This window comes from Cupressus sempervirens, chromosome 4 (genome assembly GCF_028749045.1).
Source record: "Cupressus sempervirens isolate cs-2001-9-10 chromosome 4, ASM2874904v1, whole genome shotgun sequence".
In the NCBI taxonomy this organism is placed as follows: domain Eukaryota; kingdom Viridiplantae; phylum Streptophyta; class Pinopsida; order Cupressales; family Cupressaceae; genus Cupressus; species Cupressus sempervirens.
This window is the reverse complement of record NC_143121.1, coordinates 528,398,591-528,686,948: the sequence shown is the minus strand read 5'-3', so window position 1 is coordinate 528,686,948 and position 288,358 is coordinate 528,398,591. Positions and strand designations below refer to the sequence as shown.

General features: G+C 35.0%; 1 protein-coding gene and 1 non-coding gene across 3 annotated transcripts; one reads left to right on the top strand and one right to left on the bottom strand.

Moving 5' to 3' along the window:
* Positions 1-94,619: 94,619 nt before the first annotated feature.
* On the top strand, positions 94,620-253,319 carry LOC149562256 (uncharacterized). Of its 2 annotated transcripts, XM_089825790.1 has the most exons (12): positions 94,620-94,817; positions 94,964-95,140; positions 95,236-95,330; positions 131,318-131,375; positions 155,483-155,677; positions 191,060-191,136; positions 192,155-192,237; positions 227,740-227,791; positions 230,605-230,673; positions 252,183-252,269; positions 252,387-252,451; positions 252,542-253,319. In XM_089825790.1, exons 2-12 carry the CDS (start codon positions 95,023-95,025, stop codon positions 252,795-252,797), a joined length of 1,155 nt encoding a protein of 384 aa, XP_089681916.1. In that variant the 5' UTR covers positions 94,620-94,817; positions 94,964-95,022; the 3' UTR covers positions 252,798-253,319. The 2 variants fall into 2 exon arrangements, with proteins under 2 accessions (XP_089681916.1, XP_089681915.1); XM_089825789.1 differs by lacking the exon at positions 94,620-94,817 and having other exon boundaries at positions 94,821-95,140.
* TRNAW-CCA (transfer RNA tryptophan (anticodon CCA)) lies at positions 247,123-247,196 on the bottom strand. Its single transcript has one exon. It is a non-coding gene; the product is annotated as a tRNA-Trp (tRNA).
* Positions 253,320-288,358: the final 35,039 nt, after the last annotated feature.

The window sequence follows — 288,358 nt, the reverse complement described above, 5'->3', positions numbered from 1 at the left end:
ACTCACAATATGAGGTGGGATGTGCATCTATTTCATATTCTCCAACCTTCTCCTATTCAAGGTTATGTGCAACTATTTCATATTCTCCAACTTTCTCAAATTCAAGGTTATCTACATCTCTTTATATCCAACCCTCATCTCTAGCTAGGGGATGATTTAATATCTCTAGACTTAGAGCATTCATAGTCCATATACAATCAATTGTAACATCGACAACTTACATGATAATTAGAGACAAAATCTATCTCCAAATCAAGAGAATAGACCACCATCATTAATAGTGTATATTTCTAGAATAGTGTATACACTTCAACACTAATGTCAAGCCAAACATCAAAGTAGAAAGACACCTCCATTACACTATGATCATCACTAGATATACTTGTATTAAACTTATAATGATTCTTATAAATCTAATATTATAATCAACAACTATATGTTTCACAACATAATTATATTAAGTTACACTATCTCTCTCCCTTATATTAACTATCAAATTAATGAACCAAGTGAAGAAAAAGAAGAAGAGAAAACCAAGTAAAATTTGCATTAATACTAAACTATATGTGGGCATTGATGACCCACATCCTATTTATTTATGCAATTTATAAGTATAAATAACCTACAAACTTCCAAAGTTCATAAATTTTGTAATATAATAAAGAAATTAAGTCACACACACACACACACACACACACACACACACACACATATAACTAACACTAGTAATCACACCTTAAGGGTGCAATAGGTATGCTGAATAAGTTTGATATTAATATTGACTCATTGTAATTAGGTGTTGGTAATAAATGATTTTTGAAATCAAGCACAATTGATTGTATGTTAATTTTTCTGCTTGGATGTTAAAAGTATGTCTATATTGTGTTTATAGTAGAGAAATGGAAAACTTAAATTACTGATTTTTCTTTTTTCTTTTTGCCCCAACAAAATTTAGTAATGTTTGATTTTTGACGAAGTATATAAAATAGTAGTTTAAAATTGAGGTTTTCTATATCTAAATCAAAACAAAGTAGTCTATAATCGTAGTATGTAGTTTACATGAAACTCATCAAAGTTTATTCATATTTTGACTGGATGTAGATTCATGCTTGTTTCTTAAATAGGAAATATTATTTTTCTAAAAGTGTGAAGTCATTATATATTAATTAATAACACTGGTTCAAAGTTCATGAGGGAAAGAACCAGCAAGAAAACCCTCAATCCTTACCGAATACAAAGGAATGTGAACTTACAAGAGGTAGGTGAGACCTTAGAAATGCCCTTATAGCATGGGCTACAAGTAATATTACTCAGCTTACGCGAATTTTTTAGATTGCATAAATTAATGTAGGTTTAGTTGGAATTATCTTTTATCCTTATGTAGATGCTCTTTGATCTAATAGTTTTTGCAAGTGTGCCTCCTCCTCTATCCTCTAAGCTACAAATGGATTTGTGCTCATACGTGCATATCTATCAACTGTAAAAATTGGGTGTATGCACAAGCATGGAATATCTTTAATTCTTGAAATTGTAGTGAACATAATTCCTTGTCGGTCAATGTTTCCAATGTCAATTATGGCACGTTGCAAAATAAGCCCTTGAGCTTTGTGTATGGTTAATGCCCATGCCATTTTTAGTGGTATTTGGCATAAAGTTCCATGACTCAATGGAGTTATTGGCACATCATGTGGTTGATTCCTATCCCATGGTGGGCTAGTATATTTTTTGAAGCATACAACAACAAATAAGGGACATTGTGGTGGTGTTTCATTTTTTTTTGTAAACAATTGTTGTTACTTTGCCAAGTGCACTATTGACTAGTCTTGTGTCAATCCACAAATTGAAGGATAGCATAATTTCTTGCCCAATACATAGAAGTATCTTTGATTGTACTTGTTCATCTTCTAGATATGAAATTGTTGAACCTCTTAGTTGTTCTACTATGCAAAGGGCTACTAGCTTTGTTGTACATAATAGCATTTGTTTATTATGTAATGAAACCATATCATTTGTGGCAAATAAGTGTGTAGATTGTAAAAACATATGCTACTCTCTAGTGGTCATTGAGGACTATGATCTTGACATCAATAGTTTCCAATCTTCAATTGTTGGTTGTACATTTCACATGTTTGAGAGAAGGTTACTGAACTTTATTTGAGCAACATCCTATCCATCTTGATGAAATGTTTTCTTCAAAGTTATAACTATTGAAGTTGTGCCATAGTGTTCCCCCAAATGATGTTGACGCATACATTGGAATGTCTTTCACTGGTGGCGATTTCCCTAAATCATTGAATAGTAGCATAGATCGTCCTCCAAATGAGATGTTATTTTAACATGGAAATGTTTCCCATAATCATCTATCAATTTTTTCCATTTACTTTGGCCCAATGAAGCTCATTTCATCTGTTCTAATATACTGTATGAATTGCATTGATTGTTGGAATGTTGCAAGTGTTTTCTCTTGCAGTGGTAGCATTTCTTTGATTGGTATTCGAAGTGTAGAATGAATTGTGGGCGCTTGAATATTGAATGCTACTACACCTATTGGTGCAAGGAGAAGAAGTGGTATCCATCCATTTTGAATTGATTTTGTTAAAGTTTCCTTGATGCAATTGGTCAAGTGTAATTTTCCTGTTCCAGCTATTCCTTGAACAATCATTCATAGTGGTGAGTTAGATGTGTTTTCATTTGCATGTGAACCAACTATGTTGTTGACTTTTTTCTACTCTAATGCTTGTGTGCTATCCAAATTTTTGTATGCTACACTATTAGCATCATATGAATGATGCTTGGTGTCAATAAAGGAAGTAGCTATAACTTCTTCTAATGGGATGACTTCACATTCTCCCCAATCATGGTTGATATCTATGTTGCATCGACCTAACATTTCCATGACATATACATGAATAGGTTCTCCTGGTTGTAGACTAGAAATAATTTTCCATTCTTCATACATGCCTTCCTCTATATTGTTTGTCTCCATAAGTGGACTTTCTGGATCATCTTCTACAATTGTTGGTACATTTATTCGATGGACATGCCATGGAGTATACTTGGTCTTAAATCTTTCCCATTTGTGTATTATTTCTTCATCAAACTTCCTCAAATCTTGTTCAATGTTTCCAAATGGATTATATAACATTAATTTGGTACAAAAAAAATATAGAATATGCTTTGTCATGCATAGTTGGGATAGTGTTGAATCTTGGAGAGACTCGAACAATTGCCGTCTTTGTACATTCTTTCCATTGTATTTTTTTGCATGATGATTTGTAAGACCATTTTTGAGTTTCCTCTCGAAGCAACATTGTTTCAAGATGTGTGAGTTGAGAAATGTATATGTCGATATGGTTCGATGACATATTTGTGTTTGTAGGGGAGATGGTAATATGATTTGTAATTGTTTTGTGGACTGAAAGAGAAACAAATGTCTTGCTGCTAATGGAAAGGGGCAATTTGAGTAGGAGGTGGGAGGTCTATTGTGCACCGATGTCTCATTCAACAAGTAGGTCAGTTAACATTTTTCTAAAAGAATTTGTTGCTGGTGTATCAGATAGAAAAGTGGTGGAAATATGAGATAACATTGAATGGTATGTTTCATACTTTTTCTCTACTCTTGCAGCATATTTTGTAATATACTTGAGCACTACATTGAGTGATATAATAGGTTGGTAGTCTATGCTAGCTCTCCAACTGGACAAAATTGATGGGTTGTGTAGATTTAGGCATTCGTCATTTCTAGCTGGGTTATGTTTGGGTTGGCCATTTTCTGCAAAAGTGATGTTTGATTTTTCTTGTAAGGCCCATGGTGCTTTATACCGACATACCATAGTTGTTTTCTTTCTTTGAAGACATGTTTGAGGTGTGCATTTAGTATGTCTCTGGACATGATTGAGTAATTTAGTGTCAATATTGAGAGAATTATTTGTCAATATATTAGTTGTTTCCATTAAGAAAGCATCCTTTGTTGTTTCTCGATAGAATGTTTGATCCCTACTATCAATGCTCCTTAGGTTCCATGCAGAGACATGCCTACAATGTATTCAATTGCACTTTCTACTAATTGTTCATTTCTCTAGTCTAGTTTGTCAAAATTTGGTGCACTAGCTAGCCAAACAAAGCCATGGATGTGTGCAGAACCTCTGTGTTGCCATTCTTACCTATATAGATACAAAAATTAGTATGTAATTTAAGAAGGACTAAAATGATATTTAAACATGTCATTTAATTTTTTACCTGTACCAGTAATCAGTTGCTCACAGTAGTTTCTCAAGAACCTCTTCACGAAATGCAGTAAATCTATTTTGCATGTATAGTGCTGTAAGATGTGGATTCTCAATTATATTTTGTAACCTCCATTTAGCAATTTTAGAATGATTTGATGGATTTTTTTAAGGTATTATGTTGTGTAGGTCTATCCATTTTGCATTTTCTACACTGAGAGTAACGAATAGTGTTGGACAGCCTAGTTGAATAACCATGTCAAATAGCTCTATTTTTTCTTTCATTCCAAAAGAGTCGTGTTCCTTGTATCTTTGATGTGGATTGCATTAGCTAACCTGCTAGCTTTTCATTTGGCAAACCCTTTAGTCTTTTTCTGAGGGCACCAATAGTTGGAGGTAAGGAGTTATCTGTTTGATGTTGTAAAAAATTTGATGTTTTCACTTGACTTCGATGCCTCATAAGTAAGTTCAATAAGAAGTATTTGAAACGTGGTTGTTGACCAAATCTATTATCATGGTATCAAATCAAGTGGAGAGCATATTTGTGCATTTGTATTTCCTTCACACATTGTTGCTTGAATTTTGTAGTCCCCTTCGAAAAGAGAGTTGGAAATGCCATTACAAAGTCCTTTAATGTTATATTCATTTATGGGGATTAATGAAGTAGTTGGCCATTATATTTTTGGGGGACATTCTTTGCCTAAATGGAGTAATACATGCACCTCTAAAACCTCTATAGAAGTGGGTGGAAGATTAGCCACAAAGGAGGATTGTGTTGCAACAATGTTCTATAGAAGGTCTTCTTTTGTAGCTTGTGTTTCTGAATATTTTGATTCTTGAGGATCATCTCTTGTTAAATTTTGAAATAGAAGGTTTGATATGTTGGTACGTATAATAGGTAAAGAAGATAATGCATGTTCATCTATGTAGTATGGATCATTATGTATCTTGTACTTCAAAGCTGCATATACCTGATTCTTGCTAACATAGAAATTATATTATTGTTGGCCAATGTTTTATCTATTAACCACTATTATATCTAAATCACCAATGTACCTTGGAAAGTGAGTTGTAATTGATGTTATATCTTGAGGGAATGAAATACCGTGGCCACTATATTTGAGTTGTCTACGCTGCACATAAGTTACTTGAAGTATAAGACTCACTCTTGCAATTACCATCTCTTCAATTTGAGTAAGTATTTCCAAACAATGAGGTTGTTCTTCCAAGTCCATGTTGTTCCACTTTGAGAAGCAATGTCCATCCTTTTCAATTGTAAATCTATAACATGTTGTTTTCCCATCTACATCCTTAGTTTTGATTCCTAGGTATCTTTCCATGCATATTAAACATGTGGACATGTTTTCTAGTGCATCTAACTTGAATAAAATTTTAATCTAGTTTGGAGTGAACTAGGTTGCTATCTTCTCTAGCATTTTGGTGTTGAGGTGGAAATGTTGGCACAAAGGTGGGATTTTTAGATGTTGAAATAGTAGTGTTAGTAATATCACATTGCATTGTTTGTCTTTTTAGTCATCTTTTTTTGTTTATATTTTCTACATTTGCATGGTGCCTTTTTCATTGCATCTCATTGCATCAAGCCCTCTTTGTGGTATCTTTGTTATTATAGACTTCCATTGTATACTTGTCCTTTAGACTGCAATGTAGTTGTCAATAATGAGTTTTAAAATGAAGTGTGTGTCAATGTTCTTATGAATGGTAAATTAACTAAAATAACATATTGGACCCTATTTCAAGTTGGTACTTAAAAAACATGTATGAAAGCATAACTTGAAAGTTGAAGGAAAAAACATGTTAGTAAACTTATGACTTCTAATTTGAAGCATAAATAGATTTTCTTACATAGTATAGTAAAAAAAAAAGAGAGGTATTCAACATCTCATATAGTAATTCAAAATTTGAGTTTGGAAATGACATATTAAGAAGCAAAATACTTTGTTGCCAATTTACATAAATATGTAAACTTTCTTATTTAGCCAAATAAAATGTTATGTACATTGGATTACACCTAATAGTAGCGACAAAATAAAGGTTGTACATTACACTTTGTAGTAAACCACATAAAGGTCTATTAAATCTTGCACCATTTTAAAGGTTGTTATAATGATGGTTTGAGTATTTTATCCATCAAATGTGGAATTCTTGATTTGGAGATTAAATATATATTGACAATTTATGAATTTGTCAAATATTTCTTTACCACCATCAGGTTGTACAAGCAATAGCTAGAAATCCTCGACAAAGACCCCCAACAAGGCATTTGTTGGTCCTTCAAATGTTGTAAGTTTGTGGAGCTCACTTGATTCATCTTTCAAATCCATTTTCAACATGTAGCTGAAATCGCAAGTGGGCAATTTGACTAAGCATTTTGGGCATTCAAATGTAGTAGGAGATAATTCAGTCACCTTTTTCTTGTATTTATTATTCTCAATAAGTTGAGGACATGATAGGAAGTAAAAATTATCAAGATGGAGCTTTGTAATCTTGGCCATTACACAAGTGTCTTCCTCAAAAATGGTTCTATTAATCAATGATGAAATTGGTACTAGATTCTTAAAGGTTGGAATGAGGAAGGGATTTTTTGACAGTTCTTTTGAAGGATTAGTAGTGGTTCTAGTGGCATACCATGCTTCAAGTTTTTTTACTTCCATAATTTTAGGATTTATCATAATTGATGTTGAGGATATACTATCTAATGCCTATCTACGCCATGAAATAATGCAAGCAGCTTGGATAAAAATAACTAGTGATGCAAGCAGCTTGGATAAAAATAACTAGTGGATCTAGGACCAATGAAATTGTTGAAAGTTTCCCTCCTTAATCTTGTTAAAGGTCACCCCAAAGTGTGATATCAATAGTACAATTAGACATATCAATTATGGAGACTGTATATTTCACCCTCTTAGCGCCATCTTCTTTACGAATGGTTGATGTAGGGGTGATAGAGAGGATGATCCCAATGCCATCTATAACAACATTAATAGGAAAACTTTGCATAGAATCTATGATCCTTATGTTAAAGCAATGTAATGGAATGTTAGATTCAAAAATTGTTGAAATAGTTATGGTGGATGAATTGTGTAAAACTATTTCAAATGGGTTAGTGGAGATGTTGTGTTTTAGGTTGCACACTTTTACCTAGACATTGTTGATGACGTAAAGATAGCCTAATTGGAGTACATTATCGAATTCATCTACACCATCATTGAAGCATGTGACATGAATTACTGTATTTTCTTTTTCAATAAAGTCAAAGAAATACTTTTCCATCATGTCCAACATTACTAAAGTTGTGTATGAGACATCTACTTAATAACCTTCCTTCAATTGACCATTTCTTATGATACAGGGTCAATGTTTTTATGGGGGTAACAACAGATGTTGGCAAATTTTGTGTAGACATAGAATTTTTAATTCCTATAACTGAAGATAGAAAACTTTGACTGCTTCTTGTCAAAGTGGTGTTGGTTCTTTTTAGTAGTGGAATTGGTGTTCCAATTATTGCCTTTTTACTTTCTGTGACTTCAAAAATTGTAAATGTAATTGCATTGCAATAGAAACTTGTATACGATTTAGTTTTTTGATGTAACAAAAAATCAATTCAAGTGCATAGAAATAAGTTGAAAATGTACATGAATTTTGGAAACTTTTTGCATGTGTATTTTGTAAGGCAGATGATAAAGGCTTCTCATAAGATGTTGTCCACAACAAGCTTGTTATATTGTTGAGGAATAAGGCAAGGTGCACGCCGTCGGAGAGGTCTAGTCAATAAGTGACACTATTGGACTACTGTTGCTTTATTGGTTGTATACTTGAAACTTGCAGTATAGGGTCTCTAAGTGCCACATTGGATAGAAGAGTGGCAATTGCACTCATTGTTAATGGTGACATTATGTCCATGATGAATAACTGGCATAAATATATTTAAGTCAACATAGGTTAAGATAATGTATAAGTACTAATGAAGGCCAACAAAATTTACAAACTTGAGAAAAACTAAAAACTATAATCACAAAAGTCATAATTATTAAGAAGTTATACATATATATCTTACACAGAGCATATCTATAAATTTTAGCTAAAATTAATTATTGTATTATAAAAAAAAAAGTACAAGTAAACGTTCTATCCAAAGCTACACTAACTATGAGATACATGATTCACTTATTCCTATAACTAAGAAAGGGGAATACTTAAAATGTGTATTAACTTATTCTATAGTTTATGCTCTATTTAGAGCTACAATCACTTCTAGTAATGGGCTCTTCTTGACCCTCCAAGTCAGATGGTATAAGCCTATAACCTGGGGTGAGTATGTGAAGTTCTATGTGCCTGTTTAGTACAACTGGTCATTTTTTTGGTGGATCATAGTGTGGTTTGTTTAAATTACATGTATCAATTACTTGTACCTCCATGGATAAAGTAGTCTTAGTGGCCTTTGGTAAAATGCAAGACAAAATAGATGCAATGACTTTTTTCCTACGTAGTGGGGTCCATTTCTTCCTTTTCGCCATAATGTGCACCAATGCTTCTTGCAAAGTTTCCCTATCAAAAGGTATATCACATTCCAATTAATCATATTTTTGTGCCATTGCTTTACCAACTTTAATGTAAATTGCATGTTGAAGCCTTTTCCTTCTTGTTTTAATTAGGGTCACCATCTAAACAAACATTTAAAAATATCAATATCATTCTACTACTAATAATGTTCACTTATTAGTGGCCATATAATTGTGCCTTTTGAAAGAGTTATGTACACAACAAATATTTATTGAAATTTTTGTAGACAACCAATGCATTTAAAATTGTTCTAAATGCTAATAGAAATTACTTAAATATTGATATACTTTTTTAATATAATGTTTCAAGTAGTTGTCCTGCTTGTGTACCTTAAATTGAGTGTAAGCTTGACTTTGTAAAATCAATAACTTTGTAAGTAGGTAACTTTGCAAAATGAAACACTTGCACAACATATCATATTGTATAACATTGCATAAATGTTCATCAGGTAAAATGAATTTAATAAAACATATTGAAATCATGATTCTTGCTATTATGTACTAAAGAGATTATTGGGTTTATAATGATATAAGTTGATAATGCATATAGTGGAAATTATTATTAAGATACATATATTATTGAATAATTATTTATTTTTAAGTTTGATACATCACGTGAAATATATACTTAAATTAATAGTAAGAAAATATACTTTGTAAACACATAGAAAATGAAGTTAAATTTTAGGAATTGTCCAACATGATATTAACAAAATGTATTCAAAAAATGATAACTATCAAAGTAAACTTATTTTCATTACATTATTTTTTTAAAACCTAAATTTCGTCATTTCTTTCCACATTAATGACTTGTACATTACTAATTTTTCATAGGTGATCCAATTCCAATTTAAAGTATTTAATTTTTAAAAGAAAATTCATAATACACTTAAAAAAATTAATGCACTTAAGACAAAAGATATTAAATACCACTAAGCCAAAGATAAAATATCTTAGAATTCTATAATTTGATCAATTAATGCCAATGATCCTATTCATTCATAACTAACAATTAAAATTAGTTGACATAATTTTGAAATCAATTTTAAAATAATTTAAATCATTTTCAAATGTAGTTTCAAATAATTTCTATCATTTTCAAATCTAATTGCAAATAGTTATAATAACGCAAATGTTCACACAAGTCATTATTTATTATATTTTATAAAAAAGTCACTATTCTCTATCCAGCAAGCAAATGCATTAAGGAAGCATAAAACCAATATGTTATCCAATTCAATTATGTTTTATTATGTCATGGAAAACATTAAATATGCAAATAATATTTAGAACTTCCAAAGAAATGTTGTATTTCAAAAAAAACTTAAATCTAAGGGAAGCTACTGAAATATTGTAGCTAATGATTTTTAGAAAACTTGAGACATTTACAAACATAGATGTCCTATGAAATATAAAACTTTAAATTTCCCCTACCCATTTTAAAAACACAATCTTATGTTGTGAATAAAAAAATCTCAAAAATAAATCGCAATTGACGGTTCCTAAAAAATAGCGAAATTGTGGCTAAGTTGTTGATCTAAACCCTAACATGGGTTCAAGAGTTTTGGTCGTCAATAATTGAACGAGTTAGTGGTCAAATTATGTAGTGAAAATCCAAAAAATGATCATATTACTTGTCATACAGAGCATCAACAAGTTTATTATATCAACATGCAACATCAATGCTACACCCATCGATGCACTATGCTTGGGCATGCAAGACACAACCTACCTGAGTATATAGATCAAAAAAGGAATGTGATTGGTACTTATATGCAAACCAGTATAAAAAAGGTACCACCACCAAAAAAAAAAATTAAAAAAATTAATAAGTAATTAATAAGTTCAAAAAATTAGTAGACAAACATTTTTAAGATTTCATTGTTTTGGGGTTTTCACCTTTTTAATATTTTCTCATTGGCAAATCATTCTTGTCTAGTAATTTATCATCAATATAGAATTTATCCAAAACCTAAGATATTTTGAAATCTATTATATTGATACATAGTACTCTAAATCTAAAATAAAATATCATAAAACCTTACTTCAATAATTATAACTCCAATCTTCTAAACCTTGTTTAACAAGCACTGTTTTTTATTTGATTGTATATTTATATTTTTTTGACTGGAACAATGATATAATAATAAATTTGCTATGAAACCCAGAAATTTATTATATTTATTTTAAAACTATTTTAAAATTAATCTTATGAAATAACAAACATTTACATTTATATATATTACTTAATATTATAGATAATTCCTTATTTTAAAAAGTAAAAATAGAATAGTAACCTTCTCATATATACATATTATAAAACTTTAAAAGTAGTAAAAGTTAAAAACTATCTAGTAAAAATATAAATTATTATTATAAGTGTCAAATAAAATTGTAATCACAAATGTTTAAGTTGCAAATAATAATTGACGAGCCTAAATGTTAAACCTTATAGTAAAAGTTCAACCCTAATCTTAAATGTAAAATTGTAATATTAAAACCTAATCATAGCTCAAGGACATACATCATCTTCAATTTTTAAGATTAAACATTTAGAATAGTCAAAGTGAAGTATAACTTCCTAACTTACGAATTCACTCCTAACTATAAAAACTAAACCAAAACTAATTCTAATATTAAGCCTAATAGTAAACCTAATTTAATTTAACCAACCCTATGTTAATTCAATCTAATCCCTAAACTAAATTGAGCACTAAAAAAAATTATTGTTAAAGTTCAAGCTAATTAAAGGTAAATTGTAAACTAAAGAGAGCTTAATTTGTATAAAATTACGTATTTGTAAATGAAATTGAGCTACAAACTAAATTGAAGCATAACTATACCCTATTTTATAGTAACTTGAAATTCTAATAATTCATATTGAAACATCAACTCAACTGAACCTTTGTATTATGTTACTATTCTAACTTTTGAATTAAATGCTTGCTTTTACTTGACTTATAATAGAATTATTAATAGATAAAATAAGACTCAATATGAAATAAGATTTTTAAATACACACAGGTCAAGATCCAACAGCTCTAGCACATCAGTTTTCTCATCCAACACATAAATATTTTAATATCCATTTATGACGTAATAAATTATACCAATTTTCTCATCCAACACATAAACATTATATATCCTATTGATATCTAGCACATAAATTTTTTAATATCCATTTATGTTGTAATAAATTATATCTAATTGATATCGATATGTAATGTTTAGGCGGTTTAAATTAAATCTCTACAAAGATAAATAAGCCATAAAAAGAAATAAATTTACTTATGCATCTCAATGACAAAAAATGAACACAAATTTAGCCGATAGACATCAGGTATAGAGTTACAAAATTTCCTCATATTAAGAGTCATTAACTATAGAGGATGATATAAAAATAAATAAAGCTGTCCAAATATAAAAATATTAGAAATTTTCTTTTTCACATTAAAATACTTTTGAAATTTTAAATAAAATAGCAAGTTACACAAAATTTGTGATTAAATTGTTTGAATAAAGGGATAAATGATACAATGACAGGCTATCACAGTCATTGACATAGTTATAAATTAATTTAACTAACATTGATTAAGAAGTAAGAGGTATACGCTTGATCAAAGAATGTCTAAAGAAGATCAAGGAGTAAGAGGAATATAATTGATCAAAGGGAATCTCTAGACTTAATATTTTTGTTTGTATTTAAATATGAAATTAAATGTGTATACATCATCTATTTCAGCATATAGAGAGAATCTTTGCTCATCTATTTGGTTTAAAATATCTAGGTGAATATTAAGAATCTAACATATGCTAAAAATGCTAAGTGTCCACTATAATATTGATGTAAATCACAATATGATATTTTCATAGTTCTTCATATTTTGGTCACATTGCATGTTGAATAAAAAATTCGAAGGTTGGTTCCTTAAAATTTGTCCAAACCACATAGGGTTTGACCACATTGCAGGTAACAAAGAGTTTAATAGTGTATCCTAGCATTCTAATAGAGGTTAACAAAAACTAATGCACATGCAACTTTTTCGTCCAAATTTTTGGAGCTAACAAAACATGCACGTAATTTTTTCTTAAAATTATTGACTACCTACTTTCGATTTATGGCACAAACAACCTATTGGAATTAGGTGTGGCATATATTTGTATGGAGTTAGAACCATAAAAAGATGAAGAAATATAACTTAAAAGTTCTTTCTTCCTTTAATGGTTCCTCACTAGACCATAAACATAAGAAATGTTTAAACGGTAGAAAGAACCTAGAAATTGAATCTTATTTGAGATTTTTTTCCAAACACTACACTTATGTTGAGTATGGTTAATACAAATTCCAAAACTAATAAATTACCAAATAGTCGAATGTAAATATTCTAAGTGCGAAAATCTTCAATTGAACAAATATGACTTTCATATTCTAAAAATTCTCCTATTTTACATTATAAGACAGTGAATTTTTTTTTAAAAAGGAACCTAGTTGAAGAATGAAATTGTAAATATTCCTAGAAATCAATTAGCCTTTCCAAATGTTGTACTGAAGGAATGCAATTTTTTTAGATGTAAGGATTACCTTTATAGACTATTTGCAGAATATTTGGGGAAATTTAGAAGCAACACACTAAAAAAGGGAAGAATTTAGTAAACACATGGGATAAGCTTGAAAAAGAGGGACAACAATAGTTCATGATAATGAACATGACCTTTTAGTAAATTAATTATGCCGATTAGAACTCAAGAATCATTAGATGACTCGTGATAGACAAACTCCACCATTTATATTGTTCGATTACAACTCAAGATTTATGAAATTGATTGGTGTCAGATAGACCCCAGCATAACACTTCATGTGAGGAAAGTGGATGTAACTAAAGATTCACTAAAATTATTCTTGACAAACAGACACTTCGTGTGAGTAGGTATACTATTAGAATAGATCTTTAGCAAACATTTTATAGAAATCCAATTTTTATGGATGCAAAATTTAAATTTAAAAGGATTTGATTATTTGGCTGCTTATAACTTCACTATTAACTTGAGAAGATGATAGGCAACAAAGAAAAACAACATGTTCCATATGCAAGAAAATGTGGTATATTTCCAACAAGAAATACCTAAATTCATGGACACACGATGACTCTAGTTAATTGATAATGCATTATGGCTGACAGGAAAACTAGAGGACTAACTTTGTTGAATGTATTTTGTGAGAAAATGGGTGACATCTCAGTATTCATTCAATTGGGTTTACTTTGAGAGAGTAAAATGGTAGAGAACTAATGGAGACAAAACCATTTCAATTGTCTTGCAAGGAGTATAATAGACTTTGAATTGTTGATCAAAATAGTAAGTTGTTTTCCTCTATATAGTATGCCTTTGACATAAATATAAGTTTTTCATAACTTCACCTCTATACTTAATTTTTTGCAAGCTCACAAATTACTATAGCTAAAGGAACTAACAACTAAATCATACATAAATATAAGTGATAAAATCACACATCAACATCTCATAACTTGATTCACTACAAAGTACCCATGTGATAGTCTTTATTGCCTTTAAAAAGTCCAAAATTGGACATCATGGGAACAAGATATGACATTGAAAATTAAGGAAATAAAATATATCTTGGAATTAAAATTTCTTTCTAGAATATAAAAAATTAGGAAAAGAGCTAGTATCACAACTTAGTACTTAAGAAGGGGTTTTTCATCAACTATAAAAACTAATAAATATCATGCATTTAGTGAAATTTATGCTCTTTATAAGACTACTTAAATTTAGGTGCATTCCAAAAATATCTATTGGTCATTGGGTTGTATGTATGTTCAACAACATTGATGGTAATTGGTGCGGGAACACCTAGGTAAGGCTACATTGTAACCTAGGGTTCCTAGTCAAGTTTTTGCTTGTAGTGGTCTTAGCCAAGCCACTAGTGTAATAAGGGGGCTAGTTAGTCCTAGGATATGCATTGGTCACTAGGAGGGCTAGTTAGGTCATGATAACCTTCATAGTTGCATAGTTATTTAAGTTGCTTCGTAGTGTGACAATGTTGCAAATGTTGTCAATAGTGCATTTTTGCACTTAGAGGGTTAGATTGGACAAGGAAAGGTTGGAATGGTAGTTTATTTTTCTAGGGAGTCTATTAATCCATTTGGTAGTGTTTTATGAAGGTTTGGCCAAGTTTGGGCTTGATTTGCAAAAAGTTGTCATGTGACATGACAACTTCACAAAAATGCAAAAGTTGTCATGACAACTTTTCATGCAATTGGATTGCATCTTGGAAATTGTGATGGAAAATATTTTAAATAGTTAGGAAAGGTGATGGAAGGATATATATGGTCTCCCTCAACCTGTGACAAGGGTTGGAAGACATTTGAAGTTTGAATATTAGACAAGCATAATTTCTATGCAATTTTGTCACAACAAGGATCTTGTCTTTCAGTTTTGTCATTTAATGAATTGAAATATGCAATGTAGCTTGTTCATGAGTTGTTAGATGTAATTTATTCATTTTTTGTATGGTTAGTTAGGTTTTATAGTTTCATTCCATTCCATTTTATAAATTTCTTATTTTCAGCACTATTGTTGGTTTGAACCATGCAGTTTTGGGTTATGGGATCATAACTCACATTCCCACAGTGGCATCTATATGGTTCCTTGGAATTTTTTAGATGACTCCTTGCATATTAATTGTTCAAAATCTTGGGTCCTGGAAGCAAGCTTCTTATTTTTACAGTGATGCCCTAGGAAAGCCAGAGCAACATGGTTAGGGATCACAAAGATTATGGGAATAATTAGATGGATTAAATGCATCCATTGCTTCAACCTGAGCATTTGGAAATTTTTTCATGTGTGTGAAGAATCCTCATACCAAATGAGAAGCCTTTTTTATATTTTTTCTATGTGTTTGATCAAACCCTTGTGATGGCTGACAATATTGTGCAAAACCCTTGTTTTTAGGCTTAATTCTAGCAACCCACTGTACGGACAAGTTAGGAAGTGAGACTGGATAAATCTAAAGGGTATTTGAAACTAAATTTTCTTTTCAATATTTTTAATGGGGTTTTTTTAATTAAAATTCAAATTTTTTGTTTTGATGCCTAATTCCTTGTAGCCCTAAAAGGCCTAGTTTGAAGCAATTTCTTGAGATCGATAAGCATCCTGTTGCATTTTATGTTATTGAGCATTAAAATGGACTCAATGCCTTAGTAATAGATCCTCTTATCCATTGGTAACTAGCTTTGGTCATGTTTGATCATTTGGTTGTGGATGATGCAAAAAGACATTAAGTGAAGAAAGTATAGTTGAGTTGGTTTCATTGTTGGTGTGGAAAAATTGAAGAGGTGGAGGATTGTGAATAGGATCCTCTTGAACTAGGGTTAATAGAAGAACCATAATAGGCTAGAGAAGATCCTAGAAGAAGGTAGGATTTGAGCAAGATTTGTCCTTGCATCAAAGTGGTATCAAAGCCCCAAAAGATTGGGCTTGTGGTTAGATGTTTTCGAGTGAAGAATCAATAGGTGAGACAATAATGGTGACTAATATAGAATTAGCCAAAGAAATGGGTGAGAAAAACAAGAGAAATAGAATCCTTGAAGATTCCCTAGAGGAAATGAAGACAAATCTAGAAGAAGTTGTTGAGGCAACTAAGAATAAAGACAAAGACGGTAAAAGTAGTGACAGGGGTAAGCAAAAGATTTATGAGGAATACATCATTCCTAAACCAAACCCTCCATTGAATGAGGAACCATTCTTGAAAGAAATGAAGGTATCAGGGTTTGATAGATCCAAAATGATATAAGAATAAGTAGTTATATACATAAACAAAAGAAGAATGCCCAAAGAACATAGATAACACAGAATCAACGTGGTTCGCCCAAAACTTGGGCTACATCTACCTACATAGCATTTAACATTTCTATTATCCAAAAAAAATGTACACCAACATTACAATGCATTATGCATCTCAGCATCTTATAAAAACATTTTAGGTCAACCTCTAAAATTGATCATTTTAGAGTTTTACAATGTTGTCAATTTTCTTTTCTTTTACCAAAGAAGTCATCATAATATCAACACCCACTACATGATCAGCCACCATAATATCAACAATCTCCCATTTGGAGACTAATCATGCTCCACACCAACCAATCTCCCACTTAGAGACTAAAACTAGATGACAATGTAGTACATGCAACTCTATTGGATAAAAGACTTTTTTATGTATTACCTCCACAATCATTAGTCAAAAAATCCAATAAAAGTTGAACAAGAAACCAACTTCTCCTTGGGGACCTACTTTTTGAATATGCTTGTAGCATTTTTATTTATATGAATCTTTTCAAGTTGCAATTGGCCATCCTCCAAAATAGACCTTATAAAATGACACATGAGTTGTATGTGATTTGTCCTTAAATCAAAAGTGGAATTCTTTGCAAGATGAATGACACTCTGGCTATCACTGAATAATGAGTGATCTTCCCACTTATGACCCAATTCCTCTAAAAAACATTGTAACCAAATCATCGCCTTCCTAGCTTCTATAGCAGCTAGATACTCAACTTTAGTGGTTGAAAGTGCATTAACCTTCTGCAATCTAGAAATCCAACTGATTGCAGTGTCTCTTACAGTGAAAACATACCCTGTAGTACTCCTCCTTGTATCAATATCTCCTAGTAGATCAGAGTCAACAAATCCACTTAGAGAAGAACTAGATCCCGTGAAACATAATACCTTTGTAGTAGTACCTTTCAAATATCGAAGAAGCCATTTGATAGCTTTCCAATGTTCTATACCCGGATTGCTCATATACCTGTTGAAAACTACCATTGCATGAGCAATATTTGGTCATGTGCATACCATTGCATACATCTAATTTCCAACAACTAATGAATATGACATGTTAGAAATTTTATCTACCTCTTCTTGTGCCTTTGGGCACATTTCTGTAGTCAATTTGAAATGACTAGCCAAAGGTGTATTGACTACTTTTGCATCTTGCATATTAAATATTTTCAACACCTTCTTTATATACTCACTTTTAGATAAATTCAAGGTTCTATTTTTCATGTCCCATGTAATACTCATACAAAGAATTTTCTTAGCAGCACCCAAATCCTTCATAGCAAATGAACTTGCTAATTTCTATCTAAGTTCATTTAGTTGTTTCATATTAGACCTAGCAAAAAGAATGTCATCAACATAGAGCAACAGGATAATGTAACTCCCACTATCTAATCTCTTAAAATATACACAGTAATCAGAATGACATCTATGGTACCCTTGTTTAGCCATGAAACTATCAAATTTTAAATACCACTATTGAGGTTGGTATTATAGGCCATAAAGACTTTTCCTTAACTTTTACACCAAATTCTCCTTACCCTTGACCTCATATCCCTCTAGTTGTTGCATATAAATTTCTTCCTCTAAATCTCCATAGAGAAAAGCTATTGTGACATCTAGTTGTTCAAGATGCAAGTCATCTATAGCCACAATACTTAGTATAGTTCTAATTGAAATCATTTTTACAATAGGGGATAATATTTCATCAAAATATATACTACTTTTTCTATACAAAATCCTTTACCAAAAGTTTGGCCTTATACCTTTTCTTTCTCCATCTTCCTCCTTCAGCCTATAAACCCATTTGTTAGGCAAGGCTCTTTTTACTTTAGGTAGAGGGACTAAGTCCCAAGTCTTACTTTCCAACAAGGAGTCCATCTCCTCTTTCATGCCTAGCTTCCACTATTTTTTGGTATCCACCTACATTGCTTCTTCATATTCTTTTGGTTCACTAGAATTAGCCAATAAAATGAAATACAAAGAAGGATAAAACCTTTCAAGAGGTCTAATTGACCTTGTATAATGTCTAAAACTTATAGGATTTTGTGGGATAACCTGTTCTTACTGAGCATTAGGTACCAGTAGCTTTTCATTTTTAGGATTTCCATCCAACATCACATATTCTTGTTTGACCTATTCATGCTTCTTTTCTTGTAGTTATTATTTATGCATGACCTTCTCATTGAATATAACAATCTATACTTTTGATTATTTTAAGATTTTCAAAATCCCATAGGAAATAACCATAGTCATCTACTCCATATCCAATGAAGGTACATTTTAGAGATTTAGCATCAAGCTTGGTTCTATTTTCTTTATCAATATGAACAAAAGCTTCACAACCAAAAGTTTTCATAAATGAGTTTAGCTTTTTTTTAGCTATTTATTAAATAGACAGCAATGTTTACAACATCTGCCTAGAAATGAAGGGGCAAACTAGCATGTAATCTCATGCTCCTTGCATGTTCCATGATTGTCCTACTCATTCTTTCTAACACCCTATTTTGTTGTGGGGTTCTGAGAACTATCTTTTGCCTTCAAATTCCATTAATAGAACAATAATCTTCAAAGGTTGTGTTGCAATACTCACCTCCATTATTGAATTTGAGACGCTTCAACTTCTTTTGTCTCATTCTCAACCAAAGATTTCCATTTCTTAAATGTTTCAAAAAATTCATATTTTTGTTTCAAGAAATACACCCATGTTTTCCTAGTTGAATCATCTATAAAAATAATATAATAATGAGATCCACCAAGAGACAATACCTGAGCTATCCTCATAAATTTGAATGCACTAGCTCTAACTTCTCACTCTTCTTTTGTTTCCCAACTCTAAGAAATCTTACTGTTTTTTATTTTCCATAAACACATTTTTTACAGATGTCTAAATCAATATTTTTTAGTCCTAGCAATAGATTTTTAGAGTGAAAGATTTTCATCCCTTACTCACTCATGTTTCCAAGCCTATGGTGCCATATGTTTGAATATGTTCTTGCAACATCTATAGTAGCTTTCCCTACATTGACATTATCAATAGTAGCTAAGGTAGAATAAGGGTTACTAGTACACAAATATAATGTGCCTACCTTTGCAACTTTAGCTACTACTAATGAACCTTTAGTGACCTTCACAGTATTGTTTGAAAACATGGCTATGCAGCCTTCACTACCTAGTTGTCCAATAGAAATTAAATTTATTCTTAAATTAGGGACATGCCTTACCTCCTACAGTATCTAGTCATTTATGTTTAGCACCTTGATCTTTATTTTTCCTTTCCCAACAATGGGATAGGGCTCATCATCACCCAAATATACTTGTCCAAAATCACCTTGAACATAATCTTGAAAATATTTTCTATGGGGTGTAGCGTGCAACGAAGCACCAAAATCTATTACGTAGGAATCATTAACATTATCCAAACATAAGATTAAAGCATCTTGTAAAGTATTACTTGCAACATTAGCTTCCTTATTGTCATCTTCATTTTCATATCCTTGTTTTTTTTTTTTTTTTTTTCTGAGACCAACATTCTTTCTTTAGGTGACTAGGCTTTCCACAATACCATCAATCTTTCTTTCCTTTAGATTGAGAATGTCCCTTCTTTCACTTCCCTCATGACTTGTCATGTGAAGGTCCTTTTCCTTTTTCCCTTGTTCTTCCTCTATTCTCCATGCTTAAGGTGGAACCTAATGAGGTCAAAGTTTCACCTATGCTTTTTTGTCACATTTCCTCATTTAGGATGACACCAACAACTTCATCATATTTCCAAGTATTTGAACTAGAGATAGAATTACGTACAACCATAACCAAGCTATTCCAACTTTCTGGAAAAGAACATAAGATTAAGAGAGCCCTAACCTCTTCATTGAATGAAATTTGTATGGATGACAACTGATTGTTAACTATGTTAAATTCATTCAAATGACTTGCTATAGATCCTCCCTCACCCATTTTCATATTAAAAAAATGCTTCATAAGAAATAACTTATTCAAAGCTCAGGGTTTCTTGTATAGCATAGCCAATGTCTCCATCATCTCTACTATCATTTTTTCCTTTGATATGTTGAATGCTATAGACAGTGCAAGGCATAGTCAAATAGATCCTAGTAACTTCCAATCCAAGATCTCCCAATCTTCATTTGTGATGGTTCCCTATTTCTTGGCTTTTCCTTCTAATGACTTCCCAGATCCTTTTGATATAGATAATCTTTCATGTACATTTTTCATAACTAGAAATTCTAGCCATTGAATTTTTTAATCTTGAATTTGGAATCTTCCATTGATCCCACTCAAATCTGAAATTCCTATCAATCTACAACAAAAAACCTTGCTCTGATACCAATTTTTAGTGTTTGATAGATCCAAAATAATTGCTTTCCTTGCCTACCCAAACCCCCTAGTAAGAGATGGTTTGTGATGCAACTTTACTTGGGGAGATAGACAAAAAAAGAATACTCAAGGAACATACATTACACACAAATGTAATGTGGTTCACCCAAAACTTGGACTACATCCACCTCCAAGGCCTTCAACCTTTCTATTATCCATCAAAAAAATACACCAACATTACAATGCATTATGTATGTTTGTTGCTTATAACAACTTTTTAGGGAAATCTCTAAAATCAACCATTTTAGGATTTTACAATGTTGTTATTTTTCTTTTCTTTTACCCAAGAAGTTGCCACAACATCAACACCCACTACATAATCAATTGCCACAATATCAACACAAGGAACTATATGGAAAAGCCCTAAAAGGAATCCCATTGTTTAGTGGAAAATGGACATAGATATAGTGACGGAATGGATTGAGGGGATGGAAAATCATTTTGAGTATGAAGGTGTCACAAAGGCACAAAAAGTAAAGGTTTCAAAATAAAAACTAAGAGGTTCAACATTGACATGGTGGAAATACATGCAATATGAAAGGGACAGAATGGGAAAAAAGCCTATAGCTAACTGGAATGGCATGGTGACTAAAATAAAGGAAAATTATCTACCAAAGGATTATGAAGTAAAATTACATAGAAAGAGACAAGGTCTAAAGCAAAAAGACTTAATTGTGGCCTCTTATATAGAGGAATCTCAAAAATTGTGCCTTAGGTCCAAGATTCAAGAAGAGGAACCTGTTATGGTAGAAAGATATTTGGGTGGACTGAAGTGGAACATCCACTAAGAGTTAAGCCTATGGACCCCTACCACTATTCAAAAGTGTCATCAATTACCTCTTAAGGTGGAAGAAAAGAATAGGAAGAAGGCAAACTCTAATTTTAGAGGTAGAGGCAGAGTAAGAGACCTAAGAGGGCATAGTGGTGGATACCAAGGCATAGGTAATAATCAAAGAAACCAAGGCAAGTCTAAAATTTTTGAGAAGGGTAGTGAAACTACTCCAAGAGAAGGTTATACAAGACAAAGAAGTACTCAAGGAGTCTCCAATAGAGGGAGGAGTTTAGGTAGACACAATTCATATTTTGCAAATATGAAGTGTTATACTTGTGGACAGTTGGGTCACCCTACCTATAGATGCCCTGACAAACCTACTTCTTCAAACAATGATAAGAGGGTTGCATATGCTCATGAAGGTATAACGAGTACTAAGACATATGAGGTGGATCATATTGAATTAGATAGGGAAGAGAACTTAATATTTAAAAGAGTGAGAACTAGGCAACCAACCAAGGATGAACCCAAGCATGGGAGAGCCTTGTTCAGAATTAGGTGCAAGATTTTGGGTAAAGTGTGTAAAACTATTATGAATTCAAGCTCTACAGATAACATCATATCAAAAGGGGCAGTGGAAAAACTCAAGCTAGCAAAGATACCTCATGTTAACCCATACAAGGTGACATGGTTGAACAAATGACAAAGTGTGTTGATGAATGAAGAAACATGGGTTGATTTTTCAATTGCAAGCTACAAAGATAAACTACCTTGTGATGTGTTTCCTATGGATGCATGCCATCTACTATTGGGTAGGCCTTGGCAATATGATAGGGATGTTTTCTATGATGGTGTTGGATCCTGATTTAATAGAGATTTTAATTACTAAGTAGCCAAGACAAGATTGCATCTAAGGGCAGCTATCTCCTATGATGGACAAAATTTGTCAAGAACCTAGGTTAACTATAAGGTTGAACTCCTTCTTCCACTTTAGGCTCTACAAAACCTAGGTGGGTAGACCTTTAGATTCATTCATATGGTATAGGTTCAAAGCATATATCTAAATCTATACAAAGCAGTTTAAACCCTTATTTGTCCTATACTCACACAATAATAGAGGTATGCAATAGCAAGTTACAAAAACTATGAAATCCACAAGTTGAGTGAGGGTATCCTTTCAACTCCTAAACAAAAAGGGAAAATGGATAATTGATTATTTGAATTTGAATCAACAAAGCCCCACATATGCAACAAGTTGAATTGATCTTGCAGTTGACCAATGCCCTATCTATTAGGTATTCTATAAATCACAACACACATCCAAGATATCAATGATATATCTCATACATCAAAATATTAGAACTATCTTATCACTTTGTGAATCAGACATCAATGTCTAATCTAAACCTCATACTTATCAAACATCCTTCTCATGAAATCTGCAACCCTATCAAAATATATCAAACATTTAATTGATTCTTTGAACTAAAAGAAAAACACAGCAAGATATACAACTCAAAATGGGTTGCAATTGGACCTATGTTCTTTATCCATAGATCATAGAAGTTTGCAAACAATAGAGGCATGAGAGAAGACTTTAGAATGAAACTAAATAACTTGTTGCTCTTTGTATTCATTTCTTTGAAACAAGTACATTCAGGATACATAAAAGACTCATAAAACACATCAACAAATTTGAACTATACTCTATCTTTATTGATGTTGTTCATACAAGTGAAATATTGAGGACAATGGTGGAATCACAGCTAGAGCTTTGCTCAATAGTCTAGAAACAACAACATCCAACCTTGGTGGTAACACAATTATGGAAGCCTATCCAAAAGTTTGGACCCCCCTACAATGAGAGAAAAAAGAAAGATATAGAAGAAGGAAAAAATATTGGATCTGATCTAATGATGCCATTTTTCTACTTGAAATTCTTCCACCTGTTGAATCCAAGCCTTTATCTTTTCTCTGCAACTAAAAACTGGATCAGATCCCCTCATTCTGAATAACAAACTCTGAAAATATCTCTTTGAATGATGAGAAAAGCCCCTTTTTTATAAAATTTGATTTGTTGACAATAATTTCTAGAACCCCTACTAAACTAATTTGGAGAAAAAATAATACTGCTAGAATGAATCTCTCCATGTTTGGTGAATACCCATCTAATGGATTAGCCACGAACTAAATCTGAACTACCTATACCAGGATGTAATTGAAAAAGAGTACCTTGAACAAAATTGATCACTATTGCTTCCCACTGATACCTATGCAGAATCTGATGGCATATCTATAATTAGAAACTAAGATATTTCTGATGATATATGATAAGAATATATTGGCCTTAAAGAAATGCCTAAGTCGGCCATTTAAAGTTATAGGCTCAAAACTGGTTCTCAGACCCTAATTTCTTGCAAATATTTCACTTTATCCAAAGTTCAAACTATATGATAAAATCAAGTTTTAATTTAAAAAATCTATATATTCATTTCTAAAAAATGAATTTAATAATTATTTTTTGCAACTTTGAAATTTCTCGCAATTTTCATTTTGGGTCAAACCTGTTTGACTAGGTCTTGACATGTGACACTCTTTGATTGGTTAGCTTTGTATAGTCATTGATGACATTTCAGCATACTTGGTAGATCCACCATATCATCACCATGTGTCAATAAATGACTTGCTCATAGATGTACCACCTCATCTATCTGCAGGGCCCACAGTGCCATGTGTCATGCTCTCGCACCTTCAGAGGTCTAACCTCTAATTGCACATTAATCAAAGTGACTGTGCGACTAACCACTTTTGGTTATTTGCATGGTTAGAGCATTTATCCTTTAACCATATTTTTAACTGTCGACTACATGACTAACTTCTAGTCACATGGTCAAAAGTGTTAGGCCAAAACCACTAATCTGACCACCAACTGCATGAAATAGCCAATCTAAACCACTTCGTGTGGTTGGAACCACTAGCATTTAAACTAAACAGGTTACTAATCCCATGACCTTTAGTCTTTCCTTGGGATGTATGCCACATTTCACACTCATATTCACCTACCTACTTCAAAATCTATGCCACATCATTTGCTCACCCAGCTAAACCTCCTCAAACTACATGTCACATGGCACTCTGTCATTTGTCAAACTCATTGCTAATGTCATCACATTTCTACTTGCACTTGTATTAAAAATTTTCCTCCAGCTAGTTAGGTCCCACCATGCTAATTGCCTTGTTCATCAAAGAGACACTTGCTTTTGACACTATCCTTTATTCTGCTTGTACATATAAAGTGCTTCAAAATGTTTCACATGGATAATGTGGGCTAATGTCCACAAGTTTCTTTATCGCCAAATAACTCCATCATCCATGTCAAGAGGGTGCCTCTAAATTTTACTTGGCTTGGAATATCCTCTTGAACTCAAAGCCTCCCTTAAACTATAGTCGAACTGGATCCTAATGGGTTTTCCTGCTCAAATGACTATTCCAAATTGTAGTTTCCATTCACAACATACAGACATTGATCTCAACAATTTTCACTATAATCATAGTGGCCTTACTCCTACCAGTGAAATTTCACAAAGAATAACTTTATAAGGTTCTTCCTCTACAATGTGCTAATATTTGTCTCGCACATGTGTTTGCTAGACTGGGAAAATTTATTTTACATAGGCAATGGTATTTACTTATTTGATCAGGGTTCTTACCTAAATACCTTGTAAAACCAATTTTGATCCCACCACTTCTCTCAGGAGTTCATCCATGCCTCTCTATATCACTAGATGTGCCATCTGGGAGCTAGTATATGTTAGATCGTTATGCGTGAAGAATCCCCCCTACTACACCAAAATGGTAGCTACGATAGGAAAATGAATACGCTCTAGATCTAGAAATGGAATTACACCTACAAGGAATGCCCTTATTTATTGTATTGAGGGAAACACTTTAGCTATTGGCTTTCAACCTCACTGGGATGTTAACTGGGAAGCTAACTTGAATGATATTTCTTTTCATTATGAGTTGTGGGATTTCATTTCAAATTGGCAAGAGGAACTAATTCTTGCACTTCCTCCTTTGTATTTGACCACTAACACAATAGCTTGCATATTGAAAACACAAACTATGGGTACAATTAGTGAAAGAGATCAAATGCAACATGGCTTCTCCAAATGTGTTTTTTTGCATACATATAGCTTATGCTCTTCAAATTAGTCAACTAATCAGGCCTTAGCTCACCATAGGCTTGTATTCTCCCTTATATCTTCATTTTATTGATGTTGGTCCTTGCAATACATCCTTTTATCCTATTTCAAAACTTGTTATGATGCTTGAAAGTACTTGATATATGGGTGTCCTATCGACAAATTTCTAGCTCCTTCATTAAGTACTTGACTTGAAAGTCCTCTCTTTCAATGAGATTTTGTTCTATAGAGAAGAACTCACAAACACTTTTCACGAAAAGGTTTAAGATGATAATATTTTCCTAATCAAAATGATGTTGTCTTCTTGGTTTAAAATTATTATCATTTTCAAGATCATCCTACTAACATAATATACAAAACATCTTTACTCCCCAAACATCTTCTCAATATCCTGATGAAAATTAGTCCGGCCCCAAAGTGGGTCTGGCTAAAAAAAAATTGTTTTCAAACAACTGACTTCCATTTGATTCATCTGACTCAATAAAACTAATTAGTTTTAGAACCAATCACTATTTGATCACTTCAAAACTCATTTTTTTACTCATTCTGATATGTGTCAACTTTGTGCCAGGAGGCCTACAAGCTCGCTTTAAAAATTGACTAAAACATCTAATATATTCTCAACACCTGACATGCTTTCTCTTTATTAACACTCTTTCAATCTGGAAAATCTTGCTTCATGGTGATAATTTAGTGAAAATTTATTAACACTGAAAGTCACCTTGTCCAAACTGTGCAAACAAACATGTAAGAAACTATAAGTTGCATATGGATTTGGCTCTGAAAATCAGTCAAACGAACACTTGGGGGCACAAAAACTAGGGCATTAGTTTATTTTCACATGGAGATTATAATTCTATGATTTTGTCTTATGCTAAATAACTAGGCAAATTTGGCAAGTACATGAAGTTGGGTACTTGGAATTGCAAAATTGGGAACACTAGCAGAACATTAATTTTCATAAACTGAATGGCCATGGGAAAGTGTGTAGACAGAATCATGAAGACTTGAAAATTTGTACACTTAAATAATTTTTAGAGTAGAACATAATCATGCAATCCATTTGGCTCAATCTATCATAGATTCACAATTATGACATCACGAATAGGGCTATCAATCAATCTCCACTTTTAGACACCGATAAAAATTTAGAAGTTGCATTTGGAATCACATTTGAAAACAAGTGAAATGGATTTGTTATAGCCTCAACTATGGAACATAGCATGTGCTTGAACCCTAAAATTCAATGCAAAAAGAATTTTTTCATTTCAGTTAACTAGATCAAAGTTATAATTGGTCAAGTAGGGCTTCCCAAAATTTTGAGTAACATACATCAACATGACAATAGTAAACAACCAACTTTGAGGGATTCAAAACTTAGTCAAAACATATCAAAATGAATTGGAATATTAAAAATAGATTCTCTTATATGAATACTAAATATTCCCAAAGTGGTGAGTCATGAAACTTAATTAGGTGCAAGATATTTGATTGCAAACTAGGCTTTTTGTCGTTGTTTGACACTTAGGCAAAAATGTAAATTTGAACAATGCTCAAAAAGACGCTTCACAAAATGACTTAGAATGGAAAATTATCACTATGGGACATGTTCATATACCAAATGAAAGGTGTTAAACACCTAAAACACTTCATAGGCCTCAAAATGATAGCTAGGTAGATATGCATGAAAAGCTCTTATAGCGGCTCAATTTGACTCAATTTTTAGAATTGTACTCAAATTCAGTGCTTCAATTTTGAGTCCCAACAGATGGAAAAAAGAACTCCATTTATTTCAAGAGAGATGATAGAAATTTCATGATTCAGTCCTTATTGGAGGAAGATGAGTCACATTCCAAGACCCCTAGTGTATTATTGAGTAGTGGGAAGGAGTTCATCAATGCCCTTAAGCATGAAGGAAGTGAAGGCTATGGCATTTTTCTCAAGCCTAAGGAAGAAAAGAGGTATGAACAAGAACCTTTACCATCTAAAATTTAAGATATTATTGTGAAGTATAAAGATATAGTCAGTAATAGAACTCCTGCAACCTTACCTCCTAGAAGAGTGATAAATCATCAAATTGATTTTGTGCCTGGTGCATCATTGCCAAATAAAGTAGCCTATAAGCTTACTCTGTATCATAATAGTGTTAGATTGTGGTGACTAATCAGGAAACTACTATACATACTTCATAAATTCTTTGGGGGAAAAGAAATTTGGGCCCTATTTTATCAGGATTTTGGGCCGACATGTAATAATAAATTATAACCCTAAAGCAGTAAAAATACTTGTATAAAAGAGCTTAAACTTAGGGATTGTTTCATAGTTGTGATGCAAAATTGGTTCTTGTAGTGATATTGAGCTATAAGGGGTTACAAATTGTAATCAGGTTATAATCACTAGATTGTCATAATATCAGACTTGTTGTTTGGTGGATGTAGCCTAGGGATTGGGTGAACCACATTAAATAGTGGTGTCTTGCGTTATTTTTTGTGTGATCTATTATTTTCTGTTATTGGTTATATTTGCATGTAATTGTTATGTATGTCTATGGTTTAATCCTAACAAGTGGTATTAGAGCCAGGTTGTTTTTTCAGTTATCCTTTGCAAGAAAGTCTCACGGTTGAGTGGGAGTCTCACAATTGAGTGGGAGCGATGGCAAATGAGGGTAAGCCAAGGGTTGATAGGTTTAATGGGTATAACTTCTAGTTATGGAAGATGCAAATGGAAGATTATCTTTATCAAAAGGATTTATGGAAGCTGTTGGAAGGTAAAACCAAGAATCGGGGATCTATGTCAAATGATGAATGGGATCTTTTAGATAGAAAGGCACTTGGAAGCATTTGATTATGCCTAGCACCATCAATGGCATTTAATATTACAAAAGCAAACACAACATAAGAGTTGATGAAAACCCTAGTGACATTGTATGAAAAGCCCTCCACTTCAAAGAAGGTATTTCTCATGAAGCATTTATTTAATATGAAAATGGCAGAAGGTGGATCTCTTGCAGATCATTTAAATGAGTTTAATACTATTACTATTCAGTTATCTTTTGCAGGCATCAATTTTGAGAAGGAAATTAGGGCTCTCTTGATTTTGTGTTCTTTGCCTAAAAGCTGGAATGGCTTAGTAATGGCTATGAGTAATTATGTTCCTAGATCTAGTACCCTAAAATATGACGATGTGATCGGTGTTATTTTGAGTAAGGAAACTAGTAGGAAATCATCAGGTGGATCTACATCAGAAAGTTCTTTGAATGCAAAAATTAGGGGTAGAATGACTAAGAGAGGAAGTAATTCTAGAAATCATGGGAAATCAAGAGGAAAGTCAAAGGGGAGGAGGTCTCAATTGAGAGGACTGAACGACTGCTGGTACTGTGGGAAACCAAGTCATAAAAAGAAAGATTGCTAGAATTGAAAGAAAAATGAATGAGATAAACTAGATGGAGACAAGGAGGCAAATGTTGTAAGTAACAAATCTGAAGAGGATGGTTTGCTTCTATCTTTAGAAAGTGTTGATGATTCATGGGTTTTAGATTCTGGTGCTTTGTTTCATGCTACACCTCATAGAGGTTATTTCATTGATTATGTCCAAGGGGATGTTGGGCTTGTTTATTTGGGGGATAATGAACCCTGTCAGATTGTTGGAAAGGAAAAAATTAAGATTAAGTTGTAGAATGGGAATCATTGGCTACTACATGAGGTAAGACATGTTTCGAGGCTAAGTAGGAATCCAATTTCAGTGAGGCAACTCGGTGATGAGGGTTGTGTAGTTACTTTTAATGATAAAAATTGGAAGGTTTCAAAAAGTTTCCTTGTAGTAGCAAAAGGTGTGAAAGTAGGCACCTTATATATTTGTATAGGTCATATTGTTCCTTCTACTTTAATTGTTTTAGAGAAAAATGAATGTTAAGGAACAACTGCTGAAGTTGAGCAGGGAGAACAAATATTTGCTATAGATTCGAATACACTTCCGTGGCACAACAGACTTGGGCACACGAGTGAGAAAGGTATGAAATTACTTCATTCAAAGAAAGTTTTACTAGGTTTAAAATGTGTTAATATGGATTTCTGTGAAAGTTGTGTGATGGAAAAAAAAAAAGAGTGAGTTTTGTAAAGAGTGGGAAGGAAAACAAAAATGAGAAATTAGAGCTTGTGCATACAGATGTATGGGGACTGGCTCAGGTATCTTCTCTTGGTGGCTCTCATTATTATGTTACATTTATTGATGATGCAACTAGAAAAGTATAGGTTTATTTCCTTAGATAGGCACAACAGACTTGGGCACATGAGTGAGAAAGGTATGAAAGTACTTCATTCAAAGAAAGTTTTACTAGGTCTAAAATGTGTTAATATGATTTCTATGAAAGTTGCATGTATGGAAAAAAAAAGAGAGTGAGTTTTGTAAATACTAGGAAGGAAAACAAAAAGGAGAAATTAGAGCGTGTGCATTCAGATGTATGGGGACCGGCTTAGGTATCTTCCTTCGGTGGCTCTCATTATTATGTTACATTTATTGATGATGCAACTAGAAAACTATGGGCTTATTTCCTTAGACATAAATTTGATGTATTTCAAACTTTTAAGAAATGAAAATGCTTAGTTGAAAATTAGACTGGCAATAAATTAAAATGTCTCAAATCTTATAGTGATGGTGAGTATTGCAATCGTGAATTTGAAGATTATTGCTCCACTAATGGTATTCATAGACAAAAAACTGTTCTAAAGACTCCATAGGAAAATGGAGTGGTTAAACAAATGAACATGACTATAATGGAGCACTCAAGGAGCATGAGGTTGCATGCTAGGTTGTCCTTACACATGTGGGTGGAGGTTGTCAATACTACTATATATTTGATTAATAGAGGTCCCTCTACTCCTTTGGGTTGTGGTATTCCAAAGGAAGCATGGACTGATAAGAAGGTGAGTTATTCTTTTCTCAAAGTCTTTAGCTATGAAGCATTTTCTCACATAGATTCTAAAAATAGAACCAAGCTAGAAGCTAAGTCAAAGAAATGTGTATTTATTGGATATGACATTAATGCATTTGGTTATAGGCTTTGGAATTTTGAAAATCATAAAATTTTAAGAAGCAGGGATTACATATTCAATGAGAAAGTGTTGTGCAAAGATCTGTTGCACCAACATGAGAAGAAAGAAGATGATTATGTAGTGACTAATTAGGAAAGTATTGTACATACTTCATAGATTCTTTGGGGTTTGGGGCATCACCCCAGAAAAAAATTCTTGGGCCCTAAGAATCAGGATTTTGGTCCAACATGTAATTATTAATTATAACCCTAAAGCAGTAAAAATACTTGTATAAAAGAGCTTAGGGTTAGGGATTGTTTCATAGTTGTGATGCAAAATTGGTTCTTGCAGTGGTATTGAGTTGTAAGGGGTTACAGATTGTAATTAGGTTATAATCATTGGATTGTAATAATATTGGACTTGTTGTTTGGTGGGCATAGCCTAGGGATTGGGTGAACCACGTTAAATCTTGGTGTCTTGTGTTCTTTTTTGTGTGATCTATTATTTTTTGTTATTGGTTATATTTGCATGTAATTTTTATTTCTATCCATGGTTTAATCCTAACAAATAGAGAGGTAGCTAGATAAGTGCAAGAACTCCTAGATCAGGGGTTGATAAAGAAGAGCATTAGCCCATGTGCAGTACTAGTATTTTTGGCATCCAAGAAGGGGGTAAAGTGGGGACTTTGTATAAATTCAAGGGCCATAAATAGGATCACTATTAGGTATAGGTTTCCCATACTTAGAATTGAAGACTTGATGGATTTTCTTGGACGGACTCAATATTTCACAAAGTTGGATCTCAAAAGTGGTCATTTTCATATAAGGATAAAGGAGGGCGATGAGTGGAAGACATCTTTTGAGACTACAAATGGGTTGTATGAATGGCTTGTGGTGCCATTTAGGCTTTCAAATGCTTCTAGCACATTCATGACACTCATGAATGAAGTATTGAAAGACTACACAAGAATATTTGTGGTGGTATATCTGGATGATATACTTATTTTCAATAAAACAAGGGAGGATCATCTCAAATATGTGGAGGTGGTGCTAAAGAAGTTGCATGAAGAGAAGTTGGCAATCAAATTGGAAAAATATGAGTTTTTGAAGGAAAATATTTTATATTTGGTATTTGTGGTGTCCAAGGGATCTTTGAAGATAGATCAAGAAAAAATTGTCATTATCCTAAACTGGTCACCACCTACCACAAGAATAGAGTTAAGAAATTTCCATGGTTTAGCTCAATTTTGTAGAAAATAAATTAGGAACTTTAGTGCTATTTGTGCACCATTGCTAGACACAATTAAGGGTGGGATGAAGACCAAGTTTAGGTGGACCTCTAAAGTAGGGAAGGCATTTGGAAAGTTGAAGGAACAAGTGGCAACATAACCTATCCTTATACTACCTAGTTTTCACAAACTATTGACCCTAGAGTGTGATGATAGTGGGATATCACTTGGGGGGGTGGGGGGGGTTGTTAAGTCAAGAAGGTAGGCTAGTAGCCTTCTTCAATGAGAAATTAAATGAATCCAAGAAGAAATACCCTTCTTATGACTTGGAGTTCTGTGATTTGGTTTAGTCTCTTAGGAAGTGGAGACATTACCTTCTACCCAAGGAATTTTCAGTGTTCACTAACTACCAAGCCCTTAGCTACATAAATACATAAGAAAAGATGAGTAATAGACATTTTAAGTGGATGGAATATCTTCAAGCATTCATATTCACCATCAAGCACATGAAGGGGCAATTGAACAAGGTTGCAGATGCACTAAGTAGGAGAATGTTGACCATTCAAGAGGTTCAACTACATAGCATTGGCATAGAGAATTTCAAGGACCTCTACAAGGATGATGAAGACTTTGTTGAAGCTTATAAGGTATGTTCTAAATTTCATAATCATTTTCACAGTAGATTTTTTGATTATACCTTGCAAAGTGAATGATTGTTTAAAGGAAACCAATTATGTATTCCTAAGGGTTCCATGAGAGAGAACCTTATCCAAGAAAAACACAATGGAAGTATAAGTGGTCATTTTTGTGTTAACAATACCATGGAGCTAAGTCAAAGGTTTTACTATTGGCCAAAGTTGTCAAGGGACGTGACAAGATATATAGAACAATGTGTAGTATGGATGAAAGAAAAAGGAGGAGTTAGTAATGCAGGTTTGTACCAACCTTTACCAATCCCTAATAGACCATGGGAGTGTGTTAGCATGGACTTCATTATAGGGTTACCAAAAAAGAAGAAGGGTTGTGATAGCATCTATGTTGTGGTGGACAAGTTTAACAAAATGGATCATTTTATACCTTGTAAAAATACTCATGATGCTAACCATATTGCACATCTATTATTTAAGGAGATTTTGAGGATCCATGGACTACCCCTAAGCATTGTGTTGGATAGGGATGTCAAATTTATGAGCCCTTTTTTGAAAACATTATGGAGTAGGTTGGGAACTAACCTATCATTTGGTTGAACTTACCACCCTCAACTTGATGGCCAAACTGAGGTGGTTAATAGGGTGTTGGGTAACTTGTTAAGGTACCTAACTAAATAATATGGTCAGACATAGGATTTGGTTATTGCTCAAGCAGAGTATGCATATAATGAAAGTGTGAATAGGACAATAGGTAGAAGCCCATTTGAAGTTGTTTATGGGATGCATCTACGGGGTGTGTGTGAACTTAGAGACCTTGGAGCTATGGAATATAGAAGTGGTCACATTGAAGACTTCACTCAAATCATGAAAGAGATTCAAGAGTAGGTGAAGAGGACTATACAAAAAACTACACAAAAATTGAAGGCTAAAGTGGATGAGAGGAGAAAGGATGTTCAGTTTGAAATAGGTGATTATATCATGGTCCATTTGAATAAGTTTAGGTTATAGAAATGAGTTCCTTCTAAGCTATAGATGAAGAGAGTGGCACCCTACAAAATCTTAGCCAAGTATGGGGCTAATGCATACAAAGTGAATCTACCTAATGATTTGAGCATCTCACTAAGTGTCTTCAATGTGCCAGACTTGGTCAAGTTTAAGGGACCTTTAACTGAGATGGACAGATATAGTAAGGAGGTTGGAAAAGATGTAGAACCTAATTTCTTACCTCCCAGGTTAAATCTAGAAGCAAAAAAGGTGTTGGATTCAAGGGTCAAAAAGACCACTAGACACAAAGTGTACATGGAACACCTCATAAAGTGGAAACATAAGCCAAAGTTAGAGGCAAGATGGGTTTCAACTACAAAATTCAAGAAGATATGAATTTTTTATGACATCTTGTCCATAGGAGTGGCATGATTTACTTTTGTGGGGAGCATGGTGCAAGAGCACCTAGGTAAGGCTACATTGTAACCTAGGGTTCCTAGTTAAGTTTTTGCTTGTAGTGGTCTTAGCCAAGCCACTACTGAAATAAGGGGGATAGTTAGTCCTAGGATATGCCTTGATCATGAGGAGGCCTAGTTAGGTCATGATAACCTTCATAGTTGCATAGCTCTTTAAGTTTCTTTGTAGTGTGCCAATGTTGCAAATGTTGTCAATAGTGCATTTTTGCACTCAGAGGGTTAGATTGGACAAGGAAAAATTTGAATAGTGTTTTCTTGGTCTAGGGAGTCTATTTAGCCATTTGGTAGTATTTTATGAAGTTTTGACTAAGTTTGGGCTTGATTTGCAAAAAGTTGTCAAGTGACATGAAAATTTTGCAAAATTGTAAAAGTTGTCATGAAAATTTTTAGTGCAATTGGATTTCATCTTGGAAATGAAAATGGGAAACTATTTTAAATAGTTAGGATAGGTTATGAAAGGCTAGATAAGGTCTCCCTTGACCTGTGAGAAGGGTTGGAAGATTTTTGAAGTAAGTCTGGATATTAGACAAACATAATTTCTATGTAATTTTGTCACAATGAGGACCTTTTCTTTCATTTTTGTCATTTAATGGATTGAAATCCACACTATATCTTGTGCATGAGTTGGTAGATTTAATTTATTCATTCTTTGTGTGGCTAGTTAGGTTGTATAGTTTCATTTTATTGCATTTTATATATTTCTTATTTTTAGCACTATTGCTTGTCTAAACTAGACAGTTTTGGGTTATGGGGTCATAACTCACATCCCACCATGGCATCTATATGCTTCCTTGGTATTTTTGAGATGAATCCTTGTATATTAAGTGTGAAAAATCTTGGGCCCTATAAAGCAAGCTTTCTATTTTTATAGTAATGCCCCAGGCAAGCCAGAGCAACATGGTTAGGGATCACAGAGGTTACAGGAGCGATTAAATGGATTGAATGCATCCATTGCTTCAAACTAAGCATGTGGATAGGTGGTCATGTATGTGAAGAAGCCTCATACCAAAGGAGAAGTCTTGGTGATAGGTTTTTCTATGTGTTTGTTCAAACCCTTGTGATGGCTGACAACATTGTGTAAAACCCTTATTTTTAGACTTGATTCTAGTAACCCACGGTATATAGAGGTTGGGGAAGTGAGACTAGATAAATTTAAAGTGTCTTCCAAAAGTATATCTAGAATTGGATTTTTTTTCCATCCTATTAATGGGGATTTTGAGTTAAAAGACAAAAGGTGTATTTTGAGGCCTAATTCCTTGTAGCCCTAAAAGGCCTAGTTTGAAGCAATTTCTTGAGATTGATAAGGACCTTATTGCATTTTGTGTTGTTGAGCACTGAAATGGACTCAATGCCTTAGTAATAAACCTTCCTCTCCATTAGTGACTAGCTTTGGTCTTGTTTGATTATTTGGGTGTGGATGATGCTAAAAGACATTAAGTGAAGAAAGCATAGTTGAGTTGGTTTCATTGTTGGTGTGGAAAAATTGAAGAGGTGGAGGATTGTGAGTAAGATCCTATAGAACTAGACTTAGTGGAAAAACCTTGATAAGATAGAGAAGTGACCTAGATAAGACCCTAACAGAAGGTAGGGTTTGAGAAGAATTGTCCTTACATCTATAATTCAATATGATCATCCCAAAAGAGATAGAATGGTGAAAAAATATCACATAAATGGAACAACTCCTTACTAGTGACATTTTTCCTCAAACTCATGTACAATAAATATAAATAGGTTCCATCCCTTGTATATGGTATGGATTATTACCTTGTGCTTATGCACTAAACACTAAAGTGAAATCCACCATGTAATTGTGAGCTCGATAGCTTTCTAAAATAAATCTTTTATGGGGTGAACTATTTAGAATAGTAGTTAAAACACTTTGTTGGTGAGGTTGCCACCAAGGTTCAAGGCCATTATGATTGTAGGCTTTGTGTCTATGTTAAGCTATTGAGCTCACATGTTTGAATTTGTGGAATATTTGGTAGCTTAAAAGGTTATTATTTACTGTTTAGAAATTAACTAAAAGAAAATCAATTGTCAAAATACATCATATAGTAAATTATTCTAAATCAAACAAGAATATCCAAGCTCCATATGACCTAATGGCACTTGCTTGCATTGGTAAATATTCCCATATTATTAAATTTATCACAATAACAATATACAAAGCATACAAATTCTATTTTAGAGGTACCAACCTCTCAATATTTCAACTAGGGAACAAAACTAGGAGGAAAAAGACCAAACCCCAAATGTAATCATATTTTATATGGATCTATTAATTTCCATGATTTCTATACTAAATGGTGAAGTTTTTTTTGTCCAAGGGGCCTATAACAAAATATAAGCCCAAAAAGCCTCACATAAAGAGTCAAATTTGAAAACCATTCCCAAAATCTTCACCAAACCCAAAATATAACCAAAGGCTAAAAATACACATGCAATCTTGAAAATGTATCAATTATTTTCCTACAATGACATAGATTCAGTTTTTCACAATAATCTATTATTTTCAAGGATTAACAACTTTGAATATCTCCTATTGTTTGGCAACTTTGCTTTAATGCAAAATAAAAATAAACATATAGTAATAGAAGCCATTTTGGCACAATTCCAAGAGACCAAATTATGAAAACAAGTATTCAAATTCTAAAATATACAAAAAAAACAAACATAGCCTCAAGAGCCAATAAGAAATACCTTTGAAAAACCCTTAAAGGAAAAAACACTCATACATTAAATTTACTATCTCGCGGAGAAATATCAAAATTTACATGTAGAGTCTCCATGTAAGGATTCTAAAATGTCAAGCTCTATTATTTTACTTTGTGAAGAAGAAAATGAGAAGCACATGTTTACACATCATAATTCATATTTCTTTTACTCAACTATATAGCTTACAAGATATGTTCACTATACTATAGCAAATAAGCTTAAGGTTATGCTTGCCAACCTCAATAATTATGCATGTCTTTGCTGACATCTAAAATAACCTTAGACAAGAAAGTGGGGTTGTTTAGACCATGCACCTATAACCAAAAGCTTGCAAAATTATGTGTCCATAGTTTACTTTTCCATACCAAGATTTGTTTTTTTGTTCTAATTTTTGTGTTGTCTTAGAGGATTTGCATCTCAATCTACTTCTAAAGCTACTTCTAGATAACTCCATAAAAGCATATATCTCCCAATATGAAACCATAGAAAATATTTATTGTAATGCAATGTATAACTTACAAAATGGTTTGAAAAATGTCTAACTCATATGATGCATATAGTCCTGAATTTCTAAGGCATAAGACAAATGCATATTAATTTAATAATGTAAGCATCATACAAGGTGTACAACATGTTTTTTCTTAATAATTAGCTCACCTATACACCAATTGTAATATTTTATCATAAAAAGTAGTTTCAAATGGATAAACAAGTATAAAATTTTCATCTTGTGCTCCACCATGTCATCAATAACTTCTAATTCAAAGTATATAATTGATTTAAAATTTTGGCATAATATAATACCTTCTTTACCAAGTTACTATGTGTAAAAGTCAAGGATTCTTCCATCATTAGCCAAGATTTTCTAAATAAACCTTATCCATTTCTTCATTTGGAAAGTTGTGTGCACATACCTACAAATATCAAGAAAGAGAAAATATTTATGCAAAGATTTTATCTTAAGTTTAAGATTTCATTTATTTTTTCATATTTCATATAATTAAGTTCTATACCTAATTAAGAAAAATGTTCATATCATCAACAATTATGAAGGGAGAAAATGGTAAAGGACTAATATATTAATTACCTCCTCTAGTGGTACAATTGAAAATGGGAAGGTCGTCATCATAGAAATTATCGTTACTTATTCTTCTTGACAATAATTTATCCAATCAATTTGTTTTCCAAATGATGTCAACTTAATTATTTCTCTTATATAGTTAAGAGTTATTTGGTGCGAGATGATATTGATATTAGATTGGCCCTACATTTTACAAGCTCACAATATCTCTTATGGGGGGTTATTTTAACTAAAGAAAGGCTACATTAAAAAATTCTCATTGATATTGCAAACATCAATATTAACTAAACTAAGAAGCTAAAATCCCTATGTGAAAACCAAATTAAGGAAGGAGAGGGAAAGAATGTGGAAAATGAAAGCCCCATTACCCATACAAGAGGGAGTAAAATGAATGTTTTTAAATATGACATGCAATATGTGGTCAACTTTGATAACTTCCATGAATATGTATACTTATAGAATATCAAAGTTATTAAGTTCTTAAAAATGTGAGATTGTGCTTGTTCTAGATATGTTATCTTAGTTTCTTGCCATGGGGGTTATTATTTTTGCTATTTTCCTATCATGGGTGGTTTTTGTGCTATTATTTTTTATGTTAATATTGTGACCAAATTTTTATAGGGTTTTGAGGGCCCTTCAAAATCTATGTTTTTGATTAGATAAACAGGTTTTATAGGGACCCTGAAACCCAAGAGTTAAAACATTAACAAGGCTGATAATAAGCATTAAAAGCCCAGCCAAAAAAGAACAAGTCTAAAGGTTGATATAAGCACTAGGCCTAGCCAAACAACAAAGGCCAAAGGAAAGGCCACATTGTTATATTAAAAATTAAATAGGAAAAAGCCAAGACAAAAAGCCAAACAAAAAAGGAACAAGAAACAAAAGGATAGAAAAGAGCTAATCCTTGTTCTTTCTTTCTAGCTCCTGCATGACCTGGGTAGCCTCGTAGGCCATCTGGTTCTCCTCAGCCTCTTGCTGATGAGTCCTATGTGCATCCTAGTCCAGACTATTGTAGGTAATACCTGTGGTAGTTTCATCATCAGATTTGGCTTTTCCCCAGTCTTTTCCTTCCTCATCCCCCTACATACCTCTATCTTTAAGCAAATCAATTAATGACAGGATATTGTCATTTATCGAGTTGAGCAGTGAGATCATCTGGCTCGACAGATTGTGGTTGTAATTTTCCAGGTTGAGAATCCTCCTTTGCGCCAGGCTGATTCTATCATCTTGGTCTATCCCTTTCTCAAGACCCGTCAAATTCCTAGCTCCTTCCATTTGACCCACCTTCTCCTTAACCTCCTCTAGCTCATGAAAAAGCCACTTGATTGACCTAAAATTGTCAATCATGCTATTGTGGGTGTTGTTCAAAAGGTTCATCCCAGTTTCCCTGGCATTAATAAAGATTTCCACAAATGTAGGGTTAATTAGCTCTTCAAGCTGTAGCATCTCCTAGTTCTCCACCAAAATTTGGGGATTGATCACTTCTCTGAAAATACTCATTTTCATTGTCCTCACATTAAAATTCCTCCAGGCTTTCCTCCTATCTTTGGCCAGCACTTCCCTCGCCCTCATCTCAAATATTGTCCTTTTTTTGCTTGTCTAGATGGGCTTGATGATGAATAGGGGAGAGAGGTAGCGAAGCCATATCCAATTCTTGTTGCGGCCTCTCATCCTCCAATCTCGCCCACTTGTGTTTCTTCCCACCCTAGTCTTCCTTTTTTTCCTCCTACTTCTCCTTATCCTCATCTTCAGTCTCCATGTCCTCCTCTTCATCACTATAGTCCTTCTCCTCATTCTCAAGCATCTTCTGACCATGACCCCTAGGGCTTTTTCTACTAGGGGTAATGGGAGAGGGCAACTTCTTATCATGTGGCACAAATTTTTTACCAAAGAAAGTTAACCCCCCTTCCTCAGAGCTAATGCTTTGAATATCATCTGATTCAGAGGAGTAGCTTGAGCTACCATTTTCCTCTTCCCTAGCCTGTGAGGGGATGTTGCTTGTCGTCTGAGCCTTAAAGTGCTTATAGATAAGCAATAACAACCCCTCATTCAAAGCGAGGTTAATAGTGGGCTTCTTTTTGAAGCTAGACATCGCCTTGCTCATCAAAGTCAACAAATAGAAAGGAAAAAAAAACTTTACTATCATGCCAAAAATGATTCAAAAGAACAAAATGGTGGGTGCAAACACGATCAAACCTAGGGTCAAGAGTAATGTACTCAATGATAGTGCGTAGAACATACCTCCATAGTTTCATTATGGAATTCGGATCATAGAATGTATTACTCTTTTTCAAGGCATTCAACTCCTTAGTGTTCTCAACAAAGTCCTTCACTGCATTGGCCGAGAGCTTTTTGTCCCTAAAGAACTTAAAACCCTCCATCAAAATCTCAGTAATAGTCAAAATCACCTCCTCTATTATCAAAAAATAAACCCCATTCACCTTGACTTTTTCGTCCTTCCATGAGCTGACCATGTTGTCGGTCACATTTTGATCAAAACCATGCAGCTTCATGAAATATCTTGCAATCCCGCCTTGTTCCATCTTCTCCCACACTTTGTCCCTACTTCTCCATTTTTCCATCTTTCCCACCAATTCTTTTCTACACCTTTCACCCACCATTTTAGCACTTTGCACTCCCACAATTCTCATAAGCACAACGCATTGTAACTTCACCACCTGATGAGGACCTCTGTGTTTAAGAAAAAAGCCAAGGAAATTAATCTTACAGTAGCACAGGTTGCATATGCAAAAAATGACCCATAAAGCATGTCAAATAAACTGTAATAAATTCCACCTCTTGCACATTCCAATACAACCTTTATGAATCGTACTCTTTCCCCAAAAACCATTCCTAGTCATAATTGTAAATTGATCTCCTCCATACTCCCTTCGATCTTATCCAGCTCGATCAAGCTCTTAACATCCACTAGAAAACTCTTTCCCAATTGCCAGGTCATCTTTTGGTTAGACTCGACTCCTTTATTTGCAAACCAATCTGCCACCAGGTTTGCTTCCTAAAAAATGTGAGTGACATGGACTCTATTAAATTTAGCAAGAGTCTCTGGTCTCTCTTCAATTAGATTTGCAATTGACCACGAATAATGAGAATTTCAATTAATACATTTAATAATCTTGTTTGAATCCCCTTCAAGCTAGAGATTAGTTACTCCAAGTTCAAAAGCCAGTTTCACCACATGGAAAGCAGCACTTGCTTCCGCAAAGTGATTAGTTTGGAAGCCCAGTGGGAGAGAGAAGGCCACTACTCCCTCCCCTAATTCATTCCTTATTATGCCTCCACTTCTTGAGGAGCTAGGATTTCCCTTGGAGGCCCCATCAAAATTGGCTTTATGCCATCCTTCTGGGGGGAGAAGCCACTTGGCTTCCTATCTTTTTAACATTCTATCTTTAGCCTTCTCAATTTTTCTACCACCCGCTTCGATATCTCCCCCCTTCCTTACTAGGTAATTTTCCTTTATATTTTTATAAATCTTCTTCCTGAGCACAATGGCCAACTCCTCTCTATCTTTGAAGATTCTATTATTCCTCTCCTTCCATATGCTCCAACAATAGTGAGGTCAGATCCAAGTACTTAATTCCTACAAAATAGATAGATTGAACAAATTTTTCCATTAGCTAAAAAATTCAGGAGATTATCTAGCATGCACCAACTAATCCCTAAGTCTTGGGTAAGGAAATCCCAAACCTCCATTGAGTAGGAATAGTGAATGAACAAGTGGTTGCCTGTTTCCAGCTGGTTCTTACATAAACTACATCTGCTTGGCAAAATTTGTCCTCTTTTTATAAGGTTATCTTGAGTGAGGATTTTATTTTGTAGGGCCAGCCAATAAAATATATTGATTTTTGGTATGAGGCCAGGAAGCCAAGCTCTCGACCATGGAGGCTTCTCTTTTAAGCTCTAGAGAGCCATATAACCTGAGGCAACAGAGTAGTTTCCATTAGAGTTGTCCCCCCAGTTCATTTTATCCCTCTTGTTACTGAGAGTCATAGAATTTAACATTAACATGATTGGATTTAGATCTTTAGAGATTATAGACAGATCTTTCCAACCCTAGTCATTCCTATAGTTACTTACTTTCAACCCAAAATATTGAATACAATGATTCACCCAAACTTCATATACAAGATTTCTCATAAGGGGACCCTGAATGAGCCAACTATCAGACCAGAACTGGATATCCTCCCCATTCCCCAATTTCTAAGAAACTTTTGCCTTAGCCAGGTCTCTGGCTCTCAGAAAACCATTTCAGATAGTAGATCCTCTAGGAATATCCTCACTAAAAAGGGTGAACTAAATTGAAGGCCTCTTAATATACTTGTTAACCAAAATGTCTCTCCATTCCCCAGTGCTATTGAAGATACACCATAATTGCTTTGCCAAAAGAGCCTTATTAAGATGTGTAAGCTTACTTATACCAAGACCTCCATATTTCTTAGGGAGACAAACTTTGTCCCGGGCAACAAGAGGATATCTTTTTTTCCCTTCTACACCAGTCCATAAGAAATCCCTCTATATTTTCTCCATCCTCTCAACAAATTTCACTAGAATCACAAAAAGACTCAAAGAGTACACTAGCAAGTTTTGAAGGGTGAATTTAACTAGTTGACATTTTCCAGCTTGACTAAGAGTGGTGCCTTTCCAGCCAACTAAATTTTTGTTGAACCTATCCATGATACTGTTCTAGAAGGAGTCAGGATGGATTGTTCCCAAAGGAAGCCCTAGGTAAGTAGAGGGAAACTTTCCCACTCCACAGCCCAAAATCCTAGAAATTTTTCTCTGTCTATCCTCTGGGGTAATAATAAAGTATAAAGAGCTCTTATCCCAGTTAATAAGCTGACCCAACCCTTTGGAGTAGATATCCAGGACATCCTTCATTGCTTTTGCCTCCTTAACAGAAGCCTCCCCCCCATGATAGTATCATCAACAAAATGCTGATGTGAAAAAGGAACACTTTTAGAGGAAGGTTTTACTCCTTTGATTCTACCTTCCTCCTTCTTTCTCTCAATAAGCCTTCCTATACATTCAAATAGGATAATGAAGAGAATAGGTGAGAGAGGATCCCCCTGATGAAGACCTCTAGAGGGTTTGAAAAAATCTAAAGGAGCTCCATTGACCAACACAACAAGAGAGGAAGTAGAAACAAGCTGAGATATCAACTTACAAACTTTTAAATGAAACCCAAAAGCCTTGAGCACCATATCAAGAAAAGACTAGTCAACTTAGTCATAAGCTTTAGAGAGGTCTAGTTTAAGCAACATCCCTTCCTATTTGCTAGCTTCCATAGAGTGAATCACTTCATGCACCATCATGATCGAGTCTAAAATCTATCTGCTCGAGAAAAAACCTATTTGTTGCTGCAATATGATCAAAGGGAGGAGCTTGAGCAACCTAGTTGTAAGAACCTTTGAAATAATCTTGTAAAAGGAATTACATAAACTAATAGGTCTAAACTTGTCCAAATAGTTAGCCCCAGGCACTTTGGGAATGAGAACCAAGAAAGTGGAATTAATCTCATTAAGAATGCTCTTGGCTCCAAAGAATTCCTAAATAGCCTTCACCACATCTTCCATCACCACCTGCCAATACATTTGAAAAAAGAAGGTAGGAAACCCATCTGGGCCTGGAGATTTATTAGCAGGCAAAGAGAAGAGAGCTTCATGAACTTCAAAAGGAGAAGGAATAGCTCAAAGCATTAAATTGTGGTGAGGTTGGATGATTTGAGGAATGCAAGCAACCATGTCTTCCTAGTCCACCTTAGACAACAAAGGGTCCCAAGACAACAGAGAGGAGAAGAAGGAAACTACTTCAGCTAATATTTCATTTTCCTTAGTCAACAGATCTTTCCCTCTCTTGATACCAACAATTCTATTATTAGCTTTATGCTTGAGAGTGGATAGGTGAAATAAATTCAAATTCTAATCTCCATCTTTAAGTCAGTTAATCCTAGATCTTTGTCTCCAGAACTTCTCCTCTTTGCTAATGATATTACGTAAGTCTATTAGAATAAATAGCTCAGTCTCCCTATTAAGCTCATCATACCCATCCTGCTAAATAGAGGCTTGAATAGAAATAAGTTTATCAGACAAGTCATCATTCTCAAGTAAGATATGGCCAAAATTAGATTTGTTCCAAACTTTAACCATGCTCTTAACATTACTCAGTTTCTTGGCAACTCTAAACATAGTAGTGCCTTCCACATCTAACCCCCACCAATTTTTAACTTTATCCAAAAGATCAGGATGAGTAGTCCACATTTTTTCAAATCTAAAAGGGGGTTCCTTCTAGGTCCAATAGGAACAACCGATAAGGAGATAGGAGAATGGTCAGAACCCACTCTAGGTAGAAGAGCTAACCTATAAGAGGAAGACTGTAGCCAATTAGGAGATATTAAAGCTCTGTCTAATCTAACCTGGATACTCTCCTACCTAATACATTTGTTTGACCAAGTAAAGGCACCTCCCATAAGATTTAGATCTAAAAAAGCCAAACCATTGATGAAGCTAGAGAGGTCTTGTTTACTATCCCAGTCTGGAGTCAAACCACCCATCTTCTCCTCATCCACAAGAGGGGTATTGAAATCTCCCATAATGATACCTTTCTTTAAATTACTACTTTGCACCAGCTCTCCTACTTTAGTCCATTAATTCCTTCTTTCTCTTTTATTTTTAGGAGCATATAAATTCAGCAAAAACCAATTTTCATTGGATTGAATATGATAAACTTTACAGAAAAGAAAATTACCTTCATTAAAAACTAATTCAACTCTAAAATGCTTGTTATTAAACAAAGTCAGTAGACCCCCAAATGCACCCTGTGAATCCAAAGCCTCCCCACTCATCATGTTACTAAACTTAATTCTCTCCAAAAAATCCTTTTTCATCTTAGTTTCTTGGATCATCATAATATCAGGTCTCTGATATTTGATCAAATTCCTAATAATTTCATATTTGTGGGCTCCATTTAGGCCCCTAATATTCCATGAAATAATCTTCATTTTCAATTCTTGGAACACTCCTAAAGAGTTTTTTGGCACCCATTCACCAAACATCTTCTGGTCTCCTCCTCTCTGGTTTGCTTCTCTATTCTTCTACTTCTTCTAGCCACTATTCCCACATCTAGTTTATAGTTGCTTCTGGTCTCCACCGGAGAGGCCATAGAGGGTTCTCTAACATATTTCTTCCTAGGCTTAGGGGAAAGAGAAACTTCTCTTTCCAATTCAGTGACCAACAACCTAGAAACAATAAGAGCATTCTTTGGAGTACTTGGAAGATCCTCCCAATCATCCAGAACCTTCTCCAAAACATCATTCTCCACTACTCTTTCATCTCCTGCTCTAGAGGAAAAAAGATTATCCTTTGGACCTTGATAGGTAATTATATCCTTCTTTACTCTATACTTTTCTACTTCCTTGGAGGCCAAAACACACCCCCCTTTAGACTCTTCAAGGATCCCTTCTGAATCAGCCTCCAGCATAATTTGCTGAGAAGCATCCTTGCATTCAATTACCATAGGAATAACCTGTTGCAATTCTACTATCCCTTCCATGACCTGAGATTCCATTTTCTCTAGAGTGACATCTTGAATTTATTTTGGGACATTTGCCTCTAGCAGTTCCTTTAGATCAACGGATCCATCAACATTTAAAGATTCCTGGGCTAGCTCCAAAATCTCAGTTTGGGTAACATCCTTCTTATCTTTGGTTTGAGAAATTGTAGCAGAAGATGATAGCTTTTGATTTTTGTCCTTCTTAACTTCTCTAGCCTTCTGATCAACCATTTTAGAACCAGCCTTCTGGCCTAAAGTGGTGGTCTTCTTCTTCCAAACTTTCTTGTCCCTATGGAGATAAGAAGAAGAGAGAATATTCTTCTTATCCATCTTTGCTTTAGGACATTGAAAAGCCTTATGTCTAGTCTTTAAACAATGAAAGCATCCAAAAGGTACACTCTCATAGGCCAACTATTGAATATGAGTACAGAGTTTAGACTCAAAACACACCACTTCTGGCATATCATCCCCTTCCCCAACTCCTATACAGATCCTTGCATAGGTTAGTCTACTCTTAAAAGCAGTGATAGGATCAATAGATAAAAGTTCTCCAAAAGAACTGGCGACACCCAAAAAAAATCACCATTCTAGAATTCCAAGGGTAGCTCAGGGAATCTAACCCATACTGGAGTTTTTTGAAAAAAAGATTTATTTAAGTCCAATTTTGAAGACCATTTCTGCAACACCAGTGTTGCCCATCCTATGCTTCAGGGCCCTTCACACAGAATATTAGCCATGTCCTCATTACAGGTGAAGTCAAAAGAGAGAAACCTCTTTTCCATCACAGTAACAATAACCTGACCTTTTAGATGTCATTTCTTCAAGGTGAAGGACTGCACCACATCGATGTTTGGTCTCTAACCGATAAACTTCCCAACCAGTGTGGAGACCATCGAAGCAATGCTATGATCAACTAGTTTTTCTAGAATAGCAATCATGCATGATCCCTTTTCTAGACTAGAAACAATCTTAACTAGAGGGAAAGATGACTTAGTAGAGGGTTTGACACTGAAGAGTGAGGCCCATTTCGCTAGAAGATTCCCTAGCCTGTCCACCTTGGGTTGCATTTTTGGCTTCTCCTAGAGTCTGCCAATAGCACGTGGGTCCCCATCTCCATTTTCTGCCTCTCCACACTCTACCTGAAACCCCTCCTTCGTACTTGCTTTCTAATTTCCTCCTCCCTTAGGATTCTCGCCCAAGACCAGATTTGAAATTTGAACAGGTGCTTCCCGTCCTCTCCCTCTCTCCATTTTAGTATATTTCCCTTCAAAATCTATGTTGTTGTGGGTTGCTTGTTATTTATTTTCTATTTTTTTATTTTGATCTCATGACTAACATTTTTAAAAGAGTTTTTAGCTCCCATCAAAACATGATTCTCATATCCTAACTAAAGTGGAATTCTTTATTTTCCTATGTACCTTGTCCCTACTATCCATTGATGCCTATATATAGAGTGCACTATGACATAAGCTCCTGTATAACTAGAGGAAAAATAAAATGACCATTTTCAATGTCAAATAAGTATATATATGGGAAAAAATGCTTGGAATTCCAATAGAGTCCATTCAACTTTCTCAAGGAACCATACAAAGGATTTGAACTGATGACATCCAAGGTAATGTAACTTTCACAAGGGAACTATACTTGAAATAGCTCATTGCTACAACATACAAATTTCCTATGTATTTGAACCAATTGAATGCTAATGCAAGAAGTATTTTAGTCTAAAAAATAATTCCTTTTCTAATAAAAAATTATTAGAATGTAGATCCATAAAAAATTACTTTCTAAGATGGATTACTAAGGTCTCAAAAGGGATGATTTTCCAAGTTAATGTATTTAGCCACTTCGAAGAGTATTTACATCTAGACAACTAACAAATTTTAGTTCCAGTAATGTGTTCAAACATTATTTTATGTAAATTCACATAAATTTAGAGAAATTATTTTTTCCTTACCCAACACGTAGTATGGGTCTATCCTCTACTAGATTTTTGTAATGTGGTAGAGGGTAGGCCCTCTTATAGTATGGTCTCTATAATTGCATTGACTTTTTGACTATTATGTATAGAAAAAATAAATTTTCATCATTGTAATGGCCCTCATGATTGTTGGCCTAAGTGTTATAGACCAACTGATAGATAGACCGACAGACTTAGTCATCAAAGGTATTCAAGGGATCATGACCAGTAGAGATGCACAACCAACAAGGCATGAAAACATATGAACCTAATATTTAAAGGAAATTAGGAAAGATGACAAGCCCAATGGAAGTGATGAAAAAGGTGATCCACTTAGACAAAGCATGCTAAGTGACATCCATGCAAGCAAATGAAAGCAAAGTGGTAGAAACAATACATAGAATATAAAGGTGACTTAGTGTCATGAGCACAAATCAAGATACATGTGACTACCTAGTCATGTAGAGGGTAAGAGTGCAATTTGTATTGCATTTAATGGTGATGGGAAAGAGGATAGAGGAGCAGTCAAAAGAATTTGAATTTTATTTTTTAAACTAAAACTAGTTGCCAGAAACACACTGCACCCATGACTCTTGTACAAACATGCCACAACCTAAAAAGGATGACATACCAATGCAACAAGTGATTGAGTCAATAATAGGAAAATAACTCAAATTTTGAATTCATAAGATCGACACTTCCAAGTGAAGAAAGAAGAATAATATAAATGCAAACAAAGTTGAAAGGGAGAAGGTTAAATTGCTAAGTGAATAGCATGAGAACCAGAAGTGCCAAGCTAAAGTGGAATACTGTAAAGAGAAGAAGAGAAGTTAAAGAGAAATCATCTTCAAGGTAGTGATTGTGATAGGAAGAGGGAAATGAGCCTAAAATAGCACAAGGAGTATTATGTGCTCAAGGTGAGAGAGTAAAGCACATTAGTAACCAGAGACTAAAGTTGCAAACCCCAAGGAGGGTAGAGAATGATTCTGAGACTGGTCAAGTAAATAGAAGAAGGATCCAAATCAGGCTAAGTTCAATAGCTAGACTGATAGGTCATTTCTCCATTGTTTACTTATCTATACAACAATAAATCTCATGGAGGGTGGACCCTAATAGGTTCTTTGTAGAAATCCCCTAATAGGGTGACACACTAACTTGTGTTTCAAATTCCTTTGACTGGGCTACTGCTAATAGATAAAGATCTTAATAGGTCTTATTCAAAACCCCTAATAGGGTGGTACCTTATAGTGTCATTGTAATCTTTTAGCAAGGATGAACTCTTGACCGAGTGCACTTTGGAAGAGTGAAAACTTGTGAGGATCAACTAACACATTGTGGTTTTTATCATAGATGGGTTTCCACAAGATAAGTACTATGTTGTGTGTTGTTATTTTCATGTGATATATTTTTTCTTAACCCTGATCAATATAGTTATAGCTTGAACTAACTTGTAGAGAAGTAGTGAGTGTGACTTGAAGTAAAAAATTAAGCATAGTGTGTATACTAATTCACACCACCCCCCCCCCCCCCCCCCTTGTACATAGCTTTGTAGGTAGGACCAATAATTAGTATCAGAGATTAGGTCCTCAAGGGCACAAGAGTTTAATAGTTTGAGGAAAAGATCAAGATGTTTAAAAAAGATGCTCCAAATTTGTTTAGGGAAAACTAAAACTCATGGTGCAAAAGGATGCACTTGCATCTGAAGACTCTTGGAGATGCTTACTAGACTCATGTAGAGTTAAAATATGTTGAACTAGCTAGCCCACTCAGTTTTTGACTGGCTAAAGGATAAGAGGATACATGTAACCACAATGGATTATTTAGTGAGCACACTATCATACTCTTGTCAGGATTAAACCTCAAACATAAATAATAGTTTCATTCAAATATAACCAATATCTGAAAATAATAGATCACACAGAAGAGAACACAAGACACCAAGATTTAACGTGGTTCACCCAATCCCTAGGCTATGTCCACCAATAACAAGTCCATTATTATTATTATCCAGTTATTACAATCCATAATCCCTTGTAGCTCAATACCACCGCAAGAAGCTACAATATCACCATTACATTATGAAATCCCTAACCCTAAGCCTTTTTATACAAGCTTTTGCTGCTTAAAAAATTAGGGCTAGAATAAGTCATCCAATGGGAAAAATAGTAGCCAATGCTTTTTACAATATAGGGTCATTTTTGGCTTGAGGGACACTAATCACAAAAACCCTTATAGGGGTGTTACCCCTTGACCCCACCTTGTACTATGATAGGGAGTGCACCTGGGGAACTGCCTCTTGACCCCATCTTGGGGGGCACTGCCCCCAAACCTCATAGAAATAATATGGGGAGAAAATTGCACCAAATAAACCTCTAAGTCTGATTAGGCTCCACATCACAACAATCTCCCACTTGGATACTGATCAAACTCCACAATAATAACCTCTCACTTGGAGAATGATCATAGCACTGCTAAATGTGTAGCTCCCAGTAGAATATCAAACCACCCCGAACTCTATTGTTCTTTTATTCTATTCAATCTAAAAGACCAACCAAAGATGAAGAGGAATTCAACTTCTTCCTTGTTACTACCATGGTAAACATATCCATTTGATTATCATTTGTATGTATCTTGTCCAAATTTAATTGTCCATCATCCAAAACTGACCGAATGAAATGGTATTGTAACTATATGTGTTTTGTCTTTGAATGTAGAGTTGAATTCTTCACAAGATGAATGGTACTCTAACTATCTATAAACAAGTAATTCTCCTTCTAAGGGTTTCCCAACTCTTCCATGAATAATTGAAGCCATATCATCTCCTTGGTTGCCTCTATAGCAGTAACATACTCTGCATTTGTAGTGGATAAAGCATTAACCTTTTGTAACCTAGAAACTTAGCTCACTACTACCCTACCAACAGTAAATACATAACCTAGAGTACTTCGCCTAGTATCAATATCCCCTATCAAATTTGAGTCAACATAGCCATGTAAGTCAGTAGTAGAGGCCCCAAAGTGTAAACACTTATTGGATTTCCTCTCAAATATCTCATAATCCATTTGACTGCATTCCAATGCTCAATTCCTAGATGACTCATATACCTTCTAACGACTCTCACTGCATGTGCAATATTTGGCCTTGTACATACCATAGCATACATCAAGCTTCCTACAACTAAAGCATAGGGTACCTTGGATATCTTGTCCTCCTCTTCTTGTGTCTTTGGACACATCTCCATAGTCAACTTCAAATGACTAGGTAAAGGTGTGCTAACAACTTTAACATTCTTCGTAGAGAAACATTGCAACATCTTCTCAATATAATCAGCCTGAGATAAAGTCAATTTCCTATTCTTCCCATCTCTACAAATATTCATACCAAAGATTTGTTTTGCTGCCCCCAAATCCTTCATAGAAAATGCATGTTCTAACTAGCATTTCAGCCCCTTAATGTGATCCATGTTAGACCCAACTACAAGCATATCATCAACATATAAACATAAAATAATGTAGTTGTCATCATCTAACCTCTTAAAGTTAACACAATGATCTGAATGACACCTACTACATCCATGCTCATGCATATACCTGTCAAATTTTAGATACTATTGCTGAGGTGCTTGCTTCAAGTCATATAAACCTTTCTTCAATCTACACACTAAGTTCTCTTTACCTTTGACCTCAAATCCCTGTGGTTGTGCCATATATATTTGTTCATCCAAATCACCATGAAGAAAGGTTGTCTTAACATCAAGCTACTCCAAATGCAAATCTTCAGTAGCCACAATACTTAAAACAGTGTGAATAGAAGTCATTTTAACAACAGGAGAAAATATCTCATCAAAATCATTGCCTTTTTTCTATGCAAATCCTTTTACAACTAACCTGGCTTTAAATCTTTTCTTACCTCTATCCTCTTCCTTTAACTTGTATACCCATTTACTTTGTTAAGCCCTTTTACCTATACACAACTTGCATAAATCTCATGTCTTATTTTTTAACAAAGAGTCCATTTCATCTTTCATTGCAGTCTCCCACTAAATCTTTGTATCCACCTACATAGCTTCATCAGAACATTTAGTTTCACTAGCATCAGTAGGTAAAATAGAATACAAGGAAGGAGAAAATCTTTCTAGAGGTCTAGTTAGCCTTGTTAATCATCTAACATTCACTGAGGTGTGTTGTATTTGTTGTTGTAGTTGTTGCACATCATGAGGAATTGTTGGAACATCATTTTTTGGAGTATCATCTAACACTAAATAATCATTTTCTTTCTTCTCATGCTGCTGCAATAGATCTTTGTACAACACTTTCTCATTGAATATGACATCCCTGCTTCTTAAAATTTTACAATTTTCAAAATACCAAAGCCTATAACCAAATTCATTAATGCCATATCCAACAAATACACATTTCTTTGACTTAGCTTCTAGCTTGGTTCTATTTTCAGAATCTATATGAGCAAATGCTTCACAACTGAAGGTTTTGAGAAAAGAATAAGTCACCTTCTTACCAGTCCATGCTTCCTTTGGAATATCACAACCCAAAGGATTAGAGGGACCTATATTAATTTAAAAATGCAATAGTATTGATAGCCTCTACCCACATGTTTAAGAGCAATCCTGCATGCAACCTCATGCTTATTTTTCGCTCCATTATAGTCCTGTTCATGCGTTCAGTCACTCCATTTTCCTATGGAGTCCTTTGAATAGTTTTTTGTCTATGAATACCATTAGTGGAGCAATAATCTTAAAATTTATGACTGCAATGCTCACCACCATTATTAGATCTGAGACATTTTAATTTCTTACCAATCTCATTTTCAACAAAGCATTTCCATTTCTTACAAGCTTGAAATACATCATATTTTTGTCTAAGGAAATAAACCCATACTTTTCTAGTTGCATCATCAATAAATGTAACATAATAATGAGAGCCACCAAGGGAAGATACCTGAGTTGGACCCCATAGATCTGTATGCACAAGCTCTAATCTCTCACTTTTCTTTTCCTTCCCAGTCTTCACAAAACTCACTTTCTTTTGTTTTCCATACAGACAACTTTCATAGAAATCCATATTAACACATTTTAGACCTAGTAAAACTTTCTTTGAATGAAGTACTTTCATACCTTTCTCACTTATGTGCCCTAGTCTATTGTTCCACAATGTTGTATCATAATCTACAACAACTATTTGTTCTCCCTGCTCAACAACAACAACTATTCCTGGACATTCATTTTTCTTTGAAACAATCAAAGTAGAAGGAATAATATGACATGTACAAAGATATAAGGAGCCCACTTTTACAACATTTTCTACTACAAGGGAACCTTTTGAAACCTTCTGATTTTTATCATTAAAAGTAACTACACAACCCTCATCACCGAGTTGCCCTACTGAAATTAAATTCCTACTCAGCCTTGGAACATGTCTTACCTCATGCAGTAGCCAATGATTTCCATTCTGCAACTTAATCTTAACTTTTCACTTTCTAACAATCTAACAAGGTTCATTATCCCCCAAATAAACAAGCCCAAAATCCCCTTGGACATAATCAATGAAATAAGCTCTATGAGTTGTAGCATGAAATGAAGCACCACAATCTAAAACCCATGAATCATCAACACTTTCTAAAGATAGAAGCAAAACATCCTCTTTGGATTTGTCACTTACCACATTTGCCTTCTTGTTCCCTGTTGTTTTATCTCCTTCATTTTTCTTTCAAGTCCAACAATCTTTCTTCTTATGCCCTGGTTTACTACAGTACCAACAATCTCTTGGTCCTCTAGATTGAGACCTCTTCCCCTTTGACTATCCTCTTGATTTCCCATGATTTATGGAATTATTTCCTCTCTCAGTCATTCTACCTCTACTTTGTGCATTCAAAGCACTTTCTAATGTAGATCCACCTGAGGTTGCCTACGAGTTTTCCCACTCAAATTAACACTAATCACATCATCAAATTTTAGGGTATTAGATCCAGAAATAGAATTACTTATTGCCATTATCAAGCCATTCTAGCTTTCAAGAAGAGAACACAAAATTAAGAGAGCCCTAATTTATTTATCAAAATTAATACCCATAGAAGATAACTGACTAGTGATAGTATTAAACTCATTTAAATGATCCACAACAAATCCACCTTCTATCATTTTCATATTAAATAAACACTTCATGAGAAATACCTTGTTTGAAGTAGAGGGATTTTCATACAATTTTGCTAGGGTTTGCATCAACTCTTCTATCGTCTTTTCTTTTGTAATATTAAATGCCACTAATGGTGCCAAGCATAATTGAATGCTTCCAAGTGCCTTTCTGTCTAAAATCTTCCAGTCCTCATTTGTCATAGCTCCTTATTTCTTGGATTTTCCTTCCAATGGATTCCATAAATCCTTCTCATAAAGATAGTCCTCCATTTACATCGTCCATAACTGAAAGTTCTACCCATTAAACTTTTCCACCTTTAGGTTACCCTCGTCTGCCATTACTCCCACTCAACCACAAGACTCCTGCTCAACCATGAGATCTTCCTATAGAGGATCCCTAAAATAGAAATGACAATAGTCTAGCTCTAATACCACTTGTTAGGATTAAACCTTAGACATAAATAATAGTTACATGCAAATATAACCAATATCAGAAAATAATAGATCACACGGAAGAGAACACAAGACACCAAGATTTAACATGGTTCACCCAATCCCTAGGCTACAGCCACCAACAAAAAGTCCAATATTATTATTATCTAGTGATTAGAATCCACAATCACTTATAGCTCAATACCACCACAAGAAGCTACCATTACATTATGAAATCCCTAACCCTAGGCCTTTTTATACAAGCGTTTGTTGCTTAGTAAATTAGGGCTAGAATAGGTCATCCAATGGGAAAAATAGTAGCCAAAAACCCCCGTAGAAATAATATGGGGAGAAAACCATGCCAAATAAACCTCCAAGTCTAATTAAGCTCCACATCACAACAACTCTTAATATAAAGATGTGGAGGAACTGGAGACAACCCATGAAATGTGGGAGAAGTTGAAGGTCATCCATCATGGAGATAAGCATGTCATGAGAGCCAAGCTTGAAAGCATGCGAGGAAAGTTTGATGACATGATAATGCAAGAAAGTGAAGATATTGAAGCCTATGGAAAGAGAGTGAAGGATATCATGCTATCCATCAGTGCATGTAGAGGAGTAATATTAGAAGATGTGTGTTTGAGAAAGATGCTAAGAAATTTTCTACATAAGGGTGTTAGCCATCCAAGAGTGAAGAACCATTCACAAGATGGAGGTGTCACTCAACATATTGATATGCAAGTTCACTACATTCAAACTTAGCAATTTTGATAATAGGCAACCACCTAAGGCTGAAATTATGTTCAAGGCCCTAGTTGCACCAGTTGTAGTGATGAGAGAAAGAGGAGAACCAAGATTGTCTAGACACAAAAAGGAGTTGCAGAGCTTGCATACTAAAGAATTCAAACAGGAAGAGTTGGAGGTTTTTTTTCGTAAAAAGAATGGTCGAAGGTAAAGGGGAGTACAAGGGTAAGATTCCTTTCAAATTCTTTAACTACAAAAAGGTAGGACATTATGTTGCTAGATGTCTAGAACCTATTAGAAAGGAGACCAATGGCTAGAGAGAAAACAACAACTAGAAAGGTTCTAGTAAGAGGTGGCCAAAGGAAAAAGAGACAAAGTAGTGTTTTATCATAGAAGAAGGTGAGACTATGAAGAGTCAACCAACAATGAGGAAGATGATGAGGATGAAGTGTCCTTTATTGATATCACATAAGAAATGGTGGAGAGAGCCTTGGTAACAAGTACCAACATCCCCAAAAATTAAATAATAGATAATAGTTTCTCACATCACATGTTGGGTGATAAGAGAAAGTTCCACAAGGTTGAGGCTTATGGTAGAGGAATAGTGAAGTTCAAAAAGAACTCACCACACATGGTGATAGTAAGGGTATTGCAGCCCTAAATGAATTGACTACCGGTGAATATGTGTATCTAGAGGAGGGAATGAAATACAAAAACCAATTGAGCATGGCTTAACTAATGAACAAAGGTCTACAAGATCGAGTTCAACAACAGGTCTTGCAAAATATTTGACAAGATAGGCAAGCTACTAGCTACAAGAGAACAAAGAAGAGGTAATCTTTTCTACTTCAATATTTCATTTAATACTTCTATGGTAGTTAAAAATGATAATAGTTGGTTATGGAATGGGAGGCTATGTCATGTAAATTTTGAAAGTGTTTCCAAAGAAGGAAGGAAGAACTATATAAGGGGTTTACCCCCTATTACTAAACTTGACAATGTTATATGTAAATATTTATTGTCAACTAGGAAAGTTGGCAAGTTTAAGTTTTTCTAGATAATCATTCATGTCAAAAGATGCATTAGAACTAGCTCATACTAACTTATGTTGACCTATGAGGACAAAGTGTATCTAGTGATAGATACTTTATGTTGTTCACTGATAATTTTTCTAGAATGATGTGGATTGTTTATCTAAAAGATATGTTAAAAGCATTCCATGTGTTCAAAGTGTACAAGGAAAAGGTGGAAAGATTGATTGATAGAGAACCAAAGTGCCTAAGATTAGACTAGGGAGGTGAGTTCAGCTTAAAAGAATTTGAAAGCTACTGTGAGGAGCAAAAAAACATATGGAAAATGTTAGGTCCTAGAGCACCATAACAGAATGGTGTCACTAGAAGAAGAAACAAAATAATTATATACTTTGCCAAAACATTAATGATCCAAAAAAGAATTGCATAGATCTACTAGAGAGAGGTTGTAAGAACAACAATGTACACCTTAAATTGGGTACAAGTAAAGAAAGGGACAAAGAAGACTCCCTATGAGTTATGGTATGATCATACATCATCCATTAGCTATTTCAAGGTATTTGAAAGAAAATGTCATATCAAGAGAGATTAATACCAAGGGAAGTTTGAGCCTAAGAGAGGTGAAGGTATTTTTTAGGGTACTCTACCAAGAATAGAGCATATCGATGTCTAAATCTTCTAAATAATGAAATTGTGGAATCTGTGAATGTAAAGGTTGATGATTTCACATAGAAGAATGAGGAAGATAGTAGAAAAGAACCATAGGATTATAAACAAATTGAGTGCATTCCACTAAGTGATACAATGGAAAGGGTGTTGGTTGAGGTAGAAACTATATAAGAATTTGTGTTGGTTCAAGAAAAATAATCCAAACCTAAAGAGCGTAGGAAAGAAGCACCCGAAGGGGAACTTGTGCTAGCCAAGTATGTGAAAAGATACCACTTAGAAGACCATATCATTAGAGACAAGGATGCTAGAGTAATGACCAAGAGAAAGGTGAGAGAAAATATATTTACTCTCACACATGGAGCCTAAGGACACAATAGAATCTCTGAAGGATGAAGATTGGAGGAAGGCCATTGAAGAAGAAATTGATCAAATAGTTAAAAATGACACATGGATCTTAGTAGCCTGACTAGACGACAAGAATTTCATTGGTACGAAATGGGTGTTTCAAACCAAAATAAATAAACATGGAGAAAATTTTAAAAATAAGGCCACACTTATTTGCAAGGGATGTGCACAAGAAGAAGGTATAGATTATGGAGAAACCTTCACACCAGTGGCCAAACTAGAAGGAGATAGGATACTCCTAGATTTTAGACACATTAGATGGACATGCAATCCACATTCCTAAATGGAGTCATAGAAAAGGAAGTCTATATCAAGAAACCTAAGGTGTTTGAGAATAAACAAGGCCAAACCCAAGCACGTAGACTGAGAAAAACCTTTTTTAGACTAAAAAAAATACTAAAAGTATGGTATCATAGGCTAAACTAATACTTGTTAAAGGTTGAGTTTGTAAGAACTGAGGATAATTGCAATCTATACATAAAGCAAGAGATAGAAGCAAGCCTATTGATCACATAAATCTTTGTAGATGATATCATAAGTCCTAACTTTGTTAAAGCCATGAAGGAGGAGTTCAAAATTTCTATGATCAGAGAAATCAAGTTCTTCATTGGATTTCAAGTATCCAAACTAAAAGTAGGTGTCTTCATAGGTTTAAAAAGGTATATCAAAGAAATACTTTAAAAAATTGGCATGGAAGATGCAAGATTGGTAGACACTCCAATGGAAATTGATTGCAATCTATCCAAGGAGGATGAAAGCCCTAAAGTGAATGAGACACTTTTTCAATCAATGACATAGCACAAGAAGTTGGGTTAGTGGTTAAATTCTTAGCCAACCCAAAGGAGCCACATATGCCAGCTATGAAGAGATTCTTCGGGTATGTAAAAGGTACTAAAGAGTATGGTCTATGGTATCCTCTCAAAGGAAAATTTGAACTCAATTTGTTTATAGATGTTAATTGGGCAGGGAACATAGATGATAGGAAGAGAAAATTGGAGGTGTGTTCTTACTTGGAGGAAGGTTGGTGGCCAAGGCTAGCAAAAAGTAGATATCATAGTCGACTGCTAAAGGAGAATATGTTGTTGTAGCTATAAATTGCACTCAAATTGTTTGGATCAAACAAATACTTGAAGAATCCAAGAGAAAATGGAAGAACTAGTAATTATCAACTATGATAGAACCAGTGCTATCTATATATCCTAAAATTTAGTCATGCACTCGAATACCAAACACATATCCATCAAGTACCATTTTTTGAAGAATAGGTACAAGAAAAAGAGGTCAGGTTGGAATATGTACCAACCAAGGAACAATTGGTTGATATCTTTATGAAGCCTCTTTAGAAAGATTCATTTGAGTATATAAGAGAAAGGTTAGGGGTATTACGTTATCTAGTATGAACTAAGCCAAACTAGGCCGATATCAATCCACACTCAAAGAACACAATAGACTTTAAGTGGATTGATGAGAATGAAGGACTACTCCATAGGGGGAGCAATTAAGAAAGAAATTGACAAGGAAAGATGATCATTTTTGGAATTTTTGTCAAGGGAGGAGAAGGTTAGAGGAAGGCAATGTATCATAGATGATCATAGCATAAAAATAAACTATCCTAAGGGGAGACAATGGAGGAAGAGGAGTGCACACACTCGATGCATAAAGTGCCAAAGTGACTAAGTATTTTCATCAATGCCAAAGGGTGAGATTGTTGGCCTAAGTGTTAAAGACTAATCAACAAATAGACTAGTAGATTTAGTCATCAAAGATGTTGTCATTGTTAGAAACATAAGCGAAGGGATCATGACTAGTAGATAGGCACAACTAACAAGGCACAAAAAAATGCGACCCTAACACATGAAGGAAATCAAGAAAGATGACAAGCCTAGTGGAAGTGATGAAAAAGGTGATCCACTTAGAAAAATCATATTAAGTGAAGTCCATACAATAAGAAGAAAGCCAAGTGTTTTAAACAATAGAGAGAATAGCAAGGTGACTTAGTATGATGAGCACAAAGCTAGATACTTGTGACTACCTAGTCATGTAAAGGGTAATAGTGCAATCGATGCCATATTTAATGGTGATGAGAGAAAGAATTGAGACATGGTCAGAAGAATTGAAATTTGAATTATTTACAACTAAATCTAGTCACCAAAAACATACTACACCTGTGACTCTTGTACAAATATTCCATAACCTAACAAGGGTGAGACACCACTATAGCATGTGATAGACTAATTAATAGGGAGGAAACTAATATTTTGAATTCTTAAGATTGATGCTTCTAAGTGAAGCAAGAAGAATAGTATAAAATCAAACAAAGTTGAAAGAGAGAAGGTTAGATTGCCAATTGAATAGCTCAAGAGCCAAAGTGCCGAGCTAAAGTGGAGTCTCGTAAAGAGAAGAAGAGTGATCATCTTCAAGGTAGTTATTGTTTTGGGAAGAGGAAAGTGGGCCTCAAACAACACAAGGAGTATTGTGTGCACAAGTCGAGAGAGCAAGCCAACTAGTGATTAGAGACTGAAGTTGCAGAGCCCAAGGAAGGAAGAGCACACTTCTAAGATTGGTCAAGTAAGAAGAAGAAGGATCTAAATCAAGCTAATTTTGGTAGCTAAATTGATAGGTCATTTCTCTATTGTTTACTTATCTATACAACAAATCCCATAGAGGGTCAACCCTAATAAGTTCTTTGTAAAAATCCCCTAACAAGGTTGCACAATAACTTGTGTTTCAAAGTCCTTTAACCATGCTTCTCCTTACAAAGAAAGATCTTAATAAGTCTTATTCAAATCCCCTAACAGGTAGCATCTCACAATATCATTGTAATCTTTTAATAGGGATAAGCTCTTGATTGGGCACACTTAAGAAGAGTGAAAACTTGTGAGGATTGACTCACACACTATTATTTTTACCTTGGTTGGGTTTCCACAAGATGAATATTGTGTTGTGTGTTGCTATTTTAATGTGATATGTTTTTGCTTTACCTTGATTGGTTGAGTTATATCCTGCACTAACTTGTAGAGTAGTGAGTTTGACTTGAAGTAAAAATTTATGCATAGTGTGTATTCTAATTCAACCCCCCTCTTAGTATATAGTCTTTTAGGATGGACCAACAATGACCAATGAAAATATTATGACTGAATAGAAGTTATGTATACTCATTCTCAATTTTTACTATTTGGGGTGACTAGTTTTAGATGAACTATTTGACCACTAAGTTATATGGGTATCCTAGTAAAGTACGCAAGCTACCTAAAGATAATTCTAACAATATCTTTACCTTAGAATTTATACCATATATATATGGTTTGGTAATGGTATACTTAATGCTCTTTTTACCAAATTCCTCACCCATACAATAGGGAGGTTATTCTAAAGAATAATGCCTTAAATGTATTGGAAATATAGCTAAAGAAAATTTATATAGATATCAGGTTAGAAGATGAAGTAAATCTAATAATATGGTATGATTTATCACTAAGTTGAAGAAAAGTAGGAGCAATGAGATCAACACATTTAGCCTAACCAAATATGGGTGTAGACATGACCAAAATGAGTATTTTGACAAATATGAAACCATCTAGCTAATTATCCTCCATGATTATAGTTCTAAAAAAAAAAACTACTTTCCACCTACCACCCACAATTAATAAGGATTTAGAAGAAGATTTTAATGAGAATGGATTGGAGTGAGAAAAAATATAGTTGAAGGGAGTTTAGGTAATAATGTGTGGACATATTAAAAATTCCAAGGGGATAATCCTTAGAAGATAACATGCAGACTATATTAGAAGTATCATTTTTGTTCAACTTTTTTATTTACACTGCAAGACCCCAACCTCTAGGAACAAACCACATCATATCATCTTAAAATGAGAATTCATATAATCAATGCCTTAATTTTTTTAATTGAAGAACTCAATAAATAAAAATGAGGCAATGCATTATTTATCAACTATATAAAATTCCTAGGTGCTCTACAACCCCATTGCATCAAATAATATAGACGAAGAGACAATAATAACAATTCTATAGCCACGTAAAGGACACATCTATACAAACATCTCTATATCATTGGATGATATGGTCTATCATAATAGGATAACTATCAAGTATTTCCTAACGAGTCTATCAATAAGAAAATTTCATTGAACCATTGAGAAGAAAATTATTGCATCATCTACATCTCAATAACCAACCTTTGTAAAGTAAATTTTATCTCAAATATCCATAATTATAGATGATGACATCAAGGATGAAAAAAGAAATAAAATGGAAAATGTGATGACCTTCTCAATAGAAAATAAAGTAGAAAACAAGAAATCTAAGGAGAATAACACACATGATAAATAGGATATAATTTTAAGAAAGAAAAACCTCAACAATTTCTACTATATGTATATCTCCTCTTCACCTCCTCCCAACATTAAATCCACTATATTTCCTTGTACATTGTTGATCTCTTTTCTCCTTCTTGCTCCTTTCCATGAGGAATTAACTCATATTTTTGTACAAGAACATTTTGTGAAATACCTTATTAAGTTTTAATTTCTTCTAAAATACTTCCCTCCTTAGTTTATTCCTTAAGTGTTCCAATATCAAATGATAATATCCTAATTTTCCAACAATAAAGAATATTATATCTTATCTTTTCAAGTGTATTTCCTTATACACTTCCAACCCTTGGATTCCCCCTCACTATATCATTACCTTCCTCTCTTATATAGATTTCATCCTACAAACTATCAAATCTTCCCTCGCTATGCAAAAATGACCCAAATTAAATACCAATATGCTTCTAGCAAGGTCTATGTAATATACCAATATTTTGAGCTAAGGTGAAGGCATAACAAAATGGTAAATTACATAAGGATACACATTGAAAATATTAAATCCCCTCCGCCACTTTAGAAATAATATCATGGTAATATGTGTAAGCTAAATTATAGGAAACTTATGTGCAAATATTTTTGTCATGCAAGGATACCCCTAGTGAGAAAGCCCTAAATTTATCTTAACCTACATATAGGGTGAAAGTTACAAACAAGGATTCTAGATGATGAAGAAAAATTATAAACAAAGATGATTGATGGATTTTTGATATGGATGTAAGTTTGTGATTTTGATAGTTCACTAATGCAATTAGAAAAAACTAGATAGTCACATTATAGAGAAGTTTCAAATAATGCGCTAATATGAGTAGAAAAATATAGACAGTTACATTACAGGGTTACTTAGACATGCACCAACACATGTAGAAAAATCTAGATAGGCATGCGATAGGGTGACTTAGATCACATCAATATACATCAAAAAAGAGATACAAGTGTTCAATAGAGAGATATTCAATAAGATAGTGCACTAACCTTTAAAAAGAGAGACATATAGGTAAACAAACTCATTTTTTTTAAGAAAAAAAATCTAGTGTAGAGACAACATGGTAAATAAGTAAAATAGATAACCAAATAAAACAAATATAATTTCCCCCTAGGATTGACTATTTTGATCATAGTAGAGAAAAAGACATGCTAAGGAGTGACAAGACATTATGACATGTCGACAAGCAAGATCATTATGTGGATTGTCACTTCCTAATGTCTGATACATGATCTTCACAAAATTCAATCAAGGACAAGGGTATCTAGTCAATCAGTATCATGATCTAGAAGAGAAATATGAATCCTCTTAGGGGACATTTCATCACAACCAATGATAGGTTAACACATGAACAACATCACATGAAGAAAATTAATGGGTCATAATGGAAGGGATGCCTAAATGCTCCCAATACTTTGCATGGTCCCTAGATGTTGATAATCAAGATACCAAAAATAAAAGAATAAGAAAACATAGAAGAAGTGCACAATGGATAATATCCTTATTTTAAGTACCAAAAGACTACAAGGGACCTCTAGGAGAGAGCACCATTAAAATATTGCAAGTACTAGGTAACACAAGAAAATAATATCTAATCTAAAGATGTATAAGTGGTTATTACTTGTACCAATCATCCACCAACAAATAATAATCTTCCAATCTTAATCATATGGGGAGGGAGGTCAAGATTTCATATAGTACAATTACAAGGGCAGTCCCACATGCTTCATGACCAAATAGAGACAAAGATGAATTAGCCTCAAAAATATCATTTAATAGCTATGAGAGAGATTAAGTGAAGATCATTGTCAATGCCAAAATCTCCTAAAGCAAGTAAAAAAAAGCCTTGCATCTTTTAGGTAACCTTTCTTAAGCTATAGATGTAAAATAAACCCCTTTAAACTATGCAAAAGGAGCATAGACAAAATTTTGAGAAGTTGGAGTTTGCTCCACTACAACAGACAAAGCATAAGAACGACTTTCTAGCATGAATTTGCAATGACAATTTACTTTTGCATAGGGAACTTCTTGATCTTCTTATTAAAGGATGGAGGTGAAGTGATTCAATTCATGTTAGTAGCTACAAGGATCCCAAAGAATCTAAGGTGATGATAAAAAGATGGATCTAACTTGGGTTGGGTGTGCACCATTGCAAGAGATACCAATTGTGTGTGCAACATGTTCACTGACATAAATAATAATAAGATATTAGGCAAGGGGTTATAAATATTTCTCCCAAAATGGAAAAAGATAAAAATGGAGTCACTTGATTTTTGAGGTTCAATAGTCACTCTTGGTGTAGCGGGATGTGACATGGAGGAGATTATAGGGTGAAAGGATATAAAAACTAAGATGGGGAGAAAAAGTAGGACTATAATTGGAAGAAACAAACATAAGATTGGAAGATGCACTTTTTGCCCTTGTGGTGGGATATGAATAGATGGAGCAAATGAGATTGGTTCAAAAGTAGGATAGGAGAAAAATAAATAGACACAATCTTAGTAGATAAACTTTTTTCCTTGTGATGGGCTCACATGCTAAGACCCACTCTTGATGACAATGCTTATACTTGCACTAAAGATGGTTCCAACATAGATGCCATTAAGAATGAGCATCATGTGAGGTCCAATAGGATATTGATTCACAAGAGTGGTTATTGATTCCATTTCTTGCGAAGAGGAGAAGACACTAATAGATAGGAGGTGACAATGATAGAAAAACTATTCTCTCAATCACTTGTGTCCTTCCTCTTTTTTCTCTATGGGTAGAAGAAGGAATAAGGATGACCTTGAATATAGAGGCACAAGTGAAAAGGGTGGTATTGAAGACTTAACACACCTCTTACCCTTACCATAGACAATAATATGAGGTTTTTCCATGATGATTGAGATGGAAAAGGAAGGAACACTTTACCTTTATGTGATATGGATGCCTTGTCTTTGTTTGAAAACACAACAACACAAGACATTACCAAAGGTTACAAAGACCAGAGTGGATGGGGAGTCTTCACATGGGGCACAATATTTCCCTAAGTACTTGAAAAAGAAGTGACAAAGGATGAAGCATGTCTAGCCTTACAAGAGGGCTAAACAGAAAGAGCAGAAATAGGTTCTACAAACTTGAATTTTAGTTCCTTAACCTTATACTTTTGATAATATAAGAATAATTAATCTTTTCATGAATATAAGAGTACTACTAAAGTAGGCTAGAAATGATCCAGAATAAATCCCTATGAGACACTAGTAAGAAATAACTAGTGTAATGGATCATGTAGATGGTACCCTTGTGAGAAAACTTTGAACACTTATGCATGAATGAAGGGAAAAATCTTATGGATGCTAACTAGGAAAATACCCAACTTGACCCTAAAGAGGTCCAATTAAGAAATGATGATTATTTTTTAAAATACCACCTTAGGTCCCACATAAACTATCAAGGTGGTATTAGGATTAATGAGAAAGAAATAACAATTACATGCAAATATATCCAATATCAGAAAATAATAAAATACACAAAATAGAACACAAGACATAAATATTTAACATGGTTCACTCAATCCCTAGGCTAAGTCTACCAAACAGTGAGTCTAATTTCTTCTTATTATCCACTTATCACAACTTAATTAGTATTTGTAATCATGTACAGCTCAACACCATTGCTAGAAGCTAATACCTCACCACACATTATGAATCCCTCTCCCTAAGCCATTTTATACAAGATTTTTGTTTCTCACAAAATTAGGGCTAGAATAATTACAACATATTGGCCCCAAAAAATATAGCTAGAAAAATATACCTAAACCCCGATGATGATACATAATGAGTGTATAGTACATTCTTGATTAGTAACCACAAGCTAACAATTTCCCACTTGGTGACTCACTAGGCTCTACACAAAACAACAACCTCCCACTTGGAGACTAATCATGTTGCTACCCTGTGAAGTCCCCACTAGATCAGACCACCTTGAACTCATTTATTTTTTATTATGTTCAGTCAAGAAGACCAACCAAAGTTGAAGAGGATTTCAACTTCTCTCTTGTCACTGCCTTTGTAAACATATATGTTGGATTATCATCTATATGTATCTTTTCCAACTTTAATTGTCCATCATCCAAAACTAACCAAATGAAATGGTACCACAACTAGATGTGTTTGGTCTTTGAATGTAGAGTAGAATTATTGGAAAGATCAATAGTACTTTGGCTATCTATATATTAATAATCATACCTATGTGAGTGTCCCAATTCCTCCATGAAGAACTAAATTCATATCATATCTTTGGTTGCCTTTGTAGTTGCAACATACTCTAACTCTATAGTGTATAAATCATTCACCTTTTGTAATTAAGAAACTTAGCTCATTATTGTCCCACCAACAATAAATACATATTATGTAGTACTCCACTTATTATCGAGATCCCTTACCAAATTTGTGTCAACATAGCCTTGTAAACCAGTAGCAAATCCCCAAAATGTAAATATTTACTAGATGTTCCTCTCAAACATCTGAGAATATATTTGATTGCATTCCAATGCCCAATCCTAGGATGACTCATATACATGCTAACACCTCTCACTGCATGTCCAATATCTGACCTACTACATACCATAACATTCATTAAACTTTCTACAACTATATCATAAGGTACCTTGGAAATTTTATCCCTCTCTTTGTGTGTACTTGGATACATCTCTTTATTCAATTTCAAATAACCAGGAAAAGGGGTACTGACAGCTTTGGCATTCTCCATACATAAACAATGCAAGACCTTCTCAATATAATTAGTTTGAGATAGAGTCAATTCCCTATTTTTCCTATCTCTACAAATTTTCATACCAAGGATTTTTTTTCTACCACCAAATCCCTCATAACAAAAGAATGTGCTAACTTTTATTTCAATCCCTTAATGTGATCCATGTTAGACCCGACTACAAGCATATCATCAACATATATATATGTATATATATGTATATATATGTATATATATATATATGTATATACATATACATATACATATATACATATACATATATGTATATACATATACATATATGTATATGTATATACATATACATATATATATGTATATATATATGTATATACATATACATATATATATGTATATATGTATATACATATATATATACATATACACATATATATATATACATAAACACATATGTATATATATATACATATACACATATATATATATATACATATATACATATACATATACATATACATATACATATATATATATATATATATATATATATATATATATATATATATATACATACATACATACATACATACATACATACATACAGAATATAGCTATCATCATCCAACCTCTTAAAATATACACAATGGTTTGAATGACCTTGAGTGTAACCATGCTCATTTATAAAACTATCAAATTTAAGATACAATTGTCTAGGTGCTTGCTTCAAGCCATATACACTTTTCTTCAATTTGCACACTAAATTCTCTTTACCTTTGACCTCAACTCCTTGTGACTATTCCATATATATTTTTTCATCCAAATCACTGTGAAGAAAATTTGTTCTATATATAATGATGTATCTATCATCATCCAACCTCTCATACACAATGGTCTAAATGACCTTGAGTGTAACCATGCTTATTCATAAAATTGTCAAATTTAAGATACCATTGTTGAGCTACTTGCTTCAAGCCATATAAACTTTTCTTCAATCTATGCACACTAAATTCTCCTTACCTTTGACCTCAAATCCATGCGAATTTTCCATAGATATTTCCTCATCCAAATCATCATGAAGAAAATTTTTTTAACATCAAGATACTCCAAATGAAAATATTCAGTATCTACAATACTTAAAACAATACAAATAGAAGTTATTTTAACAATTGGAGAAAAGATCTCATAAAAAATCAATGCCCTTTTTCTATGCCAATCCTTTTACAACTAACTTAGCTTTAAACATTTTCTCACCTCCATCCTCTTCTTTCAACTCATAAACCCATTTAAGAAAGGAATCTATTTTATCTATCATTATAGGCTCCCACTGAATCTTTGTATCCACCTATATATCTTCATTATAACATTCAAGTTCACCAAAATGTATTAATAAAATAGAATACAAAGAGGGAGAAGACCTTTCTTGAGGTCTACTTAGCCTTGTTGACTGTCCAACATTTACTATGGTTTTTGGTATTTGTTGTTGTAGTTGTAGTTATGGAGCATGAGGAACTACTAGAACAGTTTCTTTGGACTATCATCCAGTACTACATAATCATTTTCTTTATTCTCATGCTACTACAACAAATCTTTGTACAACACTTTCTCATTGGATATCATGACATCCCCGACTCTTACAATTTTATGATTTTTAATATCCCAAAGCCTATAACTGAATTCATCAATGCCATTTCCAAAAATATGCATTTCTTAGATTTAACTTCCAACTTGGTTCTATTTTCAAATTCTATATGTACAAATGCTTCATAATCAAAGGTTCTTACAAAAGAACAACTCACTTCCTTACCAATCTATGCTTCCTTTAGAATACCACAACCCAAAGGAGTAGAGGGACCTTATTGATTATGTCCACCAAATAGCAAGTCCAATTTATTCTTGCTATCGAGTGATTACAACATAATTATAATATGGAATCCCTTACAACTCAATATCGCTACAAGATACTACTATCTCATCACACAAATTATGAAATCCCTAAGCTTAAGCCATTTTATACAAGATTTTTGTCACTTACAAATTTAGGACTAGAATAGTTACAACATGTTAGCCCTCAAAGCCCAACAAGGATACATGGTGACTATACAATACTTTCCTAATCAATCACCACAATCTAATAGGTAGTGGACCCCAAAGGTGGCTATAACAAGCATCATGCATCTTGATAGTGGAAAAATACTCATCGATCTTGTAGGATTTAATTTGTTGTTGAATAAGACCTCCTTAGTGATAAGATCAACCCAACATGTAGGGTCAACCAATATGTCTCTATAAAAGACACCAATTATCAACACTAAAATATAGAGGGGAGAGAGGGACCCTATGACTCATCTAGAGGTGGTGAAGGTGATGTTTATTTTTGACACCCTTTAGGTAGGTGGTGAGATAGGAGTCATCATTACCATCTCTAGGAAGGGTTTTCTGCTTGGGAGTTGAATGGTTTGATGCATGAACCTAGTTCACATTAGGTTCACCAAAATATGGAGAAGGAAAAGTTGATCAACCTTTGTACCATCTTAAAATGGATGCACTTCATTTTGAGACCTTTTAGCCCTCCTTAGTGTGGTTTTGGTCTCTTTTTCTCCTCTCCTCTCTTCTTCCATTCCAAGATTTTTCATCCTCTCTTTCCTTCCCACATTGTCTTCTAGGTGTCATTTTGATACCCTTTTGATCATATCTCATGTTTAGATCACCGTCTTCCAATTTAACATGCACTAGCTCCTAACACTTTATGTGGAACTCAAGACTGAACCTCAAGGACCAAGTTGACTTAGGTCAACCTCATCTGGAATATGTTGACCTAGTTTGACCTAGTCCTAGACCAGGTTGACCATGGTCAATCTAGTCCTTGATAGTTCTAGAGCTCGAGGCTTGAAAGGCCTTAAGGGTTTAATTAGTTTGTGATCTTTACCCCGTCGGCCTGTATTATTTTCTTGCCCAACAAATCATATATAAGGAGGGTTGGGGGCTACATTTTCAAATCTTATTCAAAAAGTTATCTTCTCTCCACATGTAAGTTATCAATGCATTATTCTTCAAGAAAACATCTTCAAGAATTCAAGTCCAAGCATCTCCTTCTTGCATTGAGATTCTTCCTTTGAGGTGGTAGTGGATTTTGTCTCTAAGGAGAAGATCCATCATTCCAATCCATTCAATATATCATATTATTCATCCACAACATGTCACATACATGAGGTTTTGGATTCTTTGATTTCCTTATGGTTTCTTTGAGTCAAGGCTATTACACATACATATCTGAGCATATATCAATGAAGATTGCATCTTTGAAAGTAATTGTACCTTTTACTTGATATTATTCAAATCTGCTACATGCAATAATTTCCTTTACATTTGCATTTCTCAATTATGGTTAATTCCTTAACCTAGGGCTAGACCAAAGCAAGCCCTCATCATAACCCAACCCCATACCTTTCTTTTATGTGTTGATTTGCGAGTTGGGAGAAAAAAGGATTAAAGATCTGGAACCTACAGCTCGTAATATTTCTAGAGTCATTAGTTTCAAAGTTGTGGACTATGCCAACATGGTGGAAGGATGTCTTCCTAAGAAAACCTAGTCTTTCAGTCTTGGATTCTGAGGAGATTTCTAGGTTTTGTCCCTTTTTTCATTTTATTCAAAGATTTGTGTTTGGAAGTTCAAAAAATATTAAAATTGGAAAGTTCTTGAGATTAAATAGATCTTCCTCTATGCATTTCAAGGTGAGTCTTTTATATTTTATTTCCTTTCATATCTTTATCCTAGATTTACATCATGACTTGGTTAATTGTGTTTACATGACATCTAGATCTACATTTCCTAAGCAATTAGTTCAATTTCACATTCACACTATGCTATGAAAGGTCCAAAGAGCACATTTCCTTGCATTGCATTCCCCCTATAATCCAAATTTAGTATTAACTCCCTTTCTCTTTTGGGTCCTAGCTAATCTAATTTGGGTTAGAAGTGGAATCATATTTAGAAATTCCTCTCTTTCCCTTTCACATTGCAATTGAATGACTTAGTGTCCCCATAAAGTGAAAGTCTATAGTCCTATTAAAGTGCTTCCATTTTACCACTAAACAACCTCAAGACACATTAAAGTCTCAAAGGTTTCATTTTCCCTTATTCCACCTCACTTCAACTGATATTCTAGTAAGCTAGGGGATCATGACAGACTAAATGATAGCATATTCAATAAAATTAAGAGACGATATATAGAAAAAAATATATAACTATGAGTGACTAATAAACAATAATATTTTTGGAAGAGGCCTCAAGCAACTACTTCCAATTATAGTGCTATGGTTATCAATTCTGGTAGCATTCATTTTAATACTTTTACTATAGGGAGGAAATATGACAAAAGCTTTGAGATGGTGGACATTCTCTCTATAAGAAATATTTCTTAGGATGATGGTGGACCAACGACAGGTTCATTGGTTTCACATGATGTGACAAATCAGCCAGAAGAGGGATGTATGATTATTAATGAAAAGATAGTTAAGATATCTATATCCTCTTTTGACACAACTCTTTGTTCCCACAAGGGAAGTTATAAAGGTAAATCTTGATGAATCTTGGTTGTGGGTGCATCATGTAGAGTTTACTTTGGTTATTGGAATCTTGATGGTTTTTTTTAATAACTTTTATTTAAGGTTGTTAGAGATTATATGTAAAACTCATATTTTGGTTTTGGGAGCCTGTTACTCCCTTAGTTGTATGTTGATTTCTAGCCCCTATCTTTTGACAACATTTTTCTTTTGGGTTCCATCTTCATTTTAATTTTGATTGTAAAGGGTTTTGGGTTACTACAAAAACTTTTTTTGTTTTAACTGAAATAGAAAATGATATTTTAAATGCCAAAACTATAAAATCTAACTATCATGGTTAATATTCTAACTCTATAACCTCATTGTATTAAACATTCACACTGGTCAAGGATGAAAATGTAGATATAGGATGTATGCATGCCACACTTGTCCTTTCCATAATAGTGTATAGAGAAAGTAAAATATTACTAGAAAATTAACTATAATAACCAAAATGAGATTAGGTTAATAACAACAAATGAAAATAATTGCTAAAAGACAACAATTGACATAGTACAAGAAAATATTAACCAAAGGAACTTGCTAAAAATAAAGTTTGACAAATCGCTTAATTTCTTCTTCTAAATCCCTTGCACATGTATAAATGATGGAAAATATGGGATGGTTACTTGGAGACCTGCATCAATCATATCCATTTTTTGGTGTTTCCACTTCCATAATAACTGATATAGATCCACTTCCATGATAATTGATATAGACAATACAAAACTATGATAGATAAATGTAAATATAATATACAAGATTTTAAAGATAATGATATTATGAGATTAAGATAAATGGATATGAGATTGAGATTAAAAAAAAATATATATGTTAAATAAAATATAAGGTGAAATACAGAATTAAGAAGCCAAGGCTCAACATGCTAGAAGTAAGGACATAGATAGAACACACAAGCTATCCCTATTTATAAGAAACTTTTAAATGTGATGATATAGTTGTGATAATAAAGTGTGAAACAAATTAAGTGTGTAGAAGATCAAGAAAATGAAGCTGGAGAGCACAAAGTGAGTGAAGAAGGCACAATGAATGTTCACAATGGAGATGTAATGGTAGAACTCAAATTTGACCATTAGTGGGCAATTTAATTAGGTGTAACATAGTAGAGGTGATACTTTTTCATTCCTCAATGTCACTTTGCATGTCTAAAAATTCATATAGTAAGTGCAAACTGAGCAGATTTCATTGTGGTGTATGCATATCCTTGGTTGTTGGGGAGAATATGGTCGAGATTCTAAGTAGGTGGTCCACAAGGCTAAATGAAGCAATGTGAAGGGTGATGTGGAATTTCATATTTCAAGCTAAGATGAAGGCATGATGTAATGGTACATTATACAAGGGTACAAATTTACAACACTACAATCATAGAGACCAATTTTGTTAATTGTTTGACATGATTGAAATAACTTTCTTGATTGGAAGTGCTTTCAAATATAAAATCAGAACTTTGTTAGGGCTTTTTGGATATGTAAAGCAAAAATGAATATCATTATTAGTGGAAGAAGATTATTTAGGTGAGTTCTATTGTTCTAACACTATTTATTTATTTAAGAAGTCTATTTGAGTGAGGGATCAAATATTCGACCACCAACTTAATTATTTACATCATATCAATCTATATATATATATATATATATCCATTGTAATTATTACTACTTTTAAAAACATGAATACCCATTACTAGCACCTATAATTGTTGAAATGAGAGTGTTACACCAAAACATATAAATGCATTTTGATACAACTTGGTATTTCCTTTTATATGGTGCAATATGATTAAAAATTCAATGCTTCTTTAGAATCTTCCATGCATCTATTTCCATCTTAGTTATTAATATCATGATAGATGTAAGTCAATTAGCATGCCTTAATACCACTATCATTCCAATAAGACTAAAATAATGGATGAATATGCATACAAAGAGCATCACTGCTAAAGTCTTATAGTCCATATTTATTTAATTATTAGTGGTCAGGAGTGGGATACATCTTGTTATTTTTATCACTATTACAAAAGTTACTAAGGTAGGCATGAATTGTTAGGCACTTTTGTTGTTATCAAACTGACCATAATTATGAAACTGATTAGATAAAGGTGCTGATCATTTTCCTTGTATAGAACTATTTCCTTTTATCGTTTGAATTTGTCTAGTTCTTATTGTGTATTACAATTTGATAATCTAAGATTTCTCTAAATAATTCTTAAATTATTCTTCCATATTTCTATTATTTTTTTATGTCTTTGTGGGTGTTAGCTTAGTCTTACATGTTAATGTTATATCAAATGATTATTAGAGATGTAAATTTGAATGTATTGATTGTGATATATATTCATATTGAGTACAAAGTATTTATTAATTTTATTTACTAACATCTATAATAAATTTCACATATAGATATATTAGAGTGGGGTTGTCATTGCACCAAAGGACCGATCTATCAATGCCTAATACAACCACTCAACTTATAGTACACAGGAGGTAGTTAATCCCTTGTCATGAATCCCTAACGGAGCGTTGTACTAATTTGTAACAATCTCCCTCTCAGCATTACCTGAGAGTCTAAGGATTCAAACCTATGACCAAGCTCTGATACCACATGTTAGAGTGGGGTTGCTATTGTGCCAAAAGATCGATCTATCAATGTTTGATACAACCACTCAACTTATAGTACACAGGAGGCAGTTAAGCCCTTGTCATGAATCCTAAGGGGAGCACTGAACTAATTTGTAACAACATATGAACTAGTGTCTAGAGTCCCCTTGGAATTGATAAGTGCTAAAATAAGTGTGTATAATCAAAGTTAACATTTCTTTCAATGGAGTTGATGTTGTGTGTGTGTGTGTATGTGTATTTATGTATATATATGTATGTATATATGTATGTATATATATGTATGTATGTATGTATGTATCTATTTGAAGGATTTGAGAAATACAAATCCACAGCTCTAGTAGATCACTTGGATGCAAAAACCTATCACAACGAAGTAAAGATGAGAAAAGGCAAGGGATTGACTCTGAAAATATGAAGAATATATTAATCAGATGAAAACATAATGAATAATTACAAAGAGAGATCGTCCTTGTATAGAGATCAAGAAACATAAAAAAAAGAAAACCCTAGGTTGCATGATAATAATTAATAATAGAATTAATTATTATATGACTAAGTTTAGCTTAAGCAACTAAAGTTAATAAGTAAATTTATATATATACATGTATCTATACATATATGTATATATATCTATATCTATACATGTATACATATATATACATATATATGTATATACATGTATGTATATATATATGTATATAAATATATATACACGTATATATACATATATGGACATATATGTATATATATATTTATATACATATATATACATACATGTATATACAGATATACATATATACATGTATATATATGTGTGTATACATGTATATATATGTGTATACATGTATATACATACATGTATATATATGTTATACATGTATATATGTATATATATGTTATACATGTATATATGTATATACATGTATATATGTATATATATGTTATACATGTATATATGTATATACATACATGTATACACATGTATGTACATGTATATATATATGTACATACATGTTATACATGTATATACATGTATGTGTATACATGTATAGACATGTATGCATACATGTATAGAGATGTATGTATATACAGATATACATATATATACATGTATCTACATGTCTATACATGTATACACATACATGTATATACATGTATGTACATGTATATATACATGTATATGCATGCATGTATGTATATACATGTATGTATACATACATGTATACATATTATATACACGTATATACATACATGTATATACATATATATACATATACATATATATACATGTATATATATATGTATACATGTATATACATGTATGTATATATATGTATATAAATATATATATATATATATACATATATGTCCATATATGTATATATACATGTATATATATTTATATACATATATATATACATACATGTATATACATATATATGTATATATATATGTATACATGTATATACATGTATACATATACATATATATACATGTATGCATGTATATACATGTATATATAGACATGTATACATGTATATACATGTATGTATACATCTATATACATGTATGTATATACATGTATCTATATGTGTATATACATGTATATATGTATACATGTCTATATATACATATATATATACACATATAGATGCATGTATATATATATATGCATACATGTATATACATTTATATAATATGTATACATGTATATATATATATATATGCATACATGTATATACATGTATGTATATACATTTATATAATATGTATACATGTATATACATGTATGTATATACATCTATATACATATAGATACATGTATATGTATATACATACATGTATGTATATACATGTATGTATATACATTTATATAATATGTATACATGTATACACGTGTATATGTGTGTATACATGTGTATACCTATATAGATATACATACATACATACATATATATATATATATATATATGTATGTATGTATGTATGTATGTATGTATGTATGTACATACATACATACATACATACATATATATATATATACATACATACATATATACATATACATACATACATGTATGTATGTATATGTATATATATATATGTATGTATGTATATCTATATATATATACATACATACATACATATATATATATATACATATACATACATACATGTATGTATGTATATGTATATAGATATATGTATGTATGTATGTATATATATATATATATACATACATACATATATCTATATACATATACATACATACATGTATGTATGTATATGTATATATATATATGTATGTATGTATGTATATATATATAGATATACATACATACATATATATATATATATACATATACATACATACATGTATATATATATACATATATATGTATGTATGTATATATACATATATATATATACATGTATGTATGTATATGTATATATATATATATATGTATGTATGTATATCTATATATATATACATACATACATACATATATATATATACATATACATACATACATGTATATATATATATATATATATATATATATATATATATATATATATATATATATATATATATACATACATACATATATATATATATACATATACATACATACATGTATGTATGTATATATATATATATATATATATATATACATACATACATATATATATATATACATATACATACATACATGTATGTATGTATATGTATATATATATATATGTATGTATATCTATATATATGTGTATGTATATCTATATATAGGTATGTGTGTGTGTGTGTAGGTTTGTAATGCATGCATGGATTGTTCCACAAAAAATGAAGGATATTTTGTTGATTTATGGAGGAGTACACTAGATACTAAGAGGTGGGGGGGTGAATCAAAATCTATAACACTTTTCTCTTTTCATATATTCATCCACATCTATCAATAACTTGTGCATGCAAAGCTATAAATGTCAACTTTTTTGTAACATGTAAATCGGTACAATCACATGCATGAAAGTAATAACACATAACACAATATTTGTTACCTAGAAACCCTCCAAGGTGAAGATAAAACTAGGGTGGTAATGACACCCAAAAATCTTCACCACCACAATAATAAAGTTAACCAGTTAAGGTTACAATATTTGACCATAAAATATGATCTACTCTATGAGGAGTCTATCTTGTTAAAGACTTAAGAAACTATAAAGTTTCACCTTGTTAAAGGATTTGACACTTACAATTAAGTAAGAAATATGTTAGGAGATTTATAAAGATATGTTAAGACCACTCTGTTAAGAGATTCCCCCTGATTCAAGTCTATTAAAATTGATTTAGTAACTAACTCTTGGTTTTCTTTACAAGTTGATTTCGAGTCTCCTCCTTACTAACTAATCCTCTCCTCTTATTTGATAATACTTGCCTTTCCCTTTCACATTCACTGGTTACGAATAGGTCACTTGTTCTATTAGATGATAACAAAACCCTTGAATGACTTCTGATCTTCTCAATCCTTCATAATATAATGCTTCATGTTCACACCTACACTCTTCTCTTCTCTTCACATATCACACCATACGATCTAGGTTAAGATCATTGCTATTTAAGGATTTCCATAAAGAGTTTTCTAGATGGTTCTAGGTTTTGTCTCTTCATCCCAATCACTAAACATACATAGAGGGATATGTGATCCATGTCATGTAAATGTTTTCTAACAACCTCTTCAAAACTTAAATAAACCTTCCAAGTTAGCTCGATAATCATTTTTCCTAAAACTTTGTTCCATTCATGACTTTTATATAAACTCTACATTTCTTGGTCTTTACTATTTATGATGCTCAACATTGTTGTTGCTCAACCTTTGTCAACCTTCTGATTCTTGACACATACTATATCACTTAGTACTTGCATACTTGGAATTTACTTGGTCACTGATAACTTGCTCAGTCATTGATGAGCTCGGTACATATAGAAAATTACTCTATGACCATTTGCTTACTCGACTTCTATAAAACTTTCTCGGTACATATTGTCTTATGTACATGTCTCAACATATGTAGAGTAGCTTAGCCATAGTGATGATTGTCTAACTCTACCTCGTAAATGACTAAGTAGTTGACACTAATAGACAACAATGGTTAGAGATACCAACATACGTAAGATAATTAATTTTCATATTTATGAAAATGAAGTATATCCTTTACTAGTATGGTTGATCTTTTCAAATTCATCTCTCGATGAGACTTTAAAGAAATTTGTTGTTATAAATTGAGCCCTAGAGTATCACAAAACTCATTTCTACATGTTTAGAATTTTGTGTTGTTGTAGACTTCATGTATACATATTTTATTGTTATGAGGTTTATGGTTTACATGTGTAAACAAATATACTTCTCTTCATGAAAGGGCTATTTGGTTCCATGAGAGTCATCCCTTCAAGCTATGTGACAACACTCCCTCCTTTATGAACTCTAGTATCTAGTCCTATGTACATTGAGTAGAGACCTATAAACTATAATTTTTCACCACTATTCATTTGAACATTTTTTTTGTGCTTAACCCTTATTGTTGTTAGTTTTTCTATGGTCTTATGGGTAGGTATATGAGCATTGGAAGGCCTTTCATTCCCATTCTCATCTTCATACTTTCAACACCATTGTTTCAGTGATGCATTTTGTTACTACTCTTAATATGTTTGTAATTATATTCAAAATTCTATTTGAAATTTGGATTTGTCCTTATGGAGATTAATGCAATCATTTATTAATCGCATTGGTACTTGGGTGAATCTTATTTATACTTGCATTGTTGAGTATATCGATTGAATGAAAGGTTAATGCAATAATACTCACTTTAATGTTTGAAAGTACTTAAATGATAATGCTAAATGATTAAGATATTTCCTTGTTAATAATATGATTTATCATGGTTAATCATTTTTGTATGGTAGTGACAATAAGGGATCTTAGAGAGCACAATTAGTTGCATGTAACATGTTTCTTCTACTTGTTTATTCTTATTATTTTATTTGTAAAATTATTCGATGTTATTATACATTATTTTTTAAAAAATAATGGATTTTACTATTATGTTATATTAGTTGTTGGTTCTTTTAGGTTCCTAGTGAGGTGTTACAATTTGTTGGTTTGACGAAAGATTATTGATTTATAGATTTTTCTAATATGAATCATCAATGGAGATCTGATGAGAAAGATTCAAGATTAATGGATGAGATGATTTTATTGAGTTAATTATGAAGTTAATGGGTACATGATTTTAGTGATTTGAATTGATTGATTAATCAAACTCAAAGTTCACGGTAGCTAAGTGCCAAACAAATTTGAAATCAATGATTAAAAATATGCATGAATAAATAAATAAATATATAGATAGGTAATGGGCCAAAGCTTAGATTAATTATTATTATTTGCTGAGTTTAATTATTCATATGTATTAATTGGAGTGGATTCAAACTGAAGACCTCTCTAATGAGAAGTTCACAAGCTACCGTTGTGTTATAGGCTTTTGCCTAATAAATAAATAAAATATTAATTTCATTTATTTTAAGAATTTGATTTAGAAAAGTGAATAATTAAATAAATTAAAGGATTCATTTGATTATTAAAACTTAACTGTTAAATAATTAAAAATTTATTTCATTATAGTAAACTTTTTAAAAATATATATGAGAAACTAGAAGAAAAGAAATAATTTAATAATTTAATCATACGCATGTCACATTAAGTAGAAAATTAATTAATTAAAAAATAATTTAATTTGTGTTTACAAGAAGAATTAGACAACATTAAATAAACAAATTAATTAATTGATGTGCATGAAAGAAGTAGAAAAAGAACAAAATAAATAAAATATTTAATTCATGTATATGTGGGAAATAAACAAACTAATTATTTTAATTATTAGAAATATTTAAGAAGTCAAGAAATAAAGAATTAATATAATTTATTTAAATATATAAACTAATATTAATAACAAACTAATTTAATTAAGATAGGAAAATAAAAATAAAAAATAAAAATGATTTAACTATAAGGAGGGCTTTGAATTTGAATTAGAAGAATTGTTACTAAATTAAGTAATAAAAGTGTTTAATGATTTTCAAGAAATAAATAGTTAAGTTGTCATAAGGGACATTTTTTAGTGTCTACATAGAACAATATAAATTTAGTCTTCATATAGATTATAAAGAAAATATTGACAATCAATAAGATTGTTTAAAAACTAAAACTTAAATCAATTTTAACTAGTAGTTACACAAAAGTGCTGATAGGTGCTTGATAATAAATTTATTTAAAAAAATATAATCTTATGTGAACAAATTAGATTATTAATAATTTTCAATTTAAATAATATAATGTTTACTAAAATATTTTAAATAGATTAATAAATTTTTTTTTTTTGTGAGCTTAAAAGAGTGGAGGGTGTGATGTCTACAACTTTGCCTGCCCATCAGCACTCGCAGCAACAAAGGTCCTCCAAACCAGGGTCCAATCAAGTCGTCTGAGAACTAGGGCCCAACAATGCCATTAGAGATTTTCCAATCTCCATTCCTAGCCATGCCAATAGAGACTAAGTGTTTAGGTTTAATAAAAGTGAGTAGGCTGCAATTGGGGATCAGACACGAAAGGTAGGAACAACCCTAAGAGATAAAGGAAAGGAAACAGATAGATTGAATTGATGGAGTGATGAGGTAGATTAGTTTTTCCCAATCCAGGATCTTAGGGCAAATCTTTCTCATGATTTGGTTGCTAGGGCATCCTAAGTTCCCCAAAGGGTTTATCACTTGGGTCGATGGGTGGACCTATACACTTTGTGCATGAAAACACACCTCAATGGGTGTTTGAATTTGGTGCTTGGGTAGACCAAGCTTGGCCAAAATTTTATCAGAATCCAACTCATGTTCCTATGAATTGACCTTTTCAAAATTGGGGTTCTCATTTTCACAAATCAAGAAGATAGAGGCCAAAGAAAACGGTAAATTTTGATATTTGTGGGGCCACCTCCCCATCCCATTTAGATACATCTCATCTTGATCAAGTAGCTTCCCCAATTGCTAGCCAAAGTTTTAGTCTTTCGAAAGGGACTTTCAGGAATCCAAACCAGTTCAACTCTAATATTCTTGCCCGACAAGAAAGAGCAACACCATGGGATACATTTAGACTATGTATTATGGAGCCAATGTACTCTTATTCTATCCAAGACTTATAGGCATGAGCTCTCATTGGTAAGATCTAGAACAATACTCCTTTGAATACACAAATTTTAGATTGGATTGCTAAAAATTGGGTCGAGTCCAAAGAATTCTTTCTTGTAGATAATGGCCTCAGTTTTTTCCTTCCTATTTTTAAGGACAAGGATAGTAGAGATAAAGTGCATCATTCTAAGAATTGGTTCTTTAATGGTTGGGGTGTTCACTCGCAGCTCTGGTATCCTAATTTTCAACCAAATAAGTGTCAGATTAATTTTTCCCCTTTTGGATCTCTTTTCCTACATTACCTCTTAAATTTAGGTAGTCGGATATCTTGGAGGCAATGGCTAATAAATTGGGTATATTTTTGAGGCATGATTGGATCTCCTTGGATGATTTCAAACTCTCACCAAGGTTGTGCCTACTTCAAGATGTCAAAAGGAAATGGCCTCAAGCTTTTTGTGTGGAATCCAAATTTGGTTCCCTTCAGCAACAAATTCATCTGGATGGCTCTCGTAATATTATGAACAAAATTAATTCACTTGGCCATTTGGTGTCTCAGTGCAATCAAAGAGATAAACTTTCTATACATATATATTCATATCCTTGTTCACATGCTTCAAAGTGGCAGGGTCTCAGTAATGATTCCTAAATTCCATCAAAGTTTTTAGTTTTCTTCTTCCTCCCCAATTCACATAATCCTCATAGAATAGAAAGTCCTAAGGGGATCGGTCACTTTCTTGATTGCATCATAGATGATTTTAGGGCAGATTTTCCTCCCCAAGTAGAATAGTGTAACCCACAAGTAAATGTCAAATTAGGACAACCAAGTCCCATTGAGAGTTCTCATGGGGTTCAAAGGGATCAAACAATTTAGTTGGGGGAAGATAAGATTTTGAACCTTTCAAGGGATCACGATTGTCAACTTGTTATAATATCTCCAGACATAAATCAAGATTCTTTGATCATTGAGAAGGTATTAGATGAGGAAAATCTAGGTGGTATATTTTTAAATAAAGATTTGGAAAATATTAGGGCAATGCCTTCTCCTCAAAAGTCTCTAGTAATTGAAGGTTTGCATCTAGATTATGAGCCTGATTGGTCTTCTATTGATGGGGAGTTGGCTAGCTCCTTAGTTAAGAAAAATCTCCAGCATAGTTTCCTCTAAGAATTACAAACTAATCAAGGGGTACAATAGGGTCACCAGGATTCTGCTCCATTTCATTCTCCTCATAAGGGCTTTCAAGATTATATTGGTAAGGAGAATATTTAGTCTAAAGTTAATTGCCTTTCTAAAGCTAATCTAGACAGTTATATTCACAACTTTGTTTTGGAAGTGGCAGATAAACTGTTTGATGAGATTGCAAGAATGGAAGATGTTGACTATGATAAAATTATGGGAATTCAGACTGAGCTCACTCAGATAGAGAACATAAATGAGAATAGTTCTCCTTTGCATAATGCTTGTGTTATTGTTCAAATAGATGTAGAGACTTCAAAATTTTTGGTTTGTTCTTCTTCAAAAAAACCAAGAGGTAGGCCTCCTAAGGGGAAAAAAAACACAGGAAGAAATAGCATCGAGGATCCAATCTACCCTCGCTTTCCCCAGATCTTCCAAGAAGACAAAAGATGTGGCTATTGCTTCAATAGCCAAGTAGATGAAGCAAGAAAGGAGAGTAATTGGCTCTCTGAGGCCCCAATGAGAATTATTTCTTGGAACGTTAGAGGCATTAATGCCTCTAACAAGGTCCAACTTATCAGGGACCATATTTTGATAAGCAAGGCAGATATTGTTTTAATGTATGAAACAAAATTGTCTAGGGATAGAGGTGACAAGCTATGTGGATCTTAGAAGAGTTGGGATTTTCTCCACATTCCCTCCTCAGGAGCTTCAGGGGGTTTGGCAATTTTATGGCAGCCTCATAAGTGTAAGGTGGAGTTGGTTTCATTAAATAATAATTGGCTGCTTGCTCAAGTATTTGACAAACATTTATGGCCCGATCTTGGTTGTTAGAAAACAAAGATTATGGACTACATTGTCCCAAGTTCTCTCAAACCTTGGGGACTTTAAGGTCATTTTAGGTGGTAATTTCAATGCTACACTGGGAGTTAAGAATAAGGTTGGAGGGGTTGATCCATCTTACTAGATTACCCAAGATTTTAGGATTTTTGTTGATGGTAATGCCCTTCTTGATTGTGTCCCAACTAATGGTAAGATAACTTGGACAAATAGGAGAAAGGGATCTCAATATGTAGGGGTTAGATTGGACAGGTTCTTTCTTAATTCATTATGGTTATTGGAACATGGATGTTGCACTTATAATATTCTTAGTTTACCAGGATTAGATCACTTCGCAATTAGTTTAGAGGTTCAATTGGAAGCTAACTCCTTTAAGTCTAAGTCATACTTCAAGATTGAACAAAAGTGTTTCAAAGATAAATATTTTTTGCAGCTACTTCATTAGTGGTGGTTGGAGTGCCCCCCTTCCGAAGGGTATATGATGTTTCAATTATACAAAAAATTGGCTTTCATGAAAGTGAAGATCAAGGAATGGAACCATTTCAGTTTTGGGAACATCTTTAAAGAAAAGGAGAGCCTTCAAAGGAAATTGGAGGATTGGAACATTCATGTTCTTAACAATGGTCTCTCACAACAAGTATATGATATCCAAAAGAATCTACAAGGCGGGTTGGATTAAACTCTCCCTAGGGAAGAGACTTACTCGAGATAATGGTCAAGAGAATTATGGCTTAGGGAAGGGGATAGGAATACTAGCTTCTTTCATGCTTTGGTCAGAATTAAGAGATAGAAGAATGTTATTTTTCAAATTAAAGATGTTAGAGGCAACACCCTTACTTCGAATAAGGTTATTCAAATAGAGGCAGTCCATTTTTTTGAGGACCTTCTTAGCCAATTGAGTGACTCCCTTGGCCTTCCAGATTCTCTAAATTTTATCCCTTCACTTGTGACAGAAGAGGATAATAACCTTTAGCTTCAACCTTTTACTCTGGATGAGATTAGAATAGCAGTGTTTGCCGTGGAGGCTGATAAATATCCTAGTCCAAATGGTCTTACTCCTTTATTTTTTCAAAAAAGTTGGGATTTCATGGGAGAATATATTCTGGCAACAGCTGAGGAGTCTAGGAGAAAAGGTTCTCATGTATGTTCAAACCATTCTATAATACTTTTATCACATTAATACCTACATGTTTGAATCCCTCCTCCTTTGCGGATTATAGGCCAATCTCATTATGTAATACAATATACAAAATCATTACAAAATCAATTTCACTTAGGTTGGGGAAAATTATTCCAAAAATCATCTTTGATCAACAAGGAGGCTTTGTTCTAAGAAAAGACACAGCTGAGGGAGCGTTGATCACTCATGAGGTTCTTCACTCTATTAAATCTTAGGGTCTCCAGGCTATGATTCTTAAATTGGACATGATGAAGGCATATGATAAAGTGTGTTGGCCTTTCTTAAAGAAAATTATGCAAAAACTGGGGTTTGCATTTAAATGGATCAAGTGGATTATGGCATGTGTCAAAGGGGCAACATTCTTAGTATTGGTGAATGGTTCCCCTTGTGGATTCTTCACCTCTTCATAGGGAGTTAGGCAAGGGCATTCATTATGTCACTTCCACTTCATTATTATGGAAAAAGGCTTGAGTAGACTCATCACTGCTAAGAATGCTTAGGGTGCTTGGGAAGGTATTTCTCTTCATCACTCCCAGCTGTCAGTTACTCTCACATTATTTGCAAATGATTCTTTGTTGTGTGGTAAGTGTTCCCTTCAGGAAGCTCAGGTCATCAAGGAAACTCTGGAGATTTACTACTCTTTCTCAAGGCCAAAAATTAAACAAGTCAAAATCAAAGATATTCTTTTTTAATCTCCAAAGATCGATTCAATCAGCTATTCAAAAGTTACTTGGTTTTGAGCTTGCTTTAACTCCTAGCAAATATCTTGGCATCCACCTTTTTCAAGGTTCATGTAAAGCTTCATTTTGGGACAACATAGTTCAATCTATAAGGGACATGATTGCTTCTTAGAAGGCAATATGGCTCTCCCTTGCGGGAAAAATCCTTTTAGTCAAGTATGTCCTTTCTTCCATTCCCAACTACATTATGTCAGTGCTCTTGGCTTCAAGAATAGTCATGGAAAAGTTCAAAAAATACATTAAAGATTTTATTTGGAAGGGAAATAAGGATAACTCATCTAAGGTTCCTTTAGTAGCTTGGGATAATATTTGTTTACCCAAAGATTGTGGGGGTGCTAGTCTTCATAGCCTTTTTGAGAGGAACATTAGTTTAGGAGCCAAACTATCTTGGAAAATATATGAGAATCCAAGATCTTTATGGGTTAAGATCATTAGGAAAAAGTATTTGGATTTTGATGATCCAACAAGGATTTTCGCAATCAAAGACCCTCCCTAAAGTTCGGCCATGTGGAATTTTGTTATCAAATGCAAATGAGTTATCCTTCCCCATTTATCCTGGGTGGTAAATTCGAGAGATAAGGCTCTTTTTTGGGATGACTCATGGAATAGCTATTGACAGTTAAGACTTTTCTCCAACATCAATGGGAGTTGGCAGTAAAGGATTATTTCGTTCTATCCAGAACAAAAGATGATGGGTTTATGGCAGTTTGGAAAGATCTCTCTCAGCTTCAACTTACATAGTCACAAAAGAACTTCTTGGTTAATATTTTTGAAAAAAGGCTCTTGTACATTAACCAAAATGAGGACAAGTTAGTTTGGACATTAGCTCTGGATGGTAGGTATTTAGTCAAGTTTGGTTATCTTTCTTTGACTAGCAATAATCTTCATCCTAATAGACACATCTTTAGATTTTGTTGGCATCCTATAGTCTTGCCAAAAATAGGCTCTTTTTTATGGTTGGCAATCCTTAAAAGAAATCTTTCTAGTGATCACCTTTTTAGATTAGGTATTGCATACAAATTCCAATGCGTTATGTGTGGAAAGCATCTTGAAGATTCCAATCATTTGTTGGTTTCATGTTCATTTGCTCAAGATGTTTGGTACTGGACACTTAGTAAGTTGAGCTAGAATGGCCCCTTGTTGACTAACCTTCAGGGCCTTCTTGAACAATGGTCACTTCTTTTTAAAGACTCCTTTCTTTCTTAAATTTGGTGGGTGATTCTAGCAGCTATCACTTGGAGTATCTGGTGGGAAAGAAATAAGAGGATTTTTAGACAAGAGAATTGTTTAGTAGCTCAAGTTTGTGAGTTTGTGGAAAAATCAATATCTGAGATGATCAATGCATACACATCTAGATCTAAGTCACTATCTTCACTTTTCTCCTCTCATGATTCCAAGATTTTGAATAGGTGGCCTATCATTTGTATCCCCTTCAAAGGAGTTTTAATAGGCAAACAAAATAAGGAGAGAAGGAAGGACATTACGTGGGATCCACCTAATAAAGATTTTGTTAAAATCAACTTTGATGGAGCTTCAAGAGGAAATCTTGGGATTTCAGGGGTAGGTTGTGTCTTACAAGATTCTAGTTCCCAAGTTATCCAGGCAGCATGTTCCAGGATTCCAATTGGCTCTAATAACATTGTTGAGGCAAGGGCTTTACACTTGGGAATGAGCCTTGCAATTTCTAATGGCATTCAGAGAATCCACATAGAAGGGGATTCTCAAATTATAACTTCAACCATTAAATTAGGACACTCTGCTACTTGGGAGATCCACTACATTGTTCAGAAGGTGAGAGCGTTACTTTCTAAATTTGTAGAATTCAAAATTTCACATTGCTTGAGGGAGGCTAACAAATTAGCAGATTGGCTCACCAATAAAGGGGCTACTTTGGATAAAGGGTCGATTGAATGAGATTCAACATCATTGGCTAATTCATTGAAAGTTGATATAGATTCAATATGGGTGCTTGGAGAAGTCTCTTCACTTAGTATCTGATAGATGTCTAGGGGGTTATCAACTTCTCACATAGTATTTTGGTTTTGAATCTGCTTCCAATTTATTTTTTGGACAGATTCTGGTTGTTTCTCATTGAATATATATTATTTTTTGGGCTGAGAAGGGAGGTTTTCTTCACTGCTTCTTTCCTCCTGGAGCCTTTGAAGTAGTTTAGAATAAAATATAATGGCCCCATCCATTTTTGCCATAATAAAATAAAATTATTTATTTGAATTCAATTTATCAAATATGAAAAAATCATTTTAAAAAACCCCATCAAAAAATCTATTATGAAAAATTAATAAGAGAAATACAAAAAAATAATATGAAAAAATAATGTGTCTAACACATATTCTATTAAATAAATAAATTATAGAAACTAGAAAACAATTTTAAAGATAAAACTAAACTAATATAATAAATAAATTAAAATAATTAAAAAACTAAAACCTAAATCAATTTTAAAAATCAAAAGTTAAATAAATAGAGATCACAATATAAGCTAATGTGAAATCACAAGTAATTATTTTTTAAATAAATAGAAAAAGAAAAAGAAAAAGAATAGTTAAAAATGGAGATTTAAAATATAATCTTATGTGAACAAATTAGATTATTAATAATTTTCAATTTAAATAACATAATATTTACTAAAATCTTTTAAATAGATTAATAAATATTATTTATTTAAATTTAATTTATCAAATATGAAAAAAAAACAATCATTCAAAAAACTCCATCAAAAATTCTATTATGAAAAATTAATAAGAGAAATACAAAAAATAATATGAAAAAATAACATCTCTAACAAATATTATATTGACTAAATAAATTATAGAAACTAAAAAACAATATTCAAAGAAAAAATCTATTAATGTATTTCTACTACTAAAATTTTAGTCCTTATTAATGGAACCCCTAAAGGTTTCTTTGACACTTCAAGAGGTATTAGACAAGGAGATCCCCTATCTCCGTTCCTATACATAATTATGGCAAAAGCCTTCGGCGGAGCAATTACCAAGACTCATAATGATCAGGGGAAAATAAATGGAATTGTTGTTACAAAAAATATCCCCAACATTACCCATCAACAATATAAAGACAATACCATTATGCCGAATTAAAGTTCAACAAAAGAGGCCCTAAATATCAAGTCTATCATTCAACAATATATGGAAGCATCAGGTCAAAAAGTGAATGCAACAAAATCTGAAATATTTTTCATTAACACCAAACTCGAAATGGAAATGCAAATCTGTGACATCATGCAGTATAAAAGGGGTACATTCCCATGTAAATACTTAAGAATCAAGTTAGAAAAAGGCAGTAAATTCAATAAGGCATGACAAAGTATCTTGGATAGATTAGATGCTAAGATAGGAGGATGGAAAGATAAATGGCTTACAAACGCTGGTAAAGTTACCAAAATTAGATCAGTGTTGTACACTATTCCTACGTATCCGCTCTCCTGTCTTCCTTTGTCTAAACATATCAATAAGAAGTTTGAGGCAAAACTTAGAAGCTTCCTTTGGAATGATTGTGATGACTCAAAAAAATTGGCACTCATAAGATGGGATAACATATGTAAACCAAAGGAGCTTGGAGGTTTAAGCATAAAAAACTTAAATTGGCCAAATGAAGCATTAGGGGCTAAACTCACTTGATGCCTTTTTGCAGAAAGAGATCATAAATGGGCTAAAATTATATTTAACAAATATCTTAATGTAGCTGATCCCTATTCTATCTTTAAAATGAGGACTCTCCCAAGAGGATCTAAATGTTGGAACTTTATAGTTAAAAGTTGAGCCCTCATTAGTAAATATCTAACTTGGGATGCTGGAAAGGGTCATGAAGCCTTATTTTGTGAAGATTCATGGGATGGGTATCCCCCAATAGATAGCTTGGGGACCCCATAAAGCATCAAAGAGAAATTAGTCAAATATTGGGGGTGCAAGGTCAGTGATTATAAAACCAAAAAAACTATAATGGAATCACAAGCTAGGAATGGAAATCTATGGATAATATAGACATGGAACTAGTAGCAAAAAAGGTATACAAAAAAAATCCAGAGTAGGAAAATTAAACAGCTAGAAAGGAATGACAATCTCATCTGGGTGGCATCGAAAGATGGTAGGTATAGTGTTAAAAATGGGTATAGAGCTCTGTTTGGGATTCATCCTGTTTGCCAAAGGTAGGCTTCTTTCTCTGGCTAGCATTTCAAAATAGGATCCTAATAGCTAATAGACTCTGCAAGTTGGGTATTGAGGGCCCATCAAGATGTGTGCTATGAAAACAAGATAACAAAGACACTAATCACATCTTATATAGATGCACATATACACAAAGTTGTTGGGAGTGGCTTAGACAAATGCTAGGTTGGATCGCTCCCATGCCAGAATCCCTAGTGGATTTTCTTAAGGGTTGGCCATTAGATAATAGTAAAAGTATCTATAGTAATATTTGGAATATTTTCCCATCTATCCTCATGTGGGACGTATGGAAGGAAAGGAATAGAAGAATAATTCGTGACCTTGATATGAAGCCAAATAAAATTATCAAAAAAATTGAGGCATGTATAGTTAAGACTTTAAATTCTCACCTTAGGAATACTTAGAAAGAATAAGGTTCATTCTTGAGCTGGGATGGGTCAATAAAAAAGAAATGGATAAACCTTATTAATCCTCTACTTATTTATAAAAAGAAGAATAAAGAGGTGAGGGAGAATTATAGATGGACCCCTCCACCTATCGGATGGACCAAGTTAAACTTTGACGAAGCTTCAAGAGGCAATCTTGGTTTTGCAGGAATTGGATGTATCATTAATAATGAGTCAGGCAAGTGGATTGGCAAAAGGGCTAAATCCATAGATCCAACAACTAACAATATGGCTGAACTAGAAGCCCTGCAAAAAGGTTTCCCAATTTGCCTAAATTTAGGCTTATCTAAGATTATCATTGAAGGAGATTCATAGATTGTACTAAATGCAATAAGGAAAAGATCGACGCCTAATTGGGTATTAAACTCAAAATTAGAAGAAGTTCTTAATATTCTGGACCTTTTTGTAGAAACTCAAATTTATCATATTTTTCGAGAAGGTAACAAACATGCAAATTAGCTGGCAAATAAGGGTGCTGATGGTGAAAATATTTTTGTCTTCAATGATTGCTAGTCTTAATAGGAGCCCTTGGTTCTTATTCCATTTATTCATATTTAATCATAAGTATTCTAATCATCAACAAACAACAATCATAACTATATCTGAATAATTGATCTAGATCAACCATATAGAGCAACTCAGGTTTTTAGGTCATAATTTAAATAGCATCCCCATCTTAAGTTAAACCATATATCCTAATATAAACAACTTTCATACCTCTCAATTATGCACTTATCTCCATGTATAATAATATAGTCTCATTTATATAGCGAATATAGGGGAAGATGGAGAGAAATTATGGTTCTATCTAATAGGTAATAAAATTTTAAATTAGAATATATAAAGTACCGCCAACTTAGATGACTTTTACATTAGGAGTGAAGTCTTGTTAATTATTATGAGAATGCCTATATAATTCCAGCTAATTACACATCATTAGAAATAAATATCTCTTAAACACATTCCTTTTATCCCCTATTATCATCTAGAGCCATCCATCTCTTCCCTATCCTTTCCATCATGTTGTGCCACTTAGCCCCATCATGTTTCATTTTGTATTGGCGTCATGAAGGTAGCATCAGCTGATGTCAGCATAAATCTAGGCACTTCTAGATCCTTCGTTTGTAGTTTTTGGATTTTTATACCTGTTGTTTTCCCATCCCTTTCAGTTCGAGCTAGTTGTTTTCTTCATTATGGATACCAATATCAATGTATTCCATGTGTCAGAAGGGTGGATGATGGCATTTCGTGGCAATGTGAAACCTAAGAGATGGAGCCGACTATTAAAATTGGTGGATAACATGATGAGGATTGCGATGAGCCATGCCCTAAGAGAAGGTATTTTTAACTATAATTTCACATGGTGAACAAACAGTGATATTATAGGGGCATTCATAGGTTGTTTGGCCAGAGCCAAAGTAGAAAAATGGGCAATGATTAGACTTTGTCATAATATTTCTGATCTAGTTTGGTGTTTGGGATTGGAAGAAACCATTATGAACTTAGATGAGAAACTTATGACTCCCCTTCTAGAAATGTTCATGACACATCCACCTAAGAGTTTTGATCTAGCCATTGTGCCCAGACGCCCTTCCCTGGTTATTCAAGAGTATGTTACCTTTAATTGAGTTTGGTCGGAGAGGGATCATAGAGGATGGTGACAAGGCTTGGCTCAAAAACTACCTGGGCATTTTTAAATCTTATATCCACCTGGGTGTGGAGCTGAAGAATCTAGAAGCATTGGAATTCTACATCCCGAACATAGAAAAATCTAGCAGGGAAAAGAGCGCCTTCAAATTTCCGCTTTAGTTCCAATTTGAAAATCCCAAGGACATTGCAGAAATTATTATGGTTTTCTAGAAAAAGTAGTTTGATACACATACAAAGTAAGTGTGGATGATAAGTTTTTTGTATTTTAGTAGTTGGGTTGAAGGATCCCCTATTTTACCCTCGACCCCTTGTGTTTTGTTTTGGTCCTGGTTAGGTCCTTTTCTTCACTCCCTTTCAAACTTGTAGGCGTAGTTCCTCAGAGATTGCCATGTTGATATGCTAGGGGCAATCAATAATGTATCTTAAGCTTATTATCTCGGTAAACTAGTATAGATAGTAAGACATGTTTATAGTCTCTGTAATGTTTTAAGGATAATATTAGATCTTATATAGGTTGTAGTGTGATACATCGTATTTTGGCTCCCTTTTCAGAAGAAGTCTGCAAGCTTGTTTATCTTTGTAAAATCATGTTGATATTAATATATATGATGGTATTTCTATATTAATGGTGAGATTAATTTTGCCCCTTTGCTTCCTCTAGACTAAATTTGCTTAAGACCTATTCTTATTTGCTTAATAATTGTAGGTTCTGTGTTTAGTTGCGTATAAGTAATGTTATGTGAATGCAAGAGGATATCATTCTACTCATGATAATAAGCCTGAGCAGATTTGAATGACTTAAAGCATCCTAAAAGGGTAATTAGGATGTCATTTAGAGCAATCAACAGAGGTAACTCTAAAAGAACAAATTCTTAATATGGTGTTCTTTAAATAAGTAAGGGCAGTAATTACCCCATTTATGAAAGAATTAATTTATAAAAGTCCAGTGATTTCAAGATTAATATGCTAATACCCGCTATAGTAGGACTCAGAATAATTAAAAATGTTTTCTTTTGATTAAAGAATGTTAGGATCAAACTTATATTAGAAATGTATATTATGTCAAATTAGAGAGATTAGCATCTAATTGGGTTTGATTCCAATATCCTTGTCCCTCATGGATAACTAAAGTATTTTAGTAATATCCTGCCACAAATTCAAGTCATTAAATATTTTTAACTAACAACACTAATGCCTGCTTTAAGTTGTATAATTGAGTAGCAGGAGAGTAAGGTGCAAGCACATTAGACAATAGCTAAGAAGAAGTACCTTCTAAGAGTACAAAGTTCTGGTTGAACTAGTCATCTTAGACACAGGATTATGATTGATCGGTATAGGAATAATCAAAGATTATAAATTCAGAAAAGAATTCTTGTCTTTCTCCTTGTAATGACAATAAAATTGTGGAAAATGTCAATTGGGGTATGCCCCTTTTAATTATGTAAAAATAAAGGACTATGGTCCCAAGCAAGACTAAAGGTTTTCTTCTCCATTCTTTCCTACCAGTGCCTATTTGAACATAGATACTCTATTGTATTTTTATATTATTAGATTAATATAATCAAAGGCTTCGATCATTTACCGATCAAATTTTTTTTAAAGAAAAAGCTAAACTAATATAAAAAATAAATTTTATAAATCAAAAGTTCAATAAATAGAGATCACAACATGAGCTAATGTGGAGATCACACCTTTTTTTTTAAATAAATAGAAAAAAGAAGAAGTTAAAAGTGGAGATAACAACTAATAAATATCAAAACAAGAGTTTAAAGTGGAGTGAAATAAAAACTTGTAGATAAATAATTAACGAGAAGGATTTACAATTTTATGGCCAAATTGACAACTTAGCCAACTCACAACTTTTTTGACCAATTGACAACTTTTTTGTTAAAAATTGAATTTCTAAGAAGAAAGTTCACACAAATTGCCTATTGGCTAAAAAATCAAAACTTAAAAATAGGGGAAAAAATATAAGTTGAAATTTGAGATAACAACAAATTAATTTTCTAAATAAATAAGAAAAAAGTAACAGTCAAAAGTAGAGTAAGATGAAAACTAGTAAAAAACAATCAACAAAAAGGGATGACAATTTCTAGACAAAAAAGTAATTTTATGAGGGCAAAGCTCCCACACAAAGCCTATCATCCAATTATATACTTGTTCCACTCTTTTACAATTGTGTAGTTAAAATTTAACATGTAAACACAATCAATTGAAAATCCTAAGTTGTCTTATCTATGTAAAATCAAACTACCGTGAGGAGGAAAAATAGTAAAGTGCATAAACAAAACAAAAAAATGCAAAATTCAAAACATGAACTCCCTTATGAATCTCCAATCACTGACCCTCTTTCCAAATCTCTAAAACAATGCTGTAAATGAGTTGCAAGCACAAATAATTTAGATAGAAAAGATTGCAAAGATTTAATTCAACCTAGGAGAGATGAATGATTATGATCATGTACGAGAAAGTTCAAGCACAAATGATTTAGATAGAAAAGATTGCAAAGATTTAATTCAACTTAGGAGAGATGAATGATTATGATCATGTACGAGAAAGTTTACCAAAAATTGGGGGACAATGGGATAAATGTTGAAAAATCAAATGTAAAATGGTGACTACTATTAGAAGGTGAGAATGTGATTGGGAAAACAAAAGAATAAATAATAAAATGTTATCTAATTATTTCAAAATTGATTAATTACTAGAAATTGATAAGTTAATCAAATAATAAAATTATCCTATCAGTAAGGGGGAAGAGAATGATTTTGATCAATTAGGCTTGTTTATGACACGATTAGGGAATATTGGGACTCATTAGGAATGATTAGGAAAGAAATGGGAAAGAATATGAATGTTTATGAAAACATAGTAAAAGTGATTATATAATTAGAAATTGTTCAATTGATGATGAAAATTGACTATAAAAGAGAAATCTAATCACATTCTTTGCTAAGAAAAGTTGAAGGCTAACAAGGAACCATGTGTAAAGCCCTAACATCAATTTTAAGAGACATGATCAATGACTTTATTTTTATTATTGTGGAATCCCTAGAAATTGGTGCTAAGGTTGCATGCAAAGGTAAATTGGAAACTCTAAGACAATAAATGAACTAAGTGTCAAATGTACACAAATTAAACTAAAAGTGCATAATAATTTTATAAACTTTTCACACACTTCAAAATATTTTTCTACTAAAAAGTAAAATATTAATACAAAATCATAAAAATTATTATCATATTCTATTATATTCTATGATACTGCTATATAATTTTTCAAATCGCCCTCTATAACCTAACATCACTAGGTGTGACCAATAAAAAATATCATGATGACATTGACACCACCTTTTAACTTCAAATATTTAACACAAAACTTAAAAATAACCAATAAATAGGTAGTCCAAGATTAAAATCCTTTTACTCCACATATAAAAACACCTTTTGAAATTAAATAAAAATTAATATAAAATATCATAGAATACTAAACTTTTATATCCACTCATATTATACTCCAAAATTAATTGAAAACCAATATCTGCATTTTAAATCACTTTCCATAACCTAACATACTAATTATTTATTATTAGGAGGGAGTGCCATCATGACATTGACACCAATATTCAACCTACAAACTGTACAAAATAAAGCAAATTATAATAATAATAACACATTGTCAATTCTAAGTAGAGGGATGCGGAGGGAACAAGCCGAATGGATTGACCGTGACAATGATTTAGCGCCGTTGAAAAGAACGAGGCGTACAGCGTGTAATCATCGATAGGCCGCAGACTGATTTTCCAACTTCAGCGGGACCCAATGCCGACCCGAATCTTTTTCCGTCCCACCAAGATTAGCAAGTACCAGTTGAGTCAATCACCTTCAATGGCTGTCATACCATCTGGAATTTCAACTGGCTGTAGAAAATCTGAATGCTGAAGAATTCTTTTTCAAATTTTTCATCAGGCAGAAAATCTGAATTCTTAAGAATTCTCTTCAATTTTTTCTTCAGGCAGGATTGCAGTAGGTAATTTACATTCTGTAATCAATTGGTTGAGTGATGCGAGCAGAATGAAGAGTGTAAGAGATTTGTGTTCCAGGCGAACGGTCATAGCTCTGTTTTTAGGGCAAGTGGTATCTTTGCTTATAACGTCCACTGGATTCTCCTCCTCTGAACTTGCACGGCGAGGTCTGACCTACAATTTGCCTTTCATGGTTTATGCTTTAACATATTGTTCTGAAATTTGATGTCTTTCTAACTTCATTGTCATAAATGCTTTGCAGGTATTAATGTGCCTACATCTCAATCCTTGTTGAATTATGTGCTTCTGGCCATTGTGTTTGGAAGCATAGTCATCCATCGCGGAAAAGGGCTCCGGGTAATTAATCCATTTCTTGAATTCTTATAGGCCTGTAGCCATCGCTTCATTGGCATGTGAGCCAGGGTTGGATTGTGACGAGATACAAAATTTTGGAAAAAAATTGTGTCTGTTTTTTATTATCACATTCCCCGGTCCAAATTTACCAGCGCAGGGGAATTTCTGACCAAAATTTAGAAGAGGAGTTCCATTCTCTAGAAAGAACTGGCTATTTCTCTAATTTAGGCATGTTTTTGTAAAAGTTTGCTGTTGTGTGGGTGGTTCCACAAGACAGACAAATTGATAAAGATTATTCTTAGAAATTAAAATATTCGCTTAAATCATCATCAAAATAATACAAGTATCCCGGAAGAAGTGAGAAAGTATTGCAATACAAGATCAGGGACATTAAGTTTTAGTGTGTTTTTGTATCTGCTGCTGCATTTCTCTGAAGTCTAATCCCCTGACGTATAATTTTGATCAGAATTTCCCTTGTTTTCTGCATTCCTACCATTTAAAGAACAGTGGGCACTTATGCTGGTGTTGTAGGTGGCGGATTCCATGTTGTACTGCTAATTTGTCCCTAAAACTACTAGAATACTCAATAGACATTCCTCTTCTCTCTTCCTTAAGGGTTTTTCATCTACCAGTTTTATGCTCAAGTTGTGGGGAGTTGTTCCTTAATTGAACTATAAACATCTTCATTCACATTTCTTCCTTGATTCACATTTCCCTGTCACAGTTACCAAGGAGGGGCTTGTTTGAATCCAAGCAAATGGATCTTATCCCAAGAGAGGGTAGGGGTCACCGTTTGTAAGCCTTTGTGGTACAGACTTGGACTTGTAAACTTTGAGGGAATCCATTGTTGGTTTCTAGGCAACTTGGATAACACTTACACCTTCCATCCTTGACTTGAAATAGTAGTAAGGTTGGATATGAGTGTTAAAGATAGCTTAAATCTAATAAGATAGATAACCAATTCTATCAGGGAATGCCCTAATTCAAACCCTAATTGAGAAATTTAGGATAAATTAAGTAAAGTCTCAACGAGATGGGGAGAATTTGAGGTCTCCAGTATTAATACAACTATTTCTCAAAAATAGGAGATAGGAGTACTTGGAGACAACAATTTTGTTTATAATATAATTTAATAAATTCCAACAAATATCATAGATTCATAACATAGTGCTTCGAGAATAGGAACAATGGAAACTTTTAAGTATGAACATTGAACATTTAAACCAAAGGCAAATACTAAAGACTAATAGCTTAGATCCTGATTCAGGTTCTTGCCTGCAAAGGCGGAAGCGATTGTGACTAGAGGTGGATTTGGCAGCGGAGGAGGGTGGAAGCTAGCTAGAAGTCACTTCTAGCCAGTCGGAGGTGGGTGGCTTTGGTGAAATGGATTCCACCCGCCTACGGTTGGCTGGAAGTGACTTCCGACAATCTTCCACCCCCAGCTAGTCAAAGGCAAGTAGAAGCCATCTTCTAGCTAGTCAGAGGCAGATGTAAGCCATTTAATGGCTTCTGCCCACCTCCAGTTGGTTGGAAGTGGCTTCTGGCAAAATGGATTCCACTCGTCTCCGGCTGGTTGGAAGTGACTTCCAACCATCTTCCGTGAGCATCCAGGCACCTCCAGTAGCTTCTACGGGCCCAAATAGTTGAAAATCCTGTTTTGCTAATTTTTGCCACTCAAAACACTTTATTAGTACATTGGGAAATACATTTTTCAACTAGTATTTTGCTCCTAAACCCTAAAACAGCCCTAAAAGAGATGATGATTTTCTTGTGAATCCGAATGATTGGGATTTGGATTGATGAACATTGGATGATGAATTATATTTTGATTTTGTAATTGTGATGATTTGCTGATTTGCATTAGAATTGTGGACATAGACATATATGATATGGTTTATAATCTTATTGAATATTTGAATTTCAATGTGAATATGTGTTGGTGAAGTTTCAAGTATTATACTATCAAATGTTTTAGTTTTGTATATTTCTTTCATTTCTTTGCATATACATAGTATACACACTTTACATATATATAGCGTGCGCGCGCGCGCACACACACACATCAACATGCATCCAAATCGGTAACCAAGACTAATAGTAATGTCATTTACTCATTTAATATTGTGTCATATAGATTCAAATAGTTCAAAACTCAATTTGCATATCTGATTTCTGATTGTCGCATATGATTATCTTAGATTAATAAATACCAAGATTATCATTGCATATTGAAATTTGAAATTCTAAATTATAAAGTTTGATGCCAAATCGCTGATATCCAAACAAAAAACTTAGAACTATAAACATTGTAAACATTGTAAACATTGTCTCTAGTTAGGGCTTTGTCTCAGTCCAAATGGGAAATGGTCGGGCTTCTAAATGCTCAAAGTGATGGTCAAAATAAAATATTTTGTATTTAATTTGCCTTTTTCTTCGGAGATGCATGAGAGACTTCTAATTTTGTGGCCGGAGACTCAGAGACTTTGATGTGAAGTCTCGAAACATTTATGAAGACTTTGGAGGCTCAAAAAGTCTTAGAGACGCATCTCAGAGGGGTGAGATGTGTCTTCTAGTGACACTGACAAAAACAAAATACCCATATACAACACTTCATAAATCCTTAACATCATCAAACCCATAGAACCAAACCAAGCTAAAATCATTGCAAAACTGAAGTCAAGTGCACGGACCAGCTATTACGATAATAGATAGCTTCTATTATTATCTAATGGTTAACTATTTGTAATCTATTGTAAATATTAGAATGTTTCTAATATTTAGTTAGCTTGTACTTAACTGTTAGTTTTCTATTAGCTAGAATAGAATGTTTCTATTCTTTATGATCGTTTCCTAAGGAAACCTTGTTCATTGTTTTGTATATATTGACCTCTTGGTCCTTGTTAATATCAAGCAAGTATTTTACCAATTACTTTGAAATATGGTATTAGAGCCAGTACTTCAATTTTTTTTCGGAAAATTTATATTTTCTTTCGAAGTTATTTGCTAAATTTTTTTAAAATCATTTTAGCAACTTTCTCTACAACCCGTTTAGGGTTTCCGTTTTGAGAAATCCATCCTGTAAAGAAAATCATGTTTTTGCAAAATCTAGAAGCGGTCTTCAAAGCGTGACCTGCAACAGCGTTTGGTTTTCATACTTGACCTTCTACCATCGATTTTTCAACAACCATGAACTGGTTTTTGGGTACAATCATTTTTTTTGCAAGATCAATGCCGTTTTTTCTTGCAAAAGTTTTTCTACAGCCGTTTTTGCCATTTGCGCGCTTGTAACACCATTTTTTTGTTTCAAAACTTTTATCTCTAGCAACGCCTCTGCAAGAATGCCCCTCTTTGTGTAAAAGTCAGCTGTCATCTACCTAAAATTTCCATTTTTTCTGCAACTTTTTCCTTTAATGGCCGTTGAGTAGGGTTTTGTTCAAAAGCCCTAGTTTCTTGGCTTGATTTTTTTTTGATTATACATTCCTGATGTGTTTTTCGATAGCTCAATTAGGTTGTCATTAGATTTTTCTGGGTGCCTTGATTTTTGAGTCAACAGATCTAGAAATTGACAACATATTCTTTCTGGGTTTCTCGAGCTCTCTTCTAAGTACCCCTTCAATTTTTATGGGTCTTCCATTTTTTTGCTCCGAAGTATTTGCTTCACAGATTTTCATTTTTTTTACTGAAACACGTGCTATGACATCTCTGACTAATATTTTGCTCGAGGGCAATTCAAAATTCAATGGTTAGAATTATGACACATGGGAGCCGTGGATACTAGCAATCTTTGAATATTAGAATATTGATTAGATTGTTTTGGGTGTTACAAAACGTCCAAATGCAACTGGTATTGATCAGGATTCATGGGATCTAAATAACTAGGAGGGGGTGATGCTTCTCAAATTATCCGTAGCTGATGATTAGCTCCCTCAGATACAAAACAACTCCTGAGATATGGGAGCATCTGAAGAAAATTCATGAGACATCAGACAAAAGTAGAGCCTTCTTTATCAAGAGCACTTTGTATTCTATTATCATGGATGAGCGGAAATTGCTCCAGTAACACCTGAATTGGATTTAGGAAACCCGCGATTAGTTTCTTATGGAGGAAGAGGACATTGTGGTCATAACTCGTAAAAGTTTGCCCAAGTCCTACGAGCATTTTATTGAGACTCTCCAAATCACTTCTACTGGTGTTGATTTGAAGTTTACAGATCTTTGCACACTTGTGCTTTAGCAAGATCAGAGGAAGCAACAGTTCGGTAGTAGTTCCAACTCCACCTCTACAGAGTAAGCCTTTGCTGCTAAATCCTTTCAGAAGGATAAAGGCAAGTCTTAGTAGTCTTCTCAACAGAAATCCTCCACTCCAGCTTTAGAAAGCTCTAGGAAAAAGAACATTCAATGCAACTATTGCCACAAGCATATTCACATGAAGGTTGGATATCGGAAACGCTTAGCTGCCCAATCTAAGCAACTAGCTTCGTAGTCCAAAACAACTAGTGCAGAGCACAATGAGCCGACAAAATCTTCTTTTTATGGCTTTATGGCTAAAAGACTTGCAGATCATGTGAAGTCATCTACCTAGTATATTGATTCAGGCACCTCTCGTCATTTCACCCATTGTAGAGACTGGTTCATTGACTGCTAGCCTTATTTAGATTCTGTTATTTTTGGTGGTGCAGAAGAGTACATTGTTGTCGGCAAAGGAAACATTCAGATTCAGTTTGTTGGGAAGAATCTCATTTTCCTCGATGTGTACTATGTTCCAAGGATGGAACTAAATCTACTCTCAGTTAGTTAGTTGCTGTGACACTCTCCACAGTTGGATGTCACCATCAATTTACATAAGTGCACCGTTACTGATAGGGCGACTTAGTCTATTGTTGTAGTGGGTCTTGAGGATCATGGTATTTGGTGGGAATTGTGAATAGTGAAAGGTGGAGTTGTTCCTTAATTGAACTATAAACATCTTCATTGTTCATTTTATTTTTGCCCCTTATGTAAGGTTTTGCCTTCATGTTGTTATCAGGGGTTGAAGAATATTCATTTTCTTGTTGTTGAGGGTGTCATGGACTGATAATGCATTGCTATGCATCTTTATTTATATAGAAGAATTTTTATGATTATAAATATAGCTCTAGACTCGGTTAGCGCTAGTGTTTTATCATCATTTGTATTGTAAATGTTGTGAATGTATTGTATGGGTATTGAAAATTAATCATTTTTTGGGCGGAAATAGAGGAGAGAAAAACTGGAATTAGCGCAAAATTTAAACAAGAGTCTGGTTAATGCTTAATTTTTGGTATTAGGCACATAGTGAAGGTGTAATCATACATATGTTACATTTAAGTCAACAAATTTTATTTATAGTAAACTAAATCTGTTGTATGCTTGGTGAATAATATGGGATCTAGTGGGAATGCATTGGGACTTGTATCCAAGCCCAAGTTCAGTTTTATTTAGACATGATTGAATTGTTGGAACTGGGTAAAATATTATTTGAGGATAATAGCAAAGCTTGAGTTCATGTTCATTGTAGGCATAATAAAATGTATAAAATTTATGTTTATTGTCGACATAATAAAATTGTTAAAATTCATGTCCATTGTAGATATAATCACATGAAGTTAGGAATGATTAGCGAATTACCAAAAAATGACCTTGACCTTTTGTTATTAGGGCAGTTCTCAGGCTGCTTTCTGTTAGGGTTTCTATTTGTTACTCTTGTGTCAACATAATTCATATGAGAAAATCCTATCTTCAATTTAGTAGGGTAGGCTTCTTGATTTAATCTATACCTGAAATTTAAAGAAGAAATTGTTACATGCTAGGGTTGCTGTTGCATCAAAAGATCAATTTTCCAATGCCCAATACAACCACTAGACTTATAGAACACATGGGGTGGTTAAGCCATGTTACAAATCTTGGAGGGAGATGTTGGTGGTTAGTCCAACAATCGCCCCCTTAGTGTTACTCGAGGAGATTTGAAGCTGTGATCAAGCTCAAATACCAATTGTCACAAGCTAGGGTTGCTATTGCACCGAAAGATCGATCTATCAATGTCCGATACAACCACTAGACTTATAGAACATAGGAGGCAGTTAAGCCATGTCACGAATCCCGAAGGGAAACATTGTTGGTTAGTTTAACAGAAACTAGATTGCAGATTATGCGCATTGCACAAATATTTTTTATTTTTATTTTGTATGTAAACAAAATGCTTGAAAAGTTATTTAGACCTATAAGGACTCCAAGGGAAAAAGTAGTTGTTTCACCATGAGATTTTTTCAGTTGGTAGCTAAGCTCTGTCACAAATTTAAATACTAATGATTTCTAATCATTAAACAAAGAGCAATGGATAAACATTGATAGTCGGATTGATATGAATAACAACACAAGAATTGTAACTTCTATTGGTGAAGAAGAAGATTGAAAGAAAACAACTTTGAAGCATACAAATCTACTCCACAAGGTAGAAGATTGGTGCCACACAAAATTGAATAGTAACTTTCTTTATTACTTGCGAAAAATGCACAATTACAACACAATTCTAACTCTGAAACTTTTTTCAATACAAAGTGTACTTATCTTGCTGCAAGGTTTTCTCTTTTTTGAGCTAAAGTATATTATGAAGTTAAACACTAATGCTTTCCAATGATTAAAATAAAGACCAATGGATACACATTGTGATATGTTTGCCCCTGATTTTTGTTTGTTCTATTGTCTTGAGGGAGTAAAACGGAGATGCAGAAAGTGTTTTATTTTTGAAATTTCATTCACCATTTTTTGATGCATATATTGAATACACATTGCAATGAAATAGAATAGATAATTCAATTACATTAAACCACAAGTATCACAATAACAAGACCAGTAAGCTTTGAGCATTAAACTGAAATCAGATCTGTAAAATTAATTCACAGACCTGATTAAAATGCGAAGTAGATTTTTTAGACCTTCAAGTGAACAACAAACTCTCCAAAACCCCACCAAATGACTCGAGACCAGAAACCGACCAAATGCATATTTCAAATGTTAGAAAACTACACCGAAGAACAGTTGGAACCACCAGAAAATAACCATGTGCCAAATGAGGAATGGTGCCCAACGTAGAGGGCGATTTGCCTTAATAAATCAGTACATCAAAAACCAGGAATGAATACTCAAAATGTAGCATCCAGAATCCCTAGAATGATATCTGTCACTCTCACTGAGTCAACTGCGCTTCTCAGTAGCTTTCAAATGCAGACTTGCAAACCAAAAGGGCACTAAATCATTGAACAACACTCTAAAAATGCTCATGACACACCAAACCTTCAGTACTCATATCAGGAAACTTCAATTAACCCTAACATCTTCAAACCAATATCACCAAACCAAGCCAAAATTATTACAAAACTGAAGCTAAGCACAACAACCAGCTAGGATAGGAATTTCACCATAGAAACCAGCAACCAAAAAGAGGGCTTTCATTCTCAACTAGTAAAAGAACTCATAGAGCTCATTCTAGCAACAGCTACTTAAGTGGTCAAATCCAATATGTGCAAATGTGTAACCCTAAAATCTTCAAACCAATATCACCAAACCAAGCCAAAATCATTACAAAACCGAAGCTAAGCACAACAATCAGCCAGGATGGAAATTTCACCATAGAAACCAGCAACCAAAAAGAGGGCTTTCATCCTCAACTAGTAAAAGAACTCATAGAGCTCATTCTAGCAACACTTAACTGGTCAAATCCAATATGTGCAAATGAGAGCTCAAACTGAACTTTATAAGAAGAGGGAAGAATTAGGGCTACACACATTTGAGTTGGAATTCATTATCCTCTCATTTTACCTTTGAAATAATATGAAATCCCATTTGAGCTCACAAAAATTAACTTTTAAAAACATTTTATTCAAGGCCAGGTCTAGGCATCATCTTTTGAAGGCAAATAAATCTTTTAAATTATTAAAAACCTCGCCTTTGCCTTCCCATTGCTTTTTGGGAGCCAACTTGATTTTGAAAAACTACTTAAAGTGATCCTCTTCCCTAGGCATAGGAATAGGGGAACTTTTATGAAGCTTGCCCCTTAAGTTATAATAAAATGACTATAAAAAGTAGTTAAGTGAAATAAAATAAATATTACTGTCAACCCTAGAATTCACCAAGGCATTGAACTCAAAGCATTGCACTCTGAACTAAGAGGTGACAAAAGCTAAAACCAAGTGATATGAATAACACTTAAAATAGGGGATGGACCTGCAACACAATGGTTATTACTAGTTGTGTTAATACAACAGTATCTGGATCAAATTTCTTGCAGGTCATCATATGGAAGGAAGGTCATTGCCAATGGAGGAAAGACTAACACGTGTACACAGAAGAAGGGAGTCTCCAATCAGACAGCCTGTGATGCCAGCACAAAGTGTATACACCCAAAATTGGTCAGGCAAAGTCAATCAAAGTCAAACGAGGTCAAATCAAGCAATCAGTGATCAAAGCATGAATTATTTGAAAATCAAAGCCAATTGGATTAATTAAATCAAAAGATCAAATAACTATGTAATTGATTTCGCCAGTTAAGGTCGAATAATTAATTAAATCCAACCCAATCAAATTAAATACATGGCTAACTCAGTTAACCAATTAATTAAATAAATCAAATAATCCTCACCCACCACATAAGGACAATTCAATCAACCAATGAGGTGAGAGTATTTGACTCACATTGATCAAGGAAGCTTTAGTTCTCCACCACGCATCTTGACTTTGCATCTTGACCATTCAATTTGTCTTTGTCCCAACATTTGAAACCACTAACTCAACTCTCATCTAATCATGGTTATCTTCTACTCCCTACTCTTGGAAAATTCTATAAATATGAGGGCTAAATAGAGTTAAATGATCCATTATCTTAGTGCATCATTACACTAGTGAAATTGTCTTAGGCTTTGAATTCAATTTGAGTAGTAGTGATAATGGAGCATGATAGTTTGTTTTTGAGCATAATTGAGCTAGATTAGGGTGAATTTGCATCATAAATCATTGCTTCTCATTCTAAATTTGTCAATATTGAGTGCTAAATCTGAGAGCGCTCCTTTAGCTTCCTAGTCAGAGAGACATAGGATGGTGTTAATTGTCTAGTTTGAATTGTTTAGCATGTTAGATCTTTAAATTCACTTAAATTGACAGTATTCAATTAATGTTTCATGAATATACTTTTTCTAGTGTACACATAGTGTACGACTGCTAATTAGGAGCATGGAAGATGGAAGTGCATGAGAGATACATACATGCACTATGATGGCAGAAAAATTGACACCACCCACGACATGTGAGCAGATAGTTGCAAGCAGCAACAAATCAACTATTGAGAGATAAGGATGATAGGAGAACTGATAAGGGGGTGAAGGATTGATAAAGGGTGCACAGTGTGATGGAAAGATAAGGAGATATAGAGGGATAAGGAGTTAAATAAGAGTGGCAAGGAGGTGCTTGAGCATGGAAAGGTAAGAAGGCTAGCAAGGGAGTTAGCATTAGGATGGAAAGAGGAGAAATAAGGGTGTAAATGCCAAATGTATATAAGGATGAAGTCCCTAAAAAATGTGGACTCATTGGTTCATAGCTCAAGTCAAATGCTTTTACTGAAAAAAACTCTTACTTAAAATAGCCATATGCCAAAAATAAAAACTCAGTTGGAAAACACTGAAAATAGCTGCTAGAGCTCTTCACAGGACATTGAGTCCCCTTATCCCATACCACTTAGCCTACAAGAACCCAAAGATAGGCTAAGGGGAACCTCAAATTGAATAGGTACTAGAAAGGGAGTTTAAAGTCCTCCCTTCCCAAGATTGCTTTTCCTCAAGCAATTGTGAATACAGATACTGTTAAATCTGCTCACTATTCCATGTAGCATCCTCAACTAGCAAGTTTTTCCACTTCACCAAGTATCCCTTGATAACCCTCTTATATACAAAATGCTCCTTGAAATCAATCACTTCCTTTGTAATCAATATCAACTTGCTTTCCTCATCTAAAGGAGGCTTACTCTATGGAAGGGATCACATTACGCTCAAGTGTCTTGTTATCTATTTGACCTCAGCTCAAATAGAAAGAGCTATACTATTGGAAATGACTGATTATCTAAGTGTTTATGTTCAAAGCATAACATTATGCAAACACTTGATCATTTATGTCTATAAATTGCATTTTATGATGAAAATAGAACAATATCTCATGAAGTAAAATAAGTGTCATAAATTTTTCTGAAAATGTAATTTTATTCATCAAATGTCCATAATGTTCCACACAAGCCGTGAAACTAAGTAGTCAAATAAATAAACCAAAGCTTGACTTTGAATATAAATACAAATGCGGAAAAGAAATATGAAAGTAAGAAGGGTCACGGGTGCCAGCCATTGCCTGGAATGGTTGGCTGTGTTGCTGCTTGTGCTTGCTCTCGCTGTCCCGCTTTCCATGCTCCTGCTCCAACTCGTGCAATTGCAAAAAATGAGTTAGATCTAAAAGGTCTAAGCAATGGCTAGCAAACTCACCATCCTACCATGCATATGTATCTACATCTAGAATCCTAAACCATGATTTGTTTTTCTAACTGGTTGTGTCGTGCAGAAAAAGATCAATGTCACATGGACTTAATATGTGGCTCACACAAGGGTTCGAGCCCAAGGTATCATTGATTAACAGGTTTATATCAGCCACATAAAGAAGAGCATAATATTAAAGGGACATGTGCCTATTATACATGAAACCTTTTATTATCACATTGCAGATTACAAAGAAAGATAAATCAACAAAATAACTGTTTAAGGGACAACCATTATTAGCTTGGAACCTTACAGTAAATCAGTAATCAAAGATGCAGTATGTAAAAGTGGTCAACAAGCAAAATGTGGAATGCTATAGGAAGAGTAGCACGAGAAATGAATTTTCAATGAAAATTCGTTTTAAGAAATGAATTGAAAGTCTTCTAAGTTCAAATATTTCAGTGAATGGAAGAGCATACCAAGTGTTAAGAATATAGCTTCATTGGATTAAAGCATTCGTATCATGAATAATGATGAACGAACGCATATATAGATATGATGTTGTTACATACAAATATATATATGTGTGTGTGTATTCATCACTTTATATTACAAGTCCCCTTAACTAATCTGAATCAACAGTATTTATGTATCGTCTTTCTTATTGGTTATAATTAAGAGGAGTCACGATTATGATTGGGTGTGTGTGTGTGTGTGTGTATGTGTGTGTGTATAAGCATTCATCATTTACATTACAAGTGCCCTTAACTAATCTGAATCGACAGTATTTGTGTATCAGCTTTCACATCGGTTATAATTAAGAGGAGTCATGATTATGAATGGGTGTGACTCCCCATGGCAGGTGACACAGGGGGAGTCATAACCATTCATAAATGTGACCCCCTATAGTATACTTATATCTCCGACGATTGTGGGAGAATACAATTAATAACAAGGCATTGTATCTCTTCTAGCAGTCATCGATATCAAATACATTAAGTCTGTCATTCATCGATCCTCTATAATAAACAAAGAAATCAGATCCACGTCTGATCTGCATTATCAGCAAGGGAAAAGTGAAGGTGTTGAGAGCAATCACAGAAAAGAGACATTGCTAACTGTTATTCTCAAATATAGATTCATTCTCTAGAAAAGATCCACAAATATCATGGTATCAGAGCTTAACTAGAGGAAAAAAATTGGAATTCAGAATTGTTCTTTGCCTTATAGAAATCATATTCTATCCAAATCAAAATGGTGAACGAAATCAAAATAGAAGATTGATTGGAAGGGGATGCAAACTTCTCCTCATGGAAAATTCAAATTATAGTCTTTTACTTAAAGAACTCAAATTAGAGTCTTTTATAGAAAAAGACATTAAGATGCCTGAAGAAGAATTAAGAAAACAACTTGGAAAAGACGAAACAATAAAGCTAAGAAGATCATAATTAATGCTGTTAAGGGATCACATACTTCCTTCCATAGCAAGATTGAAAACAATGTATGAAGTGTTTAAAACTATAAAAGATACATTTAAAATAAACAATGCAAGCAGAAAACTGACATTAAAACATCAACTCATGAATATAAAAATAAACAAAGGAGAGTTAATGACAAATTATTTTTTAAGAATCTCTAAGATAAGAGATCAACTTGCCACTATTGGAAACAATGCAAATGATGAGGAACTTACTCTAATTGCTCTATGAGGCCTACCTCTAACATGGGAACCTTTCATTCAATGTGTAAGTTGTCAATCTCTTCCAAAGTTTGATCAACTCAAGAATGAGTGTATTCAAGAAGAATCTTGGTTAATCTCTAGAGGAATCTGCACAAATCAAGAAGGAGAGATTCAAGCCTTACATACCAACAACAAAGGGAAGAAAGAGGAAATTCAAATCTAAGAGAGGAAATAATTCTCAATACCACAAAGAAAATGATCTATCCAAAGTTCAATGCTACCGATGTGATAAATTTGGTCACATCCAAAGAGATTGTCCTGAAAGAAAGAAAATTCAAGCTACCATATCGAAATCTCATGAAGTGGAAAATCCTTTATTCTATGTAGCCTTGTCAAGTGAATTAAATGCAAGTAATAGTATTTGGATAATAGATAGTGGAGCTTCAAGGCACATAACTGGATTCAGAAATCAGTTTGAAACATTCAAAGAATATTGCACAAAAGAAGTCACTATTGGAGATAATTCTACTCATCTAGTAAAAGGAATTGGGACCTGCTCCTTACAACTAAAATCATGAGAAACTCTTCTACTAAAAAATGTACTATTTGTACCAGGGATAAAAAGAAACCTAACTTCCATTTCTGGCCTAGTAGACCAAGGATACCACGTCACTTTCAATGAAGATAAAGTGTTACTATGGACTAAAAATTCCAACATTAAGAACACCATCAAGATAGGCTCAAGAGATGGATGCTTGTACATATTAAACATTAAAGCAGAATTTCAAGCACTAAATCATGTAGTCCATAATTCAAATGAACCTTGGCATAGAAGATTAGTACACCTTGGCTTTAGTGCTCTTCCTACCATTGGGAAAATCACTATATGTATACCTAATCTCAAAATTGATCACATCAGCATTTGTAAAGGGTTTGCTCTAGGAAAAAATAAGAAAGGATAATTTCCTTTAAGTAGACACAATTCAAAATTTGCACTAGAACTTGTCCACACTGATTTGTGTGGACCCATGTCAACACCTTCACTCGGGGGTTTATTGTACTATGTAACCTTCGTTGATGTTTGCTCTAGGAAAACTTGTATATACTTCCTAAAACGTAAAGAATCTAATGAAGTCTTACAAAAATTCAAAGAATTTAAAGACCTAGTGGAAAACCACATTGGAAAGAAAATAGAAACACTAAGATTAGATAACAGAGGTGAAATATGACATCTTTAAATTTTTTTGTATTTCTGTTGGGATTAAGAGGGAGACTACAATACCTTATAATCCTCAACAAAATGGTGTTGCAGAAAGAAAAAATAGAACTATTATAGAAGCAACAAAAGCCATGATTCATGATCAAAATCTCCCTATGTCCTTTTGGGCTGAAGCAACAAGTACAAAGTTTACATTCAAAATAGAAGTCCTCATATAACATTAGAAAATATAACTCCTGAAGAAGCCTTCATAGGAATCAAACCAGATCTTACTCATCTAAGAATTTTTTGTTGTCCAGTTTGCATTCACATTCCCAAAGAGAAAAGGTCTAAACTTGAACCTTCCAGAAGGAAAGGAATATTCATCGGCTACAATGAAACAACTAAGGGATACATAGTATATATTCCAGGACAAAAGTATGTTGAAATTAGTAGGGATGTTCAGTTTGATGAAGAAATCGCTTTGAAAACATCTTTAAATAAAGAAGACGAGGAAGTTGAGAACCAGAGGGAGTTCATTATAGAAGATGAGAATCAGAGGGAGAACACTATGGAAGATAATTCAATTGGAAATCTAAGGGAGAGCCTTTCCGAAGATAGAGACACACCTACATCTAATGTTGAGAATGATGAAGTTTTAAACCACAAGAAAAGACCACTATGGGCAAGGAAAATGATTAAACAATGTGGAACTAGATGAGGTCTCTAAAGAAAATAAGAAAACAAGAAATAAAAAATGCTATGTTGCTTTATTGATAGAACTCACAAAAAAAGAACCTATGTTGCCGGATTTGTCCCCTGCTGCCCGGATTTGGGTCCGGGTCCACATGGGTCCGGATTCGTCCCCGAGTTCGCTGCGGGTCCGAGTAGGGTCCTTAGTTTTGACTGTGGATTCATCCGGGTCCTTGCTGGAGTGAACCCAAATGAACCCACAACGAACCCAGGGCTAAAACAACTTTAAAGAGTGTGTTTTTTAAATTGTTTTCTTATGTAACTCTCAAAGGAACTTAATAAAAAACATTTCACTCATCTAATCCCTTATGTCAAAGAGGACGACAATGATAACGATGACATAGCAGCATATGGGACTAGTGGAACCAGTTTGGGTTCCAATGATGAAGATCTAGATATAGTTGCAGTTGGGGATGACGCCATTGATCCCTTATTTTATGATGATCCATTTGACCCTTGAAGGGCATTTGATACTATGCTTATTGATAAACTACTAAACATTTATCATCTATCATCATGTTTCAAACTTTATTATTTGATGAGCTAGTCTTTGTTTTGCAATTTAGTAATGCAATGTATAATTTTCTTTACAATCATGAAGATAGATTAATGAGCGAGTGTTAGATGTTTTTAGATTCAGGTAAAAACAGGTTTTGAAGGGACCCGAAACCCATTGGCATTTGGCATTGATCAATGATCAAACAACAATTGTTCATATTGTGAAATGACTTTGTTTTGCAACTGTGCATTTTTCTCTTCTGTGTGTGTGTCTATATATATATATATATATACAAACTCACGAACCCAAATGGGGAAATTTTTTTTGCCCGAACTCACGAACCCGAACCCCGAATCCGAACCCGTCCCCGAACCCGAATCGGCAACTTAGAAAAGAACCAACAAAGGTAGAGGAAGCCTTAAAATGTCAAGCATGGAAAGATGCAATGGTAGAGGAATATCAATCTATTCTAAAAAATGATGTTTGGGATATTGTTCCTAGACCTAAAAATAAATCAGTTGTATCCTCAAGATGGTTGTTTAAAATCAAGTACACACCTGATGGAAGCATTGAAAAACACAACGCAAGATTTGTTGCAAAGGGTTTTTCTCAAAAGGTCGGAATTGATTATGAAGAAACTTTCGCTCCAGTTGCATATTATACTTCAGTAAGAAGGATAATTGCCATTGCTGCATCCAAAGGATGGAAAATACATCAAATGGATGGAAAGACAACCTTCTTGAATGATGTCATTGAAGAAGTATATATAGAACAACCAAAAGGATTCACTACACATGATTGAAAACATTATGTATGTAAACTAAAGAAAGCTCTCTATGGGTTGAAGCAAGCTTCTAGGGCTTGGTATGAGAGAATAGACAACTATCTTCTCAAATTGGGGTACTCCAAGATTGAAGCGGATTTGAACATATACTTCAAAATATCTAATAATGACATGTCGATACTTGTTCTTTATGTTGATGACTTGTTGATAACAGGTGCAGATCATCTAATAGCCAAATGTAAACATGATCTCATAGCTGAATTTGACATGAAGGATTTAGGTCTTCTACATTATTTTTTGGGTTTAGAAGTATGACAAAAGGGAAATCACATCTTCCTAAATCAAGAAAAGTACACTACAGATATATTGACCAGATTTGGGATGATGTATTGTAAGCCACAATTGACTCCGATGGAAACTAATCTTCATAAACTTATGATTGAAGCAGTAGACTCAGAATCAATAGATCCTACTCACTATCAACAAATTGTTGGCTCTCTTATGTACTTAGTAAACACTTGACCAGATATTTGCTATGCTACAAATTTGTTAAGTCACTTCATGTGTGAACCCAAGAGGATTTATCTAATGGCAGCCAATTATATTCTAAAGTATCTTCAAGGAACAATTGAAGTGAGGCTCAAGTATGAGAAAACTGAGCCACAACTTCAAGGGTATACTGATTCAAACTAGGTAGGTGATTCTACTAATCGCAAGAGTACAACTGGATGCTGTTTTAGTCTTGGTTCGGCTATCATATCTTGGTTCAGCAAAAAGCAATCAGAAATTGCTCAGAGCTCTAAGCAATCAGAGTGTATGGCAGCCTCCACAGAAGCCTGTGAAGTAGTATGGCCAAGGAAACTCTTATATAGATTATTTGGAAAACCACCAGACTCCACTATAATTCATTGTAACAATCAAAGTTGCCTTAAACTATTAGTTAACCCAGCTTTTTACAACAGATCCAAGCATATAGAGATTCCTTATCATTATATAAGAAATATGGTGGACAAAAATGTTATCAAGCTGATATACATCAGCATTGAAGAACAAAAGGCTGACATCTTCACTAAATCTCTTGGTAGGTTGAAATTGAATACGTCAGGAACAAACTTGGTATGATCAAAATGTAATTCAATATTTTGTAAAGTTATTATTGAATATTTATTAAAATCAATATTGCAATTTTGTGGATATGCTTTGGCAAGAAAAGTGACAATCTTTCATGCTGTTGAGGTGACTGTTGTAAGGTGGCGATCTTAACAATAGTTTGACTTCTTGTTATGTGTCTCCTAATAAATGGAACACATAATGACGAATGTATCAAGGTTGATTACATTGGGGTTAAAACCCAGGAATGTATTGAATATCTTGATATGGTGATTATCACTGCTTTCAAATCCAGTATAAATATGATTTGTGATAATGGTTGATTAAGTGCATTACTAGGAAGTATGCATTCAATCCTCCTTCTAAGAGGGAGTGTTAAGAATATAGCTTCATCGGATTGAAGCATTTGTATCATGAATTATGATGAACGGACACATATAGATATGATGTTGTCACACACACACACACACACACACACACACACACTCTTGACCATCTTCCACAAGCATTCGAATGCCTCTAGCAGCTTCTGCAGGTCCAAACAGTTGAAAAACCTATTTTGCTAATTTTTGCCACTCAAAAGACTTTATTAGCACATGGGGAAATACATTTTTCAACCTCTTTTTTGCTCCTAAACCCTAAAACATACCTAAAAGACATGATGATGATTTTCTTGTGAATCTAAATGATTGGAATTTGGATTGATGAACATTGAATGATGAACTATATATTGATTTTATAATCGTGATGATTTGTTGATTTGCATTAGAATTGTGAACATAGATGTATATGATATGGTTTATAATCTTATTGAATATTTGAATTTCAATGTGAATGTGTTGGTGAAGATTTAAGTATCATAATATCAAATATTTTAATTTTGTATATTTCTTTCATTTCTTTGCATATACATTGTATACAGTATACACACACACATATTTTTATTTCATACACACACACACGTATCCAAATTTGTAACCAAGACTAATAGTAATGTCATTTGCTCATTTAATATTGTGTCATATAGGTTGAAATAGTTCAGAACTCAATTTGCATATCTAATTTCTGAGTATCGCATATGATCATATCAGATTAATAATTGTAGAGATTATCATTACATATTGAAATTTGAAATTCTAAAATATAAAGTTTGATGCTAAATTGCTGATATGCAAATAAAAAACTTAGAACTCTAAGAAAAAAAACTGTATCTAGTATCATCTATTGTAAACATTGTCTCTAGTTAGGGTTTTTTTTTGTCCAAAGGGGAAATGGTCGGGCTTCCAAATGCTTAAAGTGATGGTCAAAATAAATTAGTTTGTATTTAATTTGCCTTTTTCTTCGGATATTCATGAGAGACTTCTAATTTTGTGGTCGAAGACTTAGAGACTTTGATGTGAAGTCCCTAGACATTTTTGAAGACTCTAGAGACTCAAAAAGTCTCAGAGACCCGTCCTGAAGGGGTGAGATTGATCTTTTGGTAACACTCACAAAAACTGAATACCCATATACAACACTTCTGTCATGCCCAAAAATTAGGGCAAAAACACAACAATTCTTTTAAAAAAAAGATAATAACAACTATGCTAATATATACTAGGATAGAATACATTGCGGAAGGATGTCGACATGATAAAGATAGCTTTTCAAATCACTAGGTTTAGATAACAATTGAGTTCCGATAGCATTTCAAGGGGATGCAGAGTCGATATCCAATCATACTACACAGACTCGAAACCCATAAATCAAATTGCTACAGGAGCCCCTAGTTCGGGTTGATTAAGTTGATTGATTAAACCATAGTTGAAGTATGACATCATGTTCGAGAAGCTTTTAGGGTTTCCAATATCTTAAGTTGAATTCGAGTTGGATAGGTTTAGTTTTCAGTAGAGTTAGAATCACAAGTTTTCACCTTCTGTCATGAGAGTGGGAACACACCTCATCATTGTCACATTCTAGGTTTCAACCTTAGTTAATGGTTTGACAAACCTTACTCAACTATAATGCATTGCACATTATGTGATTTGATCAGTAACATAAGTTATATTAAATTTAATCTGATACTAAACACTTATTACATTTTACTAAGTCAATCCCCATACACAACACTTTTGTCATGCCCAAAATTCAGGGCAAAAACACAACAACAATTTAAAAAAAGAGAGATAATAACAACTATGCTAATACATACTAGGATAGAATACATTACGGAAGGATATCGACATGATAAAGATTGCTTTTAAAGTCACTAGGTTTAGATAACAATTGAGTTTTGATAGCATTTCAAGGGGATGCAGAGTTGGTATCCAATCATACTACATGGACTCAAAACCCATAAATTAAAGTGCTACAAGAGCCCCTAGTCCGGGTTGATTAAGTTGATTGATTAAACCATAGTTGAAGTATGACATCATGTTCGAGAAGCTTTTAGGGTTTCCAATATCTTAAGTTGAATTCGAGTTGGATAGGTTTAGTTTTAAGTAGAGTTAGAATCACAAGTTTTCACCTTCTGTCATGAGAGTGGGAACACACCTCATCATTGTCACATTCTAGGTTTCAACCTTAGTTAATGGTTTGACAAACCTTACTCAACTATAATGCATTGCACATTATGTGATTTGATCAGTAACATAAGTTATATTAAATTTAATTTGATACTAAACACTTATTACATTTTACTAAGTCAATCCCCCAGCAGGACTAATTTTGCACTTAAAGGTTAACCTTCTATCATATTAATAATTGATTTTAGTTATACACATAACTTATTAGAAACTAATCCAAGCATTAAATATTCATCATTTAATCATTTACAACAAACGTTTCATCTTTAACACATAATCCTCTACCACTAACAAGATATCTACATAAGACCCCTTCAAACCTATAACCTTAGCAATTCAAATTAATTGAACCCATAATAAAATACATACTATTGCTATGAAACATTACTAAAATACTTTCCTTAATAAGATAACTTCCACAAAAACTTTATTACAAAAATAAAAGTCTAAACACATAACCATTCACTAACAACCATAGCTCCTAAACCCTATACTTAAACGCTAAAGCCAAATCAACTAAATAACTATGCATTTAAACAATTTAATAGTCTAGTACACAATTGTTATTATGTACACATAACCAAAGATCAATTACTAAACATGATTGACAACTGCTAACATGGTACACTTATATTAAAGTATTCCCTATCAATCCCTATACCCTCATCACTCTGACACCTCACCTAGAGACTAACATCCATAAAGAATTGCTCTAATAATAAAACAATATTCCCCTAGCTAATTAAATATTCATACTAAAAGGTCACCTTTATACTAATTCAATTATCTACACCTAAACCTAATTACCTAAATACCAAAAACATATTTACTTTTTACTAAACTAGCTTATCTTACAATTAGCCCCTAACTACACCTACCTTCCTATCCACTTGACCACTTGGCCTAGGATTCACATGGGCCAAGGTGGGCGCCTCCCCATGCCTTGGTACATTGTCCAAGCCCTGTACTCCCTTCCCAATGTGCTGTACGCCTGGTAGATTGAGTGGTCACTTGGCAAAAGGAGTGCCAAGTTGGAATGGACTTGGAGTTTGGAAAAATTAAATTCACCATACTCCCGGATTTCACACGCCTAGCTTTGGATGGTGACATCAGCACTTGGGAGGAAGTGTTGGACACAACATCCAAAGCACATGCACCCAAGTTAAGTTGCGAGTTTGAGGTGTAATGACCCTGCTCAAATCTGATCTCAAAATGCTGATAAAGGTTCAAGAAAACACTTTGCATACAAGTGTCATATGACTGATATAAAATTTCAGTTTGCTTTTATGGCTTTTGCCTTCACTTAGCATCAATAATAATGCTTGCAAGAAGACTATAAATTGACTAAACAATGACCTAACATGAATGTGCAACTTATTTTGACAATATTCAATGCATATATGTGACTGAAACTACTTGCAATATGCAGCTACAATAACTAGTAATTTTGACAAACACTTGGTATGCAGAATTATAACATTATTTATGCCAAAAAAGAGAACCTACAGCCAATTGACATTTTGTCAAACAATTGACATGCAAATTAATAAGTTGATCATGAATGATAAATACATATTCAATTACACTATATCAGACCAGCAAATTATGTCTCCTTTATTGCACATAAAATGTTAACTACAATGCTAGTATGAAATGGCCAAGACTCTTGGCTTACATCCGCAAGAATAATGCTTAAATTTGTTACAACTTTCACCTATAGCCTTACCTTCTAATATGCATCTAAATGATACGAACAATGCATGTAATATCCAAAGGAACCTGATTGTAGATGGTTGTAATAATTTTCTCCAATGCTGTCTTTCTGCTTTGCTTTTTCTGATCTGCTTTTTCACTTGCTTTTTTTGGATTTGCTTTTTCACTTTGCTTTTTCGAACTGCTTTTTTGGATCTGCTTTTTCGGACTACTTTTTCAAATTTGCTTTTTCGGACTGCTTTTTTCGGATTTTCTTTTTCGGACTGCATCCAAAAACTCAAACTCTTAGGTAGTCTAAGTGTACAAATTAAGCTCAACTTGAAATGGCTGAATACCACTTCCAAAGTGCAACCCTTCAGAAGGTCTTTCACTTCCTCAGTTATGCAATCTCTCAAAAGGTATCGTTCTCAAGGATTATGCTGAATATTTGCAGACGTGGATGGTGCCACAAATGCTCAAAGAGAATGGTAGTAGAATCATCAATTCCCGTCTGTCCAAATGAGAGGCCAAGCCCTCTATTTATTTACTTTTCTAAGAAGTTACTAAGGACTTCTAGAAGCATCCTTATCTAAGACGTTACTAAGAACTTCTAGAAACATCCATTATAAAATCCCATTATAATGCACTTCTATAATTAAATAACTTTATAAAATAAAAAGTGCAACTTAACTTAGAATTATAACATGTAGGCCCAATATAAGAAGTAATGATAAAATATAAATAATATTTCCAAGAGCATAATAAACCATCCAATCCCCAAATAAACGTCATAATGACTCTCTCATCACAACCATCCGTCTACGAGAGTTCGTGATAGACTGATCCAACATGCAAAACGATGCCAGCCAAAACGGGGACATTACAGTCCGCCCTTCCTGAAATTGCTTGACCCCAAGCAATGGCCGAACAACAACCCAGTCAATCCACCTGGATCCCAAATGTAGTCATGAACCATATTACTGTCAGTCAACGTAGGCTCTAGCGACAACCTCTGAAATATAACCAAGAGGAATCCATGAATGGATCGTGAACCATTGCGCAACTGAACTCCAAATCCACTACTGCCATAGTCAAAAACCCATGAGACACAAACTCTCAAAACATCAAAACCCAAGTAGAGTGAGCAACCCAAAGTGCCAACACCATCCACATAACCCACCGTGTTATGCGGAGTGCACACTCCAACTCTGCTACAATGGTGACCACTCCCGCATGAAACTGCACCAAATTCAAAGAATCCACACACTATACACCTACTGCAATCAGCACAACTCTGCAAATCACCGGCCATTGTCTCATAACCATAACTCCCATGCATCACGGATGGTGAATAGTCATCACATGATAGGTAGCAAGAACTAGAACCCAAACCAAATCTGACGGCCATCAAGTCCTCAACACTTGGATCCAATGCAAACTAATGAACATAGCCTGTAGTATAATGTTGATTAAAAGAACCGGCCTCAGTCGATAGCTCGCCACACACAGGTGATGCAACCCACTGCAATTGATCACTAACCAAACCGGAACTAACTACTACTTCCGAAGATATTGCCAAGGGAGTAGTGTTACTAGCAGGAACCATGCCAATTGCCAGCTCACCAACATCACACATGATCTCTGATACAACATCACTAATCTCCTTGCCATCCGTAGTAGAGACCACCACCAAGTCAAACATACCACCATGCTCAGCTGCAGCGCCCAACTCAACTGATCCTGCCTCCAGTGGAAACGAACCAAACATGCCAATATTGGTATCGAGGATAGATATATCCTCATCTCCACTGCCTCTATCAACCTTGACCATGGACATCCTTGGATCACCAGACACCGCGGTTTGTGACTGTACAGAATCTGGTAAAGACTGAAGTCGCTCTAACTCCATGGTCACCTCAGCCAAATGAAAATGTGACTCCGCGAAAGCCAACTGTGTACTCTCAAGGAACTCAAAAGTCACCTCGTGCTGCTGAGTAAGCTCACTCACCTCATCTTCCTTGACCAATAATGCGTCATATGCTGTACTGCCCCACTCCATAAGATAATCTCTGTCGGCTACCAACTGCATATAATTCTATCTCAGAATCCGGATAACCTCCCATAAAGAGTGGATCTCTATCAAGGAAAGATAACTACCTCCCTGCTCATCACCAGTAGGAGAACCCCATTCGTAAACTGCTAACTAATGATGAGTAGCATTGAAATGCTCGCAAGCGATAGCAATGTTTCGCTTACTAACTCTCAGCTGACTAGACACATGATTGTGCTGGCTGGTCGAACTTCTATACTCTACCCTTGGTACACTATCCAAAGGAGTAACCTCAGAATAGCTATCATTTGTAATACTGCCATCCAAATTCTGCAGACCAACTACTGAACTCGTATCATCAAACGGAGTGACTGAAGCATCAACATAAACCTTCGTATCAAAGGAACCCGCTGAAGAGACTAAGTCCTCGATACTGTCCACAACATCCCCTTGGGTGTCATCTGTAATAATCAGATCCTGGGACTCTTCTGTAAACTCTGTCATATCTGAGAGATCATCAACCCATTCCAACAAGAATGGACGACTGGATACATGAACAATGCCAAGCACAGGTGTATAAAAACTAATTCCAGCATCAGACAAGCTGCTGGCATGGATGAGAACTACACTTGGTAAACTACTAATCAAGTCCATGATTGTGCAACTGATACTACTACCAAAGAATGATAGGTATCTCCGATCAAAACAATCCCAAGTACTAAGATAAGGATTCCAACATCTAATCCACGAACGGAAATCAACTGGCAACTCAAGTAAACTCCTCACCTGAGTAATGTGAACAATACCAACTGACTTCACGCACCTGTTTACTGTACCCACTACAATCTCTGAATTCAAAGTGTGAACGCTAGACATACTCATATCATCATCAACATGTGACCCGACTGTAAAAGAAAACTGAGTCCCTGCAATATGCGCTAAATCCTGAACTGAACTCACCTCGAGACGAAGCTCGTCCACATGTCTCTTAGAATCCTAGAGAGCCAACTGAGTATACATCAAGGAATTCCGAGTATCCTCCAACTCATGAGAAAATCGGTCGACCTCCTCTTCCTTCTTCTTCAATGCATTTGAATAGATCCCCACAAGATTAAGGAGATGATCGCGATCTAAAAGTAGGTGTATGTAACTTACCTTCATTGCTTCCATGCCTTCCTTGATCTGCTGTAAGTCATCACAAGAACCTGTTGTGACTCCTTTCTGTCTCTTCTGTAGTTGAATCAACCAAATGTGATTCTCGATCAATCCATGCATCCTGTCATGATGAGATAAAGCCGTGACAATATCCTTTTTCTTTGTCTTCAGCTGGCTTGCCAAAACACGTGAAGAACTCCTAGCCTCTATCTCATGCGAAGAAGCATCCAACTGTGCCTGATACTCATTTTCTGCAAAGTCCTGAATGGTCACTTTCTGATCAACCGTACTATCCTCAAACATGACAGTATCCTCAACTGCTGTAACTTCATCCAACCCAACTGTACTGGAATCACTATCTGTGTCAATCACGCAGTTTAGTGTGCCTATGATATCACCTTCTGATGCAACTGGCTCAACCTGCACAACATTTGTAACCACTTCTGCCTGTGAAGATGATGCAGATAAACCATTACCTGAAGATGTGCTAATGTCTCCTTGTATCGAACCAACATGTTTGTTAAACTCCTCATACAAGTTTCTGCTTGTCATAGGAAAAGTACTTTGATCCTTAGGCTTATCAATCAGGCTCTTTAACCACATACATGCCATAGGTGACACATTCCTCTTTTTTGTCCAAACCCACCATAAATCTTCTGCCAAAAGTTTAGAAATTTCATCCTCCTCCTCAAACGAGATTGTGAACATGATGGAGTGCATTGATGCTAATACGCTGCTGGGATGAAACTCATCCATAATATTCCAAAATGTGTTAAACATCCTGCGAATCTCACCGATACAACCTATTGCCAGCATAATGTTTTCAAATCTACACCTTGCAAATACTTCAAGTAATCTTGCCCTTTTTGTGAAATAAGGGTCTTGGATGTTGTCCAACTTTTCGAAGCTTTTTACCATGGCGTGAAGTATCTCTCTCATAATCTGATCGTCATAAGAATTAAGGCCAGCTATTATCCTCATAATTTCACTAATGCAAGAGAGAGCTGCAAGTCTTGTCACCTCATCATGATGTCTCAATAAGCGGGGCTTAACCAATGAACCAAATGCTGGAGATAAAGCTGTTTGCATAGCATTGGGTTTTGACTGATCAATCTTGCCTAAATAATTTTCCAACTCCTCCAAAGTTTTTAGAAGGTCCTTTGTTCACTGAAATGGGCAATCTAATTTCTTCTTTGCATTGTGCATTCTTTCTTCCAAATCCTTGTCTCCTGTTAACGCCATACTGATAATTGAATTCATTATGAAATAACTCAGTCAGGCTGGTAGGAAACCGCTCTGATACCACTGTAATGACCCTGCTCAAATCTGATCCCAAAATGCTGATAAAGGTTCAAGAAAACACTTTGCATACAAGGGTCATATGACTGATATAAAATTTCAGTTTGCTTTTATGGCTCTTTCCTTCACTTAGCATCAATAATAATGCTTGCAAGAAGATTCTAAATTGACTAAACAATGACCTAAAATGAATGTGCAACTTATTTTGACAATATTCAATGCATATATGTGACTGAAACTACTTGCAATATGTAGCTACAGCAACTAGTAATTTTGACAGACACTTGGTATGCAGAATTATAACATTATTTATGCCAAAAAAAAAAACCTACAGCCAATTGACATTTTGTCAAACAATTGGCATGCAAGCTAATAAGCTGATCATGAATGATAAATACATATTCAATTACACTTTATCAGACCAGCAAATTATGTCTCCTTTATTGCACATAAAATGTAAACTACAATGCTAGTATGAAATGGCCAAGACTCTTGGCTTACATCCGCAAGGATAATGCTTAAATCTGTTACAACTTTCACCTACAGCCTTACCTTTTAATATGCATCTAAATGATAAGAACAATGCATGTAATATCCAAAGGAACCTGATTTTAGATGGTTGTAATAATTTTCTCCAATGCTGTCTTTCTGCTTTGCTTTTTCTGATTTGCTTTTTCACTTGCTTTTTCACTTTGCTTTTTCGAACTGCTTTTTTGGATCTGCGTTTTCGGACTACTTTTTCAAATTTGCTTTTTCGGACTGCTTTTTTCGGATTTGCTTTTTCGGACTGCATCCAAAAACTCAAACTCTTAGGTAGTCTGAGTGTACAAATTAAGCTCAACTTGAAATGACTGAATACCACTTCCAAAGTGCAACCCTTCAGAAGGTCTTTCACTTCCTCAGTTATGCAATCTCTTGAGAGGTATCGTTCTCAAGGATTATGCTGAATATTTGCAGACGTGGATGGTGCCACAAATGCTCAAAGAGAATGGTAGTAGAATTATCAATTCCCGTCTGTCCAAATGAGAGGCCAAGCCCTCTATTTATTTACTTTTCTAAGAAGTTACTAAGGACTTCTAGAAGCATCCTTTTCTAAGAAGTTACTAAGAACTTCTAGAAACATCCATTATAAAATCCCATTATAATGCACTTTTATAATTAAATAACTTTATAAAATAAAAAGTGCAACTCAACTTAGAATTATAACATGTAGGCCCAATATAAGAAGTAATGATAAAATATAAATAATATCTCCAAGAGCATAATAAACCATCCAATTCCCAAATAAACGTCATAATGACTCTCTCATCACAACCATCCGTCTACGAGAGTCCGTGATAGACTGATCCGGCACGCAAAATGATGCCAGCCAAAACGGGGACATTACATGAGGTGCCTTGCAAATGCAGGGTGGGTAGAGTGTTTAGGAGGGTGGGTAACAAGATAAAAGTGTATGTATTATATTTTTTTATACTCCTTTTTGCATTTTCCAAGACCTACGCCAACTTGGAGGTAAGGAGGGATGTGAGGTGGGAGTGGGGCCCACGGGGTGTCCCATCCCCCCTCCATCATTGTTTTTTTTTAAAATATTATTTTGAAATTACTAAAGTCTTCCCATTGAAAAGGGCATAATGGGGAGTAAATGAATAAAGTTTTATTTGTGGATTTGCTTTTGACAAAAAGTGAATTAGTATATATGAAAATAAATTTTATGTGGAAAGATTAGGAGGGAATCTAGGGAATATTCTGTCATGAAATGGGGAATTAAAAGCTTCCTTGTACATTTTCTAGAGAGCTTTTTGGCTCTCTCAAAACATGAGAGTTGTATTTTTTTTGTTTGCTCCTCCTTAGCAAGGTATATCATGTTAGAAGTTTAGTTGTAGTATCATGGGTCACAGTTTTATGCATTTCATTAAGTGAGTTGTTTATATGACTAATGATAATAGGCAGTTTTCATTTATTTAGCAATATGGTTAATAATCCATTAACTATCACTACTTTCCTAGATAAGTTTAATGTGCAATATTCATTTTGAAGTATAAATGTTGAACATGGGATTAACACTCATAATCCTAGAAATGACTTTATTGCAACTATAATTTAAATGATGCATACATCAAAATCTTATAAAATAACTTTTGAATACATTGAATTAAATCCAAGTTTTCATGAAAGATCTATAAAGTATAAAACTTGAGATTTATGCAAAGCAATACGTTTTGAGAGTAAGGTATGGTTTGCAACCCAATAAACTAAATCACATAACTTTCTTGTTTTCTCATAACAACTACATTTCTATTATCAATATTGAAGTTACAACATTTAATCCATTCCTTACATATTCATTATCAATATGAATGCACAATACAACAGGTGGTATTACAATGGAAAAATCTCCAATAAAATGACGTCAAGAACACCTTTAGTGCTGCAATTCCACAATGACCATCATAAGGCCAATCCAAAATCTGGAAAAGCATACAAAACTAACCATGGAGTGCTCACCTCCCATCCTAGGCATCGAAAGGCCACCCACTGAGCTGGGAGAAACTATAACCGACCAGGTGACAATCAAATCAAATCTCACATCTTGAAACACAACATAAGAACACCCTTCCATGGCTTGCACAATTGGATTCACATCGAACCCATAACATAGGGGTGAAGGTGGACTACCAAGTAGGAGATTGCTCAATGTAAAAACATACAATATACATGCCCTTTCGAGGCTAGAAACTCACATAAACTTTCATCCTTTCTCCTCCTTATCCCCCCAAAGTAAGATCAATGTCATTGGCATGCAAGGGCCCATACACCTTGCATTTCTTCTCTCTCCTCACCATGAGGAGAGACTACACTATTTTTGGTGTCCAACTAAACCCTTCCCCCCATACACGGCCACTTATGCTATATCCAAGTGTGAGTAATGCCAACACTCCTTTCATAGTTTTCCTAACAAAACAAGGAAAAGAACATGAAAAAGAAACAAGTAAAAACCCACAATACCCATCCCTCACATGATAACAACACAAATACAATTCCAAACATGCAAGAAATTTACACACACACTTAAGCAATGAACAAAATGAACACATCCATGACAATGGAGAAACCTACCTTCACAAAGGTTATGGCAAGAATGAGTTTTGAGATGAGCTTAATCCTTTCCTCCTTCCAATTCCAAAGCTTGACTTCTCTAAAAATATAAAGTGGGTGAACACACTCCAACTCTTCAAAGGAACTCTAAATAGCTTCTAAACTCACCGACCCAAAAATAGCAATAACTCAAACTTGTCTCTAAGCCTCTTTTGGTCTCCCTACTTGCCCCTACCATAAAGGCAACCTCTTAGCAAGAGTGTAAACTTGGGTAACCTCATGGAGATGATCCATTTTCGCAACAAAGGGAAATTGAGATATTATAGGGGTTATAAATGTTGCCAGGAAGTTCTAGAAGGCTGGAAAAGGTTCCTAATCCATACCCCTACCACTTGGGCTCTTGGATTACATTAAATTTGGCTTCTAGGATCAATTCATGACTTATACAAGTAGTTTGAAATATTTGATCTCCAAAATTCTAAGGATGTAACCTTTCTAGTAAACCTTAATCAAGGGGAATTTAGGTTAGTAACTAAATCAGTCTTAGGTTAACGGGTTACATTGCCAACCCTAATTGACATGTTAGTACACATATACATATAACGAGTGTCAAGTGACACCATAAGATTTACTTTTACATACATTCAACACGTCACAAATATAGAATGATACTCATACATTCAGATTATGATACAAATTAAACACTTGACAATGAGGTTCGAATCACTTTTTTGGATTCAACCTTGGTCTTACAATTTGCACATAGGGTTGGTTACCGTTTCTTCGATTAATTCCATGTTTAAATTTCCTAGACACTCAATGCGAATATCAGTAGTTCGATAAAATTACATTTATATATATAAACCAAATTTACATAATCAAATCGATCAAAACATTATAACTTTTATTTAAATAAACTTTTCCATTCCTACACATGATAAACATAACTGATTGCATAATAACATAACATATTCATCAATTCGAATTAAAATACTAGAATAATCGTCATAATGCATGCATATACCAAAACATCATCAATAGAGCATACTGAATTATCTGAATGCAATAGCCTAATCATCAAAGTACCATAAATAACATCATCACCATAAGGTAAAACACCTCATAACATCATTAGTACAAATCAATGTTTAAACAGTCGAACAGTGTAGTAAGTCTTGGATCATGGGGTATCAAAACATAAACGTATCAACTCATCTCAATTTCCATTAGGACACGTAAACCATAAAACCTTAATTCATATCCATCATCATAATCATATAAGTCCATAACTTTCTATCACCTAGTTATGTAGATGTATCCTAGAAAACTCATGCAATGTTTATGATTTAAACCATAATTCCAAGTAACCGGATAACTCATCCTAATACAAAAGTATAACCTCTTGTACATGATACCCTAACAACCTTAGCACATTGTAATGTACTTTTAATATTTAAGATCAAGCTACTAAAGAGCACTTCTAGAGAGTTGATAATCTTTGTCTTTGAGTTTCAAATGATTCATGAGAAGGTAAATATTAAGTTATATTATTGCAACAATCATCAAATCATGATATGTAAGATAATCATAATTATCATAATATCCTCTACATGGTTTCCACCAAGAACATCAATATTCTCCCATAGCATTGTCATGTCATGCTAATATATCCATTTAAATCTCCTATAAAGGATTTAATAGAGAAATTCATATTTAAATTAGTACATACGAGGAGGGGTCTTACAACTTCATAAATCCTTAACATCGTCAAACCCATATAACCAAACCAAGCTAAAATCATTTCAAAACTGAAGTTAAGTGCACGAATCAACTATTACGATAATAGATGGTGTCTATTATTATCTAATGGTTATCTATTTGTAATCTATTTTAAATATTAGAGTGTTTCCTAATATTTAGTTACCTGTAGTTAATTGTTAGTTTTCTATTAGCTAGAATAAAATGTTTCTATTTTTTACGATCGTTTCCTAAGGAAACATCATTCATTATTTTGTATATATTGACCTCTTGGTCTTTGTTAATATCAAGTAAGTATTTTATCAATTACTTTGTAATATGGTATTAGAGGCAATACTCTTTTTTCGATAAATCTATAATTTCTTTCAAAGTTATTTGCTAAAAATTTTCGAAATCATTTTTGCAACTTTCTCAACAACCCGTTTAGGGTTTCTGCTTTGAGAAATTCATCTTGTGAAGAAAAGCGCATTAATGCAAAATCCAGAAGCGGTCTTCAAAACACAACCTTTGGTCTTCACACGTGACCTTCTACCATCGATTTTTCAACAACTGCAAACTGTTTTTTGGGTACAATCGCTTTTTTTGCAAGATCAGTACTGTTTTTCTTGCAGACGTTTTTTTGCAGCCCTTTTTCCCATTCATTGGCTTGTAACACCATTTTTTGGTGTCAAAACCTTCATCTCCAACGTCTCTGCAAGAATGCCCTTCTTTGAGGAAAAATCAGCTGTCTTCTACTTGAAATTTCCATTTTTTCAGCAACTTTTTCCTTCCATGGCCTCCGACTAGGGTGTTGTTGAAAAACCCTAATTTTTTGGCTTGATTTTTTTTTATCATAGATTCTTGATGGGTTTTTCGAGAGCTCAACTAGATTTTTCGTTAGATTTTTTTGGGTGCCTGGATTTTTGAGCCAACTAATCTAGAAACTGACAACATATTCTTTCTGGGATTCTCGAGCTCTCTTTGGATACCCCTTCAATTTTTCTGGGCCGTTCGTTTTTTTGCCTTGAAGTAGATGCCTCCATAGATTTTCACATTTTTTCATTGAAAAGTGTACTATGGCATCTCTAACTAATATTCTACTCGAGGGCAATTCAAAATTCAATGGTCAGAATTATGGCACATGAAAGCAATGGATACTAGCAATCTTTGAATATCAGAATACTGATCAAATTGTTTTGGGTGTTATAAAGCATCCGACTACAACTGGTACTAATTAGGATACATGGGATCTAAATAATTCGGAGGCAGTGATGCTTCTCAATTTATCCGTGGCTGATGATCAGCTCCCTCAAATTCCATCCAGTAAAACAACTGCTGAGATATGGGAGCACTTGAAGAAACTTCATGAGATATCAGATAAAAGCATAGCCTTCTTTCTCAAGAACACTTTGTTTTTTATTATCATGGATGAGCAAAAATCGCTCCAGGAACACCTGAATAGGATTAAGGAAATCCGTGATCAGTTGCTTGCCATTGGACGCGAGACGGAGGAAGAGGACATTGTGGTCATAACCCTCAAAAGGAAGAGGACATTGTGGTCCTAAGGCATAGTACATGAAAATTGACAAGTACCTCAATAATCAAGGCTTCTAGAGGAGTTTTTCAGACTCAAATTTGTACATCAAGACTACTGATAGTGACATCATCTTTCTGGTTATTTATGTGGATGATTTGGTCATTATTGGCAGTTCGACATTTTTGATTTAGGGAATCAAATATAGTTCATGCTAGTCTTTTGATATGACTGACCTTGGGCTCATGCATTATTCCCTAGGCGTTGAGGTTTGACAACGGTCTTCTGGTATATTCATCTCTCATTTTAAATATGCTAGGGCTTTGTAAGAAAAATTCCGTATGCAGGATTGCAAGCCTGCATCTACATCCATGGAGTAAGGTCTCAAGTTATCAACCCAGTCTGATTCTCCCCCCGTTGATTATACCACATACAAGCAACTAATAGCCTCATCTACCTCTTTACTACTAGGCTTGTTATCAGCTTTGCAATCAACTACATCTTACGCTTTATGACAACTCCTAAGGCTGATCATTGGATGGCAGCAAAGCGTGTGCTTCATTATGTGAAGGGCACTATAGATTATGAGCTTCTTTACTCTTGCAGTTCTAATCTTAGACTCAGTGGGTTCACAGATTCAAATTGGGCAAGCTGTTGACGATAAAAAATCAACTTCTTGATGTGTGTTCAGTTTGGGATCCGGTGCCACGATATGGACCAGTAAGAAGCAGTAGGCAGTTTCTCTCTCCTCCATAGAGGCTGAATACAGAGGGACAATTAAGATAGGTTATGAAGTTGTTTGGCTTTGTCGGATGCTTGGGGATATGCATATGTCACCAAAAAGACCGATCACTTTGTTTGTTGTTAACAAAGGCGTTATCAAGTTAGCACGGAATCCTGTCTTCAATGAACAAACCAAACATGTGGATGTTCAGTGTCACTACATACAACAACTGGTTGAAGATGAGACAATAGACTTGCAATATATTCCTACAACGGATTAGACTGCATGCATTCTCACCAAGCCTCTTGGTCTTAATAAGGTTGTCAAATTCAGAGGACAACTTGTTATAGATAGATTAACCATTAAGGGAGGGTATTACGATAATAGATAACATCTATTATTATTTAATGGTTATCTATTTGTAATCTATTGTAAAAATTAGAATGTTTCTAATATTTAGTTAGCTTGTAGTTAACTATTAGTTTTCTATTATCGAGAATAGAATGTTTTTATTCTTTACAATCGTTTCCTAAGGAAATATTGTTCATTCTTTTGTATATATTGACCTCTCGGTCTTTATTAATATCAAGCAAGTATTTTACAAATTACTTTGTAGTGCCAGCTAAGGTGGATGTTTTACCATTGAAACCAGCAATCCAGAAGACTGTTTTCATTCTCAACCAGCAAAAGCAGCTCTGTTAGAGCTCATTCCAGCAACATCTCCTAAAATGTCAAATGTAGTATGTGGAAACAAGAGCTTAAACTCAAATTTATAAGAAGAGGGAAGAATTAGGGCTACACATATTTGAATTTGAATCCAATTTCTTCTGAAATTATCACTTTTAGTTCACCCCCTTTTGAGCTCACAAAAGCTAAATTTAACTCCAGGTCCTTTTGAGGGTACAAATAAACCTTCTAAATTGTTGAAAACTTCACCTTATCATGGCATTACTATTTGGGGGCCAGCTTGTTTGTTAAAACAACTTAAAATGACACTCTTTCCCAGGTGTAGTAATAAGGTGGAACATTTATAAACACTTCTCCTTCACTTAAGTTATAATGTGACTTTGTAAAAAACACTCGAGTGAAATAAAATAAATAATTTTTTTTCAACCCCAGAACTCACCAAGGCACTGAACTGGAAATCATTGCACCTCAATTGAGACAGGATAAAAGCCAAGGCCAAGTGCCAAGGATAACACTTACTATAAATAGACATGTGAGAAAACTAAAATTTGCTGTAAAACACTGAAAACATCTGCTAGAGCTTTCCACAGGATGCTGGGTCCCCTAACCATATCCACTAAGCCTAGGGGAACCTAAGGATAGTCTAATGGAAACCTCAAACTGAATAGGTGCAAGAAGAGGACATTACATCATTTGAGGTATGTGAGCTTATTGTAATTATATAGTTTTTCTCCAACTAAATATCCAAACCAAACTCAACAATCAACAATTAACAAACATATAGGAAACGATATATGACTATAACAACTGGAAAGTTATGCAAATTCTGAGTATAAATTTACAGATATATCAGCGGAGCTACACATGCAAATTTGATCTCATGAGAGTGCTTGAATAATACAAATTTGACTGAGATGAAGTTTTCAAACAGTCACCCAGCTTGAGGGCCTCTTGACATACACACCCTCTTTCAACAAGTCTATCTCCACACAAGTTCGACACAATTTCACTTGAACCTCCTTATATCTTCAGTAGGTATTATAAATAATTTTATCAAATAGCTGTTATTTATAATGCTGTTTGAATTTCTGAATTTGCAGGTTTTTGGAACACTTGTGTTTTGGCTTTATCATTACATTTACATATGTTAATTGACATCCATTGCATAACAGGAAATAGATAATATATAGATCACAACATCATTTTTTATTTCACAGACTGCTTAAAACTTTAACAACTTACAGAATAATAAAGTGACCTTTTTCTGACCTTAACACTAATAGCAATGTAGCACCTCCTGTAAGTACATTATTGCCTAAAATTCCTGACCTTTCTAAATGCTGGCAGCATACAGAGGTTCCTTGACATGAATTTGAAAAGCTCTGGTTTCAAGGCAGATTCAAGTTACTAAGAGTGAGATAAATGTTACTGACATGTCACAAATGCCACGGACACCTGCGACTGTCCAAATGCATTTATCTATCTGCAAAACTTACTTTCCATTATGCTCACACATCTCACAATGACCTCATATACCCTGACATACTGTTTCTTTTTAACACAACAATTGCTCTTTTCAAATTTACTCTCGAATATACAAACATCACAATAACACTTGTATCCAATAACCAAAGTGAAACCAAGTCATTGGGCATATAATGTCGTGAAACCCATTCCACTATAGAAATCTTCTTCCCACACTAGCAAGGAAATATCCGAATCACCGAAATCCAGAAAATAGAAACAAACCCTCTCATATGGCATAAGTTTTTCTTGGCAACTTTCAAATTATAAACTCTGGAAACTGTCTTAATAAGACTCCCCAATTTCTTTGACATTCAATTGTTGAATCTAAGCAAGAAACCTGGGCGATTTCTCTCACAGCCAGCTAGGGAGGAATCTTTCACTACCGAAAGTGATCTTCTCCAAGAGGGTTTTCATCCTCAACAAAACTGAGATGAGTCAAGTTCAAACTCACATAACTATGAGGGTTTCACTGAAGAGAAAAACAATCTGTCTTATGCCAAATGTGCTCTTAAAATCTCCTTGCAATCTTTTTTAAAATCACATTTTAATTAAAAACTCCATTTTGGCTCCAAATGACCTTTTAGCACAATAATGGTAATGTTTGATTCACAAGGTTTAAATGTTATGTGCCCATTGTTTAGAACTTTTATTCCTCTTTCCAAAGAGTAATAACACTAAGATTTCTGGGCTTCTTTGCTCTTGTTGTTAGCTACTTTGTAAAAGGTTTCAGGGCCTTAAAAACCTGTTTTTTCTTAATCAAAACACTAAGATGCTTTTTAAATTATTTTAATAAAATAAAAAACCCTAGTAAAAATAACAATTTAAAGCCAATAATATACTTATGGGGGAATTGTCAAAAATCATTGGAATCAAGATTTAACTACATTGGAGTGATATTGATGATGAATAATGAAAAATAGGGCCAACTGGGTGACTTACTATAAAATAGACACACTCCAAGAATCTTGGAGAATGACTAGGAACCAAAATTCACTTTGGAAGGTGCCATAAGAGTCCTTTAGACCATTTGAGCTTACTAGCGACATCAAATAACTCTTCTAACAAGGCCAACAATCAACAAGAAAGTCCGAGCTATTGCAATGCAAGAGAACCCAAAGAAGGGGACATTACATAGTTTATAAGATAGGGCGGCATCTACCAAGCTGGTTTCCACCCCCCAAATTGGGGGTTTCCTAGGTGAAATTGTGTATTATCTATGCTTTCATTTTTAGGAATAGTTTGTGAGCATTGTTTTCGATTCAAAGAATTTTAGAGTAGCACATTTCAGTAAAGTTATTTTGTAGCTATATATCTTAGCATTTGTAGCCATTATGGCCCATATATTTATATTGTGCATTATGGTGGTGGTTGTAGGCTCGATGGTATTACTATGTCCTGTTGGCTTTTGTTGATGTGGAAGCCAACTATCTTGGTGTGTATTTCTTTCTTTAAGAAACATTGGTTTGTATTGACCCTTAATCTCTTTTCAGGATTATTAGCAACAATTTTATGTGCATGTTTCTGGTTTCAAGAATTGTTAGACTTAAAAAATAATTTTTTTCATCCATTGTTTTATTTTTTGATAAATTCTTTCTTTTTTATCAAGGCAGAAATAGGAACATAATTTCCTCAGATGTTGCATGTGTAGATTGTACTATATGATTTTTTTACTGAATATGCACCTTGGAGGATGATGGAATATGCAGGTCCCAAGTTCCTCTTTTGGTCTGAAATTTATGGTAACATTTTTGTGCCTCTTTGGAAATGGTAAGTATGAAACATTGCTTTGGGCATATGTTCATGTCATAAGGACATGTCTTTTGGTTGTTCAAAAGGTCATATAAGCCAAAAGTTGTTGAACTGTTGTAAATGGAGCCATGGGTTATCATTGCATAAGAGATTCAAAATATGATTATCTAGCAGTTGTCTGTAGGTACAGATGAATGAGTTGTATCTGACAAACTCAACTAATGCTAAGCATTGGAATGGTACCATAATGATATTGTTTCCGTATTTTTCTATTTTGTTCTCCAAGTCTAGTGCTGTTTGTTTATTTCAATTATTGATCTTTTTTAAAGCAATGTTTGGTATACTTTTTTCTGCTGTAGGAGTTATTGTATTACACTGGTGGTAAAGCAGAAAATTTATAAATATAATTCGAGCAGCAGTGTTATTGCACTTTATTCTAGAAATTTAATTCAGATAGATGATAAAGTTCCTGATAAAATGATAAAAATGAACAATGAATTGACAGAAGATAATGCTCGTATGGTTTTAGAAACTATAGCAACATATTATGCCAAAAATAGAAGGTAGCGATGATTGAAATTTTTCTGATTCAATCAATTACTGTACTTCAAAGTGGTAGCATAATTTTCATTTTTGTTTAGGAAGATATCAAGTTCTAGAGAAAGAGCTTTCTCTCCATCATTACATTTTTTATTTTGATAATGGAAAGACCTAGGTGTTAATGCATGGTTGCTTGGGGATGGGAATACTTGGGTACTTAGGGCACCTGTACAGATATGGGTACAACTATTTCTCAAAATAGGGGATGGGGGTACTTAGACACGTAAAACTTTTTTTTAATATAACTTAATATTTATAGAAAAACTGAGATTATGAGTCATGACAATGGTTTTTCAAAATAAGAACAGTGATAAAGTTTGCAAATGCAATGTATTCTTTTCATTTTCAGACTTCCCATATGTTTGTAATAATTATTAATAATATATGATAAATGAAGGAAGACTTTAAACATGAACAAGAAGATCATAAATTATATAACAATGACATATTACAAATGATAAACTTCTGACTGGAAGAGTGATAAAGTTTATTGTTAATCAGTATTTTATCAAAGTTTCAAACTGATTATGTATTGAATTAAGCTTGATGAACAACAGCTGATACGCAAACAAAAAGCCGAAACAAAAATTAGAATCTTAATCAAGGTCCTTAGCTATGATGCTCTCCACTGAGTACCCGGTACATGGGTACGTGGGTACATGTCTTAGGGGTGTGGGTACATGTACCATGCCACCTAGTGTTAATCTTATAGCTTTATTCGGATTGATTTGATTATAAACTGTCTTAATCAACTATCACGATTACGAAGTTAATCATCATTATTCTTGAATAATAATCATTAGATAATAATACACACACACAAAAACATATTCATTTGCTTCTTAATAATGCTATCTAAGGATTATTGTCAAGATAATAATAATAATTATGAGCAATATATTTAAATCAGACTGGCCGATAATATTCCAAGAGAATCAGTCCTTATTAAACACCGATTATACAATAAAGCAGATCGTGGTTTTTGAAGTCTGTGATTATAATATGGAGCAGAATCTTTGAGAGTTGTGTCTTGTAGATGACAAGGCATGTTCCATGTAGGGACATGACCCTATGTGGCTTAAGCCACATAGAGTCATGTCTCTATATGGGAAATGCCTCTCCACTTTCATACTTAATACGAGAAGGATCGCTTCTTTTGGAATATACATAAAAACCAATGTACTTAGGGTACTGATACGGGTACGGGTATGACCATTTGTCAAAATAGGGGATGGGTGTACTCGGAAACGTCAAACTTTTTTCTTATATAATTTAATATTTAAAAAAATCTGAAATTATGATCCATGACAATGGTTTTTAAAAACAAGAACAGTGATAAAGTTTGCAAATGTTATGTATTGTTTTCAGTTTCTGATTGGCAATATGTTTGTAATAATAATATATGATAAATTTTTAAATGCATAATAGAGAAGGAAGACTTTAAATATGAACAAGAGGATCATAAATCATATAACACTGACATATTGCGAATGATAAACTTTTGTGAACAGTGATAAAGTTGATTGTTAATCAGTATTGTTTCAAAGTTTCAAATTGATTACCTATTGAACTAAGATTCATAAGCAACAAGCAGATATGCACACAAAAAACTGAAACAAAAATTAGAAATCTTAATTAGGGTCCTTAGCCAAGATGTTCTCCATTGAGTACCTGGTACTTAGGGTATATGTATCCGGTCCTTGGGTACGTAGGTACGCGTCCTAGGGGTGGGGGTACACGTACCCATGCAACCTAGATAAAAACACATCAGTAGCAGTACATCTGTAGTGACCTTAAATTAATAAGTTTGTTAAACAAATCCGAATATACTTACAGTATAGCAGCCAGTATATATATATATATATATACAAATCTGCAAGAAAAGAAGATGCAAGTTTGTGAAAACTCAAAACAGTATATAAGTGACACACACACGCATGCACATACATACACATATATCAAATTTAAAAGGTATTGCTTCTGATCTTATTTCCTTAACACAGTATTAGAGCCAGGTTGGAAATAATACCTAGAGCATATACAACCTCAGAAAATCTAAAAAAACACCATCAAAAGGAATTTGCAATTCATTAGCAATCATGGTGAACAGAATCAGATTTGAAGGTAGACTAAGGGTGCTACAAATTTTGTGTCATGGAAATTCAGATTAATGATGACTCTTAGAGAACAAGAATTAGATTCATATGTAGAAAATGTTGTACCAATATCAGATGATGAGACAGAGAGAACTCAATGGAAAAAGAATAACAATAAAGACATGAAGATCCTAGTAGACTCTCTGTCATATCAAAATTAGACATTGCTCATGCCATGTGTACCTTCTTAGAGATAAGATAAGATAAATATATTAATGTGCAACAAAAGACCACCAAAAGGTCTATGGGATTGAAAGATTACAACAAGAAATCTGTCAACAACAGGACCACCAATCGGTATACGAAAAAAAAAGTCAGCAACAAAAACAAGAAGATGAATAGAGAGCGGCAGCAACAAGGACTAGGAGTCCTTTCTAGTCAAAAAGAAGCTAGCCATCAAAGGAGAAGACTGTGGATGTACAAAACCTCTCGTTTGCTTCTGTGGTCTCGTAGAAGACTGTGTCTGAGGTCTGACAGATCTGGAGTGATCACATGATTTGGTAGAGCTAGATGACCTCTTCACACCACGTATAGGAGATAAGGGTGTGAAGAAAGCAATAATGAGCTGAATAGAAGAATGTCGGTGAGGAAGCAATGATTGTAAAGTACTATCTCGAAGCAAGGTAGCCTCCTGAATATAAAGTGCAAGGCATCTTTGATCACAATAACTAAAGAAATCAGAAAGAGAAGAACAATCCCGAAACAAGAAGTAGAATCTCCTTCTGATCTCATAATAGATAGGGCACTGGAATATAAAGTGAATCTCGGTCTCGACCTCCTGTAAAGTACACAGCTTACAAATCTGCTCCCCATTGTCAATATGATGGTCAGTATGAGCCCAAAGCTTGTGAGAACCAACTTTAAAGGATCCAAGTGAGATACGCAGGGCATGAGATCTCCGTCGAGATAAGTACTTAGGACGAACAATAATCCCATCACATATCTCCAAAAAGTGCTCTGCATAGAAGGTCATCCTCGGATGTAACCCACTAGACGGATTAGTCTAGGTAGAGAATATGTATGAGATAAACAATACTAGCCGAGCCCTTGCACTAAAGCAACAACCGCATCATATAAAAATGAATAAGGGTGAAACTGTTACATCTTACTTTAAAAGAATTACTGAATCAAGGGATCAATTATCTATAATTGGACAAATAATTGACCATAAAGAATTAACAATGTTGGTTCTAAATGGACTTCTAACATCTTGGGACTTGTTCATACAAGGGATAAGTGCCCGGTCTAAACTTCTAAAGTTCAATAGCTTAAAAACTGATTGTATTCAAGAAGAGTCAAGATTGATCACTAGAGGAATCATTATGAATAAAACTAGTGAAGAGATTCAAGTATTAAATACAAATTCTCACAAGAAAGTAAACTTTAAATGAAAGAAGGGAAAAGACAACAATAAACATTCATTCAAAAGAAAGAATGATATGTCCAAAGTACAGTGCTATAGATATGATAAGTTTGGACATCTCATTGTAGAATGTTCTAAAAGACTCAAGAACCAAGCCTTTATAGAAAAACCCAAGGATACAAAAAGAATGGTATTCTATTCAGCATTTAAAGTGAATTAATTAGTAGAAATACTTGGGTCATAGATGGTAGAGTGTCACATCATATAACTGGATTAAATAAACAACTAGATCATTTTGATGACTATTTAGATGAAGTCACTGTTGAAGATAACTCCACACACCTTGTGAATGGAATTGGGACTTGCACAATTCAATCAAAATCCGGAGTTTGCCTACAACTAATTGGAGTACTATTTGTGCTAGGAATCAGGAGAAATCTAGTATCCATCTCAGCCCTGGAAGACAAAGGGTATCATATTAGATTCTTGGATGGAAAATTTCTCACCTAGCTTCTAACATCAAGAATGCATATACAATAGGAGTTCGTGATGGATGTTTGTACAAACTATGTAATGTTCAAAATCAAGCCTTGACTCACAATGTTTCCACTACACATGAAATTTGACATAGAAGATTGGGACATCTTAACTTCAGTGCCCTACCTTCTGTAGGAAAACTTGTTACAGGACTACCTAAATTAAAACTTGAACATGATGGAATATGTAAGGTTTGTGCATTAGGGAAGAATTATAAAGGAACTTTTCGTTCTAGTGTACACAAATCTAAAAATGTACTTGAACTTATTCGCTTTGATTTATGTGTACCAATGACAGTACCCTCCTTAGGAGGATTTTTGTACTATCTTATTTTTGTTGATGACTACTCTAGGAAGACTTGGATCTATTTTCTAAAACTTAAAGAATCAAATGAAGTATTAGCAAAATTCAAAGAATTTAAAGCCTTAGTTGAAAATAAATTTGAGAAAAGAATCAAAACTCTAAGGTCAGATAATGGGGGAGAGTATATCTCCGAAAACTTTAAAGAATTTTGTAATACTACTGGGATTAAGAGGGAGTGCAATGTTCCTTATAATCCTCAACAAAATGGGGAAGCAGAGAGGAAGAACAACCATTATAGAAGCTGCTAAGGCTATGATGGATGATCAAAATCTTCATGCCCTATTTTTGGGGAGAAGCTTCCAACATTGTTGTCTACAATCAAAACAATGTCCTCTCTCTAGTCTTGACAACATAACTCCTCAAGAAGCCTTTACTGGAAATAAATCCAACTTAAGTCACTTAAGAATATTTGTTTGCCTAGTCTATATTCACATTCCTAAGGAGAAAAGATCAAAACTAGACCCATCAGGAAAGAAAGGGATATTTGTGGGATATAGTGAACCATCAAAAGCTTATGGGATACATGTTCCCAGTTAGAAAATAATTGAACTAAGTAGAAATGTAACTTTTGAAGAGGTCATAACATTCAAAACATTTAAAAACATTAGCAAGATATATGATGAGTCACCTCAAGAAATGGAAGAGGATTCAAATATTGAACTTTAGAGGGAGACAATTGTAGGTTATGAACCTAAGAACTCTATTCTTGAACCACTTGAACCTGCTAATAAAAGAAAAAGACCACTCTAGGAAAGAAAAGTTTTGAAGAAGAAAAAAATTATGTTGCACCTAAGGGCACATTTAGAGAAAGCAAGAAGCCTAGAGGTTGCTCTAGTTATGTCACTCTTATGAGTGAACTTATTAAGTCTGAAGTTTGAACCTTCAAATACTGAAGAAGCACTAAAACACCAAGTTTGGAAAGAAGCCATGGTTGAAGAGTATCAACTCATCTTGAAGGACAATGTTTGTGATGCAGGAGCATCCTTGGATTGTTGGCAATCTTGCATCACCCAAAAATATATTTGCTGTTTTTTGTTTTACTGTTTCCTATTTGCTAGTTTGTATTGGCACACACTTGTTTGTTGTTTCCAGATTTGATGCTCTTGGCTTCATGTTGTGGACATATCATTCATCATTTCCCTAAGTGCTTATAATCCTATGTGATTGTTAGTGGAAGTTATGCTTCATCTTCTCGGTGATGTTTTCCATTGGTTTCTCTTCTAGCAATGCCTAATATTTAATTTGGCTAGGTTTCGTATTTAAGAGTTAGCTTGTGCGCTCTTGGATCTTGGTGCCTTGTCAACATGTGGACCTATATCTAAGACTGCATAATGTGATGTAATGTATTTGGTCATTAATTCATTGGGTCAGTCCTATATTTAATGTAATGCACATTTCCTTATTGGAGATTGGGAACTCTAAGCCGACCTGCGTGTCTTGATGGCTATAGATGTAATGTCCTTGAGTCTTAGAAGGCAGTGGCAAGTAAGGTTACTCATGAAGAAGAGGATAGAGCTTGGATAGTGAACTTTGGTTTGTAATCTGGAATTGTATATTGGCCGTACGTAGGAAGGCCTTACAGCTTGGCATATAGTCTGTTATCCATGCTAGTTGTGCTATCATTAATGGAATGTATGGTGAACATTGGATGTAATTGAATCTTTGTTGTTAATCTAGTGGTCTCTTGCAATTATATCTTGTTTGCTTTTGCTTTGCTATATTGGCTGGGGGCTTGGCCATCTCCTTTGGGGACTCACCAACCTTGTACTGCACCAAGTGGTATTAGAGTGAAGGTTGATCTTGCTGGTGATTTGTTAGAAGAGTGGATCTGATAGTTGTTGATCTGATCTTATTTAAGCTTGGAGAGCTTGTTAAGACTTGAATCCTTGATTGTGAGGTGGCAGATTGAAGTTCTGGCTCATAATTGCAAAGGATTTGTTTGGAATCCTGTTACAGACCTATTGATCCTTGTTGATGGATAGATTGCCAAATTTTGAGGTAGTTGCACCTTGTTGTTGTCAAAATGCCGCCTAGAAGAATGAACCCTAGGAGGTCGGAGAATATATTTGAAGAATCCAAGGCTGAAATGAGGAATGAAATGCGAAATGTTTTGAATGGCTTCAGAAGAAACCTTGAAGATGAAGAAGAATATGTTGAAGCTGTTGAAGATCTTGAAGTACCTGAAGTAGAGATCCCCGCAGAAGAGGAAAGATTGCTGAAAGCTATGGCACAAATGGGTAAGAGTCATAGAACGAAACATCCTAAAAAAGATGATCGAAATTTCAATCAGCTCATAAGACATCAATCAGAGAATGTGAAACTTGGAAAGTGATTTTAATCATCTTTGTAGTGTTTACTTTATTTCTATTTGTAATGGTTTGATATGAGTTTAAAGTCTAAACTTTGTTTCTTGAACAAGATAAACGCAGCAGAATCCCAATGCTATTTTGCTGAATAGGCCTATCAAATGCAAAGGCAAAAAATGTTTTTGATACTAAATTTGATGCTACTCTAAGACTCTTCCCATGAGGCAAAATGACCTGAAGCTGCTGTTGCTCTCTAGACCCTTATTTCTATATTTCTATAGAAGAGAATTCAGGGCCATTTTCTAAATGTAATGGTGGTTAATTTTTGTACTTAGAACTCATGATTATGAATTTGGGTATTCAAATTTAACTTTTGCAACATGAATTCATTGAATCGTATCAATTGTCGTTTAAAAAAAGTAATCAAAATGAATATGAATTTTATCATTTGAATTACTATATTTTCATAAAAATCATCAAGGATTGTACCATAACAATGTATTATATGAGCATAATAATGCAAATAAAAAACAATAGCAATGGTAAAATTTGAACGAATCTTGATTGATGGCATCATCTAACATAAAATGTACATGTTTGTTTGACATTAGACATTTAGAAAATGATAACTTATTACGCATGATAGATGAATCATGGTGAGATTCAGAGAATACTGTCTAGAATCTAGAATGTAAACTATAATAATTACTAGTAAGTAATAAATTCAGAGTTGAAATGTCATACTATAACTGTTAAACTTGCCACAACATCTCCTCATCCGAATCTTCGGATTCCTTGCCATCAAGTTCAAATTGTCCTTCATTATGCTCCATGTTTTCTCTAGTCTGCATACCTTCACTTCCCTAATCCTCAGCTTCAACATCAATGCTACCAATACTAGTACCACTACTTGAGTTAGTGATCTCATTGTTTGAAATGTTGCCCAAACCTCTTCTTTGACATTTCTTCCTCCACAATTTTAGAGCCCTTTCATAAGGAAAATTATTGAATTCATATCTGAATGTATACAGCCTTAGATAATTTTCCAAATTCTTGTCTAGTTTATTTCTCACCTTTGACTCTAGGATCCCCAAAGCATTGAAAACTCTCTCATCTTCCACAAACCCCAATATCATGGTCAAACATAATTCAACAAGCTTGAGAAATTCTAATACTGAATCCCGCAACAATTCGTCTTTGAGCTAGATTTCTCCAAAGTTTGGTTACTGTTCGTTCTTCTTTGTGGTTCCGCATAAAATCATATTGTTCCTTCATTGTGATGGAAAAATGACAGGACTGCTCTCTCAAACGAGATTCATCTAAAACTCTATTTACACTTACTCCATTGATTTCTTTGCTTTTACAAAATTGATCTATCAAAACCAATAACTTATCTCTAAAATGTTTAGGACTTCTTAAACTCCAATAATGGTGAGACACAATACACATCAAATTAAGTAATTCGTGTCGAGGAAATCTTTCTCTAATCTCTGAGGAAATATTATAAGAAATTTCCTTCACAAAACCCATTACAGACTCAACAATCTGTTCAACACTTCCTTTGTAATATTTAATTTTGGCTGTGTGGGTTTCTTTCCTTTTCTCGTGGACACGGGCCTTCCATAGTAGTGCATTGGTAGCTCAACACCCAGTATATTGGCACATAACTCCCCCTTTGCATCAATCTTTAAAAAGTTATTAGGATTATCCAAACCTGTGATTCTCATCCACCTTGTAAGTTTTTCATCCATAGAAAATGAATTTGGATTTCTATAGAGATTAGTGAGAGTCGCGCATGTCATTTTACGCAACCTATTATATTCTACAATATACATAAATCTTTGCTGGATCTTCTTTATTATATTTCTCATTTCCTCTAGCATGGGGAGAATGGTTGCTACCGTTAAGAGTGTCTCTACATCACTTAACCTTTCAAGTAGCTCACCATATTTCCGTTGACAACCCTGATCATCTTGAGGTGACTCCATTGTACCAAGCAACGATGGACATTCAGAAAAAAATCGATGAGCTGGTCCATCCAGAGAGATCCATCTGGTATCATTATCCTCAAGAAGCTTTCTCCCATTAGTTAGTCCCTCAACAAACTGTTGAAATTCCCTAAATTGTTTAGGACTTCAACAAAAGTGCCTGTAGATCTCTTTGATTAATACTTCAGCTCTGTATATATTTGAAGAGTTGCTGACAATTCCAAGAGTGAGATTCCTTCTGTGGGCCATGCAGTGAATGCCAACAACGTAAGTTGCAAGAAAATCTTTTAACTTTGTGACATGACCATTCTCGTGGCCGTGCATTACTAAAGCTCCATCTGCTCCAACAGACACCAAATTTTGGGCAATCGCCATTTCATGTATACCTCCATATTCAATTAGAGAACTCTTTACTAGTGCAAATATGTTTTCTGCTATTGAATTATCCTTCATTTTAACAACAGTTAGTAGATTGGGTTGGCAGACAAAATTGTGCACAGTATAGACATGCATGCATACCCAGGAAGTTATCTATTGCTGTCACCTCATCTAAAGATAATGAAATGAAATTTGACTCTTTAAGTTTTGCTTTGATATTTTCCTTTTCAACCTCAGCAAGACAATTTGTCCATTCCCATTTGTTGTTTACTGACTAGTGACTGCTCAGATAATAACAAACTTTTAGAAAGCGTACTAAACCACTCAATGATGGGTAGTCTATAATGGCACATCCTTCGCTCAATTTATAGAAGATAACTGAAGAATTTTACCCATTTCTTGAACTTCCATTGCTTTTCCAAGAAGAGATTCAATGGAGCCTTTTACTTTAGTAGGCTTCGTCTATATTTTCTCCTGAAATTCTAAGATTTCTGCATTCTTAACATGTTGACATTCCTACTTGGTTTTCCATCGTCACTGATTTTCCCAATCCATCTATGATTTTTGTCTCATAAACTTTACTCATATGCTTTTCTATGGTGTTAATTTTTAGTTGCAACCTCTTTTCCTTTTTATTTATCCTTGTGGATATCGTACATTTGTGTTTTACTGGAGGCTCACCTTCTTTTGGATTATGTATAGGTTCAATGAATGGATACTTTGAGGTCCAGTCTATTTGAAAATTCCTGATTAATAGATCCCAATTTCAATCTTTTTTGGATTTCCTGTAAATTTTTGCATTGTATTTCCTTTGTCCCTTTCCTGGTCATGTGCCATCACCATCTTTGGAATTCTCATCCAAGTCTATTATATTATTTTGGCTAGTCTGGGTATTGACTTGAAGATCTTGGCTACTCTGGGTATTTACTTGAATATCTTCTTCAAGTTCATCGTGATCATAGATATCAAGTTTGCGAACTTCTTTAATATGTGCATGTGGCACCGGTAGTGTTAGTGGTTGGGAATCTTGCAAATGTACTTGTGATGTTGTAGCTTCCTGATTTTGGGCACTAAAATATGATGACATGGTTTTGCGAGTGCATTTGGCTGGCTTTTCTTAGCTTCCACCACATGTAGGACTCTTACCCTTGTTCATGTTCAACATCTCCCAAGAAATATAGGCTGCCATAAAATTCAAGTTGTTCAAAAAGCGACAGTCGACTATAATCTATTACATATATTTATTTAAATAGTATTCATTGGTTGTACGACCTACACTATAAAATATAGATGTCATAGGTCTCCTTGGTTATTGCATGACTTAGTGGTACTGGTCACTAGTCCCAGGTGATAACTGACCACTAATAGTCTAGCTTGTATTCTCTAAATAAGAATGAAAAAAAATGTCAGAGAATAGATAGAGAGGGGTCTGAGTTACTCACCTTTTCCTAAATTGAGGTCATCACACTCATAACTCGCTTGACAATGATCTCGATAGTTTGAGAAATTGAGACTTTGCTATTGATTGGATTGAGACAACCTACTAATCTATGAATGTATTTATGCCACTCCTTTTTGGCGAATTCCTTGGGAGTATTATAGTGCATACAAAATATTTGACGAAGCTCGGGTAATAAAAACACATCTTATGGAATTTTTAATGCGAATATGAGTTGTCCATTAAATGTCCATGCATAATATAATTGGCGAAATTGAATTAGTGAATGACACACATCCGCATATTTGTAGAGTAAATGTCGTCCCTCTCCTAAAACATTATTTAAAACCAAGGGCGAATTGAGGCTGTCCAAAAAGTTATGCTTTGGAAATCATAGGTGAATTTCATGTCCCCTTCTCTGCACTAGTGTTATGGCGCCAAGTTAATCTATCTCCACATATGGATAGATTAACGGCATTATCTATCAGGATGCCTACTAGTGACATCAAATTTTTTATCTTAAGTACAATAGTTATTATATTAAAGTGTGTGGATAAAGTTACTTCATGTTATAAAGTCATTTACCTTATAAAGTGACTTAAGTGACTATGGGATGAAATTGTTGTTTTATCCCACATCCCTTATTTCAACATTTTTCCCTTACCTCGAGGTTATAAATAAGGGACCTTGCCTTGGGATTTACACACAAGAATTTATGAAACCAATACATTGGTATATCCTGGTTGCTTTAATGTGACTGGTTAGAACTTTGAGGACGAAATCCCTCGAGTTTGGCTTTTTTTGAGGAAGTTGGACATTACTCGAAACTCCTCTTCAGAAGTTAAGATGCAGTTTAGGCAGAAATCGGCAAGTTCAGGTAGATTGAAAGTAAGTGCATTCTCTTTTTCTTACTTGGAATAAATAGTTTATTTGATCTATTGTGGAAATGGGCAGAGGTTGATAAACAGTCGGCTAAGAAGAACATATCAGTTTGACACTAGTAGACAAGTACACGGGTTGATTTTCAATGAATGTATAATTTCCATAGCACCTAGCATATATGGACTATAGTTGTAGACGAAAGCTCCTAAAATGTTGACAGTCCCTCATCTTACGTAGCAAGGTGTAATCATGGGAAGATTGGTAATACGGGTCTCTTAAAATCGTGAGCATCATTGCTTAGCTGTGGTCTGGGAAAGCATTCAAATGACATACACATGTCACAGGTAGGGTAAAGGAACAACAACACACAGAGATATTGGAGGAGACTTGATTGTTTCCACAGGAATCTTAGTTGGCAGCAGTAACGTCTTCTACTCCCACCATAGGTTGAGCCGACATCTTCCACAACACAACTGTTAGAATGACACAATGACAGTCGGCAAGCTGGGTGGGTACCGAGTAGTGTGATCGGCTGAACGTTGGGTGCATACACGAACTCCTGCAGGGCATTCTCCTTTGTTGCAGGTCTATCCCTTATACATCTCCTTTCCATTACTCATGTTGAATAGTGCTAATACGGAAGGTCCGCTCATCTTGTTTTTTCTTAGTACATAATTTAAGGTCTCCTTGATGTATTGTCATGTATGCATGGTTAAGATTATTAAACTTTAATTTCAATACATTTTCGATTGGTTGTGTTACAGTTATCATATTTCATAGCCCTTGCCTTAGTAATAAAGTAATATATCGAGTATAAGTAGAATATTGTTGAAGGACTGAGATTTCATAACAACTGTTTGACATAATACTTCAAGTTCAGATTGGGATTTATTGTTTAGAAATAACAGAGGTTATTACAGTGGTATCAGAGCCACAAGACCTGCCATCTTGTGGGAAATAACCAAAATTTTGCAGACCTATTCTTTATCCAAAAATGACAGCCAGGAATGAGTAAAAGACAACACAATTTCAGTCATCTAGAGCTAGAGCAAATAGGTTCTTCAGATCACATTGAGATTGAAGATAGTTTTACAATGGATGAGGAAGCAGTATTTGGAACAGGTGAACAAATCGATATTACTCCACAGGTTGATTATACAGGACATGCTGAACTGGAAAACAATATTCAAATGACACATCTTGAAACTGAACAGGATAGGGAAGTTCGGGAAACATTGCAAGCTATTAGAGATGGATAGAACAACATTGCTAATGCTCTTCAACAACTAGTAGGTACTATGCAGCAGTTGGCCCTGGCCCATAGAAGAGCATTAAGCCATCACAGTGGAGGCGGTAGTGTAGCTGGATCTCCCTGAGCTGTTAGAGCTCCCACATGTAATACTGATAGGCCCTCAATGACGGTTTCTAATGTAGAAGAAGCAGTACCACCAACAGCACCAAATTTACTACCAGACAATGTTATGGCAATGTTTGATGAATGCGATTTGTTTCTGGACCCAATTAAACAAAATTTGACCTTTATCTAGTACCTAAATCAGAAAAGGGAGGCTAATAGACAACAAAAGGACCAGAGATTGAGGGCACCTGATAGGGACCTAAAACATGCTATGAACAAGTTAACTCTCCCCACCTTTGATGGCAACAGTCAGACATTGGCTAGAGCTTGGATTCACAAGCTTGATACCTATTTGACACTTAAGCCCATGGCAGAAGCGGAAGCTATCAGATTTGCAACAATGCTCCTTGAGGGAGCAACATATGATTGGTGGCATCACAAATTAGTCACCTAGGATCATGGCCTCATAACTTCATACGAGGTTTTTAGCTCCAAGCTGATTACTCACGTTGACAGGAAAGATATTGAAGTCTATTACAGGGATTTGGCTCAATTACGACAAAGTGGGTCTTTGGATAAGTTCATTGATGAGTTTCAGCGTATATTAGTGATGGTGCTAGATATGTTAGAGCAGCGCAAGGTGATGTTATTCACAGAAGGGTTACAGGACAGGTTTAGGGGTTTGGTTAAGGTACTTAAACCAAACATCTTGGATGACGCGATTAAGATTGCCCATGATTTGGATTCAACTTCATCACTATTGTAGCCTCCGAAGAAACGCTATAGAGGGTCTACATCTACCCAAGGAAACAAAAACCAGCAGAAATCAAATCCTCCCAAATTAGAGTTTGAGACACGTAATGAACTTAGGAGGAAGAAAATGTGCTTCACTTGTAGGGAACCTTGGACCCTCGATCACAGATGCCTTGGTAAAGGCAAGATTCACTATATTGAAGTTCTTTCCAATGATGAAGGAGAGCAATCGGAAGGTGATGATGTTGAGGACAGCGAGGAGGAAGAAGTTGAGGAGCAACCCCTTAAAGATGATAAGAAGAAGGCCACTACGGAATAGCCTCCTATTATAGCCACTCTTTCTAGTGATCTGGCATGTCAGCCTTTCAGAGTGAAGGGTGTGGTTAAGGGAGAATGCATTGTTTGTTTGTTGGATACAGGAGCATCCCATAATTTTATTAGCACACAGATGGTATCTAAGAGAGGATTGTAGACAATTGACATACCTTCACTAAGGTTTTGAGTTGCATAGAGAAAGTACCCAGTCTTCAGATATAGTTTGATGATTATCTTTTAGAGACTGACTTCTATGTTGTTGATTTGGATGGGTTGGATGCCATTCTAGGTAGACAGTGGTTAAGGACTCTCTGTAGGTACACATTTGATCATGAGACCATGTAGTTGGAATTCTCACAGGGTGATTGGTCAGTAGTCCTAAAAGCCATACCAGATAGTGGACCCAGGTTGATAACATCTCACAAGATGGATGAGGCACGATGATATAGAATGGGAAACACAGTGCTTCATCTCTTCCAAGGAGACACAGGATACAGGACAACAGTACCATTGTGACATTCAGATAGTCCTAGACAAGCACAGGAGGGTATTTGAGGATTTGCCCCCAGGTATTCCACTAGATAGAGGGTTTGAGTATATCATTGAGCTAGAGGAGGGCACCAAACCCGTCATTACCTCTCCTTGTCGTCACCTTAGGCACTACAAGGAAGAGATAGAGAAGACAATCAAGGAACTTCTAGATATGGGACATAGCAGACCCAGTTTTAGCCCCTTTGCCTCTTCAGTGATGTTGGTTAAGAAGAAAGATGACACCCTTCGGATGTGTATAGAATACTGCGCCCTGAACAAGAGAACCATTAAAAAATAGGTGTCCGATTCCCCGCATTGATGAGTTATCGGATGAGCTTCGTGGGGCTGTTTATTTCTCAAAGATCTTCGATCAGGATATCACTAGATATGAGTCCATGAAGAGGATGTGCATAAGATAGCTTTCAGATGCCACTACAAATACTACGAGTTCTTGATGATGCCATTTGGGCTCACTAACGCACTAGCCACTTTCCAGCCATGCATGAACCATATTTTCAAAAAATAGCTAAGGAAGAGTGTGTTGGTTTTCTTTGATGACATATTAATCTTTAGCAGGGCTTGGGAAGAACATTTGCAGCACTTAGATGAGATCCTTAGCCTCATGGAAGAACACTTTTTATTCGCAAAAGAGTCTAAGTGCAAATTTGGGTTAACTGAGATACTCTATTTGGGTCATGTGATTGGTGCCGAGGGGGTTAAGGTGTATCAGGAAAAGATACAGGCAATCCTAGATTGGCCACCACCGAGAGATGTATCTGAGTTGTGGGGTTTCCTTGGTCTTTGTTCCTATTACCGGCAATTTGCCAAAGGTTTTTCCCAGGTAGCAGCACCCCTCACCGATTTGACACAAAAAGGGGCATTTAGGTGGACAGAGGATTAAGAGGCAGGCTTTGATAGACTACAACAGGTGATGAGTATATGTCCAGTTCTAGCACTTCCTGATTTTTCTAGACCCTATTTTTTGGAGTGTGATGCTTCGAGAAGCGGAATTGGGGCAGTGTTGATGCAGGATCGACATCCCATCGCTTTTGAAAGAAGGAAGCTTAGGGGCAGCGAATTAATATATTCTACTTATGATAAGGAGATGCTAGCCATAATGCATGCCTTAGCCAAGTTTAGACAGTACTTGGTGGGAAGTAAATTTACAATGAAGACCGATCATAACAGCTTATGTTACTTTCTGGAACAGAAGGAATTGAACGAAAGACAACAAAAATGGGTTAGCAAGATCCAAGCATACGATTTTGACATTGAGTATGCCAAAGGAAAAAATAATATAGTTGCTGATGCTCTTTCTCGACGACCCCCAGTGCTGGAGTGTTACACCATTTCCGAGATTTCAGCAGATTGGAGGTCCCAGCTGTTAGTGGAGTATTTTAAAAATGTTCACGCATTTCAGATTATGGATGGTATACTTCAGGATGAGCGGTACAAGGTAATGAATGATATTATATATTACAAAAATAGAATCTACTTAGTACGCGAATATAAACTAAAGGAGGATATTATGCACACCATACATGATGCACCATCAGTAGAGCACCCAGGTTCTTCCAAAACCTACACACAAATTAGTGAGAGATTCTCTTGGAAGGGGCTAAAGGACAATGTATTGCAGCATGTTAGAGAGCGCCAGACTTGTCAGTAGAACAAGTCAGAATAGGGCTTTCCTGCAGGTTTACTTTAGCCTCTTCCTATTCTAGCTCAGAGGTGGGAGAGTATCTCCATGGATTTTATTATAGGGTTGCCTAGGGTCTAGGGCTGAGATTGCATTTTTGTGGTGGTAGACAAACTGACTAAGTTTGCGCACTTCTTCGCTATTGTCGTGGATTGGTTAGCCTTTCAAGTGGCTGAGTTGTTCTTTTGAGAGGTCTTTTTCTCCATGGATTACCCAGGACTATTGTGAGTGACAGGGACAATAGGTTTCTCAGCATCTTTTGGCAGGAGATTTTTAGATTGACAGGTACAGAGCTAACTTTCAGCACTAGCTATCACCCACAGACGGATGGTCAAACCGAAATAGTGAATAAATGGGTGGAGGGGTACTTGAAAAATTACATTACAGGTCAGCAGAGAGCATGGGTTAAGTGGCTATATTTGGGAGAGTATTGCTATAACTCTACATATCATATGTCTATTCGAATGACTCCTTTTCATGCCCTTTATGGTTACGAGCCTCTCTCTTTTATTGATTTAGCCTCATAGGACAACAGGGCACCATTGGCCAAAGATTAGATTTTGGATCAACAGGACATCCTCAGAGCTCTTAGGGATAATATTCAGCAGGCACAGAACTAGTAGAAGTTATATGCTGATCGACATCGTACTGAGCAAAGTTTTGAGTTGGGTGACAGGGTTTTTCTTTATCTACAACTATATAGACAGAGCTCCTTGAAGAAAAGTGGATTAGAGAAACTTAAGCCCAGATTTTACAGACCTTACTACATTACCATGAGGGTGGGAGAGGTTGCTTATGAGTTGGATTTGCCAGGTGACAGCCGGATCCACAATGTATTTCATGTTTCATGCCTCAAGAAGGCCGTTGGCCAGTAGATTGTTCCTTTAGAGAGTTTGCCCCTGCTTGATGAAGAGGGTAGACTTATTTTGGTGCCAGATGAGGTGATTGAAACAAGGAAAGGAAGCTGCTTAATAGGATTGTCAGAGAATATCTAGTTCGTTGGAAAGACTTACCATATGAGGACACCACTTGGGAAGGTGAGTCTATTCTGCAGCACCCAGCATTGAGATTGCTTGAGGGCAAGCAATCCTGGGAAGGGAGTACTGTCATGTCCCCTTCTCTGCACTAGTGTTATGGCACCGGGTTAATCTATCTCCACATTCGGATAGATTAACGACATTATCTATCAGGATGCTTACTAGTCACATCAATTTTTTTATCTTAAGTACATTAGTTATTATATTAAAGTGTGTGGATAAAGTTACTTTATGTTATGAAGTCATTTACTTTATAAAGTGACTTAAGTGACTACAAGACGAAATTGTTGTTTTATCCATCCCTTATTTCAATGTTTTCCCCTCACTTTGAGGTTATAAATAAGGGACCTTGCCTTGGGATTTACACACAAGAATTTATGAAACCAATACATTGGTATATCTTGGTTGCTTTAATGTGATTGATTAGAACTCTGAGGACGAAATCCCTCGAGTTTGGCATTTTTCGAGGAAGTTGGATGTTACCCCAAACTCCTCTTCAGAAGTTAAGATTCAGTTTAGGCAGAAATCAACAAGTTTAGGCAGATTGAAAGTAAGTGCATTCTCTTTTTCTTACTTGGAATAAATAGTTTATTTGATCTATTGTGGAAATGAGCAGAGGTTGATGAACAGTTGGCTAAGAACATATCAGTTTGACACTAGCAGACAAGTTCACGGGTTGATTTTCAGTGAATGTATAATCTCCATAGCACCTAGTGTATACAGACTGTAGTTGCAAATAGAAGCTCCTAAAACATTGACAGTCCCTCATCTTACATAGCAAGGTGTGTTCATGGGAAGATTGGTAATATAGGTCTCTTAAAATCGTGAGCCTCATTGCTTAGCCATGGTCTGGGAAAGCATTCAAACGGCATACACATGTCACAAGTAGGTTAAAGGAACAACAACAGATAGAGATATTGGAGTAGACTTGATTGTTTCCACAGGAATCTTAGTTGGCAGCAGTAACGTCTTCTACTCCCACCACGGGTTGAGCCGACATCTTCCACAACACGGCTGTCAGAATGACACAATGACAGTCGGCAAGCTGGGTGGGTATCGGGTAGTGTGACCGACTAAACTTTGGGTGCATACACGAACTCCTGCCGGGTATTCTCCTTTGTTGCGGGTCTATCCCTTATACATCTCCTTTCCATTACTCATGCTGAATACTACTAATACAAAAGGTCCACTCATCTTGCTTTTTCTTAGTACATAGTTTAAGTTCGCCTCGATGTATTGTCATGTATGCATGGTTAAGATTATTAAACTTTAATTTCAGTACATTTCCGATTGGTTGTGTTTCTGTTATCATATTTCATAGCCCTTGCCTCATTAATAAAGTAATATATCAAGTATAAGTAGAATATTGCTGAAGGACTGAGATTTCATAACAATTGTTTGACATAATACTTCAAGTTCAGATTGGGATTTATTGTTCAGAAATAGTAGAGGTTATTACAGTGAATGTGTTTAATTTACCATGTGTTAAAAAATATTTTTGATTGGCTATTTCGTTTCACAAGGAGATCCGATGGCATAAATCTTGTGGCGATGGGCTCGGGTGTGTGATCCATTTTTGGTAAACTTGGTGCAATCTACCATACGACATTTGTGAAAATTTTTTGCCAACTGACGTTCGATGAGCAAATTCACCAATTGGCAAATATTCGCCACTAAATTTAACCCTTCATAGAAGTCAATCACCATCTAATGGTCACCCATCTGCATATGTAGATTAGAGATCTTATGAGTGTGATTGCAAGTGTTGAGAAGCTTATGCCCACTAGCTACTATCACTTTGAGTAACTCCTGTGTCTAATGACGAAAGTTGTCCTTGTATGACACCCCTCACTTTGAAATTTATTGCCTTCTTGGTGCTGGTGGGTCATGCTACGGTCTTCCCATTCCTAGAATCCTCTTTTGATGTGTTTTTTTTGTCACTACTACCTAAATTAGATAACTTTTCTGACTTATTTGATGCTAATTCTTCAGCTGAAAAATACTCAATTTGCTTAACCTTTTCTTTAATTGCACACTTATGCGAAGGGTTCCATGGTTCTCTATGGTGGAGGCATAATTTTCTCCTTCTGAGGTTATTCAATTGCTTTTTGTTCAACCTAGGAGGATCACTCTTAGGCTATTGTGATTCCATGTGAGGAGACTTTTTATCCTTCTCTTTCTTTGAATGGAAACGTTTGGATTGAAATTTTCTCTTTGATGATGAAGGTTCCATATCCCTTGCTTTCTTGATAGCTTCTTGCAATGTGGTAGGATTAAGGCCATTGACCCATCCTTTTAGTGGATCTACTAACCCATCTATGGACAAGATTGTGAGCCTTCTTTATGCGATGTTAATTCTAGAATTGAAAGCCTCTAAAACTTGAATTGGAAGCCTCTAAAACTTTTCTATTAATGTTTCAACTGAAACCCACTGTCTAACCGGAGCTAACTCCTTAAAATGTAATTCTAGATCCTTCTTATCGAACTTTTCAATCAATCTCTTAGTGAACTCCATATATGACATAATCCAATCATGTCCCATGGTGACCATGCCACGGTGCCACCACTCATGTGCTAATCCATCCAAATGAATCACCGCCTTGATAGCTTCCTCCTCTAGTATGGGATTAAGCTGAAAATAAGTTTCCAACTTCTGTACCCATGCTCTATCTATAGTCTTCGTGGATCCATCATAGTAAGGTAATGTAATTTTGCTTACTTTCTTTTACAGGTCATGATGTCATGCCGTACTACTAGTACGAGGGAAATGCTTGAGTCTTATATCCATATATCCTCTAAAGGTGATGGCTTCTTAAAACTCAACTCCTCCATCCCCCAATCCTGTTGGAACTGATCCTTTTTCTCTATAATTTGAGGCTCATTCTCTAGATATATTGGAGCCCTAGGTCAGAAGGGAAGTATAAGTGGTCTTGAGTTCGCTGTTCCCATTGGACGAGCTGCATATTTAAAATTGTCATCAACATTTACTTGTCCATTGCCACCACTTTATCCATGATTTCCACCATCGTTCCCTCCATTGTTTCCACCATGTTTCTTTCACCATTAACATCTATACCCAGCTGTCTAGCCATCATTTTCATCATTAACTCCATCAACTGATTCTATTCTTGGGCTCTTTGTTCACCTTGTTTGTGCCCCTGTAGTAAAGTATGTAATAAATTGAGAAATCTCTCTCTGCATCAAGATCTTCTCTGTCACCCATATTTCTTTTGTCCTGTTCACCTGTATGACCTGTGTTCTCTTCACCTTTAACCCCTATTCTTTCAAAATTCAACTTCCATCTTCTGGCCTTGTATTTAACAATGCCCTGTTTCTGCATGTATTATAATGGCGAGTCAATGATTGCATGCCCTAATCCGACATGTGATTGTCCACTCATTCTATACCCTCCAAGATGACAACACTGCTTTGGTACTGCTGTAATAAGAAGTCCTCGTGACCAAAAGATATACTTATCATTTATTGTTAGTTTTGGGTTTGCAGTATAGAAATCAGATATGGAAATTGATACAATACAATGAATTTGTAAGAGAAATGGACAGTACGAAAATAGACCAATAAGAGGGTTACACCTAAGGATGGAGAGGTAATGGAGGGATTCTAGCCTGCAATAGAAAACATTATTGGTCAAGGTGAGGATTCATCAATTATGAGGAATAAATGGAATAATTTTTCATGTGTGGCATGGTGTTTTTTCTTTAGTGGAATATTTATATGATACATGAGCAAGGAAAAACCCTATAGAGTGGTGGTGGAACCATGAGGGTGATAACCTTGAATTGCAATCATTTGCAATAAGATTCCTCTCACAAGTAGCTAGCTCTTCACCTTGTGAGAGAATCACAGTACTTATTGTTTAATTCATTCACTAAAGAGGAATCGATTAGGGTCTTAAAAACCAGAGAGCATGATGTACATTCATACCTCTCTTCATCTTCTCTCTCATGTTGATTCTACATAAATAGAGGGCCTTTCAGATTAATGTTGTTGAGCAATTCAAGAAGCAAGAAAAGGAAGAAAGAGTTAAAGTAATCAGGCCAGTAATTGATGAGCTTGATATTTATCAAGGGGAATTTGATTTAGAAGCCTTCTCAAAGAATTTGGAAGTTGTGTGTAGATTTGGATCATCAAGATGTGTTCGAGCAAGAAGGTTGAGGTAATTTTCAGTTTGTTGGTAATTCTCTTTTGAGGATGGATGTAGAGTCATATTTTGATAACCGACACTATGATTTTGGTGATACAAGTGATGAAAACATCAAGATACTAGATCTTGATAAGGAGTGTAGACATGACGTAGAAGATAAAGTTTCAACATGGAATGTGTTGAAATCCAGAGACTTTGATCGTGCTGTAATTTTCAAAATACCAGCAGAAAAGGAAAATTCAGAGTTTATGATTTGTAAGGATTTGCACGACAAAGACCTAAACATGAATTCATCTCTTTAAGCAATCCACCTCTTGGATTGGGAACTGCTTTGATTTATGATGACCTCAACCACTGGGAACTTGTTCAATTGTGGTTGTATGTTGACAATGAGGTGACATTTTATCAAACTTAAATGAGCTTTCTACAACATTGTATTATGTATAAAAGATTTTAAAGAAAATTCAAAACTTATAAAAGCGAAAAATATTGAAAAAATTAAGTCAGTCATATTTGATATATAAGTATTCTCAGTGCTATTCTCTATCTTACAATTGTAGCTTTCTCTACTGTGGCCTTCACATTCAAAGAAAATTACATAAACATTCAAAGAACATCATCTTGAAGGCATATTACATAAGCATATTATACGTAGGATTGTAATCTTCTGAATTTGATTTGTTGTTTGTTATGGTGTGATTGGTGGATGGTAAGCAATTTGAATTGGATTCAATATCACTTGGGTACAGTTCTTGTTGTGCATACACAATGACAAAATGCAAGAGAACAATACCTTTTACACTAGTTTCTGCACATATAATCATAACACTGAGTAAAAAGAAAACAGGTCTAAAATGGATAAATACCATCATAAAACAAAACATTTTCATATTTATTATCTTGCACCAAAATATATAAGTTTTCAAATAATTGTAGAGGTCTTTCTTAAATTTTTTTTTTATCAGACCTAACTTACTTGATTTAATATTGCATGACAGTTCTCATAACAACCTTCCTTTCTTTGAAATTTGAAGGAGGATTTAAGAAAGGTCATGATTTTGACTAGTGCTAGTATATAATCATAAAGTATTTTGACCTATGGTTATCCTTGATGAATTTCCAATAGTCCCTACTGCATATATCAAAAGCATTAGAAGTATACAAGCCTAAGTCACCACAATAAAGATTTTCTCTAAACCAAATAGCATGCTCATCAATAAAACTAATTGTTTCAAATGCATCTATCAGAAACAGAAGAATTATGCAAGTTTAAGTCATCATCTAATATTAAGCTTTTCTTTTAAACTTGGTGGCATGAAACTTTGATGCCTTAAGAAGTCTTTAATACTGATGTGGCAGTGTTCCTTGAAGGAAAAATTCATTATACATGCTTGGGACTGTGGTCCTATGAAGGCACTGCCATATTTTCGATTTTCAAGGAAATGACTATGTTGAAAGTCATCTTATAAAATAGCATCTTTGTGATTGTTTGGTGGTGGGTGTGACACCTTGTTAGAAAGCTTTGTTGTAGAGGTTAGACCAATATTGTATGAACTCAACTTATTTTCTTCAAATCATGTGATTTTTCAAGACAAATGCATTGATGCTCTTGATGTTCATCCATCCAACAACACTAGTGTGCGATGCTGGTGAGAGCCAGTTCCAGTATAAATTTTCTTGAGGTGTCTGGGTGGAGTAATTGCAGCTTAATTCGCTCTGTATGTCCTTTCAATATTTCCATATTCCCTTTATACCCATTCTTGGATAGTTGTTTATATGGAATTTGTCATGTGATGTAATTCTATGTTAACTCTGGCTTTTCTCTCTCATCTTCATAATTGAGATAGGTATTTACCAGTAGCAATAGAACTGTTTTAGATGTAATAATTTGATACTCATATTATTTTTCTTATGGCATGCAGTGGTTAGGGCCTATCAATACACGTCAATAACAAGTGTCATGTTGTTGGACTGCTGGACCATTCCATGTGTCATATTCCTTACATGGCTATGCTTGAAGACAAAATACAAAATCAGCCAGTTTATTGGTGTATTTGTATGCGTTGCTGGGCTCGTGCTCGTTGTATTTTCAGATGTTCATGCCTCAGATAGACAAAGTATGTGAAACCCAAGCATTTCAGTATTTTTCCTTAAAACAATTTTGGAATTGATAATGGTATCATCATTTTGTAGCTTCAGACATACACTGAAGAAAAAGATGTATCTTGGCAACATTACGTATACCAATTTTATCATCATAGTGAAATCAAGTTATATTAAAATTAAGTACTTATGTTGGGGCAAAAAGGATTAAATTCTCCTATTATTGAATTTGTACTTAAATGCTTTCATTATCATTTAGGGAATGACTTTCTTTCCCTTTTTACACATAACAAATTGCAAATGTACTCTGAATTTTGAGTTCTCCTAATTGGAGAACTAATGCCTAGCCAGTTATTAACAGATTCCTTATTTTGGCCTATGTTGAGTAAAAATTCCAAGTTTGTTGTTGAAAGTCTATCTAATATGTATCGCTTAATTATTTAAAAACCAAATAAAATCAGACATCTAATGAAGTGTATCTGTGTATTCAGAAGAAATTTTGAAGCTATTTTTTATGACAGTACCTAAACATTACTACTGGGTATAATCCACATTCTTGACATAAATAGGGTACAACTTTATGGTTTTTGTTAGCATTATTGTCATTGAAGTCAAAGGAAATGCCAACGGAAGTCTGATCGCTACAACTACGACTGCTGAAGCAATTGATGACCAAAGGTCACTAATCATTTTCCAGTAAAGAATTAATCATGGCCGACTGCCTCAGTAAATTATCTCATTGTTTCACTCTCATTTTGTACTTAATATTAAAGTTTAAATTGTCTAAACATAAATAAATTTAGAAGGGCAAACCCATGTTTCATTTCGCTGGTCGACCTTGTGGATTTTTATTGCAAAATAAATAAATCTCTATTTGTTTACCTATGCGCTGACCTCCTTTGGAATATGAAAAGAAAACTTGTATTTAATATTTTAAATTGTTAAAGTTAGATATATATAGCAGCAACTTATATGTATAAATGAGAACTTAGAAGCAATTCATATAAAGCAATGATTATAATTTTTGTGAAAAGGAAGCGATCAAGTTCATGAAGAGGTAGCAATTAGTGTAAAAAGCAGCAAGCATAAAATGTGACGTCTTTTCAAAAGGTTATCTCTATTCAAAGAGACGTCTCTCTTCAAGAGGCATTAGGATATAAAAAAAGGAAATGGTGGAAAGATAGAAACGCTCTGCCTTCAATGGGTTGGTGCCTACAAATTCTACAAGTGGGGTTGGTGTTTCAAGAAGGTTGGTTTGTACAAAGATTGTAAGGAGAGCTTTATATAAGCAATACTTTGCCGTGGTTTTCTCCCGTTCTTGTGTTGCGTTTGTGTTATCTGCTATGTGATTGATATTGTAATGGTTGTTAGGTTTTTTTTGAAAAAGAAAAAGATTGTCTTATACAGATTTACTCCCCTCCCCCACCTCTTAGTATAAGCTTGTTCTTTTTTAGTTATTAATGTTTTAGCTAGTTTGTACCCCTTGGAAATCGCACTAACATGTTCTTTAGTTATATATTAACTTGTACGGCTTCAAATTTGTTTCAGCCATGGATATTCAAATACATTTTTAAGTGATTGAATCTATTAAAAATGAGATTGGTATGTAATTTTGTAGATTGACATTCTAGAATTTAGTACATACAAAGTTGCAATCACGTTTTTAATTTATGGATGTATAATAATACTTAATTTCTAGCAGATGCAGCCCATGCCATACAAATTCTGTTAATGTTTAGTAGCTTCAGTTGGATAAACTCAAGAGACTAAATTGAAGTTATATGTGTGTGTGTGTAGTTAAATTATAAATTGTTATAGTAATTAAATATTAATGAATAGACATGTCCATCCATATCCTAGCCACAATATAAAGAGAGATGGCTGCCATTTGAAAAACACATACCTTAAACAGGTAGTGCTACTACATTTGCACCAATCCTGATAATCTCAATATGGTATCAGAGTAGTTTCCCTACTAGGTTTGTGAGACTTTAGAAATAATTCAAAATTATGAAGAAAATACTACAGTCTGTAGAAAAATCACATGGAAGAGGCCCTGCACAAAATGAATAGAAATACACTACAACCAATCTCAGATAAGGGAGGGAACATCCCATCAATGAATTGCATATAGAGCCGCATCAAGAAAATAGAGGCATATTAATGGCTTGGTTTTTTTATTTGCATCTGATATGGCATCTAATTCAGCACCGATACTACATATGCAATGATAGAGCGCAGAGGAATAGTTTGATGTGACTCCATACGATAGCAGATCTCCTCTCTTTATTTTAGTGGATCGCCCACCTTGCATCGAGCACAGTCTACAGATACTCTGTTGTAAAGGTGATCCACGACATAACACCTGTGCTTTATGTAGACCCCTATCCGCTCAACAATGGAATCCCAATCCACGTGCGATATTAGATAGAGTTGGTATCATATTGGGATCTGGCATTCAGACATATCTTGTTGCCTCCCTTTTGATGTACTCAGCTCGGCATCACTCTATCAAGTGGTGACATTATCCAAGTAGCCCACGATCTCCCATCAATTTGACTTGATCCGACTGCTAAGAACAAGGCCTGTCAAATTGTTTATTTTGTGCATCGCTTCAAGCTCGGGTCACAAACATTGGTGCATTTGTGGGTGACATATGAGAACGAGTTAGGAACCCCGAGCCCACTGAACAATCTCTGTCAGAGATCACATTACATCTAATTACATACAGTAATCATCAATACAATTTGATAGAGGGAGGCATTTTGCGTAAACCTTGGAAGAAGAAACAAACCAACGATAGACTAGACAACGAAGTAGGAAGGAGAGAGTATTGTCGGGGAAAGTGGAAGGTGGACCCATTGCTGACAAGAAGATAGAGAAGAAAATCTTGCATCCTATGTGGATGCCCATTGGTAGGAATGACAAAGAAATATCATGCGCTTCAAACAAGGTCATCGAACAGATGTTGAAAATATTATAAAACATATATTGAAAAAGATGGGAAGAAAAGAGATATAAAGTGACACATTATAAGGAGATGGTTATAATCACATGCGAACTACTTTTCGTATTCAATATACATTGAACATAAACACCACCAAGGTAGGACATGAGTACCATTGAAGCACTAGGACAGGTAAAAAGGTGAGTGAAGTAGGCTATGGGTATAACATGGACCACCTACTAAGGTAAGCTATTTTAATACTATGATTATTATAGATATAGATGAATAGTGAATTAATATAATAATAAATAAAATACCTTGTACGAATAGATATATGTTAAGTATTTAATTAGAACATGGAAAGATATATATTAGTATAAGGAGATAATGATAAGTTATATGGAAAGTAATAAAAATAATAAGATGAATATTTTTATTATATCTTCAATATTGTTGTTACTATTTTTGTGGTCAACCTCTCATTTGGAACTTTATATGTATTATAAGAGTTATTTGTCTTTATCTTTCTCTCTGAGGATGCTCTTGCAGGAAGAGGAAGATTGATATTAAGAGATAGGCTTTGACACTTCATTTGGATGAGGAGCTCAGAAGGTTTGATATTTAGAGGGAGTTTGCAAGTCCATGTGTGTGACTAGATGGTTTTAATGGGCCTACCCACTATGTACATCATGAGGAAGTGACAACTTCCAGATGATTATCACTTGTATTTGCAGAAGTTATTGAAAGGTAATGATCTTACAATAACTTAATTTTCTATTATGATGGATAGCTTACGATGTCTATGCAGATCATGATAGATTATACTTTGCATTTTGGATGTTCATATGGTAAGCGTTATGAGAATGCGAGTGCACATACCTTACAAACATTTTGAGTACATGGTGAATGTTATGAATATTGATGTTCAAGAGGCCACTACACAGAGTACTTGGTGAATGTCAAATGTGTTGACATTCAGGAGGTCATTGCTCACAGTAAATGGTAAATATCTTGGAACTCAACATTCCTGAAGCCATTGCTCAAAGAGTACGTGGTGAATGTCAAATGAGTTGACATCGAGGAGGCCATTACTCCCAATATCTTTATATTACATTGGGGTAATATATGGTCCTGTGTTTATCCTCTATAGCTAAGAGGGAGTGTTAATGTTTGTGGCTTCAATTGGATAAACTCAGAGACTAAACTGAAGTTTATATATGTGTGTGTGTGTGTGTCTGTGTAGTTAAATAATAAATTGTTATATTAATTAAATATTAATGGAAGGGACATGTCTATCCATATCCCAGCCACAATATAAAGAGAGATGGCTGCCATTTGGAAAATACATACCTTAAACAGGTAGTGCTATTACATTTGCAACGATCTTGACAATCTCAACAAATTCCAGTGCCATGGCAAAACCATGCTATGTGATGACTGCAATTTTTTTGGAGTCAACCAAAAAAATTAGAGCATATGTTTGAAAGATTTGAAACTGGTTCAATTGTTCTTTGTTTGACTTTAGTCAATGTTGTGTTTTAATGTAGATTGTACTTTAGTAAATGTATGTATGTATGGATGTATGCATGTTTGCATGTATGAGTGTTTGGATGCATGTATCATTTGGTTTAGATTGGAAATAATTGTGCAGTGTATCTATACATGTTCCTACTTAGTTGTCAATAGTAGAGCCTTTAACACCAAAATTTGCATGATATATTTTGTTTCGAGGAATAGTGTTACATCACAACTCCTTGAATGAGGGTTTGACATGGGATCATTAGGCTTGAACGGTGATAATTTGTTGGGGCACAAAGGAGATATAAGTTTTTAAGTTTTGAAGAATAATATCCATTCACGATTTAGTAGTTTGTTTGTTAGAGAGAAAAAAGGCTCCACTTCCACTAGTAATAGTGACTCATGTTCTGAAGTGGCAATGCAAGAAACCATGAGAAAAGTAGGAAACCTTATTTTGGCCCCCCATAAAGGGACAGTGGAAGACAGGTGTAATGTTTTTTTTTAATAAACCTTTCAAAATAATTAAATAACTGAAATCAAGTTGTCGAAAAATAATAAATGAAAAGATGACTGAATTTAATCATTTAAATGGTTTAGAGAGGTGATTTAAGTTGTGTCATAGGAACCGAGGGCCAAAAAGGCAGTGTAAAAGGTCACATTCTTGGTGGGACATTGGGAAAGTGAAAGTTATGAAAGGAGTTTAGAGGAAAGATGTTTCATGAAGATTTATAATTTTTCTTTTTGAAATTGGTTCTTGTGACCAAACTTCTACTGGCAGGATAGAAATCCCAATGTTTTTCTAATGGACAAAAATCTGAAAGGTTGAAGCTGAGGGCAAAAATGCTTTGCCTTCAACAAAGTGGTTCCATCTAGGGATTGATGATGAGTTGAAGACTTGGAATTTGCAGGCCAAAATTCTTGGATTCTATTGGCGCTATCTCATATAGAAATTGTCTTTTGCTGAAAAGATTCACTTTAAAGATCTTGTGCCGAAAAGGTCCACTTTAAAGATTTTGTGCTGGAGAAGGTTTCCATATCTAGGATTTTGGTATTTTGCTGAAAGGTAAAATTCATTGAGATTTTCTATCAAATAATAAATTATTGAGCAGTTGTTTAGTTCATTGGAAAGTATAGGGATTACAAGTGAAACATTTCAAAAAGCACTTTTGAAATTTACTCTAGTCTACAGATTGAGATAGCTACGTTTGGTGTTGGAAGTCATATTAAAAAAGAGAGGAAGCTTTGAGTCTATTATTTATATCCTAGTCGACAACAATAGGGAAGGCATTAGAATCAGAAAAAAATGTGACATAGACATGGTAATATTGCAGGTTGCATGGTAAGTTTTAGAAGGGTTTTAGAAATAGGAAATTAATGAGTGAGAAACATCAACCCTTTCTAAGATTTAGCTGTCTTCAATGATGCTCGAGTTAAAAGGAAAGTTGCGGCCTGTAAAAATAAAGCATTTTTATGTCAGAAATCTCAGATCAATGAAGAATGGGTGAAATGAGTAGATGCCGTCTTGTGTCATAGAGTATATTGCATGATAATAGGTAAATTATGGATTGGGTGAAGAGTTTCATTTATGAGGTTTAAAATATTTATTAAACCTCATATCCTTTCACTTCCCAGGTACATCATACTGGGTTCCTGCAATACATAAAGTGTCCTCATCTTCATTATTGGATTGGAAATAAATAGCTGATCCAATTTGCTCTATTGTCCTAGTTGGTTGTAGCTAATCAAAATCAAAGTTTTTGTTTAACGGGATTGAATAGATTGTTTTTTTTTAGGACCGTTGCAGATGTAATAACACTACTATGATGTCTGGTATGTACTTTTCAAATGGCAGTGTCCTCTTGTATTTGTATGAGGAATAAACCAAGAGAAGAGACATGTCCCTTTATGAGACATGTTTATTCATCAATATAATTGATATAATGGCAAACTTTATATATATATATATACATATATATTTCTGTTTGATCTCACACGTTTATCCTATTAAAGCTACCAAAACATCAACATTCTCTCTTAGCTAGGGATGATAAACACATGACATGTATTACACCATTGGTAATATTAGGTATGGCAAAAATATATCTTTGATTAGAAGATATCCACCATTTTGATATCACATATGATATCAAGAGTATTTGCCTTTAGAATATCAACATATGATATTCACCAAAACTCCAAGTAATGAACTCCAAAATATCAACACTTGATATTCACGATGCACTCAATAAGGCAATGGTCTCCAGAATATCAGCATATGATATTCACCATTTTGATATCACATTTTGATTTGAGTATTTGTCTCCAAAATACTATATATGATATTCACCAAATACTCTTTGGGTAATGGCCTTCAGAATGTTGAGATGTAAGATATTCGCCAAGTACTGTTGTTTACCGTACAGGGTAAAAGAATACTTAACACATGTAGTACAGTAAGATATAATGTAGAATATATACTTTATTCATATACGCAATATGCTTATTACAATAACTCCAATGATGATTACAATGATGATCCAAAGTCCATTCCGGACGGTGTACATATACCTTTTCGAAGGGGTGACTCAACCGTCACGCCCCCTTTCAGATACTATTCTATGTGTCGGCTACAATATAGAATTTACCGACAACATCATCCCCCCCAAAAGAAAAGTTGTCTCTGAACGACAATACAACAAAACTCAAGAATAAACAACTAATTACATCAATGCATAGATACTAAACAGAGGGATGCGTCCTTGGCGTAGTGGCCGTCCGCGCCCTCAACTCGTTCAACTTCGCCCGTAGCTTGTAGAGTTTCTCTTTCTTGACTTTCAGTTCTGCTTCTGCCTCCATCTGAAGTTCTAAAGCTGATTGCATCATCCCTGCAATCTCTCCCAACTCTTTCTCCTCATCTTCTACTCTCTCCTTCTCTGCTGCTATCTGTTCCTTCTCTGCTGTCAATTTCTGTAGCTGACTCTGTTTGTCTAACAAGGCTGACCTCTCAGATTCCCAGGTTGCCCTCTCCGTGGCTAGCCTGGCAGCTGACTCCTCCCGAGCCCTCTCAGCTGCTACCAGGTCTGCTTGGCTCCTCTGAAGGGTGTAATACGCATCTATAACAAGATAGATCTTTTTCCGTCACATCACATTCACATTCCTCCTGTGCCTGCACCAAACTGGTCTCCAAAACACATTGCATCTATAACCTCTGCTAACACAATACTGTCACCTTAGCCAAGCTGACCTTGATAGCCATCCATGCCACCTTCTCTGTTTCCAACGCCTATGTACACTGAGCCAAGTGTTGTTCTACTGCTAGCTCCTTCTGAGCTCTCTATGCATCCACCAAGACAGCCTCATGTCAAACACCTACTTTGAGTGCCTCAAAGCGTAGCACCCCTCTCGAAAGGTTTCTCCATTGCCCTTTCCACCTCTGGCATACAAACACTCCATGCCTACAACAGCTTCAGGTCTCATCAACCGATCACACTTCCCACGACTGATAATTGAACCAATTGGGGGTCTAGGGGGCATCGCCCCCAGCGGGATAAAGGGGTAGTGCCCCAGCCGCCAAGACCACATTAGCACTCTCAAACCCACATAAAAGTTCATGGAACACACCATTTTTGTGATTTTCTTCCGATTCCATACTCTTTCAACCAATTGCTTATGTTTTCTTCATTACCTGTTTATGTCTTTCCCTTCAGTACCATACATTATTCATTATGAACATTTTTGATTTGTTGTCGCTTTTTTTTACAGCTCCTTCCTCTTGAATGCTCTGGTACGGCCTCCGAAGGGTTATTACTGTACCTCTATTAGTGCAGCTTCTTTGATCCCTTTTATTATATCACAACTTAACTCTGTATGTGTACGACCACCTGATGCAGTACTTTTGTAGTGTTGGCAGATTATATTATTGTCCTTGTGAGCCATATGGTCATTTCTTTTGTACTTCCTTAAACCCATATGTCCATACGACACCTCTGCATGTGTTCTCCTTTGTCCACTTTGCTTCCCGCTTTGCCTAATTTGCTTCCTGCTTCCTGCTTGACTGTATCGTACGGTGTGGCTGTCAGATTTGTGCCTTCCTCAAGGCCGTACGATACACTTTATTGCTTCCTCACATCCATTAATGACCATACCTTTTCCTTTGTTGGCCGTACGGCTTACTTGCTTCTCCTCCTGTCCTCCTTTTATGCCATACGGTGTTTATCTTCTATGTATGAAGCCTCCTTTCTGTCCATATGGGTTCCTTCATGGTCGTACGATCAAGGTTTTTCAAATGTTCGTACGGGTTCTTTTGCTATGTGACTGTACGGTGCTTTCCTCTTCGCAACTGAATGTAATCAATGCTCCTTTCTAATGCTTCCTTACGAGCCGTACTTATCAATCTTAATTCCTGCTTGGTGATTTTTATGAAGGCCGTACGGTATGATTGCTACAAGTTTCTCCTCTCCGTACAACTGTATGGTCCCCACTTTACTCTTCACAGTTTGTATAATGGTTTCTCTTTTAACTTTTCATTCCCCTAAAGGTCGTACATCTTTTGACTACTGTTCTCCTGTTTATATCTTATTACGTCTATCAACTTAAAATAAAAATATTTTATTTTACACCTAATTTACATATATACATTAATATTCATTATTTATTCTCAGTTGTTCATCCATGGAGGTGTGTTATTTCTTTCATGATAGACTTTCAGCTTCGACCCATTCATAGCATCAGCTACTTCCCATCGAGAGTCCATAATTTTATTGCTCTGTTATTGCCCACTTCGAGGATTTTATGTGGCCTGATCCGCTTAACTTTGAACTTTCCTAGCCTGATCTCATTCTGCTGATTATACTTCAAAACTAACTAGCCCGGTTGAAATTTATTTAACTTTAAATGCTTATCATGCCATGCCCTCCGCCTGTTTTGTGTAACTTATGTGGCCCATTGTGCCTGCAAGCGTCGCTCATCAAGTTTATATAAGTTATACAATCTCTCCCTTAGGCTTTCCATATCCCCTAGTTTGTTCTCGAAACTCGGTACCATGAATTTCGTTGGCTGCCACTCCTTGTTGTCAATAACTCTATTCTTGATTTTAGAACCTTCACTCTGTACTTCTGAAGTTTTCATTAAGCCCTTCCTCTTTGTTTCCTATATAGATTGTATGATGTGTTTTCCTTGTTGCCGGCACCTTTCTACTAAATTTGTGGTGCGTTGTAACCTTTTCTTTCTACGCGGTCCATTCACCGTGTACCGTACAGGGGAATATTTCCTTTTGCTGCCTTCAGCTTCAGCCGTAATTGCCTTTCGTTCTTCCACTTCTCTGTATTCCTTCGGACATTCATTTTCCTCTCCCTTCTCACTTTTGTCGACCCTTAACATATTACAGCTTGGAAAGAGCTTGTAATCCTCCATCTGTCAGTGGAAAAGGTCGTTCACCGAGTCTAGGTCGTCATCAGTCGACCCTCCTAATCTCAATACTCCTTTGTCCGGTTCCATTCTCTTCTTTCGTTCATCGTCACTCTTGCCTCCACCTTCTGAGTCCAACGATGCTACCTCTTCCCCTACCATTTGTGTATGTAAGTCAATTATGAATCTTTTGCTTCCGCATTCCATGGATAGGGTGTTTCGTTTCCAGTCATGTTTCACTTTTGCTTGCACTAACCAACCCTGTCCAAGGATAGCATCATACCCTCTTGTTTTCAATGGAATGACTACAAAATCTAATAAAAATGGTTGTGTTCCGATAGTTACTGATTGTGCCATTAGGGTTCCCAACAGTTTGATTTTGTGCTGATCTGTCGTGAGTAACTGGAATGTAGGTGACCACAATGTAGGTTGTCCTAACTTTTTCCATATATTTTTTGGTAACACATTCACACCTGACCCTCCGTCCAAATTGTGTCTATTAGTACAATTCCCAGAATACCCATCTCTACTATTGCCAGATGCCTTCCTGTTGTGAGTGTCAGTAGCAGTTGATCTATCGCCGTCATTCCACTAACGTCCCTTCCTATTTCTTTTGTTACTTTCAGAATCAATGTCATATTTAGAATCGCTGTTCGCAACTATGGCATTGTGAGAAGGTCATTTAATTTAATAGGGACTTCCGTTTGCATTACTTGCCTTATCTTGTTTTGTTCAGCTAAGTTCCTTTTCGAGGTATCAGCAATGTCTTTTAATTGCAACTTTCCTATTTTCATCTGTCTTTCTAGCTCTGTTCGTGCTTGTTGTAACCTCTCCTTTTCTTCTTCTGCCTTAGGGTATTTCGCTTTCTTAGCTTGCTCATGTGTAATGGCTAGTACCTTCTCATCACATGCTTCGATGCTTAACAAATTTACCCTCTACTTCGGGCATTTTGAATCTTCATGGTCTCCCGGACCACACCATTTGCATAAGAGCTGCAGTGTCTCGATTGTGATACAATCTTTGGCAAAGTGCCCCTAGAGGTTGCACACATGACACTGTATCATTGGTCGTCCACTCGTGTCGTATTGAATCCGACTCTAGCCTCCATTATTATTGTTATTATTATTTCCACCCCTTCCACGCTGGTTATTGTTGCGATAACCTCCTGAGGTTGCATCGTTGTTCGTGTTATTTTCGGTGGACATTTCTTGTGTCAGTAACACTTGTTGGTGTCCTTTTGACTTCATATTAAACAAGCACTCCTTTATGGAATGTCCCGCCACCTGGTAGATATCACAAAATTGTTTCTTCGGACATGAACCCTTTGTGTGTCCTTCCTCCTTATAGTCTGAACACCACAATTCTCCCTTCACCAAGTTAAGATTTTTTTTCAAATTTTTTAATTCTTTCATCATTCGTAGCATATCCTTCTGTAACGCTCGAACTTTCTTGCTTGATTTTTGCTGCTGCTTTCGAACGATGAATCGTTTGAATCTGATGATTTGTGCTTCTTCTTACTTGTTTTCTGTTCACTTTCCATATCCATCGCCCTATTATATGCATCTATGTACGATGCTAGAGGCACACTCTTCATTTTCTTCTTCAGAGCTGGCCGTAGCCCCTTAACAAACCATCGTTTCTTCAATCCATCAGATAGTTGACTCTCCATCTTCGCAACCAGCTCTTTCAGCCGTCTTGCATAGGCACGGATTGTTTCGTTTTTTCCTTGCTTTGTGTTGTATATCTCTGCTACAATTTTATTGTCGTCTCTTAGCAGTCGGAACTCTGCTATGAACTCCTTTCTATCTTTTGCCCATGTAGTTAGCTTTTGAGGATCCGGGTCTAAAAACCAATCAATTGCTATGCCTCGTAGGGTTGCTGCAAACTGTTGGACCCAATTATCTTCATCTATTACATCATTTTCCATCCATATTGTTTTCGCATTTCTTGCAGTGTCTAATTGGATTTGCTCTCCCATCTCCATTAAACTTTGGCAATTTCTCCTTTGGTCTTTCTATTGTTATTGATGGAGCCTAAAATTTTAATCTCCATTTGTGAAATGATATCGGAGAAAGAATTGGTGATGTTAATATCAAAGGCTTCATCATTGCATGGGCAAAAAGGTTTTAAAAAGCAATTGAAATACTTGATAGTTTTGGGGAAAATCAATGTGTTTCCTCTGATCTGAGTGCTGGTGAGAGAGCTTGTAAGAGCAAACACTAGGGAGCATTTACTGCAGGACTTACAAGAATGAACCTTGCTGATATCAATCTTCCATCACACAAAGTGACAATAATTTGTTGTTTGTGAAATTTTTTGAACCTTATCATAACTGATATTGCAAAGAATGTTTGGATGTATACTTCACATATTGCTAGGAGCCTATTCTCATTCTGCAAATGTCCTTTTGTATATGACACATCAAGCAATAAAATTATGAGTCCGTTGCATTGACTGGATAGAAATCATCAGCAATTTGTATACAGATAAAATGCATTGTGACAGAGCTATTATATGCTGATTGCATATTGGGCATGCGAATAAAATACCAAATCAACCTTAACTTGCATACTATGCATGAATCCAAAGACGAAATAAACATCAAAGATAAGTATCAATAGTCACCGTTTTACAATTCCAAGCAGCCAGAAAGACCATAATATTGAAGGATCACCAATATCGATGGTGAATGAAAAGACAATGTTGGAAGAGATTTATCGGCTCCAGAAGGTCAAATTCATCGAATAAAATCATTGGTAAAATCTACATAACAGAGAGTAGCTTTGATACATTGAAAAGGTTCCTCATTCATCGATCTATAGCATCCTTCCAAAAACAAGAACTGGTCAAAGAATCTGATATTCTTCAATACAGAGATGTTCACGTTCTAGCAAAGAAATGCTCAGAATCAACGGAGGAAAGATTGGAGCTTATAGTGTGAACAAGCATTACATAACCTCAAGCTTTCCAAAGCAATGATGAGCGAAGTGGTGGAGAGTTACAAACCGGATCAAATATGCACAGGGTTAGCTGGAATCAACGTTGAGGTTGGAAGTGGACAAACTGAGGAAAACTCAGGCACTCGAATTTGGAGTCTCGTACATATGGGTGTCATCGTTGGAAAAGCATATTACATATAATACTGGAATTGGTCCCCATGTTGTCAAGCAAATACTCCAGAATTCATGCTTGACGTTGAAACCGAACCTGAACAGAGTCGAGTCATTTTATTCCATAATTGTAGTGCTTGTTTGATAGCCAACTCCTAATATTTTTTGTGTTTATTTGTAGGAGTATACACAAAAGAATGATGAATTCCAGAGGATTAAATGTTATGATGCCCAGACAAGGTGACTATCAACGTTCAAACAGAGAATGACATAGTTGCTATTGTGTGAAGTGCGTGGGCTTTGCGTTAGAACTCCATGTGTTGTGTGATTGACTTAGGATGATACAATTGCATCAATAAGTGGATTCAAGTTGAGCCACCATAAGCCTGATTAGGAGGAATGGTATATAGAGCATGGAATCGCCGCTGCGATGATTGAAGTCTGGAGTGTTAGAAGTGGAAATTCAAAATGAAGCATCGATCATATTACCCAATTAATTTTTGGGAAAAAGTTTATTGGCATCGATATATCATCTAAATTCATATCCTATCATTAGACAAAGTTTGTATTTAGAATAAACTTCCAAAATATTCAAAGGGAATTAAAGTTAGTTTGTAGTTATGAAGAGTTGCATCATTTTGAAACGATTAGATGCCGAATGAGTGTGTCTATTCACCCAAACACCCTTTCATCATTTATAAATACAAGATGTAATATCAAACAATAGACATTCATATTTTAAATTTTTACCTATCCTATGCTCTATGATATATTATATTTTTTCATTTGCAAAGAAATTAAGTTTTGAACTAAGCCTGTGGATAGTGGATTTTCTAATAAATTCTTGTGCGATTCTGGAGTCGAATTGTATTCCGTAAGGAGTGTCTCCAGTATAATTTTATTTTCGGATCAGTGAGAAATATTTATTTTAATTTATTTGCATTAGATTTTTAAATTATTAATAAGTTGTGTCCTTTATAAATGTTTTAAAATTATTTTCTATAAATATTTTCGAATAAGTGGATTGGGTCATTATTGCATTTTAAATTTGATAAACATAAATATTGTGAAATATTTAATTATTTTCGTATTTATGTCTAATTTGTCTCTATAGGAGTTAAAGTGCATTTTAGACTAGTTTAAATTACGTTTATATAATTGATCCGTCACATCAAAATTATTAAAATTGTTTATAATTTAAATATATTAGACTTTATAAAGTTGTACGTTTCAACTAATAATATTGACTTTGATTGCCCATTTAATTAAGCACTGGTCTTTTATTCTTGATTCATAATCCATATGCTGGCAACTGTTTCATTTCTTTCCATTGAGGAAATAATATATTCATTTGTTGCAATCATCTATAATAATTACTTTTATTTAAAAATACTTTCATATATTCTTTTAATATTCTTAATACGTAATTCACAAATTTGAAGTTTACTATATTTCTTTCCATTAGGAAAACTTTCATTGTATTCGTGTTTTAACTGATCTGCTTTAAGCATCTTGGATATAAGGTTGTTGTCTAGGATCAGGTACACTTGCCTCGGTTTTGCAGAGCTGGAAGTGCAAGGGATTTGGATTGCATCAATCGATCCCATCAAGTTGGCCTTAACCGGTTGGACATCCTAGCATCGAGTAGGCAAGGCTCGTAGGATTCCAATCTGCGGTTTTGGGAACCAATAGTTACTTTCTTTTGATTCTGAGGTACCTGTTGTTTACTTGCACTGTTCTGAGCACCCGCGCTGTTCCGCACACCCACGCTGTTCTGCACACCCGCACTGTTCTGAGCATTTGCGTTGTTTTGCACACCTGTGCTATTTTGAGCACCTGCACTGTTTTGAGCACCCGTGCTGTTCTACACACCCACGTTGTTCTGTACAACTGCATTGTTCTGCACACTTGCGCTGTTCTGTACAACCGCGTTACCTGGTGAAAGAAGATCTTTCTCAAGTGAAGTTGTTCAATTCTCTGCCTATATTCGTTCGTCGGTTGTATTGGGAATGAAGAGTTCACTCCACACTCATGCTCCCTTGGCACTTCGAGTCGTGTGAGTTGCTTCCCTTCCGTTCAAATGCTCTACCCTCGGTGTATACAGGTTAAGAAACTCCTCCCTTGTTTCTCCCACCAAATTCAATTGTTGTCGAGTCTCCTGCAGCAATTCCTCGACACTCCTCGGCCTACTAGGTCAGTGCACTCTTTCTGTTTGTGCCCCGTCACCCCCTCGGTGTCCGTCGGCAATCTGTTGAAGCTTCTGTTTGCGCTCCACTTGTTGTGCTAAAATTAAAACTTCTTGTGCTGTATGTATTTCATCCTTGTCTTTTGTCTTACTTCTATCCTTGTTAAGCAAATTTGGCATTAATCTTCATAAGATTTTGTTTGTTCTAGGTTCGTATGGCAACAATGCCAAATGTTTACTGTACAGGGTAAAATAATACTTAACACATGTAGTAGAGTAAGATATAATGCAAAATAGATACTTTATTCATATATGCAATATGCTTATTACAATAACTCTAATGATGGTTATAGTGATGATCCAAAGTCCATTCCGGATGGTGTACATATACCTTCCCGAAGGGTTGGCTCAACCGTCACACACCCTTTTGGATACTATTCTATTTGTCGGCTACAATATAGAATTATCGACAACAACTGAGTCATAGTCTCCTGAACATCAACTTGCATGATATTCATCTAGTATTGCATGTAATGGCCTCTAGAACATCAATTTGCATTACATGCACCATGTACTAAAAAATGTTTGTAAGGTATGTATACACACATTCTCATAATGCATACCATATAAACATCCACCATGCAAAGTATAATTTATCATGATCTGCATAGACATCGTACGATATCCATCATAATAGAAAATTAAGTTATTGTAATATCGCCACCTTTCAATAACTTCTACCAATACAATTGACATCATTTGGAATTCGTCACTTCTTTATGATGTACATAGGGGGTAGGCCCATTAAAATACTTAGTCATGAGGTATATTTATGAATCATAGTCCTTTTGACTACTACAATTTATTGATCATTGGAGAATCTATCTCAACATGGTTTACTCCCTCTGAATCAATATGATCGAGATCATTGAAGGTTGACTAAATCATATCCTCTGTCTGCTCCCTCTCTTTCAAGGTTGCCTGAAATGTCAGTCTCCCTCTGAATCTCAATCTTTCTCATTTTTTTGCAAGAACATTCTCAAAGAAAGATCAAAGCAAATAAATCTTCTTGTAAAAATCACTTCTAATAATTTTATATGAGCATTTTTATCTCTATATATAAATGAAAATATATTCATACAAAAATGAAATAAATTCATAAACTTCCTCTTATATCCTTCCATGTGAACTTTACCTTTCTTCCTTCCAAAATGTAAATTGCATATATTTTCTTCTTTTAATGTAAGGGACCTTCTTACTATTGTTCTAAACCTTTCACCTTTTAGTCTTGCATTCAAATAATCTTTGTGCTTCTATTGAACAAGGGCATAATACTTTATCAATCATGAAGAGTTGATTGCACCTGTTTTGCTATATATTATGACTCTTTTCTAATGTTCCAAGTTCGAGGGCAGTTCCTATTACGCCCACCTGACAACATTGTGGCTCTATAATTTCAAATAATGTAAGTGGGCCCTTGAATTCGTACAGACCAAACGTGTATAAACTTATCACCCCTTGGTGGGATTCACATCAAGAGGTTAGTGATAAAGGTTATGTGATAATACTCCAAACTTTATTTCATAGAACGTATGGATTGATTCTTTCCCAATTTTGTTTTAGGGTTATGAGGATTTTGGGTTTTGGGTCCCCTTGCCTATGTTACATACCACATACTGTGTTCGAAAGTGGGTTTGTTTGGAGACTTAATACCATTTCATCCTTCATGTTATTGTGAGGTCGCTTCTGTAACGGTGATGAACTTGCTGATGGTTTAGGGTTCGTGCCAATGATCCCCTATCATCCTGTGCATATTTTTCTTAATCGCAGATTGAGCATCTAGGATTTTGACCCGTTTGTTGGGATATCACTAATATTATTCATAGACCATTGACCTGGCCACTTACTTTGGTGATGTGATATTTTAATGGTTTACGTCACGTGCTGAGCGCCTTGGCATGTGCATCATTCCCTCTTCCCATCTTTGATTTATAATATGTGTTGAAAACTTATATATTTCGCTCTTAATTATATGTGCAGGGTTTATACTATATAAGTGGCTTGAACCTGATATATCATATAACCTATTACATATGAGGCTTTCCTTCTCAATAAGCACTTGGAATTAGGATTTTGGCAACTTCTCTTGGCATTGTCTTGCGCCTGACAATTACTGTTAGGTTGAGGAGCCGCAAGGGCATCCTCTCAAGGATTTTGATTATGAATACTCAAAGAGCTAGTATTATGGTTACTAGTGGCAGACAAAGAATCATTTACAAACCAACCCTTTCCATGGTCCACTTGGGTCTCTGGGAGATGATCTTCGTCTATGCCACAAATAAGGTCACCAATATCGAGACCTTCAGTCGGCATCACAGGTTAAACACGTTTAATGCATTTTCAAGTTTTGAATTAAATAAGTTATTGCGTAGCTTATGCCCATTTTCTTTGTCTCAGGTCCTAAAGCTTGTGATGGAACAACAGGGTGAACTTTAGGAGGCTGACATAGGACTAGCCACTCAATTCTTAAAGTTCTTCAACAAATCAAGAAGACAAACTTTATTTAACGATGCGGGGATAAATCAGAGATCGTTTGTTATGCAATTTCTACTCTACTCAGTTTAGGTATCGGTCATCCATGATTTTGTCTTTTTCATATAATCCCCAACACCCCCTTTTTTTCCATATTAACATCGGATGTAATTGTAATTGCCAATCACATCTGTAATCCATGGGCTTTAAGGTTCTTCGTTTATTTCATTATAGATCTTATTGTAATTAAAACTACCTTTTGTAATGAGATGCAATGCATACTCTTAGCATGGCCTCTCGGATGTCTGATAATCTCCATCCTCATTAGCTTGAAAACTTCTATGTTGTTTCAACAGATCCACTGCTCTACGTTAGTTCAAGACAGTTATTTTCAAATCTTCTAATGTCATTTCTATTTGCAAGACATCACAAATGGAAAATTTAAAATTACGATCAGAAAAGTATAATATTCTCTTGTCCTTATTTCCTTCTGTATCCCTTCTTCATAGTATGCATTTTCTAACCGTGGGTCTGATCCATGTTGTTTTTCTTAGGACCACTATAGATGTAATAGCATTGCCATGTATTTGTATGAGGAATAAACCAAGAGAAGAGACATTTCCCTTCATGAGACATATTTATTCATCATTATAATTAACATAATGACAAACTTAATTTTATATATATATATATATATATATATATATTTCTGTTTGGTCTCACAGATTTATCCTACTAAAGCTACCAAAACATCAGCATAGATGGAATACTGACTACAACAACTTAAATATCTGCAATAACCATCTATAGCTTCATGGTATAGAAAAAGGAAATTACCACTCAATCTGTAAGACAAACACAATTTCATAACACCGGCTCAGCTGACGCCTGAGTTTAAAGTTTTCTGAGTTCATTATGTGAGCCGCCCCTTTTTTTTCTTTTAGGGCATGCAACAGTTCATGAATGAATTGTTATGTTCTAAATAGCAGGAAGAGAGTTGACTGTGTAGAGTTTGAAATAGGCAAGTCACAATTTTTGGAGCATCCTTGACATCAATAATTTGAAACAATGGAGTTCATGCTAAATGGTATGATTGCTACTGTTTGTTGAAAAGCTTATGAATTAAATGATGCATGACAATTGTTTGTGAATATCCCTATAATTAGTAAAGCTATTTGTAGTTTTTTTAAATTGTGTTACCCAGGATGCATTTCTGGTATAATTTGATCAATGTCCTGGAAACTTTCAAAAACCCATCCTCTGGCTGTCCCATAAAATTAATGTGATTTTTGATAATTTGTTTGACTTCCATGCTCATGTGACCCCTTAGTTTAAATTATTTAACTCAAATGCTACATCTTAAGGTTCTATAATGTATATAAGCATGCCTTTTCCATGTTTTCATACAAATATTTTTAATTTTCCTGTATATTTAAAATTTTCCAATTTTTTGTGTATCTGTCTGAACTGCTGTCTCCTGCTGTCCCATCCTTTGGGAAAAAAATAATCTGTCCCAGAAACCCGTTTCCCCATCCCGCTGTTCCCCTATCTCAGAAACTCGGGTTTACATAGGTCTTAATCCTCTAGTTCAGAACTATATATGGATGCTATCATCCTTCAACTGTTTGATGACATGCCTGCAAAGTTTCTTCAGGAAAATTGCTCGCTTGTTAAAAAATATTGTTAGGGGGCTTTACAAAAGAAAAAGAAATTGTTGCCTCTACAACATTCCCGAATATGGTGACTTTTGAAAGCAATTTTTATTTTAGATCCCATGTGGATGTTGGAGTCAAAGATGTGGTGTCTCGCAACAAATAAAAAGGAAGTTTTAGAAGATAATGTGTAGAAAAAGGAGTAGATAATGGTATTAAAAATATATCATTGTACCTACCCTTTGGAGTGTTATCTTAGCATTGAGCATTTGCTTCATGAGACCTACAAAGGCTAGTGTACATCATGCACTAAAGTTAGTCAATTTTTGATAGGATTTGGAAAATTCCAAAGGCATATTTTACTTCATTTGTTTATATGTTTTATTGTACAAATTAGAAGTGCATGCTGATGTTTAGGACAAGATCCTTCACCTCTTGTATGCTTCAGAAGAATACACATGCAAATTGGGTCTTTTCACCACAATAATGAGGTCAGAGTCATTGGATATTCCCAAGAATAGAGTAGTGTTTGTTAGTATATGAGTTTTGGGAGGAAAATAAATAATAAAACATATGTTCTAGGGAGTATAGGGCTTAGGATTGTGTTCATGAAAACTACAAAAGCTTGTGGTTTAGGACATGGCATGTTGGAGAGTCATGTATGAGAGACAAGGAGCTATGATCTTGTTCTCTGCTTCATTGCATACTAGCAAGGTCAATGAGAGGGAAATTTTTAACTTCTGTTAGTTTCTTATTGAGAAGACAAAATAGGGGCTTGTGCTTTTGTTTGAACAGCTTTTGTTTGCATGCATTGGCATTGTTTTATGATGGTATGAGATGCAAAAACAACAATAACATGGTACACTTAGATCTCTATCTAGAAATTCAATAGGAGAATCCATTGGATAGGGGAAGGAGATTTATAGTAAGTCATTTTGGGCATGGTTGGGACCTTCAATGATGATGACACGTCAATGATAAATGCTCTTGACAGAAGAATTATATTACCAGTGATATGATTAATTTATGCATTAATAAAGTTAATTTATCAAGTTAAATATAAATATTTAACTTTATTAATGTAAGACTATAGTTAAGTGGAAAATATTCGAAGTCCCCTTATTTAATATCACATTGGTGATATAAAATATTTGGGGACTTATGATTAAAGTAAAAAGCATCACTAGAAAATAAGAATCATGGAGAAATAGGAATTGTGATGAAATAGGGGGGAAAGCAATTGCAAGAAAACAGGGAAAGGCAAAATGTGATTTTGTTTGTCCCATATTTGGCAAGGTGAATGGATGAAGAGAATGTTAAAAAAGAGATTGAAAAGCTCTTTTTGAGCATGCTTGGTTGATTATTGTTATTACTTATGCTTTGGTTCTTGAAGGAGATTAGGCTTCTTATTGTTGGTTTGTGAGGACGGAAACCCTTACAGGTGACAATTCTCCACATTGACAGATACAATCTGGAACAATGTGAGTGGCTTCACTATAGAAGTCACTCCGTAGCTTATTGGGAGTAATTACCTCAATATTCAACAGTGAATATTGCAGGTCTGATTTATAGCAGTAGTTGTGAGAAGTTTGGCAAGTCTGTTCATAACTGTATTTATTGCTTTTGCTGCATAACAGTTCCAGCTGTGGCATTTTGGTGATGCATAGATGTGGGCTAGGGTTTGAAACTCTCTGTATTTTCTGAGTGTAATTCCTGCAGACACTTATATTCATTTCCAGCAAATGTGTATGCTGAACTTGTGCCAATTATCTGATTTAATCATCTGGGTATTCACAGTTTGTAAAATATTATTTCATTTATGAAAATTTATCATATTTTGGGTGATTAAATGAAAGGTTTTGAACATATTATTATTGTTATTTATTTGCAATATAGATCTGCCCTTCAATTATATTCTATCATCTCACTTCAAGCTTTAAAAAATTAAAAAAAGTGAGGAAAAAACACAAACTGGGCAGCATATTACAAAACACAAAGGCTAATAAGAATGCGTTAGGTTGAAGTATCCCTAATCGGATATTTACTCGTTTTTCCCCTTTTGAATATGTTCAGCACTAAACGCATGCAGATGTATTACGAACATAATCAAAACTAGTAGAAACCCCCACAGATATTTCACTAGCTTCTTCTTGAATATAACATTCAAACTTAGATATAGGCATTTGTAATACAATACAATAATAAATGAGAAGATTCTCTACAAGATAATAACTTGTTATTTCCGAAATAACTCTCAAGATTCGAGCATATAACAATGCATTACAAACCAGTAAGATAAAACCAGCAAACTCTTATAACTCCTTAAAATATGTTATTGCATTATACAACAGCAATACAATAACCAACACTAACAAATCTAATCTTAAATACAGATTAACAGTCATATAGGAATACTAGAATAAGAACCTGTAAGCGCATATGAAACACTTGAACTGATGTTTCCCTGGACAATGGGCTTGCGTCCACTGTTTGCCGGTACAAGGGGCTACATCCTCATACTAGCTGAAAGTTGAAGCTTTCCAAATACTCTCGCAAGAGAGAACTGAAATCTAGAATAATAGATCCAAGCATCTCTCAGAATGAGCCTCTTTCCCTTTTTAATACACAAACTCAGACTATTCGATTTCCCTTTGGCTTCATCTTATTCCTCCTTGACCTTTCGCCCTCTTTATAACATTAAATTGACCTTTTTATAAATTGAGTTTACACTTCTCCTAATCAATTTAAACATTATATATAATAAGACTTCAATATTTCTAATGTCCCAAAAAGGGGATATTACAAATTTCCCCTTCTTAAAATTGCCTATCCTCAAGTAATCAGTACCAGGATCGCATATGAATCTGTATGTAGCCTTGTATCCCAATCTGAAAACAAATCCCGCCATCCTGTGAAGCAATATGTCACTCTGCAGTCCATCCGGCAACTGAATCCCTGGATCTCATACAACTCTTTGAAATAATGTTGCACTTGTAAGCTGTACAACTTCGATCATCACTGTATTCAACCTTAAACTGAATAGAATTACATCAAGGTCCTCAACAAGCCATAAATACATATGATCAACACTTGGATCCCAAACCTTCTTGTCATAACTAGCCAATATGATAAGATAGAAATGTATCAGTGGACTATGCATAACCTAGTAGATGATGACAACCTAACCTAAATAGATGATGTAATAAACAAACCGCTCAAAAACTGAGTGTAACACCTTGGGCGCAACAAATACCAAATTGTCATCTTCAATCTAGAGAACCTCCGAGTACATAGGTACTATGAATAAGAATGAAGTTGAAAGAACATTTCCTATGATCAACACATAACTCTCCTCAATACTACTCCAAAAACTATCCAAAAGCTGATGTATATAATCCAATCAACTCCTGTATGGTGTGAAATCATGAACCCTATGTGGAGTGATCCAATGATGCACAATCGTAGTCAAATCACCACTCCCATCGTGTGACCTGGTTTTGCTATTAAGAACCGTAGCTTGATCCGAATCTCTTAAGTCAAGATCATCCTCTTCCTAGAATCCAAGAGGAACTCTCTCCTCTACCTTAAAAAGTGGATTATCGGATATCCAAACAACATCTACCTCAAACAGAGGGTTGTCTATAAGCTGAATGTGTTTTGAAGTTTTGGAACTTGATTGTTGGGGGCAACTATCCAAAGCACACGTCTGTTGAATGCTATCAAGTTCATCAATTGCCTCTAGGAAACATTCCTACCTCTCTTTATCCTCCTGTTCATGAGAGTGATTTGTGATCCTAATCTATTTTTTTGCTTCTTGAAGGGAAATCTGAGCATCATTTAATGCCTCATGGGTTTCCTTAAGCTCTCTATTGAGCTCCTTAATCTCATTCTTTTTTTTGTTCAATTGATCAACATGTGTTTCAGCAACCTTAAGAATGTTATCCCTTTCAGAAAACAAATACAAATAATCTGATTTCTTAGTTTCAAGAGCTGCTTGTTTACCGTATTGGGTAAAGAAATCAATGCATACAGACAATGGATCAGAATAGCATAACTTCTTATATTATTTGCATATGCCAAAGATATTACATTATGCTTATGATGATGAATACAATGATTACCTGGAGGGTGTATATATACATCCCGAGGAACCTTCCCGAAGGTGTCCATCGGTTACATACATGTCGGCTATATAATAAGAACCTTCCCGATACCAACGTAGAACCTTCCTGATACCGACGTAGAACCTTCTTGATACTGATGACATATATCCTGATACACACCCTGTCAGCCGATACTGACGACATACATCCTGATACCGACAACATACATCTTGATATTGACAGCATACATCCTGATACTGACGGCATACATCCTGATACCATATTTACTAATGACATCATCCCCCCAAAAAAGAAAAGTCGTCTTCGGACGACCCCACAACAAAATTCAACAACTAACTACATTTATTCATAAAACAACATAGACTTAGAGATTATGAACCAGAAGGCAGTGTCTTAGACTGTGAAGACTGGTTGCATCGAAGCTGATACACTTGATCTATCTGGACCTTCAAATCAGCTCTGATCTGAGAGTTCTCTTCCACTACTTCCTTCAGCATCAATGCAACCTCCTGACACTCAGGTTACTTCTAATCATGAGCCCTCTTCGCTGAGTCCTTCTCTTGAAGTGCTTCTACCAAACGCTGCTCCTCTGCTGCTAGCTGCTGTTCAGCCTGTTGCTTCCCTCGTGCACCTTCCTCGAGTTGTGCTAACAGGGCTGTCTGTTCTGCTTCCCATGCAATCTACTAGGTGGCAAGTCAGTCGGCCATCTCCTCTCGAGCCTTCTCCGCCATCTCCCGAGCTTCCTGCCCAGCCTCTAGCCTTCATCTCTCTGTAAGCATCAACTCTGCCAAGGACTTGCTCTGCTCTGAGATGAAAGCAAGGCGAGAACGAACATCCTTATCCTTCTCCTCCGCTAATGGTAGAGGGTCTAACATCTGCACCCCTCCATCTACTTTCTTTGTTGTTGTTGCACTCTGATCCTCCACACTTGGTGATGCCGGTACCTCGACTACCTCGGTGTTCGACCAAATGGCCTCCAACTACAGGTCCCATCAACTGGTCACACATCCCACGACTGATAACTGCAACGACCGGGGGTCTAGGGGGAATCGCTCCTAGCGGGGTCGAGGGGCAACGCCCCGAGCTTCTCCTTCCCTAAACTGTGTACGGAAGCTGGTCGAAGAACAATACCAAAATCCACATTGCCCTTCCCTGGACACTGTACGACTGTGCTTCACGTTATGGAGAGAAAATGATAATGCTCCTGTCCCTTTATCTAGCTATGTATGGTGAAATGCCCTGGATTTCATAATGCCGTGAGGTGCCTTGAGGAAGCCCTCATACATTCATACAGTGTCGTCTGGAGGACTTCATTGTGTCGGATGGTGTCTGTTGAAGGACTTAATGTTGTTGTACAGTGTCTACTGCCAATCCTCTTGCATCCGTACGTGGCCTCCAGACAAGCAAATGTGCCTCTAGGATTGATTACTCGTGCCGTACAAGTGCAATGTGTGAACAATTCACAAAGTTATGCCGTACGGTGGTCACTTCCAACCGGTATGGTGATATACTGAAGTTGTATGGTGATGCACTGCCCAGTCGTACGGTGACCACTTCCAAGCCGTACGATGATCACTAAAAACACCGTACGGTGCCTAGCTTCCTAATGCCGTACAGTAACTCACTTCACACCGTACGGTGTCTTCAAGGTGCCATACGGTAACTTTAATTATACACTTAAAAAAAAAAAATGTTCAACTCTGTCTTTTATCTACCTTTACTTATCTTATATATGTGCAGTATTTACATATATACAATATGTACAGTCTTTCTTTTCTCAGTTGCTCGTCCACGAAGGTATGTTATTTCTTCCATGGTAGACTTTCGACCCATTCACTGCATTAGCTACTTCCTTCCTGTTGAGTGTCCATAATTTTATTCCTCTATTATCGCCCACTTCGGGGATTTTATATGGCCTAACCCACTTTATTTTTAACTTGCCTGGTTTGATCTTGTTCCGGCCGTCATACTTGAACACCCACTGTCTGGGTTGAAACTTGTTCAGTTTCAAGTGCTTATCATGCCATGTTTTATGCCTGTTCTATGTCACCTTCATGGCCCATTGTGCCTGTGATCGTCGAAGTTTATTTAAGTTACATGATCTCTCCCTCAGGTTTTCCGTATTGCTCAGTTTGTTCCTGATGCTCGGTACTATGAATTCCGTCTTACCATCAATAATTGTACTCTTGATTTTAGGACCTTCACTCCGTACTACTGAAGCTTTTATTAAACCCTTCCTCTTTGTTTCCTGTGTAGATTGTATGATTTGTCTTCCTTGCTGCCGGCACCTTTTTGCTATATCCGTGGTTCGATGTAACATTTTCTTTTTGCGCGGTCGTACAATAGAATCTTTCCTTCTTCTGGGTTCGTACTCTGTGTTCTTCCCTTTAGTTTCAGCTATAACCGCCTTCCCTTCTTCCACTTCTCTGTATTCCTTCGGACATTCATTTCCTTCTTTGTTACCTTCGTCGACTCTTAACATATTACAGCTCGGAAAGAGCTCGTAATCCTCCATCTACCAGTGAAAAAGACCGTTCAACGAGTCTAGATTGCCCTCACTTGACCCTCCTTATAGTCTCAATACTCCCTCTTTATCAAGTTCCATTCTCTTCTTCCCTTCGTCATCATTCTTGCTTTCACCTTTTGAGTCTGACGATGCTGCCTCCTCACCTACCATTTGTGTGTGCAGGTCAATTATAAATCTTCTGCCTCCACGCTCCATTGATAGAGTATTCTTCTTCCAGTCGTATCGAACGCTTGTTTGCACTAGCCATCCACAGCCTAGAATGGCGTCATATCTTCTCCTCTTCAGCGAGATGACGATGAAGTCGAGCAGGAATGACTGTGTTCCGATAGTGACTGGTTGTGCCATTAGGACTCCCAACGGTTTGATCCTGTGTTGGTCGGCTGTTAGCAATTGGAATGTAGGTGGCCACAATGTCGGCTGTCCCAACCTTTTCCAGGTTTCCTTTGGTAACATATTGACACCGGACCCTCCATCCACAATCGTGTCTATCAAAACAGTCCCGAGAATTCTCATTTTCACAACTATCGGATGACGTCCGGATGAGAGGGCTAACAACATCAGATCTTTTGCACTTGCGCCACCTTCTTTCTCCCTTGTTTTGCTGGTAATTGAGTAGTTGGAGCTATGTTCGTGAGTGCCATACGGAGTTGAGGCATAGTGAGCAACAAATCATTTATTTTATCGGGTACCTCGGTTTGTAATATTTGCCGTACGATGTTCTGTTCTGCGCAGTTTCGTGCGGAGGTACCAGTAGTGTCCTTTAGGTATGCCTTCTTTGCCTGCATTGCTCTCTGGATCTCTGTTTGCACTTCCTCTAGTCTCTTCTTTTCCTCCGTTGGGTTGGGATATACTCTCGCCTGCTTCCGTGTGATGGCCAAAACCTCTTCTTCGTCTGTCCTAATGGTGATCAAATTTACTCCTGACTTCGGGCACTTAGGATCCTCATGATCGCCAGGTCCGCACCATCTGTATAACAATTTCTGTGTGTTCATTGTTGTACAGTCATGGGCAAAGTGGCTCCACAAATTACATGTCCGACATTGAACTATGGGTCGGCTATTTGCATCATATTGAATTCGACTCCTGCTGCCATTATTGTTGTTGCTGTTGTTGTTTTGACCTCGTCGATTGTTTCTGTATCCTCCCGACGTGGCACCCTCCGTACTGATGTTCCCGCTCCCTCCTGATGCAGAAGCCTCCTGTGTGAGGAACACTTGCTGAGGTCTTCTTGTTTTCAGATTGAAAGGGCATTCCTTTGTGGAATGTCCCATGATCTAGCAAATCTCGCAAAATTGGTCCTTCGGATAGGATCCCTTCGTATGGCCTTCTTTCTTCCACTAAGTGCACCATAGCTCATTTCCCTTGGTCTCCTTCTGCATGTTCTTGAATTCTTTCATCATCCGAATCATATCCTTTTAGAGAGAGCGAACCTTCTTGTTGCCCTTTTCATCATCACTGCTCTCTTCTTTTGAAGATGCGTCGTCATCTGAATTAGATGAGCTACTCTTCTTCTTTTTCGTCTTCTACTCACTTTCCAGATTCATAGCTTGAGTGTATGCTTTAGTGTATGACGATGGTAGCACGATCTTCATCTTCTTCCGCAACTTCGAGTGTAGGCCTTCAATGAACCATTGTTTTTGCAATCCGTTGGCTAGGTTATTTTCCATTTTATTTATCAAATCTTTTGATTTCCTCGCGTAGACTCAGATTGTTTCATTTTTCCCCTGTTTTGTATTGTATATCTCCACTACGATTTCATTGTCATTGTGCAACAGTTGAAATTCCGTAATAAACTCCTTTTTGATATTGTCCCAATAGGTTAACTTTTGGGGATTTGTATTAGCGAACCAATCAATTGCAACAGCCTGTAGGGTGGCCGGGAACCGTCGGACCCATTCGTTTGTATCCGTTATGCCATTGGCCCTCCAAATCATTTCGCAAGTTTTACAATGTTGGATCGAATTGGCTGCTCCATCACCATCAAATTTAGCCAATTTCTCCTTTGGTCTTGCCATTCTGGCACCAATGCTTTGTATCCCGATACCAACAGTTTGCACTTCAACACCAACGCTTTGTACTCCGGTAGCTATGCTTTTTTGTGAAGGGTCTCCTTTAAGCGAATCTGTCCGTTCTGAAAGTGTATCGCGGACGAAGAGTTCACTCCATGCTCTTGCTCCCTCGGCACTCTGAGCCGTGTGAGTCGATCCCCTTTTGTCTAGATTCTCTTCCCTTAGCGAATACAGACTCCACCCACTGTCGAGTCTCCTCCAACAATTCTTCAGCGCTTCAAGATCCGTCTGCAATCTTCTGAAACCTCCTTCTGCGTTCAACTTGTGCCAGAATTAAATTTTCTTGCGTAGTACGTATTCCATCTTTTCCCTTTATCTTATTTCAATCCTTGTTAAGTTGATTTGGCATTAATCTTCATTCCTCCCTCCTTCTAGCTTCATAGAGCAACGACGCCAAATGTTTACCATACTGGGTAAAGAAATTAATGTATACAGACAATGGATCAGAATAGCAGAACTTCTTATATTATTTGCATAAGTCAAAGATATTACATAATGCTTATGATGATGAATACAATGATTACCCAGAGGGTGTATATATATTTATCCCGAGGAACCTTCCCGAAGGTGTCTGTCGGCTACATACAACATGTTGGCTACATAATAAGAACCTTCTTGATACTGATGTAGAACCTTCCCGATACTGACAACATACATCCCGATACACACCCTATCGGCTGATACTGATGACATACATCCTGATACCGACGGCATACATCCTGATACTGATGACATACATCTTGATATTGAAGGCATACATCCTGATACCGACGACATACATCCTGATACCATATTTACTGACGACACTGCTTTGATCACTTGCAAATCAGAGACAAGCCAATCTTCTTCCACTCTCTTTTGAACCTTCCTGTAGAGATCCTCGACCATCTTGTAAGTGTTGTCATAACATATCAACAATGCCACAACCATGCCATTACTAATCTTCAGATGATTCTTTAAGGTATGCATTTCATTATTGTCATGTTGAGGCGGTTCATTGTGTTGCAGTATCATCTTGGATTGTTCCTTTGAATTCATGTCATGGGCATCAGAAATATATGGTTCATCAGACAAAGATTCCAATATGTTATTACCTTGTGTGCAACCGACCTCATCACCTTGCCTGTCAAAACTAACCTCTAAATTGCCAACGTAGAAACTTGCTTCCTGAGTAACATCTTCTATGTGATTGTGAGAAGGTTGCAAATCAATGATAGGTGATTGATCTCCTTTTTCAAAATCCTTTATTCAATCATTTTGGTTTGTCAAAAATTCTTCATACACACCTTTGCACTGGTCTTTTGCAAGGAGATCCTAAACCACATCCAAGTACTTTCTTTTTGCCACATCAGTTTTATTTTGCTGCTCTAGATGAAAATCCACATAATCATTGAATGGTAAAACATTTTGAATTCGGGTAGGAAGTTTTTGATATTCCTTGTGAATGTTGAGTATTTCTGTTCTTATATTTGCAGATTGTGGCACCCACAGACTAGGGCTTTCAGTCCTTTCCATATCCCCTTTTGTGTTTTCGTATTTCGGACTACACAATCTATATTCATCAAATTCTAGGCTACCATCTCCAATATCCTTACATTATTATTACTTCTTGGCAGCAAACTTCTTGTATTTACATGTCTCTTGGAGTAATTGTAAAATGCTCTCTTTTCACCATAGCAATCGAATGAAGTCTGCATAAGCTTAGTTTTTTGGAACTTGCTTGGGTTAGTGTGCCTAGCTGGTCTGAACTCTGAATCTTTATCGACATCATTTTCCAGCCTCCCTTAATGATTTCCACCATCAAATTTTTTAAAAGATATGTTGTTTTGAGCCACAGAAAAGTTGTTATACTAGCTTTCGAATTATATGAAATTTTTTAAAGTTTTGAGGATGTTTTCTCCATTATAATCTGGATGATGCACGTTCTCCCTCCCTGGCACATGATGAGGATACTGATCCTCCTTCATGGAAGACTGCTTTGAATTCTGTATTTGTGAAGAAAGCCCATTTCTTCCTCCAATTGAAGCCAATTTTCCCATAGATATATCCTTAGAATTCGGTAAAATATCTTTTGAAGGAAAATTAGCATGATATGAGCCTCTACCAGTCGACTTGAACTAGGGAAACAATAATTGGTATTGATATGCCTTCCTACATTAAATCTTGTTGATCCTAGGGAGCTGATGTTTTGACTGTTTATGCCTTCATTATTGCCCAAAACATTTCTTGCCTGGACTTTGGATGGACATCATCAAATAGAGACACCCACTGGTTATCACAACTTACCTTGTTGCAACTCAATGCAAAGCAATTATCATAAACAAAAGGACCTTGGTGAGAAGGACCTTTTTCAACAAGTGTAGATCAAAGATGCTGCAATAGCCAATGCAGCTATAGGAAGAACACGAGGAGAATGATCCTTCAAAAATAAAATGCGGGCTTCAGAAGACTTGATGTGACTAATGCTGATTTCTGTCTCATCTCTTCTAAGTTATTGACCCACCCTTATCAATGTTAATTGCATTAACTAATCTCGAGGGTCAGCAAGCTCTTCTTGGCCAAGTGTAGATGTTAACGCCCTGAGTGTATTTGCTTTAGGTGGTTGTATTAACAAATTTGCACATGTGACATAACACGCATATATGCAGAGGGATTTCAGATGCATCTCCCCTTTCTCTTGCCCATGATGTGATAAAGCTTGAGCTGCAGAAGTCTAGCATGGGAATCCTTTGCTAATGATTTCTTGATAAAGTCCTTACACTTGAGCTGATGCTTCATAAAATCCGATAGTCCAAAATCTGTTGCCTTTAGAGGTGAAACTTAATCGACATACTTAAAAGGAAGCTCTCGAGTTTCAACTCCTGATGTACACATCATGAAAATGATAACAAACAACAACATCATTTACGATATATATTCCTCTTCCAGTATTTCGCAGAACTATATTCATGGTAATGTTAGTTGCAAGCTGATAGAATATTTGTCCCCTTCTAAAATCCTACGAACAATTGGACCAAACTCGTCTTCTATTGAGCCTGATATAACAGTTCCCCCAGACGTTACACTTAGAGGTTATAAGCAAGTGAATAACCAAAATCATCCAAACTCGGCGACCTCTACGTTGATATGTAACACATCGACAATATATGGTATTGCACGGGTGGCGTATTTGAAGAGTCACCAATTCCACGTTGAAGAGTCGGAAGTGTTGATATCACCATACCAATTGCAACACCTATCCTTTGCAAATTCTGAAATGGAAGAAGCGTTACAATAGTGCCGTTTGGAATTCTTGCCATGTCTCTCCTTATGAGCTTCAAAGTATTTTATTTCAAAATATGGCTTCAACAGTTTTCTTGGCACCTCCTTTGCCAAAATACTCAAACAGCGGCAACACTTCTGATTATTTCTAGTAATCGTGGAAGAAAGGAAAATTAACTAACCGAGGTGTTGTTTGTGTAATTTCCTCAATTCTAGAATTTATTGATTGTGCCTATTGGAATGAAATACTTAGCCTGGCAATATTGTTAAGTCCTTAGGCCAAACCCGAATATACGTTACGAATTCTGAGTGGGTGTCGTTACACCTGAAACATTTCTCTCTTAGTCACGTTAAATAGCCCTTAAGTTGAGCAGTGGTTGTGATGCAAAAAGAACTATGCATAGTACTTTAATACCACGACAAATAACCCGGTTGCAAGTTGAAGAAAGAACAATGTCTGCTCTTGAACTCTTCCTAGTATACTGGCCTTAGACTGAAATTAATTCCTTCATTTGTGAATAATGAACAATTCACTGATGTGTTTATAAAAACTTAGGCCGTCCACACAATGATAAAGTATATGCTTGAATATTATCACTAGTTTCCAAATCTCCTATTCTATGTTGAGTAATGTCCAAAACATTGACCCAGTTATTTTTATTATTATGTCCAGAATAGGTGCCTTTTATAGTGTCTCCACTCTCCAATATAAACTTTAGTGGATTTTTAATATTTATTCCCTATCATGTATTTAAGCCATTTTGCATTTCTAATGGGAAATATTTCCTCAACAATCCACAAAAAATCTTGGGGCGACAATCCTCAGTTCTATTACTTTGAAAGCTCACAGATAGACAAGAGAATCTATTCTGATTGGTTTATGGTATAGCTCTATTTCTGAATCAAACTTCAGTATGAAAATATTTGATTTGTGCAAAGTTAATCTTCAGGATGGCAGGATACACTTGCTCTAATACCACTAAAGTATCCCTAACCAGATATTTACTCATTTTCCCCCTTTTGAATATATTCAGCACTAAACACATGTAGATGTATTACAAACACAATTGAAACTAGTAGAAATCCCCACAAATATTTGACTAGCTTCTTCTTGAATATAACATTCAAACTCAGATATAGGCAAATGTAATACAATACAATAATAAGCCAGAAGATTCTCCACAAGATAATAATCTGTTATTTCCGAAATAACATTCAAGATTCAAGTATATAACAATGTGTTACAAACCAGTAAGATAAAACCAACAAACTCTTATAACTCCTTAAAATATGTTATTGCATTATACAACAACAATACAATAACCAACACTAAAAAATCCAATCTTAAATACAGATTAATAGTTAGATTGGAATACTAGAATAAGAACTTGTAAGTGCATAAGAAACACCTGAACGGATGTCTCCCCAGACAATGAGATTGCGTCCATTGTCTGCCGGCACAAGGGCCTACGTCCTCATACTAGTTGAAAGCTGAAGCTTTCCAAATACTCTCGCAAGAGAGAACTAAAATCTGGAATAATAAATCCAAGCATCCCTTAGAATGAGCCTCTTTCCCTTTTTAATGCACAAACTCAGAGTCTTCAACTTCCCTTTGGCTTCGTCTTATTCCTCCTTGACCTTTCGCCCTCTTTATAACATTAAATTGACCTTTTTATAAATTGAATCTACGCTGATCCTAGTCAATTTTAACATTATATATAATAAGACTTCAATATTTCTAATGTCCCAAAAAGGGGACATTACATAGATGATGGTTATGATTAGATAAGTTGAATAAATAAAACAAATATAAAAAGTTATAATTTTTAGTTGAAGCAAATTCACCAACATTAAGATTGAAGAGGTTACTGAAATCAGGAAGTGAGGATATTTAGTATGCTGGGAATGAGAATAGAGTAATAATAAAAACAACTGAGAGCCTAACGTTTATTTTTCTATATCTCTAGCAGAAACTTCCTATAGAAGAAGAATACTAAGAATAATCTTGATCATGAGCAATTACAAGAGGTAGAGAAATTTTTTGTGAATGGTTACTTTTACCTTTGATTTGATGGTGCATGCCTAGATTGATTGTTGGAAAGGGAAAGTGGTAGAGGTGGAAAGCATTGAAAACTCTGGAGATGCTGGTCTTGTTTGGATCAATTGCAACCAAGTAATAGCTCAAAAAGATGGATGCCAATGACCTTGAGAATTGTGAAATCCTTGTTTGAGAGGAGATCTTGGATAAGGTGTATATGTGAGATACTTCCTATGGGGGAAAATCTGCTATATTAGAAGCTGGTATCAGGTTTGATACTATGTTACCCCAGGTTTCCGGGACAAGGGACAGAGGGATTGGGAAATGGGTTTTTGGGATGAAGTTTTATTTCTCAAAGCAGGGGATGGCAGTGGGAACTGCTATATAAAAATAACAAAAATATAAATATATAGGGAAATATTAGATATTGATATAAAAACATGAATAAAGCATTCTTATATAAATTATAGAACCTTACAATATAATGTTTGTGTTAAATAATTTAACCTTAGAGTTCACATGAGAGTGTAAACCAAACAAATTATCAAAACTGAAACATTAATTTTATGGGACAGCCAAGGGAAAGGTTTCTAGAAGTTTACAAGTTTCCAAGACGTCCTAGAACAGGTCACATTTTGCCGAAAACGTGCCCCTGGGTAACACAGGTTTGATAAAATTGAAATAATTTCTGAAATTCTATGAAACAAATAGGCATGCAGATGGCTATGTGGTCTTGGTAGATAGCTATATGGAGGAGGGATATAATGAATTTACCTTGGATCATACAAGGGGATCCTATCTTCTATTGGATGCCAGCCAAATGATCAGAGAGGAAGGAGGAAAACTATTCATGAAAACTGGACATGGTAAAGAATTTTGGGAAAGGCATTGGAAGAAAAAATTATGAATTTGAAATTAACTTGGTGTAGCATTGATGAAGGAGAAAAATACATAAAATAAAACATTGGTCTTAAAGAGAAAAAAAAAAAATTGCTAGTGAGGAAGCTTCACAAGTTGAGTCAAGAACCAACGCATTGCACTTCTGACATTTCTCTACTTGCCACCTTTTATTGTACTACACACATCTTTTTCTCACCCTTTACATAGGCACATTGATTTTCCTAGGTGTTCAAATTTATGTATCTACAGGGGTCTGAAAATAAACAACAAGAGGCAAAGGAGTCAAGAGTTCCAAAACACTCTTGGATAGATAAATGGCTATGTTTAGTTGTGACAGAATACACAAGTTTCCTATGGGAATAACACATTTTACTCTAGTGTATTAGCATTATAAATATACTCTTGTGCAAATATACACTATTATATAGCTTTAGCAAATTACAGATCAGTGGTAGCAGTCGAGGTATTGCTTGAATGGTCTACTTGAGGAAGTAGTTTAAATCTTTGGTTGGTACCATGCACTGCTAAGATAGTGAAATGACAATTGAATTTAGTTCAATAGCCAAGGTTGACCTCTAAAACCACTGGAGGAGAATTCAGTACAACATTTTCTGAGATCTTCCTCTAGGAGTGTATTGTCCTTGATTAGCCTCATAATCACAATTTTAATTTTTTTAACTATTTAATTTACAATTTATTTGATCAATTCTCCACTCTAATTGTTTTAAGACAAAGATTATGGAACTCTAAATTTACTGGGTTGTTGTAATATTGAAATCAAGTTCTATTAATGTACTCCATATTATTGTTATTCCAGTTTTGTCACGTCTCATTAGCATATTCCATCTTGCAAGCCCCAGGTAAGATTAAAAGGAATGATCTCTTGACAACCCATCACCATTCATGCAACATTCATCTACTATCCCTGTTTTTATATAAATACATATAATATTGTACCATGTTAGCCTTAAAAGTTTGATACTGGTTTTAAATACCATGTGTCAATAAGAAAGAATATTTTTAATCTTTCAATCATTGAAATCTAAACTGACATAACTAACACATCCAAAGAATTTGTTTAATTTTATCATATTATAGTAAATTGGATTCAATTTATTGCCTTGTAGGAGGCAGCCGACCTGTTCTTGGGGACATGCTTGTTATTGGAGGTTCCATGCTTTATGCAATAAGCAATGTCAGTGAGGTATGGAAATTCTAAATTTTGGAATGAATTTTTTTTTCAGTATGTTGGGTGGTAAAAAATGAACGCCAGAGACTGCAATTATGAATTTGTTTTATATTACATGGAAAATTAGAATAATTGTAGATTCAGGATTGTGTGTGTTGGAGTTTGAATAGAACAGTAAAGCCCCAAATAGATTGTGGTGTCATGGATAAGACATCCTTAAGGCTACATATAACAATTGGACTCTTGTAAAAGTCCTTTGTGCATTTTTGTTATTGGATATTCGATGCTTCATACAAGAAGCAATGCCCTTGAGCTATGGAAAACTTTGAATATACAATGCAAAATAACAATGAAACCCATTGCTTTTGAATATACTGGTTGGAAGGATTTAAAAGTGCAACAGTAGAAATTGCAAGCAGAACTTTGCTTACTATTACATGGAAAATCAGAATACATGTAGATTTAGAATTGTGCATGTGGGGATTGGGCAAGACTAGTTAAAACACTGATAGGTATTGTAGTCCCATGAGCAATACATCCTCTAGGATACTTATACTAGAGGATACTTGGACATTTGCAAACATCCTTTTGTGCATTCTTGACATAATGTTCAAGCCCTTGCCTTTGCCTACTATTCTCTTCCACTGAGTCTGCATAGGATTCTAATAATGATGAAAGTTCTTTGATACGGATAGACTCTCAAAAGCCATGCCAGTTCCTTGTCTATCGAAGATTAGTGTCAGATCATTATTTGATCCGACCAGGTTACTGATTTCTTTAAATTGTACTTATAGTAGCTGCAGGGGTTCTCAATGTAATGATTATTTTAGCTACATATGCTTCATATTACAGATCTTTTCTGCAGCCAAAACTAATTCATACCATGCTGAAAATCTTCTTGGTATTTAAATTTTGATTGCACACAAATATTTATCTGTTAATAGTCTAATGTCAGCATGTACTAAAATTATATAAATTTTTCAATGTGAAATTTGTTGTTAAAATTTGAGACTGAATGCTTTTTTTTGTGCAGGAATTTTTTGTGAAAAATGTTGATCGAGTTGAACTCATGGCAATGTTAGGATTGTTTGGAGCCACAATAAGTGCTTGCCAAGTGTATCCAAAAAAATGTGTTTATTATGCTTTGGTCTATAAATTATATTTTGTAGAGGTTAGCAAGTGTTTTTGTAGTTTGAAAATTTACTTTTCCATAGTATAATCATTGTTTGTGAGTGACTAAGGATTTAGCTAGTTTAACACTAACGTTGTAGTAGTTGCACGGATGGATTTTACCAATCATTGTTCCGCTTTGCATCACTGATGTGCCTTATACATATTCTACATGCATGCCCGAAGTTATTTATTCTCAGCTATCTAAGTGAGCCAATTTTTTACAAGAATTATCTTGTTTGCAGTAAATTCTATTTTAATCATAAATTGTAGTTCAATAATCAGTTTTAGGTTTCATTTATCTTCTTTTACTTCTATTTGTTCTGTCAAATTTATCAGTTAAAAAGATAAGAAAAATTACTATCCTTGTTGACAACGAGATGAGAGTGTAAAGGTACAGTTGCCTTACAGTTTGCATACAATTGGCCTATTTTCCACTAGCCAAAGTCTGAGGAGTGGACTAAACATAATTGTCAACAGTAGCATAGCTTTGTAATGTCCCCCTTATGGGTTATCTAGCATTGAAGTTGGCTCTGACCTTCTTGTTGAGTGTTAGCCATTGTAGAGGGCTTATTTGATGTTGTCCACCTCAGTTAGTCATGAGTACACTCATCCCATTTTCTGAAGTGACTTCTGGCTTTGGTGTGATCTTTAAGATTTGTGGAGAGAGCGTCTATGCAGTTGGCTCTGACCTTCTTGTTGAGTGTTAGCCATTGTAGAGGGCTTATTTGATGTTGTCTATGTCCTCAGTTAGTCATGAGTACGCTCATCCCATTTTCTGAAGTGACTTCTGGCTTTGGTGTGATCTTTAAGATTCGTGGAGAGAGAGCATCTATTCATTCATCATTAATATCATCCCAGTACAGTACAATTTGATTTGAATGCTTTTTGACAGTTTTGGGTAAATTAGGTGTATTGATGAGTTAAAGTTGATGATTTTACTAAGGTTTCTTAATATTATTTAAATACACCTTTATGTCATAGTTTGTTGGAAAGAGGATGATTTTAAAAAAAATCATTGATGCATAAAATCTAAGTTACCGATTCGGATGCAGATTCTCAAGTGGATTCCGAAAGTGGATATCGGATGCGGGGAATTTTTTTTTTGGATGCAGATGCGGGAGGAAACTTATATATAAATATAGTTTAAAAAATATATAATTATATATATAATATATGCAAGGAAATGCAAGAAATATACAAAAACAAATCATTTGATAATATGACTATGACACTCAACTCTTTATCAAAATTCATATGATATATCAATATGTGCTTGTCCAACATTAGAGTTTAGTCTTAGACAATAAGTTCAAATAGGTCATGTTCAAGATTCCAAAAAAATAAAAACTTAGTTAATGATTGAAGATTCAATCAACTAATATGCATCAGAGTCTAAATCATAGGGATTCACAAGAAACTCCACATTCTCATCATCATCTCCAACTACTAAAAGATCATTTTAACCAAACATGGTTCCACTTATGCTAGATGTACCATGTGCCACGCTATCATCATCACCATATCCAATTGTAGTAAGATAATGAAGTGTTGCATCCAAATCCGCACACTTAGGGGCTACATCTTAAAGCTTTGTTGCCCCTCCCTTGTAATGATCATTCTTACGTGTCAAAAGATGCAAGTTGGTGTCGACAAAGACCAAGTCCTCAGTTTTTTTGGAACCCAACCGGTTGCGCTTCACTGAATGGATAAAGGAGTATGTACTCCAATTCCTTTCAGCAACAGAAGAACTAGCAACCTAGATAGTTGTCACAAAACATACAAATGAAAAGCAAATCAATTCTAAAGAATGTGTGAAACACTAAATTCTAGAATGCGAGTGTAAACATAAAAGTTTAAAACAAAACAAAATAAAAAACTTAGTTGTGATAGGACCTTGATTGCAAGAAGTTGAAGATGCTTGAAAGGTTGACCATACATGTACCACCATGTGATAGCTCCCATTCTATCTTGGTCCTTTAGTGCAAATGGAGAATGCTTCTATCTTGAAGCAAACAATCCAAATTCTACCCTTACTTTTGCATGCATTTCTTCTAGTGGGAAGCATCTTGTAAGAGCTTTGTGGCACCCCTGAGCAACCTCCTCATTTGCAAATGGTGCAACTCTACCTGGCATATCATGTACCTCCTCACTATAGTACCTAGGAGATAAGGCATATGCATGGAGGTGTAATGGGTAGTCATCTTATTCCAGCGATGGTGGATAATTGCTTACACTTGTTTACATAAGGCTTCACTTTGTGTGGGGTGACTCTAATGTGCTTGTATAGAATGTTATACCTTCTTAATCATGGTGTCTATGCCATCATACACATCCCACAAGCAAGGTGTATTTGTATCAGCAAAATGGAGCATAGTCATGATGGGCTTGGTGAAATCCAATACATATGCCACACGAGCCCACCAACTCTCATTCAAGATCAAATCCATGACCCTTTGTGCTCATTCTGAATTTGAGGCCTTCCATATGCCCCATTGACTACCAATGACACTTAGGGGCTACATCCCAAAGCTTTGTTGCCCCTTCCTTGTAATGATCATTCTTCCGTGAAAAAAGACGCAAGTTCACATGGACAAAGACCAAGTCCTCAGCTTTCTTGGAGCCAAACTAGTTGCACTTCACTGAATGGATAAAGAAATATGTACTCTAACTCCTTTCAACAGCAGAAGTAGAAACCTAGATAGTTGTCACAAAACATACAAATGAAAAGAAAATTAATTCTAAAGAATGTGTGAAACACTAAATTCTAGAATGCAAGTGCAATCATAATTTTTTTAAAACAATACAAAATTAAAAACTTACTTGTGATAGGACCTTGATTGCAAAAGGTTGAAGATGCTTGAAAAGTTGACAATACATGTACCACCATGTGATAGCTCCCATTCTATTTTGGTCCTTTAGTGCAAATGGAGAATGCTTTAACCCTGAAGCAAACAACCCAAATTCTACCCTCACTTGTTTCATGCATTTCTTCTAGTGGGAAGAGTCTTGTAAGAGCTTTGTGGCACCCCTCAGCAACCTCCTCATCCGCAAATGGTGCAACTCTACTCGGCATGCCACGTACCTCCTCACTATAGTACCTAGCAGATAAGGCATATGCAAGGAGGTGCAATGGGGTAGTCATCTTATTCCAGCGATGGTGGATAATTGCTTGCACTTGTTTACATAAGGCTTCACTTTGTGTGGGGTCAGTCTCATGTGCTTGTATATAATGTTTTACCTTCTCAACCATGGTGTCCGTGCCGTAATACACATCCCCCAAGCAAGGTGTATCTATATTAGAAAAATGGAGTATAGTCAACATGAGCCCACCAACTCTTATTCAAGATCAAATCCTTGACCCTTTGTGCTCTTTCTGAATTTGAGACCTTCCATATGCCCCATTGACTACCGATGACACTTAGGGGCTACATCCCAAAGCTTTGTTGCCTGTTCCTTGTAATGATCATTCTTACGTGACAAAAGACGCAAGTTGGTGTGGACAAAGACCAAGTCCTTAGCTTTTTTGGAGCCCAACCAGTCGCACTTCATTGAATGGATAAAGGAGTATGTACTCCAATTCCTTTCAGCAGCAGAAGAACTAGCAACCTAGATAGTTGTTACAAAACATACAAATGAAAAATAAATTAATTTTAAAGAATGTGTGGAACACTAAATTCTAGAATGCAAGTGTAAACATAAAAGTTTAAAACAAAACAAAATTAAAATCTTACTTGTGATAGGACCTTGATTGCAAGAGGTTGAAGCTGCTTGAAAGGTTGACCATACATGTACCACCATGTGATAGCTCCCATTCTATTTTTGTCCTTTAGTGCAAATGGAGAATGCTTTAACCCTGAAGCAAACAATCCAAATTCTACCCTCACTTTTTCATGCATTTCTTCCAGTGGGAAGAGTCTTGTAAGAGCTTTGTGGTACCCCTTAACAACCTCCTCATCTGCAAATGGTGCAACTCTACCTGACATACCACGCACCTTCTCACTATAGTACCTAAGAGATAAGGCATATGCAAGGAGATGCAATGGGGTAGTCATCTTATTCCAGCGATGGTGGATAATTGCTTGCACTTGTTTGCATAAGGCTTCACTTTGTGTGGGGTCAGTCTCATGTGCTTGTATAGAATGTTTTACCTTCTCAACCATTGTGTCCATGCCATCATACACATCCCCCAAGCAAGGTGTATCTATATCAACAAAACGGAGCCACACGAGCAGACCAACTCTCATTCAAGATCAAATCCATGACCCTTTGTGCTCTTTCTGAATTTGAGGCCTTCCATATGTCCCATTGACTATCGATGACACTAAGGGGCTACCTTACAAAGCTTTGTTTCCCCTTCCTTGTAATGATCATTCTTACATGACAAAAGACACAAGTTGGTGTGGACAAAGATCAAGTCCTCAGCTTCCTTGGAGCCCAACCAGTCGCGCTTCTTTGAATGGATAAAGGAATATGTGCTCCAATTCCTTTCAGCAGCAGAAGAACTAGCAACCTAGATAGTTGTCACAAAACATACAAATGAGAAACAAATCAATTTTAAAGAATGTGTGAAACACTATATTCTAGAATGCAAGTGTAAACATAAAAGTTTAGAACAAAACAAAATTGAAAACTTAGTTGTGATAGGACCTTGATTACAAGAGTCTGAAGATGCTTGAAAGGTTGACCATACATGTACCACCATGTGATAGCTTCCATTCTATTTTTGTCCTTTAGTGCAAATGGAGAATGCTTTAACCCCAAAGCAAACACTCCAAATTCTACCCTCACTTTTTCATGCATTTCTTCCAGTGGGAAGAGTCTTGTAAGAGCTTTGTGGCACCCCTTAACAACCTCCTCATCTGCAAATGGTGCAACTCTACCCAACATACCACGTACCTCCTCACTGTAGTACCTAAGAGATAAGGCATATGCAAGGAGGTGCAATGGGGTAGTCATCTTATTCCAACGATGGTGGATAATTGCTTGCACTTGTTTGCATAAGGCTTCACTTTGTGTGTGGGGTCACTCTCATGAGCTTGCATAGAATGTTTTACCTTATCAACCATGGTGTTCATGCCATCATACACATCCCCCAAGCAAGGTGTATCTATCTCAGCAAAACAATGCATAGTCATGATGGGCTTGGTGAAATCCAATACATGCCACACGAGCCCACAAACTCTCATTCAAAATCAAATCCATGATCCTTTGTGCTCTTTCTGAATTTGAGGCCTTTCATATGCTCCATTGACTACTAATGACCATTTGGCCCAATGCATCTTTTACCTTGAGGATTCGTCTTATAACAATAGTATGAGATGCAAAACAGGTCTCAGCAACCTAAACAAGTTAACAATATGTCAATGGACAATAAAATTATAAATTTTACATTTTAACTAAATTATAAATCCATGAAACTTAGTAATTTAAAAAAATCAATTTACCTTCAGCAACTCCAATTTCGAGTATGTTCTAAAAATGGATTGTGATATGTGGTGGTTTGTCACAAACATTTGTATGTGCCCCTCTCTTGGTATATTTTCTTCACCCAATCCATTTGAGTGCCAATCTTCTGCATGATCAAGTTAAGGGAGTGAACAGTGCATGGGGTCCAAAAAATATGGTCATACCAACTCTCAACTAAAGCATCCCACCCTTGCAATTTGTAGCATTGTCTGTGATCACTTGTACCACATTCTCACTACCCACCATCTTGATGGCCTCGATGAGAATTCTAGAAATGAATTCGGAATCCTTCACTTGCCCCTCACAATCAACAGGCTTCAAAAACATTGTCCCTTTGGGGGAACTGCAATCACATTAATCAATGGTCGGTTTCTTGTATCCTTCCAACCATCTGATACAATAGTTATACCCGATGTTTTCCAAATTTTTTTGATTGGTTGAAGGTCTTTCTCTATATGTGTCTTCTCTTGTTGCAATAGAGTCGTACACCTTTTCATACCCCAAGCTTGTGTAGTCAGATAGTGATTCTTTGATTGCTGCCACCATTTCCTTCCAATATGGTGATTTCACCAAGTTGAAAGGAAGCCCATTCGCATAGAGGCAACATGCAATAGCTTCATCAACATAGTCTCTTGCCTCCATTTTAAATGGGGTGTGCAATGGGCCACTTTTGCAAGTTCAAATTCCCACTTTTTCCTCATCCTCTCCTAGCAGATGTACTTGCAAGAATGGGTGTTGGGAGGATGCAATTGGTTCAATGGGTGCATGCATCTTGTTTTCTTTGAGGATGGACCTTGATAGTAGTTTTTTTTTGATCTATTGATCAATGCATCAACAACTTCTTTTTCTCTTACAAATGAAAGTACTTCTGCACTATAATTGCAGTACCATTTTTGCCAATAATTGCAAGGTTTTCCTTTGTTACTTTGACAATAATTGCACTTCCAATAGTATGAGCCACCTCCTGCAACTTGTGATATCCGTGTTGTATGTCTCCACAAAGGAGAACCTATATCAGTTTTGAAATTATCAGTCCCTTGCCCTCCTCGGCCCCCCACTGAACTTTGACTAGCACTATCACCAGTATCCATTCTTGCCTAGTTTTTTGCAACCTATTCTATAAGAAAATAATTAAATTTAATTAGGTCTTAACAACTATGAACATCATGCATACAAGTGGAAAGAAGTGAGAAAAAACTACTAAAATAAATACCCAAACTTGCTTCTATATATCTTTCAAAAAAACAATTTGAAAAATTTCTTCACTAACTTGAAAAAATTCATCAAAATACTCCAGAATGGGATTGATCACTTACCTTCAATGATTTAAACTCCTTTGAGAAAGCTATCTCTCACTCTTTGATCAATCCTCTTCGAAAATGTTGAACTTGCTTCACAATGGCAATGCAAACTAGAGACCAAATGAGAAGTGGTTGTAGTTGCAAACAAAGCTCCAAAGTGAGTTGTGAATGCTTCAACATTCACTTTTAGGGTCATTTTAGGGTTTCATAGCAAAAAAACCCCCTAAAAAACAATTAAAACATGTGCATAATGGGCAAGTTAAGTTGTTTTTGAGTTTTGTATTATGTTTTTTGGGCCTTTTGGCCGCTGGGCCTGCAGATTCTCCCAGGTGCGTCCGGAAGTCCAGTGGAAGCTAGCTGAAAGCCAGCCGCAGGCTGCTGGATGCATTTGGAAGCCAATTTCTAGCTTCCAAATGCATCTGGAAGCCTGAGGCTGGCTTTCCGTCAGCTTCCGCAAGTTGAATGATTACATTGAGTGATTGCTTATGATGTATTGGCTTTCAATCGCATTTGGAAGCTTGCAACTGGCTTCCGGTTAGCTTCCGCAGGGCTTCTGAACGCATTTGGAACCCATCCGTTTCAGCTTTTGCACCTAGGGCCTGGATGCACGAATTGGTAACTTAGCATAAAATACAAACCGCGAATATCAAAATTATCATTATTTTACTACAAATTTTTTTGAGCTAAAATAGAGTATTAATTAGAAGGGTGAACATTAAGTTTTCCTTTTAGATTGTTTGGTGGGAAAACGTATCAAATGGAATGTAGTGGTTCATTTGGCACAATGCAAACTATGTATATCTGTCTAGTGAAAATGCTCAGGGTTTCTTGAGATTGAACTTGGTTCATCTTACCTCTCTAGAGGACAAAATCCCTCTCGAAGAAGATTAGCCATAGTGGTGGAAGATCCTCCCTACTTAATGTGGCGAGGTACATCTAGTGTCTTAGATTGTGTAGAAAGTAGTAGTGTAGGTTTCATATAAGATTGATTTGTTGGTAAATTTTGAGGTTTGATTGAAGTTATGGATTTGAATTTATATCAGTTTTTATCTAAGTTACCAGATTCTCTCCAACTATCCTCAAAGTTTGGTCCTTGTCAAATTTGCCCCAAATTCCTCTACAGGGCTGTGAATTCTATTCAAGGAACCAAGGCAGAATTTGAGGCGAATTTGGAAGAATTTGCTGCCTTACAGCTGAACCCGGGCTGAATTTGGTCTCAAAACATTTCTTTTTGATTTTTTAAAGGTGTTTTTTTTGCCTAATCCGATCTATTCGACCTTCTAGCTTTAAAAGTGACCACTAAAAAGGCCAAAAGGATGGTTTATATGGCATCTGTGCATTTGTGAATAAAAAAGAAAACTTTGTTATATGGGAAACCCATGTTACCAATAGGTGAAATCCAAATTGATGATTATAGATTAATTTCTTTAAAAAGCTACAATATCTTTGAATCTAGGGCTTATAACTTGAATCTTAACTTCTGATCTAGCTTGGTTAGAAATCCTCTTACAAATACAAAATAAAAATCGAGACAATTTCACCTATCCTCTGATGATTCCTTTCATTTCAAACTGATCCCTTGATCTGGAAATATGTTCCATACATGTGAATAGGAAAAGTGTATCATGTTGTATGTATGTATGGCTAAATGATGCAAGTAATTTCCTATTGAACTGAAACATAGATATGGTGGTGTATTTTGCTATGTTTCTTTACTATTAGCATAGTGGTGTACAAACTTATTTGATGTTTCTTATATTCTCACACATATTTTAGAAAAAAACATATTTTTCGTACCGACGAACTCAAAACAAACCCAAACCCTCCTTTAAAAAAATTGAATGAATTTTGAACCCGAATCTGAAACTTGACTCTTAACTTGAATCTGAACTGGCAACTTAGGTTTTTATAAGTTTGTAGAGATCCCAAAATGATAGAGTTTTGGGGTTTATTTAAATTCCAAATTGTTTGTCTCATGGAATTTGTGTCACGAATGATTTTCTTGAATGGTGGTCGTGACTTTTCTTAAGAAATCAACAAAGGAGATTAAATAAGGACAAAACCCAAACTTGCCTTTAAGTTCCATCTCGTATTTGTTGTTTTGCATTTTGTCACCACAAAATATAGGTAACTATACGAAACTTTTTCAACTTAGTTTCATATTTCTCTGAGTTAGTTCGTTATTTAATTGGATAACATTGACCAACCAACCAACTCCAATTGACATAATGAATCCTTTTACTGAAGGCTTTCGTCAAGTCTTTTAGTTTTTCAATTTGTTGAGCCTATGCTTGGTTTTTGAAGCCTTGAACATCCTTTTTCGCATTTTTGAGTGTGTGTTTGTTAGCTTTTGATCTTTTGGTTTTGCTCAAATCATTGCTTTCGGTTTTCCCTTCAATTTGATCTATCTTAGGGCTTAATCGAAGTTAGCAATCAAAAGATATGATCATTTTAGTGCCCAAAAGGTGGACTCTCCAGATGCAATTGCATAATTTAAAATATCATGTTATATTTTAATGTTGACATTCACTTTTTGAAAAATACAACTTAAAATCACTTTATGTTATGTTTTTAAGTTACTTTATCATTTAAATTTATCACTTAAAGTAACTATAGAGTACTTTATGTTTTATTTATAATTTGAGTTGCTTTTTAATTTTTCACTTAAGTGACTACATTAACTATATATTTGATTTTTTTTTGAAGTAACTTCATGTTTTGTTTAAAACATATAAGCTAAATATAACTTTTTGAAATGATGTTTGCTCATAAAATGTTAATTTTATTATGCAAATGTTGTTTTTGATCCATTTAAGTGATATTTTCTCAAAAATCTATTACACATGTGCTTAATTGATCACTTAAGTTGTGCAAAACATGTCTTTCAACTCATTTGCATGTAAATATGTAAATGCTTCTAGATACCACATTTTTGAACTAAAGGCATGGAAATGCATGTAGCTTAAAATATGCAATGGGACTTCTAGAGTGAGACTTGCATATTTGGGTTTTTTAAAAATATGCAATCATCCTCCAAGAGTGCGTTTTGCACTAAAAAGGTTATTATATCAAGTTTTTAAAATATGCATTGCTCCTAGAATGCATTTTGCATCTTGAGGGTGAATGCATGTTTTTAAAATGTCATTGCACTCCTAGGGTGCATTTTGCTTAAAGAAGCCATTCCATCATATTTAAAATATGTATTGTTCCCTCTAGAGTGAGTTTTGCATCTATTCCATGCATTGGCAAAGATAAAACCCATTTTTGAAGATTCAAGGGAAAAAAACTTCATTTTTGCTTCCTCCAAGAACATGTTTTCTATAAAAAATGCTTAGATCTGCCCATATAATGACTTGAAATCCATGAGGTCGTTTTGCATATTTATGCATTCCCATGCATTAGGCATTGAAATTCATGCAAGAAACAATCTAGATTTTGAGGTTTTGAAGCTACGTTTTGGAGAAATTTGCCCAGATTTGGGACTTTTTGATCACTTTTTTCCTCCAATACAAGTCGTTTTGGCCTTGTGATCCTTGTGTTTTCTATTGAAGAACACGTTTTTTTCCTTAAGATGTCAAAAATGCTTCATTTCATGCTCTCTATGAATCACGTTTTTACAAGAACACCCAGAATTTGAGAGTTTTGAAGCACATTTTTTTACTGAAGGAGAGGTTTTTTGGCATCTTTATGCATGATCTTTCTATTGGTAAACACGTTTTTGCATTCTAAGAGCAAAAACGATTCATGTAATGATCCTTTGAGACCACGTTTTTGATAAAAACGAGTTTTCTTTGGAGTTTTTAGCAAAAATGACTTGCATTCAAGTGATTGTTGGGCACGTTTTTGGATATTCCATATGCAAAACATATATTCAATGCTCATTTCAGATTCATCATTTGCAAAGTTGAAAGAGTCAAGTTAGTTGCTTGTGGATTCAAATTTTCAAACCTATCAATCCTCCACATTTGGCTCTTTGATCTCCAAGTAAGTGGACATTTTCAAACTTGCTTATTAATTCTTGCTTATCTTGCTATTTTGTTGAATATTTCAGCTTGATGTTGCACACTTGTTCAAAGATATGCCATATAAAGTGCATTTTGCCTTTAAATATGATGAAAAATCTCATTTTCACACATTTGGATTTTCCCCAAACTCCAAATTCGAATTTGCACTTGAAAGCAACTTGCTTGTTGACATGTTTGACTAAAAGACTAAAGGTATGTGTTTTCTCTGTTCTTGTTTTTATTGGTTGTTTGCTTGCTTTTTCATTTTTCTTCTTTTGAAAGAAGTTGCAAGTTCTTTCCCAATAATTTAAGTGCATCTTTTCATTCCACATCCATCATTAAATGCCATAGCACTTTGCAACTCATTCTCCACATGCCATTACATGTAATGTCACCCTCCATTCGCACTTACATGTAATCTCATTCTTCATTCCCACTTATACACATTTCCATCCTCTGAATCTAATTGCATGTTCACATCATTGCATCTAGAGAACCCGATTTTGGCTAAAGGTCACTCTTTAAAAGTCAAAAATCATCATTTGCATGCATTCCCATGTGCCTAGCTTGCATTCTTGGTCATTTAAATGATAACCCATCTTTTACCATTGAGAGTCCAATTTTGGCCCTTTCCATCGAAATACGTATGCTTTCCAGTTCATTTCCAGCCATCATATGTGTTCCATAAGTGTCTAATCCATACTTCAAATACTCACCCCTCATGGATTTGTCATTGTAACTCAAATCCTGAGGTTTTCATGAATCTAATAGTATTGGAAGATGTTTTCATCTTCATGTTGTGGCGCACTCATCAAGATTTGTTAGAACATCTTCAAAGAACAAAGATATCTCGTCAAGAAAATATGCTTTGATTCTCAAGAACTAGTAATTCATTTGATCTTCATTTTCTTAATGGTTGTCTGAGAACCTGAGTTCGTGTGGGAATGCACCAAGCACTTTGCTTAAAAAAAAGAAAAAAAAAGTAGTTGTAGATGCTGATGAGAGATTTATTCTAATTCTACATCCAGACAACATCGAGAAGGTTTTCAAAGTGTCAGAGAGTCTAGTTTGTGCGGATCTACAAAGGAGAATTCACGACAACTTGAACAAGAAAAATCTTGATCACATCAAGATTTCAAATGACAATGGATAATTCATCAAAGAGAGTTAGAGGCTATCAAAAGACACAACGCCATGATTATCAAGGTCAATGTAGTGACACGAAATACAAGAACTCCCAATCTACAAGGCCTTTGCCGACAATCTACAAGATTGATTTGTTTAGAATAAATAGTTTTAACTTTCTTCTTCTTCTTCTTCTTTCATGTTTGTAGATTGGATAGAATGTATTGCATGAAATTGTGTAATTACATGTAATTCGATTTACATGTCCTTATGACATGTAATCCAATAATTTCTCTCATTTAGTTAGAAAAGGTCAAAGTTGGTTGAGTTGCTCCCACTTTTTCCTCCATTTTTTTCTCAACTCCTTTGCCTATATAAAGGAGTGCCCCCTTTTTGTAAGAGTCATCTTTTGTTTTATGCAAGAAAGCTCTGCCAAACTTGTGCAAGCATAACTTTGATTGTGTAGTACGAATTTGGGAGAAAAGTGAATAAAAGAAGCAATTGGATTTGAAGCTTTGATTGGAGGCAATTGTGATAGAGAAAATTAGAAGCTTTGGTTGCAGTTTGTGCGTATTGTCTTTGATTCATGCTACTATTGTGAGTTCAATAATAGAGCATAGTGAGTTAAGAATCAATTAGAGCTGAAGCTTTGACCAAGAGCAGTTGTGGTAATACATAGACTAGAAGCTTTGATTGTAGCTTGTGTTACCCTCTCAAACTCACAAAATATAGTTAGAAATTCTCTACTTTTGTAAGTCTTTGCACCCTAATGGTAGAGGTTTTTCTTATAGATTAGACAAACATGACTTAGCGCCAAACCGATAAGCTTTCAATCAGCCTTTGAGTTGCTGTTAGTTTATCGGTATCACCATTTTCAGCTACTAGATAGAAGTGTAGTTAGAGATTTTATTTTTCCCATTACTCGCTCCATGGGTAAGTGGATTTTTTCCTGAAAGTTAAGAGGAAAGAATATTGGTAACACCCCTTACAAATCTCTCAACATCTTGCTTACCTTGAGTTGATCCAAGGAGCAGTGAGAAGGGTAAACCTTCCCTTTAAGGTAGGAGAGACTCGGTCTCATACACTGTGGCTGGTCATCCTATTTTGCGATTGGTTTTAACAAAACTGTCGATTGCAAAACATCCACCCAATAGGATTCCAGTGCTCTAATAAGAGAAAATTGCCATCGGTAAAGGCAAAAGAGAATGGTTTAATCTTCCAATATGGCCAATGAGTTTGTGCTCAAGGAGGCATGCTTTATTGTCTTCAGCAAAATCCTGAGGTGCTTGACTTGACTTGAAGAGTAATTATAAAACAAATTACATAAGAGACAAATTGTGGCTTCCTTTTCAACTAGCCACCAGGTCTATGGGAATTCATGAAGATTAAAGGAGAACGGATGCAAAGTGAGGTGATGTGAAGTTTAGATTTTGGAAAGTGGCATAGACATTAATTAAGATGACTTTAGCTAGTGTGGCGGCATGAAAATTTTCAGTCTGGACATTGTTTTTGTGCTAATTGTGAGTTGCGTATCCTTTATTGAAGTGGTGACTAATGCTTTGTTGTTCAAATTTGAATGTGTTAGGGATGTGGAAACATGGCCTTTGTGTAACCTACCTATTTTTGTGACATTTTAGTTTGCAATGACTTCTAGTTTAGCCTTTAGAAATAAGGAGTAGATTGGAGGAGGCTAGAAAAATAGTTGGCATGTTTGTGGCTTGTTTGGAGGTAGGTTGACATCATTTTCGGTTTACAATGTCATGGTAGTTATACATTCAAAAAAATTGCAACACAAATTGGATTCCACACTTACAAAGATAAATACTCTGACCAGTGTTGAAGCTTGGTCCAAAGTATATTATTTCTTTATCTTTGTACTTAGTAACAAACTTTTACTTGCCATAATCTCTATGATCTGCATTGTTAAAGATATGTACCTTTGATCGGATTACTCTGATTGATATGATCAAATGTATAAGTGGTCTATCTCTTGGGAGGTTGGTGCATCTATCCCCTCTAAGTGAAAGTACCGTTCGTCATTGACTGATGAATTTGTGACATGTGCGCAACCGCCTCTTGTGGATCCTGGTTTCTAACTTTTGTAACGTTCATTAATAGCTCGAGCTTTTGGTGTAATGACAATGGTGATTCCAACAAGTGGTATTTGAGCATTAGGTTATGGACTCAAATCCCTCAGGTCATGCTGATGGGGGGATTGTTGGGAGGTTGGTGCCTATGCCCCCTCTAGGTGAAAGTATCATTCATCAAATACTGATGAATTTGTGACATGTGCTTAACTGCCTCCCATGGACTTTGTCTATGGTTGTTGTGACATTCATTGATAGCTCAAGCTTTTGGTGTAACTGCAGTGGTGATTCCAACACTATTGGCCTCGATCATTTTCTCTCTAGCCATTATCAATGAAAGATTTGATTATTTATAATAATATTATGATCATGCTTCACTCTTAATATAATATTATTAATAATATCACTGATAATTATTTAGTAATAATAAACATTACTAAATATATGAATATTCTATAATGTTCATGTTATTGGCTATTCATATATATATTTTTTGATAGGTAATGGGCCGAAGCCTAGATTAATTATTATATGTTGAGATTAATTATTATTATATGCTAAGTAGAGTCGAACCCAAGACCTCTTTGATGAGAGTCTCACAAGTTACTGTTGTGTTGTAGGCTCTTGCCTAACTAACTATTCATATATATTTTAAATAAATGTATTTAATAATTATATTGTTCCAAATACATATAAATAATACAATGCACAACAAGTTGAAGACATTAACAATACCATTGTTATCGTTACATTATTATCAACATTCTTATGCAATGGTGGCCTAATGTAGAGGAATGGACCTATGTTAGGCCATTTGGTCTCATGCAGAGTCATACCTCTATGTAAGACTGCACACCTCATTTGCAGCCATATCTTTAAAAAACAAGTTGATAATACACACAGCACTTTATTAACAGTTAGTACTTACAAATTGGTATATATATATTACTTGCAAATTGATATATATATATATATATATATATATATATATATATATATATATATATATATATATATATATATATATATTAGTTGAAGATCAATATCATATATCAATGATATTCATGTACTTGCAGATTGATATATAATATTTTACTGTGCAAGGCGATACTCATCGTAATGAGATACTTCTTTTGGAACAAAGTCGTCATCATATGCAGGCTATCAAATTGTGGAGAGTTTGATGTAAAACAAATTACAATAACTCTACTTAATCATCATAAATAAAATCAATATCATCAATATAAATCTGTCAAAACTTTACATGGTATTAGAGTTAGTCTAAGGAAGATCCAGTCAAATTTATAAGCACAACCAATCTAATCACCATTAAATTTTATAGATGTCCCTATATTCTTCAAAATGGTGAATGGTCTTTTAGATTTGAGGACCGACTTGAAGGGCTGCAAATTTGTATCAGAGAGATTTAGGATCATGTTGGCCCTAAGAGATCATGAATTAAATGAATCTGTGGAAAAGGTAGTACCTGTTCTTAATGAAGATAGTGAGAAACTTCAGTGGGCGAAAAACAATAGCAAAGCCATGAAGATGCTGGTGGATGCAGTGAAAGATCACATAGTTCCAATACTCCAAATTAGATACAAGCTATCAGATGCTTGCAACATTATAGAGCATGTATGAAATAAATAACACAAACCGGTAAAGAAACAACTCCACCACGTGAAAATGAACAAAGGTGAATCCATCACATCTTAGGTCATGAGGATAACAAAATTAAGAGATCAGTTATCACTATTGGTTACACTATTGATAGCAATGAGTTAACCTTGTTGGCTCTAAATGGACTTCCAACATCTTGGGAAGCTTTCTTCCAGGGATAAGTGCTCGATCTAAAATTCCTATGTTTGATTGTCTAAAAATTGATTGCATTCAAGGAGAGTCAAGACTAGTCACAAGAGGGATTAGTCAAAACTCCGCAAAGGAATATATTCAAGTTCTAAATTCTCATTCTCACAAGAAAAGTAAATGAGGAAACTTCGAAAGGAAGAAAGAAAAAGATGGAAAATGCTCATTCAAGAAAACACTCACAACGCGTCAGATGTAATAAATATGGTCACTATGCAATCAAGTGTTCGGATAGGACTCAAGCCTCCTTTGCAGAAGTTAGTAAGGCAAGTTTCAAAATGAACTCAGAAAAACTTGTATTTTATTCAGCCTTGTCAAATGTCAACCAGCTTTAACTCTTGATAATTGATAGTGGGGCATTATGTCATATCACAGGATTTAGAGAGTAACTATATCACTCAGTGGAAAGTTTAGATGAGGAAGTCACCATTGGAGATGATTCTAACTATCCTGTGAAAGGAATTGGAACTTGTACTATAGACATAAAACCAGGGATTTCACTTCAATTAATAGGTTTATTATTTGTACAAAGAATTAAGTGAAACTTGGTCTCTATATCAGCCCTTGAAGAAGGATGCCGATCTACCTTCATGGATGGTAAAGTTCTAGCATGGCCCAAGAATTCAAATATCAAGAAAGCTCACACCGTAGAAGTTTGACATGGATGTTTATATAAACTTTGCACTTCTCCTTCTCGAGCCTTAATTCATGAACCTTCAAATACATGTGAGATCTGGCAAAGAAGATTAGGGCATCTCCATTTTCGTGCTTTACCTTCAATAGAGAAAATGGTGAGAGGTTTACCTAAAGAAGAACATGAAGGAACTTGCGAAGGATGTGCCTTAGAAAAGAACACTAAAGGCACCTTCCATAATAGTGAAAGTAGATCTAAACATGTATTGGAACTTATTTGCTTAGATTTATGTGGATCAATGATGGTAACCTGTTTAGAAGGATTTTTTGTACTAAGTTATTTTTGTAGATGATTATTTTAGGAAAATTAGGATATATTTTTTGAAATGTAAAGATTTTGATGAAGTCCTTACAAGGTTTAAGGAATTCAAAGCTCAAGTAGAAAATTTCTCTAGGAAAAGAATCAAAACCTTAAGATCAGATAATGGAGAACATACCTATGATTACTTCAAAACTTTTTGTAATAATGTTGGGATTAAGAGGGAGTTTAGTATTACTTATAACCCTCAACAAAATGAGGTGGCAGAAAGAAAAGACAAGACAATTGTCGAAGTAGCCAAAGCCATGATGCATGACCAAAACTTTCATACCTCTTTTTGGGTTGAAGCCTCTAGTACTGTTGTCTACATTCAAAAAAAATGTCTCTCTTTGTGGATGGCAAAACTCTTGAAGAAGCATTTATAGGGATAAAACCTGATATAGGCCTCTTGAGAATCTTTGGTTGTCTTGTTTACATTTACATACCCAAAGAAAAGAGATAAACTAGAACCCTTACGCAAAAAGGGAATATTTGTAGGCTACAATGAAACATCTAATATTTATAAAATTTATATTCCTAGACAAAATTTAATTAATTTAAGTAGGGATGTAATCTTTGAAGAAGATGTTGCATTCAAAAGATTCAAAGACATTCATGAGATGGACGTTGAAGATCAAGAGTCTCCTCAAAGTATGGAAGAGGATCATACTTCTAAGATTTAGAGGGAGACCCATAAACTAATGGAAGATGCTAATCCAAATGAGCCTATGGATCCTCCTGATGGGCCTATGAACATTACTATGATCTGTAAAATACCTCTATGGGCAAGGAAAATGATTCAAGAGGTTAAGAGTTTTGCAGCACCTGAAGGAATCTTCAGAGAAAGCAAAAGGCCTCATAGATATTCCATCTATGTTGCCTTAAATGAGTGAAATCATCAAGTCAGAGTCGTCTAGCATTGAAGAAGTTTTCAAACTCCAAATTTGGAAAGATGCTATGACAAAAGAATATCAATCTATTATTAAGAATGATGTTTGGGACACTGTACCTAGATCAAAGAATAAATCAGTGCTTTCCTCTAAGTGGCTCTTCAAAAATAACATGTTGTAGATGGGAGTATTGGAAAATATAAAGCAAGATTCGTTGTTAGAGGATTTCTTCAAAAGGAGAGAATTTACTATGAGGAAACATTTGCTTCAGTTGCTTGATATACCTCTTTCAGGATTGTGATTTCTGTTACTGCATTGGAAGGATGGAAAATTCACCAAATGGATGTAAAGACTGCTTTTCTTAATGACATAATAGAAGTGTACCACAAGCAAACCGAAGGGTTTGTATTACATGGAAATGATTCTCATGTTTGCAAATTGAAGAAAGCAGTGTATAGTCTTAAATAGGCTCCTCATGCCTAATATGAGAGGACAAATCATTACCTTCTAGGCTTGGGATTCTATAAGAATGATATAAATCCGAATCTTTACTTCAAGGTAATTAATGGTGAAATGTTGATTCTCATTATTTACGTTGATGACTTATTGATTACAAGAGAAGACCATTTCATTACTAAATGTAAACAAGATCTTGCATCTGAATTTGACATGAAGGATTTAGGTCCTTTACACTATTTCCTTGGGTTAAAAGTATGGCAACGGGATGATGGGATCACTTTAAATCAAGGAAAGTACACTATTGACATTCTGAAAAGGTTTGGAATGATGGATTGTAAACCCATGACTACTCCCATGGAAACAAACTTACATAAGTTAAAAGAAGCTGCAACAAACTCAGACTTGGTAGATCCTACTTTCTACCAGCAGATTATTGGGTCCTTGATGTACTTGGTCAACACTAGACTAGACATCTTCTATGTAGTAAATACACTTAGTCACTTTATGTGTGAATCGAGACAATTACATCTAGTTGCAACAAAACATATTCTAAGTGTAACAACTAGTTTTCCCAGGTCTTAATTAACAATTAACATACTCAACGAAATACAGTTATTACCTCATTTTCATAGGAAGATAGTTAAATTAGCTTCGTTCATATGAAAGAGATTGATGGTTAAAATCATTTAATCAAAAATTCTTAACTAAGAACTTAAAACACTATCAATGAATTACTATAGAAATTAAAATCTACATACCATGGAATTTGAAATCAGAAATCATTGTAGGAATGCTTTTGCAACCACCCAGGTTAGTTCACAAATACCACTATAACAAAATCATATAACAACTACCATCCAATACCGCTATATCAAAATCAAATGATGATTATTCTTAAATACCACTAAGTAAAATTAGGGCATCACATACCATTGTATCAATTAGGGCTTCTAATACCACTGTATCATATAGGGCTCCAGATAGCACTGAATCATTTCTTTCCTTCCGATTGCTTAACTGTGGCAATATCATAAGTTAGAAGATATGCTCATATTTATTATTCATATAATTGAAAGATAATCCATAAATCTATCTCTCGCATCTAAGTGTAAAATAACTGTAATGATGATATAACTCAATTAATCTTACCTTCTTGCATATAAATCATAAAAGTGATAATACCTATTTCCGACAATAAATTGAATGTATAGCTTATCGTTGTTTGTTGTACATTCAACAACTTGGGAAGAGGTGAAACATTGTCAGGGGCTTTACCACCCAACCTTGGACCTTAACTTATTCCCCACACAATCTCTAACAAAAAAGACACCCCCTACCCGAAATTGGACTTGGATTATCTGTCATCTACTGAGCATCCTGATATCTAACCACACCACTAGACTTGACAATAGAAGTTACATTAACAAGATCATGCATGAGCTATTAAATGATATTATTCTAGATTTAACGTATCATATCTGATTTTTATTTCTGAGTCATTGCAGACTCCATCTCACCTCTTCACCCGTTCTATGGCTATACAGCTAGTGAATCCTAGGTGTTCGGATCTCAGAGCAATTGGCTTTGTCTATTGATTTCCAACAAATTCATGAATAACATATATGTTCTAGCTTATCACAATTAATGATTTGAAAAGGATATTCTTAAGGATTGCAAAATTTATTGTTAAATAATTAACTTAATCATATCTGATTTCTCCTGTGTTCTTGCAAATTCATTCCACCTCTTCACCATTTCATGGCTTCTTTGCTGGTGAATTCCTTGGTGTTAGAGAATCTGAGTATTCTGATCTTTGCTTCAGAATTTATGATAGCATGGTTATTGATGTTGGTTCATACAATCATTTAAGTTTCTGTAGCTACCATTCGAATTCATATATGATGTTTAATCACAAGGGAAGATCTTCAATGAATTCTATATGATGTAGGGGGCCAACAGCAAGGATATTATAAATTAATCTTAGTCTGACTGATCAAAACATAGTCTAGGAAGATGCAAAAGATGTTGGCATGAGCAAAACTGAGAAAATACTGAAATCTATTTTTTCAGTATTTTCTATGTTCTAGTATTTTGCATTTTCGGAGGCCTCCGAGGCATTTCTAGGCTTCAGCAAGGCCAAGAAGTTGTAGCGCTACGCTTAAGACTTCAGACACAAAATGGAGAACTTTAGAAGATCTTTCCAGAAATTCTGACGGTTTGTGTTTCGAGCTACAAGTAGAAAGTTATGACTTCTACAAGTAGACGTAATTTTTAATATAGATTTTTGTAGTTTTTAATAGTTGTTTGGATTTATTTTGTAATTAATTATCTTGTGGACTCTTCATTTTCATTTCCAAGGGATAGTGATGACCCTTGGGATCCATCATACTTGTATAAACTCTATTTTCAAATGGAATGGATCACTTTTGGCTTGCAAGTCAGCTATTGTGGCATTTCAATGGTTTTTCAATTAATTCACAATACCGCAGGTTCTACACCGAGTATTGTAATCTGAATTCTTAATTTAGATTACTAACAATGCATGGCCAGCTATGTCGTCGGTAGAAATTGTATATCAGCGGACGGGTCCCTTCGAGAAGGTTCTTATTATGTAGCCGATGGGTCCCTTCGGAAAGGTTCTTGTTATGTAGCGACATGTATGTGGCCGATGGACCCCTTCGGGAAGGTTCTTCGGAAAGTATTTATACCCCCTTCAAGAAGCATTGTATTCATCAGATCTTATCAAGCATAATGTACTGTTTGGCATATGCGAATAATAATAAGCAGTTTTGCTATTCATATCTATTGTCTGTGCGTTGATTTCTTTACCCAATACGGTAAAACATTTGGTGCCATTGCCCGATGGACCTGGTGCACAGACAGACGGATGAAGACTAAATGCCGAATCAGTTGAACAAGAATAAGAATAAGTTGAAAGAAAAGGACGACATACGCGCCACACATGAAAATTTAATTTTGGCACAACAGGCTGAATGCAGATGGAGATTTCAGCAAGTTACTGATGGACACAAAAGCACTGAAAAATTGTTGGAAGAGACTAGACAATGGCTCTATTTGGTGGAAGAAGCAAGGGAGGAGTTTCTGAACCTGCATACATCGAGGGAAGAGAATCCAGACGGAAGGGGATTGACTCGCACGGCTCGGAGTGCCGAGGGAGCACGAGTGTGGAGTGAACTCTTTGTCCGAGATATACTTCCATAACAGACAGCTTCGGTTGACAAAAACCCTTCTTCACCAAATAGGGCGACTGTCGAAAATAGCACGAGTATTGAAAACAGCATGGGTGTTGAAAACAACGCGGGTGTCAGAAACAACGCGGGTGTCGAAAATAGTGCGGGTGTTGGAAACAACGCGGGTGTGCAGAACAACACAGGTGTGCGGAACAACGCATGTGTGCAAAACAGCACGGGTGTGCAGAACAACGCAAGTGTGCAGAACAACGCAGGTGTACAAAACAGTGCAGGTGTGATACAAAACAGTGCGGGTATTCAGAATAGCGCGGGAGTGCAAAACAACGTGGGAGTGCAAAACAACGTAGGTACACAACAAAACCCACAACATCTAGTAATGATGGCAAGACCAAAAGAGAAATTACCGAAGTTCAATGGCGATGGTACCACCGATCCCATTCGACATTACAAAACATGTGAAACGATCTGGAGGGCAAATGGGATAACTGATGAAGACGACTGGATGAGACAATTTTCGGCCACCCTACGGGGCATGGCAATTGACTGGTTTACTAGTACAGATCCGCAGAAGCTGGACAGTTGGAATAACATTAAAAAGGAGTTTCTGGCCGAATTTCAACTACTGCGTGACGATAATGAAATTGTAGCAGAGATCTTCAATACTAAGCAAGGAAAGAACGAAACTGTCTGTGTCTACGCCAGGAAATTAAAAGATTTGATAAACAAAATGGAAAATAAGCTGGCGGATGGACTTTCGAAAAGGTGGTTCGTGGAAGGTCTACGCCCAAACTTGCGGAAGAAAATGAAAATTGTGCTGCTGTCGTCATACACGGAAGCTTATAACAGAGCATTGAACCTCGAAAGTGAGCAGAAGACAAAGAAGAAGAAGACTAGCTCATCTGATTCGGATGATGATGAGCCTTCCGGAGAAGATAGCAGCGACGATGAAGACAGTAGCAAGAAGGTTCGTGCCCTATAGAAGGACATGATCCGCATGATGAAGGAGTTTAAAAATATGCAGAAGGAGACAAAGAGCAGTGAGCTGTGGTGCATAGAGTGTAAAACCGACGGTCATACTAAAGGATCCTGTCCAAAGAATCAATTCTACGACATTTATCAGATCATGGGCCATTCGACAAAGGAATGCCCCTTTAACATGAAAACCAGAGGATCTCCGCAGGTGCTTCTTACACAGGCAGCTTCCACGTTAGGAGGGAACGGAAATGCAAACATTGATGGTGCCACTTCGGGTGGGTATAGGAATAATAGCAGAGGGCAAAACAACAACAATAGCGACAACAACAATAATGGCGGAAAGAGTCGAATTTAGTATGATGCAAATGGTTGGCCAATAGTTCAATGCCGCGCATGCAATCTATGGGGTCACTTTGCCCGAGAGTGCACAACGACGAACACACCGAAGTTGCTATGCCGATGGTGTGGACCTGGCGATCATGACGATGCTAAGTGCCCGAAGTTTGCAGTAAACTTGATTACCGTCGAGACGGACGAGGAAGAAGTTCTGGCGATCACTCGGAAGTAGGCGAAGCTATACCCCGATCTGACGAAGGAAAAGTAGAGATTGGAGGAAGCACGGGCAGAGATCCAGAGAGCAACACAGATAGAAACGGCACACCTAAAGGACACACCTGGTACCTCCGTACGAAACTGCGCAGAACAGAACATTGTACGACAAATATTGCAAGCTGAGGTACCCGTCAGGATAAATGATCTATTGCTCACTATGCCTTAACTCTGTACGGCACTCACGAATATAGTTCCGATTGCTAAGCAACCAGTAGAGCAAGAAAAAGAGAAACAGGGGGGCGCAAGTGCAGAAGACCCGATGCTGTTAGCTCTTTCAATCGGACGCTATCTTGCGGTTGTCGAAATGGGCATTCTAGGGACTGTATTAACAAACACGATCGTGGACGGAGGGTCTGGTGTCAATGTGTTGCCAGAGGATACTTGAAAAAAGTTGGGACAGCCGACATTGTGGCCACCTACCTTCCAGTTGTTAACAGTCGATCAACATGGAATCAAGCCATTGGGAATACTCACAGCGCAACTAGTAACGATTGGAACACAACCATTCCTGTTGGACTTCGTCGTGATCCCATTGAAACGGAGAGGATATGATGCCATTCTAGGCTAGGGGTGGCTGATACAAGCCAAGGCGAAGCACGATTGGAAGAAAAATACTTTATCACTTGAAAGCAAAGGGCGGAAGTACGTCATCGATCTACACACTCAAATGGTCGGGGAAGAAGCTCTATCGTCAGATTCTGAAGAAGAAGAGGATGAAAGGAGGCAGAATATGGAACCAGATCAGGAGGGAGTCCTGTGGTTGGAAGGAGGATCCACAAACGATGATCTGGATTCGGTGAATTGTCTTTACCACTGGCAGATAGAGGACTATGAGCTCTTTCCGAGTTGTAATATGCTAAGGATCGACGGAGGTAAGAAAGGAGGAAATGAATGTCTGAAGGAACACAGAGAAGCCAATGAATGTCCGAAGGAACACAGAGAAGCTGAAGAAGGAAATGAATTTCCGAAGGAACACAGAGAAGCCGAAGAAGGAAATGAATGTCTGGAGGAACAAAGAGAAACTGACGGAGGAAATGAATGTCCGAAGGAACATGGAGAAGCTGAAGGAGGAAATGAATGTCCGAAGGAACATGGAGAAGCCGAAGGAGGAAATGAATGTTTGAAGCAACTTAGAGAAGCCGAAGAAGGAAACGCGGGTATGACTGAAGCTGAAGGAAAGAACATACAGTACAAACCCAAAAGAAGGAAAGATTCCATTGTACGACCATGTAGGAAGAAAGTATTACGTCGAACCACAGATATAGCAGAAAGGTACTGGTAGCAAGTAAGACACACGATACGATTTGCACAGGCAACAAAGAGGAAAGGTTCAATAAAAGTTGTAGCAGTACAGAGTGAATGTGTTATTGACGGACAGAAGGGGCAGCTGACAGAGTCCATGGTAGCGAGCTTCGGGAACAAATTGGGCGATATGGAGATGACACAAAACAAGCGTAGCAGGTTTCAACTCGGACAGTGGGTGTTGAAGTACGGCGATCGGAATGAGATCAAACTAGGAAAGTTCAAAATTAAATGGGTCGGGCCGTACCAGATTCGGGAAGTGGGCGATAACAAAGCAATAAAACTATGGATGCTAGAGGGAAAGGAAGTGGCTGACGCAGTGAATAGGTCAAAGTTGAATGTCTACCATGAAAGAAGTAACGCACCTCCATGGGCGAACAACTGAGTAAAGCACGACTGCAAATACTGTATATATGTAAAAATAAGAATTAAAAAAAAAAATGAAAAAGGAAAAAGGAAAAAAAAGAAAAAGAAAAAAAAGAAAAATTAAGTGTGAGAAGCCACCATACAGATTTCTCAGGTAACCGTACGGCTTTTGACCAGCTCTCCATGGTACGGCTTTTTCAAAGTCATTGTACGGCTTATAATTGCTCGCTGTATGAATTTTCTAATGAAGATACAATGTACGGGTTTTAAAAGGCTACCGTACCATATTTAGCAGGCAGGGCTATGCACGGCTTTTTTAATGCAATCACCGTATGAATTTCTCAGATGCAGTCAGATAGGCACCGTACAGATTTGGAATTTCCTTTCAGGGCTACATATGGATTTGGAGCAGTCATTGTACGGATTCTAAGAGCAAGTTACCATACAGATTGTTAAAAGCTTGTGTATTGTACGGATTTTCGACTAATCAATTTTAGCAAGGTTCAACGTATGGCTTTTCCAGCCTAAACCACTGTACGGATTTGTCAAAACATTGATCTGGAGAACCTCTACCATGCGGATTTTCTTTTACTTTTAGAGCACGGTCTTCAAGTTCCTAAGCTTGAGGTTTTGGCGTACGGACCTTGAAGATTATTGTCGTACGAAATTGCAAATTGAGCTTCCAGTTTGTCCATGCGGACTTTGCAGAACAAGTTGCTTGCTGTACGGACATGTTCAGAAGAGGAAGGGAGGTTTTCTTTAAAAAAAAAAAAACATCGACAAATTAGGAATGCTCAAAATGAGTAATGGATGATGCCATAGGGTAAAGGAAGAACCAGCGGTTGCCAGAAAGAGTGTGGCATCAGAAGAAATCACAAAAATAGTGTGTTCCATACAATTTTGTGTGGGTTTCGGAGTGCTGATTTGGTCTTGGTGGCGAGGGGCACTGCCCCTCGACCCCACCGGGGGCGTTGCCCCCTAGACCCCTAGTCGTTGCAGATATCAGTCGTGGGAAGTCTGACCCATTGATGAGACTTGGAGCTGCTACAGGCATGAAGTGTTTGTGCACTAGAGGCACTTGGGGTAGGTGTTGGATGTGAAGCTGTCTTGGTGGATGCATGGAGAGCTCAGGAGGAGTTGATCATCCAGTTGAAGGTAGTGCAGTGACACTCGGCTCAGTGGACCTAGAGTTGGAAGCAGAGAAAGCAACACAGGTGGCTGTCAAGGTCAGCTTGACTAAGGAGACAATATTGTGGCTACAGATGCAATGTCGGTTGGTGACCAGTTTGGTGTAGGCACAGAATGAATGTGAAAGTGATGTGGCAGATCTATCTTGTTGTAGTTAGTTGTTTGAGTTTTGTTCTATAGTCGTCAGGAGATGACTTTTCTTTTTGGGGGGGATGATGTCGTTGGTGGAAATTGTGTATCAACCGACGGGTCTCTTCGGGAAGGTTCTTGTTATGTAGCCGACGGGTCCCTTCGGAAAGGTTCTTGTTATGTAGCGACATGTTGTATGTGGCCGACGGACCCCTTCGGGAAGGTTCTTCGGAAAGTATTTATACCCCCTTCGAGAAGCATTGTATTCATCAGATCTTATCAAGCATAATGTACTGTTTGGCATATGCGAATAATAATAAGAAGTTCTGCTATTCATATCTATTGTCTGTGTGTTGATTTCTTTACCCAGTACGGTAAAACAAGCTATGGTTGGATATTCTAATTCAGAAAAAGAAGTTATGAGCATGAAACATATTTTGTTTTATTCTCAATCCTATCATTATGTACCGACTGCAATCAATCATTATACTCCATGAAGGAAGAACTATGAATTATGATTGCTTATATTGTATTTCATTCAACCCAGGAAATGAGTAGCCAACTACAATCGGGCTTATACTTAGATGAAAATTATGACATGCAATTTCATATAAGCGTGACCTGTGATTGGGCTTAGATGTGACTTCTCTTGTCCCTAGGCCAGAACTTCTATTGGCTGATTGCTCACCTACTAGTTAAACATGATGCAATATTCAATTGTCGGCAGAGTAAGGGAGAACAAGGTGGTTTGATGGAGTGATTAAGAAGAACATTTTGGCTGAGAAAGATTCAAACTCGGCTTGCAAAGGGGAATGCAGCAGATAATGAAAAGGAGAGATATCGAATGGTTTGGTTCATGGCTTCTTTTAAAAGCTAGCTGTGACTCCTCAACTACTATTGGTTCCAAGAAGTCCATTTGAATTCCAATTATTAATTCGATTTAACATGCCAAATGTTAATTGATTAAAAGCAAGAATATTAAAATGGAAATAATAGAGTTGGAAGATTATAATTCGAATATTATTATAATTCAAATGTTATTATATTTGAATATTAGTATAATTTTATATTATAGATGTACATGTAAATATTAATGGGGTGACATCACTTTATTAAATTATTATAATATAATGGTGCCATCTCATTTTTATATCTATATGTATGTATATAGATATATCTATTATAATAACAAGGTGAAAGATCATATTAAATCCTCTGAAGCATGATTAATATTTTAACCCAATTATTTATGTTTTTAAAATTATTTATTTAAATAGCTCATGTGGGTCCCACAGATGTATCTTGTTTTAAGTTGCTAGGTCCTCAATCCATCTGCCTAGTGATGGTGATGCTCCTGTGCCTAATTCTTTTCCAACAATGCTTCCACCCCTTCGACGTGTTTCCTGCAAGGAAATTCTTCGAAATTAAATCATAACAAGTTATAAATAATCATAACGGCTAGCTACCTTTTCAATTCCATGAATTTGTGATATCAACTAGTATGTTATCTTCACATGAAATTATAATGAATAATCATCTTATCATTTCACAAGATTATAACCAATTTCATTGTCAACTGACTTCATGTGAACCTCAACGGCTATATTTCAAATTAGGTAAAAAATTGGGATGTAACACTAAGATACCTATGTGGCACAATTGGATATAGTCTTAAATATGATAAGGTAGATATAAATCTACATGGATATACTGATTTAGATTGGGTTGGAAGTGTAGTAGATCGAAAAAGCACATTAGGGTATTGTTTCAGCTTAGGATCAGCTGTGATCTCTTGGTTGAGTAGGAAGAAATCTTCAGTTCCACAAAGTTCCACATAAGCCGAGTACATTGTAGCATCCTTGATAGCTCGAGAAGTTGTATGGCTAAGGAAGCTTCACTACCATTCACTATGACAACCAGATTTGTACAAAACTTTTAGTGAATGTTTCATGATAGATCAAAGCATATTGAATTCCCTACCATTATGTTAGAGACATGGTGGAGAAAAGCGTTATCCAGTTGATATATGTTAGTATAAGTGAACAAACATTCTCACCAAGGCATACTCCAAGGTAACAATTAAATACTTTCACTCGAAGGCAAATGTTAAATACTTTCGAGGGAAGCTTGGTGTAGTAGAAATTGTAACCTCGTCCAAGATTGGGTCTCAACAATGTTAATTTGTTGTACTAATATATTCTAAAGTTTTTCAACGTGTAAACTCTTTTATTGTCATGTGTGTGACTCCATGGCTACATTATTTTATGGGCCCCTGTATTGAACACACATCATAGTTTGTTTTGATTTGATGGGCATCCGAATCCAAGTTATAGGAAGTAAGAAATAATTGGGGTGGGAAAGTTTATTTAGTTAGCAAATCAAATTATAAAAGTTGATCTATTACAATTTGCAAACTAAGCAAAAACTGCTCATAAATTTGGAAAACAATACGGAACTTGAAAGGTTCATAGTGTAAAATTCCTCATGGAGTTTTACCAAACATTTGCATTTTTTATCCCCATCATTTAAATGTACAAATAATTTCTGACCTTTTTCTTTAATATAGTTGGAATGGTGCTTACAGCTACCAGACCTTATCTAAAAATTATTGAGTAATCAAACCCTATACCAAGATCTGATAATCACAAATAAGTCATGAATAATTGTCTGGAATTGCAACCAGCACAGTTTGAGCTCACGTGGAGTTGCAGAATTGTGTGTTTCAAATGTGCTGGTCTGTTCTGTAGGCTTTGTGAGATACCATGGTTTATTCAGTGGAAAGAAAATGATAGATTTATTCAGATATGAACTATGATTGAAGCTTGATAAAAGTGGAGAAATGTGCAAATAATTTCTGACCTTTTTCTTTAATATAGTTGGAATGGTGCTTACAGCTACGAGACCTTATCTAAAAATTATTGAGTAATCAAACTCTATGCCAAGATCTGATAATCACAAATAAGTCATGAATAATTGTCTGGAATTGCAACCAGCACAGTTTGAGCTCATGTGAATCTGAAGTGAATATTAGGCGTGTCTAAGATTTTTTTAAGTCACCATGACCACAACTTACAAAATATTGACTTCAAGCAACATCTCGTGAGATTTCTCTCTCCTCTCAGCAGTAGGCGAGGCGCCCTTCTTATTGTAGTGGCTTCAACAAGAACATAACTGAAATTATAGAAAGGGTGGTTCTCTTAATCAATCTGAGGTGCTAGTGGTTGATGAACCAGTCAAGTAAGTTGCATCATGCAAGAAGAGTTTAGTCTTTGTACGATCAATGGGATGTCTTGTAAGACATTTGGCTTGGTTGGAGGCCAACAGAAAGCTAGACATTCCACATGTACCTGAAAATGAAGATACAATTGAAAAAGAAGCCAAAGAAACATCTTTGGTTCAGCAGGAGCATTTCAAATTCATGGACCTATCTTGGATCAGCAGTACATATGATTATCTCAAAAAGGTAAACTTGTTCATCTCTTCCAAGAGCTGTCACATTGGGCATTGTTATCATTCTTCATTTGTTTGTGCTCCATCTATACAAAGTTGCTTGCGAACATGCAAGATACTTCAAGCTGCTTAAAAAGGTAGCTATTTTGTTGAAACAGTAAATGGTTTCATTTGAAAATTACATTGTTGGTTAGTTTTAATTAGGTTGGTTTTTTTTGTTTATAATAAATGCACTTGCATGGTTAATTTTTTTTTAACAAGGTTTTCTTTGTGTTAGTCACGTCATCTGTGTTGAGTCTTTTGTTTTTGGTCACTTGATTCTATAGCTAGATGAAGGCATTTAGAGGTCTGGATTCTACATTCCTCATTGTTTCTAAGAATAAATGAGGTATGTTCTCTAGTTGGAGCCAGTCGTTGTCCTCAATTTTGACTTTAGAAAATTGGGGCAACCTTACAGAATTTTCTCATGGATTCGTAAGTGTAACCTCTATGTCTTTGATGTACTAATAAGACGCCATGAAGGAGATTCATCATCCTTGAGTTGTTCTTTATTTAGCATTATTTGTGCATTCTTCTTGAGTGTTTCCGTCAAGTTAATCATCTTAATGCTTTTCAGGATGGGGTTTTCCTCTCTGACTACAAGCGCTTGATTTTGGGCAACCTTCAAGTCTTTTCTTCATTTTTCTTGTTTTAGTGTTTAGTATTGAATCTTGTTTTTGTACTAGGATTATAGCCCTTGGAATTCTGCTTGTTGACTTATCTTAGGCCTCAAATGGAGTTGTCTAGCTCATAGTTATTAAGGTTTTAAGTATGTTGTAGGTGGGCTTTTTTTGCTTGACAACATGTCTTTATTAAAAATCCTTTAAAAGTGGTCTTTTTATTGATAATTGCACGGAATAAAAAAGTCATTTATATGTGAAGTGATTTTAGAACCCCATTTTCAAAATTTACATCATTTTGAGAAGATTTGAATATAGTTTTTAATGTTTTATAACCAAAGGTGGGTTTCCAGTTCATTTGCATATTATTGCATTAAAATCTATAGTTACATATACATATAATAACATGAGACATTTTCAATGCAATTAAGTGGGGCTTTTATTCAGCATTGCATGTTATCATAATGCAAATCACTTTTCAAACTCCACTATCAATAAATTCTGAGTTCCAAATGCATAAATGTGGGCTTTTAAAATGTAAAAACATGTTTTAAGTGAAAAACATATAGCTTAACATGTGTAAGTGGAAACCTGTTATTTTAAACCTTCTTAACTTAAAGGATTTATAATGGGACATTTTAACCCAAAGACAAATGCATTTGGATTCTTGATGCCTATTATTAATGACTTAAAGGCAAAAGTGGCTTTTTTGGGCCAAAATTCATATACTTTTGCTTCCAAAAAGCCCATTATTTGTCTTTTGACTTGTGCTTTCAATTAAAAGGCCAAAAGTGGCGATTTAGAGCCCTATAATACATGCATTTTCTTTTGAAAGCACATAATTGTGCATGATACACTAAAGTGGCAATCTAGGAGCCAAAAGCACATGTTTTTGATAATATAAAGCCCCTCTTTACTAATCCTGTTGTTATGTTTAGCATAAAAAAAACAACGGCGGAGACTTGGAGAGCAATAGCATATGTTTTTGATAGCTGAGAACTCATTTTTATGCATTATAGACTTGCGTTTTGTTTCCAAGCAGCAAAGTGGTGATTTTGGAAGAGGAAGCACATGATTTTGCCCTTGAAAAACACTTTTTCTCTCTTCTCCTTGGGTGTTGGGTTTGGAGGTGGATGCATGTGTTTTTGCAACTAAAAAATGAGTTATTGATTCCTCTAGTCATGCATTTTGCCTCTTCCACCTTGGGCGGCAATTTTCCAAGTAAAAGCACATTGTTTTGTATATGCTTTTGATAAAAAAAAGTCCACCGTAGGGCACATTTTGGCCTAAAATGGTTAGTTGTGAGAAGATTCTTGCTTGCAATCTCAACATTGGGTGTCAAGGAGGTCTCCAAATGCAAACATGCAAGTTTGCATTTGGATACCCTAGACGTCGTTTTTGGTTGTCTATACACACTGTAATCCCTTCAAACATGTTTCAGGTTTGAACACTTTAAAATGGTGGCTATTTATATGCATTTTATTCCTCTATCATGTGCATTTGTCTAGCAAGGAATCTTGACTCCAAAATGCATTTGTTTCAAGAGGATTGAGTCAAGATTCAGAGTCCATATAATCCTCTTTGTTCTAAATCCGAAAATCTCTTGGATTTGCTTCAAATTTTGCTGAAAGATTTGAAGAGACTTTCCTTGTTTTTGGTGAAGAGAGGTAAGATTTCCCGTGTTTTTCTTAGGGCTTTTGTTGTATATTTTTTCTTCTTGTTAATGGTTGTAAATCCTTCATTTCATTTTCATATTTCCACATATTTTAGTGTATGTTTTGTCTAAACTGGGCAACTTACTAAAAATACATACTTCCTCCAAGAATTTTGTAGACCGGACCAAAAGTCAAAAATAACATCTGAAAGTGTTGTAGAACTCCACTAAAACATTTGAGCATAATTCCCAACTTTTCTATGACTTTCCAAGATTTGGTGTATTTTAAGGTAGGTGACCATGCCTAAGTCACAAGGGTTAGAGATTAGGTAAGACTCACTAGAAACTAAATTTTGCGAAGTCTTGTTGAGTCCTATGAAGTCTTGTTTTTTTGCCAATTCCTGAGTTGGTTTAGACCTTGCCTAGTTTGTGTCGAGTTCAAGTCTCAGTTCTATGCTTTTGAGCACATTGGTAACATCAAATCACCCAGTCATTGACACAAACCTAGAAAGCGAATGCCAACTACATTGCAAGAGAACTTGAAAATTAGGACACTACAAAAGTCATATGCACTACAATAGAATGTAGTTATTGAGATGATGAACAACATTAAAATGCATTATCAGGACTATCCTAAATACACATAAATAAATATGAGATTCTTAGTAACATCAATGTATGCAATTTTCCATTTGAGAAAGCAGTCTTTTCTGTATGCAATTGAAGAGAAAATACCTTTTGAGATTTTTTTTGGGACATGAAAGTTCTTGGTAAAACTTATTATGTTCTTCTGCTAGATGAGCATAGAAAAAAAGATTTGATGTAAGAAAATATCAAATGTATTCATAGGGTACTCAAAGGAGAAAAATAATAATTTTATTAGAAGCAAAGGGAGTTTATCACCAACTAGGATATGCATACACCTCATGTTTTCTTTATTGACACTTCTCTTAGGTAGGAATTTTCATTAGATTAATGTCTTTGAGTCTATGATCTCACACATGCTAGGATTATGGTGGGCTATCTTTTGGTACTTGTTAAAAGAAGAGTTATTAGTTATTTCTCCAACCATTAGCTTCATATAAATAGTTTACCCCTCTTTACTTCTTTTTTCTTGCGCACCCTCTTTCTCTATATAGCTGACATTGTTGGCCTATTTGATGATGTTGCTTAACACCACAGCTTTAGCCAGTGATCAGCTACTCGAAATGGACCATCTTTGGTTTTTTTTTAAGAGAAGTGCCAGTGGCTGTTCCTCCTATGCCTCATTCATTACATCTTCATGTTAGTAATTGAGAAGGTGACAGGAACAATGCATACTAAAGGAAGGAATTAAGGGACAGTAATCATAGATAGAAAGGTTGAATTAGATTAGATTACATAGAATGCCATCTGAAGTAAGTTTTATGTTTGTTTTTTATTTATTTTTCATCATGTATTAAATTGTATAGACCAACAAACATAAAGCAATTTATATTGGTATGTGATTTCCATGCAAGGATTAAAAGACTTAAATATCAACAAATAGTAGACCATGTAATGTCCCCTTCCAAGAAATAGTTGATGAATCCACTTAGCCTATTTAAATCTTGTAGACTGAGTGCATTTTAAGCATAACTTATTTAATTAATTTAATAAAGCAGTGTATAGTGGCTTAAGTGATACATTGAAGTCACTTTATTATCTAGACTTCAATGATTTATTTAAAGTCGGAATTTGAAAAGGATTTCAAAAATGTTATATGGGTTTTGGTAAGAAGGTTATTTTGGAGCTCATTTCTTTGTGCTTGATTTATACTGTATCCGTGGATTTGGAGATCTTATGTGCACTCGAAACCTCATGAGAAACTAGTTTTGGCAGTTCAAGATTCTACTCACTCAGATTTCTTACTTGGGGTTGAACGATGGAGTTTCATTGAAGTTTGTTAGGTCTTTGAAAAGACAAATTTCAGCATTGTGGGTTTCATTTAGAAAATTCAGGAAAATGAGGGACATCAAGGAATGGTATTGAGATCTTTATTTTCAGCAACTCAAGATTAGTTCTGGGCGACTGATAAACTTAAATAGTGCTGGGCACAAGTATTGTGCAGGTTGTGGATTCTATATAATGCAAACATAGATTATTTCTGTGATCATAAAATTGGTAATAACTGAAGGTGTGATGTCTTGGATTTATTTGAGGTGTGGAAGAGTTCAAGCCCTTGCTGGGTGGTCATTTTAATGAATGGTAGCCTTCCCAAACTTATAGACTTAGGCGTGAGTTTCCTACAGACAGGTCGAGCCCTTAAGGGGATGCCTCAGTTGTTAATATAACTTAATTTCGGATGCCAGCAACGAAAGTGCATAAGATAAGTCTTTATACATTAAAGCATGGGCATTTTATGAGCAGTAAACACTCCCATGCAAGTCTAAATACATTTTTAGGTGGAACATTGTATGTTGTGTGTGCATTAACCTTCAATGCCAGCGTTTTTGGGCCATTCTTTAAAGTCAGAGTTGATGCATATTATTGTTTTTAAGTGACATAATGTTATCCAGTCAAATGCTTAATAGTAGCGCTTCTTGTTAGGGAGTCATAATGCATTGCCACTAGCTAAAATCTCCTTACTGCATAACTGCATGGTTTTATTTATCTTGTATTGCATACCTTAGGTTACCTTGTCCTACTGAACTTTAGTAGAGACTGATTTGTCTAGGTCATGCTAAAATTGCAGCACAAATATTGATGGATTGAAATTTTGACCAGCAATAATTATTATTTCCAATTTTCTATTGGCAAGCAAGGATATAAAGGGGCAAGAGTGGTAATTTATGTTTTATTTTGTTTTCAATTTATATGTCATAATGTTCAAATAACAAGCTATCAGTACATAGGCTGCAATCTAAGTTCTAGCACATTGTGCCATAGGAAAACAAGGATACTATGGATTATCATATGCTTTTTGCTATTGAGAATACATGAATTTGATTTCAGTGTATATACAAGTATAATATGCAAAATAGCTTTATTTCTAGTGCATTGACATCTCCCACTGAATGTTCTCCCTTTTCTAAACTGATGTCTTCTGTTGCTTTTACTTTGTTAATGGAGCAAAGTAGGGACATGATTTTGAAAAGGGCTTTTGAAATAACTTAAACAAATTAAAAGCAACTGAAATTTAGTACATACAATGTATCAAATTTGCAACAATAAACCTCCATCTTTTAGGGGCTTTTATTATTTTCCTCAAAACTTTACCTTCCTTATTTTTATTCATCAAATGGAGCAGGGTTGCTAGTCATAAATAAGGGGATGTCTGCTCCAGGTTCCCAACTCCCTATGCCATCCAAAGCTATCGAAAGGCATCACAAAGATCCCTGGTGACTTGTCATTGAATTTTGTTGGAGTTAGAATTCTATTTGAATCGTTAATATTTATTTTAACTTATAGAAATATTCCATTTAAGAATGGTAGCCAGGAAATTCATGATATTAAATTATTATTAGTTTTTAATAACTTCTAGATTTTTTTTCTGTATTATGTATTTTATTACCTATTGGGCACATTTAGACTATAGTAATGATGGCTTGTTTATAGTAAGCTGTCCTAGGAGATATACTTTGTTCTGAAAAATACGATCTGAGAGGCATGACTCTCTTTTGATTATTGAGCTCACAAATAAATAAATTCTATTCTGGATCAATATTCTCTTAACTCAAATCTGACTTAGATCCATCTTTGAGCGCCATGCCCTAAGTTCAACTCAGTGGAGTCCACATGATGTAGGTTTTTTTCTCACCCTCTCTTTTTTTGTAATTGCAAATCAATGTGTCTTAGAGTAAATGTAGCGTTTGTAATGCATACTTATTTCTTAAAAATAGGTAATGATATGTATGGCATTGTAGAATGCATATAAAGTTTTGTGATAAATCATTTACCACATTGTAATAACCCTCAGCTGGTTATAACAATGACAAATTCAAGAAATTTGGCATTTTGACAAACACTTTGCAAGCTAACTCAATATTATGAAAAGTCTCTGTTGTAGTTGCATTCAAAACACATATATGGAAGTCTAAAATAGTTTGAACACAAAAATCATAACTCATGATGCAACCAATTATGGTGAACTTCAATGCTGAAACTTAACTATCATTTGCACTAAGATCCACCTTTAATGAATTCAAATCTGATTGCTATCATGAGTGATGGCAATTGGAATTACAAACACAAATATAATTATGAAGAACCTGATATCCGCCCAGATTTTCAGCATTTAATAACAGCTCCCAAGAAGTGATGCTTCTTTGTCCAATTTCTTCAATGTTGACTGTAGGAGATTCCCACTCTCGAAATTGCCAATCACAACCCTTAGAAAAACAGGGCCAAACTCCCAAATGCCTGAAAAAATGCAACCAACAACCCAGAAAATGGCTAACACAGCCTTGCTGAAAGTAACGCAGGCTCCCTCTATGAATTCTGAGTCCCACAATTTAATTGTAGTGCCCAGATTAAATATGCAGCCATTGGTAATGAAGAAATCTGGTCTCCTGCAAGTGACGTGTGTATATGAATGGACTCACCACCTCAACAACTATTTGCAAAGCAATCCCAGAATTAAATCTCAGATTCAAATCTACAATACTTCAGCTGTAGATCCAATGAAACAACTCAGAATTCAGACCCTTATACTTTAACAAGGGCACAAAAACCAACACTCAAGAAAGCCACAAAGGCAAATAAATATTCAAGCTTTCTTTTCTCAACAAATGGGCTTGTATATAACCTCCAGATGCCTTTTTTGTTGTCAAAATGTAACTTCACTCAAGAAGCTTCACCACACAACATTAATTAGAAGCTTCCATTAGAGCCTTTCACTTGACTTGGCTTAACTAATTAATAAATTGCTCTTTCCAATGATAATTCAACCCTCAACTTAAGTGAAATTATAATTTTATAATAAGCCATTTAATAATTAATAATAATTTGGCAACTAAAAATATAATAACTCCCAAAATACTCATAATTTAAATAAGCCGTCTGAAATAAGAGTCACACCTATTATTTCTCCATGTGATCAAATGCACTTTCCAAAAATAGAAAGGGTCCATCTCAATCAACACCCAACTTACCACAAATAATTACACAAAACTAAGCCCAAACGAAGTCCAATCTAAGTCAAACGGAGACCAACTTGTAGCTTACTGAATTTTGGAGAAGATAAGACCCTCCCAAGCCAAGCCACTGCCTCAGAAGATCCTCTATCCACAATAATTAGCCTACGAGGATCACAATAATAGGCTAATCCCTGAAACTCTAACATTGACAAAAATGGGGACATTACACACATTCTGGTGAGTCAGATCTTCCTCTAGGAAAATCACCAACATATTTCAGGCATTTTTCTTTATTGAAATATTCCCATTTTACTTGAGCATAAACAGTGAAGATCTTGCCATTGCCAAGTTAATGAGTACATGCCACTCATGAAAAAGATTATGTGCTTTTCTTAAAACTTACAGTAGTTTAAATGAGGGAAGAGACTTAATCTTCTCGATCATGCACATGTTAGGGCCTAGAAAGTGTCCATCACTAAACAAAAAATAAGAGCCAAAAAGGAAGACCAATGAAATTATGAAACTCAATCATCACATGAAACAGATATATTAAATTTCAGACGTTCAATTTTTTTGTAGGGAAATTAATTGATTAGATGTAAACTTGGCAAAATAAATGCTAGATAGTGCAAGAGATAGAATGTAGACTGTGCTATCAGAATTGGGTACTTGGAAAATCAGAACAATGGCCGGGTTAGGAAGCAGAATTTTTCTTGGACAAAAATCCTTATAAAAACACAAAAGTGACAGGAAATACCATTGTAAACAGAGGTGAGTGGCACTAGAAGGCCGGTAGGAATAAAAATCAATGATCCCACATGCATAGTTCTTTACATTAGACACACACACATTTATATATAAAACAAAGGCTGAATGGATACCTCCCACTACAACTTGGATGAAACTAAATTTGGATTGTGCAGCAAATGGAAACCCAGGTTAGACAGGTGCTGGGTGCATAGTTTTCAATGCAAACTCATTTGTGGAGAATTAAAATAGCTGAAAAATGATTCCGATAATGAAGTAGAAGCCCAAACCCTCCTTTCTGACTTTCAGATCCATAAGCAATATGATATGAATGCTGTCTAACAAAAGGATGATTCATAGGTTATTATAAATTTTCACAGAGAAAGACATACACTGAATTGAAAACTGCAGACATTCTGTCACTGTTTTGCATTTGAAGTCAATGTATCTGATGAATAGATATAATTTCAACTTGAACGTAACATCAACATCATTTCAATAATAAAAAGTGAAATCAAAATAGCACGAAATCAATAGAAAATAAAAATTGTGTCCATCAAGGTTGTAAAGAATGAAGAAATAAAAGAGGACAGTTGTTTTGGTTATCTACTTTTTGTACAATATTACCATGGTGTAAAGTTTGTACAATTTCTTAAAATATAGAGCATACGTGTGTGTGATATTTCTAACAATGAACCTTTGAGATATTTAAGATTTCTTGTTTGATGCAGGTCTTGCCCTTTATTGGCTATGCTGTTGCACTATTCTGTTTCTATGTTCTGGTTCCCATCTTATTAAAGGTAAAGAAAAAATGAAATGCATGATGTCTTGATTTAATTAAAGATGGTAATGGACTCCCATTTTCTCACGTTTTCTTACCACAATTGCTTTGAATATATCTCTTTGGTCCTTTGTCTTATAGATGAAAGAATTTCCTCACTACTTAATAATAAAATTTATATTCTCAATCTCAACAATAAGACTGCATGTTAAAACTATCCAAGTTGCATAATGTATAAGATTTGAACACAACATATCAATTCTAGTTATGTGTCATGCTTACCTAGGGAAAATAAATCTCTCTCCTACGTACCATTGTTTTTAGTTTGTGGATGTGAAGGGAAGAATTGGAGGGATGGTCATGGTTTCCAATTAAGGAAAGCTTTTGCCCAGGTTTTGTGGATGACACTGGTTTTTGCAGAAGAGGAATGAAGTAGGTGTGTGTGTACATACATACATACATACATATATATACCTAGAGACTTTTTATTGTGGATAGTAGTTATTATCAAGTATTTTCTATAATTCATATCCATGACAATAACACTCACATGTGAATTCCTAAGAAAGTGAAATCCTTCATTCTTATTTATTAAGTCTTTCACGAGATAAAATTAACAAAATGAAACACAAAAATGGCTATGATCTTGTTGTGACCTTTTCACACCATCCACTCATTACAATCCGCAACCCCCTCTTTTGCTTTGTAGGTTATTATTTTTGTTAATTTATTCATAGTTGGCAACAATTTTGAAGTTTCTAAGGTTGACAAGGTAGGAAGCTTGAGCAAGATTGAGATGCAAGTTGATTCCTAGTTGCAAGTCAGGACCTTGGAGTGAGTTAGAAGCTTTTATTTTGTAGTCATGATCCACACACTTAGTGAGATTCTTAAAACTACCAGATTTCCGATTAGGGTGAGACATTTTGTCCAAACATGCCTCTAATTTCTGATCTAAGTATGATGGAAATTGTTAATGCTTGGTTTGAAATCTGAACTCTTTGGGGAAAACCTTTGGCAACCATGGAAATTGGATTGAGTTTGTATCAAAATTCCAAACAAGTGAACAATCTAATTCAACTCAAGCTAATTCGTGTAAACATGTGGTAGAATTCGATCTGAATGTTGATGGAAACCAAGAAAAACAAGGTGAAACATTGATTGTTTACCGACAATTAGTGAATTCTGGAAGTTGGTCTTAATGGAAATTTCCAAGAAACATTGGAAGTTCGACCTCCCTTGGAATAAAATTCCAACCAAGGTTGGATATCCAACCTTGTTAACAAAATTCCATACCAGGGGTGAAATTTGGTTTGCAAAAATCAATGAAAACACTTAGGGGAAAGGTGTGGTTTAGTTGTCGTCGATGAAATTGCAAAGCATCTGTCAAGTAGCTAAATTTGATCACCATGCACTTGTGCAAACAAACATCCAACTTTCAAAAACATTTGTAAGAACTCAAGTCAAGTATGGAAATCTAATTTGTTGTTGACAAAGAATCTTGATGTCAGTTTTGTTACCACTACATAACATATAGTGATTGAATACTTGATAGGGAATATCAAATACTCAATCCCTCTCTTGAAAAGTTAATACTAATGCGGACATAAGCAATAACTCCAATGTTCCTTACACCTGTGGATACTAACTCAGTTATCGATGTGATTTGCTGGTAATCACGTAGGTGGGCTTACGTTATTCATTCAAAGATAACTTGGTGGCACTTCGCTTGCTTGACTCGTTCCTTTCTCCTTGATCACTTTCACTTTCAACTACTCCTACCACTAAATGCTTATTGCTCTACTACTAATCCTATGGATGGAGAAATTAGGAAATGGACGGGGATCCAACCAAATGAAAGCTTGCCAGTGGTGCTACCTCCATTGGTGCGATGATTCTATAAGGGATACTCGTAGGATTTTCACACTAACACCTATCTTCCAACCCAAGTTGAAGTACAAGCGGAAAGATGATATGCAAGTAGAACTTAGGAGCAATTGGATTAGATTACCACACAAGGCTTCCTAACAAGCCGCTAGGATGCTAGTGGCCTAGTATATAGGTCCCTATCAAACATTCACTAACATCACCATACAATTAGCCATCTACTTCTACTCTGGCAACATGAAATGAAATCCTACTTTTAATTTGAGAGATGAGAAGAACCATGCAATACACCAAAATGATCATGTATATTCACCATGCAAGCCACAACAATGAATAGAGAACAATTTTGATAGTATTTTGGCAACAATTCTTCAACATAACTCTCTCACAAATGAGAGAAAAATGGCCTTATATAGCGGCTCCAAATTACAATGAATGGCCGAGATTAAGAGGCAAAATCAAGGGCCAAGATTATATCTTACAAACCTTAATTAGGGTTACCATTATTCAACCAATTACATGAGGGCACCAACTTTGTGGGCCAATGAGAAAATTACAATAATTTGTCAACCAATGAGAACATAGGACACTTGGCATGATTTGAGTGCTTGCACATGAAAGTGCCACCTCATCAACCTTGTCTTATAAATTTATTCAATCGATGAGATAAGGTGAAGCCTTGGATGCTTGAGCTTGTCCTTAGAAGCTTTCTCATCACCACTCGAACTTGCTCATACATGATGTCTTGACCCTGAAAGGATGATCATTATGAACTTGGGGTAATCTTGCGTTGGCCTCGATGGCTTCCCTAGATGTGAACTTCTTTGCAACTTGAGAGCCTTGCTCTTGGTCACTACCTTGAAATTGAACTTAACCTCCCCCATTATCCTTGCCTTAACCTTCCTGGTCTTCCAACGTTCCCATTCGAATCTAACCAAGCTAGCTTGCCCAAATAGCCAAGCCTTGCCTAGCCTCAAATATTTTCAAATCTCTTCTACTAATCCACTCTTTCTTGAAATTGTCGGGCTTCTTGAATCTCAATCTTCAATCAAATTCGCCCTTCACCCAATTTCATTCTTCACCAAAGCTCGGACTTCAACCTTTGTCGGCTTGCAATCAAATAGAAGGGCTAGGACCCCATGTGGAATTGCTTTTAGTTTTGCACTGCCCTAAGTTGTAATTCTAGATATTCACTTATAAATCTAGCCCAATCAAACTTACCCTTACCATTTGCAATTTCATCAATAAAGTAATGCATCCAATTCTCGAATTGCATTCCTTGTAAGACGCCCATGACTCAGTTGGGCAACACAATGAGGTCGCCATACTCTGATTTGAAGTCTAATTGGGTGAACCTTGATGCCTTGGTGACTCCCTTCTTTCCTTCGTGTAGCCAATCCTGTTTTAGATGCATGAAATAAACCTCTTGGTTATCTTGAAATGACTTGGCCACCTGGTCAACCATTACTACTGTCATACTTTTGTACTGAGGGATGTTAAATGCTTCTTTGATCACCTGTCCGCCAATGTTGGCCAACACTCTCTTCCCATTGTCAAAAATGATGGATTTACTAACCAAATCAAACCTGGATGCACATTCCATAACCAATTTTGGACACAACAAGGTAGGAGGGAAGGCCGCTGCGTGTACAATTCCACTCTTGTAAATCTTCTTCGCCATGGGGGATTGTCCTTCCTTTAGTCTGTCCTTTACCTGTATCATGTTCACTGTATCGATATTGGTATTGGTAATTCGCCTCATTTTTTAGAAGAAGGTGGTTTTGGGCATTATATCCTCTCTTTTTTTCTTAGTATTTGTTCCCTTAGGGTTCTTGCTTGCACCAACATCTACCATCCTAAACACTTATTTTTGCCCCTTCGTTCTAAGTGTTGTTGACTACCCTTATCGATCTCCAACCTTCTTTCTATCGATGGATTCTAACTTATTTCTGCCTCACCAAGTTCTATCACTACACTTATCAATCTCCAATCTTTAACCTAGGGGTGGGACTACCACTTATTTCTGCCCCTTTATTACCTTAGGATGGACTACACTTATAACTCTCAACTTCATTCCTAGGGTGGTCTAACTTATTTCTGCCTTGCCAAATGTCCTATCATGGATTCTACACTTATCTCTCCAATCTTCAACCTATAGATGGGATGATGAAGTGGTGGATGATGAATGCAAGAACCAAGAGAAACAAAACTAGACAAGAACAAGGAGCGAAATCCGCTTAAGGACCACCTTTCAGCTCTAGAATGAATTGAATTCACCTTTACCAATAGCCGAGTCTTCTTTGAAGTTCGAACTAGATCTAAGAATATCAAGCCCTTTGCAAATAATGATACCCTAGATGGAAAAATCAGAATTTTGTCCTCTTGAGATTGCCCATGCATGTGCCAAAAATTAGGTCCTTGATCATGTACTCTTCATCAACAAAAATCGTCCAACCTAGGAAAATCAGACCTCCACAAATTTCAGCTCCACAAATTTCGGCTAGGGCAAAAATCGCAGCTCTCTATGGAAAAAAAATCAGACCTCAAACATGAAAATCTGCTCCTTGCAAAAATTGCTAAGTCTGATAATGTTCTCCCTTTGCAAAGAAAAATTGCCAAAAATGGAAGAAGGCTGCCTCAAAATCGCCAAGGAAAGGAAGAGACCTACTTGTGGAATGAGAAATGAAGGAAGGGGGAAGCCTTCTTATACCCAACTCTACCCACTTCTCCTAGCTGGCCGACTAGCCCTGGGAGAGAAAATTTAATTAGTGCACAATTTTGGCCTAGAGTAAATGCCAAGCTAAAAATAAATTTTTCCATAGTGAAATTTTACATTTTTAATTGCCGGTTAATACCGAAATTGCAAAAATAAAATTAATAAAGCCTTCGAGATACTAAACATTTTAATTTAATGACGTTTTAGTAATTAAAATATCATTTAAAATCGGATTTGGCAAGCCAAAAATCGATTTTTTCAATTTGATTTTACCAATCTCTTTAAATATTTTAGAAAAATCTTCAAGACAAATTTAACCTATTTAACACCAATTTTTGCAATTTGATCCAAAATCGATTTTGTAATGCAATTTTATTTTTTTTAAAACAAAAATAAATCATTTCTCTCACATCTAAAATCGATTTTCCAATTTGATTTTACCATCACAAAATTAATTTTTCACCAAAAATAAAAAATTTCCGAAAGAATTAAATCTAAAAAAATTATTTTGAAAATGCTAAAGATATATAATTACATCCAATTTTCAAAATAAAAACCGTCTAAACCTAAAATTTTGCAAATTTATCTTGCCAAGTATAGTCCAAAATAGCGAGAAAATGTTGTCTTTGAAATTTGTTCGGCCCAAGGATAAAATTACTAGTTTCGGAAAATCAAATTAAAACTAGGTGAAAAAACAAATCTAACTTCCTCCCCCCTGGCCCGAAGGCGTCTAAGGCGAATTTTTTTCTAAAATTGAAATTTTTGGACATATTCAAAAGAAATTGCCAAGGGGATCAAGAAAAAGGGGGTCTCTAAAATTTGGGGCGATGATGTGAAAACTTCACAACAGAATCCAAGAATAAGGTGAAAAAGTTGATTGTTTCATGACAAGTTTCCAATACTTAGCCAAAATTCTGATTGACCTCAACGTAAAGTTCCTAAGATTGGAAATTTGACCTTCTTTGGAACAAAGTCCTAAGAGATGTTGGAAATTGCTGCAGTGGCAGATCAGAAAAATGCTACAGGAAGTAACATTGTTGAAAGTGCAACAAGAAGTTAATGTTATGTTTTATGTTTTTTAAAAAATTTTAATGTTTTCAATTAGTCCTATGTGTGGTGGCATAACTAGAATGGTAATTCGATGAGCCCTCTAGGTATAGCCACCTAGGACAATGTATGTGTTAATTTTTCAGTTATGTAGTTTTCTTTAAGTCATAATTTTGGGTGTTCAATAATTAATCCAATCAAATTCTGGACTATGACAGAAAGTTGGTGACAGTTTTTTTCTGATTTCTTGGATTCTCATGATTTCAAGAAATGTTCTTGAGAAGGAGATGTTTCATATTCCGACTGGATAGAGAGAAAAACCAGTTTTTAATGTAATAGAAGGATCAAATGCAGAGAGAATAGAAAGTTTTTTCATGTTTTTTGGTGTTGATTTTCTACGTTTTTAGTTGGAAATGTGATTTTTCCTTTTGTACCATCTCTTGGAAATCAACATTCTGAAAATATACGAATGTTCTAATTTTACAAATCATGTGTAAGTTGATTCTTTGTATTCCTTCATAGTTCAGAGTTTTTTTTTTGGATTGTATTATAGTAGGATCGATTTGGGTGTTGCAAGTCTGGCATAAACTATTTTGAGAGTCGTTCCTTGCTGATGGAAATCATTTAACTCTCTGTGATCAGTTCTATGGTCATAGATGAGTATGTATATAAGTTTATTTTCTGTTTTATTTTCTTTTCCATCCTTGCTATCGATGCATGCAACTGCGCGGGTTTAAGTTTGTGAACCGGTTGAATATTTCATATATTCATCGGTATGTGGAAGATCACAGAGTTTAAATGTGATAAAGGGAAAAGTTTCTTATATATATGGAATTTCAGAGGTGGTAAGGGTCTAAATATTTCAATATCGGCGGTCAATGTTTATTAAGATCAAGTTTAAAAATCCACGCATGAAAATATAGTGTAGGTTTAAAGATTAGTAAATGTTATTTGCTGGTCAGTTTGTGGTCGGGTTGATTTTAGGTTTTATTTTCCCGAATATGTATTACAAATACGTTGCAAAAGATTCAGGTCAGATTTCATTAAGTTTGGTGCAGAAAAATGTTGCGACAGGAGGTTAGGAAAGTTCATGTCGCAGGTCAGTTTTCCCTGGGTATTGAAAAACCAGTTTGTTAATAGTCAAGTTTGGTTTTAGTTTGATCTTGAAGGGTGTATGTGCCCCTTGAAGCAACTCAGTTGAGTGATTAATTTCCTCCTGAGTTTTCCAAGGTGAGGCTCTGCATCAGAAATTCGACCTCTCTTAGGCTCAAATCCTTAGCGCTCATGTGTTTCTGCTTAGCAATCAAGACAAGTTTCATAAGCGTGAGGTGTAATCCAATCAACAATGAAATATGAGATTCAAACTCTATTAGCCCCAACTGATAATGTAATTGATAGTGGGAGATTGTTAACTAGTAATGCTACGAATGTCTGTAAAAGAGTCGTATCAGTTGTTATATTGTCATTGATGGAAAAGTCTTAGTTGGCTAGACATTATGTTAACTCAATAGATTACCATAACATTAGATTGATGAAGAGGATTTGAAGAAAGTATGATGAAGACAGTATTGGTAAGTAAGGTATTCAATGGTTACTTGAATGAGTTGGACAGTTATAATTTATTTATTGGTTTGATTGTTTTACAATCATGTATTGTTGCAACGTATCAAAGAACACAAGCTTAACCTAGTGACAAGGTTAATGAAGGGAGACTCTATTCATCGAGTGACTGTAGTATTGCCTGAGCAATTGGCAAAGGAAGAAGGAAACCACAGTGTTGCCTGAGAAAGTCAGTAATAACTGAGTTCTATATTACCTGAGTAAATGTTATGTTTATCGAGTAGCAACTAGATGAACAAGTTAATTTGAGGCTAACTTATGATGGAAAATTGGAAAGTTTGAGATTATCCAAGGCATGAGTCAAAGTTTGTTTCAAGATCTACGGATGAGAAAGTTCAAGAAGGATGTGATGATGGAGATTGAAGAAGGATAAGGATGGACACAAAGTTCTATACAAGTTATATTTTCGGAGTGTCTAGATTCATTGTATGAGAATTTGGAAATCTCACATGAATCTATGATCGACGACTGTAATTAAGCAAAAAAGATGTAAGGATCTGGAAGCATTGAGAAATCCATTTAAGAAGGAGACAAAGACAGTTTTGGTTGTAGGCTATTGTGTTAGGTTGTTGATTGTTGTACTGGTTGGAAGCTGATCAAGTACCGATATATTTGTGAATTCAAAGTTGAAGAAGGTGACAGAAGTTTATTGAGCCTAGAGAACCGAGGAAAGTTGGAGAAAGAGAAGGTGTTAATCAGCCAAGTCAAAAGTACAGAGTGAAAACAAATCCAAGAGAGTGATCGGACAAGAAAGAGTAAGGCACAAAGATCTGAACAAGCAAAGGTAGTTGCTATTCTCAACAAGTCATTTATATTGTTACTATTTAAACATTGTAGTAGAAAACCTCAGAAGTACCGACTGGACTAACAAGTCTATGAAATTGTATATGTAACATCGATTAGTTGTGTTTGTTAGTCCTTTAAATCAAGCCACTCTTTAATCAGGCACAAGGAGGGATAAGGTCTAGATGATCTTTTTTTGAAATCCTCTAACAAGGTCCCATTCACAATGTGTATGTAACATTTAACAATGTTGGCTCCTGGCAGAGCTCACTTCAAAAGAGTGAATTTTTTTTGGGTTGCTAGTCCTAGGTGGTTTTTCCATTCACATGGTTTCCATGTTAAAATCATGTTGTCAGATGTGTGAATGTTACTTGTGTTGTTGTTTACATGTTTTTATAGTTTACTACAACTCGGTAATAACTAAGTAATTAGTAGGTAATAATTGGAAAGTTTACTGATACTCAGTAATGCAAATAACATTGAGTTAACAGTTTGGAACAAATTGATTTAAACAAGTGTTACAGCGAGTGATTTTTGTTAAAGTTTATGAAGTTTTATTTGTATTGAAATGTTTGAAGGGACTATATGATAACTTGATATAACTAATTCACCCCCACCCACCCCCCTCCCCCTCCTCGGCTATCTAACAAATTGTAGATAAGATAAGATAAATTTATTAATGTCCAACAAGAGACCACCAAAAGGGTCTAAGGGACTGAAAACATACAAACAAGGAAACAAGCCACAACAAGAACACCAAATAGTGTCCAAGAAAAAGAAAAATAAGAAAGTAAAAGAGAACACCAAAGAAAGGACTAGAGGTCCTTATTTGAATGGAGGAAATCTAGCACCAAAGGGTAAGGTCTAGAGCGACCAATGGTCACGAGTTGTCTTTCAATACCACTGGTTGTGGAATGTCGCTACCTGGTGAGCCCACTGTAGGGTCTTACAGAGTTGGTGTGACTGGGGACAAGAGTATCGAGTGGTCGCTTTATGCCCCTAGAAAGGACATGGACGAGAAAAAGTTGGTGATAATCTAATCCGAGGCCTTGCTCTAAGGAAAAAGAAACTACAAAGTAGGATCCCGAAGCTATATGGCCTCCTACAGATAGAGTTTCAGGCAACACCACTCAATGTATCTGAAAAAGGCTGATAAGGACCTACACTCTCTGAAAAGGCAGTGGAATGTCCCTTTGATCTCATAGTAGATGGACAACGAAAAAATGAAGTGGGTCTTTTTTTTGTCTTCGCTAAGGTACATAAGTGACAAAGTTGATCCTCTCTGTCAATGTGATAGTTAGTTTGAGACCTAAGCCAGTGGGAGCCAACTCTGAAGGAACCAAGATAAATACAAAGGGCATGGCACCAATGTCGGGCCAAGTAGATAGGGTGCACAATAATCCCATCATGGATATCCAAGACATTTTTAGCATAGAATGCCATCCGCAGACGCAACCCTTCTGGAGGGTTGCTCCAAGTTATGATATTGTACTGCCTGTAAATATCAAGTCTAACATTCCCGTTCAACTTCTACCAAGAGGGGAGGAGGTGAGTGGGAGCATCCAAAGAAAACTAATAGGGAGGGGGACGATCAATCTCAATCCTGATCGAGCGCAGTAAATTAGTAGCCTGAGTCTACCAACAACCCTTGGTGGCCAGAGCCGCGTTGGCGACAGTGATTGGGGAACAATTAGCCAGGTAGGAGTATTTGTGGCGGCCTTCAAAATCTGATTTGCTAAAGTCAAAATCCATATGGAGGTAGGGAATTTGATTTGGTTAAGGAGTAAACATGCACTTACAATTTTTATCAAGCCAAAATCCTAATCTAGATTGGAAATCTAACTTACAATTCAATTGTAAATGCCTTTGGAGGAAATTCGATTGCCATTGAGAAGAATTCAAAGTTCAAGCTAAGTTGGCCATGAAGAAAGGTAGGTGAATTGCAAATAGATCGAATTCATAGTCAATTGGGCCTCCCTAAATCACTCCAATAGATTCAATGCTTTATTCTAGCCATGTTTTAGTTAAAACCAAAAGCATATTCACCAAATAAGAGCAAAGAGGAAGAAGCAAAAATTAGGGAAGATGGAAATTAAGCATCTACTAGTATTCAAGGAAAATTAAGCTTGATGAAGGTATATCAATTAGGATTTGAAATCCAAGAAACTTTCCAAGTGCAAGACAAAGATTATAAATCACACCTTGTGATGATGACAACCCAAAATATTTCAAAATTTCAATTAGGACTGCATTTAAAAATGAATGTGCAATAGTGAAAGTCAATTAAATTAAGTGACTTGTTGAGCACGCTCAAGAGAGAAATTAGGTGTTTTATACTTAGGAAACCAACATGTGAGTTCAAGGTTTTAAAGGGTAAATTTGCAAATCAAGTGCAAGTCACAAGTTGGTGTTTATTTTCTTGCAATAACTTTACTTCTAATATGAGTCTTTCTTATGTTTTACAAGGATACATGGAGGGGGATATTCAAGTGAAAGGTGATTTCAAGATGGAGATAACAAGAAAGGATGGTACTCAAGGTCGAGTATTTCATTAGAAAGGTTGGTCGCAACGCCAAGATCAACATGGAAGCATTATCAAAGCAACTGCAAGTGAGTTATCAAGCAAGAAAAAGGGTGAGGATGGGAAACTAAAGATTAAAGTAAAAGGGTAAAGCCAACAATCCCAAGGCTTGAAGGAGAAATCATTGCAACATCAAGAGCAACATGAAGGATGAAGAATCAACAACTTCAATGATATAGTGGAAGGATTATGAGATGCCTTGCTCAATGTTGTACATTCAAATTTGTTGGAAACCTCAATCAAGGGTGATGAACAAATTGCAAATATACACATCTCATGGAATAAGGAAAATCGAGATGCAAATTATGTTCAAGGACAAAGATTGCACGGAAGATGATGGTGGATAGACAATTCAAGTGACAACATCATGATCAATCCCAAACAAGAGAAGGATTAAGGCCAAGATATCATGACAAGAAAAAATTCAAGAATATGTTGATAAATGTTTCCCAAATGAGGCAGATAGAGAAGTGGAGTTGAAACAAAGATTGCAAGATAGGCATGCTGAGGTGGCACCCACTCATCTTCAATCAATAAGGGGTCTCCAATGTAACACATCCAAGTTCAGCCAATCAAATTATTCCTAGTGAATGAGTGGAATCCTCTAATGTATTCCACTTATTGAATTTCTCATTTGTCCTTCCTCGAAAGGGATATGTATCCAAAACAATGAAATTTTTAATTGGTCAGCATTTAACAGTTGTTGAAATATTGCTCAAATCATTTGTACTTGAGGCCTCTTTATATGGCTTGCTCAAATGATTTGTATGGAAGATTTTGGGGAAATTGTTGTTGAAATATTGCTGAAATAATTGCAAATTCATTGTTGTTCCATGGTGAATTAATTGTGTTGTTTTGGATATCGCACGGTTTCCTACATCCTGCTTAGACAAAATTTGCTTATGTTGAGTAGAAGATGAATGATATTATTGTTGATTCATGGTAAAACTTATGTTTGTACCTTTAGTACTTGTTGATTGCAAGTAATAGGGGAAATGTTAGACTCAGCTCCATCAAAAAACTCTTAACAAATTGCTTTATGTTCATTGGTTTGCATGTTTTGTGTTTTAGATGTGCATAAGTAATTTGAAATCACCCATGCATCCTATAAGATAGCACCCTCCTTTGTCAACTTGTTTAAGTTGGCAAAGCAAGGACTGGTTTAGTTTCACCTCATCATCAATAGTCTCTTGCATTGGCAGAGCTAGACATAGAGCTAGCATAAATTCTTTAAACAATATTTCTTTTGCCTTTTTATTTCAAAATCCTCATTAAGAGTAGTTGAAGAGCTTGCATTGCCAAATCATATGCATTTGAGAAGTTTATAGATGTACATTGGGTTGAACAACATAAGTCCCTTTGTATACCTACAACAGATTTATTTTTATGAATCTACCTATTTCCTACATCGAACTCCATTTCGAATTGAAGGTTTTCGTCCCCGATCCCAAAACCTTTAGCATACTATCAATCCCTTGATGAAATCACTTTTATGAAAGAAAAGGGTTTTCGTTTGCTAGGAGACAATGGGGTTTTGTCCTTCTGGTAGAGTTTGATCTTGCTCTGAAATCTCAAAAACAAAATGTTAATCTTCAAAATGAATCCCTTATTCCTCTCTAGCCCCCCTTTATAACCTTGAGTGGAACTTTCCAAAGAATCACTTTTAAATAATAATTCTTTGTTCCATTGAAATAACTAATTTTAATTTACATTTTGACCTCCAGCTAGAGTCACTTTGTAAATACTTTATTGTAATCTTTATGAATATTTGAAATAGTTTTTGATTAGGAAAACATGTTTCGAAGGGGCCCTGAAACCCTTTACATTCAGATTTTAAACGGGATCTGTAACGCCACTTAGATGAAACTCTGCTAAAAAGATATTCAACAACATATCAGCAGTAAAAGGTCAGCCAAAAAATAATATAATATAATGAATATTTGAAATAGTTGTCTTTCAAAAAATATTATAATATAAACTTTGACGACTTAATTTTAAAAAGTTGGTTATTTTTAAAGGTAAGACTAAAAAGGGACATTACAATCTTAAGGAATTGTTTTCTTTGTATTGGTTTGTTTAGATCTCTCTCTTTTAAACAAAAATATCAACAATAATGATTGTTCACCATTGGAAGAAACCAACTCTTCGACATGTGTTTTCCTTGCAGCCCTTTTAGATCTTCTATCTTGTCCTTATGATTGAGTACATTCAAATACTTTGTCCCTCACTTGCACATTCAAAACCTATATTCCACGAGGATGCATCCCACACCCTCAAACAATTGGCTTCATTCTCAAAGGTGTTTTATATACAGCATGATGACAGTAGATGAACTCCTTGGCTGTCGTCAAAAAGTCTGCCAACATAGAAATGTTTTCAAAATGTGCTTAAATGTAGGAAATGCCTAGTGGAGGTTTGACCATCCCTGAGGTGTTGGGGATGTTTGAGACATTTCTCAATTGTCTTGGGGTTGTCCAAACATCCCCAACATGTGTTTTTTTAGAAATCAGTCATGACATTAAAAATTTTGTTTTTCAAAATGAAGGTGTCAGGTTCTCACAAATCCTTCCATGCACCTTATTCAACCCTAAATTGAAGAATGAGCTAACATAATTTATTTATTCTCATTAGTTTGTATTTGTTGTTTGATACTTATGTAAGCTTCAGAGAGTAACCAACACTACTAAATGACAATAGTATTAATGACAACATTATAAATTATAATAGTTCGATTTGGCTTCTTCAGTTATTAAGGCATTTGACTATCATTTTATGTGCATAGTTTGCTTATAAAGAAACAAGTGTATATATAAGTAAAATCTAATTCTCACTCAAAATTTTAAACTGTAATTCTACAATGTTACTGAGACATATTTGACATTGAGAATGGGCACTAGCAACAATGATGACAATTAGATGGGTAGTAAAGAAATAATTAGAAGGAAAGTTAATCTGCCGACTATATCTATTGCAATTTCACATACTTGGTATGATTGGGTGTAGGGGGGTCAAGTAGCCGATTTGAGCCTTGGGTAGGGAGCGTCGACGAGAAAAAGGCAGTGATAAGATGATCAAAAGGCTGACTTGAAGGCAAAAGGGCCTGTAAGGTGTGATCTTGAAGCTGCATGGCCTCCTAAAGGTAAAGAGCAAGGCATTGCTGGTCAATGTACTTGAAAGAGGGCGCGAGGGACCTGCACTCTTTGAACAGGCAATGAAACCTCCCTTTGCTCTGGTATTAGATGGGAAATTGGAAGATGGAGTGAAGCTTAGTCTCGTCCTCAACCAAGGTACAAAGGCAATAGTCCCAACTGATCCTGTCAATGGGTGGTTAGTTTGGATGTGGAGCTGGTGGGAATCAACATGGTAAGAACCCAAGGAGATCCAAAGGGCGTGGTTCTAGCACCGAGACATGTACTAGGGCCACACAATGACACCGTCCTGGATATCCAGAAAGTGCTCAGCATAGAAGGCCATCCTCGACCAAAGGCCACTAGTGGGTTGCACCAAGTCGTAATGATGTATTGTTTGTAGACATCGAGTTGAACATGGCCATTCAACTCTTGCTAAAAGGGAGTGAGGTGGGTGGGGGCATCCAAAGAGTACTGGAAGGGAGGGAGGCAATCAATTTTGATCCCAATCAAACCCAACAAGGCAGAAGCTTGTGCAAACCAACTATGGGCTCGGTCGCCTAGATTGGAGTTGTCAATGGAACAAATGAGCAATAGGCCAAGTAGGAATATTTGTGGTGCCTGCCAACAGAGTTTGTGAGTGCACAAGTAGTTTTAAGGTAATTGGAATTAAATAAATTTTGTCCTTGTTACGAGCATACCATTCATGGAGAAATAAAAAAATAGATTGAATCTAACATTTCTGCCCAGAAATAGAAATATATATTGAAGATATTTATTTCTTTATCTTTGTATATATATTAACAAGTCACTGTCAATATTTCTTTTCGAAATATTTTAAAACAAAATAAATAGTATTTGAAAGGTTCATAAAACAAACTATGAATAAAATGAAGCCATCTTTTCGGAATACATATAAACCATGTTTTCAAAATAGATCTAAGTCATCTTTTCGAAATGCATCTAAGCGATTTTCTCCAAATCAGCATTCTTTTCGAAGATGTTTATCGCCAATTCAGCGTGGAGAGCAAATGGATTATAAAAATATTAGCTTAATTAATCGATTTATTAGTGAGCAAGGAAAAATACTATCTCGTCGAAGGAATCGATTAACGTTGAAAAAACAACGCATAATAGCTAGAGCTATTAAACAAGCTCGTATTCTATCTTTGATACCCTTTCTTTCTTTCAATTCAAAAGTAATTAGAGCTTAAGACTCCATTTAATTCGAGCTGGGATATCTAACAAAGATAGAGCAGATTTTTTTTCTCTTTCTATAAATAAAATGAAAAGAATTTCATTATCCAAGTCATTCTGAATTCATTTTCGTACTGTCTTTAGTTTCCCGGAGAATTTCCCCGGGAGATTGGGTGTTACTATTTCATAATACAGGAATATTTTTGAGCATCATAGAGAAGCAATTATTATTTAATACAGCTATTTGTGCAAGTGTTCTACGATTTGTAAGCAACTGCCTTTTGTATAAAAATTGTATAAATTTATTATAGGAGAATCCATTAGCACGGGATGCTGCATTAATCCGAGTAATCCACAAACGACGAAAATCTCTCTTCCGCTTAATTCTATCTCGGTGAGCGGAAACTAAAGCTCTCATTTTCTGTTGGTTAGCAGTCCTAAAAAGTTTTGAATGGGCTCCTCAAGAGCCTGATACAAATGCAAGAATCTTTTTTCGACTTTTTTTGCGATATACCCACGTTTAACTCTGGTCATTGAAGTTGATTCTTCATAGATGACTAATCTCTTTTTTGATCAATCATTTAGTAATAATGTCAGCCAAAGCGCATTCTCCCGTATTCCCAAACATGCTAAGCTCCCTATATTATTCTAAAATCAAGGGTAAATTGATCCCATGAAAGAAAGAGATCAGGGAATGGAAAACTATTGATATTTTCTACAATCCTTGCTTGATTGTCAATATGATACCAAGGGTATATTTGAAGTATTATAGCTAGCCTGCTTCTAACATAGCAATATAATTTTACTTAATATAGAAAAGGAGTAGGATCATTAATTAAATTACTACACAATTGGTATTTATTTTATTTATAGGTGGGGATTTCATTTTTACTTTTTTTATAACAGAATATCTTTTTATTGTATATTCCTTCTATGTTTGTTGATAACATCATTATCAGATATTCAATACTAACTTTGTATCTATTTATTGAAACTATTTTTTCTATTCCTAAAGAATAAATTGAGGTAATTGCCTGACAAAAATACGTATCAATCATTGTTTTTTTTTATTGATTTCTTCCATGCTTACTATAATTAGTTATTTTGGTTTTTTATTAGTTTTGCTTATTTTCACCTTAGTCTTATTCATTGGGTTAAGTAGTATAGAACTTATTTGAAATAGAAAATAACCTCAATAGGAATTGAGATTCCAAGTCAATTTGAGGTACTATGTAGATTAGCTATTAACCCTTACCTATTCTTTTTCATAATAAAAAAAATATGATTGAAGTTTTGTTATCTGGAATTGTGTTAGGTCTAATTCCTATAACTTTGGCTGGATTATTTGTAACTGCATATTTACAGTACCGACACGGTGATAAATTGGATATTTGATTTAGAACCATATTATGAACGGGTCTCCTACTAATTTTGAGGGATCATATTCTATTAGCTTTTTCAGTCTAAGTGACAAGAAGATCGATCAGAAAAAAGAAAAAAAACACACACGATCACGCTCTGTAGGATTTGAACCTACGACATCAGATTTTGGAGACTTGCGTTCTACCAAACTGAACTAAGAGCGCTTTTTCTTATTTATTTATTTTTCTTGAAAGAAAAGATTATTTTGATGTTTCATTGAATTAAATAACTATCACTCGACTTTTTACTTTTTTTATGGAAGATTTAGGATTAAAAAAGGGTAGGGGTGACAGGATTTGAACATGCGACATTTTGTACCCAAAACAAACGCGCTACCAAGCTGCGCTACATCCGTTTTAATCGTGAGTATTTTTTATTCAATATTTTATATTAAAAATATTGAATTTTGTTTTCCACATTTATCTACCTTCGCATGTTAATAGACTATATATACGAAAGATATAATGTAGAAGATGTCTATTTATTGATAGTACTTGATTACTTACTATTACATAGTTATTACTATTATATCATATTGTAAAAAAAAAAAGAATTTGTGCCAAATACAAATATCTGTTTGCAGATAGTTGTAAACTACCGGTGTAGTTGACCATATGATATATCTATCATTCTTGAGAAGGAGAATTTACGAACAATGCAAGATATAAAAACATATCTTTCCACAGCGCTTGTGTTAGCTACTTTATGCTTGGTATTTTTATCCAGTTTATTAATTGAGATAAATTGTTTTTTCCCAGATGCTTTGACTTTTCCCTTTTTTTGACTTTAATTTTTTTTGCTTTCCTGCGAACCCAAAATAAAAAAATGATGTTAGATTCATTTCCTTTTCTTATTGGATAAATAAAATTTTAGAAGGTGAGGGTGAAGTTAGGATTAAGATAAAAGTAAAAATATAGATCCAAAAGTTCCTCAAATAGTAAACTACTTGAAAATCTTAATTAAAGATTTTATTACGAGAATGAATTAAGTAATAAAATCTTTAATCATTTTAAAGATAACTTCTATCCCTTTCTCTTTCTTCTCTTTTTTTTTCCAAATTGAAAAGAAGTAGATATAATACCAAAAGTAAGTTATATGGCCAAGGGTGGAAACATAAGAATAACGATTACTTTAGAATGTACTACTTGTACCCAAGACAGTGTTGAAAAAAAATCAACGGGTATTTCCAGATATACGACTCGAAAAAATTCTATGTAGATATAAAAGGACAATAATGCAAACATAGAAGAGAAGGGGCATGTATATGAAAAGTGTTTCAGATTCATATTGAAGAATATATGCAGCCAATGCATAAAGGTTACATGTAGATATATATGAGGAATATATGTGATGTGTCTGAGAAGATTTTGAAGGACAATAAGATATTAATGATCATCTTTTGAAAGAATGTTATAACTGTAATCAGATTGGCAAGAAGAGCTGACAAATGATTATATCCTATTGAAAGAGGTCTAAGACTTGTGGGAATCATTTACAGTTGCACCAAAAGCTCGAACTATTAGTGCCTGATACAAATGCTAAATTTAAACCTATCAATGACACGAATATCCAAGGAGGTGCTAACTACCAAGTCAACAGTCTCAACAATCTCCCCCTCAACACCTACTTATCCTTTAGCAACCACTGAAGGGATGCTCAAACCCATGACCCAAGGCTCGGATACCACTTGCTGGAATCATTTGTCATTGCACTAAAAGCTCGAACTATTAGTGCCTGATACAAATGCCAGATTTAACATGATCCATGACACAAATCTCCAAGGAGGTGTTGACCACCAAGTCAACAATCTCAACAAGACTATTCAACATCCATTGAAGAAGCAACATTGAAGGTGGAACATGAATTTTGAAGTTGGTTCTTCCTATAGGAGACATTGGCGTCTCTCACTAAGCTAGTGCTTATAAATTCAGAGTGGGAATTGGTGTTAATAGAGTTAAGTGTTGGTGCCTACAAAGTTATAAAAGAAGAATTATATAAAAGCATTGATTTGTCGTAGTTTTCTTCCATTATGTCTTCCATGTAAAACATTGTGTTATGGTGTTCCAATGTGCATGATTGTCGGAATTTAGTAAATAATACTATTATGATTAATTTGGTTAAATTTGTTGTTATATAGATTCACAATCACCCCATTCCCCAAAGTATAACGATTTTCTCTTTAGTAGTGTGTATGTTCATTGGAATGTTGTGAATTGCCATCCATGGTGCATCTTGAGCTAAGAGTTTCTAAATACAGTGTGATTCCATAGATGACTCTTATAGAACCCATAAATGGAAGTTTCAAAATCAGCCTATCATATATATATAATGTATTATCAATATTTAAAACAATTAAATAATAATAAAATTAGAATAAATGAATAAAATAAAATACAAGAGAGAATATTGTAGAAAGTATGTTACCTTTCTACATAAGATTTAATAATAAATGATAATAAACACAAATTAAATAAGTAAATAAATAATATAGCATAGAATAATATAAATTAACTAAATCTAATGAAAAGTGGAGGGACATGTAATAAATAGATGTGACTTCTTGAAATCAAGATATAAAAGGGAGGATAGTTCATTTTAAATAGGAAGGAGGAAAATGAGAAGATAGGAGTTAAAGAAAGATAAATGGAAGAGGAAAGGAATGAGAAGAAAGCAAGTAACTTTTTCAAATGGTTGCAATGATGAAAGGACACCTCTCTTCAAAAGGGTTGTGATTATGAATGGTTACGACTCCTTGAAAAGATTGTAATTATGAAGTGTTGTATTATTTTCAAATGGAATTTGATTTTTGAAGGGTTGTGATTTTTCAAAAAGGTTGTGATTATAAAAAGTTGTGACTTTTCAGAAGGACATAGATGACAAATAAAACAAGATTTATACACTAGTATTGAATAAGAAAAAATAAGAAGAATTGTATCAAAAGGAGAAAACAGAACAATTTAACAAAAGATATATAATCACATGCCCCTTAGCATATATTTAAAATGAGAAGCAACAAAACTCTAAAAGGTTGTAAAGGTATCAACTTTCCTAAGCTGACCCTAATAGTGGGGACATTCCAGTGGTATCAGAACATGATCCTGCCATCTTGTAGGGTAAAAGAGGATATAGGAAAATAATTCATGTGAAATACTAATGTGGAAAACCAATGGAGATTAGAAGAGATTCTATCATATCCATGACAAAAACTTAAGAATTTGGACTAAAAAATGTACATCTTTCAAATTAATGGAAGGAAGTATCTAACTGCTTGAGGAGAAGCAATTTGAGGAAGGGCTGACTGTCATGTCCCTATTTTAAGATAGAATTTAAATAACAATTAGATAATATAATATTATTAAATAAATAATGAAAATATAGTCATATGAAAATAAGGAATAATAATTAAATATATAATTTATTATCAACATTTAAAACAATTAAATAATAAACAATGAATAAATAAATAAAATAAAATACAAGAGAGAATATTGTATAGAGTATGTTACCTTTCTAAATAGGATTTAATAATAAATGATAATAAACACAAAATAAATAAGTAAATAAATAATATAGTATAAAATAATATAAATTAATTGAACCTAACAAAAAGTCAAGAAATATGTAATAAAGAGATGTAACTCCTTAAATAAAAGATATAAAAGGGAGGAGAGTTCATTTTAAAGAGGAAGGAGGAAGAGGAGAAGATTGGAGTTAAAGAAGGATAAATGGAAGAGGAAAGGAATGAAAAGAAAACAAGGAAGTGGCATTTTCAAATGCTTGCAATGATGAAAGGATGTGACAATAAAATACAAGAGAGAATATTGTAGAAAGTATGTTACCTTTCTAAATAGGATTTAATAATAAATGATGATAAACACAAATTAAATAAGTAAATAAATAATATAGTATAAAATAATATAAATTAACTAAATCTAATGAAAAGTCAAGAAATATGTAATAAAGAGATGCAGCTTCTTAAATAAAAGATATAAAAGGGAGGAGAATTCATTTTAAAGAGGAAGGAGGAAGAGGAGAAGATAGGAGTTAAAGAAGAATAAATGGAAGAGAAAAGGAATGAGAAGAAAAAGAGGAAGTGACGTTTTCAAATGGTTGCAATGATGAAAGGATGTGACTCTTTGAAAGGGTTGTAATAATGGATGGTTATGATTCTTTGTAAAGATGGTAATTATGAAGTATTGTGACTTTTTGCAAGGAATATAATTATGAAGGGTTGTGACTTTTCGAAAGGATTGTGATTATAAAGAGTGATGGCTTTTCAGAAGGACATAGATGACTAATAAGCAAGATTTATAAATTAGTATTGGATAAGAAAAAATAAGGGATTGTATCAAAAGGAGAAAATAAAACAAGGTGACAAAAGAGATATAATCACATACCTCTTGGCATATATTTAACGCAAGAAGCAAGGAAACTCTAAAAGGTTGTAAAGGCATCATAAAGGTATCACTTATCCCATCTAAGCCTACTAGTGAGGACATTCCATAGCCACTGCTTGACATGTTGAATGTTGGCCATGTTCATTGTTACAAATATTAAGCTTTGGACTGAATAACTAGAGTGCAGTATAATGTGGTGCCAAAAATTTGATGGACACCACTTAGAAAAGTAGCTATAACACCAACAAGTATGAAAAGAAAATATTTTGGTTGAAGATTGCTTTTTTACAACCTACATGCTCCTGCATTAGAAGTCCCGTGATGCAACCTATATTGATGATTTCTGAATAGGTTTCTTTGAATGGTACTTTAAAATGTAATCGGTTTTAAGCTAATGGAAAAGATGAGAAATCAGTAAAAGGCCTTAGCAAAAATGGCTGAAAGTAGTAACGAAGCAGAAGAAAAGCATGAAGGCCTTAGATAATTTGAAATGTCAGATAAACATATTCAAATGAAACGTTGAGATTTTTTTAAAAACTTGCTATCCTTAGAGAAAATCTACTAAAATCGTAGGTACACTTCAGTAGGACTTCAAGAGGTCTTTAAATCAGCTAGAAGTTATCTCATCGCATATCATACCTATTTGCTGCATCTCCACACAAATCACTTTCATCATATAATATTATTTTGGCATCTGGTATTTTGTATCAGTAACTGCTGTTTCTGAGTGTTCTTTTCATTTTGTGCTTACAGATAAGTGGAGCTGCCCTATTAAACCTCTCTCTGTTGACCTCAGATATGTGGGCAGTTTTAATCCGCATTTTCGCATATAATCAAAAGGTGGGATTGTTAGCCTCTAATGGCAGAACTTTAATGCACGAGATACATACTGTAGATGAGGATCTCATAATGTACTGCATGGAAGATATATTCATTTAAATGAGAATGTTTAAACAGGTTGACTGGATGTACTTTTTAGCGTTTGGAGTAGTTGCAGTTGGCCTCCTAATATACACTTCATGGTAATGTTTTTTCTGTTCCGATTCATTCAATTTCTATTGAACAATGTAGTTGTATTATTTTCTTAACTTGAAAGTGGTGGTGTATAGCAGTGGTGAAGAAGAAACTGTCCACGAGGAACCAAAAGAAGATTTAATCCAGGATAGTATTGGTTACAAGCCTGTAAACGGGGATCCCAATTCAGGAGACAAGGCAGAAGAAGAGCTCTTAGTACATGGGGCACCAAAAGAAAGAAATGGCAGTGACCATTTAGTTACTATTAATAATTCTCAACATGAGGCTGCTTCAACTGCAAAAATGACACAGTTCATAGAATTGAGGCCTGAAGAAGGCAACCGATTGAAGTAAACTGCATGGTTGCATCTGTAGCGCTTCACAGGAATTGGTGTTATACAAAGATCTATTCATGCTGATGAGCTGCTGTGAACTTAATTCATTTATAAATCCAGAGGCTACTATTGCCTTGAAGATAATCTCTAGCAAAGGAAAAAATCAGTTGCAAAGGGATAAGAGAACTCTGAATACCGCTACTGCACAAGAAGCGAGACTTAAATGTATGTCTATAATTCATAGACTGCATGATATCACTGATCGGCCATTTAATAGGATTAGTTGTTCATGAAAGTATTATTAATTTATTATCGAGTCAGCCATTTTATAGGATTAGTTCTTGGAAAGCAGCATGTTGCAGTTAGAGTTGCCTTTTCCTTGAGAGCGATAAAGTATTTTCCCTCAGTTCATAGTGGTTGAGAGTTATCGTGATGATTTCAGACGAGCCATCTTTTGTTCACAACTATATATACACACGATTTATAAGTTTCTATATGTAATCATTTTTGTTGATATACAACCAGGGAATTTCCAATGGTATAGAGATGTTCCAGTGATAGTAGGTATGAGGCTGAGCATTATTTACCTTATCATATGTTTCAATTTTGTTAAATTTAACTTCAGTGACAGGGTCCTTAATCTGGGTTTGTTAGGAACATAGTAATACTTTGATTATGCAGGAAAGCCTTTCGATGGAAGATGATTTTACCTTGGAATTGAGATTCAAACTTGAATTTCATTTTAAATTTCAACTGACAAAGAAATTGTCTCGCTTGCAGAAGGTTTTTAGCGTTTTAGTGTTCAAATGTCATTTTTCAGTTTCTATCCTTTGTCGTCTGTGTATAAGTTTCTAACCTAGCAAAACTGGATGAATGGCATGGCACCTTTTTCTGCACGCCAGAACTACAATTCCGTAAACTCTAGTCAACGGGCAGTCTAGCGTGTACATGTCACACCAATTCCCTTATAGGTTGTTGACTCAAATATGATCCATGGAAAGAGTAGAGTACAAAATATCAAAGAATTGGCATCATAAATCATCAAACTGTACTTGTATGCAACTGTATTTGTTGCTGGTTTGGATCTTTTCAAATATGATGACTGCAGAAAGGCGTGGGCTTGTTGACCAGAGGGTAAAAAAAAACAAGTAAAAAGAACAGATACATACTGATAGGTACAATAAAATATTGTTAGGCATTTCCAGTTTTGAGCTTATTAAACTTCTAACGTATCCAGAATTTGGCTGCCAATTTTCACTTTTCGATTTGTTTATATTATGACTGATAATTACTACGTGGCATTGTTTACATAATTTTTTTGTTCCTGATATTATTCAAGAAATTTAAAATAAGGAATCTGGGGCCATCCAGCTTAGTTGGACAAGCTGGGAGAACAAAATCATCATTTAAACGATAATTCAATATGATTTTCCAGTAAGAAATCTGAAGCCAGGAAAGGAAACTTTCATTCCAAATATTAAATTCAAGAAAGATTTGTGAAGCCATCATGTTTAGATGAACTTGGGACGGAAGACTCGTCTCAAATATGAATTCGAAGAAAGAAATGGCAAGCCATCATGTCTATATGAATTTGGAAAGGAAAGTTCTCGTGTTAAATATAAACTTGAAGAAAGACATGTGAAGCCGTCATATTTAGATGAACATGGGAAGGAAAACCATCTCTCGAAGCTTCTACTCATGAGATTGGATGATGTATTTGAACCAAAAATAAAATAAAATAATAATGTTTTTATCAAGCACTAGAAAGTATTGCCATTTTTGAGCCTTGCAAACATAATTATCTTAATGAAGTGCGCGGTGATTTGTCCGTGGACAAGTCACGAAGTCATTGAATGCTTCGACATTAATATTCTCCTAAAGAACCTTTGGATGGAGATTATCATTTTACCAAGCCTACATGGTAAAAATAGAAACTAAACACTTCATTAAAGTGGCGTCATCTCGATAGATCCATAAAAATGGCTCATAAAATTTAGGTTTTCAATAATCAACAAAATTGTTTATCGACAAACACACATTAATTGCTTCACCTGAACTATTCAATAACACACACTTCATTAAATGGAATTATCTGCTCCATACAAACAGTTCAAAATGATCAGTTTTTTTTTTTATGATCGAACAAATTAGTATTAAATTTTATATTCAAATGTATGGAGATAAAATATAAACAAGTAAATATGCATATAAATTTACATTTGTTACTTAATGTGTGTATATATGTTTCTATACATATTTTGTCTATTGTGCATACACAAACATGTACAATGAAATCATCTAGATTGAGTCTATACAAATAGTGTAAAATTAATCTTGAGCATATGATTTTTGAATTAACTCTAATAAATGTTCACAATATACATGAATACAAATTGATGTTAATTAGTTTGAATCAATTTATAAGATATATATAGAGAGAAAGAGAGGTGACAATCAACCTTTCTATATCTCTCCATTTTGAATAAATTTCACAATAATACACAAGAACACACATTGATTACAAGATAACAAGATGAGATTAGATGGTGGACAAATTGAAGGGACATTTCGGTCCTATTGATTATGAGCTTGATTCACTCAAGAAAATGCATGGGTTGAATCAAGCGCAAAATCTATCTGATAATATACAAAAGAGTTCATCGAGTCTTTATTTGAATGGGTCATTCTAAAGCCATTAAGGATAATTTTGGGCATTACATAAATGGGTTGTGGTTGAGTATTCAAGAAGAGTTGATAATGGTAAGATTGTCTACCATTGAAGATTCATATAAATTTGCATTGAAGGTAGATAATAAACAAGAAATTTGAGGAGATTTTTTCCACAAGTCAAATTGTGATATTCCTATCAGGATTCAACTATGTAGTTTTTTGAGTCGAACTCATTTACTCATCATGAGTAGTGGTTCACATGACCTCATCTCTCATGAGAATGAATGGAACACTTAGCACTCATTTCATCGAAGTGATGCTCATAGAGGAAGCATTGACACTTCCTAGGCAAACACCCATCCCAATACTACTCTAGCTCGAGGAGCTCCAAGTTGGAATTAGAGAATATGAGATATCCTATCTAGAATTAGGGAGTGGTGAAGATACATGTGGTGGAATTTACCTAATTAATATGTCACAATGAGGAGAAAATATAAATACCAAAATCTTCAATTGAGATATATATATCTATCTACTTTACTTAGACCACTTGAAGAAGAGTGTTGTCATCCAAAATCAATAAGTGGGACTTATAGGGGTTGATACCACCTGAAATCCATCTAGAAATCAATAGATGCCACAAATGATATTTTAAAAGATCAATCTTTCTACTTGTAAGTTGAAAAATAAGGGGAACTTGACAATTGCCTATTGAAGTCCTCTTGAAGAGTTAAAAAAAGGTGCAAGAACATTGTTAATTAGAAGTAAATAAAAAGTAGAGGTAATGGAACTCATAACCCATCTAATCAAATCATTACCTATGAAAAAGGCAAGATCACTTTTTGAAATAAAAGAACACTTGACCTAATCATAAGTGTATGACCTTCACATAAATGAGTGGTCCACCTTAGAAATAGCAACTACACCATCCAAAACTTGCTCACATTACACAAAGCCACAATGTTCCTCCAAGATAAGCCAACCAAATTCTACCTTATGCATCCTAGTAATCAAATTGGAGATGATTCTAAAGATGACATTGTGAAGGGTGAATGGTTTAGAAAATTTAAACGGATTTGTAGTTATTTCACTTCTATAATCATTGTGTCATCTTTAATAAAAATTCCCAAAACGTATTCATGATCATATGGAAATTTCTAGGAGACATACACTAGTCATATCATCATGAATTAAAAACATTAAATAGGACATCATGAATTAATTATGCAATGACATAAAAAATAAATGAAATCATGAATTAAGTATGTAACCATATAAGTAAAATATAATTCTATCAAGAAATCAATATTAAGTAAATAATATCATTGCATAATTCATAAATTTCAATGTCATTGATAACTTATTTATCTAACTCTTTGTCTATATTATCTAATCCAGACTTGACATTGTAAGGATTGGTCGTATCACCATTGTTGTCATTGATATCAATTTCGATTATGTTATCATCCGCATGAATATCATCTTCATGAACATTAACTCCTACACCATGATCTAGTTCCTATTCTTTGACATCTTTGTTAGGCACACCATCAAATAACTATTGATTTTGATCATCTTCTAGTTCTTTGGTATCTTCTTCTTCCACCATATTATACTTTACTAACCTTCCTCTTGGATCATATCAAGCAATAAATGACCAACCCGGATTACTTGGAACCTCTAAGTAAAATAATTGCTCATATTGGCTTTGGAAGAACATAGGGCTCATTTCCATCTCGCTCGACTAACCTTGTATTAACCATGATAAATTCATTATCATGTTCAATAATAGTTATCTTGGGATCATTTTCATTCAATTGTAGCTTGTGTCTTTTGAAAATGGACATAACTAATTTGAAGGACTTCAAGTCACTGATGTAGAGGGCACTGCAAAAATATTGGTTAGGGCCTCTACCCGAATTGCTCTAAAAAACAATCACCTCCAATCCTAAAACCTTATTCATTCACTACTTTGGGCCATTAATTAAGCATCCAAGTGCCCAAGATACTCCTCACAACATTCTTGACTCTTCTAGACATAGACCAATTTGGATCAAATTCATGCTTTACGGAAAGGTTCCCTAAACTAGGCCAAATGATGAAAATCCACTCAATACTCACCAACCCTTAAACATTATGATTTGGATCTTCTATTTTGACTCAAAGAACAAGGATTTATACCTTAGTTGGGTCCCTAGATACCCACAAAATGTTTACCTCAATTTAAGCTAGTAGATAAACCTAAAGCAATTAGGTCGACCTAATAGACCTTTGGAAAATAACTTTGATATTCTCCAAACAACCTAGGGAACTAAGCAGCTTTCTAGAATACCTTTTTGGGAAAACTAAGAGATGACAAAATATTAGGTTCCAAAACATTCAATAGACTACCAAACCCTTATTGATCGACTAGGCCTAATAGGGCTAATTAGGTCACATTTGTAAAGAAACTACTTTGTGCAGAGATTACCAGATCAAGCCAACACTTCAAGAAACCTCTAACACATGCATAGACTCTATTTCCATTATTAGATTGGATCCCCACAATTGTCTTCTATCATAGTTCCACCCTTTCTCTTAGTTTATACCCAAGTACATTGGGATGTTGGGCCTAGGACTAAGCATTAAAAAAAGTAAACTCAATCAAACAACACGAGTCTTTGGAATATAAAAGGACCATGAGCCTACTTTCCTTTTGCCAATGGTCCTTGTAATCCATCTGTGGAAAGTCAAGATAGGATCATTTTTGTTTGAAACCTTTATGTTTAGGAGGGTTTTAGACCACTTGGAACAAAATGTACAATATCTCCCTTATTATGCCACTTCAAGATATGAGATCAAGTATACTAGAAAGATAAGACAAAATACTAAACATACATGCACTTTGATACGATGACCCAATCCGTAGAAGTTCATACTAACCACAAAAATAGATAAATTGCACAAAAAATCAATGCTTTATTGCTTTCAAATGCTCCAAACTTCATATCTCCTTCTCTTAACCTTCAAAGGGTGAAATAACCCTCACCTGGCTATAACTTGAGCAATTCCAATTTTCATTAAAATTTCACCAATTCTTCCCTACAAATTAGATGTTTGGCATTTTGTCAAACATTTGGCACATAATTGGTCAATGCTGTATTTATGGTATTTGGAATGTACTTCTTTTTTGAGTTTTCCATATGTGATTTTTTAAAAATAACAACAAAAAGAATTAAATAAAAGGAAAGCACGATTCAGGAAATTTATTTGCCTATTTGTTATAACATAGTTTGTTGATGTTTGCAAATGAATTTCAAATAATTCACAAATAACAAGGAACCTCAATTATATTGTGTGAATCCTTGCCTCATAGTTGACACGTCCAAATGCAATGCCAATTAACAAAATGAATTTCTAGAGATCAAAGTAAATCACAACACCTACAATATGTTTCACCATGTTTAAACTCCAATCATGAGCTTAGAGAATTTAAAGTCCAGGTCTACAACTGTGTACCATCCCTCAATGCCCAGATTTGTAGGTAACAAATTGAACCGCAGACTCTAAAATGAAAATCACAGGCCAAAGTAAATGTTGCAGATGTAAATTGCATCAAACACAACCCACTTGTATACTCACATAGCTCGTAACTTGATCTCCAATACTTTGAAATATAAATCGCAACTACAAATAAATGTCACCCAACCTCCAATTGAAATTTGGCTTAGAGACTCGCCTAAGAACATGAAACACTGCCTCTGGGTGTAAATCGAGAAACTTCCAATGCCACAATTTGAAGTCACAATCCACAATCTCACCAATGCTAGATGATAATTTGATCCTCTTCACTAATTAGTCAATATTTTAGCCAACCTCCAAGACACATTATGAACAATAGGAGGAAAATAGACAAATTGTTGATCAACACAATTTGCCATAGAAATTATCAGGAAAAACCCTTATACTTCAACAAGGGCACCCAATTTAGAAAACTCAGAAAAGCCATAAAGGTATTAGAAGCTAATAAAATATCCAAGCATGCTTTTCCCAATGAAATGAGCTTCATATTTATAATGCCTTTGTTGAAAAAAGTTTCCAAAAGAACTCAACTTTTGAAATTGTGAAAGTTTCCCAAAAGAACTCAACTCTTGAAACTTTTCAACTTAACTCTTTTGGCAACATTTAATGCTTGGCTTGGCATAATATTAATAAAAGAAACGACCCCTTCTAATGATTACTAAACCCTCAACTTAAGTGATATTATAAAGTTATTTAATGATTTAATAATAATCTGCCACTAAATATATTATAACTCCCATAATACTCATCATCTAAATATGTCGTCTAAAATAGGAGTCACACCTATTATTTCTACATGTGACCAAATGCACTTTCCAAAAGTAGAAAGGGTCCACCTCAATAAACACCCAACTTACCACAAAATTTTAAGTACACAAAACTAAGCCCAAATGAAGTTTGATCTTAGCCAAATGAAGACCAACCTATAACTTACTAAATTGTGGAGAAGATAAGACCTTTCCAAGCCAAGCCACTACCTCAAAAGACCCTCTATCCACAATGATTAGCCTATAATGATCACAATAATAGGCTAATCTCTCAAACTCTGATACTAGCAAAAATTGGGAAATTATAGTCCTTCCCTAAGATTGCTTGTCCCCAAGCAATCATGTAGCAAAATGAAGATCACAAACCACCTGGATCCTAAGGGTAGACTTGCGTACTATCCATGTTGTGTATAAGAAACTCCTATTGCACCAATACCCAAATAAATGACATCAACATCAAAATCATCTACAAATTGACTCTAAGCGCTGAGGAAGGTAACAACACATCAGAACTCAACCCAAGTAAAATACCAACTCTATCCACACCTGAGTCCCCATCAAATTGACAGTCATATCCAACTGCATTGTGGAGATGGTAACAACCATAGATACTTGAAACATTGATATCAATTCTAACCTCTACTAAACTATCTAGGGTATGTAGATACTGCAAGCAGTTTAACTTGTAGTTGTCAATCCCATCTGCAAAAGATGGTGCTAACCCATCCCATAATGGATGGTATGAAACTGGAGCCAACCCACACCAATGTGAAACCAAATCCTCTACCTCTAAGTCACAAGAAAAATGATGAGCACACCCTAGCGTATAATGTCAGTAGAAAGCTCCAATCTCTCTTAGCTGCTCATCAATACCAAACCAGGAATTAGGAGATGACTCCAATCTTTGACTTTGAACTACAGGTTAGGCAAGATCTTGGGTGACCCTCTTAGCAAACCCAACCTTAAAATCCCTATGGGGAAGCATAGTAGATAGAGTCTCTACAATCTTTTCCACCAACCTTTGAATGGCATGAGAGCCTCGAATGAGAGTACCCTCAGACACTTTGTACAAATCCTCCGGCACATTTGAACTCTCCAAAAGATACTCCATGAAATACTTTGTGCAATAGAAATTATATGTGGAAGCATCAACCTACTCCCCTATGACCCACAATTGATCCTTCTAAAAATGTGGCACTCCTATCTATCCAATGGTACCAACTGTATGAAATGAAAAAATAGATTCGCTTCCCATAGAAGGAAGGAAATCACCATGAGATCTTATCTCCCTTGATGCTCTCACCTCCTCTATACTTATTGCACCCATATGATGAATGGATGTGTCAACCACATCATCACATCCCTCATCCCCAACTATGGAAGCAAACTCACCACCAACTACCATATGTAATTGAACAAGGTCTAGGGCTGGTGTCAACTGTACCCACTCTAACTCCATGGTAGCCTCATCCAACTATGACTGTGACTCTTGAAGAGCCAACTAATTATATTGAAGAGAGTCCATAGTCACCTCAAGCTCTTGGGTGAACTTAGTTGCCTCCTCCTCTTTCCCTAACAATGTCTCATAACAGGTGCTACCCCACTCTAGAAGGTAATCCTTGTTAGAAACTAACTAAGAGTAAGTATACTTCAAGATCTTGATAGCCTCTCAAAGCACATGAATCTCTACTAGAGAAAGAGTACTATCACTATGTTCATCAAACATAGGAGCACCCCAACCAGATGTAGCTAGCATCTAATAGATAACATCATAATGCTCAAGAGCTAAAGAAATGTCATTATCACTCACCTTTAGTTGATTGGTCACATGATGCCTCTATAACCCTTGACCCCTATGCAAGCTCTTTGTCTCACTAACTGCACTATGATAGGAAACTAAATCAGAAATACCCACTACAAGATTGCTCATACATGTGCTTTAATCCTTGACAACTCCACATCCAAGATACAACTACTATGTACTTTAATCAACTGCTCATAGAAAGAGATGGAAGCCCTCACAATATTAATCTCCTTGCATGTCTCAGCTTCCACCTTAATAGTAAGATCATGTAATCATCAATCCTAGGACTCGCCCAAAATGTCCTTGGAGTCATCACCCAATATCTGACAAGGGGTATCATACCTAGTGCAACTCATAGCATCATCCAAAAAATCATCAAAGGTGTCCATAGTATTTACATCCCCATCACCTAATAGAGCCTCAACCACCGTCATCAAACTCTACACACATGACTCCATGCCAGATTGTGAATCAAAAATGCTAGAGCATGAACCCACATCTAATAACTCTGCTATAACACCCAAATCACCAACATCATAGCTAGGTGACTCCATGCATGCCTCAGTCCCACCTAAGGAAGCAACTACTTCATGTATTGGAGCAATACTATGATAATTGACATCTAAGTCTCCAATAACAACTCCCTCCTTGGGAGAGTTTGGACAATCAATGACAACTACAACATTAGTTGCCTCTGAACTAACAATATAAACTACTTTGGGAAGTTCAACTTGTGAAACCTTAATGTTGTTGTCCACCAAGGGAACCAACACATCCACATGTCCTTGTGAGATAAGTTCATCATCAACACTATGGATAGGACTAGTAGGTGTCGTACTAAATATAGGTACATCTGCATTATGGACACCTATTGGGGAAAACTCGAGCTTCCTTCCCTGCAACCTCGATGCCGGCCTTCTAAAGGTGGAAACCATATACCTTTCTGCCCTCTCAACTATCTCTAGATCCGTCAAGCTCTCTGCCAACCTCTGTTTATGAAGACTAAGTTTCCCTATACTCTCTTGCAAAGCATTCATTTTCACACTAACCTCCTCATTACTCCATTGACTTCTAGAACTACCAATCCTCCTATGTTTGTCCATGGCTAGAAAAAGCTAGAGTGTTGGTCACTCCAAATGCAACAGTAAATCTGAAAATAAAATAGCTTTCCTACCCCATGGGATGGAAAGAAACTACTCTAATACCACTCGAATAACCCTCACTTGGCTATAACTTGAGAAATTCCAATTTTCATTAATTTTTCACCAATTCTTCCTCACAAATCAAATGTTTGGCATTTCATCAAACATTTGGCACATAGCTGGTCAATGCTATATTTATGGTATTTGGAATGTACTTTTTTGAGTTTTGCATATGTAATTTAAAAAAAATAACAAGAAGAAGAAGTAATTTCAAGGAAAGCACAATTCAGGAAATTTATTTGTGTATTTTTTATAACATAGTTTGTTGATGTGTTCAAATGAATTTCAAACAATTCACAAATAACAAGAAACTTGAATTATATTGTGTGGATCCTTGCCTCATAGTTGGCCCATCCAAATGCAATTCTAATTAACAAAAAGAATTTCCAGAGCTCAAAGTAAATCAAAACACCTACAATATGTTTCACCATCTTTAAACTTCAATCACAAGCTTAGAGAATTTAAAGCCCAGGTCTGCAACTGTGCACCATCCCTCAACATCCATATTTGTAGGTGACAAACTGAACCGCATGCCCTAAAATGCAAATCATAGTCTAAAGTAAATGTTGTAGATTTAAATTGCATCAAATTTATCCCTCTTTAGTACTCACACAGCTCGTAACTTGATCTCCAATACTTTGAAATATAAATTGCAGTTGTAGATAAATATGTCGCCCAACCTCCAAGTGAAATTTGTCGTAGAGACTCACCCAAGAACATGAAACACTACCTCTAGGTGTAAATCAATAGACTTCCAGTGCCACAATTTGAAATCCCAATTCACACTCTCATCGATGCTAGATGGTAATTCGATCCTCGTCACCAATTAGTCAATATTTTAGCCAACCTCCAAGACACATTATGAACAATAGGAGGAAAATAGACAAATTTTTTATCAACGAAAATTGCAATATAAATGATTAGGAAAAACCCTTATACTTCAAAAAGGTCATCCAATTTAGAAAACTCAAAAAACCCACAAAGGCACCAAAAGCTAATAAAATATCCAAGCATGCTTTTCCCAATGAAATGAGCTCATATTTATAATGCCTTTGTTGACAAAAGTTTACAAAAGAACTCAACTCTTGAAACTTTTTGGTGCAGGGGCACCTTGAGACATAGGGCCCTCACCACTTGCAATTTTGTTGTGTTATTCTCTAAGAGAGCTTTGTAATTAGAATAAAGGTTTGAGGACCTAGTTGTGTGTTTTGGCAACATTGGTTAGGGGATAGGAAGTCATAAGTGGCCTTAGAATTAAGGTATTCCTTGTCATTGAAGTCTAAGAACAAGTCTCTATCCTAGGAAAGGGTCTCTAACCTTAGAAAGCTAGGAAGTAGACAATTTCGCAGAAAAAGATGTCAAAGAGATGTAAACAAAAATATTGCAAAAGTTGCAAGGCAAAAAATGTTGCCACTTTGTAAAAAATTTTGATCAACTTTACAAAACCCTTCCAAACATGGTGAAGACTGATGGTAACCCTAATTGTGAGGGGAAATGACCTAAGAGGCAATTTATAAGCCTACTAAACCCTAAAGTTTCCAGAATGTGCGTGTCAGCGTACAGATTGTATACTAGAGTATGGTTTTTGAATGTAAAATATATAATAGTGAGTTTGAGTGCTAACTTGATTATTGTATCACCTTAGAATTCTAATTAGATTTTTTAGGATAGTTTTGTTTTAGTAGATTAGGTGTGTGTTTGTGTTTCTTTTCTATTTTGTAAATTCTTTCATTCTTGCCAGTTCATTGTCCTAAATCTGGCAATTGGCATTGACAAGCATGTAACTTACTATCCCATTGTAGAAATAGTACGAACCCTTGAGGATAGTGAGTGTAATCTATGTACTTCCTACTTGAAAAAGGAAGGGCCCTTAAAATTCATGGAGTCATTTTTAAGCTCTTGCCCTAGGCAAGCTAGAGCATGCCCAACTAGGGAAAATTGAGAGAACAAATCTTGTAACCTACAGGGTGGTGAAGATCATCAACAAAGAAAATATAGAGAATTAAGGGGAGTGAGTGAAGGCTCCTTTGAAAGAAGGATAGAGTGCTAGCAATCTTTTAAAGAACCAAACCAATCCATACAACAAGCAGACCTAGAAAGGCCAAGAAACCCTCAAAAACCCTCTATTTGTACAAAGGTGTTGTACAACCTTTTGGAGACCCAAAACCTAGAAAATTTGAGAGAGATAGTGAAATAAATGGGAGTCTCTAAAGAAATTTTGCATTGGATAGTGGAAGAAACTTGAGTAATTCCCTGATTTCTAGGAACAAGAGGGCTAATTGGGGTCTCTCTTCTAGTGGCCCTATTTTAGGGGAAAAGTGTGGAATTGGTAAGAAAGGTAAGTGCTTTGAGTTACCTTATTGAATGGAAGAAGTGTGTTAAGAGGTCTTTTATCATCTCCATGACCCTATCAAATGTGTGCCAAGAATAGCTAAGAAAGACCTAGAACAATTTAGGAATCTTGTGTGTTCTTCATCTAGCATGATAACCCAGCAAGTAGATTGAAGGGGATTTTGTCCAAGATAGAAGAGTGGGGTTTTCGATTCGAGGATCTCTACATAAGAGGGATCCTATAGATCCATTTGGTGAACTTGGGAATCACCTTAGGTCTCAATGGCAGACTAGAAGCATGAACTGATTAGTTCATCCCCTCTCCCTATCACTTTCCAACTTAACTCTTTTGGCAACATTTAATACTTGGCTTGGCATAATATTAATAAAATAAATGGCCCCTTCTAATGATTACTCAATTCTCAACTCAAGTGATAATATAAAGTTCAATTATAACTTTATAATAAGTCATTTAATGATTTAATAATAATCTAGCCACTAAATATATGACAACTCCCATAATACTCATCATTTAAATATGCCATCTAAAATAGGAGTCACACCTATTATTTCTCCATGTGACTAAATGCACTTTCCAAAAGTAGAAAGGGTCCACCTCAATCAACACCCAACTTACCACAAATTGTAAGTACACAAAACTAAGCCCAAATGAAGTCTGATCTGAGCCAAATGAAGACCAACCTATAACTTACTAAATTGTGGAGAAGATAAGACCCTTCCAAACCAAGCCACTACCTCAAAAGACCCTCTATCCACAATAATTAGCCTATAATGATCACAATAATAGGCTAATCTCTCAAAATCTAATAATAGCAAAAATGGGGACATTACAAAGGGTTATTGGTATCCTTCCTAGTGGTTATAACTACAATTTGAATCCAAAATGTTGCTTGGGAAGGTAGCTGATAAGTTTTTCTTAAATGTTGTCAATGTTGCATTACACAACATTGACAATATTGACATTTTTGCATTTTACATTCCATCTTTCTTCCTTGCAATAAGATGGGGATCGAAAAATACTTATTACTACCCTATAAACTTATAGACCTATGAAAAACCTAAAAATATTTCCTTTGGCCAAGGTTGACTTTGGGTTTATAATTGCACCTAAAGGCTACAAGGCCTTACAATTGGGCTTTTACATGATTCAATGGATTTCAAAAATCCTTATTACATTCACCTCTTACCATTCACTATCCTATGGTGCTCTATGAATGGTACTCCTATATGAATTGTGATCGTAAGATCACTGGACTCCCATTGGAAGTTAATAATTATGCCTTTAAGGTAGATTTCTATGTTGTGCCTATGGGAGATACATATATAGTCCTTGGGGTAAGTTGGTTGCACAATATTGGTGAGTTCATTCTTAATCACAAGGAGATGAAGATGAGGTTTAAAGTGAATGAGAAGACACAAATTCTTAAGGCAATTAGGGATAGTGATTTCTAAATGGTCTCGTTTTGGAGGATGGCTAGATTGATTTGACATGATAAAGTAGAGTGGGCAACAAAGTGCATGTTAATGCCATCTCAAGAGAGACAACTGAAGATTGAATATCCTCCTAATGTTCAGGATCTTAGAGTTAAATACTCTAAGGTGTTTAGTGACATTCCACTAGGTAGACCACTAGACAGGTGTATTGAGCACATCATTGAGTTAGAGGAGGGGGCTAAGTCAATCATGATTACACCTTACAGGCATCCGACGAGGCTGAAGGATGAAATTAAGAAAAAAATTAAGGAGTTACTTGCTATGGGCCACATTAGACCAAGTAAGTCTCCTTTTGCTTCTTTAGTGGTGTTGTTGAAAAAGAGGGGTGGGACATTGAGGATGTGCATTGATGACAGGGTGCTTAATAGGAATACAATTACAAATAGGTACCCCATTCTCAGGATCGATGAGTTGATAGATGAGCTTCGTGGGGCTTGCTTCTTCTCAAAGATAGATTTGAGATTAGGTTATCACCAGATTAGAGTTAGAGAGTAGGACATCAAGAAGACAACTTTTATATGTCATTGTGGCCTTTTTGAGTCTATATTTATGCCATTTGGGCTAACTAAAGGACCTACTACTTTTTAGGCAATAATGAATGAGGTTTTCCATCCTCAATTGAGGAAATTTGTACTTATCTTCTTCGATCATATCTTGGTGTATAGTAGATCTTGGGAGGAGCACTTGGTTCACCTTGACACAGTGTTGGATATATTGCGTAGAGAGTCCTCGTATGCAAAGGAGTCAAAATGTGATTTGGGTCACATCATTAGTGCAGAAGGTGTACGCATGGATCCTAAAAGGATTCGTGCCATTTGTGGAGTGGCCTTCACTGGTGACCCTTACATAGTTGAGGGGTTTTTTGGAATTATGTGGTTTCCATAGGAGGCTTATGGATGTATATTCTAGGAATGCAACACCCTTGACAAATTTGATGAGAAAGGGAGCTTTCTTGTGGACTCCTGAGGCACATGAGTGTTTTGAGAAATTTAAGGAGTTGATGACTTCCTATCCAATGCTAGCATCACAATATTTTAGAAAACCTTTTGAGCTACACTATGATGCTTCTAGGGAGGGTATTAGAGAAATGCTTATGTAGGAGAAGCACCCTATTACTTATGAGGTAGGAAATTGAGAGGGCCAAAGTAGTGCTTCAACATATATGATAAGAAGATGTTAGCCATTATGCATGCTTTGGCTAAATTCAAGCAATATTTTGTAGGTAGAAAATTTTGTATCAAAATTGACCATAATAGCCTAAAACACTTTTTGGGGCAGCAAGATATCAATGATAGGAAGCAAAAGTGGGTGCAAGTTACAGTCCTATGACTTTGATATTACACATTTTAAGGGGACACAAAATGTAGTTGTTGATGCTTTATCACATAGGCCCCATTTGAGATTATTGAAAAACATATTGGAGGATTGGAGATACTTGATCCTTGCAGAGTATGCAAAGGATGCTTGGATAGCTAGATTCATAGATGGAACTATTTAGGACAATAGATACACCCTTGTGAATGAGCTCATCATGTACAAAGGGTGAATATTTTTGGTTTCAAGCTCAACAGTGAGGAGGATGGTTCTGAAATATTTTCATGATTCACCTATGGTAGGATATCCTAGTTTTTGCAAGATATACCAGGAGATTAGAGAGTGCTTCACATGGAAAGGGCTCAAAGCAGAGGCACTTTAGTATGTTAGGGAGTGTCCCACCTGCAAACAGAATAAGTATGAACACACCTATCCATCCAGTTTACTTAAGCCACTTTCAATTCTTGATAGGAAGTAGGAGTTTTTATCTATGGACTTTATCACAAGACTACTTAGAGCCCAAGGCAGGGACTGCATATATGTGGTTGTGGATTGCCTTACAAAGTTTGCATACTTCTTTCTGATCACTGCTACATACAATGCTACATAGGTGACAGGGTTGTTCTTCAAGGAGATATTTAAATTACATGGCTTACCTTAGAGCATTGTGAGTGATAGAGACAATAGGTTTATGAGTCACTTTTGGCAGGAGCTATTTAGGTTATGTGTGACAAATCTCACTTTGAGTACTAGCTTCCAGCCTCAGACAGATGGTCAGACAGAGATAGTGAATAAATGAGTGGAGGGATATCTTAGAAATTATATAGCAGGGCAACAGAAGACATGGGTAAAGTGGATTTATCTTTGTGAGTATTTCTACAATACCACTTCTCACATGTCTACTCAGATGTCACCCTTTATGGCTCTGTATGGGAATGAGGCACCCTATTTTATGGATCTACTTTTGAGTGACAATAGAGTGCCTAGTGTAGGCGATTTGTTACAGGAGAGTCAAGACATCGTTAAGACTCTTAAGGATAATATAACCAAGGTACAAAATCAACAGAAGTAGTATGCAGACCAGAAGAGGATTGAGTTGACTTTTGAGGTTGGAAATATGGTATATTTTATGTTGCAACCTTACTGTCAATCCACTCTCAAGAAGAGTGGTGCTAAGAAACTTAAGCCACAATACTATGGTCTATTCAGGATTATCAAGAAAGTGGGAGAGGTGGCTTATGAGTTAGATTTTCCAGTGGAGAGCAAGGTGCACAATGTTTTTCATGTGTCACACCGCAAGAAGGTGCTAGGACATCATATTGTTCCTTCTACAATGCTTCCACCCTTGGGTGATGAGGCAAAATTGGTATTGGTGCCAGAGGCTATCATTGATTTCAGGGAAAGGAAATTGAGGCATCATACTATAAGGGAGTATTTGGTGAAATGGAAGGACATACCAGTAGAGGATGCGACATGGGAGAATGAGGAGATTTTGTAGCATCCGAACTTGAAGTTGCTTGAGGACAAGCAATTTCAGGGGGGTGGATTTTAAAGTCCCCATCTTTTTAGCATCTCAGTGGAGTCCTTACCCTTTACATTCTTTGAAGGCTAAGTGGAGAAATAAGGAGAAATTGATTAAATTAATTTCTTATAAAGTCATTAGATAAATTAAAATTAAAAGGTGACTTTATATTTAATTAATTTAATTTTATAGAAGCACAATTAATTATTGCATTACAAGGGAGAAGCTTCTAGAGAGTGCATTTTCTATAAATACAACTAATTATTGTATTGGAATGGGGGAAGCTACTAGAGAATGCAATTAAATAATATTTTATTTCCTTCTAGAAGGGTGAAGGAAAAGAATAAATAGGGGTGAGAGCTTCTTGTTAATCATCTGATTATTGTGAGTTGCATTTGATATAAACTTGGAAGAAGAAACTAAGGTTTTTGGTTTCAGTCAGCCATTGGAGAACATCAACTCTTTAGTGTTGCAACCATTTGAGGTGGTGAAATATCCATTGAATTTGGTATTCAGGAGAGCTTCAATCCAAGAGTTCTATTTGTGCTTGAATTGCAGAATACATTTATTATTGGCTGCTATAGTATGCAAGAATGATGCTACGCTACAATACTTATGCTTGATTCATCTCCATCTTTGGGCATCACTATTATCAGGTTCCTCTTGCAACTATTAGTAGTTAGCATTGTAATTTTTAGGCATATGATTTTGCTGTGATAATTTATAATCAAATTTTGGCATTACTATAGTCATTATTGTAAGCCCATTTGTCTTTGCAAGCTCATAGCAACATTGTATATGAGAATAAATTCAATAAAGGAGATACATATTGCATACCATTTGTTTGACAAAATGTCCATCTAATAGCATATATGATTAGCATAATAGTTGTATGTCAATTGTTTGTCAAAATGTCAATTTGTTGTAGGTATGCTTTCCATATCTAGTTTCCATATATATGAATTGAAAATACCAAAAGAATTACCCTAGCATGTTAGTTCATTGTAAGAGGCATTGTAATATCATTTTAGAATATTCTAAATTTCTTAGCATTGAATGCAACATACAAGTTTTTGACAATATTCCTTGAGCTAAAATTAGTCAGTTTGGGCAAGGGATATTACAATAGGTGTCTTGTAAAAAAAGAAGGCATGGAAATAAAATTTTGAATTAAAAATGAGCGAGATAACCTAGCCATGGGTAGCTATGCCCTAACATCAAAGAAAGGATATATGCAACTAAATCATTACTAGTTATTGTTGTTGAAGGTTGTTACTACTATGAGAAGAGAAGGAGAGAATTGAGAACAAAGAGTTTAAAAAGATGAAAAAAAAATAGGATTAGCAATTGTAAAGGGAGAAGAGATAGTGACACGCTATTGCAGAAAATCAAGGGAGAGGTGAGAATAGAGCACTCACCAAGAAAGCAAAAAGGTCAGCGCATCTTCAAGGGTACAAAATAGAGATCTACACAACAAGTCAGTGCCACATTTAAGGTGAAAGCACTTAGTATGCTTTCTTACCATTGGACCTATTTTTAGCTCCTATTAGGGAAAGCTTCACGAGTAAGCTTATTGTAAAATTATCTAACAAGGTGTCTCTAAGAAGGAGATTTGTAAATCCTCTAACAAGGTATATGTCACAAGCTTTTGTAACCCTGACAAGTTGTAGGCATTCCTAATAGGATGCACTTCTAGAAGAAGCACTTGTAGCTCTTCAACAAAGCACCCCTTTACATGCATTATAAGGGCTATCAGGTATATTATCTCCATCATGGTTTTCACCCTCTGACCAAGGGTTTCCACATACAAAATATTTGTTTTAACTTGATGAATGCATTTGTGTGTAAACTTACTTTCTTTTACCTTGCTCTATTGATCATGGTTTTAGCTATAAAGTGACTTATGATAAGGTATTTTAAATGGTAAGAAGAAAAGCTAATTTTGAGGGCGATATTGATTCATCCCCCCTCTTAGTAGGGGTTGGGACCAAAAATTGGTATCAAAGTGCAAATTATTATTGCAACAAGTCTAACAACTTGAGGGAAGATCTAATGTCATCATTAAGAAGATAGTTGGAGGAGGCCCTAGACACCATTGAAGACTTGAAGGACAAGCTAAAAAAATCCTTAGCTAAGGGGAAGAAGATGATGAAAATCTTAGCGAGAGCCAAGAAGTCATTGAAAATCAATACATCAATTTTGAGGAGTCAGAGGAAGCCATTTCTAACTTGATGGTTGAAATAGAGCAACTGAAGGAAATTTTTACTCAACTAAGGATTGAGAAAGAATTTATAATTAGAGAGGTTGCTAAAGCTTGGTTTGAATGAGATGGTTTCATCCTAACAAAAGATGGAGTCATAGCAATAAGGAGAGTGAGTGAGTTGAAGACCGAGGAGAGAAATCATACCAATATGGAATAGTTTGTGGAATTGAATAACCAAGTGCTCAAGCTCACTAAAGTGTTAAGAAGGAAAAATGAATGAAATGAAAAATTTAGGAGATTCAATGAGAGATCCAAGAAGATTAATGAGCAACTGCAGGCTCAAAGAAGAAACAAGAGCACAATCATTCTCGATTACCAAGGTAACAACAAGAATGGAGAGGGAGTGACCTTCAAAGTTAAGAACCTGGAAAATGATAGATTTGGAAGTGTATCTCCAAAAGATGAGGGTACTACTAAACCTACCTATAGTTTATGTGGTAAGAAAGGGCATACATCTAGTGTGTTTACACCCATTCAATAGTGTACCTATGAAGGGTACTACAACAACTGCCATCTCTACAACATACTACACAATACTGTATTTATCATTTCAATAAGAAAATAATAGATGGGTGTTGCTGCTATTGCAAAAAGTATGAGCATAGAGAAAAATACTATAGAAAAAAAGCTAGATACAATCAAATGCCTCTCAAGGAAATGAGTCTCATTGGAAGAGATATGTTTCCCACATCAGTTTTGTACAACATGTGGAGTTGAAGGTCATCCTATAACTCAATGCAAGTTGAGGATGAATCCATAGAACAACACCAAACCATGGAAAAGTACCAAAATAACTTGTTATATCTTCCACAAGATAGATCATCTTCCAAGGGATGACAGATGTAGTAGAAGACAAGGTGATAAATCCTTGATCAAAAAAGAGGAAAATAAGACCATGGAATAGTTGGAGAAGGACTATTCCACCAATTGGATGAAGAAGAGTGAAGTGGTTGAAGAAAAGCTAGATGAGATAGAAAACTCACCAATTAGTGGTGAGACCTCACAAACTGACTAATCTCACAAATCTTAGAGTGGTTACATGATAAAGGAAATAATCATAAACCTATCTATTAGTCTAAACTAATAGTCATGCAAATGAAGAGAAACAATGTTGACACTAAAAGAAAGAATAGCTTGTTGATGGAAGATCAAGATGTTGAAAAGTAATTTTTGCAGAATGATCCAAAACATTAATGGCATATGTCCTCTAGTAGGTAAAATATTTTTCCAATTGTTATAACCCTAATGCTCCAATTCCATGACATAAATACAAGGATCACGATTCATTTGATACTTTGCATTATTAAAATCACTAACACTTTCATACTACAAAATCCTAAGAGCTCATAAGTGAAGTTGTGAAGGTATCACTTATAAGAAGAATCTCTAATAGTTGTTCTCAGTGAATAATCTTGAATCAAATGAAAAAATGGTAGATGAAATCAACAAAGAGAATCTGATTGACAATAGGAAAAGAAATTACCCTAAGTACTAGGAAATCATAGTAAAGGGGAAGGATGTGGAAGATGAAACTACACTATCATCATTGCATGATAATGTTTTCTCACAGGATATGTAAGTGCATAGATGGAAGTCAAAATCCAAGATATTGGTGACAAGGAGATAAGAGAGATGCATGCCACATTTTTCTTAGAAAAATCCCTAAAGGAGGAATACAAAGATTTGGTGGATTCCACACTAAGCAAAGCAATGGACATACCCAACTTATTTCACAAAGAATGGGTAAGATTTTGTTTTGTGTGGAGTTCATGAACAATATGTATGGTTGGAAAAACCTTACAAGATCACAAATGCCCTAATTGAAAGGGTAACTAAGTTCAATGCATTTGGTTATTCTGTCAATGAATGTTGTCTCAGCAAGGAAAAGAGGTTTCTTAGCTGGAGGGAAGATGAAACATGATGAAATGGGTTGTAGAGTAAATGAAACTCCAAACCCAAAGTTGAGGTTTGCATCCATGGTGTTGGGATACAACTTGTGCCACACCAGTAGGGAAAACTATGTTCCTAACAACATAGTATATGGAGAGGTGTAGATCATCCACAACAAATCAAAGGTTGATCTATGTAGAAATTTGCACACACAAATAATGGAGAACATGGAACATATAATGAATGATCATCAAGATCAAACCTTACAATTTGAATCCATACTTTTATGCTTTTTCTTCTACCTAAGGAGAGAATTTCCTAGATTACCAAACATCAAGTGGAGTGAGACCAAATTTTCATGGCTCAAAGAGGATCACTATACATGAAACTAGAAGGAATAGGGAATGCCATGATATGGGGATACTTCAATAGATTCTAGAAAGAGAAGATACCAACGATCTGGTGGAAAGATATAAAGATAAAGTTTTCTTTCTAGTGAGCATAGACAAGGGTAGTGTGTTCTCAACTCAACCAAGAATTGTACAGTTGACACCATTCAGATATGAAGTAAAGGACGAGGAGGCTCATCCCTACATAGAAAGGTTAATAACATCAAATTAAAGCCACATTCTACCAAGGTTTAACACTTGCACAAAGATAATAAACATGCTTCTCTTGGAATAGAAGAAAGCTTAGAAGTTAACTCCATAAAGAGTAACAAGAAACTAGACACCTAAATGATTCAAAACAATGTAATTTAGGGTGAAGAGCACCAAGGAAATGGAAGAAAAATTAGAAGAATGTCCCCCTCACACAAATCAAGCCTTGGAAAGAAAATAACCATCACCAGATCAGCATGAGGTTGAGGAAACCAAATCTCAAGGTGACACAAGTGGAGCAACTATAATCACCAAGGCCACTAAGGAAGAAGAAGTGGAAGCATCATTGGCACCAAAGAAAGGTAAGAAGAAATCTAAACCAATTTTCATTAGTGAAATTGTGAAGACAATAAATAAGCATGATTATATTGTTCTTAAGAATATATTTTCAAGGCTTTCTAAAGAAAACAAGATAAATTTCATAAGTGTTGTATTAACTAGCATGAGAATAATAGAAAGAAATCCATATGATTTCAGGTTATTATTAGCTAAGGAATTGAGAAAAATATTAAATGATAAATGGAGAATGGGAATAAAAGATCATGAGAAAATGGTGGAACATTGTATGATAAATAAGACCAAGGATAAATGAGTCTTAAAAAATTTTCATAGTAAAAGTGTACAAAGAAAGTTCAACAACACAAGAGATGTTATAGACATCTTAATTGATCGAATCAACCAGACATGGGAAAAAATAACCGAACATTTCAGGAATTAACTATAGATATTGATACTTATTTAAAGAAAAAATAGGCACTAGGAGGCATACAAGAACCATCCAACTCAAAGGCCAAGGATCTAGCTAAGCCCCATCTAATAGAGGCTGAAACTAGCACAAGAGTTGAGATAGAGAGAAAAATTGAAGAGACAATACATGAAACTCCAAGTTCTTAAAGGAAGGAAGATGTTACACAAGAAGAGAAAAATGAATAGACCAGTGTAACTCATGAGGAGTCAAGTGCACCCAAGGAAAGTGATGTAGAAAGGCCTACAACTAAAGATAAAAAGGATGAGGAACTAATAGTTACCCCATTAGTTATAGAGGTTAGTGAGAAAATCACCTATGAGAATTTCAAGTCACAAAAAGGCATGACTCAACAATAAATTGATGAAATAATCAACACAACAACCATATTTGTTGACTTGTCACCAAAGAAAAATGAGGATGATAGGGATAAATCAAATGAACTTGTATGAATACTAGATGATGAACTCTCAAAGGAAAAGTCCCTTGAAATGGAGGAAAAATAATCAACATCAAAGGAAGGTGAAGAAGAAGTAGAGCCACATAGAGAAGGCCAAGATATCACAAACATAAACACATCTTCAAGATCAAGATTGTGTGAAAGAAAGACACATGGACATACAAGTAGAAAGACAACACCAAGTGTATCAATAATAATAGGTGGTGACTACTCTAGGAAGAAGAGAAGGCCAACTACACCATCATCATCATTATCTTCAGGTTCCAAAGATGAAGGATAATTCTATGAGAAGGATGCTTGTGAAGTAGAAGGAAAGGATAAACTCAATGTTCTCATAGATGAAAAGAAATAAATGATTAAAAACATGGACCTAGAAGAAATCAATGAGTACAAGTAGTACTTAAAGAGGCAAGGAGAACTCAAAAAATAGCAATGAGGAAGAACACTAGTAATCACCAAAAATATGATTGCAGAACTAGCCTCAGATGTCCAATATGATCCTAATACATATCTCATCAACCAAATATCTACATTCATTGATAAGGTAAAAAATGATCAAGTGTAGTAGCACTGGTAGAAAACAAGCTCAAAGCCAAAAGAATGAACAATTTGCACAATAGAGTAGATAAGAACAAGATCACCCTACAAGAAGAAAGGGAAAAATGAAAGAAACTTTTTAGGCTTCAACACCGGTCATGAAGAACTCGTAATACCCATTAGCACTCTCACTAGATTTGGAATAGAAGCTACAACAAGCTCAAAAGGAGCTGCAAAATCTAAAGGATAATTTCAATATAGTCACTAATTCTAGAGCTGACTATTTGTCGAAGACTCAAGGGAAACTATATCTCGTTCATTAGATTGAATATGGGCAAGAGAAGAGAGTTATTAGGCTGATGGAAGTGTAGTGCATGTTATCCCCAATGACATGAATAATCTAGAAAAACATTGCATATATAGATGCACTAGTCAATAGATTTCTTGGCAATAGAGTGAGATCATTTCTTCACAAATATAATGGAATGAATAGATACTCATCTTTCCACCATATAGGTTCAATATCAAGACATATTCAACAATTTGTAGCCACACCATAGAACCCTTTATCATTGATGACAAAGAGGGGGAGAATATACAAAGAAAAATTTTAGCATTAGGGGGATAATATAGAAAGGGGGAGAATTCACACAAAAAGGAAAGCGGGGAAATGAAAGGCCAAACAAGGGAAGAATAGTAATAGTGGTAAAGGAGGAGAATTCAAAAAAAAAAAAAGAGGTCAAGAACAAGGAAAATGATATAGAGACAAAGATAAATGAAGAAAGATAGACACATTGTTGAAGGGAGTTTCTCAAAAATCCTAGCCAAGTCCATCTACTAGCACCATGGTCTCACTAGCGCAGGTGGAGGACTAGCAAAAAATAATTTTTTCCATTAAAGGAACTTCGTAAAGTAGAAAAGGAGAATGGTGGTAAATGATGTTTTTTCGTCAATTTTAAAGGGGAAGATTGTTGACCCTACACATTTATTTGACACAAAGGTTGAAAAAAGTATGAAGTATTTTTATTGATTTCCAAAATTATTTTATTGCAAAAATGTATCACAATTAGTCAAGGGAAGAAGTGAATTGATGCTTACCAGTCATGAGATACACCAACATATGCCTTGGCACACTCACATTGACATAGGTAGTTAGAAATTAATAATAGTTGATCTAAGTCATCAACATAATGAGTTACCAATGATATGACATGAGGTAAGAGTGAAACAACATAAGTAGGAAAGGATGAAAGGCCTTGATTGATTCATGGATGGACTAATAGGGCTACTAGTCTAGACCCCAAGTGTAGGGATCATGGGTCTCCTATAAACAAAGAAGGCATGGAATTAAAAATTTTAATTAAAAAATGAACATGATAATTTGGTCATGGCTAGTTGTTCCTTGACATCAAATAAAGGATATAAGAAACTAAATCAATCATAGTTGTCATTGTTGAAGGTTGTCACCACTGCAAGAAGAGAAGGAGAGAACTGGGAACAAAGAGCTTAGAAAGGCAAAAACCAAGAGTAGTAGAAATTAAAAAGGGAAAAGAGATAGTGGTAGGCTATTGCAGACAACCAAGGGATAGGTGAGAATAGACCACTCACTAAGGAATCAGGAAGATCAATGTATCTTTGAGGTTATGAACCATAGATCTATGTGGCAAGCTAGTACCACATTTAAGGTCTAAACAATTAGTATTCTTTTTGACTATTACATCTATTTGTAGCTCTTAATAGGGAAAGATTCACTAGTAAGCTTATTATAAAATATTCTAACCATGTGTCTCTCAAAAGGAGATTCATAAATTCACTAGAAAGGTAGCTTTCACAAGTTTTTGTAACCCTGACTAGAAACTGACATTCCTAATAGGATCCGCTTCTAGAAGAAGCACTTGAAGCTCTTAATAAGGAATCCCTTTACATGAATTATAAGGGCTAGTGGTTATATTATCCTCACCATGGTTTTAACCCTCTAACGAGGGGTTTCCATGTACAAAATATTCGTGTCAACTTGATGAATTCTTTTGTGTATGAACATACTTACTTTTACCTTACCACATTTATCTTGGTTTTAGCTATAAAGTGACTTAAGATAAGGTTATTTGAAATGGTAAGAAGGACAACTAGTTTTATGAATGGTAAAAATTCACCCCTCTCTTAGTATCAGTTGGGACCAACATTGAAGTTAGTGCAAAGCCTTTGTTTTCCATATTTATTTGGTACAAGAACACTAGGTGCTACTCAAGGGCTTAAAATCTTCTAAATTAGGCCTTTCCGTAGAAAATCTGTAACTTGCTTTGATATCTATGCATTTTGTTGAGGAGGCATTTTGTATGCTACCTTATTGGGAAGGGAAGCTCCTGGCATGAGATCTATATGGTGACTTATTTCTCTCATGGGTAGGAGGGTATGGGGTAGGTCTCTTGTAACCATTCCCTTATATTGCTTCAATGACTTGTCTACTTCTTTAAGAACTTCTTTAGTATTTTTTCTCCTCTTTTTTTTTCGGTTTAAGCATTAAGACATACCCTACCTTTTCTTCTTCAAAGGCTTGAATGATCTCTTTCTCCCCTACTAGGGTGACTATAGACTCACTATTTTTCTAACTTTGGATCAAGTTATGACTTCGTTGTATAGTTTTGGTCATTTTTTATGGAATAAGCATTTTTTATCCCATCATTATGTGCCTTAAGGTCATACTACTAGGGTCCACCTAGAAGTAAGTGGCAAGCATCCATTTCTACCACATCACATAAAATTCTATCTTCATATTCCCCTATGGAAAACTCTACCCATTATAAAGTCCAACCAGGGAACTTGAAAGGATAAGTCTACATGTTACTAAGTTTGGTGAATAATTTTTTTTAAATAACTAATTCTTGATAAGATCACTTAATCATATATGTAAAAGTACTAACAGGTTCCCTTAAAAAATATTACTAAATTTCCCTTTATAACAATTCATCCTTACTACTTAATTTAATCCATATATTAGTGTTGAGTCTACTTCTAATTTGATACATTATCCATCCTGATATCCATTTCCAAATTAGGAACTAATGTTCTAGTCCTTAAGATCAAATTTATCTACTTAACATGAAATTAATATACATGAAATAGATTGAAGCTATCAACCATACATGTAAACAAAATCATCTTCTATTAATTACTTAGACTATTCATTTGATAACATTACGAAGAGTATATGGTTCTTTTATTCACCACACATTCATCTAAACACAAGGAAATATACAATGTTATGACATCATCATAATTTGATTTATTCTTTGAAATAATACAATATGTTCACATTTCCCTTTATTTCTCCAAGAGATACCCTTTACCCTTTTACCTAGTTTTTTATTTCATGATACACATACAAGTGACTTGTAGTTTCTTTAATATTTTTTATTATAATATTACATAGATTTTTTCCAATGAAATGCAACACATAGACTTCAAAATCAATATTCAACAGTTTCTCAACAAGTATCCATAACTAACCATCCATGAAAACTTGAACAATACCTCAAGAAAGTTTTTACTACCCATCCATATGGAACCATAAATGGTCCACTCCCCCAAGCTAGGAGATAAGACCATGATCCACATAGGTTCTAAAGTAGTCTAAGGATTATACTCCAAAATAAATTACAAAGGTAACATAAAGTGAATGACTCACCTAGAGATCCTTGGAACAAGGGCAAACAAAGGCTAATATATATATATATATTTTTAAGGTAAGATGCAACAACAAGAATTACACCATAATAAAATAGAAGACTAAGATAAACCAAATGCCTAAGATCTCCAAGTGTCATTACTTACCAACTAAGAATCCAAGATCACATGAATCATGAGAATACCCGAAGGAGATGTTCTTTTTAAACATGATGTAAAAGTTCCTAGTATGGTTAATCATACATTTCCATTTCCAACTAACCAAAAATATAGGAGTGAGAAGTTTAATAGCATTGCAGATGCTCTTAGTAAGAGACAAATTTTGCTAATAAAGTTACAAATTGAGGTTGTTGGGTTCAAGGAACTCAAGAGCTTGTATCCATGGGATCCTAATTTTGGAGAAGCTTGAAAATATTGTACATAACTTATTACTCTAGAAAAAATGAAGTGATTGGATTCATCATCTAGGATGGTATACTATTCATAGGGATTTAATTTAAAATTCCAAGGAGTTCAAGAAGGGAGAATCTCATCAAGGAGAAGAATAGTGGAGGGTTGGTTGGGAATTTTGGTCAAGATAAAACCATTTCTCTAGTTAGTGAGAATTATTACCATTCACAGTTCTAACAAGATTTCAAGAAGTTTGTATCGAGTTGTAGATTATGTTAGATAGAAAAAGGAGAAAAGTAGAATATAGGATTTTATCAACCATTACCTATACTAGATAACTTATGGGAGGATATCAGTATAGACTTTTCTCTTGGTTTTCCAAGGACTTGATGAGGATATAATTCATTTTTTGTGGCAGCTGATAGGTTTTGGAGGATGGCGTATTTGATTCCTTGAAAGGAGACTAATGATGGTATTCATGTGGAAAAAAATAATTTTCAAGGAAGTGGTGAGATTACATTTTCTACCAAAGAGCATAGTTTTAGATTGAGACACCAATCTTGTTAGGTATTTATGACACAAATTATAGAATAATTCAAAGATAAATTTGAAGTTTATCTCATCACATCATCATAGACTAATGGGTATATAGAAGTTGTGAATAGGAGTTTGGGGATTTTTCTAAGATGTTGGTTGGAGATAAGCCAACAAGATGGGATTTGATTTTACCATAGGCAAAATTTGTATATAATAATTCATGTTGAGAAGCAGTTCTTCATGAAAGCATTTCTAAATCTCTGAGAATTTCTAACTTCATGGTCAAAGGTCTATATCTAAAGGAAGAATACATTTAAAAGAGATCATAGGCAAATAAAGAGAAAATGTAGTAGAGAACATCAAAGGTTGAGGCTAAAAGATTGATATGTAGATCATGAAAACAAGTGAGAAGCAAGATCAATTGAATTCAGTATAGAGTGAGTGCTCAAAAATTTAGAAATAGTGAAGAACACAATCAAAGGTGGAAAAGACCTAATTTGAAATTAAATCAACAAATCAAAACAATTTGAACATCCATGTCCTTAAGTTGAATAGTCAAGTCACCTTGGAAATAAGACCTTTTTTCATGATCATCAGATTTTGCAAAGATTTACGACCATCGCTTTGTCACTTTCCAAAGTTGCACAAAGAATAACTCAAGTGACATAATGATGATATGACACGTGGAACAAATGGACCCATGTTACAAAGTAAAAAGGATAGTTAAGGCATTTCTGAATCTTAACCATCTGATCTTGCAAATCTATGATGATCAGATGATCATTGATGACGAACACAAACCCCAGGTTAAGGTCATGATTGAGAAAAAAGAAGCAATCACACCATCACAGTCAAGTTAAGGTAACTCATGGTCAAAGTTGCGATCGAGAGAAAACAAAAAAATACATGGTCATGGGTTAAGAAAGGTAGTTACGTTTAATTTGTGGAATCACAATTATGGTTAATGAACAATTATCTCCAAGTCACCACAATTAATGAAATAAAGGGATGCTAAGTTGTGACCCAATGAAAAGGGTAGTGCTAGATTCTTCAAGAAATAAAATTGTTCCACCTATTTTCCATGGTGTACCTAGTTAGAAAGTGGAATTGCATTGTAAAGAAAACAAGGAGACTCAACATTATTTTATTACCACCATTAGATTGAAAAAGGATCTATGTCTGTCACTATCTTGCTATGTAAATTTAGAAGGAAAATAATGATAGCAATGTAACGAAAGCTTAACATGTGTACTTGATGGACACAGGAAGTGTTGGATACAATTGTTTATTGTGTGTTGTCTTTGATGTTACACAAATGTCATATCAGTTATTAGATAGAGTCTACTAAGCTCAGTTGGTTAGCAAAGCAAAAGATAGAGTCTACCAAGCTCAGATGGTTAGGAAAGTGAATTACAGAGTTTACCGAGCACTCCTCAATATTACACTATGGAGACAACTTCTACCGAGCTCATTGGGGTACTAGAGTATTTTATGGTAGAAGATAGTTTCTACCAAGCTCACAAGGTCACTCAATAGATACTAACTTTCCTTCACTGACCTTGTGAGCTTGGTAGAAACTATCTTCTACCATAAAATCCTTCAGCACCTGAGTGAGCTTGGTAGAAGCTATCTCCATAGTGTAATATTCAAGAGCGCTCTGTAGACTCTGTAATTCACTTTGCTAACCATCTGAGCTTGGTAGACTCTATTTTTTTCTTTGTTGACCAACTGAGCTTGGTGAACTCTATCTGATAACTGATATGACATTTGTGTAACATCAAAGACAACACACAATTACATAGTTGTATCCAACAATCTCCCTCTTTAGCATTGATGGCAACACAACATGTCATAACATAATGAAATTTGAAAACAAGTCTTTTTCTAACAGAATATTTCTCCCTCTTAGATTTTATTCCACAAACTTCTCAAATATAGTAATCTCCCTCTATGAAGGAATTACATAGCTTCTTTTCAAACATCAAACTTTTCACAAAAAAATTCAAATTTTAGAAAGATATGACAATGTACTCTCCCTCTTTGACAACACATGCGAAAGGCAACACAAATCAAATGAATAACAATGTACCTTAAATACTAATTCATATGCAATATTTCCATAACTATGTTGCATCAACTGATAGATCTTCAACTTGGTACCTGCTAATGCATCACTAAAACTTTAGTTTAGTGAACTTATGATAGGGGAATGACCCCTAACTTACCTCTTAGATACAAGAATGCATCCTTAGGTAATGGTTTAGTGAATATGTCAACAATTTATTCCTTTGTATGGACATATTCCAATCTGATCTCCTTATCCTACACCAATTCTCTAACAAAGTGATACTTTATTGCAATGTGCTTGGTTTTTGAATGTATCACTAGATTTTTAGATATGTTAATTGCACTTGTATTGTCACAAAACATAACAACAGGTTCTTTGATTTCCTCCTTCATGCCTTCCAATAATTGTTTGAACCAAACAATATTAGAACAGTTTATTGCTGCAACAACATCCTCTGCTTTTGCTATGGATTGGAATGTACAATTTTGCTTTTTACTTGTCCAAGAAACCAACCTCTTTCCAAGAAAGAAAGCTCCTCCACTTGTGCTCTTTCTATCATCAATGTTTCCTGCCCAATCTGCATTAGCAAACACTTTCTAATCTAGATTACCTCCAAATTTGTACCATAATCCATAATCTTCAGTGCCTTTCAAATATCTCATGATCCTTTTGATTGCATGTGATTTTCTCTTGGTTTTCCTAAAAATCTTGCTACAATACCAATTATAAGAGCAATATATGGCCTTGTATGAACTACACATTGCAACTTTCCAATCATGGATCTATATAATGTCTCATCCGCCTCATTTGATTCATCATCCTTTGTAAGCTTTAATCCTATGCACATAGGAGTTCCAACTAGTTTACAATCTTCTATACCAAACTTTTTCAGTATCTCCTTGATGTATTTAGATTGAGTGATGTAGATGCCATTCTTACTCTACTAAATTTGAAGACCACAAAGAATTTAATCTCTCCAAACATTGACATCTCAAATTCTTTGTTCATTTTCTCTGAAAATTCTTTGCATAGATCATCATTTCCTGTGAACAAAGTATCATCCACAAATATTTTTGCCAAAACAAACTTATTATCTGGTCCTTCCTTGATATATAAGCTATAGTTATCATTAGTTCTCTGAAAACCAATCTGAATAAGATAGTTATGCAATCTTTCATACCATGCTCTAGGATCTTGTTTCAGACCATACAATGCTTTGTGTAATTTTCAGACCATGTCCTTCTTGTCTGGATCAACAAAACATTCAGGTATCTTAATGTAGACTTCTTCATCCAGTATACCATTGAGAAATGCTGACTTAACATCCATCTGATAAACCTTAAATCCTTTGTATCTAGTATATGCAAGTAGGGTCCTGACAACTTCCAATCTTGCAACAGGAGAAAAAGTCTCTCCATAGTCTATTCCTTCTTCTTGAGAGTATCCTTTGCATACTAGTCTAGCTTTTTTCCTTGACACCTTACCATATTTATTGAACTAATTTATGAATACCCACTTAGTTCCAATCACATTTTTATCTTTAGGCCTAGGTACAAGAGTCCATGTCTTGTTTTTCTTTATCTGCTCTATCTCTTCATTCATAACCTCAATCCAACTTTCATTTTTTAATGCATCTTTGAAACTTATGGGTTCAAAACCAACAAGTAAGCAAGGACCTTTCAACTTACTTCTTGTCATAGTACCTTCAGATTTGTCTCCAATGATCTGATCTAGTGCATGATGTCTCCTGATATACTTGGCTAATATAGATTCCTTACCTTTTGAACGAATTGCACTGACATCCTCTTGCACTTCAACTTTAGGTTCTAGTTTTTATGTTTGCTGCTCAAGTCCTTTAGACTCAGTAGGAATTGGCTCAATAGCATCAGAATGTGACTTGGGTTCCTGTAGCTCGGTTTGAACTTCCTACAACATGGTTACTGAAGACTTGGGAGTAGAAGATTCTTGATTGACAGATGTATCTAGCACTATATTAGGTTCAATGAAAACATATATCCTATAGTCTTTTGGTTCCTTTTTACTTTCTTCTTCTATCCTTTCTGCAAACTCATCAACTTTCACATGTGCACTTTCTATGACTTTGTGAGTAGAAAAATTCAAACATTTATATGGTTTACTCTTGCAAGAATATCCCAAAAATATTCCTTCATCACGTTTCACATCAAATTTACCCTTTCTAGATTCTTTCAAAATGTAACATTTGCTTCCAAATACTTTTAGGTAACTTACATTAGGTTTATAGCCATACCATAACTCATAGGGGGTTTTGAATGAGTCATTCTTCAACTGTACTCAGTTCAAGGTGTGAATTGCAATGTTGATAGCTTCCTTCCGGTATTTGATAGCAATGTTCTTTTCAATCATTAAGGTTCTTGCACAGTCCATGATAGATTTGTTTAAAGGATTTTGCAGAGTTCACAGTGTTTACCGAGCTTCACTTGGTTAACACTGGAAATCATTTTTGGAGTAGTGTTTACCGAGCAGGGTCGGCCAATGAAGGATTTAATTTTTTTGGAAAATAAAGTTTAATTGTTTCACATAATGTTTGTAGTTGACTAATGTATTGTTTATTAGTAAATGTAACTTGCAAATGAGCTAACTTGACAATCTGTAATGTATAAATAAGAGGTCAAGTTGTGAATTCAAATGTATGTATGAATGAGTGAGTATGCAAGTGATTTGATTGTGTGTAAAGGAAGTGTGAGAAAATTTTGAAGAAGGATCAGATATCTTTGAGGAGCAGCAAAGTTGTATTTGATCAGAGAGGATCTAGTGAAGCAGAACAGAGATCTGTAACAACAAAGTTTAGTTGCATCTCATTCAAGTCACTTATTGTTACTTTCTCACCATTCTAGTAGTAATTCCTAAATCTCTTAACAGAATTGGTCTAACAACCATTTTTGTAAATCCTCTAACAAGGTGGACAATTCTATTAAATTGTTCTAAAGTCCTCTAGCAAGGCCACTCCTAGTAGGTTGATTAAATCCTCTAACAAGGTCACCCCTAACAATGTGTTTTGTAACTTTTAACAAGGTTGGCTCCTAATAGGGCTCACTTCAAAAGAGTGAAAATTGATAGCTAGTTACTTGGTGGTTTTTCTCATATTGGGATTCTACGTTAAATCTGGTGTCTCTTATGTTCATGTTATTTCCTTTTGCATGCATGTTAATAATTGTGAATGGTTAAAGATCAATAATAAGTTAATACATAGTTCATTTGCCGAGTTACAACATTTTTTTTGTGTGGCTACCAAGTGACAGTAGTGACTAGTTATTTAAGACATCTAAGGGATATGTGTATTTGTTTTTGTGGTAACTAATTCACCCCCCCCTCTTAGTTACTCCATCTATATTTCCAACACAAAGGATATCATAAAGGAAAATACAAAGAAGGCTTATAATAATTTAATCTTGACTGTCAATTTGAGATCAACGATGGGAACTCAAAGTTTTGGTGACCATTGGAATATGAAATATGTAGGTTGGCATGAAATAGAAGAATATGAAGAATTAACAATTTTCAATAGGATTTTTTGAGATTGCATGAAGTCAAATAGTCATTGTGTGTTTTTAAAAACACCATGGATTTAGAATCATCAATAGAAGAGATACCATGTGCTTATCACGATGCACATTGGATAATCTCATATTTTATTCTCATTTTCTTTTCTATTATATGAATTTTTCTCTGCTAGAATTAAGAAAGGATAGAAAACTATAAATGTGATCTCATTTAATAATATAAAGGTTAGAAAACTTGATAGTGAATTGGTCTGTAATTCAATTTACCCTATTTTCTTGTCATGCTTTGTTGCCCATGGATAGATTAGTTATACATTAAGAGTTGAAGGACATTTATATGTGATCCTATGATAATCAAGTGGATTCTATTTCATTTTGATATTTTCAATAAAGGTGATTCCATTTACTTTCTTCATATATGATTCTACTTCCTCTCTTGTTCATTTCATATTATGCTAGATAGTTTCATTGGGAATTGAAGGATAGATGTGTGTGAATCTATTAGTAACTTGTCGAATTCCATTTCATTCAAGCCTCATAATAAAAGAAATTCCATTTACCCTCATGTGCATTTCTTCTTATCTTCCTCTTTTGCATTTAGATGGTTAACTCTACATTTAGAATATAAGTAAGAGTTAGAAATCTCAAGATAGTCTATTACAATCATTCCATTGGCCGGTGTGATAGGTTGTTCAAATCTATTTTTCCTAAATAGTTTATGCCTACAAAAAATTTGGTTATTCTTTATTGCTCTGAGGTTAAGAGCTTATAATGTCAAAACTTTTGATCTCATAAAAACATATTCATTGCATATATCATGCAAATCATAGAAAGCTATACCTAGTCAATTCAGAGGGCAGAAATAGAATACATACACTGACCCATTTGTTGGTAATTTTTTTTTTCTCTCTCCAAGCATTGGGTATCAAAGAGTCAAGATTATAAAATCTAATAGGAGAACAAACTGTTAACCAACACCTATCAAGAATTCTAGCACATGGCTGTTTGAGGATTTTGAGACATGCATAGATATCCTGGATTTCTCTAACGTTATTGTTGCAACAAATATTCAATTGATACCATATCATGGTAGACCTATCAACAAGAAGTTGTGGAAATTTTGATAATCTAATCATGAGGCAATACTTGATAAAATATGTGTTAGATCTGATCCAAAAGGTTCCCTTGATTGATTGTGTGCTCTATATTTGAATCATTCTACATATAATAGAATAATTTTGAGAATTTTGTATATGTGTTGCAGAAAATTTTGACTTTGGAGTGATGTGCATATCTAGATACCAAATTTTGTACATAGAAAAAGAAAACAGATGTAACATGTGCATATTTAGATGCCAAATTTAGTATATAAAGCTGATAAGAGATATGAATTTTGCATATTGCTATATATTGTTATGGTTATAAATTTGTTTGTTAAAATCTATTTCACGGGTTTGATGATAATATATCCTTCAAATAATATTCAATTATCTTCAACTTATATTGATTTATAAGGGAAATACAAAGTTCATCTAATAGGCCTAATGACACTTAGATGGATGTCCTCCTGCATTTTTCTCCCAACTTTCCCCAAAAATTAGGAAAATAAATTATATATTTGGATACCCATTTGTCTTATATACAACATATGAAAATATTGGATAGGGTTTCTTTGGAGTGTGTCCATGGTGTCACACTATCACACCCTTTTTTAGGCTTAAAATATGTCACTTTTACAAAGAAACTACTTTTTATCCTTAACCCTTGATTGAAAAACTTTGTATAATATCTACTTAGGTGTCAAAACCATAGAATCAATAGTTTTAAAGTCCCCTTGGCCTTCTTTACATTCTTAACCATAAAATCCTCACCATTTTCTCCCAAAAACTAAGGCCTTCTAGAAATCCATTCTCCAATCACTTCTAGAATTGGTTCTTTTAGTGTACACCTTCCATTAAACATATATAATCAAAATCAACTAAAAAAAGTACCCCTTGTTAAGGAAGATCACTTGCTAGTATACCCTTATGTCAACTTTAAACCTTCAAATCATGCTTCCTGATGGTGTACACCCCTCAATCCTTCTTTCCTGCACCTTATTTGATTATTTATATATAAT

Coding starts and splice junctions, on each gene's coding strand:
- LOC149562256 (XM_089825790.1), top strand. CDS start 95,023: ATGAAGAGTGTAAGAGATTTGTGTTCCAGGCGAACGGTCATAGCTCTG. Junction 191,137..192,154: donor CAATAAGCAATGTCAGTGAG/GTATGGAAATTC, acceptor TTTTTTGTGCAG/GAATTTTTTGTGAAAAATGT. Junction 227,792..230,604: donor CTCAGTGGAGTCCACATGAT/GTAGGTTTTTTT, acceptor TGTTTGATGCAG/GTCTTGCCCTTTATTGGCTA.